Below are 288,358 nucleotides of genomic sequence, written 5' to 3'. Positions count from 1 at the left end.
TTAGCGATGGAGATTTCAAGGTTTTTGGTGGTTTTCCTAAACCACGATTCAGACACGACTAAGACATCCGGGTTGGCAGAGTGTGCTAAAGCAAACTTAGGGAGTAGGCTTCTAATGTTAACATGCATGAAACCAAGGCTTTTACGGTTACAGAAGTCAACAAATGAGAGCACCTGGGGAGTGGAGCTAGGCACTGCAGGACCTGGATTAACCTCTACATCACCAGAGGAACAGAGGATTAGTAGGATAAGGGTACGGCTAAATGCTATACGAACTGGCCGTCTAGCACGTTCGGTAAAAGGAGCAGGTTTCTGGGCACGATAGCATAGATTCAAGGCATAGTGTACAGACAAAGGTAAGGTAGGATGTGAGTACATTGGAGGTAAACCTAGGCATTGAGTAATGATGAGAGAGATATAGTCTCTAGAGACGTTTAAACCAGGTGATGTCATCGCATATGTAGGAGGTGGAACAACATGGTTGGTTAAGGCATATTGGGCAGGGCTAGAGGCTCTACAGTGAAATAAGACAGTAATCACTAACCAGGACAGTAATGGATGAGGCATATTGATATTAGAGAGAGGCATGCGTAGCCAAGTGAACATATGGGTCCAGTGAGTGGTTGGGCTGACTGGGAACACGGCGATTCAGACAGTTAGCAGGCCGATGCTAACACGCTAACAGTTAGTAGGCCGAGGCTAAACAAGCTAACAGTTAGCAGACCGGGGCTGGCAAGCTAGCAGTTAGCAGACCACATTAGCAAGCAAGCAGTTAGCAGTGGCTAGCAGTTAGCAGACCGGGGCAGGCAAGCTAGCAATTAGTAGACCGGGGCTAGCAAGTTAGCCTTTGGGGGATGTCGCGATGGGGGTAAGTTTGTTTTTTCCTCTTCGTGCGGTGACGTCGATAGAACAGTCGTGGAGTTAGTAGGGTTCCAAGTAGCTCTAGGTAGCTAGCAGGCCTAGCAGGTTAGCAGAATGGGCCTTCAGCGGGCGTTGCACCTGAGGGGCCTGTTGGAATCCTCAGGCAGATTATGTCGGTATTCCAGTCGTAGAGGATCGGCGGGGTTCCGTGCCCCATACCGGCAGTAGAAGGGGTCCGGATATTGTAGCCCAGGAGTGGGCTTCGGTGGTAGCACAGGAGCCCTGGCACAGGAGCACAGGAGCACTTAGCTTCAGGCTAATTGGTGCTTGCTCCAGGATGGAAACGCTAGCCAGGAGTGGTCACCCGGGATTGCGGTTAGCTAGTTGCGAAGATCCAGATGAAAATGTTCAGAGTTTGCGGTAGGAATCCGGGGATATGGAGAGAAATAGGTCCGTTATGCTCTGGTTTGAGTCACGTTGTTCGAACTGGTAAGAGCTTTCCGAGCTAAATGTTAGCTGATGACCGCTAGCAATGGTTTGCTAACTGATAGCCGGTAGGTAGTTAGCTGGCTAGCTTCAGTTGAGGGATTCCAGATACGAAGTAAATAGAAATACTTTAGAAAAAAGCAGATCCACGCCACATTGGGTGAGGCGGGTTGCAGGAGAGTATTTAGAAGTTGATGTTTAGGAAAATATTTTAAATAGATATGCGAAGAAAAAGATGTAAAAAGATATATACAAGGGACACGACAGGACAAAAGACAAAGACGTCTGACTGCTACGCCATCTTGGATGAATGAAACAAAAGGGTAATGATTAATTAGTGATGCTAAATCATGCAAATATAATTTGTCTGTGTATAGCAGTATATAACACAACTGCTAGGACTGCCCAGGCAGAGCTCCTGATTGACATGTGTACTATGGTGCATTGAGTTGGTTGGAACCTCTCCAGCACGCTAACAAATAAACAATGATTCATTTAAGATTGACTTCGAGTTTCCCTGTGTAAGACTTCCACAACAAGACCAAAGGACAGATTTCCACCGGTCTAATGTCCATTGCTCGTATTTCTTTGCCCAGGCAAGTCTCTTCTTATTGGTGTCCTTTAGTAGTGGTTTATTTTGCAGGAATTGACCATGAAGGCCTAATTCACACAGTCTCCTCTGAACAGTTGATGTTGAGATATGTCTGTTACTTGAACTCTGTGAAGCCTTTATTTGGGCTACAATTTCTGAGAATGGTAACTCTAATGAACTTATCCTCTGCATCAGAAGTAACTCTGGGTCTTCCTTTCCTGTGGCGGGCCTCATGGGAGCCAGTTTCATCATAGCGCTTGATGGTTTTTGCGACTGCACTTGAAGAAACTTTCAAAGTTCTTGAAATGTTCCGCATTGACTGACCTTCATGTCTTAAAGTAATGATGGACTGTCGTTTCTCTTTGCTTATTTGAGCTGTTCTTACCATAATATATACTTGGTCTTTTACCAAATAGGGCTATCTTCTGTATATATACAGTGGGGAGAACAAGTATTTGATACACTGCCGATTTTGCAGGTTTTCCTACTTACAAAGCATGTAGAGGTCTGTCATTTTTATCATAGGTACACTTCAACTGTGAGAGACGGAATCTAAAACAAAAATCCAGAAAATCACATTGTATGATTTTGAAGTAATTCATTTGCATTTTATTGCATGACATAAGTATTTGATACATCAGAAAAGCAGAACTTAATATTTGGTACAGAAACCTTAGTTTGCAATTACAGAGATCATACGTTTCCTGTAGTTCTTGACCAGGTTTGCACACACTGCAGCAGGGATTTTGGCCCACTCCTCCATACAGACCTTCTCCAGATCCTTCAGGTTTCGGGGCTGTCGCTGGGCAATACGGACTTTCGGCTCCCTCCAAAGATTTTCTATTGGGTTCAGGTCTGGAGACTGGCTAGGCCACTCCAGGACCTTGAGATGCTTCTTACGGAGCCACTCCTTAGTTGCCCTGACTGTGTGTTTTTCGCGTCGTTGTCATGCTGGAAGACCCAGCCACGACCCATCTTCAATGCTCTTACTGAGGGAAGGAGGTTGTTGGCCAAGATCTCGCGATACATGGCCCCATCCATCCTTCCCTCAATACGGTGCAGTCGTCCTGTCCCCTTTGCAGAAAAGCATCCCCAAAGAATGATGTTTCCACCTCCATGCTTCACGGTTGGGATGGTGTTCTTGGGGTTGTACTCATCCTTCTTCTTCCTCCAAACATGGCGAGTGGAGTTTAGACCAAAAAGCTCTATTTTTGTCTCATCAGACCACATGACCTTCTCCCATTCCTCCTCTGGATCATCCAGATGGTCATTGGCAAACTTCAGACGGGCCTGGACATGCGCTGGCTTGAGCAGGGGGACCTTGCGTGCGCTGCAGGATTTTAATCCATGACGGCGTAGTGTGTTACTAATGGTTTTCTTTGAGACTGTGGTCCCAGCTCTCTTCAGGTCATTGACCAGGTCCTGCCGTGTAGTTTTGGGCTAATCCCTCATCTTCCTCATGATCATTGATGCCCCACGAGGTGAGATCTTGCATGGAGCCCCAGACCGAGGGTGATTGACCGTCATCTTGAACTTCTTCCATTTTCTAATAATGCGCCAACAGTTGTTGCCTTCTCACCAAGCTGCTTGCCTATTGTCCTGTAGCCCATCCCAGACTTGTGCAGGGCTAGAATTCTATCCCTGATGTCCTTACACAGCTCTCTGGTCTTGGCCATTGTGGAGAGGTTGGAGTCTGTTTGATTGAGTGTGTGGACAGGTGTCTTTTATACAGGTAACGAGTTCAAACAGGTGCAGTTAATACAGGTAGTGAGTGGAGAACAGGAGGGCTTCTTAAAGAAAAACTAACAGGTCTGTGAGAGCCGGAATTCTTACTGGTTGGTAGGTGATCAAATACTTATGTCATGCAATAAAATGCAAATGAATTACTTAAAAATCATACAATGTGATTTTCTGGATTTTTGTTTTAGATTCCGTCTCTCACAGTTGAAGTGTACCTATGATAAAAATTACAGACCTCTACATGCTTTGTAAGTAGGAGAACCTGCAAAATCGGCAGTGTATCAAATACTTGTTCTCCCCACTGTATATGTTTTCTTTTAACTGGTACCGGTTACCCTCAGACGAGTTTTGTGACATTTGTGGAGGTCATAGAACACCATTGTGTTCGTGAGAATCTCCCCTATCCATAGAGTGGTCAGTAGAATGGCGCCAGTGGAATGGCGTCGGAAAGGATGGCTGACGTTTTACGTTCTCCTAACCAACTGTGTTATTTTGTTTGTTTTGTTTTGCATTGTTTCTAACTTTTCTTTTTAACTTATTTTGTACATAATGTTGCTGCTACCATCTCTTATGACCGAAAATAACTTTTGGACATCAGAACAGCGATTACTCACCACGAACTGGTAGAAGCTTTTTCCTTTAACGAGTCTGATGAGTCCGACGTGAAGGAAATACTGTATTTCCCGGGAACAGGCCCAAATCCCAGTCATTTGCGTGAAGAGAAGACAGAGAAAAAGGGGTCGGAGGCCGGGCAGCCTTCTGAGAATTCATAGGCAAGCGAGTAAACCCCCACTGGCATCCGTTCTATTGGCAAACATGCAATCATTGGAAAATAAAATCGATGACCTACGAGCAAGTTTAAACTACCAACAGGACATTAAAAACTGTAATATCTTATTTTTCACTGAGTCGTGGCTGAACGACGACATGAACAACATACAGCTGGCAGGTTTTACACTGTATCGGCAGGATAGAACAGCAGCCTCTGGTAAGAGAAGGGGTGAAGGTCTGTATATTTGTCAACAACAGCTGGTGCACGATATCTAAGGAAGTCTTGAGGTTTTGCTCACCTGAGGTAGAGTATCTTATGATAAGCTAGACCACACTATCTACAAAGAGAGTTGTCATCTGTATATTTCGTAGCTGTCGACATACCACCACAGACTGATGCTAGTACTAAGACCGCACTCAATGAGCTGTATACCGCCATAGGCAAACAGGAAAACACTCATCCAGATGCAATGCTCCTAGTGGCCGGGAACTTTAATACAGGGAAACTTAAATCCGTTTTACCAAATTTCCACCAGCATGATAAATGTGCAACCAGAGAGAAAAAAACTCGAGACCACCTTTACTCCACACACAGAGAGGTGTACAAAGCTCTCCCTCGACCTCCATTTGGCAAATCTTACCCTAATTCTATCCTCCTGATTCCTGCTTACAAGCAAATATTATAGCAGAAGGCACCAGTGACTCAGTCAATACAAAAGAGGTCAGATGAAGCAGATGCTAAGCTACAGGACTGTTTTGCAAGCACAGACTGGAATATGTTCCGGGATTCTTCCAATGACATTGAGGAGTACACCAAATCAGTTACTGGCCTCATCAAAAAGTGCATTGATGATGTCGTCCCCACAGTGACTGTACGTACATACCCCAACCAGAAAACATGGATTACAGGCAACATCCGCACTGAGCTAAAGGGTAAAAATGCTGCTTTCAAGGATGGGACTCTAACCCGGAAGCTTATGAGAAATCCCACTACGCCCTCAGACGAACCATCAAACAGGCAAAGCATCAATACAGGACTAAGATCGAATCGTACTACACCGGTTCCGGACGCTCATCGGACGTAGCAGCGCTTGCAAACTATTCCAGACTACAAAGGGAAGCACAGCCAAAAGCTGCCCACTGACACGAGCCTACCAGACAAGCTAAATTACTTCTATGCTCGCTTTAAGGCAAGTAACACTGAAACATGCATGAGAGCATCAGCAGTTCTGGAAGACTGTGTGATCACGCTCTCAGCAGCTGATGTGAGTAAGACCTTTTAACAGGTCAACATTCACAAGGCCGCAGGGCCAGATGGATTACCAAGACGTGTACTCCGAGCAAGCGCTGACCAACTGGCAGGTGTCTTCACTGACATTTTCAACCTCTCCCTGTCTGTAATAATACCAACATGTTTCAAGCAGACGATCATAGTCCCTGTGCCCAAGAACACTAACTTGCCTAACTGTAAACCCGTAGCACTCACGTCTGTAGCCATGAAGTGCTTTGAAAGGCTGGTCATGGCTCACATCAACACCATTATCCCAGAAACCCTAGCCCCATCTAATTTGTATACCTGCCTAACAGATCCACAGATGATGCAATCTCTTTTGCACTCCACACTGCCCTTTCCCACCTGAACAAAAGGAACACCTATGTGAGAATGCTATTCGTTGACTACAGCTCAGCGTTCAACACCATAGTGCTCTCAAAGCTCATCACTAAGCTAATGTAACAGGGTTGGTTATGTTTCCACTTGCCTCTAAAGAAATGTGTATTTAATGTTCAAGCATTCTTATTGGTTAGTTCAATTCTGATGACAATAAGGTGTGTTGTGATTGGCCCCGCTTGCAGATAGGGGGAGATTGCGAACGTCAGGTCTTCCCAGTAGGAAAATGTGATGCAAGGGGTAGGTCACGTTCTGAATACTGTTTTCTATTTTCTATTTTACAATGTGTACAAGTTTGCTGTACGTTACTGATTTATACATGTGTGGGTATATGGTACCTGTTAGGGATTGAGGGGCTTTCTGGGATGTGCTTTGGCATATGATTGCTGTAAATAAGTGTGTTAGCTAGCATACACCGATGTCATGGTCACATAAGCCACTGCTAACACAGTTGTCTTCATGCTACAGATTTTACCATCGACAGCCATCAACATCGTTAAGCCCTGCACAACTAACGTGCTGTTTCCTATTTAACAACAGAAATAAATGATGCTCAACTGGGACCACTGGCCGAAGTGATTTATTTTGAGAAAACACAACGCATGGAGAGTACATATACATCTGTTACACTAAGGACCCTGGGACTAAACACCTCCCTCTACAACTGGATCCTGGACTTCCTGACGGGCCACCCCCAGGTGGTAGGGTAGGGAACAACACATCCGCCACACTAATCCTCAACACGGGGCCCCTCATGCGTGCATGCTCAGTCCCCTGCTGTACTCCCTGTTCACTCATGACTGCACGGCCAGGCATGACTCCAACACCATCATTAAGTTTGATGATGACACAGCAGTGGTAGGCCTGATCACCGACAACGACGAGACAGCCTGTAGAGAGGAGGTCAGAGACCTGACTGTGTGGTTCAAGGACAACAACCTCTCCCTCACCGTGATCAAGACAAAGGAGATGATTGTGGACTACAGAAAAAGGAGGACTGAGCACACCCCATTCTCATCGACGGGGCTGTAGTGGAACAGGTTGAGAGCTTCAAGTTCCTTGGCGTCCACATCAACAACAAACTAACATAGTCCAAGCACACCAAGACAGTCGTGAAGAGGGCACGACAAAACCTATTCCCCCTCAGGAGACTGAAAAGATTTGGCATGGGTCCTCAGAACCTCAAAAGGTTCTACAGCTGCACCATCGAGAGCATTCTGACTGGTTGCATCACTGCCTGGAATGGCAACAGCCCAGCCTCCAACCGCAAGGCACTACTGAGGGTAGTGTGTAATGCCCAGTACATCACTAGGGCCAAGCTTCCTGCCATCCAGGACCTCTATACCGGGCGATGTCAGAGGAAGGCCCTAAAAATTGTGGGGGCAAGCGGTTCCGGAGTGCCAAGTCTAGGTCCAAGAGGATTCTAAACAGCTTATACCCCCAAGCCATAAGACTCCTGAACATCTAATCAAATGTATACCCAGACTGTTTGCATTGCCCCCCACACACACACACACTCTTTTACACGGCAATGGAACCCTGACCTGTTCACCAGACGTGCTACCTTGTCCCGAACCTGCTGTTTTCGATTCTCTCTCCCTACCGCACCTGCTGTCTCTAACTCTGAATGATCGGCTATGAAAAGCCAACTGACATTTACACCTGAGGTTGCACCCTCTACAACCACTCTGATTATTATTATTTGACCCTGCTGGTCATCTATGAACGTTTGAACATCTTGGCCATATACTGTTATAATCTCCACCCGGCACAGCCAGAAGAGGACTGGCCACCCCTCAGAGCCTGGTTCCTCTCTAGGTTTCTTCCCAGGTTCCTGCCTTTCTAGGGAGTTTTTCCTAGCCACCGTGCTTCTACATCTGCATTGCTTGCTGTTTGGGGTTTAACGCTGGGTTTCTGTACAGCACTTTGTGACATCATATGTTATTTAACCAGGTAGGCCAGTTGAGAACAAGTTCTCATTCACAACTGCGACCTGGCCAAGATAAAGCAAAGCAGTGCGACACAAACAACACAGAGTTACACATGGAATAAACAAACGTACAGTCAATAACACAATAGAAAAAAATAGTCTATATACAGTGTGTGCAAATGGCGTGAGGAGGTAAAGCAATAAATAGGCCATAGTAGCGAAGTAATTTCAATTTAGCAAAATAACACTGGATTGATAGATGTGCAGATGATGATGTAAAATGGGATTTATAAATACATTTGATTGATTGATTCACCATGTTCAAAGGGATATTCAATGTGTGTGTGTTTTTTTTACTAATCTATCAATAGGTGCTCTTCTTTGCGAGGAATTGGAAAACCTCCCTGGTCTTTTTGGTTGAATTTGTGTTTGAAATTCAATGCTCGACTGAGGGACCATACAGATAATTGTAAGTGTGGGGTACAGAGATGAGGTAGTCATTAAAATCATGTAAACACTATTATTGCACATAGAGTGAGTCCATGCAACTAATTATGTGATTTCTAGGTCACCAGGCTGCTTGTTATGGCGCACTCCTGTCACCAGCATTACGCATACCTGCGTTAGGCATACCTCAGACTCACCTGGACTCCATCACTTCACTGATTACCTTCCCTAAATATGTCACTCCCTTTGGTTCCTTCCCCAGGCGTCATTGTTTCAGTTTCTGTGTCATGTCTGTGTGTTGTTCGTGTTTCTTATTTTGTATTATGTTGTGTTTATTTATTAAAACACTCACTCCCTGAACTTGCTTCCTGACTCTCAGCGCCCATCATTACAGAATGATGCCTCTCCTAAGGGATGCATCAGGGAGTTTGTTTGTTTTTTCGGTGGGAATGATGTCGGGTCCGGGAGCCGCTACAGGCTCTCAAGCCTTAGACAGATCGCCATGCTCCCCTGCCTCCGCCGGTTCATCAGGCTCTCATGACTCAGCCGGATCGCCAGGCTCCCCTGCTTCAGCCAGCTCGTCGGGCTCTCATGCCTCAGCCGGATCGCCAGGCTCCCCTGCCTCAGCCAGTCTGTCAGGTTCCCGCGCCCCAGCCAGTGACAGGTTCCTGCGCATCAGCAGGGGTGACCGGTCCGCTCCTGATCCCCGGGATCGTCCCTTTGGTTGGCGTCCTGCGGCTGGAGTCGAACGCGCCGGGGAGGGGTACCGTCACGTACCTTCCCTATATATGTCACTCCCTTTGGTTCCTTCCCCAGGTGTCATTGTTTCAGTTTCTGTGTCATGTCTGTGTGTTGTTCGTGTTTCTTATTTTGTATTATGTTGTGATTTTTTATTAAAACACTCACTCCCTGAACTTGCTTCCCGACTCTCAGCGCACATCATTACAATTAAGCAAATGTTTACTCCTGAACTTATTTAGGCCTGCCTCAGGACATTCCAGCTATTCATTTTTTAAATTAATTTGCAGGCCAGCGACAAATAAAATGCAATTTAATCCATTTTAAATTCAGGCTGAAACACTTTTAGTATGAAAACCTTATGCTAGACCATTAACACAATAAAAGGCATCCTTTTTGTTCAGTCAAAAGACATCCTGCCACCACATCCCACATCCCGGTTCTCTTTAGTCAGCTCCTGGTGGTCAGGTTTCACCTCTAATGTAGTTGACTACAGATTGTCCGGTTCTGCCGAGAGCCGTTTGGGACGTTTCTCATCCTCCTAGCAGCACAGGAGCCAGTTTTGATTTAATCCTGGTTTGATTTCCCTGTTATTCAATTTGAAATAGATTCAGTTTGGAAAGTGCAGTCAGGTTTGCATCTTCATCAGCGGAATTTCAGGGGAGCGAGAGAGAATGAGAGAGAAAGAGGGAGAAAGAGCAACCAGCAGCGGAAAAAATAAAAGATTAATGAAGAGAGAGGGAGATGGTTGTGGGAGGAGAGAAGAAAAAGGGGAGAGAAGGAAGGGTGTAAGTAGAGAGAATAGACTGAGCCTCAAGAGACGTCAAAATTACTTCGAACAAGTGGAGAAAAGAGGAGTAGAGGACAGGAAATTAGGAAGAAAGTAGAGGAAGGGGGAGGAAAGGGGGATGAGGGGAAAGACAGTGCTGAGACAGAGGTGGACACCACCCAAACACAGCAAGAGGCAAATATCCCCATTTGTCACTATTAAACATGAGGACACAAACATTCTCTCTCTCTCTCTCTCTCTCTCTCTCTCTCTCTCTCTCTCTCTCTCTCTCTCTCTCTCTCTCTCTCTCTCTCTCTCTCTCTCTCTCTCTCTCTCTCTCTCTCTCTCTCTCTCTCTCTCTCTCTCTCTCTCTCTCTCGTGCTCTCTCATCTCATCTCTCTCATCTCATCTCTCTCTCTCTTTCACTCGCACACACACACACACACACACACACACACACACACACACACACACACACACACACACACACACACACAAGCTATTACTGCAGCGAAATGGTCAGAATGTTCTGAGGAAAGGTTTCATGGTCGGTTTTTGATTAACTGTGAGAATGAGAACAGCTAAACTTGTAATCCCAGCTGTAAAACAGATACAGCATAAACTCCCCACCCCTTCCCATACACCATTGTACCCTCATTACAACTGCATATAAGGCACTTAAAGAGTCCTTTAGCAATAGGAGGAGGCAGTTATTAAAGGGAGAAGATACAGAGACCTCAAAGCCAAAGGTTCATGCACCTTCATTTCAGGTTCCATGTACTGTTTATTCAAACATATAGCCTACTGTACCAAGTCATACATATATATCATTATTAAACAGGATGTATTAGATCATACTTTTGAATGGTGTCTAAATCAATAGATCTCAATCATCACCACCCCGGCCCTCTCCATCTCTTCAGACTGCACTAGACCATCAATCAGAGAGAAGAGAAGGGGTGGCCGTGGCAGCAGGGCAGAGCAAAGCAGAGCAGGGTAGAGTAGAGCAGAGCAGAGCAGAGTATAGTGTAGTAGAGCAGAGCAGTGTAGAGTAGACTGAGCAGAACAGAGCAGAACATAGAAGGGCAGAGCAGGGCAGAGAAGAACAGGACAGAGCAGGGTAGAGAAGAACAGAGCAGAACAGGGCAAAGCAGAACAGGATAGGGCGAAGCAGAGCAAAGCAGGACATGACAGAGCAGAGTGGGGCAGGGCGGAGCGGGGAAGTGTGTATTGATCTCAGGCTGATTTACTGCAGGTTAGCTCTGATTATAGGGTCATTAATCAGGACTGGATTACCCTATTAATAAACCTGCCTGCTTCGTTTTGTTTGGAAAGTGCTTGTCAGGGTGTGTGTAGGGGGATAGGGATGGGGACAGGGGGTTGAAACCCACACACACACACACACACACACACACACACACACACACACACACACACACACACACACACACACACACACACACACACACACACACACACACACACACACACACACACACACACACACACACACACACACACACACACACACACTGCCAACTCTCTGTCCCCCTGAGTTGTTTAATTACACAGAGCAAACCACTCAGTATATTTCTTACACCAGGGATGGCCAACCCTATGTGCAGGCTTTTTTTTTGCTCTAGCCCCACACTTACACACCTGACACGGGAGGGCTGGAACAAAATCCTGCTCCCCCAGGAGGAGGGTTGGCTACGTCTAAACAACTGAGTCCAGTCCAACAGTGCTTCTGAGTTACACATAAGACCATGCAATGTCCTAAGTCCTCCATCCACATCAACACAAATCTGCCTCACTTTCAATACCAGAAGTGCCAACTGCAGTCATGTTTTTCTGTGCTAGTCCTGGCATGCCTCTTACATGGCATGCCTCTCTGTGTTTTCTCCATTAGGCACTTTGGCCCAGTCCCCAGCTATCCATCTAACTCACAACTTTAATTTCCATCCTTAAATTAGCAGCTGGATAAAAAGTAACTGTCCCTGTCGTCGTGCCAACAACTTTACAATATGCCATAAAGCAGGATGTTGGTGGGGTTGTCGTGGTGTTGCACCCACAACCACTACCTGAAACACAACTTTTATGGCAGCTAGCAAATTGTGAAGAGTGATTTTCCTATAAAAGCCCTGAAAAACAGGGAAATGGTGTGTGTATGTGTGTGTCTGTGTGCATGTCTACATGGGTGCGTACATGTGTGTGCACATGCTATAAAGGCCCTGAGAGTGTAGCCCTTTCCTTCAGTCAATGACCAAAAGCGCCTTCTTGGGCGTTATGGGTGGAATGTTGTTAATATTTTTTATAGTTTCATAATTAATAACAAAATATACAGTACAAGTCAAAAGTTTGAACACACCTACTCATTCAAGTTTTTTTTTAATTTTACTATTTTCTACATTGTAGAATAATAGTGAAGACATCAAAACTATGAAATAACACATATGGAATCAAGTAGCAACCCTTTGCATTGGTGACAGATTTGCACACTCTTGGCATTCTCTCAACCAGCTTCAGGAGCTATTCACCTGGAAGCCATTTAAATTAACAGCTGTGCCTTGTGAAAAGTTAACTTGTGGAATTTCTTTCCCTCTTAATGCGTTTGAGCCAATCAGTGTTGTGACAAGGTAGGGGTGGTATCCAGGAGATAGCCCTGTTTGGTAAAATACCAAGTACATATTATGGTAAGAACAGCTCAAATAAGCAATGAGAAATAACAGTCCATCATTACTTTAAGACATGAAGGTCAGTCAATACGGAACATTTCAAGAACTTTGGAAGTTTCTTCAAGTGCAGTCGCAAAAACCATCAAGCGCTATGATGAAACTGGCTCTCATGAGGACCGCCACAAGAAGACCCAGAGTTACCTCTGCTGCAAAGGATAAGTTCATTAGAGTTACCAGTGGGACAGAGTGGGACTTAATGGGACTGTAATTTGTTTTTTTTACAGGAAAATGACCCAACACACCTCCATGGTGGGCCGCGATGGTGGCACTGTATTATCCTCAAAGTGGGCAAAGAAGGTGTTTTGTTTTTCTGGAAGCGTGACGTCGGTGTCCGTGACGTGTCTGGATTTCTTTTTGTAGTCTGTGATTTCCTGTAGACCCTGCTACATACGTCTCGTGTCTGAGCCATTGAATTGCGATTCCACCTTGTCCCTGTACTGGCATTTCGATTGGTTGATTGTCTTGCAGAGGGAATAGCTACACTGTTCATATTCAGACATAATCCCAGACCTCTTTCCATGGTTAAATGCGGTGGATTGCGCTTTCAGTTTTGTGCGAATGCCGCCATCCATCCACGGTTTCTGGTTACGGTAGGTTTTAATTGTCACAGTGGGTACAACATCTCCAATGCACTTCTTTATAAACGCACTCATCGAGTGAGAGTATAGGTCAATGTCGTTCTCTGAGGCTGACCGGAACATATTCCAGTCTGCGTGATCGAAACAATATTAAAGCGTGGCTTCAGATTGGTCGGACCAGCGTTGAATGGTTCTCGTCACTGGTACATCCTGTTTGAATTTTAGCCTATAAGACGGAAGGGGCAAGATGGCATCGTGGTCGGATTTGCCGAGGGAGGACGGGGGAGGACTTTGTATGCATCGTGGAATTTAGAGTAGCAGTGATCGTAGACTTCTCAAATTTGCTTTGTTAATATCCCCAGCTACAATAAATGCAGCCTCGGGATATATGGTTTCCAGTTTGCATATAGTCCAGTGAAGTTCCTTGATGGCCGTTTTGGTGTCTGCTTGAGGGGGAATGTACACAGCTGTGACTATAACTGACGAGAATTCTCTTGGTAGGTAAAATGGCCGGCACTTGATTGTAAGGAATTCTAGATCGGGTGAGCAGAAGGACTTGAGTTCCTGTATGTTGTTATGATTATTCCATGAGTCGTTAATCATAAAGCATATACCCCCACCCTTTCTTTTCCCAGAGAGGTGTTTATCTCTGTCGGCGCAATGCATGGAGAAGCCCGGTGGCTGAACCGATTCCGACAACATATTCCGAGAGTGCCATGTTTCCAGGAAACAGAGAATGTTACAATCTCTGATGTCTCTCTGGAAGGCACCCTTGCTCGAATTTCGTCTACCTTGTTGTCAAGAGACTGGACATTGGCTAGTAGTATACTCAGTAGCGGTGTGCGATGTGCCCATCTACGGAGCCTGGCCAGGTGGCCACTTCGTCTGCCCCTTCTGCATCGCTGTTGTTTTGGATCGCCTACTGGAATTAGCTCCATTGTCCTGAGTGGTGGTCCGAACAGACGATCTGCTTCAGGAAAGTCGTATTCCTGGTCATAATGTTGGTAAGTTGACGTTGCTCTCATATCCAATAGTTCTTCCCAGCTGTATGTAATAAGACTTAAGATTTCCTGGGATAACAATGTAAAAGTAATACATTATAAAAACAAAATACTGCATATTTCCTAAGAATTCGAAGCTAGGCGACCATCTCTGTCGGCGCCATACTCTACACAGAGTATGGCGTATATACAGTACAGTATATGACATGGTACAGGTGTCTTCTTTTTTTAAGCTCATAACCTTGTGTGTGAGGTGTATTCTTTGTTTCAAGGTAGATTTGTTTAGGACTACCAAGAATCACTCTGTGTGACCCTGATTTAGCCCAATGCAGTAAAAGGTTAATTAGTGGGGTTTGATGGCTGGGGCTCTTTAACAGGAGTGGGGAGTTCTGCCAGCAGCTCTTCTCTTTTTATTTGTGAGAGTGTTCCAGTAACTGATTAAACACTGCAGATAGAGGCTTCGACCCAATACCCCCCACCCACCCCTCATGTTTCAGGGCAATGGCGATAAAACACGACTTGACAGAGGTGTCGTAAAGCTAACATCATGCCGTCATAAACGTGTTACAGGGGCATCATGCAAAAATCGGAGGGGGCACAAAGTACGTGAGGATGGCTGGGGGGTGGTCTGGAGGGGGTCTGTAAGTTTAAGAATTTAGCATTTTTTAAACACCTGAATAAGCTTTTTCCTGCAATCTAGAGCCACAATCATTATGCTTAATTCTAGGTGAAAAATATAAAACATTTCAGCATATGACCTTTTGAGCTGTCTATCTTCCTGAATGGTGGTTCTTTAAAAAAAAATAAACAACATTTGTTTCTCTGCATCTCTGCTAAAATCTGGGTAAAATATTGAAAAGAATGTGAGTCTTATTCAGTATATTTAGCTATTGCTTGCTTTTATAAAGTCTACCAACCTTGCCAGCTAAGATAGTTAGACAAACTAGCTACTCTAACTTGATTGATAGCCTGAAATGGTTTCTTGGTAGCTAGTTATGGTTGGGAGTTTGGGAACCTATCTGGGCTAGTGTCACGTCGTTCGTAATAATGATGGTCGGACCAAGGCGCAGCGTACTTCGAGTTCCACATATTTTAATGAAAGGGAAACTTAAGCTAATACAAAACAAAATAAAGAATAAATGAACCGTGATGACAATGTAGTGCGAACAAGCGACTAAACATTAACAATATCCCATAACCCACAGGTGGAAAAAATGCAACTTAAGTATGATCCCCAATTAGAGACAACGATTACCAGCTGCCTCTAATTGGGAATCATACACAAACACCAACATAGAAAAATAAACCTAGAACCCCACATAGACTAAACACCCTTAGTTATGCCCTCACCTACTCTACCATAGAAAATACAGGCTTTCTATGGTCAGGACGTGACAGTACCCCCCCCAAAGGTGCGGACTCCGACCGCAAAACCTGAAACAAAAAGGGAGGGTTAGGGGGGGTGTCTAGTGTCGGTAGCGGCTCTGGTGTGGGGCGAATTACCCGCTCATCCGCCAGCATCGGGGGCGGCTCTGATGCGGGACGAAGTACCCGCTCATCCTGCGGATCCAGCCATGGACCCAGGCTGAACCCTTTGTCTGGACTGGGCATCGGCGCAGGGGAAGGCTCCCGCCATGGAGCAGGACTGGACGCTGTGCCTGGACTGGGCACCAACGCAGAAGAAGATACTGGCCTTGGAGCTGGACTGGACGCCGTGCTTAGACTGGGCATCGGCGCAGGGGAAGGCTTCGGCCATGGAGCTGGAGGTTTCGAACCGTTGACCGTCGCAGGAGGTTCCGGACCGTTGACCGTCTCAGGAGGTTCCGGACCGTGGACCGTCTCAGGAGGTTCCGGACCGTGGACCGTCTCAGGAGGTTCCGGACCGTGGACCGTCTCAGGAGGTTCCGGACTGTGGACCGTCGTTGGAGTTTCTGGACTGTGGACCGCCGTTGAAGGTTCCGGACCGTCGCCGGAAGCTCTGGACTAGGCACTGTCGCCGGAAGCTCTGGTCAGCCTGGTGCGTGGGGCCGGCACTGGTGGTACCGGGCTGGTGACACGCACCTCAGGGCGAGCGCAAGGAGGAGCAGGTACAGGACGTACTGGACTGGGGAGGCGCACTAGAGGCCTGATGCGTGGGGCCGGTACAGGTGGCACCAGACTAGTGACACGCACTTCAGGGCGAGTGCGGGGAGGAGCAGGTACAGGACGTACTGGACTGGGGAGATGCACCTCAGGGTGAGTGCGAGGAGCAGGTACAGGACGTACTGGACTGGGGACACGCACTCCAAGGAGAGTGCGAGGAGCAGGAACAGGCCGCACCTGACTGGGAAAGCGCACTTGAGGGAGAGTGCGAGGAGCAGGCACAGGACGTACCGGGCTGTGGAGACGTACTGGAGACCTGGTGCGTATAGCCGAAATCAATGGTACCGGAGCTTTAACACACTTCGCACGTCAAGTGCGAGGAGCTGGCACAGGACGTACTGGGCTGTGAAGGTGCACTGGAGACCTGGTGCGTATAGCCGGCATCAATTGTTCCAGAACTTTAACACACTTCGCACGTCAAGTGCGAGGAGCTGGCACAGGACGTACTGGGCTGTGAAGGTGCACTGGAGACCTGGTGTGTATAGCCGGCATCAATTGTTCCCGGAACTTTAACACACTTCTCAGGACGAGTACGGGGAGCTGACTCAGGTGGCACCAAACTGACAACACGTTCCTTTAGTCCAAATCTGTGCATCCTCCACCAACTCAACAACGCTCCCATTTCTCTCTCCTCCAAATTTTCCTTCTTCTCCCAGACTGGCTCTGGTTCACTCCTCGGCTCCTTCGACTGCTCCATGTGCCCCCCCCCAAAAAAAGTTATTGGGGTTTCTGTGGCCTTCCTCCCCGACTTCGTCGCTGTTCCTCCTTCGCTGCTTCCGCCTGCTTCCATGACAGGCTCTTCTCTCCTGCCATTATGTCGTCCCAAGTCCAGGATGTTCTCTCCCTAATCTCCTCCAAAGACCAGGATGCCATTACCTCCCGGGCACGCTGCTTGGTCCTTTGTAGATGGGATATTCTGTCACGTCGTTCGTAATAATGATGGTCGGACCAAGGCGCAGCGTACTTCGAGTTCCACATATTTTAATGAAAGTGAAACTTAAGCTAATACAAAACAAAATAAAGAATAAACTAACCGTGATGACAATGTAGTGCAAACAGGCAACTAAAACAATATCCCATAACCCACAGGTGGATAAAATGCAACTTAAGTATGATCCCCAATTAGAGACAACGATTACCAGCTGCCTCTAATTGGGAATCACACACAAACACCAACATAGAAAAATAAACCTAGAACCCCACATAGAAATAATAAACTAGACTAAACACCCTTAGTCACGCCGTGACCTACTCTACCATAGAAAATACAGGCTTTCTATTGTCAGGACGTGACAACTAGCAAAAGCCAAATTGCTAGATGGCTAGTAGTATTACAGAGAAACATTTTTTTTGTGTTATTAATATTATTAATATTATTATTTAAAAAAAATAACAGGACATATCTGAGGGGGCACGTGCCCCTGTTCCCCCTATGGGCATGACGCCTCTGACTGTTTATGAATCCTGATGATGAATGAGGCTGTTCTGTTCTAGTAGGACAGGACACAGACAGGCAGAGTTGGGATACAAAGAGGCAGGTAGGTTGTTGAACACAGTTTGCATGATGAGTAACCTTGCCTGAGACCTGAAAACTTGTGTTAACTCCCAGAGCTTTAGCTCAGTGAGCCAACACAGTATTGTGGTGTGCAGACAACCTGGGTTCAAACACAGTTGGTTGCACACAAACGGACCAAGGGGTTTGTTTTCTCTAGTGCCTCACATTCTTCATGTTGAGAGAGATTGCATTTAAAAAATATCACAGACAAGACGGACAGGATAATCAATCACTAGGGGAGTACAACACACTCACTCACTCACTCAATCACACAGTCACTGTAGTGACTGCTGGCTGTGTCTGTTTGAGGGAATTGGACTCATAAATCAGCACTTGCCTGTCAGAGGAACTAACATGAGTGTGTGTGCTTCTGTAATCCTCTCATAAAGAATTCAGTGAACTAAGAAAATAGTAAAAATAAAGAAAATACAGGTGTGCCAAGCTTGTAGCATCATACCCAAGAAGCCTCGAGGCTGCAATCGATGCCAAAGGTGCTTCAACAAAGTACTGAGTAAAGAGTCTGAATACTTATGTAAATGTGCTATTTCAGTTTTTTATTTTTAAGAATTTAGCAAACATTTCTAAAAAACTGTTTTTCTTTGTCATTATGGAGTATTGTGTGTAGATTGATGAGGGGTAAAACGGTTTAATCTGTTTTAGAATAAAATGTTTAAAAGGTTAAGTGGTCTGAATACTTTCCGAATGCGTGTATATATATATACACTGCTCAAAAAAATAAAGGGAACACTTATACAACACAATGTAACTCCAAGTCAATCACACTTCTGTGAAATCAAACTGTCCACTTAGGAAGCAACACTGATTGACAATAAATTTCACATGCTGTTGTGCAAATGGTATAGACAAAAGGTGGAAATTATAGGCAATTAGCAAGACACCCCCAATAAAGGAGTGGTTCTGCAGGTGGTGACCACAGACCACTTCTCAGTTCCTATGCTTCCTGGTCACTTTTGAATGCTGGCGGTGCTTTCACTCTAGTGGTAGCATGAGACGGAGTCTACAACCCACACAAGTGGCTCAGGTAGTGCAGCTCATCCAGGATGGCACATCAATGCGAGCTGTGGCAAGAAGGTTTGCTGTGTCTGTCAGCGTAGTGTCCAGAGCATGGAGGCGCTACCAGGAGACAGGCCAGTACATCAGGAGACGTGGAGGAGGCCGTAGGAGGGCAACAGCCCAGCAGCAGGACTTCTACCTCCGCCTTTGTGCAAGGAGGAGCACTGCCAGAGCCCTGCAAAATGTTCCTACGACTGTTCAGCAATCTTTCTCAAACAATTACATACAGAGTTGCTGGGCCTCATGTGATACTACAAATAGAAAGATCAGTGAAAACAGTCAGTCACACTCATACAGGTCAGTAGAGAGATTTACCTGGACAGGTAAAGATGAACTGATTAACTACTGTGTTCATGTCTGTTTTCATGATGACTGTATCAAGGTGATTTCCTATGTGATGGTGAAACTGTAAGCAACATTGGCTAGTATTATAATGCTATCTCAACAACTCTAGAGTGGAAACTATTGAGAGCAATAGCCTGTTCCCAGATCTATTTAAATGCCATCATGCCACATGTATTAGCTGGTACTGGGATACCACTGACCTGTGCCAGTGTCCAATGTGTAAGGAGAAATTCTACAGAAGACTTGATCTTCACGTAAATACTTTTATTTCTGAGATGGCTGCTCAGTTCAGTAAGTCGGTTAAAGACACCAGCAGTCCAGACCAATGTCCTGCCAAACATGCAGAAGTGGCCTGTGATGTCTACACTGGGAAAAAGCTCAAGGCCCTGAAGTCCTGCCTGGAGTGTCTGATTTCATTCTGTGTCTCACCTGCAGTCTCATCAGAGCGTCAGACACAAGCTGAATGACCCTGTGGAGAACCTTGAAGACAGGATGTGTAAGGAGCATGACAAACTCTCTGGAACTGTTCTGGCGGACTGACCAGACGTGTGTTTGTGTCTTGTCCATGAAAACAAATCACTAGAGTATGGAAAGAAAAATGTTAAACTGGGGAAGACAGAGGCAGAAGTACAGCAGATGATCCTGAAGAAGGTTCAGGATATCAAACACTAAGTAGAGCTCAGCAAGAGAGACGCAGATAGAGAGATCAAATCAAATCAAAGTTTATTTGTCACGTGCGTCAAATACAACAGGTGTAGACCTTACAGTGAAATGCTTACATATAGGCGCTAACCAATAGTGCAAAAAAGGTATTAGGTGAACAATAGGTAAGTAAAGAAATTAAACAGTAAAAATACAGGCTATATACAGTAGTGAGGCTATAAAAGTAGCAAGGCTACATACAGACACCGGTTAGTCAGGCTGATTGAGGTAGTATGTACATGTAGATATGGTTAAAGTGACTATACATATATGATGAACAGAGAGTAGCGTAAAAGAGGGGTTGGCGGGTGGTGGGTGGCGGGACACAATGCAGATAGCCGGGTTAGCCAATGTGCGGGAGCACAGGTTGGTCGGCCCAATTGAGGTAGTATGTACCGCTTGCCATGCGGTAGTAGAGAGAACAGTCTATGACTGGGGTGGCTGGGGTCTTTGACAATTTTTAGGGCCTTCGTCTGACACCGCCTGGTGTAGAGGTCCTGGATGGCAGGCAGCTTAGCCCCAGTGATGTACTGTGCCGTACGCACTACCCTCTGTAGTGCCTTGCGGTCAGAGGTCGAGCAGTTGCCATACCAGGATGTGATACAACCAGTCAGGATGCTCTCGATGTTGCAGCTATAGAACCTTTTGAGGATCTCAGGACCCATGCCAAATCTTTTTAGTTACCTGAGGGGGAATAGGCATTGTCATGCCCTCTTCACGACTGTCTTGGTGTGTTTGGACAATTCTAGTTTGTTGTTTATGTGGACACCAAGGAACTTGAAGCTCTCAACCTGCTCCACTACAGCCCCGTCGATGAAAATGGGGGCGTCCTCGGGCCTCCTTTTCCTGTAGTCCACAATCATCTCCTTAGTCTTGATCACGTTGAGGGAGAGGTTGTTATTCTGGCACCACCCGGCCAGGTCTCTGACCTCCTCCCTATAGGCTGTCTCGTCGTTGTCGGTGATCAGGCCTACCACTGCTGTGTCGTCTGCAAACTTAATGATGGTGTTGAAGTCGTGCTTGGCCATGCAGTCGTGGGTGAAAAGGGAGTACAGGAGGGGACTGAGCACGCACCCCTGGGGAGCTCCAGTGTTGAGGATCAGCGTGGCAGATGTGTTGCTAACTACTCTCACCACCTGGGGGCGGCCCATCAGGAAGTCCAGGATCCAGCTGCAGAGGGAGGTGTTTAGTCCCAGGATCCTTAGCTTAGTGATGAGCTTTGAGGGTACTGTGGTGTTGAACATTGAGCTGTAGTCAATGAATGGCATTTTCACATACGTGTTCCTTTTGTCCAGGTGGGAAAGGGCAGTGTGGAGTGCAATAGACATTGCATCATCTGTGGATCTGTTTGGGCGGTATACAAATTGGAGTGGGTCTAGGGTTTCTGGGATAATGGTGTTGATGTGAGTCATTACCAACCTTTCAAAGCACTTCATGGCTACGGACGTAAGTGCTACGGGTCTGTAGTCATTTAGGCAGGTTGCCTTTGTGTTCTTGGGCACAGGGACTATGGTAGTCTGCTTGAAACATGTTGGTATTACAGACTCAATCAGGGACATGTTGAAAATGTCAGTGAAGACACCTGCCAGTTGGTCAGCACATGCCCGGAGCACACGTCCTGGTAATCCGTCTGGCCCCGCAGCCTTGTGTATGTTGACCTGTTTAAAGGTCTTACTCACGTCGGCTACGGAGAGCGTGATCACACAGTCATACAGAACAGCTGATGCTCTCATGCATGTTTTAGTGTTGCTTGCCTCGAAGCGTGCATAGAAGTGATTTAGCTCGTCTGGACGGCTCGTGTCACTGGGCAGCTCGCAGCTGTGCTTCCCTTTGTAGTCTGTAATAGTTTGCAAGCCCTGCCACATAAGACAAGCGTCGGAGCCAGTGTAGTATGATTCAATCTTAGCCCTGTATTGACGCTTTGCCTGTTTGATGGTTCGTCGCAGTGAATAGCAGGAATTCTTGTAAGCTTCCGGGTTAGAGTCCCGCACCTTGAAAGCGGCTGCTCTACCCTTTAGCTCAGTGCGAATGTTTCCTGTAATCCATGGCTTCTGGTTGGGGTATGTAAAAAAATGTAAAAATGTAAAAATGTAAATGTAAATGGGTATGTACATACAGTCACTGTGGGGACGACGTCCTCGATGCACTTATTGATAAAGCCAGTGACTGATGTGGTGTACTCCTCAATGCCATCGGAAGAATCCCGGAACATGTTCCAGTCTGTGATAGCAAAACAGTCCTGTAGTTTAGCATCTGCTTCTTCTGATCACTTTTTTATAGACAGAGTCACTGGTGCTTCCTGCTTTAATTTTTGCTTCTAAGCAGGAATCAGGAGGATAGAGTTGTGGTCAGATTTACCAAATGGAGGGCGAGGGAGAGCTTTGTACGCGTCTCTGTGTGTGGAGTACAGGTGATCTAGAATGTTTTTCCCTCTGGTTGCACATTTAACATGTTGATAGACATTTGGTAGAACTGATTTTAGTTACCCTGCAATAAATTATTCGGCCACTAGGAGCGCTGCCTCTGGGTGAGGGGTTTCCTGTTTTTTAATTTCCTTATACAGCTGACTGAGTGCGGTCTTAGTGCCAGCATCTGTCTGTGGTGGTAAATAAACAGCCACGAAAAGTATAGCTGAAAACTCTCTAGGCAAGTAGTGTGGCCTGCAATTTATCACAATATACTCTACTTTAGGCAAGTAAAATCTAGAGACTTCCTTAGATTTCGTGCACCAGCTGTTGTTTACAAATATGCACAGACCGCCCCCCTTCATCTTACCGGAGTATGCTATTCTATCTTGCCGGTGCAGCGTATATCCCGCTAGCTAAATATCCATGTCGTCATTCAGCCACGATTCCGTGAAACACAGGATATTACAGTTTTTGATGTCCCGTTGGTAGGATATTCGTGATTGTACCTCGTCTAATTTATTGTCCAATGATTGCACGTTGGTGAGTAGTATTGACGGTAACGGCAGCTTTCCCACTCGCCTTCTCCGGGTCCTGACAAGGCCTTTGTCCTCTGTACCTGCATCGCTTCCTCTTGCAAATAACGGGGATGTCGGCCCCTCCTTGTTGTAGAAAAAATCTTTGTCTAATCCGAGTTGAGTGATCTCTGTCCTGATATCCAGAAGCTCTTTTTTGCAGTAAGATACGGTTGCAGAAAGATTATGTACAAAATAAGTTACAAATAATGCGAAAAAAAACACATAATAGCACAAGTGGTTGGGCGCCCATAAAACTGTTGCCATTTCTTCCGGACACATTTTGGGTATGGCGCCGGAAGAATTAGACAGTGTGCAGGTCTTCACTGCTCTATTGCGCTCCATTGTGACAAGCCAGGCTGAGGTCTTTGAGGTAGTTGAAGAGAAGCAGAAATCAGCAGAGAAGTAGCCTGAAGGGCTCATCAAAGAGCTGGAGCAGGAAATCACTGAGCTACAGAGGAGAAGCACTGAGCTGGAACAGCTCTCAAACACTGAGGACCACCTCCACCTCCTCCAGAGCTCTCCATCCCTCTGCAGCCTTCCTCCCAAAAGGACCGGTCTGAGATAAGTGTTTACCGCAGGCTGGGTGTAGGGAACCTGAGCATTGCTGTGTTTTAGATGGAGGAGACACTCTGGAGTGAAGTGAAGAAGTTGATGTATGATCCTGAAATGAAAAGGATTCAGCGGTATGCAGTGGATGTGACTCTGGACCCTAACACAGCACATCCTAATGTTCATCCTGTCTGAGGACAGGGAGCAAGTGAGAACTGGAGCAATGGAGGCTCCTCAGAAGAGGAAGGGGAAGACCACCCTCAATGAAATGTCATAAAAATAGTGAAACATTAAAGTTGTTCTTTTTAGATAAAACTATACTAAATATACTCATATGTCACCAAATAATTTATTAAAATACACTGTTTTGCAATGGCCTATAGTAACTTCAACAGCGCTGTCTGTGGTAGCACCATGGTTTAGCCGGAGGACAGCAAGATTCCATCCTCCTCTGGCTACATTGACTTCAATACAAAACCTGGAAGTTCGTAGGCCTCACCAACTTCCATAGACATACGGTACATGGTAATTATGACCACTTCCAGGGGACGTCCTCCAACCAATCAAAGCTTTTGCAGTATAAACTGACATGTTGTTGATCCAATCATAGAATTAGGATCAGAGAATGAACCTAGTGTGTTGTATTGGGATTGTGCCACAGAGCATTATGGGGGTTATATATGTTGAGAAGCTTGGTGACATTGTTGGATAGAGATGAAGAGTGACAGTTGAGCATTTTTTGGATATTAATTCAATTCAAATTAGTTTTTTCAAATTACAGGAGATGGAATAGGGTTATTATAAATAGTTTTCTTGGTTTTAGAACTTAATTTTTGTGTGAAATCAGTGTAAATTATTTATATTTGCTTTGCTAACTTCAGTAGTTAGCTAGCTACCCGCGCGAGTGTGCAGTTTTTTCTGCCAGAATTGTAGAATGGCCAACGCTGCTGAAAATGCTGTGGACTTATTGTTGAAGAACCCCTTTCATTCTCTCGGGTACATGGAAAAGGGTGCGAATTTAAAGCGAGGGTCGACCTCTGCCTGAGATCAGTTTCATGAAGAAGGATGAAAAGGTGAGGGTGTTTAATACCAACTGGTATTAAAAGTATAGCTGGTTAACAGGGAGCCTTTCATCAAGCTGCCTGTATTGCTGGCCTTGCATGTTTTTTGGAAAGTCTGAGCCATTGGTCGAAAGGTGGGTACAGTGACCTGAAGAACATTGATTGTTCAGCTAAATGCCCACATCAGATTCACGCTTCTGGGAAAAAAAGCTGTATCGATTATGAAGGTCTGCGTATTTAAATTGCGCAACACAGCGAGAAAGTAAGAAGAAACAGGGATGTTCTCAAGCGGCTTATCATCACTGCTGCATTTTTGGGCATGCAAGAACTTGCATTTAGAGGACACGACAAGAGGGAAAGTTCCGCCAACAAGGGAAACTACAAGGACGTTGCATACATGAAGGGCCCTTTTCGGCATTTGTTGTATGATTGATGAGAATCTCCATATTGCAAATGTACGTGAATGTTTTTAAAATTTGCGGACAGCGGCGGGCCGTGCACCAGAGCCAGATCCTCCGGGAAGTCATCGAACAAAGTCTCTCGGACATTCGGTTTCCGTTTTATAACATTTTCAAATTTTTGTCATTTTTCCGCTGTCCCGGTAAATTCCACCAGATGTCGAATGGATTCTTATTGCAAATGTACAAAACATCACCAATCATGACATGGCCATTTCTCCTAAACGGAAAAGACTTCGAAGACAAAACTTGGTGAGCATAGGTTTGGCATAATGGGCTGTTAGCCCAGAAACAAGATGGCGTCGAGGCCTCAACACCTTTTGAGTTAAGGCCATTTTTCTGGGATTAAAGGTCAAAAACGAAAATAGAGCGCTAATTTGACCGCTTCACGTCAAAGTACATGAGCCTACGGTGTCAGGAAAAAAAGAACCAGTCATTTATCTATCGTAATTTATGAGAAATTGTACAATGTACAATAGGTGATGTTCAAAGAAATGTGTGTTTTTTTCCAAACAAGTTACAGATCCAGTTGCGGCATGTTCAGATGAATCCGTTAAGGTGGAATTCGGAGCTCTACGTAATTTCTGTGATTTTCTGAAATAACACACACTCATTCAACCCTCTGTAAATAAGTCAGTTCTTAAACGTAAAGACTTAAAACTCAAAATTCTGTAAGAGCATATCCCAAGGAGGATATGTGTTCACTTTCAGCTTCCTGTGTCATCTGGTAGTGCCTTAAATTGGGGTCATAGGGGCTGTTTCGAAGGGTTAAAAAGGTCAAATCTTTCCAAAACTTCATATGTGTGATTAGGCAACCTTCATGAACTGTAAATCGGTCATTTCTCCCAACAGATGTCAAAGAAAAAACTCTCACATACACACACACACAGCAAGGATGGAGTGACACAGTGCGAGGCTTAACGTAAAGACTTTAAACTCAGGATTCTGTAAAAGCCTACCCCAATGAGGATATGTGTTTACTTTTAGCTTCCTGTGCCAACCGGAATGGCCTTAACTCCATACTGTTCAACATGACATACACTTGGAAATTACTTATAAATTTGACAAACAATAATAATAATAATAAAACATGAACAATAAATAAAACATAATTAACATTCACAGTTAGGCTTATGGCCTCTGTTCTATATGTACACTCTTATTACCATCTCTCATCACACAACAGAATGCCATTCCAGCTGAAGCTGTTGGCTTCCTCCACCAAAGTTTGATAACATGACAATTCTCACTCTCTCTTAGCCTGACCATGACTTCAGGATACTTTTCTGCTGAGGTTGGCAAAAATGAAAACCCTAAAAAGCCTCCTCATGCTTTCGCCCAGTCTTCCACATCAGACTACAGGATCCAAGAGGTGTTCCCAAGCCATGTCATTCTCACTTTGCTCCCCATCATCTTCCTCCATAGCCACCCGATATATATACGTGCGGTAGCCTTAATCAGTTTGACCTCATCTTGAGGTAACTCAACACTGTGTAGTTGAGCCCTCAGCACATGATATCCAATATCACCAAAGTAACCCCTGCTATTACTAACACTGCCCTGACACTGGAATTTTTGCATGCTTTAAATGCCAGGATGCCAGACTCATTTCGGCTTTTCATCTTGTAGAATTCACTGCACACTATTGAGGAAGAGAACCGTCTTTCCAGACCAACATTTGTCAACAGTTAATAATCAGATAAGGAGACAAACTATACCAAAATGAACAAATGGCAGGTTGCAATGCAATTGCGGATTAGACGTATGAGCCTATTATGTTTAGATTTGTTTCTTACAGAATACATTTTTAATAAACAGTAGTTTCTTAACTTTTACTGCCTCAGAAACCCGGATCCGGGAGCACCCCCCACCCCCCACACACTGATTAGCATAGATAGCATAGCTTCAGAAGTAGATAGTAGCATCTAAATATCATTAAATCACAAGTCCAAGACACCAGATGAAAGATACAGATCTTGTGAATAAAGCCACCATTTCAGATTTTTAAAATGTTTTACAGGGAAGACAAAATATGTAAATCTATTAGCTAAACACGTTAGCAAAATACACCACTATTCTAACTCCATCAGTTTCTTACTCCTTCAGGTGCTATCACCAATTCGGCTCAACTAAGATATTGATAGCCAATAACCTATAAAAAAAACCATCAGATGACAGTCTGATAACATATTCATGGTATAGGATAGTTTTTGTTAGAAAAAAGTGCATATTTCAGGTAGAAATCACAGTTTACAATTGCACCGACCATCACAAATCCACTAGAATTACTAGATAGAGCAACGTGTATGACCAATTTACTCATCATAAAACATTTCATAAAAATAGACAAAGCATAGCAATGGAAAGACCCAGTTCTTGTGATTTCAGACCATATTTCAGATTTTATAAGCGTTTTTCAGCGAAAACACAATAAATCGATAAGTTAGCATACTACATGTTCCAACGTTACCAGAGCATCGATTCCAGCCAAAGAGCGCTATAACGTAACCACCGCCAAAAGATATTAATTTTTTCACTAACCTTCTCAGAATTCTTCCGATGACACTCCTGTAACATCATTTTACAACATACATATACAGTTTGTTCGAAAAGGTGCATATTTAGCCATACAAAACCGTGGTTACACAATGAAAATACTAGGAAATCAAGCCTCAATATGTCTGACGTCATCTATCAGAGTGATCTAGTTTAATTAAAAGCTAATCATATACTTGACTAAAAAATACAGGGTTGACAGGAATCGAAAGACAAATTAGTTCTTAATGCAACCGCTGATTTACATTTTTAAAATTATCCTTACTTTTCAATACAGGGTTGGCCAAGTGAAGCTATACCAAACAAAATGGCGATGTATGCGTTTAAAATATTTCGACAGAAACACGGTTTATCATATTAAATATTGCTTACTTTGAGCTGATCTTCCATCATATTCTTGGGCAATGTATCCTTTCTATGTTATAAACGTCTTTTGGTCGATAGATGTCCTCTGTCCTTCGAAATGTCCACTAACAACGACCGAGACCGCGAAACGTTCCCAAAGCTAGAAAGTGCACGACAAATAAATTCCTCAGAATCGCACTAAACGGATATAAATTGCTATAAAACGGTTAAAATTCACTACCTTATGATGTTTTTAACAACTATAACGACTGAAAACATGACCGGAGAAATACTGCTGGTTAGAAAACGATTTGGAACGAGGCAGGTCCGATGGCCTTCACGCTTGAGGCGCACGTTGAGAAAGAGGGGTCTCTGTACATTTTTGTCATTTATAATGGCTGTGAACGTCCCATAGAGTTCATTGAAAACGTGATGACGTACAGACACCCAGAGGAAGACGTAGGTAGTGTCGGTTTCTTCATAGCATTCACTGTGGCCTTATAAACAGACCCCAGATCAGAGGTAAAAATTTCTGAAATCTGAACCCTGTCATGAAAAGTGCTGTAGAAATTGTTCTGTACCACTCAGAGACAAAATTTCAACTCCTATAGAAACTATAGACTGTTTTCTATCCAATAATAACAATAATATGCATATTGTACGATCAAGAATTGAGTACGAGGCAGTTTAATTTGGAAATGTAAAAAAAAAAATAATGCTAACAGCTCCCCCTATTGACAAAAGGTTAATAGTATGTAGTAGCCTATGATTAGGACACAGTATGTTTTTTTAGTAAGTAGTAGGCAAGACAGTGTTGTATCGTGAACCCATGAGTGGACAGAGCGTGACATTTCAGGCCAAGCTTCACAGATTCTGTAATTCACAGCGCCTCCTTTCAACCCATCACAGAACAAACAAGCTGCTTTTCCCAAAATCCTGTTATGACTCTGAATGCCAGGCTGGGTTGTCAGGAGACAGTCAGCAGACCCCTTTTACAACTTACATGTATTAAGGGAGGAAGGGAGGTCATCCGAGAGACACCACAGCTATGTTCCAACAAAAGAACGCTTTTTTCCTCATTCTTTTTAATGAACAAGGAGAAAATGGCAAGAGCAAAAAAGGTCACATTTGCCCTCCTCAGACTGTACCTCATCCTAGAGATAGTTCTCACATTCAAAAACACCTTTTTGTATTTTGTAAAACACTTATGAGTAAGTTTCATGTCTATCGCCTATGAAAATGGATATGCCAAATCTTTACAATCAACGGGGCGTCCCCTTGTTGCATAACTGGGCCGTTAGACCCTGCCTTCTGTGATTCTGATTTTAAATAAGAGGACTTACTAACCAGAAATCAGATCAGATCTTTGTGAGGTGTAGGCCATGCCTTGAAGGTTCAATGATCCATCTCCTTGGAAACCAAAACATCGCTGCGAGAAACCTACGCAACTTTGATTTGCACCATCCTACTCAAACAGAAGATTCGCCTGAGGAACCGTTGAGTCTTCATCGCTCCCAAAGGCAATCCGAACCAACATTATATTGCACCCTAGTATCTTAACAAACTTTATCTCGTTGAACTGAATGAACTGAGAACTGAACTGAGAGAGCCTATGTTTGAACTTCTATGAGGGCCTTCTTTGACTGAAAGCTCCAAACGCCAGGACCACAGACCTTTTCCCTGTGTACCACTCCATCATAACAGAAACTCGACTGAACAAGACGACACTCAAATTCACGTAAATACCTTGTTGCGTTGCATTTTCCTTTTTTGTGACGCTGTCTGTGTAAAAGTGGTGGCAGTAACAGATTATTGTAAGACTGTTAGATATCATAATTAATACTGTTAAGGCATTGTCCACATTCGAATGCGAACTGATAGCCTAGCCACTGGCAACTCTTGGTGGATTAACCTATAATTCCACAGTGGTGACGACTATCAGTTGATAAGACCATGTCATCCTCAAAAGTCTGGTGAATGTATGTACTGTTGTATTTGCTCAGTTCAAGTACAGAAGTTAATTTATGTTGACCTGTGGAGATTCTCACTTCAATATCTGTGTTGTATTCTGTTAGCCTGGACCCTGCCTTACTCTGTTCTGCCATACTCTGTTAACTACCTAATTTTCCAACTTATTTAGTCTAATAAATAAAACCTTAAAAATGAATTTGTGGCCTTGAGTTAATTTGCAAGTGATTGGATCCTTGAAGTTTCTGAGCTCGACGACTTTCACAATGAGAATATAGTAACTGACTGTTGATTAAGACTATTGTTAATATAGGATTGGTATAACGGTTAATGATAACTACGGATGGAGTTCATTGAAGGGATCTCTATATTTAAAAAAAACTTGATGGTGCATAACCTTTGATTAATTTGGATAGGATAACCAAGTTAACCTCTAACGAGCCTCTACCCCGGGTCCGGGATCACCCCCCACCCCCCCACACACTGATTAGCATAGCTAGCATAGCTTCACAAGTAGATAGTAGCATCTAAATATCATTAAATCACAAGTCCAAGACACCAGATGAAAGATACAGATCTTGTGAATAAAGCCACCATTTCAGATTTTTAAAATGTTTTACAGGGAAGACAAAATATGTAAATCTATTAGCTAAACACGTTAGCAAAATACACCACTTTTCTAACTCCATCAGTTTCTTACTACTTCAGGTGCTATCACCAATTCGGCTAAACTAAGATATTGATAGCCACTAACCAAGAAAAAAACCTCTTCAGATGACAGTCTGATAACATATTTATGGTATAGGATAGGTTTTGTTAGAAAAAAGTGCATATTTCAGGTAGAAATCACAGTTTACAATTGCACCGACCATCACAAGACGACTAGAATTACTATAGAGAGCAACGTGTATGACCAATTTACTCTTAATAAAACATTTCATAAGAATAGACAAAGCATAGCAATGGAAAGACCCAGATCTTGTGATTCCAGACAATATTTCAGATTTTCTAAGCGTTTTACAGCGAAAACACAATAAATCGATAAGTTAGCATACCACATGTGAAAACGTTACCAGAGCATCGATTCCAGCCAAAGAGCGCTATAACGTAATCACCGCCAAAATATATTAATTTTTTCACTAACCTTCTCAGAATTCTTCCGATGACACTCCTGTAACATCATTTTACAACATAAATATACAGTTTGTTCGAAAAGGTGCATATTTAGCCATACAAAACCGTGGTTACACAATAAAAATACTAGGAAATCAAGCCTCAAAATGTCTGACGTCATCTTTCAGAGTGATCTAGTTTAATTGAAAGCTAATCATATACTTGACTAAAAAATACAGGGTTGACAGGAATCGAAAGACAAATTAGTTCTTAATGCAATCGCTGATTTACATTTTTTTAATTATCCTTACTTTTCAATACAGGTTGCGCCAAGCGAAGCTATAGCAAACAAGATGGCGACATAAACGTTTAACATTTATCGACAGAAACACGATTTATCATCATAAATTGTTCTTACTGTGAGCTGTTCTTCCATCAGAATCTTGGGCAAAGAATCCTTTCTTGGGTCGAATCTTCTTTTGGTCGATAGATGTCCTCTGTCCTTCGAAATATCCACTAACGATCGAACGGGACCCCGAAACGTGTCCAAAGTTTCAGAGTGCACGACAAAGAAATTCCTCAAAATCGCACTAAACGGATATAAATTGCTATAAAACGGTTCAAATTAACTACATTATGATGTTTTTAACAACTATAACGACTAAAAACATGACCGGAGAAATATCACTCTCTAAACAACGATTTGGAAGGAGGCAGGTCTGATGTCCATTTTGCGCATGACGCATGCAGGAAGAGAGCGGTACTTCTACGTTTTCGTGTTTTATAGTGGCTCTGATTGCGCAATCGAATCCATTCAAAACGTGATGACGTACTGACACCCAGAGGAAGACGTAGGCAGTGTCGGTTTCTCTATAGCATCTACTGGCACCTTAAAACCGATCCCAGATCAGGGGTAAAAATTTCTGAAATCTGACTCCCTGTCAGGAAAAGTGATGTAGAAGTAGTTCTGTACCACTCAGAGACAAAATTCCAACGGCTATAGAAACTAGAAAGTGTTTTCTATCCAATAATAACAATAATATGCATATTGTACGATCAAGAATTGAGCACGAGGCAGTTTAATTTGGAGACCAAAAAATGCTAATGCGGAACAGCACCCCCTATAGTTGCAAGAATTAATTACAATAAATTACATAAATTAATTATTCCAGTAAATAATCAGTAAATTATCTTTAATAGCCATAGCCAAAGTCACAACAGCAGATTTCCGACACGGCCTCTTCTCTATCACTCTCTGTGTCAGCTTGGACCTGGCATTTCCTTCCATGCACCTGATCTCCTGTGTGTGAGTGTGTGTGTCACGGAGGCTGTCACTCGTCACTCGTCCTCTGATAGCTGACGGACAGCAAGGGGGAGACAGGATGACAGGATGACAGAGGGGACATCTCTCTCTCTCTGTCTCCTTCTACGTTGATCGGATTCAGTTAGTGGGCAGAATCATTGAACAATATATGCATTCATTTCATGATGCACATTATGAACTTTCATTCATCTGATGAAGTTTTACACATTACTGAGACTCAACTGAATTACAGTACATCTGTTTTCTTCCACGAGAAAAAAGTTAATTGAGTTTGTTATTTAAAGCAACTTTCTTACCATCTCTGTCTCTTCCCCTTTTCCCTTGCTGTCTGTCAGCTGCTCAAATACTAGTCTGTCTATTCATTCATCTGGAGGCAAAGGGGGGCTCTGAGGGGAAATATTGACTCAGGTCCACTGATGCAGCAGAATATGAATGGTCCTCATTTCAGCTTGTCAAGTTAGCCTGTGCTCTGCCCCTCCCCGTCCCAAACACACATGCACACGCCTGCTGCATGGTGAGGCTGGAAAATTGAGCTGATGGCAGCCCTGTCTGTCTGGCGGCATGTTGGGATGTGTTGTAATGCACCACACTCTTCTACAGGGGTCATGTCACATTGTGTACCCCCGCGATCAGCTGTGACCCAGCTGTCAGGCTGCCCATGCTGGAGGTGATGTAGTAATGTGTATGTCTGAGTCTGTGTTGTCTGAGCGTGTGCTAAGATTCCCCTTGCGTAATTGAATCTGGTGTGTTCATACAGGGCTGGAACAAAAGCCTGCACAGTGTATAGTCATTCAGGCCACCTACACTAGTAAGTGAGTAGGGTGTAATTTATGGTTTGTTTGCTCAACACATCCAATCTAATTCCATTCACAGCCCAGAGCCTGTAAGAAAGGTTTAATGGTGGCGCGGAGAGAAATAATTAGAGATTACTAACGAGGTTAGAAAAGCTTTAGAGTCTGGGAGGCATGGCTGGCTGCCTAACGACTCCCTGGCTGTTTAAACAAATCAGTTTTTCCCACTGGAGCTGGTGCTCAGCACAATTATACCCACAGTTAACCTCTCTTTTTTACCAGGGCTGCCTCTGTCAACTGGCCTCTAACTGGAGAGGCTAAGACCAAGTAGATCTTTGGAAATGACTAATAACGCTACTATATCAATGGCCCAATGGGTTCGTTATTAAGCTGGCTAATGTAGTGATAGAGGGGAAACAGCCAATGTGGTGTGTGAACCAGCAACCCTGAGGTTATGGGTCAAGTGCTCTACCATAAAAGCCTGGGCCTCTTGGCAGAAGCAGTAAGTGAGTTTCCTTTCAAAAACACATGGTAGAAAGAGATGACCTGTTAATTTAATTATAAGGGATATCAAGTTATTGATTGACTAATTGGTTGATTTAGGGATAATTGTAAATATGCATATACAGCCACATCACTACATCAGGTGTAGAAGACAGGCGAATGAGGTGAGAGAAGGCAAGACAGAGATGGAGGAGGAGGGGACAAGCTGGTATTGATTTTGTGCCAGGTGTGATGGATAAAACCATAAGTGGTAGGAGCCAGTGGACTAGAGGAGAGAGTGATTCTGCTTTTCACAGGTCAAGAGAGGCAGAGGGAGGCCAGTGTCCAGACCTTTGCCACATGATAGACTGATCTGTCGGGATGAAAGACAAACATAGAGGGAGGAAAGAAAGGGAGAAGAGGGACTTGAGTCTGACTCCAGTCACAAATTTGATGACCTGAGACTCGACTTGATATAAAATATAATGACTTGACTTGGACCTGGAGCCTCAAGACTCGGGACTCGACATTGACTTGAGACTGATTACTTGAGACTGATGACTTGAAATGATCTAGCCAGGTTTTGTAATGTTTTCTAACTCATTTTGTGGCACAGAGTCTCCGTTGATTACTCTCCACGCAGCCAGAGACAGTAGCCGCAGGCAGCATCGCAGATTGGCTAGTGAAACGCACACTCAGCCTTCTGATTGGACCAACAAACTGTCAATCAACACATGTCCAGTGAGCCACTGCAGTGGATCTCAAAGTGGAGAAGATTCTGGGGTGTCATCAATCAATTTCAATCAATCAATTTTATTTTATATAGCCCTTCGTACATCAGCTAATATCTCGAAGTGCTGTACAGACACCCAGCCTAAAACCCCAAACAGCTAGTAATGCAGGTGTAGAAGCACGGTGGCTAGGAAAAACTCCCTAGAAAGGCCAAAACCTAGGAAGAAACCTAGAGAGGAACCAGGCTATGAGGGGTGGCCAGTCCTCTTCTGGCTGTGCCGGGTGGAGATTATAACAGAACTATGCCAAGATGTTCAAAAATGTTCATAAGTGACAAGCATGGTCAAATAATAATCATGAATAATTTTCAGTTGGCTTTTCATAGCCGATCATCAAGAGTTGAAAAACAACAGGTCTGGGACAGGTGGCGGTTCCATAACCGCAGGCAGAACAGCTGAAACTGGAATAGCAGCAAGGCCAGGCGGACTGGGGACAGCAAGGAGTCACCACGGGCGGCAGTCCCGACGCATGGTCCTAGGGCCCAGGTCCTCCGAGAGAAAGAAAGAGAGAAGGAGAAAATTAGAGAGAGCCAAGATTTTCAAAATGTTCATAAATGACAAGCATGGTCAAATAATAATCAGGAATAAATCTCAGTTGGCTTTTCATAGCCGATCATTAAGAGTTGAAAACAGCAGGTCTGGGACAGGTAGGGGTTCCATAACCGCAGGCAGAACAGTTGAAACTGGAATAGCAGCAAGGCCAGGCGGACTGGGGACAGCAAGGAGTCACCACGGCCGGTAGTCCCGACGTATGGTCCTAGGGCTCAGGTCCTCCGAGAGAAAGAAAGAGAGAAGGAGAAAATTAGAGAGCGCCAAGATTTTCAAAATGTTCATAAATGACAAGCATGGTCAAATAATAATCAGGAATAAATCTCAGTTGGCTTTTCATAGCCGATCATTAAGAGTTGAAAACAGCAGGTCTGGGACAGGTAGGGGTTCCGTAACCGCAGGCAGAACAGTTGAAACTGGAATAGCAGCAAGGCCAGGCGGACTGGGGACAGCAAGGTGTCATCATGCCCGGTAGTCCTGACGTATGGTCCTAGGGCTCAGGTTCTCAGAGAGAAAGAGAGAACGAGAGAATTAGAGAGAGCATACTTAAATTCACACAGGACACTGGATAAGACAGGAGAAGTACTCCAGGTAACCAACTGACCCTAGCCCCCCGACACATAAACTACTGCAGCATAAATACTGGAGGCTGAGACAGGAGCGGTCAGGAGACACTGTGGCCCCATCCGAAGAAACCCCCGGACAGGGCCAAACAGGAGGGATATAACCCCACCCACTTTGCCAAAGCACAGCCCCCGCACCACTAGAGGGAAATCCTCAACCACCAACTTACAATCCTGAGACAAGGCCGAGTATAACCCAGAAAGGTCTCCACCACAGCACAAACCAAGGGGGGGCGCCAACCCAGACAGGAAGATCACGTCAGTAACTCAACCCACTCAAGTGACGCACCCCTCCTAGGGACGGCATGAAAGAGCACCAGCAAGCCAGTGACTCAGCCCCTGTAAAAGGGTTAGAGGCAGAGAATCCCAGTGGAGAGAGGGGAACCGGCCTGGCAGAGACAGCAAGGGCGGTTCGTTGCTCCAGAGCCTTTCCGTTCACCTTCACACTCCTGGGCCAGACTACACTCAATCATATGACCTACTGAAGAGATAAGTCTTCAGTAAAGACTTAAAGGTTGAGACCGAGTCTGCGTCTCTCACATGGGTAGGCAGACTGTTCCATAAAAATGGAGATCTATAGGAGAAAGCCCTGCCTCCCGCTGTTTGCTTAGAAATTCTAGGGACAATTAGGAGGCCTGCGTCTTGTGACCGTAGCGTACGTATTGGTATGTACGGCAGGACCAACTCGGAAAGATAGGTAGGAGCAAGCCCATGTAACGCTTTATAGGTTAACAGTAAAACCTTGAAATCAGCCCTTGCCTTAACAGGAAGCCAGTGTAGGGAAGCTAGCACTGGAGTAATATGATCAAATTTCTTGGTTCTAGTCAGGATTCTAGCAGCCGTATTTAGCACTAACTGAAGTTTATTTAGTGCTTTATCCGGGTAGCCGGAAAGTAGAGCATTGCAGTAGTCTAACCTAGAAGTAACAAATGCATGGATTAATTTTTCTGCATCATTTTTGGACAGAAAATTTCTGATTTTTGCAATGTTACGTAGATGGAAAAAAGCTGTCCTTGAAACAGTCTTGATATGTTCGTCAAAAGAGAGATCAGGGTCAAGAGTAACGCCGAGGTCCTTCACAGTTTTATTTGAGACGACTTTACAACCATCAAGATGAATTGTCAGATTTAACAGAAGATCTCTTTGTTTCTTGGGACCTAGAACAAGCATCTCTGTTTTGTCCGAGTTTAAAAGTAGAAAGTTTTCAGCCATCCACTTCCTTATGTCTGAAACACAGGCTTCTAGCGAGGGCAATTTTGGGGCTTCACCATGTTTCATTGAAATGTACAGCTGTGTGTCATCCGCATAGCAGTGAAAGTTAACATTATGTTTTCGAATAACATCCCCAAGAGGTAAAATATATAGTGAAAACAATAGTGGTCCTAAAACGGAACCTTGAGGAACACCGAAATGTACAGTTGATTTGTCAGAGGACAGACCATTCACAGAGACAAACTGATATCTTTCCGACAGGTAAGATCTAAACCAGGCCAGAACTTGTCCGTGTAGACCAATTTGGGTTTCCAGTCTCTCCAAAAGAATATGGTGATCGATGGTGTCAAAGGCAGCACTAAGGTCTAGTAGCACGAGGACAGATGCAGAGCCTCGGTCTGACGCCATTAAAAGGTCATTTACCACCTTCACAAGTGCAGTCTCAGTGCTATGATGGGGTCTAAAACCAGACTGAAGCATTTCGTATACATTGTTTGTCTTCAGAAAGGCAGTGAGTTGCTGCGCAACAGCTTTTTCTAAAATTTTTGAGAGGAATGGAAGATTCGATATAGGCCGATAGTTTTTTATATTTTCCGGGTCAAGGTTTGGCTTTTTCAAGAGAGGCTTTATCACTGCCACTTTTAGTGAGTTTGGTACACATCCGGTGGATAGAGAGCTGTTTATTATGTTCAACATAGGAGGGCCAAGCACAGGAAGCACTTCCTTCAGCAGTTTAGTAGGAATAGGATCCAGTATGCAGCTTGAAGGTTTAGAGGCCATGATTATTTTCATCATTGTGTCAAGAGATATAGTACTAAAACACTTAAGTGTCTCTCCCGATCCCAGGCCCTCGCATGAGTATGAAACTGAATGGGGGAAAAAACTAATCTGGTACCAAGAAGCAAACAAGTAGCCTAATATCTAGGTTATTACGGTGTAATTACCATTTTACCTTGTGATTCAAGTACACTGAACAAAAAATATAAACGCAACATATAAAGTGTTGGTCCCATGTTTCATGAGCTAAAATAAAAAATGTAAAAGTATACATATTTTAATTGGCTACATATACAGTGCATACCATTTCTATTTTATATTTAATGACCATTCATCAGCATTAGAGCGCAAAGCCGGGCGTGCATATCCAGATTAGTCTCAAAAAAGCACTTGTTTCATTTTCTCCAGTGGCCATATGTCTGAAGATAGCTGTAACATTGCACAGCCTTCTTCCAGTTTTGCCTGGCACAAACTACTCTGTTTGTGCCAGGCAAAACTGGAGAAAATGAAACAAGTGAAACAAAAATGAAACAAAATGAAACAAGGCCAACGGTTATATTATCCATATAGCAATCTACTATGTACGCATCTTTCCTAGAACAATAACAATAAGCTACCTGGCTATCTTTTTCAATTAATATTTTCAGATTTCAGATAGTCGTAGTTTGGGTGGCTACTGGCCATATGTCTGAAGATAGCTGTAACATTGCACAGCCTTCTATTGTGGGAAAATATGTAATATATTCTGGTGAATTTATTGCAATATTTGTGAAGAAGAAATGGGCTACACAGTTGGCAACGAGCACTCCTACAGGCAAGTGGCCTTCCAAAGTGATGCAGACAGACCATGCTTTCTATCAGTCTCATGAAACCTCCGCTGCATACAGGTAGGGTAGGCATATTATCCTCTTGCTCTGGAATCCAGAGGAGTGACAAGATATCGCTAGTTGATATTGGCCACTAACATGAATGACTTTCACCTCAAAATTCAGGTGTAAAACGCAGTTTATTTATGTGTCTTGCATTTTGAAAATGCATCACCGTTTATGTCTGTAATGCAGTGGAGGCTCCTCAGAGGAGGAAGGGGAGGACTGTCCTCCTCAGTGAATTTTATAAAAATAAGGTATCCTTTTTAGATAAAACTATAGTAAATATATTCACATCACCAAATAATTGATTTAAACACACTGTTTTGCAATGGTCTACAGTATCCTCAACAGCACTCTGTAGGGTACCACAGAGGACAGCTAGTTTCTGTCCTCCTCTGGGTACATTGACTTCAATACAAAACCTAGGAGGCTCATGGTTCTCACCCCCTTCCATAGACTTATGACAACTTCCGGAGGACGTCCTCCAACCTATCAGAGCTCTTGCAGCAGGAACTGACACACAATCAAAGGATCAGAGAATGAATATAGTACTGAAAGCGTAAATTACAGCTAGCTAGCACTGCAGTGCATAAAATGTGGTGAGTAGGTGACTAAGAGAGAAAGATAATAGTTGAACAGTTTTTAACAAATTAATTCCTTCCAAAATAAGGGAGATGCAAGAGAGAGAACAAGAGAGACAGCTAGCTATATTTCATTGTATATTATTTTTGCTTTCACTTATCTAGCAAATGCAGCTAGCTAGTTTAGCCTGCTCAAACACCCAGCTAAACAGAGAGTGATGCAATGTTAGTTAGCAGGCTATGGCTAACCAACACTGGAACTCACCCAGGTCATGGTAAGTTTTAGATTTAATTAATTTATTGCCACGAGGCCCGCCAGTGTAACTGCTAAACTGCTCGCTGACTGTACACTGTACTGCATGATTGTAGCGGGTTTACTAACGCTTTAGTTTTAGTAGCTATGTTGACTATGACATTAGCTAATATGGTGACAACAATGTAGGCTGTGTGTAGAGCTTAGTGGTTATGATATTGTTGTGTCTTGACTATCAATAATGTGTTTGACTGTTATTTTATCAAATAATTACATACCACGTTAAATTATTATGTGATTGAATTAATCATATAACAATGAATTCATTATTAATCTGGGGCACCACAGGAAAATATTTAATGAGTTACTATCTCCCGACTAAACTCTAATGATATAAATATCTCTTACATAAGTAACACTCAATTCATTCATTCTTATTTACCTTCAGTCTCATTCTGAATGTTGCAAAATCCTTGGATATCTGCACGAACCCTAGCATAAATGATGAATCAGCGATATACAAATTGGCTTAATTATTTATTTAAATAATCTAAATAATCACACAGAATTACATAAACACACAAACAGGATAGCTTACACATTGATTACTACACAATGCAATGAAAAGTCCCTAGTGGACTAAACCGGGATGACGGCTTGTTACACTAAATGGTGGATTCAAAAGAGAGGGAAAGGGAGAGGGAAAGGAATTCCACTATCGTGATCCAGCCTTTTGATGTTGTAGTTTTGGCAGGAGGAATCTCCTTCTAATGAAAGGTTTCTTTCCCCTCAATCCTGCAGAAAAAAGGCAGAGTTTCTACAAGGTAGTTACGACCGTCATAAAACAGCCAACTTCACCCCTTTCCTTCTCTGCGGGAGAGAGAGGGCGCTGTAGAGCAGACTCACTGTAACCTGATTCTTCGTATCCTCACAGGAGAGTCATAACAATATGAAGGTTTGGCCTGGAAAGGTTTTTTCTTCTGGTCACATACAGCTGATGTGTTGTGCACTGAAGTCCACAAGCGAAGGGAAAAGGTGAGAGGAGGAGAGCGCGTAGATGTGAGAAGGAATTATACAATGAACAAATTATCATGCAGTTTGTGGGTGGCTGCTATGAAGGTGAACTGTGATGTTTGCGTGTGTTCCAGGGTGTATTCATTCCGCCAATGCTGTTGAAAAACATTTCTTAAACAGAAGCAAAAGGAATGAAATGGGGATAAACATACCTGAATTTGTCCAATAGAAACTCTTGTTTGCAACTGTTGGACTAATGATTTCATCCTAGATTAGCTAGATGCAGGCAAGAGTATGCAAGGTGGTATTGAATGTGTCACTGTCTGTCACCTTGATTACAAAAAAATGTATCTCAATCTATGTTGTAAACTTTCATTCATAGGCTAGGTTGTAGCAACTTCATGGTGGGTATAGGGAGAATTTGAGCATCATGTAGTAGCCTAAACCTATCGATGTTACATTGAGCTGGGTGAATGAAATTTGAATGACAGTCATCCAATATGCTGTAATAGAAATAAGGCCATGCTCATAAAAAAATGTATAATCCTCCCTCATCTTAAACGTCACCGACCGCCACTGCTGTAATGACAGGCTACATTTGCGCAGGAATTGTGTGCGCGTGTATGTGCGTCCTTGGTGCTTGGGGTCGCCACCTTTGAACCACTCCTTTTAGAGGTTTGCGGGTCAAAAAGTTTGAGAACCACTGAGCTAGCAAATAGATTGCAGATTTACTGCAGCTATACAGGATTGGGCGCAGCGCAAAGAGGATTGCCATAAATAAATATGCAGCTCCCCAAAAAATGGTGATAAAGAATATGCAAGCTCACCAGCAATAGGGAATCAAGCAACAATTACTAGCATTGGCCTAATTGTCCTTTGGTCTGAAATTGCTTGAAATGTATAATTTACTTATGAAACTTGCATTTGGAATTTTATGTTAAAATTAATTTTCCATAGGCCTAATCAAAATATGTTGTAGACAAAATAATTAAAAGGGCTGAAAAAATAGACAACGATTTGTAGTTGAACAAGTCTTTATACGTATAGATTTTATTTTACTTGACTTGAGACTTGACATGAAATACCTGTAGCTTGTGACTCGACTTGACTTGCTCTTAGAATGCACAACTTGGACTTGACTCGAGACTCAACCCGTTCCATTTGGGACTCGACTTGAGACGGAGACAGAAACGAAGGGAGGAGAAGAGAAGAACAGAGATGGAGGGGGGGGCTGGAAAGAAGAGAAGATATATGAAGGGATGTGATAGAGGGGTGAAAAGAGTTGAAGAGAGCATTGATGAACTGGAGAGAGAGAATGAGAAAGGGAGTGTAAAGAAAGAGAGAGAGAGAGAGACAGACAGAGAGAGAGAGAGACAGAGAGAGATTAAGGCAGGGGTTGATATTGCCGTCAGTTCAACATTATTAATGGCAAAAGAGAGGAGAGGGAGTTATGACAGAATGAGTGGGAAGGGGGGATAAAGTCTCCACGGATAAATTATTTGACTGTATTAGTGTTTTAAATACTTGGATGCCTCACAACTTCCTCCAGCTAAATCAAGACAAGACCAATGTTCTTATTGTTGGAGCCATATCACAGAGAGAGTATCTAGCCGCGCATTTGCATTCACAGGCAATAAAGATAAAACACCAGATAAAAAACCTAGGTGTTATTTTAGATTCTGAACTAAATTTCGAATCACACATTAGGACCAAAAGAGTGTTTTACCACCTGAGGAACATTGCCAAAGTGTGGCCATTTCTCTCTCAGGCTGATACAGAGAGACTCATCCATGATTTTATTACAAGCAGTCTTGACTACTGTTATGCTCTCCTGTCTGGTCTGCCCAAGAAAGCCATTGGTCAACTGCAAAACATACAGAATGCTGCAGCACAGGTACTGATCAAGACCAAACAGAAAGCACACATTACATCGGTTTTAAGGTCTCTGCACTGGCTACCTGTGAGTTTTATAATTAATTTTAAGATTCTTCTATTGGTTTTAAAATCAATCCACGATTGTGCACCCCAATACATGTCAGACATGCTTTTAAGTTATGTACCCAGTAAGGTCCTCTGGCACTTCCATTTTAACTATCCCAGAACCTGAGGGGGGACGAAACTGTGGACATATTTTAAAAATAAATATTTTTAGCTTTGCTTTTCTTTAGGTCTGTTTAGTTGTTCAGTTTGCGTCGTTCTTTAGTTTTTTATCTTATGTTTGTTGTGTAGTATATATTTCAGATTTTATTTTCATTGTTTATTCTTTTTTCCTGTAAAGCACATTGTGTTGCATTCCATGAAATGTGCTGTATAAATACAGCTTGATTTGATTTGAAGGAGGGAGGAGGGGAGAAGAGGAGAGGAGAAGTGATGTATGCCCCCTCTGGCATCTCTAAAATCCAATAATAACACTGAAGGATGGCCCAGCAGATGGAAGGAGGGAGAGAGGGATGGAAAGAGGAAGAGAGGAAGAGAGGGAGGGAAGGGTAGGACAGATAGAGACCAGGCTGGGTGTAGAGGACTGTGGCCAGAAGGGGGCATCATTACAAAACATTGTCATAGTGAAGGGTATCTTTTCAATCTTTTCATTATCTTTATTCACAGTTTAAACAGGCTATTCCAGAAGGGGGGGATAATGTGTATGATATTAGGCAGTTATAAGATATATTTACTGTAATAATGCAGACATCTAAAAAATATAATTTCAGAGAACCTTTATTTTTGCTGTTTGGAGAACAATTTGGAAGAGTGAGTGTAGTCGCACATGCACACACGCCCCCGCGCTTGCATGCACACAATGGGGTTGATGAGTAGTTATGATTGTGATCCCAGCCAGAACCATGCATCAGGTAACATCTAGCAGCCCAGTCAGGAGACACACAAAGATAATAGATATATACCTTAACCAAGTCACTTCCAGGCCCCACATACTAATCTCTCTCTCTCTCTCTCTCTCTCTCTCTCTCTCTCTCTCTCTCTCTCTCTCTCTCTCTCTCTCTCTCTCTCTCTCTCTCTCTCTCTCTCTCTCTCTCTCTCTCTCTCTCTCTCTCTCTCTCTCTCTCTCTCTCTCTCTCTCTCTCTCTCTCTCTCTCTCTCTCTCTCTCTCTCTCTCTCTCTCTCTCTCTCTCTCTCTCTCTCTCTCACATTGCCAAACAAAGTGGAATAGGTAATAAACAAAAGTTAAAGAAAAAGAATGAACAATAAACATTACACTCACAAAAGTTTCAAAATAATCTGTGGCGAGAGGTCACAAATCTTGCTACTGTGATGGCTTCACTGTGGTACTTTACCCAATAGATTTCTCTCTCTCGCTCTCTCATAACATTATATGAAACCAGAGTCAGACACAGACATCAATCTCCTCTGTCTAGCTCTTCTATTTCACCAACAACAAAAAGAGAGTGATAGAGGTTGCCAGACATGAGGTGGCCAGACATGAGAGGTGGCAAGACATATATAGAAAGAAAAGAGGAAGAGAGGAGGGGCAGACCCTAGACAATCTCATTAAATTAAGTAAAGAAGGAATGACTCAAAAGGGAGAGAAGGAGAGAGGGAGAGTGAAAGTGGCAGAGAGCCCAGCCCAGCTTAGTTTGGTCTGATAAAGACAGATATAGGTGGCCAAACGAAGGAAGGATGAGTAGAGCGAGGGAAAAGAATGGATGAGGAGGAGGAGAGAGGAGGGGTTGGGCCCAGACAAGCTCATTAAGGAGAGGGCCGTAGTGTGACACAAGATGCATGAGTCTGGCAGCATCCATCCACTCTTTCCACAGGAGCCTGTCTGGAGGGAGATGTATGGCCGCGTGTGTCAGTGTGTGTGTAGAGTCGTGTGAGTGTTCGTGGAGAAAAATAAACAATTAAATATAAGGGTCAACTCAGATAGTCCGTTAAATATATTCTGGCAAAAATTACAGACAGTAGCTTATTAGCAAAATATAACTTTATTGAGAGTGTGTGGGGAGAGGCCAGGACCCGGTTTCCTAATAGCGATGGAACTTCGGCTTATGAGTGTATTAATGATGCAGCGTCCCTACAACGGCCGAAGATGTAACAAGAGTTTCCCAAAACACCACGCAGAGAGAACGTTTGCTAAATGCGTAGTTAGACCATGTGTCGATACCATCGCTTCTCTTTGTCACGTCCTGACCTTAGTTCCGTTTTGTGTCTCTATTTTAGTTTGGTCAGGGCGTGAGTTAGGGTGGGCAGTCTATGTTCTTTTTTCTAGGTTGTTGTTTTTCTATGTGTTTGGCCTGGTGTGGTTCCCAATGAGAGGCAGCTGTTTATCGTTGTCTCTGATTGGGAGCCATATTTAGGTAGCCTGTTTTCCATTGTGTGTTGTGGGTGATTGTTTCCTGTGTTAGTGTTTGTTTCACATTTCAGGACTGTTTCGGTTTTCGTTATCATTCACTTTGTTATTTTTGTATTTTGTCGTGTTCAGTTTTATTAAACTATCATGGACACTTACCACGCTGCGTATTGGTCCGATCCTTCATACTCCTCGTCTGAAGAGGAGGAAAATCGTTACACTCTTGGATCAGCTTTCTCCATTCAAATCTTACCTTCAGAAAGTATTCACACCCCTTGACTTCTTCCACATTTTGATGTGTTACAGCCTGAATTTAAAATGGATTAAATTGAGATTTTTTTGTCTCTGACATACATTCGATACCCCATAATGTCAAAGTGGAATTTTGTTTTTCTAAATTTTAACAAATTAATTAAAACAACCCCTTTGTTATGGCAATCAGGGTCTACAGTCCATTACGGATTACGAAGGAAGACCGAACCGTGATCTGCCCAACGATGTCTCTCTACCAGACAAACTCAATGCATTTTATGCATGCTTTGACAATAGCAACATTAAGCCGGATGTGAAGGCCGTCACCGACCAAGTGGACTTGGTGACTCACTCTCCGAGGCCGACGTGAGAAGGGTCTTTAAATAGGTCAACACCTTCAAGGCCACGGGCCCCGATGGTATTCCAGGGCGTGTTCTCAGAGCGTTCTCAGAGGTAATGTTCAACCTCTCCTGGTCCCAGTCTGTAATCCACGTGTTAAGATGACCACAATCATTCCTGTTCCTAAGAACTCTAAGACTTCATGCCACAATGATTACCGCCCTGTAGCACTCACTTCTGTAATCATGAAGTGCTGTGAAAGGCTGGTTATGGCACACATCAACTCCATCATCCCAGCCACCCTAGACCCACTCCAATTTGCATACCGTCCCAACAGATCCATAGATGATGCAATCTCAATTGCTCTCCACACTGCCCTCACCAACCTAGATCACAGGAATACCGATGTGAGAATGCTGTTCATTGACTAAAGCTCAGCATTCAACACCATAGTGCCCTCCATGTTCATCACCAAGCTTAGGACTTGGGACTGAACACCTCCCTCTGCAACTGGATCCTGGACTTCCTAACAAGCCGACCCCAGGTGGTGAGGGTAGCCAACATCACCTCCACCTTGCTGACCCTTAACACAGGGGCCGCACAGGGGTGTGTGCATAGTACCCTCCTGTACTCCCTGTTCACCCAACACCATTATCAAGTTCGCTGACAACAAGGCGGTGGTAGGCCTGATCACCGGCGATGATGAGTCAGCCTACAGGGAGGTGGTCAGTGACCTGGCAGTGAGGTGCTTCCTCAACGTCAGCACGAAGAAGGAGCTGATTGTAGACTACAGGAAACAAGGACGGGGGGGGGTGCACACCCCCTTCCACATTGACGGGGCGGCAGTGGAGTAGGTAGACAGCTTCAATTTCCTCGGTGTACAAATCATTAAAGACTTCAAATCGTCCAAACACACATGTACAGTCGTGAAGAAGGCGTGACAGTACCTCTTCCCCCTCAGGAGGATTGAAAAGGTTTGGCATGGGCCCTCAAATCCTTAAAAGGTTCTACAGCTGTACAATTGAGAGCATATTGACTGGCTGCATCACTGCTTGGTATGGCATTAGCGCCGCCCAATCGCATGGTGCTACAGAGTGTTGTGCGACAGCCCAGTACATCACTGGGGCCAAGCTCCCTGCCATCCAGGACCTCTATATCAGGCGGTGTGAAAAGAAGGCCTGGAAAATCGTCAAACACCCCCAAACCATAGACTATTTTCTCTGCTGCCGCACGGCAAGAGGTACTGGGGCGTCAAGTCTGACACCAACAGGCTATTAAACAACTTCTATTCCCTAGCATTACAACTGATAAATAGCTAAGAAAATAGCTACACAGACCGAGTTTCCCTTGCATCTTTATTTACCTTTTATTTCAATATTTGCACTGTCTCTATGCACACTCACAGGGCCCTGCACACTCACAAACACTGTCACTACCAACACACACACAAACACTCATGACATAATTTGCTCGCTCACACATAATATGATAATACATTTATACTGACTCTACACACCCGCACACTCAAATACATGCAAGCTGCTGCTACTCTGTCTATCTTATATCCTGTTTCCTTGTCCCCTTACCCCTATACATACAGCACCAGTCAAAAGTTTGAACACACCTACTCATTCCAGGGTTTCTTTATATTTACTCTTTTCTACACTGTAGAATAATAGTGAAGACATCAAAACTATGAAATAACACATATGGAATCATGTAGTAAACAAAAAAGTGTTAAACAAATCAAAATATATTTTATATTAGCCACCCTTTGCCTTGAGGACAGCTTTGCACACTCTTGGCATTTTGTTGGGTTACTACATGATTCCATATGTGTTATTTCATAGTTTTGATGTCTTCATTATTATTCTACAATGTAGAAAATAGTCAAAATAAAGAAAAAATCTTGAATGAGTAGGTGTGTCCAAACTTTTGACTGGTACTGTATCTACCTCCATCACTCCAGTATCCCTGCATATGTAAATATGGTATTGGAACTGACTTTTTAAATATTTCCTGTATATATAGTATGCTTACTTACTTACTGTAAGTAAAAAGCCTAAGTAAGTCCTCATAAGTTGCATGTTTTTTTTTCTTCTTTTTTTTCTGTACCCCACTCATACAATTATCTGTGAGGTCCTTCAGTCGAGAAGTAAATTTCAAACACAGATTCAACCACAAAGACAAGGGAGGTTTTCCAATACCTTGCAAAGAAGGGCACCTATTGGTAGATGTGTAAACAAATATATATTGAATATCCCATGGTGAAGTTATTAATTACACTTTGGATGGTGTATCAATACACCCAGTCACTACAGATACAGGTGTCCTTCCTAACTCAGTTACCGGAGAGGAAAGAAATCGCTCAGGGATTTCACCATGAGGCCAATGGTGACTTTAAAACAGTTACAGAGTTTAATGGCTTTGAAAGAAGAAAACTGAGGATGGATCTACAACATTGTAGTTACTCCACAATATTATCCAAATTGACAGAGTGAAAAGAAGGAAGCTTGTACAAAATAAAAATATTCCAAATCATGTATCCTGTTTAAAACAAGACATTAAAGTAATACTGCAAAAAAATGTGACAAAGAAATGTACTTTTTGTCCTGAATACAAAGTGTTATGTTTGGGGCAAATCCAATACAACACATTACTGAGTACCACTCTCCATATTTTCAAGCATGTTGTTGGCTGCATCATCTTATGGGTATGCTTGTCATTGTTAAGGACTGGGGAATTTTTCAGGATAAAAAAATTAACGGAATGGAGCTAAGCACAGGCAAAATCCTAGAGAAAAACCTGGTTCTGTTTGCTTTCCACCCGACACTGGGCGATGAATTCACCTTTCAGCAGGACAATAACCTAAAACATAAGGCAAAATATACACTTGAGTTGCTAACCAAGAAGACAGTGAATGTTCCTGAGTGGCCGAGTTACAGTTTGACTTAAATCTACTTAAAAATCAATGGAAAGATCTGAAAATGGTTGTCTAGCTTAACCTTTCTAGCCCCGGCGTTCCGCTAGCGGAACTCCTCCCACATTCCACTGAAAAGGCAGAGCGAGAAATTATTATTTTTTTTTTTTGAAATATTTAACTTTCACACATTAACAAGTCCAATACAGCAAATGAAAGATACACATCTTGTGAATCCAGTCAACATGTCCGATTTTTTAAATGTTTTACAGCGAAAACACCACATATATTTATGTTAGCTCACCACCAAATACAAAAAAGGACAGACATTTTTCACAGCACAGGTAGCATGCACGAAACCAACCAAACTAACCAAGAACCAACCAAACTAACCAAGAAACAACTTCATCAGATGACAGTCCTATAACATGTTACACAATAAATCTATGTTTTGTTCGAAAAATTTGCATATTTGAGGTATAAATCAGTTTTACATTGCTGCTACCATCACAGCTACCGTCAGAAATAGCACCGAAGCAGCCAGAGTAATTATAGAGACCAACGTGAAATACCTTAATACTCATCATAAAACATTTCTGAAAAATACATGGTGTACAGCAAATTAAAGACAAACATCTTGTGAATCCAGCCAATATTTCCGATTTTTTAAGTGTTTTACAGCGAAAACACAATATAGCATTATATTAGCTTACTACAATAGCCTACCACACAACCGCATTCATTCATCAAGGCACGTTAGCGATAGCAATAGGCACGTTAGCGTTAGCGAATAAACCAGCAAAATATATTAATTTTCACTAACCTTCATAAACCTTCCTCAGATGACAGTCCTATAACATCAGGTTATACATACACTTATGTTTTGTTCGAAAATGTGCATATTTAGAGCTGAAATCAGTGGTTATCCATTATGCTAACGTAGCATCTTTTTCCCAGAATGTGCGGATATTTCTATTAGACTCTCACCTATTCTGACCAAATAGCTATTCATAAACATTACAAAAAAATACATGTTGTATAGGAAATGATAGATACACTAGTTCTTAATGCAATCGCAGTGTTAGAATTCTAAAAATATCTTCATTACGACATAAGGCTTACGTTATAGCGAGAGAGTGGCCAAAACCTGGGCGCAAAACTACTAGTACACAGTTCGACAGATATATGAAATAGCATCACAAAATGGGTCCTACTTTTGGTGATCTTCCATCAGAATGTTGTACAAGGGGTCCTTTGTCCAGAACAGTCGTTGTTTGGATTTAGAACATCGTTTTTCCCTCTTGAATTAGCAAGCACACTGGCCAAGTGGCGCGAAGCTCTCCTTCCTGAACAAAGTCACACAACGCAACACGCCTAACGTCCCGAATAAATTTCAATAATCTAATAAAACTATATTGAAAAAACATACTTTACGATGATATTGTGACATGTATCAAATAAAATCAAAGCCGGAGATAGTAGTCGCCTATAACGACAGCTTTTCAGAAGGCAATTCCAGGTCCATCTTCGCGCTTTCCAGAAAACAGGAAATGGATGACTCGTCGTGCCAAGAGGATTTATTCCACCTCAGACCAAGATAAACACTTCATTTCTTCTCTCACTTCCTCTTGACATCTAGGGGAAGGTGTATGACGTGCATGTATACTCATACGTATCATGCCCATTTATAGGCAGGCCCTTGAACAGAGCATCATTTTCAGACTTTCCACTTCCTGGTCAGAAAGTGTGCTGCCAAATGAGTTCTGTGATGAACTGAGAGTAGCAGCAGTGTATATGATAATAGTATGGGTGTGTAGATTCAGTATAAATGGCAGCAACAAGCTCTCACAGTCTCATGTCAGAATTAGACATTCATCCATGTTTCTCAAATATCAAATTTAAGGTTAAGTTTAGGCATTAACCCCCTGAAATATTAAGGTTAGGCATTAACTCCAAATGGTTACGGTAAGGGTTAAGGTTTTGAACATACAACCTTTGGCACTAGAGGCCATCCCCACCATTCCTGTCCACAACCCCATAGAAAAACCCAAACCTACTTGAAGATAACAGCGCTCACTGTTGCCCCTAGTGGCCGGGTTCCACGTCATCTCCCAACGTCCTCAGACATGGATGGACATTGAATTCTGACTTGTATCACGGTTAACCTGGCGGAAATATGTGTGTGCATGTTATGTGTGTGAGCAAAGTATTTGTGAGCAACTTAAGTGTGCGTGCGTGTGTTGGAGCGTCAGTGTGCGTGAGTGTGTAGAGTCCTGTGATTCTGCATAGAGTGCAAAAATAAAAATTTAAATACAAGGGTCAACTCTGTCCGTTAAATATATTGAAGCAAAAATTACAGTCAAAGGCCTATCAGCAAAATATAACTAAATTTATTGAACATGAAGTTAGTTAACCTCGGTTTTCATTTGAAGTATCTTTTCATCCTTCATTTGTTTGTAACAATTATAAAGACTTTAGCAACTTTATGTACTTGTATTCAACTTCGTTCTGAAGTTAGGCGGTCACAGTCAGACAGATAAACATCTTGATTCCATGTTTAGCGGAGATCTTCTGTGAATAAAGTGAAACGGAAGGGCAAAAATGCATCACTTAGCCGTTCTAAATAACAAGCAACTTTAGTAATTGTGTTTTTTGGAAACAGCTCGGAATGGCTGCGGGAAGATGTTAAGATCATACAAGAGTAATAAAGGCCCAGTGCACAAATTTTGAGGTATTTTTTTCCTGATTTATCATGGGGTGCTGCAGCACCCTCAACACCCCAACTTCCCGTGGCAATGCTGCACTGAGAATTAGCAATGTTCCTACTAAGGTTCTAACGATGAACTTAACCTTAAGATGCATTTGGGAAACTGGGCCCAGGGCTGCCAGTTCACTGATGGATGGGAGGAGAGAGGGAAGAGAGGTGATTAGATAGCTGTGCTTATGCTTGACCTCCTCTACCCCAACACTTGTCCCTTCATCCAGACTGACAGAGATGGAGGGAGAGAGAGAGAGAGAGAGAGAGAGAGAGAGAGAGAGAGAGAGAAAGAAAGAAAGAAAGAAAGAAAGAAAGAAAGAAAGAAAGAAAGAAAGAAAGAAAGAAAGAAAGAAAGAAAGAAAGAAAGAAGAAAGCTTCAATTAAAATGAGAAGCACAAAGAGAAGAAGAATGAGGATGAGCAGAAGAAAATAATAAAACAGGGAGGGAGGGAGGGAGGGAGGGAGGGAGGGAGGGAGGGAGGGAGGGAGGGAAAGAGTTGAGATTCTGGCAGCGACACTGGGACTATCATTTCAATACATCAGGACAATGAATGAGGCTTTCAGCGAGCTGTAATAAGAATTTGATAAATCATGAGACCAGAATTAACCAGACGTCACAACAATGAGACTCCTCTGATGGATGGAAGCAGGGCCACGGCACAGATTACTCATAGAGGAAGAGAGGAGAGTGGGAAGGAGAAGGGGAGGAGAGGAGGATGCATTGGGTCCAGCAAGGTCAAAACAGGGTCTGAGAGAGAGGAAAGGAGATGTGCCAGGCAAAGAGAGGGGAGAAGAAAGGGAGATAGGGATGGGAAAAGAGAGAGAAAAGAGGTAACAGACTGCAACTGAGAAGATATAGGAGGACAGAGATAAGAAAGGTGGGGCAGTGAGAAATAAAGAGAGGAAGAGAGAGGGGGTTGAGGGAGTGGACACTATTGGAGGCAGACATTATATCTGTCATATCTCTGGTAATGATCTTAGTAGTACTACAGTTATCACAGAACAGTTTATCTCTCCCTCCCCTCTCCCTCCCTAACTCCCTCACACTCTGCCTCCCTCTACCTCCCTCCCTCTTTCCTTCCTTCCTTCCCTCCCTCTCTCCAGCCCTCCTCTCTCTCAGTCTGGATTATATTTATTTATTTAACCTTTATTTAACTAGGCAAGCCAGTTAAGAACAAATTCTTATTTACAATGACGGCCTACCTGGCTGAAGGATGTTTATTTAATGAGCTCAGTCTGGAGGGGGTAATGGAATCTGCCCTAACACCATTAACCATGAGGCTTATCAGCTCTGCTCTGCATGAGGACACACGTCAGCACACTGCACCCCTTTGTTCTCTACACCAGTGTTCTCTACACCACTCCAGTCCTCCAGTACCCCCAACAAAACACATTTTATTGTAGCCCTGGAGAAGCACACCTGATTCAACTTGTCAACTAATCATCAAGCTCTCGATCAGTTAAAGCAGGAGATTTTGTTCGGGGCTACAGCAAAAATGTGGCCCCTAACACAGGTCTGGGATCAGATTACCCATGTAACTGCAGCCTAACCCTGAGTGTGAGGTTTTACAAAAAGTGGTAAAAAGCTAAAAGTGACTAGAGAACAGTACTAAAGGGGTAACTCTTTATATGTTGTTGTTGCTAAGTTGACATGGAGTTATGGTTAGTATTAGTTCAAGTACAAGTTATAGTTTACTTGCCATATTCCAGTTCAAGTTTATTGGCCATATCCAAGTTACATTTTGCCATATGTAATAACTATATTGGAAATAGAGGTCTCCCATTAAAACAGCCTTAAATTAGAGAGGTCTGATGATGGCTACACAGCCATGTAAATGAGCAGAGAGTTCTCATCAGTCATCCTGCCAGTCTCTCAGTCCCATTAGAATTATGACCATAATTGGCCCATGTATCCTCAGGCTACTGACTCCTCTCCTCTCTGATGGATCTACTTACAGCCCTACTCAGCCCAGCCACTCAACACTACGTACGTACGTAGTGCGTGCGTGCGTGCGTGCGTGCGTGCGTGCGTGCGTGCGTGCGTGCGTGCGCGTATGTGTGTGTGTGTGCACACGTGTGCGTGTATGTGTGTGTGAGAGCTGGGTTGGACTGGTGTGTGTGATGTCATATGATCTGATTTGTTGTGATCACCACAAGACTGTGTACTGCGGATCAGAAGGATCCCACTCCCTTTGTAATCAAGTGGATCCCAGACATCCCACACTTTAATACTATTAGTAAATTAGCCAAGCTGAACAGAACGAGACAAAGCATGGCTTCATGACCTTCTATAGTAATACTGTACCCTGGACACAACGTCTGAGTGGGAGAAACAAGCAAATAGAGAAGAGAAGAAATGTCTCTCATATGAAGCTCACTGGGATACTAATGGTCCTTATGAGAGTACAACATCACAACAATATAAATGGTTTTAATATTATAAATTTGAACATACATGTTTTGCCATTCTTCTTAGTACATGTACTCACCCTCTCCGTATCTCCTCCTCTCACCTCACCCCTTCACCTCAGTATATCTCTTCCAGTCTCTGTAGGGGCCTAGTTGTAACAGATAAAGGGTTGAGTTAACCTATTGAGAGCCACAGTCACATTTTGGACTTCTAACTCCTTTTAAACAGTGTTTTTGATCGGTTGTACCGTTGGATTAGTCTATTTCTTCTGCATCTGCTGATACTAACCAATAGTCTGTGATTAATGAGGGCTGAGTTAGAGTGGTGTTTGTGAGACAAGGGCAGGTCCCGAAGGGGTCCGGGGACGGTTCTTCTCACAAAAATGTCTGAAGAGTCCAAATGGTTAGAGCTAAAAACTACTATGACCCGTCTATGAAAACCTGAGACTCTCACGAACACACACATGTACTTGTTCTATGACTCTCAGAAGCCATACAAGAGTAGTTAGAAGGTAAGGGGTTCCTCTACATAGAAGATCATAGGAAATCCCAGGACGTGGTGTCTATAATACTGTAATAAGCTCACATACTTGATGTCGCAAACTCCAAACTCCACACAATTTCACTGACGAGTAAGATATTAATTTCTCATGGAGCAAACAATTTCTGTACTCTTATAAATACATTTTTATCAGGTTTTTGCTTAGAAGACCTTATTGGTTTGACATTAGTCAATAAAACTCATTAATGCAACTGTTTGTCAAATAGTTTTGTGTTCTACTTGTAACCCTGGTTGTCCTGAAAAATAAAATGGTCAAATACTTCAATGTGATGCACAATATGAGGGCAGAACAAGCAGATTAATAAAATGAGTGAATTTCAACTTGTTTTGCTGTGGGAAGCCTGGTTACAATGGAGGAAAACAGGTCGGATAAATGGTGCTGTGATGGGACAGAGAGAGAGAGGAACACAGGGTCAGAGAGGATCATACAAACTAGGGACGAGTGGGGTCACCACTGAACCCAGCACCCCCTCAGTAACCACCAACATTCCAGAGAGAGAGAGAGACTGGGAGAAAGAAAAAGAGAGGGGGGAGAAGGGTGGAGAGAGACAGAGAAAGAAAGACAGCAGTGAGGGACGGAGAGAGAGAGTAGGAGGTATTGGCAGGTGAGTGATGTGTGATTGGGTTGGTTGGTTTAATGATTGACAGCCAGGCCTTAGAGGTCAGTAGTTAAGTGATCCATTGAGTCTCAGAGGTACTGATTGACATCTGCTAATCACTTCATTGTCTCAGTGTTCTTTAATTAGACTGTGGGTGAATCTCAAGTCTCAATACTCCTCTCTCTGAAGTCTGCACTTGCTTGCTCCCCATCTTGGATTGGATTAAGCTGAAGGACCTAGTGGGAGTGTCCAAAGGAAGTGTAAAAAATGTTGCACGTAGTACCTGAACATGTATTAAATAATATAAATATGTACAGTATCTCCATCTCGAACACCTGCAGGTTTTCCCTGTATGGTTTGAGTGTGAGCTCCCTTTGGATTCTATTTTGTTTTTTACCCTTAGCCGCGTACTATATAGCTTTGGCGCAGACTGACACTCATTTTCTCTGTAACTCAGAAGAACAAGGCTAAGAGATAGCTGTCGTCTCAGTGTGTCTGTAGGCTGGCGTTGACAGACACAGAGACACACACGCGCACACACACAGTCACAGAGTGCTGGCTCCTCACAATTCCATCATTAAGGGACACATACACACTAGTGTGCACACAAACACACACTGCACACCAGCTAAAATAATTTTGTGACCCTGAGATTTGAATCATATTCTACTTGACATGTGGCCTTCGCTCCAATTCTTCTACCAATGTAATTCTCTCCCTCCCTCCCTCCCTCTCTTTCCAGCCCGCTCTTTCATCCTCATCCAACTTTCAAGCTCGCTTTCCTGCTGTCAAACAGGATGTTTCTCTTCTCTCGCTTAGTGTCACACACTCTTGTGGAGGTTGTCTCCTGGGGGTCTGAGAGGGAGGACGAATAGGGCCGGGGGCCATCGATGTTCTGACACCCACACACACCTCTGATACACTAATGTCCTCCTCCTACTCCGTACATCACTAATTTGGCATGTGGTTCACTAAGGAGCATTAACTGAATCAATTAGTTCATGTAAAAGTGGATCTTATTCTGAGACTGTGTGGTTATGATAATATCCTGAGAAGGAGTGTGTAATTGAAGTGAGCTGTCTGTTCATCGGGGGATGGAGCCATGGCCATACATTGGACAGTTACGTTTCTATAAAGCAAAACATAATTTCTCTTCCGTTGGCACTAGTCTAGTTTGTGGAACACTGGTGTGAAATTGTTAGCCAATGTCGCCACCTGTTGGACAAAGACTAAGCTCAACACTTTGGCTGAAAAACAAGCAACATCTAGGACACAAGTGTGCACGCTCTTTTTATCAGTAAAATAAGTAATGTAAAGGATGGGAGGGAGCGATGCTAAGAAATAGAAAAAGTTGATTTTCAGAGAAGAAAGACTGTCTATTCTCAAGGTCAATGAATTTATTAATCAACACTACAAACAAACAAAAAGACAACAAACCATTAGGTTATTCTGTAACTACGGGCACAAACGTAAATATTCTACTCGACAGTGAATTAGATCGCTACACACCAGAAAGTTCTTATTCATTATACACCACTTATAAATGCACACACACACGCAAAGGGTAATCAACCAGATGTCATTCATTTACAACCCTTCAGATACACACATAAGCCTCGCACACGTTTGTCATTTGATTAACTCAATGACTTGATATTACATTCAGATGCTACTTCTCTGTAGAGTAGCTAATGTTATCAAGCAACTGCGATTTGATACATAGAAGTCATGTAATAGCATGAATTAACACAAATCCATGTTAGCTGCAATGGAAGGGACATAGGGTAACTTTGGGAGAAGAGTGTACAAACAGTGATGTAAAAAATACAATTCTTGGCCATCAGCAGCACTCTTTCACATCTCTTCTTTCCTTCTCTCAAAATGTTTCCCCCCCTCATTTCTCTCTCTAAAAAATAGCCCCCCTCATCTCCCTCTTTCTAAAAACAATGCTCTAGACTTTCATAATTCACAGAACTATTAACTAACAGATCCTCCAGTTTTTTTATTTGACCTTAATTTAACTAGGCAAGTCAGTTAAGAACAAATTCTTATTTTCAATGACGGCCTAGGAACAGTGGGTTAACTGCCTTGTTCAGGGGCAGAATTTCAGATTTGTACCTTGGCAGCTCGGGGATTTGAACTTACAACCTTGCGGTTACTAGCCCAACGCTCTAACTACTAGGCTACCCTGCCTCATGGGACAGATGCCTGTGGAACTTTTTATTTGGAAAGGGAGGTCTCTGATGATGACTTGCAACCCCCCCTCTCTGTCCCTCCTCCCGCTCCGGTGCGTCTCGGCGTTCCATCGCAGTATTCCGTCTGTCCTCCGTGCTGGTGACCATACTGGAAGCGGATGCGGAGCTCTCCGACGCGACAGCGAGGCAGGATGTCTGGGATCCACTCGATCACAAAGGGTGTGGGATCCTTCTGATCCGCTGTACACAGTCCTGTGGTGATCACAACAAATCAGATCATATGACATCACACATAGCAGTCCAGCCCAGCTCTCACACACACACACACACACACACTGACCGACTTGGAGAAAGGTGCGTAGCTCCAGGGGTCGTATGGCCTGGGATCTGTCCGTCCGGCTGTAGCCCTCAGTGGGGTCAGGATGAAGAGGCTCGGGACAGCGGAACGGAGAGAAGGAACCATCACTGTTCTTCACAAAACTCTGGGTCAACTCCAGGGGCAGCTAGACAGACAGAGGAAGACAGAGAAAGGGAGAAGGATGCATGATGAGATAGAGAGAAAGTCACAGAGTGACTAAGACCAAAACATAACAACACCCTGTGGTAAATACATGGCACGAGCAGTCTGAAGACCGTGTGAGTGGATGAGATGAAGGAGGGAGATGGGGAGGAGTGAAGAAGAGAGAGCTGACCTCTGAGGTGTCGAAGATGCGTTTCACCTGCATCAGGTTGGTGATGTGCCAGGTGTACTTGGGGAAGGAGCCATGGTGCAGATCATCATTCCTCACAAACGCTGACCAAAGAAAACAAAAAGATAAGATAACAAAACATGTTTCCCTTGTAACTTAACCTTAAAGTACCCACCAGTTTTAGGCTGTGTTTGGTGTTGAGTTAAGGTTTGTTGAGTTAAGGTGTAGTTGCGTTAGGGTTAGTCTCTTTCCAAATCTCATCTTGATGACTCAAATATTGGAAGTCTGGAGAACTTCAGTATTGGATTTTGCATTTGAATGGGAGTGCTGGCTGTTAACGCTCACATTTGATTGTCTCAGAGTGTTTTTTCCTAGTTTTGATTGTGCCTCTTTTCCTACCGGTTAGACAACATTTTAGTAGTCTATGCTGCCTTCTTTTTTGTATCGTATGCTAGTTAGCTTGTTGCAAGTCAGAAAATGTTTTAGAAACATAACCTCTGTTTGGAGCTCCACCCAATCAACATGTTTGATTGATTTGATAGGTGGCAATGTGTCACTGGCATTCATCTAGACTCCACCGTATTTTTGGCATCTTTCGGCAGACAAGTTCCCCAGGAGTTTGGAACAATGTAAACAAAGCCTGTGTGTCCGAGGCTGTTAGGGTTAGAGTAGGCTCATTTGTAGCGTTATACAGTGAGCTCCAAAAGTATTGGGACAGTGACAATTTTTTGTTGTTGTTTTGGTTCTGTACTCCAACATTTTAAATGATACAATGACTATGAGGTTAAGTGCAGACTGTCAGCTTTAATTTGAAGGTATTTTCATCCATATGGTGGGAAACAGTTTAGAAATTACGGCACTTTTGGTACATACTGCCCCATTTCAGGGGACCAACAGTATTGGTACCCTCAAATTAAAGCTGACAGTCTAGACTTTAACCTCATAGTCATTGTGTCATTTAAAATCCAAAGTGCTGGACTACAGAACCAAAACAACAACAAACAAGGGTCACTGTCCCAGTACTTTTGGAGGTCACTGTAGTTGAATTAGGGATGGCGTTGGGTTGTGGTTAGGGTTAAGGGTTACCTGAGGTAGCATTGGGCAGCCGTCTCTTCTTGGAGCCCAGGGACAGACGATACTGCAGGGCGTTGAAGAACACATGGGGGATGTGGAACACCAGAGGCTCCGGCTTACCTGGAGACAACAACATCTTTATCATCATCATCAATTAGACAAACACAGAGGGACGGAGGGCTGTGTGTGTGTGTGTGTGTGTTACCATCAAACTGGTAGTGCATGGTCAGGTGGATCCTCTCTGTAACGCTGGCTAGCCACTGCTGGAAGCCCAGGGTCACCAGGCTCTCATCCACAGGCTGGCTGCTCCCTGACACACACACACACATCATAATTAATTAAAAGAGATAGAATAATATAATATTACCTTTTAATGCTCAAGAATCTGTGGTTTATTGGATACCGTTAAGGGGCAGTGAGAAACAGAAAGGGAGGACAGATGGACAGGACAGAGGCAGTGGGTAAGACACAGAGCGACAGAGAGAAAGGAGGCAGGCAGGCTGCACCTGTGTTCTTGAGCCCAATAGAAACAGGAGCACAATAACCAGGAGGTTTCCTCTGACAAGGCCTCCTCTACCCATCCTACCCCCACCCACCCTACAGGACATACAGCTGAATGGAGGGAGGAGAGAGAAGGGAGGAGGGACTTACAGGGGGAAATGAAAAAGAAAGGAGTGACAGAGGAAAAAGAGGATAGATGATCACAGAGGACAGATCGAGAAAAAAAAATTGTACTCAGGCAGATTTCAAAGAACATAAAGAAGGTCCTATTTTCATGATGAGGCACTCGCACTTCTATTGGATGAACAGTGTGATTGACAGGGCAGCTCACCAATGAGGTGCTCTTCCAAACGGAGTCTCTTGGTTTTGTGAGCAGTGATTGGTTCAGGCAGCTGAGGTGGGCTGGAGCCACAGAGGACTGTGCAGTCAGCATTCTGTTGTATACCTGCAGTACAGATGACAACAGAGTCTCCTACAGGTACTGCAGTGCACACATACATACACCTTGAAATATTACACAAAGATCACACACATCAATCCTAGGGACCTACCATTGGAGCTGTAGTTGAGGAAACCTGTGAACTCTGAGGCCAGTTTCTCATCGCTGGTGAAGGCGCAAACACAGGCATAGAAGTGGAGGCAGAGGTATGGAGCTGCAGGGCCAGCATCAGCACCAGGCCGAGAGGTGGAGTCAGGTAAGACACCAGAGGAGACAACACCTGAGGACCCTCTCACCTCCCCATCCCCATTCTGGGAGGTTTCCACGGCCACTCTTCCCTCTGCCGTACCTCCTCTGACACCCCCCTGACAGGAACACTGAAACACAGCCCCCTCTCTGACCTTCCCCTTCCCCTTCCCCCCAGCAGCAGACCCCCCCGTGCCTACAGTTAGGTGCAGCAGCCCCAGAGGATGACTTGGTCCACTGTGACATTTCACCACCAGAGTATCTTTGTTCACCCGCTGAACCAGGGGTCCCGGGGACTCAGTAGCCAACCTCCAGAGCTCTTCCCTGGCCTCGGCTGAGGCCTGAAGCCCCTCCAGGATAGAGCTCTTCAGGGGGAGAGGGGTGGCCTGCGCCTGGCACTCCATCGCCTGCTTCACGTGGACACAGGGAGTGACGGAGTTAGACAAGCCAGGCTTGGAGGGGGGGTTGGTCAGAACAGCTGCCTGCTGTGACTGGCTCTGGCCTGACCTTTGACCGTTGGCATGGCGGCAGGTGGGCAGGAAGCAGCGGCCCATGTTGACCCGGGTCAGCAGAGTCGCCCCTTCACTCGTGGCAATGGCCGTATCAGTGGGGACAAGCTCTATGAACCCCCGCTGTGTTGCTGCCGCTCCCACCCCTCTCACTCGCTGACAGACAGAGAACACCTGCGCACCTCCACCTGAGGATTCACCACCTCTTCCTTCATCTCTCTCTTCATCTTCCCCTCCTCCGTCAATCACCACCCGCACCACCTCCATCGCCCCTCTCTTGGCCCCTCTGCCTCCCCCCACAGCCCCCCCATCTCTGAAGACAATTCCACAAGCCTTGTTCTTGCAGCTGAGCCCACGGGTGCCGTTGAAAACGCCACACTGGGGACACTTCCTGATCCCTCGTAGAGTGGGCTTGCCGAGATTGGACAGAAAGGAGGGGGTGGTGCTGGTAGCAGTCTTCTTGCTACTCTCTCTCTGCTTTGAGCAAAGGTTGGGGGGTGTAGGGGCAACCACCGATGCAGGAGGTGAGGTCACTGCCACGCCAGACTCCATTTGGGCAGCCGGACTCCACTGGCAGTTGGCCTGAAGTCTGGAAGACAGAGTAGGTCTGAAAAGAGAACAGATACAGCCTGATCTAATTTCAGCAAGTAGATATTACTGTAATTAATGTGATCAAAAAATAACTTAGGCCATAATGCAATCTTTTGTTCCAGTCAAGCCTTTGTAGGCCTTTATCGCGTTTCCTTATGTAATCAGAAATACGTGTTGTTTTTTTACAAAATATGACAAATAATTTATCATTAAAAAACTGTTACTTTTCAACACATGTAACTTTGATAAGGAATAGAAAAGCCAATTTATGTAGGATGACATTGTTCCTGAAGTGAACAATAACGGTTCGTAAAATGGGTCCAGACGCATCGCAATCTACTGCTCCACGCCTGTGTTTGGACCATGATTGGTTACAGCTGAATGCATACCTGTGTTTTTTTCACTACCTATAATCCTGGTGCTGTATGGTCGTTCCAGTTTTCATACACAAACCTCCTCTTCCCCTCGACCGTCGCCATTCCTCCTTACATCCGTGTCTCCGCATTGCGCCTGTAACGAGCTTCCTGATTGGATAGGGTGTTGGACAATGACTTATACATAAAGTAGATGTTTAATCCACCGCACGTCCATCTTGGTACTCCCCCACGGTTGTAAAATAGTAACGGCGTATTTTTGTAAGCACTAACTCCACAGATAGCAAAGACCTATTACTAGCTCATTGTTCTAAATCCGCAAAGGTTCATTGGACAAAGCCTATGCGGAAATGAATGGTGTTTTTGGATAAATGCTTAAAATAAATGTGGTAAACACAGGCTTAAACCATATTCTCATGGGACTAGTATTACTATATAACGTCGGTTATGTAATAATAACCCTAGCATGTCCGTTTTTCCAGTGGACGATTTGGAGAGGATTAGTTTTACCAAACTGCCCTGTAATTTTGGGGTGTTTTCTTATTCTCAATTGACCATTATGACGGACACTCAGAGGCTCTTCTAGGCGTGAAGATATTTCAAATGTCTAGGGATAACCTAATATTGGCCTACAGTTCGGAGAAAGTACAACTAATAATTCATATCAATAATAACCATAAACGGTAACCTATGCAGACCTGACGTATTTAGCAATGTATCAATTTATTGGCACAATATCGTTCACTTCATATTTTAAAAGAGAAGTATGGCACTAGAAAAGTTTATATGTGACAAAACAGATTATCCATCTGTAGGCTAGTGCATAGCGCTTTGTTTTAAGCATAAATGTGTTCCCCATGTTCATACCCAAACTGGGTGCAGCACCAGTTAAACTGTAATATCCCTAAAAACACAGGGATGACGATTCGCCCGGGATAAGTATTATCAGAAGACCTTGGAGTCTGCCGAAAAACAGTAGGTTTTTACGGCTGGGGTAATAACCTTCCTGACACATAAAAATGACTGACATGGCAGTTCGGACAAAACTAAATTAGGGATGTGGTGATTAGTGCTCGTGGACATAATTACATTACCTGAGCTCCCCAGTAAAATGTATTCTGTCCGAATATGGCTTTATAAGATCTTATACATTTTGTTCTAGGATAATCATCAGATGTCACTTTTTTGTTAATTTTGAAACATTTATGTCATTTAAAAAAGCACATAAAGCCTTCATAACAGAAAAAGGTCAGATTAACTGACATCTCATAGAACAAAACGTATATCATCTCTTAAACTTGTGTTAACCTCAGACCTTATTTTTGGCATTTATCCCAAAACCCCTATTCTTTCCCCATTCATTTTCACCATAGGAATGGCTGAATGAACCAGAGGTAACTCATTTCCGGGTTTTAGGACTACAAGCTGGCGAGCTCTATAGAAATGCATTTAATGACTACATTGTTTTTTCTATTATTAGACACCTTCATACAAATACTTTAAAATTGTGAGCTATACATAAAAATATAAAAGTCCTTAAAGTATATTTGTTTTAGGTCAATGTTACAGTTATTTGTCATTCTGCCCCTGAACAAGGCAGTTAACACACTGTTCCTAGGCCGTCATTGTAAATAAGAATTTGTTCTTAACTGACTTGCCTAGTTAAATAAAGGTAAAATTAAAAAAGGCATTCCTATGGAGGACTGCTCCTACTGGGGAGTGCAAATATGGCTGACCAGTGGCTTCAAAGCCACTCAAATGGTCACTACATAGAATCAGCAATAAAATGTTTGTTGCCACGTTCACATGCTAGTCAGATCTAGATAGCAAGTCGTAAATGTCCAAGTTATCTGGTTGGCGTGTTCAACCAGTTAGGAAATCTGATATTTCCGACTAGCAAGTGAAGGCAGCACATATACATTACTGGTGTTGGTCACAGGGCCGAGATGAAAGCCCTTTTCAGAGAAGAGAATCAAGCGACATGTAGTTTCTATCTTGTTCATACCTGTAGATCAGAAATTCAAACACAGCTTGGGTCAAGTGTATGTAGGCCTGCCCTGCTCTTGTAATTCCAGTTTCTGTTAATTACAAAACGTGTTATCTGATGACAAAAATCAATGGATCTGAATACTACAAGTAGGAAAGCTCATTGTAAACAAAAAAGCATTTCTTTGCAAGACTGGACCACCTCTCACAATACTCTCAACTCAAGCCTGTAAAAACAGAGAGATAGAAATATGATCCGTTTCCGCAAGCAATGTTTATAAGCATCAGCATTTTAATGGGACAAAGCAAGAACACGTTATAGCATCAGCAACATAACCCCACCCCCAAAACATAAGGTCTATCCTTAGGCACTGCCTACTCTATGATAAATTGGTTGGTTAAAATTAAATTAACTCAAAATAAGGCAACACAATGGGTCTCATCCAACTGTATTATTTAAACAACTCCATGGGGGGGGGGGGGGGGGGGCACAGTGCAAAATTATGATCCATTCAAGTTTTTTTTATTTTATGTTTGATAACTATTTACTACTTTGTCATAAAAAAAACACCAAAAAGTTCAATATTTAGGTTTTATACACAGAATAACTTTAATTCTACATTACTTTTCAGTATAGATCATTTTTGCACTGCCGTTCGCTCTCCTCAGGCCCCTGGAAGAATCAAATGTTGCACTGTCCCTACATTGTAATGGACTAGCATTTAGCAGTGATGCTAATATGCCCCAGTCTAGTTTAAATCCCCAGCCCTGGCCGTCAAAAAGCAAGCAAGCTTCCATAATTAACATGAGGTTTTTCCCTCTTTATACAGCGTCAGAACAGTTGAACAGACTTTCTTGGGTTATTTACATACAAAACAGTATACGTACATACGCCCTCCTAAAACAAGTTTCAAAAGGAAAAAAGTGGAATGCAAAACAATTCAAAATACCTAGAATTTGTGTAACATCAAATTTTGTGAAAAGGTAACTAAGTAATAGTATTGTGCAATATTTGTCTGCCTTTAAAAGAAAGAAGAACAGTGGCAGTAATCCCTGCAATTGTTTCTTAGTTGAGATATTGAAATTTTTAAAAAAATACAACAGTTGACATCCATTTCATTCGTTTTTTATAAACATAAAAAACAAAAAAAGGTTCTTACATTTCACATGATTCCATGGAGTCATTGCTTTAAACATTTCTTTAAAATGAGTCCCAAAACAAACAAAAAACAAAAAGGCAAAGCTCGTTTCTTAACGATATCAGCAGTGGAAATCGTTCTAAACAAACCAACGAGAAAAAGCAAATCCAAAATAAGTCTATCATTTAATAGTACTTTAATTAAAAATGGCATAGTCCTTTTTGATTCATGAGTCAGTTGTAGGGTGTGTGTACGCATGTATACAGTACCAGTCAAAAGTTCAGACACCTACTCATTCCAGTTGTTTTTTTTGTTTGACTATTTTCTGCATTGTAGAATAGTGAAGACATCAAAATTATGAAATAACACATATGGAATCATGTAGTAAGCAAAAAAAGTGTTAAAGTAATCAACATATATTTTATATTCTTCAAATTAGCCACCCTTTGCTTTGATGACAGCTATGCACCCTCTTGGCATTCTCTCAACCAGCTTCATGAGGTAGTCACCTGGAATGCATTTCAATTAAGAGGTGTGCCTTGTTAAAAGTTAATTTGTGGAATTTTCCTTTGATTAATTTGTGGAACTTTCCTTCTGAATGCCTTTCAGCCAATCAGTTGTGTTGTGACTAGGTAGGAGTTGGTATACAGAAGATAGCCCTATTTGGTAAAAGACGAAGTCCATATTATGTCAAGAAAAACTCAAATGAGCAAAGAGAAATGACAGTCCATCATTACTTTAAGACATGAAGGTCAGTCAAAGCGGGACATTTCAAGAACTTTGAAAGTTTCTTCAAGTGCAGTCGCAAAAACCATCAAGCGCTATGATGAAACTGACTCTCATGAGGACCGTCACAGGAATGGTTGACCCAGAATTACCTCTGCTACTGAGGATAAGTTCATTAGTTACCAGCCTCAGAAATTGCATCCCAAATAAATGCTACACAGAGTTCAAGTAACAGACATCAACTGTTCAGAGGAAACTGTGTGAATCAGGCCTTCATGGTCCAATTGCGGAAAGAAACCACTACTAAAGGACAGCAATAAGAAGAGACTTGCTCGGGCCAAGAAACACGACAAATGGACATGAGACCGGTAGAAATCTTTCCTTTGGTCTGATGAGTCCAAATTAGATTTTGGTTCCAACAGCCGTGTCTTTGTGAAACGCATGGTAGTTTAACGGATGATCTCTGCATGTGTGGTTCCCCGTGAAGTATGGAGGACGAGGTGTGATGGTGCTTTTCCGGTGACACTGTCTGATTTATTTATAGAATTCAAGGCACACTTAACCAGCATGGCTACCACAGCATTCTGCAGCGATACGCCATCCCTTCTGGTTTGCGCTTAGTGGGACTATAAGTTGTTTTCAACAGGACAATGACCCAAAACACCTCCAGGCTGTGTAAGGGCATATTTGACCAGGAAGGAGAGTGATGAGAGCTATATTAGATGACCTGGATTCTACAATCACCCGACCTCAACCCAATTGAGATGGTTTGGGATGAGTTGGATCACAGAGTGAAGGAAAAGCAGTGCTCAGCATGTGGGAACTCCTTCAAGAAAGTTGGAAAAGCATTCCTCATGAAGCTGGTTGAGAGAATGCCAAGAATGTGCAAAGCTGTCAAGGTAAATGGTGTCTAATTTGAAAAATCTCAAATATAACATTTATTTTGATTTGTTTAACTCTTTTTTTGGTTACTACATGATTCCATGTGTTATTTCATAGTTTTGATGTCTTTACTATTATTCTACAATTTAGAAAATAGTACAAATAAATAATAACCCTGGAATAAGTAGGTGTGTCCAAACTTTTTACTGGTACTGTATACACACACGTGTGTATCTTATATACCAGGACTGGGCAACTGGGCAACTCTTCCTCCTCTTCTCCACCTTAAAACTTACATGTAAAAACAGGTTGGGTGGGGGGGGGGGGGACTGACAGGGGAACCCCCCCCTCCCCGTCATAGAGTTCTTAATCATGTTGTAAAAGACAGGGCACATGTTGGCCCCCCCACCCCCTGTATAGGATCCCTGTTGTGGAGGGTAGGAGGCCGACTCTGGGCCGCCAGGCCAACGCTGATCAGTGGGTGTGGTAGCCAGCGGTGCCCATGCCGGACTGGTTGGCCAGCACAGTCCCATTGACTCCCTGTCCAGGCTCCACCACACCGCCATTACTGACGGCTCCCACGCCCGTCCACCCTGCACCCGCCTGTAAATGGCTACACAGAGACAACATGGAGGTTAGAGGATAGATGAAGGATGGGGAGAGAAAGGTGTAAACACAAAATCGGTGATGGTTAAAGGACAGGAGGGTAAAGGTAATGAGGGATGAAGAGAGAGCGCAACGACATGAACAAAAAGTTAAGATTGATCTTCAAGGGCCACTGATGTTAAACAAGTCTCCTCCCAACATCTGGGCTGAAATGTTATACACGTCTCCTGACATCTGGGGTGCATTTCCTTCAAACAACTTGTTCCCTTCCCTCTAGGAGTCCATGAGTACTCACTTGAATCCCTGCTGGTTCCAGGCCTGTCCGTAGACTCCGTAGGTGGGCACCTGCCACCCGTTTGGGACGTATTGGCCAATCTGCTGGGCGTTACCGTACCACTGGGCATACTGGCCGTAGGGCTGCGCTGCAAAACCTATTTTGTTCTGCTGTGGAGACAACACTTAGGTTTCAAATTATGTAATTGATGAACTATTGGATCAAAATGGGTCTACTATGTTTTCTGTTTCCTTAGATACCCATAAGCACAGCAAAGTGGGCTAACTGCTACATCAAGCCCCTAAAACTGAGCATGTAGATATGTTATTACACATGTATATTATATCCATGTTATTACACATGTATAATATATCCATGTTATTACACATGTATATTATATCCATGTTATTACACATGTATATTATATCCATGTTATTACACATGTATATTATATCCATGTTATTACACATGTATAATATATCCATGTTATTACACATGTATAATATATCCATGTTATTACACATGTATAATATATCCATGTTATTACACATGTATAATATATCCATGTTATTACACATGTATATTATATCCATGTTATTACACATGTATAATATCTAAGAGAGTAAAGGATGTTGTATGAGAAAGGAAGTGCTGTTACCTGCGGTCTTACCTGAGGCATCTGTACCTGCTGCATGGGGCTGACCATGTCTGTGGTTTCTTTCCCCCAGTAACACTTCACCACGTGACCATCTATGGACGTCCCGTTCACTGACACTATGGCGTGGGCCGCTCCCTCGTGGGAGTTGAACCTATACCAGGAAGAGACGCAGGTGAGAGGAAAATCTCCCAAACAACTTCCAAGGTCACCATCAGGGCTCTTCCCATCGAACTAGAGATGCAGACACCTGGTCAGCAGTCAAACGTGCCACGTTTTCACCTGGAGATGACCAGCTTTTGCTGTGATTCTGGGTTACTCTGTTGGAATAAGGGCTTCTGTAACAGTGTATTCTGTAGACAATCTGCATGGACTTACCTCACAAATGAGTAGCCTTTGTCTGGGAAAACTCTGATCTCCATGATCTGACCGAAGGGGGTGAAGGTCTGCCTCATCAGTTGCTCTGGAAACAACAAGGTACATCAGTAAGGATGGGGTCACCAATGACATCACATATTCCATCTAAATAACCTGCAAGCTATGTTGTGACTTCCATAGTACAGATTGTCTTGAGGTTCTGACCTGTGAGGCCTGTTGTGACACCTCCACAGTAGACGGTACAGTTGCTGGGACTGGACTGGTTCACAACCTCTTCAAACGACAGGTGTTTGGTGTTTGCTGCTCCACAGGGGAGAAGGTTGATTTAAAACATGAATGGAAAAAATAGATGCCAATTTTTTTCATTTCTTTTTTTCCAAATCGGATGCCAGCAGGTGTAGCGCGAGTCATTCTTTAGAGTGGTGTGTCTAACTCACTCTCGTAGGTGGCTTTGGGCGCAGGGGGCTTCCTGGTGGCCCAGTTAGTCCTGATCTGCCGTCCTCCCAACCACTGACCTCCCATCTGTTGGATGGCATTCTCTGCATCCTACACACAAAGGCATACCATTTATTATGCATAGTGATAGTAATAATGGTGTAACATAGAATCTAATTCACGTCTTCACCCATGTAAACTCCGTAGCTCAAAGTAGCTACTGAATTACAGGGTGGTATTTGCTTGGCTAAACATTGCTGGGTGACGTCTGAGGGGGGGACACAAAAAAGGAATGGAGTCTCACACTGCTCCGATGCTAATGATTTCTTGCAAACAACCAACCCAGATGCAGCACAGTAAGCCAAGGATGGGAGGGGGCGGGCACTCACCCATTTGTTGAAGAAGGACACAAAGCCATAGCCTTTAGATTTGCCAGTAGCCATGTCTTTCACCACCCGAGCATCACTGTGGACAGAGACTACTGTTAGCAAGACAATAGGAAGTTATGGCCTCTGCCAACTGATCCATCTGTGTTTCTAGGAAGCTTTTCCTTGCCACCGACTAACTGGGTTGCTGTCTAGGGAGGTTTTGGCCCCACGTTGCTGTAAAGCACTGGATGATAAGTATGATACTAAGAAGTGCTGTGATTAGTATTTCATTAGCTGCTTGTTGAGAGACATACTCCAAAAAGACCTGTAGAGAACATATTTTACAGATGAATGCTGCGAATACAGCTTGTTCTCGTGTTCAATCAATACATTCACGATTGAAGGAACATATCTTTGTAGTGTTTTTGAATAAGCATAAGCGAGATAACTGGGGTAGGGAGAAACAGATAACACTCACGATATCCTCCCAAAGGGGGCGAAAGCAGCTTTGATGTCATCCGTGGTGATTTCAGGACTGAGGTCTCCAACGAAAACATGGAAGTGATCTGAACACAAACAGAATCATGTGTATAAAACATTTTTGAAGATGACAAAAAGTCAAATCATTTTAGGCAGCAATGCTAACGATTCTTGGAATAATATTGGATAACACAAGTGTGCTCTAAATGCCCCATACAAAGTCTAGCCACATTTGAATAATTATTAAGTTTCCATGCTTTATATAGGCACTACTCCTTTAACAGTTAGGTACAGTGCATGTCAAAGTATTAATAGAGATAGTACTCACTGCTTGTGTCTTTCTTCTGGCTGCTAGGGGTTGTGGCCCAGTTCACCTTGACCTCCTAAAGAAGAGAAAGAGATGGAAAGAGAAAAAGATAGAGGGGGATGGAAAGAGGGGTGAAAAGCAAGCCTTACTTGTACAGCACGCGTCTGTCAGCCTATTAGAGGGCTTGTTGTAGTCACACCAGTGATAGAGGGAAAGCCTGGTCACACTCAGACTACGTCACAATTCAGTCTCACCGTCCAATCAATCAAATTTGGAACAAAACGTCTAGGAAGTAAAAAAAAAAAAAAAAAAAAAAGGTCCAAATAACAAGGGACTTACAAACAAGTGAATTTTACGAACTTGTATTACTCCTCAAATGGTCCTTCAATACCTGTTGAGGATAAAATATTTTCAACTGAATGTGTCTTTAAAGATATAAATAGTATTATTTGGATTCTTTATGCAAAGGATTTTTGCAAAAGAACACAGTGTACAGAAAAATAAGGGTAGAAGTATAGGAGTGTAATTTGAAACCGGTCAATGGGGGACACTACTTAGAAAGATTACACAACCCAACCAGGTTTAAAGTCATTGGACATGCTGCCAATATTAATTGCCTATGCCAAGTTCTCTTCTGAGCATGAAACTGTACATGGGTGATGTCCAGAAGCTGTTTCTACCAGTAGGATTAAATAGTATGTAGAGTAGTAAGCCTATTAGCTACAACCAATCTGGGATGGCCAGGGTCAGGTGGCCAGGGTCCCAAATCAGTAGCTAGCAAAAAATAAATACATAACACCTTATCAACAGGAGTATCATAGTGTTTGAATTCAAGTGCAATCCGTCATCCACGCTCCTTCATTCAGCATCTCCCCCAGGTCAAATGAACCAGACGTTTCATTTACATTGCGAGATCTGCTGGCTTCAAACCCAAATGAATGGGAAAGATTGTAATATGACTGAATTAGATGGTGCCAATGTCAAACTTCCCCATTAATTAGAGATTGAGGCCTGCAGATTGATCCTAATTTATATAGAATGGCATCTACACAACATTTGTGTGGAATATGTAGTCTTATCTGGGCTATCTTTACACATGTGAGGAATGGAGACAGATTTCAGGGTGAAGAACAAAGTAGCCTACCGTTGTAAGGAATGCTGCAAGACCATTCAAATGTAGCCTACTTATATTAAAAAAATAATAATAATACATTCTGGTGTTGCGGTATTATTGCTCAATGAGGAAACATTCCATGCATGTCATACTCCCTAATGTTTAATGTCAACTGTTGAGATTGAACTGATAACGTGATTCCATGTGATACCCAGTCCCAAATCAACCCCACCCCTAACCATTCCTCATAGGGCCGCCATATTGCTTGCACCCATCTGACCTTTCCAGACCTACATCAAGTAGGCCAACCCTCTCCTCCTTCCCCTCCCCAAGCCGACCCAACCAGACTCACCCTGTAGATACGATAGCTTACCTTACCCATTATTTTACGACCATTCATGGCTGCGAGTGACGAGGCAGCGTGCCTGTGTTCGTAGAACTCCACAAAGCAGTATGGGTCATTACCTGCCGTCTGGAGGGGAACAGGGGACAGGAACTTTACCTTTGACACCAGACCTGCCCACCGTTTCATCCTACCCTTGTAAAATGTAGGCCTAGTTGAGTCTCCCTCCTTAAATAAGAATTTGTTCCTAACTGACTTGCCTAGTTAAATAAAAACAATTAAAATGTAAAGCATTTTATACTCCAGTTAGCCTATACAAATAAAATCCATTATCATTCATCATCATTTACAAATTGGCCAAACAATCTTCCCTCTATTTAGCTTGACAGACTAAATGTAAATCAAACCCAGAAAAAAAACTCGCAACAGTACAATGTGTTCTTAAACTGGCAGCTGACTATTACTGGTCAAAGCTATTCTGTCCTATTTGGCTAGTCAGTCCTGGGTCACTTTCAGTGGGTGCCAGATAAAGCAATAGTGTGTAGGACAGATATCCCTCTGTCATGTAGAACAGGGAATTGTGTGGTCATATTTGTTTTTGTTTAGGCTTTATACATTAAATTCCCATCTGCAATGTGTTGCAGACCACTGAATAGGCCCCTAGTCATGGTCGGCGCTCAGTAGGGACAAAACTAGAGAAAATGTTTTTGAAGCAGTGGTACCCCTCTCAACGAGTCCAAATACAGATGGGACGTTAAACCGAAAATGATCGAAACCGACCATACCAATCACTTATCGCAGGCATTTTGCTGATATTGTTCTTTAAAAGAAGTAGCCTATACTAGAGAAATGTGAAGTTTGAAATTAATTATCTAATATGGGTGATTGTTAATGGGACAATTGGTGCCTAGAACCATCAAACTAGTAGTAGTTTCAATGATAATTTACAAAAACTCCAGTGCACAATAAAATTATAAACTTATCCTATTCATTGTCATCATCATAATGCAGGCAATTTATCGCAATATGGATTTTTGTCCATAACGCCCAGCTCCAAGTCTAATCATAATGCCCTTTTTGTTTTTCCATTTCAAAACATTCTCTCCCATTTGTTCTGACTGAACATGGTGCAGTGGTAAGTAATTCTGAGTCGAATCTGATTGGAGAAGGTTCATTCCTAGCCAATAGGAAGGACTCACATCTACTATCATTTTACAGCTCTTGCAGGGGCCGATCTGTCCAAACAGCTGCATGATGAGGGCTTCAGTCACATCCCGGGACAGGTTCCCCACATACCTGCAGCACAGTGACAACACATCAGCATGTACACCCTGGGTTCAACTCAGCAAATACAAGACAACGAATGCTCCACTTAGCTGATAGACAAGGAAGTGTGGTTGTGAAGATCTGGATTTAAAATGGATAGTTCGCCACCATCGACAAAGTACAGCGGTATGAAACCGTCTGGAATTGTTTCTTATTTTGGGGCGAACTATCCCTTTAACTCAGTGTATTCTACCTCACAGCTAACAATTAAGAAGATATTGGGACTTCAAATCTTAAAATGGATACCAGCCCATGCAAGGCACCATATAGCAACAGTGGCCACATGAAGACAACTGAGGTGAAACTGAAACCATAACATAAGGCAGTGCCATACACAACCAGTCAAGTAACGTTAGCCGGCTTTGTTTGGAGAGTAGACACCTGGCTTTTACAGCTACTGAACATAACATTTGCAACATTTTCAAGACAGATTATGTTAGTGTCACAGTTTGTGTCTACTGCGAGAAAAACTAACACAAATGTATAGAGTAAGTAACATTCAGTTAGAATATCCTAAATTAGGCGCCGAGGCCCTAGAATCTGGGCTTCCGAGAGGACTAGGCCGCGCTTTTACATTGCATTCAACAATTTCTATATGTGCATTATCATGCATGGCCAGTGTCGTAGTTGCAACCAACACATTCATGTTAGTTAGCTGACATACCCAATCTGAATCTCATTTGTTGAGGTATGGTAGGTAGTTAGCCAACAGCAACAGATAACACATTGATGTCCGACTATTATTGGTCATTGATGTATGCCGAGCAGTGTAGGTATAGCTAGCTAGCCAACGTTAGCAGTTAGGTTGTGCTTTCTTGAATACTGTATTGACACCGGTGTAGAAATGTAACGTTATCGGACTGACGACAACAGCATTGCTCAGCATGATACAGAAGCTAATTTAGAGGCCCGGCATGCTGTCGACAAGAGTTAGTAAACAAGATAGCTAGTTATCCTGCTAATCATGCGAACGTTAGTCTTCCTCAAATATGATATTACCAAAATACACAAAATGCAAATGTAACTCCCATAGGCGAATAAGAACATCACAATATCTCTAAATGTTGAGATCTAAAAAGGTGGCTTTAGAGACAATTTTGCAAGTCGCAACATGTTCTCTTCTACAGCATAGGTGGCTACAGTGCCTTTGTCTTAGAAATGGACACGTCTGACATGTTAGTTAACTAGCCTATTAGCCAGTGCATTTCCATCATAAACCCAGTTGGCTGGCTCACAACTAGCTAGCTAATAAACAGGGGGGTAGAGAAATGGCTGACATGATTATTATGAACCACATCATATAAAAATGCAATTGACACATAAGACCAATACACTGCTACTTGAAATAAATGGTCATTCGGCTAGCTAATAGCGTGCCGCTATTCATACATACAGGGTCTTGGGTGTTTCGTCGTCCATCATATTTTCCGACCGAGGTTGAGATCGAACCCTGAGAGAAAAATCCACGTGTGTCGTATTCTATGATGACCTTGGATTCTTGCTCCTTTACCCTATTTTGCTGATGTCCACTGAGCAATATCCAAAAATGTTTTAATGCGCAGTAAATCGCTCCGCCGCCCCTGCTAACTTCAATTATGAACAATAGAAAAGCGACATAAAATGGCGGAGAAAGAGAGCGGATATACGGCATCGCTAAGGTATAGCATCGCATGCGCACTGTGGCTTTGGTGAATGTACTGGCAGGATGGCGCGATGACCAAAATAAGACTTGTAATGCAACGATTGATTAACAGTAACATATGATTTGCGCTATGGATGGCATGTTGGATATTTGTTTTTATGTGTATGTAAAATGTAGGAGAAAATTGTGATAGAATGTAACAAAATAAGTGCGCCGCCCGGGAATCGAACCCGGGTCGCAAGAATGGGAATCTTGCATGATACCACTACACCAGCGGCGCATTAGAATTGCTCGGATAATTTGGGTATTTAACCCTTACTGTAATACTGTATAACTTCCCTTTAATTGCAATTTTACATTTATTAAGATGCGTTCCTCTTGTCAATGATTTTGAATGAGGCTGGGTTAGGACAAATACGGTTCAGGTGTCCTCACTGAAGTTATATGCACCATCAGTGGTGTAAAGTACTTCAGTAACGTGACTTGCCTAGTTAAATAAAGGTTAAATAAATACGTTACTTGTAGTTTTTTGGGGGTATCTGTACTTTACTATTCATATTTGACAACTTTTACCCCTCTACATTCCTAAATAAAATAATGTACTTTTTACTCCATACATTTTCCCTGACACCCAAAAGTACTTGTTACACGTAGAATGCTTAGCAGGACAGGAACATTCACATATGTATGAAGAGAATATCCCTGGTCATCTCTTCAACCACTGATCTGATGGACTCACTAAACACAAAAGTAAATGTCTGAGTGTTGGAGTGTGCCCTGACTATAGGTGAATAAAATAAAAACATAAGGAATGTAAAACATATTTAAACTTTTGACGCTGAAGTATATTTTTGCAATTACATTTAAAACGAAATAATTTCAGAATTTTACTCTAGTATTCACATTAGTCGTTTTCTATTAAGGTATCTTTACTTTACTCAAGTATAACAACTGGGTACTTTTTCCCACCACTATGCACCATGCCATCAAGTCCTGCATAATCAAATTAGACAGCAGACACTTTACTTATTTATTTCAACACATGTATAAAAACAAATAAGACAATTTCAAATAACCACACATTGGTTTGGAAATATAGGGGGTAGCCACACTGACCCAGGGGTCTGAATTTCAGTGCTCTGTACACATCTGGGTGAGGTGGAAGAAACGTTGATTAATCCAAATTGCACTCAGGTCAAAAGTAGTGTACTATATGAGGATAGGCCAGAGTGTTCTTTTATTTCATAAACAACCTAGTAGTCCCTCATCTAGGGCAGATGTGCTGGTTAGTAATAAGATTCTCCATTCTCTTGATCTTGCGTTTGTTCGTGGGCATCTGTTTGTCGTAAATGCCGTGTCGTATCAGGTGTTCCTTGCTGTGGTGGACCAGGGCCCCATGCTGCAGCTGGAAAGAGCACAAAGCCTGCAGAGGCTTCAACAGAACCTGGAAGGGACAGGAAGAGGAAATGTACAGTCACGTACAGGCAGATTGCTACAAAGGGCCATCCGCCATCATGGTGTGGGTCTGTAGCGGCCTTATGCTCAGGAGCAGTGTTTGGGTCTTTACTCACAAAAAGTCATATTATTCATTACGCGTTACTTCTTTCAACAATAACTAATTACTTCACTTATTACTCCTTGGGAAAAGTAATTTGGTACACTACTTATTTTTTTACTTTTTGCGTTACACACGTCCTCACTAAATGTAAACAACGTTACGTTAAGTAGGCCTATACACCAAAACAAGTACCTTAATAATGACAGATTCTACCATGGATAAGGGCAGCATTTCATCTACTACATACCCAGCTAAAAGCTTGTTCAGCTCTCCCTAATTTTACACCCTGTCCTGCTGAATGATTACAATCAAGCCTTGGTTGTTTGAATGAGGTAGGCCTACAGACATCTTCAGCAGCAGTTAGGTATCAGGGGGTCTTTCGATACGAGTTTTGTGTTGCCTTTGCAGAGTACTTCCACTTTAAGAAAGTCAATGTTTTAGACGCTTCTGTCATTTTTCATCTCTCTCATTAAAGCAGTTAGTAATAGTGCGTGCATGAACAGGAACTTAGTGAGACTGAGGACTAAAACAAATTTGAATCTGGGATGGGTTTAAAAATATATATATATTGCACCATTAGAGAAAGAATAATAAATCACAAATATTTACTTGGATCAATAACTAATAGGAAGGGAATGATGACAAAAGTAACAATCTATTTATTTGATCAGAAACTATATTATTATTACTCAAATTGGAGCAGTAACTCCATTACATTACTGGTTACTATAATATTTTTATTATTACTGTAACACGTTGCTTTATAATACATTACCCCCAACACTACTCAAGAGGGTAAGGTAAGGAGGGTAGAAGTCGTGAGACGTTATAGAAAGTACAGATAGAAATGGATGTTGTCTATTATGCAAACTGGAAACCATATATCTTGAGGCGGCATTTATTGTAGCTGGGGATTTTAACAAAGCACATTTGAGAACAAGGCTACCTAAATTCTATCAGCATATTGACTGTAGCACTCACGCTGGTAAAACACTGGATCACTGCTACTCTAACTTCAGCGATGCATAAAAGGCCCTCCCCCGCCCTCCCTTTGGCAAATCCAACCATGACTCAATTTTGCGCCTCCCTTCCTATAGGAAGAAACTCAAACAGGATGTACCCATGCTAAGGACTATTCAATGCTGGTCTGACCAATCAGAATCCATGCTTCAAGATTGTTTTGATCACGCGGACTGGAACATGTTCCCGGGTAGCCTCAGAGAATAATATTGACGTATACGCCGATTCAATAAGTGAGTTTATAAGGAAGTGTATAGGAGATGTTGTACCTACAGTGACTTAAAACCTACCCTAAGCAGAAACCGTGGATAGATGGTGGCATTCCTGCAAAACTGAAAGCGCGAACCTCCGCATTTAACCATGGAAAGGTGACTGGGAATATGGCCGAATACAAACAGTGTAGTTATTCCCTCCACAAGGCAATTAAACAAGCGAAATGTCAGTATAGAGACAAAGTGGAGTCGCAATTCAACGGCTCAGACACGAGACGCACAGTTGAAGTCGGAAGTTTACATACACTTAGGTTGGAATCATTAAAACTCATTTTTTAACCACACCACAATTTTTTTCAACAATTGCTTACAGACAGATTATTTCACTTTATCACAAATCCAATGGGTCAGAAGTTTACATACACTAAGTTGACTGTGCCTTTAAATAGCTTGGAAAATTCCAGAAAATGATGTCATGGCATTAGAAGCTTCTAATAGGCTAATTGACATCATTTGAGTCAATTGGAGGTGTACCTTTTTGTGTACCTCAATTGGAGGTGTACCTTTTTGCTTGACATCATGGGAAAATCAAAAGAAATCAGCCAAGACCTCAGAAAAACAATTGTAGACCTCCACAAGTCTGGTTCATCCTTGGGAGCAATTTCCAAACGCCTGAAGGTACCACGTTCATCTGTACAAACAATAGTACGCAAGTATAAACACCATGGGACCGCGCAGCCGTCATACCGCTCAGGAAGGAGACGCGTTCTGTCTCCTAGAGATGAACGTACTTTGGTGCGAAAAATGAAAATCAATCCCAGAACAGCAAAAAACCTTGTGAAGATGCTGGAGGAAACAGGTACAAAAGTATCTATATCAGCAGTAAAACAAGTGCTTTTTCAACATAACCGGAAAAGCTGCTCAGCAAGGAAGAAGCCACTGCTCCAAAACCGCCATAAAAAAGCCAGACTAAGGTTTGCAACTGCACATGGGGACAAAGATCGTACTTTTTGGAGAAATGTACTCTGGTCTGATGAAACAAAAATAGAACTGTTGGCCATAATGACCATCGTTATGTTTGGAGGAAAAAGTGGGAAGCTTGCAAGCCAAGAACACCATCCCAACCGTGAAGCACGGGGGTGGCAGCATCATGGTGTGGGGGTGCCTTGCTGCAGGAGGGACAGGTGCACTTCACAAAATAGATGGCATCATGAGAAAGGAAAATTATGTGGATATATTGAAGCAACATCTCAAGACATCAGTCAGGAAGTTAAAGCTTGGTCGCAAATGGGTCTTCCAAATGGACAATGACCCCAAGCACACTTCCAAAGTTGTGGAAAAATGGCTTAAGGACAACAAAGTCAAGGTATTGGAGTGGCCATCACAAAGCCCTGACCTCAATCCCATAGACAATTTGTTGTCAGAACTGAAAAAGCGCGTACGAGCAAGGAGGCCTACCAACCTGACTCAGTTACACCAGCTCTGTCAGGAGGAATGGGCCAAAATTCACCAAACTTATTGTGGGAAGCTTGTGGAAGGCTACCTGAAACGTTTGACCCAAGTTAAACAATTTAAAGGCAATGCTACCAAATACTAATTGAGTGTATGTAAAATTCTGACCCACTGGGAATGTGATGAAATAAATAAAATCTGAAATAAATCATTCTATCTACTATTATTCTGACATTTCACATTCTTCAAATAAAGTGGTGATCCTAACTGACCTAAGACAGGGAATTTTTACTAGGATTAAATGTCAGGGATTGTGAAAAACTTAATGTGTGTATTAGGTAGTTGTTGTGGAATTGTTAGATTACATGTTAGATATTGCTGTCGGAACTAGAAGCAAAAGCATTTCGCTACACTCGCAATAACATCTGCTAACCATGCATATGTGACCAATAAAATTAGATTTGTAGAACAAGTATGATTGTCTGTACATATATAAATATATATATATGATTGTCATGTCACGTACAGTATAGGTCTATATGCTACCCACCTCCTGTATTGCTTCGTTCCTCTCTAGGATGGACAGGGTGACAGCAGCACACTCCAGGGTGGACAGGCAGATGTTAGATGGCTGAGAACGGATCACATACTGGCTAGTCTGCTCACTCCTGCTCAGCTGTACCTGAAATACACAACGCAGCAGACTCCATTTCAGCAATAAAAATAACCAGACCATATACCCGAAAGCCCTTGATTTGGCTTGTAGTTTGCACTTTTGGGACTATTGCATTGGCTCTATTGTACTTAATCAATACACCCCTGGTGTAAAGAAACCTGGTTCCATTATACTCAATCTACAGTGACTTACGAAAGTATTCACACCCTTTATTATAGCTGCGAGTATCTTGGGGTGTGTCTATAAGCTTGGCACATCTAGTCACTGGGATTTTTGCCCATTCTTCAAGACAAAACTGCTCCAGCTCCTTCAAGCTGGATGGGTTCCCCTGGTGTACAGCAATCCAAGACATTTAAAGGGTTCCCCTTAAACCACTTGCGTGTTGCTTTAGCAGTATGCTTAGGGTCATTGTCCTGCTGGAAGGTGAACCTCCGTCCCAGTCTCAAATCTCTGGGAGACTGAAACAGGTTTCCCTCAAGAATTTCCCTGTATTTAGCGCCATCATTCCGACCAGTTTCCCAGTCCCTGCCGATGAAAAACATCCCCACAGCATGATGCTGCCAACACCATGCTTCACTGTGGGGATTTTGTTCTCGGGGTGATGAGAGGTGTTGGGTTTGCGCCAGACATAGCATTTTCCTTGATGGCCAAAGATCTCAATTTTAGACTCATCTGACCAGAATACCTTCTTCCATATGTTTGGGGAGTCTCCCACATGCCCTTTGGCATACACCAAACGTGTTTGCTTATTTTCTTCTATAAGCAACTGCTTTTTTCTGGCCACTTCCGTAAAGCCCAGCTCTGTGGAGTGTACGGCTTAAAGTGGTCCTATGGACAGATACTCCAATCTCCGCTGTTGAGCTTTGCAGCTCCTTCAGTGTTATCTTTGGTCTCTTTGTTGCCTCTCTGATTAATGCCCTTCTTGCCCCTCTGATTAATGCCCTCTTTGCCTGGTCCGTGAGTTTTGGTGTGCAGCCCTCTCTTGGCAGTTTTGTTGTGGTGCCATATTCTTTCAATTTTTTAATAATGGATTTAATGGTGCTCCGTGGGATGTTCAAATTTTTAAATATTTTTTTTATAACCCAACCCTGATCTGTACTTCTCCACAACTCTATCCCTGGCCTGTTTGGACAGCTCCTTGGTCTTCATGGTGCCGCTTGCTTGGTGGTGCCTCTTGCTTGGTGGTGCCTCTTGCTTGGTGGTGCCTCTTGCTTGGTGGTGCCTCTTGCTTGGTGGTGTTGCATACTCTGGGGCCTTTCAGAACAGGTGTATATATACACTGAGATCATGTGACAGATATGCAACACTTAGATTGCACACAGGTATACATTTAACTAATTATGTGACTGCTGTAGGTAATTGATTGCACCAGATCTTATTTGGGGGCTTCATAGCAAAGGGGAAGAATACATATGCACGCACCACTAATCTGTTTTTACATTTTTTTTCATTTCACTTCACCAATTTGGACTATTTTGTGTATGTCCATTACATGAAATCCAAATAAAAATCCATTTAAATTACAGGTTGTAATGCAACAAAATAGAAAAAGAGCTCCAAGGTGGATGAATACTTTTGCAAGGCACTGTATTGTGCCCTGTTGGAGTATAGCTGTTCCACCTGTTTGGGCTGGTGGAGCAGGGTGTTTCTGAGGAACATATCTTTTGCCTGGCTCCAGGTGCCATCGATGATGATGACATTGGGTCCCACTGCCCTCACAAATTGCTCTCCCATCCTGTCCTGGTCCCGGTCTTGTTTCTGGACTAGCTCCTCCAGGTTCTGAGCATCTGGTCCCGGGTACAGTATCAGGGTTCTGCTGTCTCGACACACTGCAGCCAGCTCTGGGTTCCTGTAAGGCAGAGAGAGAGGCAACATGTTTAGAGAGAATGATGTACATGTAATGTTCAGTATCGAACCAACATAAGGATAAATGTTTACCTCTCTTCATTGAATCTCCTTCCCACCAAGACCTTGCATTTTCCTGGGGGCAAACACGCAGCAAGGAGAGGAACGGTACGAAGCGCTCGACTCTCCTGAAAACACAGAGAAAATAATTTCCATTGTTATTTTTACTGACACAGTACCCAACCACACACACTGGATCGGAGGAGCATAGGGTCAGCTGCAGAGCAGTAACCCTGAAGCAGTTTGGGGCCTTACTCAAGGGCTAAACTCAGGGTTGTGAGTGAGTCGTTCCATAGGATTTTAATCACTTTATTAATGGACCCCTTGTGATTTGAACGAAAACTTCCATACATGTTTGCCCATGGTAGAAGTGGTCAAAGTGACTTTTTGGACCTGAATGCCAAAACATTGAGGGGCTCAACGTTGACCCATTTTGTCTACTCCACCTACCATGAGACAGCCATGTCTTCATCACCGTTTAGAAAAATGGTTGAGTTTGATATATACTGAACAAAAATATAAACGCAACATATAAAGTGTTGGTCCTATGTTTCATGAGATAAAGGATCTCAGAAATGTTCCATACTCACAAAAAGCTTATTTCTCTCAAATTGTGTGCACAAATTTGTTTACATCCCTGTTAGTGAGCATTTCTCCTTTGCTAAAACAATCCATCGACCTGACAGGTGTGACATATCAAGAAGCTGATTAAACAGTATGATCATTACACAGGTGCACCTTGTGCTGGGGACATCAAATGGCCACTCTTAAATTGTGCAGTTTTGTCACAACCCAATGCCACAAATGTCTCAAGTTGAAGGAGCATGCAATTGGCATGCTGACTGCAAGAATGTCCACAAGAGATGTTGCCAGATAATTAAATACTTATTTATCTACCATAAGCCGCCTCTAACATCATTTTAGAGAATTTGGCAGTACGTCGAACCGGTCCCACAACCGCCGACCACATGTAAGTCAGTGAAGAGCCGACTCTGGGATGCTGGCCTTCTAGGCAGGGTTCCTCTGTCCAGTGTCTGTGTTCTTTTGCCCATCTTAATCTTTTCAGTTCATTGGCCAGTCTGAGATATGGCTTTTTCTTTGCTACTCTGCCTAGAAGGCCAGCATCCCAGAGTCTCCTCTTCATGGTTAACGTTGAGACTGGTGTTTTGCGGATACTATTTAATGAAGCTGCCAGCTGAGGACTTGTGAGGCGTCTGTTTCTCAAACTAGACACCCTAATGTACTTGTCCCCTTGCTCAGTTGTGCACCGGGGCCTCCCACTCCTCTTTCTATTCTGGTTAGAGCCAGTTTGCGCTGTTCTGTGAAAGGAGTAGTACACAGCGTTGAAAGCGATCTTCAGTTTCTTGGCAATTTCTCACATGGAATAGCCTTCATTTCTCAGAACAAGAATAGACTGATGAGTTTCAGAAGAAAGTTCTTTGTTTCTGGCCATTTTGAGCCTGTAATCGAACCCACAAATGCTGATGCTCCAGATACTCAACTAGTCTAAAGAAGGCCAGTTTTATTGCTTCTTTAATCAAAACAACAGTTTTCAGCTGTGCTAACATAATTGCAAAAGATTTTCTAAATATCAATTAGCCTTTTAAAATGATAAACTTGGATTAGCTAACACAATATGCCATTGGAACACAGGAATGATGGTTGCTGATAATGTGCCTCTGTACGCCTATGTAGATATTCCGTTTTTTTCTTCTTTTTTAAATCAGCCGTTTCCAGCTACAATAGTAATTTACAACATTAACAATATCTACACTGTATTTCGGATCAGTTTTATGTTATTTTAATGGGCAATTTTTGGGGCTTTTCTTTCAAAAACAAGGACATTTCTAAGTGACCCCAAACTTTTGAACGGTTGTGTATGTTGTAGCTCAGACCCTATTTTACATCATCTGAGGTGTTTATGTTGTGTTTGTGTTGTGCCTGCCATCAGTTGAGACACAGCATACTCTTGAATACAGGGTGGTTTCGTCCAAATCAAAAGCGGCGCAGTCAGAAAGTGATTGAAATCATATGGAACGACCCCCCCACACACACACACACACCCACCCCACCTCTGCAGGATGCTGTACGATGTACAGACACGTGGAGACCTCCAGGGGGTGGACTGGCAGGAACGGGCAGAGACACACCTTCTGGGGACGGCTGTTTGGAGAGAAGAGGAGAGAGTGAAGATGTGTCCCAAACAGTCTTAAATAACTACCTTTCTCATCGCATACCTTTATATGTGACTGCCAGGGAGAGGTGAAAGGTATAATTATGGTGGATGACTGCTGAGAATTTGCTTTCACCTGTCCACAAATCAGTGTGCAGATAAAGGACTCAGTACTGGGGTGGTATTCATTATGCTGATTCTGTTCCAAAATGTTTAGTCCAAACGGAAAACATTTTGCAACAAAAACTAGAGTTTTGTATTGGACAAGTTCAGGCAGGTCCCTCCCCGTTTGCTTCCTGTTGAGTCTGGTAAATGGTATCCTTTGCAATACATAAATCAGGGTTGGGGAGTAACGGATTACATGTAATCTGTTACATGTAAGGGATTACAAAAAATGGTAACTGTAATCCGTTACCAGAAAAAATACTGTAATCAGATTACCAATACTTTTGAAAAACTAGATGATTACTTTGAGGATTAGTTTTAAATTCAGAAGGGATGTTTGCGCAAAAAAAATCTGTTTTCTAAATGACATTAAAATCAGCATTGAAAAAAGGCGTTGTTCCACCTGAGCGAGTCTGACCACAAGTCAGACCACTATGATGACACACCATATGTGTTTGATGGATCGCGGGAAAAGGGCATTAACAGGCTTTTGTAGGCCCCAGTCCAAGCTATGTCTTATAATGGTGCGACTGCTGTCGGCATCCAAAGATAATCCAACTTGAATAAACGCTTGGAGGTAAGGATGACAGTAGTGGTGTAGTCTTTGGCGATACGGATATCACTTATTATTGACATCTACATTGCGCATTGATGTGAATCACTCTGCTGCTCTTTCATTTAGCTATTTGCGCCTTACGGATTGTGGTTGTTGTAGGTGGCTGTTCACAAACCTAAATGTGTATTTGAACCCAATAATGGTTGAATTCAATAAGTTTAAACTGTCTATCAATCATTGTTTTTGAAACCAGTGGACAGCAAATGAAAAATGCGCTCTTGCAACAGCTGCATAATGCGGATCCAAGCCTACGGAATAAAAGTGGGGCTTTTATTGATCAATCTAATTTATGCTGATAAAATAAATCCATAGGCCTAATGGACACATGCTCAAACTTGCACACTTTTGATAGACTTAAAGGGACAAGCTGTAGTTGCTACATCCATTTTGGGATTCATAAATATTAAATATACAGTACCAGTCCAAAGTTTGGACACACCTACTCGTTGAAAAAAATTAAGAAAAACCCTTCAATGAGCCCAATCATTCCTCCATGCCAACAAAATCATAAACAACAGAGTAGGGCTGGCTAATATGTCCTTAGTTTTGGAGTCATACTCAGGTAAAATTATTTGGCTAATCTATACTTCCATATTTCCAAGTCTTATTCTTGAAGATCAAGGGGTATAACATTTATTGGAATGACTGGAATTCTGATAGACTTTGGTTTTTAATGTAAAGATATAATTTAATCGTATTATTATATGTAGGAGAAAGCAATGGGTTAGAAGAAGCCTACATAACCAACCCATAAAGTAACATTTTACATCCATATATGGCCAGCTATGTAAACTTAGACATAGATTTATCCTGCAATAGATGTCATTCAAATGATAACATACATTTGTGTCTTCTTCTAATGCCTCTTAAGGGGAAAGTAATCTAAAAGTAAATTAATCTAAATCAGATTGTTACTGCGTTTGGGGTAATCTAAAAATTACGTTACTGATTACAACTTTGGACAGGTAACTTGTAACTGTAACGGATTACATTTAGAAAGTAGCCTACACAACCCTGGGCATAATGAATGAAGCCCTGTACTATTTGAGAATTAGTCTACCCCTAGCCTCGCGAGGGAATCCTTCCACATATCGTCTCGTTAGAAGCACCAGAATAGTTCATGGAGAGAATGAATATCCTCCTGTAGCTAGCTTGTCTCTTAGGCGGGTTGCCTCCAAGGCTCCCACAGGGTACCACGGGTCTAATCATTAATCCAAACTGTTGCGTTTGGCATGAATTCGTGTAATCAATACACCCCAGTTGTAGCTACAAAATTGTAACTGGATATGTGATGGTCCATTACAGTAACTAGCTAATCCTAAATATTTGACTGATAAAGCTTTCATTCACATACTATGAATCAATGGTGGTGGCGAAGATACTGGTAACTTCTATATTTTGTGGCGGTGCTCCCAGTGAACTTACCAACATCGTAAACATGTGGGTCGTCTCTCGCAGACATCTACAGGCAGAGATCGCAGATCCCCAAAGCCGTCCACGTCTTCGTCATCTTGCGAAGAAGAGCTGCCACAATTGGCAGATTCAACTGGAGCAAGAGGGTGGCTTAGGGAAAGATCTGAGAGACCTTGGCATGTTGTGTCCATTACAATTGTATGGAACATGAAAAAATGAAGGGAAACTCGTATCAGCTTCTCGTCAGTAACACCAGAAGAACTTCCGGGTTACGGAATTTCGGACATTTTCTAAATAAAAGTCCACCACGTAATAGTAGGAAGATGTCATTAACCTGTATTTATTCATATGTATGAAAAATAATTCTCTAAACATTAACAATGATTCATATTTGTTCATAAATTCATATTCGTTCACATTTGCATTAAATGTGGGTTTTAAAACAGGGTTAATTAAATGCCCCCAATGCAAATCACTGTATATCAGTGGAGGCTGGTGGGAGGATATAGGAAGACGGGCTCATTGTAATGACTGTAATGGAACCAATGGAATGAAGTCAATGTGTTGTTTCGATCTGTTTGATTTGTTTGGTACCATTCCATTGATTCCGTTCCAGCCATTACAATGACCCGGTCCTCCTATAGCTCTTCCCACCAGCCTCCTCTGTTTTATATGCATTACATATTGGCTTATACAGGAAAAAAACTATTATTTTGCCCGATGTAAAAGTGGGGTGGGGAGTACTCAGTAGGGTCTGTAGCATCTATATATAGTGTAATTACATAGGGCTCTGAATAATACGGCGTGTTGCTGGACTTTTACTGTGGTCAAACAGCTTAAAATGGCGTGCTTGGACACTAGTGCTGAGTGATTAGTGCTTTTTGGGGAGTGCCAAGATGGATGAACAGTGGCTTCAACACAGCGCTCCCGCTCAGTCGTCTAGTGTATATATTAATCATTGGATTTATCTGTAGAAAAAAACTAACGAAATGGAATTCAAAAATTTGAACCAACCAAACAATTTTGGTTAATCGCTCAGCACTACTGGACACTATATGGTACAAACATAGTCTGTACAGGAAAAACTATTATTTGTGCCAATGTAAAAGTGGGGAGGGGAGTACTCAGTAGTGTCTGAAGAATCTATATGGTGGCATTTCATGTGGCTCTGAACAATACGGAGTGTTGCTGGACTTTTACCATGGTTAAACAGCTTAAAATGGGGTGCTTGGACACTGTTTGGTACAAATACAGCATTGTACATGAAAAACAAATCTTTGTGCTGATGTAAAAGTGGGGTGGGGAGCACTCAGTAGGGTCTGTAGAAATCTATATATGCTGTTATTTCATGGGGGACTGAGGTCTATATGCCAGCAACACTTTCTACTTCACCCCCTCCATTGGTCCCAATGCAATACATTATATGCCTATAAATGACATACTGGCTTATAGAGAGAAAATTATTCTAGGTGCAGAAATAAAAGTGGGGTTGAGATTACTCACTAGGATCTGTAGAATCTATATATTTTTTTTTTTAACCTTTATTTAACCAGGTAGGCTAGTTGAGAACAAGTTCTAATTTACAACTGCGACCTGGCCAAGATAAAGCAAAGCAGTGCGACACAAACAGCAACAAAGTTACACATGGAATAAACAAACATACAGTCAATAACACAATAGGGAAAAAAGTCTACATACAGTGTGTGCAAATGAGGCAAGATAAGGGAGGTAAGGTGATAAATAGGCCATAGTGGCGAAATAATTACAATTTAGCAATTAAACACTGGAGTGATAGATGTGCAGAAGATGAATGTGCAAGTAGAGATACTGGGGTGCAAAGGAGCAACAACAACAAAAATAACAATATGGGGATGAGGTAGTTGGATGGGCTATTTACAGATGGGCTATGTACAGGTGTGGTGATCTGTGAGCTGCTCTGACAGCTGGTGCTTAAAGTTAGTGAGGGAGATATGAGTCTTCAGCTTCAGTGATTTTTGCAATTCTTTCCAGTCATTGGTAGCAGAGAACTGGAAGGAAAGGCGGCCAAACGAGGAATTGGCTTTGGGGGTGACCAGTGAAATATACCTGCTGGAGCACGTGCTACGGGTGGGTGCTGCTATGGTGACCAGTAAGCTGAGATAAGGCGGGGCTTTACCTAGCAAAGACTTATAGATGAACTGGAGCCAGTGGGTTTGGCAACGAATATGAAGCGAGGGCCAGCCAATGAGAGCATACAGGTCGCAGTGGTGGGTAGTATATGGGGCTTTGGTGACAAAACGGATGGCACTGTGATAGACTGCATCCAATTTGCTGAGTAGAGTGTTGGAGGCTATTTTGGAAATTACATCGCCGAAGTCAAGGATCGGTAGGATAGTCAGTTTTACGAGGGTATGTTTGGCAGCATGAGTGAAGGATGCTTTGTTGCGAAATAGGAAGCCGATTCTAAATTTCATTTTGGATTGGAGATGCTTAATGTGAGTCTGGAAGGAGAGTTTACAGTATAACCAGACACCTAGGTATTTGTAGATGTCCACATATTCTAAGTTAGAACCGTCCAGAGTAGTGATGCTGGATGGGTGGGCAGGTGCGGGCCGCGATCAGTTGAAGAGCATGCATTTAGTTTTACTTGCATTTAAGAGCAGTTGGAGGCCACAGAAGGAGAGTTGTATGATATTGAAGCGCGTCTGGAGGTTAGTTAACACGGTGTCCAAAGACTTCCGGACCTCTGGCCAGAAGTATACAGAATGGTATCGTCTGCGTAGAGGTGGATCAGAGAATCACCAGCAGCAAGAGCGACATCATTGATATATACAGAGAAAAGAGTCGGCCCGAGAATTGAACCCTGTGGCACCCCCATAGAGACTGCCAGAGGTCCGGACAACAGGCCCTCCGATTTGACACACTGAACTCTGTCTGAGAAGCATTGGTGAACCAGGCGAGGCACAGTCATTTGAGAAACCAAGGCTGTTGAGTCTGCTGATAAGAATGTGGTGATTGACAGAGTCGAAAGCCTTGGCCAGGTCTATGAATACAGCTGCACAGTATTGTCTCTTATCGATGGAGGTTATGATGTCGTTTAGGACCTTGAGCGTGGCTGAGGTGCACCCATGACCAGCTCGGAAACCAGATTGCATAGCTGAGAAGGTACGGTGGGATTCGAAATGGTCGGTGATCTGTTTGTTAACTTGCCTTTCGAAGACCTTAGGAAGGCAGGGTAGGATAGATATAGGTCTGTAGCAGTTTGGGTCTAGAGTGTCTCCCCCTTTAAAGAGGGGGATGACCGCGGCAGCTTTCCAATCTTTGGGGATCTCAGACGATATATGGTGCAGTGGAGGCAGCTGAGGGGAGAACGGCATCAAATAATAATAATGGCCGCAACGAAGCAAATGGAATGGCATCAAACACCCGGAGACCATGTGTTTTATGTATTTGATACCATTCCACTGACTAGGCTCCAGTCATTACCACGAGCCCATTCTTCCCAATTAAGGTGCCACCAACCTCCTGTGATATGGTGTTATTTCATGGGGGACTGAGATCTACAGTATATACCCAGCAACACTTTCTACTCCACCCACTCCATTCACTGCAATGCAATACACTGTAGGCCTATAGGGGATTAGTTACTTCTAAGACAAAATGTAAACAATGATGGACTGGCATACCTCTTAATGACCTAGATTATTAACCAAGTGATGATGAGCCAGTTTCGCCTTTTACAAATTTAAATCAGCTCGAGTCCAGCCTTGACCTATGCCAAAAGAATGCCTCTTGGCCAAACAAATAATGTCAAATGACATAAAATATAAAATGGACACTATAATGTTAAAACACTACATTTTGTGTTCATAAACCAGGGTCCACTCCACTCACTAGAGCCCCGTAAATACAAAACAGACAATCCCCTCTTCAAGCCTCTTCCTTCGAGTAAACAGATGAGGTCCACAAAGGCCACAACAGCAAGGCTCTGCAACCTGGTCTCAGAACATGCCATATTATTCTTTACGTAGATTCGAGATATATGTTATCAGATATGGTATGTATTCATCTGGGGATGTCCATCACCCAGTTCGTATGGTATGTGATGCGCTCTATCATAATCTGTCGGGAAGTTGCAATGGCAAATTTGCATGCAAATTGTGTTGTTGTCAACGTTCAGATTTTGCTTTTAAGGGGGTTCATCTGGTTTTTAAAAAACAATGTCTTTGCTTTCATAATCTGTTATATCTATTATTGCCAAATTCAGAGTATAAATATAGTTTTTAATTTTATAAATGTAGGATGAAATATAGCAACAATGCACTTTCACATTTGTTCGGTGGATGCTAGCTAGCTTGTAACACATCAGGTCAGGCTTTCGTGTAACTATTTTACAGTAGCTGCACTATTATAACCCTCCCCTATTTCGAAATCCCGAATTAATTACAAACTAGCTAGTAAGCTATATATTTTGACTCAAGCAACAATAGGCTATTCAATCGGATCATTTTCCTGTTCACCCAATCAAAGTTACTGTGGTCCTGTGTGGCTTGCAACACCAGGGTTGTGGGTTTGATTCCCACGGGGGACCGTTACAAATTAAAATGTGTCCACTCACTACTGTAAATCGAGGTGTAGCGTATCATCCATGGAAAAACTAAAAGTACCTCAAGCTACACTCTCGCATCTCAAAACCCATCATACATAGTCTCACTACGCCTTGCTAGTAGCTAGCTTAGCTTTCTACTGCATCGATGGATTCCCAGGAGAGAGTAATTGCTCGATTTTTAATTAGTAAGAATGTTGTACTGGGAGAAGGTTCAGACGATCAGTGGCGTCAACTTATTGGCAACTACTTTTGACCTGAGCCGGAGAGTGGCCATCAGCGACTCCGCAAATGGAACAGACACCTACTCAGACGAGCTCACCGAAGTCGAGGCCGAGCCCCTTGAGGACGAAACTGAGGAAAACCACCCGTTAAAGGTTGGATCCGTCAATTACGGTGCTTCAGTCGGTCGAGGGGAAATATGTAAGTGATGCTGGGCAAGAAATTGAAAAGGCTTGCTTGTTCGGGTGCTCTTGCAAGTCCAACCCCTGAGGGTCCTATTTGTTCTAAAGACAGGTTACATAAATGCATGAAATGGCCATCAATAAAGTTATCATATAACTTGACCATCTATAAAGATATGTCAAACATGACCCATTTACTGTCCTAGTAAAAGTATGTGTTTTTTGTGTGTGTGTGTGTGTGTACTGTTTGTGGTTTGTGTGTGTGGATTTCATGCATACATTTCAATAAGCGCAGGGAATGTGTGTTTGTGTGTTTTATTGAAAGTTTGTTGATATAACCTGAAAATGTATTGGCTAGAATATATTATTATGGTGACAATGTTAAAGAATTATGCACTATTATTTGTCTTATTTTTCAGATGGAAAACATATAGTGCTCATTGGCAAGATTGCTGGTTCCATTAACCTTTCCAAGAAAACTGTCAGCTCGAAAAGGAGCAAACAAACAGAAAAGAAACATCAGAGGAAATCGTATTTAAGAAATAATGAGTAGTAAGCTGTATTATGAATATAAATAAAAGAGCTGAGAATACATTGTGCCTTTCAGCACATAAAGGCATGTTTTAAATCATGTATTTTCTGATTTCAGAATTTCTACAAAAAGCTGACTGCAGTGATAAAAGTTCTGCAAGGAACATGGTGTGATTCCAACGAAGAATTGGTGTGGAGGTCGTCTCGCCAGCAAACGGGTGCTGTCCTACGCGAACATTCAGCGAATCATCCACGCAATGCCGCTCCCAGGACAGATCTGCTACGGTGCTACTGTTGATAAAACAAATTTACTGGAGAACTGAGACGAAGTAGAGACTCTGGACAGGGTGGATGAGGTTTAATTAAATGCAATTTATTCAGAGGTAAAGATATCTGAAATAGCGTGCACGGACCCTTTTCATCAAGCTCAAATGGAACTATCCGAAAGAAGCCCAGATAACAGAGTGCATATACATTTTATACAGTACAGAAAGTAGGTTGAGTCTGGAAGTTCTGGTCCTCTGGTTGGTTCTGATGAGTTGGGCGAGGTCTCCTTCAGGCCAGTATCACTGTCCCATTGGCTCTGAGTAGAGTTCTTTGTCTTCAGAAATGTTCAGCTAAAACAGGAGATTAGGTGTGTGCGTAGATGTTCCTATTTTGACATTTCTGTGTGTCTCTGTAAAATGTTCAGACTGAAGAGGAGTTTTTGTGTGTGCGAAGATGTTCCTGTCTTATCTGTGTTTATGAAAGGTTTACGTCAGCCCTCTGTCCTTGGGTATGTGTGTGTCTCAGTTTCTCGTGATATGCAGTACCAGGCACCACTTTTCTTATCAGTCTTTATGAAAAGGCCTGTGTCAGCCATCTGTCTCTGGGTGTGTGTGGGTCTCCGTATCTGCTATGAGTTTGTGAGAAACCCTGTTTGGAAAGAAGTTAGTTATAACAATGTATTAGCAAATATGCTTGTGTTATAATAAATGATATTTATTACAAATCCCCCTCTTCACGTCTCATAAGAGACGTGACAAACGCTAGGACAAAAGCTACAAGTGGCAAAAAATAGAGTAAACTTTATCAGAAGATAAAGTTTTGATTCCCCCTCTTCACGTCTCCAAAGAGACGTGACATAAACTTAGGTAAAAGTAAGAAAAGCAAAAGTAAACAACCAGGGAAACTTTCTCAGAGAGAAAGTTTTATTCCCCCTCTTCACGTCTCACAAGAGACGTGACATAACCTTAAGCGAATCCAGGCACAAGAAGGGACACTTTTTCCAGAAGAAAAAGTTTCATATTCCCTCTCTTCACGTCTCCTAAGAGACGTGACATAAACTTAGGTAAAAGTAAGAAAAGCAAAAGTAAACAACCAGGGAAACTTTCTCAGAGAGAAAGTTTTATTCCCCCTCTTCACGTCTCACAAGAGACGTGACATAACCTTAAGCGAATCCAGGCACAAGAAGGGAAACTTTTTCCAGAAGAAAAAGTTTCATATTCCCTCTCTTCACGTCTCCTAAGAGACGTGACATAAACTAGGTAAAAGTAAGAAAAGCAAAAGTAAACAACCAGGGAATATTTCTCAGAGAGAAAGTTTTAATTCCCCCTCTTCACGTCTCACAAGAGACGTGACAAACGCTAGGACAAAAGCTACAAGTGGCAAAAAATAGAGTAAACTTTATCAGAAGATAAAGTTTTGATTCCCCCTCTTCACGTCTCCAAAGAGACGTGACATAAACTTAGGTAAAAGTAAGAAAAGCAAAAGTAAACAACCAGGGAAACTTTCTCAGAGAGAAAGTTTTAATTCCCCCTCTTCACGTCTCACAAGAGACGTGACATAAACTAGGTAAAAGTAAGAAAAGCAAAAGTAAACAACCAGGGAAACTTTCTCAGAGAGAAAGTTTTAATTCCCCCTCTTCACGTCTCACAAGAGACGTGACAAACGCTAGGACAAAAGCTACAAGTGGCAAAAAATAGAGTAAACTTTATCAGAAGATAAAGTTTTGATTCCCCCTCTTCACGTCTCCAAAGAGACGTGACATAAACTTAGGTAAAAGTAAGAAAAGCAAAAGTAAACAACCAGGGAAACTTTCTCAGAGAGAAAGTTTTAATTCCCCCTCTTCACGTCTCACAAGAGACGTGACATAAACTAGGTAAAAGTAGGAAAAGCAAAAGTAAACAACCAGGGAAACTTTCTCAGAGAGAAAGTTTTAATTCCCCCTCTTCACGTCTCACCAGAGACGTGACAAAAGCTATGAATGGCGTTTAATTAGTCATCAGTCCAATAGCCTGGCTCAGCATCCTCCAGGGCAAGCATAGGAAACATCTGTCCCTTCTCTGCCTGGTTGGGATCAATAGCAGTAGTTATGATCCTAGTGGTCAGCGTTCGAATACATGGAATGCAGCAGCATCCACAAAGCACCAGTATCGCAGTGAAGACAGATATAGATACCAGTATGGAGGAAACAAGCATCTTATATTTCCCAAACGCATCCATCCAAGAGTCCCACATAGAGGTGTCAACCCCGGAGTGGTGCTTCATCTTCTCATTAAGTGTACGAAGACCCTCTAAGGCAACAGTAAGACTACCATCAGTTGCTGTGTTATTGGGAATGAAAGTACAACATTGCTCCCCGAACATGGCACAAACACCTCCGCGTTCAGCCAACAACATATCCACCGCGATTCTATTTTGGAATGCCATCAGGGATGTAGCTGCCAATTGTCCATGGACCGCCTCGAAACCTTGTTGAGTCCAATTACCTAATTTTTTAACCAAAAAACAAGAAAATGTTAAACCCTCAGGTCCATCCCTCTATACAACCTGTACCAGGTGGGCTCGTCGCCACCCGGGAACTTCAAACCTTCACAACAGGGAGGACAAACATCACTTTTTATTCATTCGACAACCTCTACTACAGCAAACCAAGGGTCCTCCTCTGTCAGGCCCACTCTCCTGCGAAAGCTTGATTCCGTATCAGCCTCTCCAACTGGAGCATCAAGCAACGGCATCATACCAGAGGTCCTTGCCCCATCTGTAACAGACTTCTTCAAACAAGGTATGATACAGGTAGCACAGCACATGAGCATAAGAAAAACAACAACTAGAGTCAGAAATCCAGTAACCATCATTGTAGTGCCAGTAACCATCATTGTAGTGCACTTACCAAACCAACCACCCAGCCAGGGGAACAGTCCACTCTCCTCCACACCTGCAAGACCCTCCATCTCCACCGATAACCTTGCCAACCCACTCAGAGCTTTTTGAAATGCTCCCATCCGGACTAGTATTGTTAGGGACAAACGTGCAACACTGTTCTCCAATCATTTTACATACACCTCCCTGGTTGGCCAGTATCATGTCTAGTGCTAGCCTATTCTGTCTAGCAGTTCGAGAGGTGGCATCCAATTGTTCAGCCATCCCCCTAAGTGCAGTGTGGGTGTAGTTGACAAATCATTGTTGATTATATTAAAGATAATTGATCCAGGCATTTTGTTTAGTATCACCAATAGCTGGGCCAATGGTGGGCATCAGATGCCACAGACCATCATTTCTGTTTAATGCCTGGAATTCGTGGGGGGACCCCTATTGGGACCCCCAACAGGTTGGTGTGGATGTTATCTGTACCCTCGGACCAAGGAGCGTCACGGCTCTGCCATCTCCTGGGTTGGTTCCGAGCCTCTGTGTCATGTGCAGCTCTCAGAAGTTGGTCAGCTGTAACCTCAATAATAGGCAATGGTGTTATCAGACTGGCCAAAGCACATGTGCCCTGACAATCTCCTTTCAAAATGGGGTCAATCGCCTGGCAGGTCCACACATCCACCATACATCAGCAACACCTCCAGTTAATAGTGGCATTGGTGATGCAGGTAGCAGTAGGGAGCCTCCCATAGTCTATACCCCTACCTGTACCAGTGTTACAGCTGTAATATCCCCCATATGCCTTAACCCCCCATGGTGTCTTCTGGGGAGGGACTTCTGGGAACACAAGACTCAGAGTTTTACACAGGGTTGAATTTGGCTTAAACTTTCCAATATGCACATCCAACCTTCCCCATTACTTAGGGCAAATGGGTGAGCAGCCAGAATAGGTCTGGCATGTCCACATACGACACAGTCCTTTCTATTTATTGTTTTGCAGGCCAACCACATATTCTCCCTTTCCTCATAACCAGTTTCAGTCCCCAATTGTTCACTATCTGAGATGTCTTTTACATTTATTACCTGTCCCAGATTGGAGAGCTTAGGTGGTGGTGTGGGACTTGGTCTTGAAGTGGTGGAGGAGGCCGGCTGAATCCCTGGTACGTTGGAACTGGTGGTGGTTCTGGCAGCACTGTGATGGTAACATCCCCATCGTATCCTAAACAGACAGCTCAGGACCAGAAGCAGTCCTGTAAAGCCCCATCCTCTCCCAGAGAACACATCATCAGCTAGAGATCAAGCAACACTTTCACTTCTATGAACGTACACAGTGAGGAAAGGTCGGGGTCAGGGAATTCTTCATTAAGGAGTTGACCCCTGAGCTTTATTAGCAACAGTTCTTCTCCTTAACTCTGTGATCATTCGGCAGTGTCAGTGTGTCTCACCCTCCAAGTGCGATATGCCCCCAGGTCGAGTGAATCACCTTCTCCTTTAATTCATCTGTAACGCATAAAATCCTGGACATACAGGTTTGGTTAACCACCAGTTTCTCATTTGTTTTATCTGATTATATATTTAACTTCTATACCTATTTGTTAGCTATAATTATTATTATTATTTTTTTATTTATTTTTATAATTAGTTTATTATCCAATAGGCCCCATCCTATCCTAGACCACAATGTACCCATCCCCCTCTTGATACCTGGCTCTAGCCAGGTAACAACCTTACCTATTCTAAATAATGACTTAGATAAGAATAGTAAAATATTCTTATGTTCTACATTATCATGTAGGAGCGCCCCTTTCATGTCTCCATTCAGTAACTGTTATCTACCCATTCTGTTATCCATGTCCTGGCGCCCCTTCCGAAACTCCCCTCTCTGCTCTCAAACCTTCAAGGTCTCAGCAGTGTAGGGAGGGCCTGTCTGTCTGCCAAATTTTTTTAAATTTTAATTTTCCAAATTTTAACTAAATGTCTCACTGTTTGGCTTCATCTAAACTCATGGATTTTTAGAAAAACATGTCTATGGTGGCAATTTCTAGAGTCCTTACATATTAATTTACCTCAAAACCAGTATACCAAATGACCACAAATGCATTATCTACATGACCATCCCCCGAAGCTGATCAGACTTCAAGAGACAGCCATGATGCAGGTCAAAGGTTACAACACCCCCTTACATTCGTGTTCCATACCATGTCTAGACCTATTAAAGAACCCCTTATCTTTAAAAATTAAACATTTCCTTGTCTAATTAAAACTCAGAAAATAAAACTCTGAATATTCCATATATGAGTGTGCCCCTTTAAGATACCTTGTCTCTGGGAACATGTAAATCCCCTTAACCCAAACGTTTACTACAAACAAAACATAATTACATAGTTATACCTGTCACAAGAATTTAAAACATGGCCAAGAGGATTAAGTCCTCACCACATTAAAGCTCAGGCTTGGACTTAGGTACCGAGCGGCGACCAGTTAAAAAATAGTTATTAACCTGACCCGGATTTGCCAATTCAGCACGAGCTCCCGAATGATCAAGCTCAGTTTAATTCCGATGCTACCTAGAAGGGTGTCCGAGGCGTGTACGAGGTTGCCAACAACTTACATCTTCAACTTACACTAACTTCTAGTCCCGGACACTGATACAAACTTGAACAGACACTTCAATCTTATGGATACTCCTAGTTCTAGCAACTAGCCCCATTTCTAAGATGTGTCATTACTTCTCACTTATCTTACGGATACTCCTAGTTGCAACTAGCCCCGTTTCTAAGATATATCAGAATAAATGGCAGATATCTTTACACAAGTGCCTTCACATGTAAATACTTTATACCCTGCCATTGGACCTTGTGAATCTGTTTGGAGAGAGCTGCAGAAAGTTCCGTCAGTTTTCTCACATAGTCAGACATTGCAATTTGTTGTACATCAAGAGCGGGCATATGACCTCCCTCTCTTGGTGTACCACACATCTATCTTAGCCTTCAAAGTCTGATTGGCCCTCCCACGAGGTCTTGAGATTGGGGCCTGTACATTTATATTGTTCCTTTCCCCCTGCCCTGTCCTGTATTTTTTGTTCTAGGTATTCATTGAACTCTAGTTTTGGGCCATTAGCGGCTGCCATGGTAAATTTCAGGATCAGGTTTGACTATCTTAGTGCACTTAGCCCGTCACTGGCCGAGGCCAGCAATGTATTCTCGGTGCTGACACCGACTTATCTCTGGTGCCCCACACTCGTACACAAATAATTATTTACAGCAGTTATTACTGTTAAAAAGATTTTGTTAATCGAGTTGTTATATATTTTCCCAGAAGGTATCAGAATCGCCCTTCTGGAACAATATATCTACGAACTCAAGCGCTGCTAAAATAATTATCAATTCAATTATAGGAATTATTTTGCAAAAGTTATCAGCGTTTTTCAGTTTTTCGAGTTGTTATATATTTTCCCAGAAGGTATCAGAATCGCCCTTCGGGAACAATATATCAACGAACTCAAGCGCTGCTAAAATAATTATCAATTCAATTATATGAATTATTTTGCAAAAGTTATCAGCGTTTTTCAGTTTTTCGAGTTGCCATATATTTTCCCAGAAGGTATCAGAATCGCCCTTCGGGAACAATATATCTACGAACTCAAGCGCTGCTAAAATAATTATCAATTCAATTGTAGGAATTATTTTGCAAAAGTTATCAGCGTTTTTCAGTTTTTCGAGTTGTTATATATTTTCCCAGAAGGTATCAGAATCGCCCTTCGGGAACAATATATCTACGAACTCAAGCGCTGCTAAAATAATTATCAATTCAATTGTAGGAATTATTTTGCAAAAGTTATCAGCGTTTTTCAGTTTTTCGAGTTGTTATATATTTTCCCAGAAGGTATCAGAATCGCCCTTCGGGAACAATATATCTACGAACTCAAGCGCTGCTAAAATAATTATCAATTCAATTTTAGGAATTATGGAAATACCAACATCACAATAGAGGAAAAATACAAGTCAGTTTTCAGCTCGGCGGCTGCACCACGGGCCAAAAGAAAACTCAGCTGTCCTCCCAAAAGTTATCAACTAGTGAGTCTCGTGAAAAGGCCAATCTTACACAACATTTCAAATTAACATTTCCACATTTAGTTTTATTACATAACAACACTAACACATTGATCGCAGGTTAAGTTCTTCACAGTGCATTTAGTTAAGTGCCACGTCAACCATTTGCCCGACTATCTGAACTTGTATTTTTGTTTTATTTTGTTGATTCCCCCTAGGTAACTTCCAAGTGTTTTAACCAATCAAATGTTGTTAAGTCTGGGGAACCTTTTCTAGACTTGGATTCTCACGGAATTCTCACTCAACCCGACTGTCTGAATCTTTTTATCAAGTCAGTTACAATTATCTTCTACCCGACTATGTGGATTTATCACAACACCCATTTACTTAGATTCTCACGGCTTCTACCCGACTATATGAATCTGAGTCTCACGGCTTCTACCCGACTATGTGACTCTCTATATCTCAGATATCTTTACATGTTTACTTTTACATTTACAATAGACATTTATCATAAATTTGACAGTAACCCATACTCAACCTCAGTACTTCTGATCTTTAATTTGGATTTTCCTAATATACAATATGCAGATTTTTGATTTAACAGGTTTCTGCTTACCTTTGTTTTGTAGGCCTTATAGATCAGTTTCCTGAGGTGAGCTAGATTCCCGGCTGCTCCTTCGACAGGTCACCCTTCCTTTCTGATCCGTCTCTCACTTGTCTCTTTTCTCTATCAACTTTTTATGGACCGAATTCAGAGAAGAAAACCATCCTCTGCTACCATTTGTTGATAAAACAAATTTACTGGAGAACTGAGACGAAGTAGAGACTCTGGACAGGGTGGATGAGGTTTAATTAAATGCAATTTATTGAGAGGTAAAGATATCTGAAATAGCGTGCACGGACCCTTTTCATCAAGCTCAAATGGAACTATCCGAAAGAAGCCCAGATAACAGAGTGCATATACATTTTATACAGTACAGAAAGTAGGTTGAGTCTGGAAGTTCTGGTCCTCTGGTTGGTTCTGATGAGTTGGGCGAGGTCTCCTTCAGGCCAGTATCACTGTCCCATTGGCTCTGAGTAGAGTTATTTGTCTTCAGAAATGTTCAGCTAAAACAGGAGATTAGGTGTGTGCGTAGATGTTCCTATTTTGACATTTCTGTGTGTCTCTGTAAAATGTTCAGACTGAAGAGGAGTTTTTGTGTGTGCGAAGATGTTCCTGTCTTATCTGTGTTTATGAAAGGTTTACGTCAGCCCTCTGTCCTTGGGTATGTGTGTGTCTCAGTTTCTCGTGATATGCAGTACCAGGCACCACTTTTCTTATCAGTCTTTATGAAAAGGCCTGTGTCAGCCATCTGTCTCTGGGTGTGTGTGGGTCTCCGTATCTGCTATGAGTTTGTGAGAAACCCTGTTTGGAAAGAAGTTAGTTATAACAATGTATTAGCAAATATGCTTGTGTTATAATAAATGATATTTATTACACTACCGACATTTGAGACAAAGTCCTCTGAAGCGTAAGTACAAAAAAAAGTTGGGGCGTGATCATGGTGAGTGTTTTCCTGAATCTTGAAACTTATATTTGTATCAAACGTTTGTCAGCTCAAGCCAGTGGACTAACTCCCCACACGAATCGGATCCATATAGACTGTCAGTCCTTAGTCTCTGGTGACGTGTGTGTGGTCAGATTTGCTTTAACGTTTCTCATTTTAGATGCTGGTTAGATACCAGAGCTTACTCTGACCATTTTTTTTTAGCTCTCACCCCCTCTATCCCCTTGCCTGTTGTAGCACTTTTCAGATGTCGTTTACTCTGTATGACTGTCATAAAAATGCAGTTGCTGGGTTTGTGAGAGGGTTGCTTGGGCACATCTATATACATTCTCTATTATGTATTTTTAAGAGATGTTATTTATTCATTAATTATCCTCCTAAGCCTTATCTCCAAATCTAACATGGAAAAACTATGAGCCACAATCATGATATATTTGAGGACTACATGGGATGCACACGCGTTTGTGTGCACGTGTATGTGCAAGTACACGTGCGCACAAACACGTGCACACCACATGTTGTCCTCGCACATATCATGGAGTGAAAATGTGCACCGTGAGAGTACAGTACCAGTCAAAAGTTTGGACACACCTACTCATTCAAGGGTTTTCATTATTTTACTATTTTCTACATTGTAGAATAATAGTGAAGACATCAAAACTATGAAATAACACATATGGAATCATGTAGTAACCCCAAAATATTTTATATTCTTCAAAGTAGCCACCCTTTGCCTTGATGACAGCTTTGCACACTCTTGGCATTCTCTCAACCAGCCTCATGAGGTATTTACCTGGAATGCTTTTCCTACATTCTTGAAGGAGTTCCCACATATGCTGAGCACTTTTGGGCTGTTTTTCCTTCACTCTGCGGTCCAACTCACCCCAAACTATCGCAATTGGGTTGAGGTCGGGTGACTGTGGAGGCCAGGTCATCTGATGCAGCACTCCATCACTCTCCTTCTTGGTCAAATGGCCCTTACACAGTCTGGAGATCTGTTTTGGGTAATTGTCCTGTTGAAAAAGAAATGATAGTCCCACTAAGCGCAAACCAGATGGGATGGTGCATTGCTGTAGAATGCTGTGGTAGCCATTCTGGTTAAGTGTGCCTTGAATTCTAAATACAGTTTTTTTCAATTGCTAGGACCCATTTCTCAATACTTTTTCAAAACTCTTCACACAGTTCTCCTAACCAACTTTCAGCTTGGCACAGCAGTTAATTTCACATCCAAAATGCACTAAAACTACCAAAATACTTCATACATGTCTCAAATCAACTAATTCTTCCACACTAGCAAAGGTTGTCATCCAACAAGCACACTTTGTCACTCATAAAACCATGACCTAAAAAACTCTAACACTAAAAACAATGTTTTTTTTGGTAAAATGTCTTTGCTGTTTAGAATTCATTGCAGTATATGTTACGTGAATGAATCAGACATGATGCAATATGCTTCAATATGTTTTGTCATTTTTTGTCTTTTTTTTATGTCAGAGTGTTGGTAACAATGATTTGGTAACAATGATTCGGAAGACAGGCGCAGGAATGCGTAATAGTTTAAAAATAATTATACCCCAAATTACGGTGTGCCGTGTAAAGGCACGAAGACCAAACAAACACTACACAAAACACAGGGTTGAAACCCAAACAAAAGAGTGAGGAGTACCTCAAATAAATACACATGCGCACAATGATTAACACACGGGACGAGACCCGTAGTCATCTGCGCAATCCACAAGGGCACGAAAGCCCAAAACACACAGCACAGGTACTCACACGCACCAACGGACATTGTAACAATAACCGACAGCACCATGGTGAACAAAGGGCACATATATATACAAATACAATCAGTGGGAATAGGGGCCAAGTGTGCGCAATGAATGTTCCAGAGGGATCCGTGACAGATCTGTATATTATAGTCATCTTACCTGGACATATTGTTTCCTGAGTTGCTTGACTCGTGGGTTTGGAGGCTTTGCTCAATTTACTTCTGTAATGTGCAGTTCAGTCAGATGCCCTTGCAGAATGTACATCTTACCTGTTGTTTTGCCGGACATTTCTCACAATAGATGCCACTGTTGAGCGTTGCAGATTTGGCTGCACTCTCAGACCAGCCTCTCTCATTGATAGAACATGATTTATTACATGATCATTTATAGTATCCCTAATCTCATCTGAGACTACAGCTCTTGATCTTCCTCTCAGTCTTCTTCCACCACGCATACATACTCCTCTCCCTCTCGCTTTAAACAACCTGGTGCCCCAAATTCCTAATGAGTTAATTGTTACATTATTAATTTAATCAGGTAACAATTAAACATAGTCATTTGATTCGATAAAGAACAGTCATCAGATTAATGAAAGTAAAGCCATAACACTGCCAAAACATGCATCAGGTCAAGTGTAAGATAGTAAGATCATGCTGCTAGTTAGTATCACCCCGATTATGCCTGTAGTCTACCAACGGTTATCACGGAGGTTAACAGCACTTTTCTTCAACCAACCCTGGCCGCAATTCATCAAAAGGTTTGTATCTTGGACTTGGGTTTTTGGATTGAAAGTAGCAGGGATGTGGGTTCTGGTTTTTGTGATTGTGTGACATATTATTGCCTCATAAAGTAGCTATGTGCTCACCAGGAAAAGGTAGACTCTAGTGAGTTGGCAGGACCCTGGTTTTATGGACACACAATCGATCGTTTTGCCTGTACAGTGCAATATTTGTTTCTTATAGTGTCCAGGCGTCCCCTTTTAAGCTGTTTGACCACAGTAAATGTCCAGCAACACTTTCTATGATAACACTTTCTATGATCTAGCTTTTTCTTCAAACTCACCTGATTTGTATTCTAGGGACTCTCGTAAGTAGACTGGACCCGGGTTCTATGGACACACTATCGATAATTTTGCCTGTACAGTGCTATATTTGTACCGTATAGTGTCCAGGCATTCCATTTTAAGATGTTTGAACACAGTAAAAGTCCTGTAACACGTGCTATGTCCTTGCTTTTTGTTCAAACTAGACTCTGGTTTTATGGACACACAATCAATCCTTTTCCCTCTACAGTTCAGTTTGTTGTGCTATAGAACAAAAATACAGTAACACTTTTTTTTTTAACATTACATTTCAAAATATAATCCTTGAACAATAGCACCAATAAATTAACAAGAATCATACAACCAAAATAATTATATATTTTTTTTAATTGTTATTGTATATACTTTTTACCAGTAGGCCATTATTGTTATTTACTATACAAAAGCTCCAACCATTTTTCAATGTGCTTCACCTTATATAATTATTTATCTTATATATAGTAATTATCTTAAGTTTAGATTTTCTCCCATGTAATTATATATTTTGTACGTAATTTTTACATTACGCACTATGCAAAGCTGCAATTTTGGGGGGGATTTTGTATCATCCACACAGCGTTTTACCATGGACTTTTATTTTGAAGGCAAAATACGAAAACCGGAAGTCTTAATGCTGCTGCCAGGACTATAATGTTGCTTTAAAAATATATATATATATTATTATAACATTTCAAATTACAATACAACAAAAAAACATAAGACATCACTGCACGTATATTTTCTTTGAAAAACATAAAATAATATTAAAAGTTGAAAAATGTAATAACAAGAACTGAGAATTCATAAAGTCCAGGGGTTACAGTTGTACAAACCTATGATAGAGTTGTAAGAATATATGTATATATATATAAAAAAATAAAAATAATTATTGACTAATTCTAGATATTTTATTAAATATTGGATTTCAAGTAAAAATATATTTTAAATATGTGTTTTTGTGTATATAAAATTTACCAGAGAGAATTAAGAAATTAACGACTAATTCGATAGTTTTGTTTTCATTTGATTTGAAAATGTTGCTGTCGTGACGTTTGGAATTTCCTGGTGTTAAACTGCAGTTTAGTCTTCACTAGTTACTACAGTCATAAGCCTCTCCTATTTCTACAATGTATTTTCTTAAAATGTATTTTTAAACCTAACCTTAAACTTAACCACACTGCTAACCTTATGCCTAACACTAACCTAAATTAAGATCACAAATCTATTTTTTTCTCATAAAATTTTACAATATAGATAATATTTACTTTGTGTTTGTGGTAACTAGCGTAAACCGCACAGTTGGTGCATTACCGTGTCCTGCCGTTCTGGTGCGGGAAAGACCGTACGATTTTCCATTTGGCCAGAAGATGGCACTAAAGCCTTTCAACAAAATGTTAACAAAATGTTACAATCTCACCTGAAACTAAAAATGAAATAAAACACGCTGATAGTGATGTGAATGTGTTATCAAAATCTCTTTTATAGCCCCATATAACACAATACAATGCAAAACCCTTTGAAAACCAGTGAAAAGCACATCAACTCTTCACAGGGGAACATAAACATGATGAATAGGAGAATGAAGAGGAATACTGTGTGAATACAAGAAAGGGAACAGGTATGCAGATCTACTTCAGTTCCTCAGATTGAGTTGGCAGCTGCTTCAGTCTTCAGTTAGATCATCCACAACAACAAGCTGACACACAGGGAACACTTGGATAAACGTGTAAACTTATATTTAATTTCCATCCATGCTTCACGTGGAATAAGAAACCTGAACATACAGTACATATCACACTATGTGTTTAGGCTGCAAGGTTCTTTGCAGTGGGAGCCAATCCAAGAAGATGGTTACAGAGGCTCACTAGACCAATCTGAGAAGAGAACAGGGTTACAGAGACTTGGTGTCAAGATGGGGGTTGTCAGGCTCAGGCCAAGGATGGTTATTTATAACCCTTTACAGTGAGTGGAGGCAAGGGGTGCACTTAAGACCCCCCCCCCCCCTCACAACACACACACACTCCCTTCCTATAAGGTCATCAATGTGTACAAGAGGCTACTCATTTGACAAACCCAACCTCTCCAATTCCCCCCTCCCCCTCCGTGATTCATACCTCCTATTTCTAACACATACACACACACACACACACACGAATACAGACACACACACACACAGGTTTTTTTCAGCTGGCCACCATCCATCAACCCAGAGGAGATTGGATGATCTGGAGCAGCGGCTCTTAGATACAAAAGGAGAGGAAAATGGGTAGAACTTTATTTTACAATTCAGAAATGATCAGATATTTATTTAGAAATTACAAGGTTAAATGGTAATAACCTAACAATTACCTATGAGTCTGACTGACTGCTTAATAGAGAATCTCCGTTGAAAGTGTTTAGGCTGGGTCCGGGAAACCAGTGCTACTGTGCTACTGTTTAAAAATGGTAAAATTAACAAGTATGCATAAAAATAAATATCCAGAAAAAACAGCCTGGTCTGATAGACGTTACATAGTAAATGTAAATCCAGGACACTAAAATTAGTATAATACTGTATGTTAGTATGGTTACATAAGACAGATGGTTACTTAAGGCAAAAATTAAAGTAGGATGGTTAGTTGGGATGGTGGGTGGGCATACAGCGTGAACGTCTAGCAACCCAATAGTTGCAATTTCACATCACAGACAACTTTAGCATTGAATTAATTAGCAACTTTTCAATTACTTGGTACTTTTAGCTACTTTGCAACTACTTAGCATGTTAGCTAACCCTTCCTCAACCTTAACCCTTTTAGCTAATCCTTCCGCTAACCCTAACATTAACTCTTTAACTGAACTTCTAAACTTAACCCTAACCCCTAGCCTACATACTGTTAGACAGCTAGCTAACGTTAGCCACTAGCCACCTAGCTAGAATTCATTACATATCATACAGTTTGAAAATTTGTAACATACTGTACATTCTGCAAATGTATAAAATATAATACAAATTGTAATTTGTAACATATCATCCACAAATTAATACATACCATACGAACCATAACATATCATACTAAATGGAGTGTTTCGGATTTACGTACAGAATAATACGAAATGCTCTGAGACCAGGTTGAGAAAAAAATATGAAGTTCTGTCATTTTTACTTCATCATTTGACCTCTCAATTTCAAATTGCTGCAGTATAAAGCCAATAAGACTAAAAATGACATAGTATTTTCTCCCTAATAAGGCTAAAGGATGATGCATCCGCCGCCAACTTTGGCTGGGTCATTCACTGGGGCAGGAACGGAAGGAGTGGTCTGGCTAGGTCCTGTTGTAGGTTCAACTTCTAGCTTGGCTGACTCAGCTGGTTCAGCCTCTCCTTTAGCTGGTTCTGTTTTACTGTCCTGTCCTGTCAATAACGGGTCAGCCTCTGGCTTGGGGCTGTCACTCTCCTCAGCCTGAGGTGGTTCTGTGGTTCTGTGTCCTTCAGCCAATTCAGTCTTTTTATCCTCTGCTTTTACTTGTTCAGTAGCTATACTTGAGAGCAGCGTAATCTGGGATTGGTAAAATGAGGATGAGCCGTCAACTGGTGTTGTCATATCTTTCTCCTCCTCCCTCTGTCCTGTCTCTCCATCCCCCTCTCCTTCATCAGCAGTCTCGGCTGGTGAAGCCTTCTCTTTCTCCTCCTCCCTCTCTTCCTTCCCTCTATCCCCTCCTCCCTCTAGGATCTCAACTGGGGTCTGGGCTCGAGCCAGTGGCGCTAGTTTCAGAGAGCTCTTGTGAGGTGCAGCTGGCTTCCTTCTAGGGGGGGCTACTGGCTTTGGAGCTTCCTGATTTGTTCCACTGTCACTCAGAGGTGGGAGTGTTTGTAGTTCCACTGTGGGAGCATCATGTTTGTATGAGAGATCTATGTCTGTGGGGGGCTCAGTGACACTCCCCCCACCAGCCCTCTCAGAGAAAGACTCTGGGTCAGAAAGTGGTGGATCATTTAAATCTGTGACAACGCCCTGAGTCTTGTTCTCCTCCTCTGTGGTTTTCACTTCTTTAACCACTTGAAGCTGAGGTGCGTCCTGCACTGTCTTTAAAACATTGTCTGCCTTAACATGTTTGTCCTCCTTCACAGGTTCTGCATGGTTCTTTTCTTTATCCAGTGATGGGATGTACCGATCATCAGATGGAGAGGAACTGGCGTTCGTACGGAAAAAATCTGTCATGTCATGCTCAAACTCCTGGATCTCCCCTTCTGTCTCTCCATCATCAGGGTGTGAGAGAAAGCTGTCCAGCGTGTACAATTCCTGTGCCCAAGTTCTGAAGCCTTCCTCTACTGCCGGTTCCCCTTCCAGCTCCACCAAGGGAGTCTCGTCCTTCAGGACAAACTTCTCCAGGTACCCCCTGGCCTCCCGGTCTGAGTGTCTGCTGTGGAAGGACCTTTCGGAGGTCATACTCTCAGTGTCTTCCTCCTTCACTCCTTCCCTGCTGCCCACCGCCTCTTCATACAGGTCTGTGTAAAGGAAGGCCATGGCCGTAGGCTCTTCTAGCAGAGTGGGGTTGATGATTTTGGGGGGTCCCGAGGGGAGGAAGATGGGGGTGAGGACGGTTTCCTCGCTGCCGAAGAGGGCCGATCCACTCTCCTTCAGGGGGGACTTGGGTGACTTGTCTACTGCGCTCTCCTCTACTTCCAGATAGTTCTTAGAAGGCATATTGTCCATACCGCCGTAGAACACCTCATCTAGATGGTCACTGGAGATTTCTTCTCCGCTAACGCCTGTGTTGGAACCTCCCAAGTCTTCGGTCACAGGTGCGGCATCTTGGAGCTGTTCCGGCTCCTCACTCACTTGTTGGTTTTCCTCTCCACAGTCTGCTTCCTCCTCCTCCTGTCCTTCTTCAATCATGGTGGGGCCTCCTGGAGCAGGCTCATCCATCTGAGTAAATGTCTCAAAGTAGTCCATGTCGCTGGTGGCTCCTCGTCTGGGCTGCTTTGCCACCGGAGCCCCAGGAGGGTCAGTCTGATCAGGCCTGGTGAGATGGGAGGAGTCAGTGTGTTCCACCGTTTGATCTCCACCTCCCACTGATGGTGCGTTGTCCTCCTCAAACACCTGAATGAATGGATCAGTGAATGAATAAACAAACAAGTGAATGAGCAAATAAATTAATGAATGACTGAATGGATGGATGGATACACAGAGTAAGGTCTACAGATCTAATTCAATTGTGTTTGTCACCTCTTCTATGATTTCGTTACTGGGTTTGGTGAAGGTGGATTCCTCCAGGTAAGACAGGTTATCCACCATGACTTGGCTCTCCTCCTCGTCTATGCTCACCAGCCTGGGAGGAACCACGATGTTCAGGATCTCTGAGCCTTCTGACACCAGGCGGAACAAACTCTGCTTCTTCTCCTCTTTGGGATCTGTCGTTTCCTCCTCCTCCCCATCTCCCTCTGCCCTCACATTGGGCAGGGAGACCTCCACTAGCTCTGGCTTCTCAACCAACTCACCTGAGGAAGGAAAAATATGCAAAAATGTTTCTCAATAGTTTACAGTTTGAGCATATCAGATTTTGAGACATTACCTAATTTCTTTCAGTGACCTCACCTAAGTCATCACCTGTGGGCAGAGGAGTCCGTCCCCGTCTGTCAGCCCGGCTCCTGCTTCCTCCTCCACAACTTGTTTTCATCCTTGGCCTCCTCACCATCATTGCCTCATCCATGACAAAGGTTATTTTACCTGCCATTCCAGATCCTAATCCAGGTGAAACAGACCTTTCATTAATGGGAAAGCAGAATTCCGAGGCGACGGTAGGGGTGGGTTCAGCTTCGGAACCCCAAGGGGTGGAGCAGCGGCTGGAGCTGGTCTCCCATTGGATGCCGCTGTCCTCGCCCTGCACGGTAACCATGGAGAAGGAGGGGTCCATCATTAAGCACTGCATCTTGGGACGCACCGCCTCATCCTGAACCGCCAACCGCAAACTGGAAGAGACGCGATAATACAGATAACATGGTGAGGTACTGGGGCAAATGTAAATTTTCCCATTTCGAGGCACATCAAGAAATTATAATAAAAAATGACTTGAAATAAAAGCCTTATATATGTGACGATCCCTCTACCCCTGCCCCTCTGTCTGTCTGTCTGTCTGTCTGTCTGTCTGTCTGTCTGTCTGTCTGTCTGTCTGTCTGTCTGTCTGTCTGTCTCACTAGGAATGTGACCTTTTGTATGGAGTAAACCTTACTGAAATCATAACAAGACATGATTACTATGGATTGAACTCTGATTTATCTCGACAAAGTGGGATGCTCAGAGACAGAAATCATTTTCAATCCTTTATCAAATAATTTAATTATCTCCTTAACTATTCATCCACACTAATGTGATCTCGACGAAGGAGGGGATAAGGTTTTTTGCGAATGTACACTGCCGGTCAAAAGTTTTAGAACACCTATTCATTCAAGAGTGTGCAAAGCTGTCATCAAGGCAAAGGGTGACTATTTGAAGAATCTAAAATATATTTAGATTTGTTTAACACTTTTTTGGTTACTACATGATTCCATATGTGTTATTTCATAGTTTTGATGTCTTCACTATTATTCTACAATGTAGAAAATAGTAAAAATAAAGAAAAACCCTTGAATGAGTAGGTGTTCTAAAACTGACCGGTAGTGTACTTTGGAAAAAGACTCACTTCTAGTAGGCTGTACAGAATGTCAGAAATGATGTAGGATATAGGCTGCTACCTGTTGCGGAGATCCTCAACCTCATCATTGATTTGGGAGACTCCCTCAGTGATGTCCACATCATCCTCTAGCATTGTCAGAGTATCTGGATCTATCCTGATACATTCCACCGTTTCCATTGTATTCATTGTAGCAGGTTCTTCTCATCTATTTTCAATGGCTTCTTATCGGCACTCCGCAGAGCAACGTTGATGACATTCCAAGTTGGAGAACTTGCTCAGAGATTTTGTGCTCAGCGTAATCTTGAAATAGAAAGAACGGCATCCAGGGTTTCAAAATGTGTCATCCCTTGACAGTTGACACTAATGTTGAAGTATAGGACCAATAACTATAGCTGTAAAACTATTTTTCGTGGGGGAAAAGTGTATCCTGACCCAGGGTGTGTAGGCTACCTATAGACGTCATATAAAGTTGCAGCAGTATCAGCAGAAAAGACGCCCACTTCTTTTTTACATTTTGTTTTTGCCAGGTCTAAAAATAATACTTGTCACCAGCCTATGTCCAATGGCACGGTGCTGTCTGCCAGTCTGACACAACAAGGGTAGATAAAGAAGGATTGAAATTGACACATGTAGAATGTCATTTAGCGGTGCATAATTAACAAGGGAGTATCATGTTTATTATAATCGATTTTCTCAAAGTCCAGCACCATGGACAGCACCAGTGGTCAGAGCCTCTTTCTCTCTCTCTTTCTCTTCTCAGTGTGCAAGAGTAGAGCGAGCATGTAGTCATGCAAGCCAATCAAATTCAATACATGTATTTCACATTAAATTAGGATCATCTTTCTGCCTACAGGGTCTCTCTCAGGTCTTGGTGAGTCTTGAATGTCAAAGTGTCATCTGCTAATGTCCTTCCATTCGCAATGTGAAACAGATACTGGACAGGGAATATGAGACTCAAGGAGAGGGGTGGGGGTTGCTGTTGGAGCACATGACAGGGGTTCTTTCTCAGGTATAGTCTCCTACTACAACCCTTAACAATGTACAAACAGATCTAGGAAAAGATTACTGTCCTAAAATCCAAACGGTGAAGGCAGGTAGCCTAGTGGCTAGAGTGTTGGGTCAGTAACTAAAAGGTTGCTGGATCAAATCTCAGAGCTGACAAGGTACAAATCTGTGGTTCTGCCCCTGTGCAAGGCAGTTAACCCACTGTTCTCTGGGCGCCGTGGATGTTGATTAAAGGCATCCCCTTGCACCTCTCTGATTCAGAGGGGTTGGGTTGAAAGCGTAAGACACATTTCAGTTGAATGCATTCAGTTGTAAAAATGACTAGGTATCTCCCTTTCCCAACGCAGATGTTTTTATATCAAATCATTTGGGTAACAATTAAGTACCTTATTGTAATATTTTTAATATTAGCTTTAAAAAAATAATTTAAAAAAATCTTAAGCAAGAATTTTACTAGGACTGTCTGGGAGTGGTCTGAGTTGGGAGGAGAAAACTTAAAACTAGATGTTATTGGCAGAGTTTTGGAACTCTCTTTGTTATTGGCCTATTAACCAATTTACCGCCTGGTGATATCACCAGGGAAGCCGAAACTCCCGCTCATGCAAACAGGCTGATTAGAAGTTCCTTAATTTTGACTGCACTGGGCCTTTAACAATTAGAGGAGGAAACACAAAACTGAACTTAGATCAGTGTCTACCGGTAACTTCATCCTACCCTTTTAAGACCCCTGTGGATTATGGTTGTAATATTATCAGTCGCCTAGGAGCCTCCAGTTTAGGGAATGTGGGGAATGGGAGTGTGAAGTATTCTGTGAGGGTTTCACCAACTGGGGTGAGGGTTACGGAACACATCAGGCAGGCGTGGTGGTGTTGGAGAATAAAAACAGACAGGCACTTCTGGCCTGTCCTACAGCACTCTCTGGACATGTGACAGTTGATCAGTTTTGACTCTTCTGAGAGGAAACACGAGAGGAGAAGAGGTATCTATATAGTCAGAAGAACCCTATAATGCTATGTCAACATGTTTTGGAACAGTGGAATAATCAAGGGGAGAGGATGGGAGGAAGGATAGGAAAGGAGGGGAGGAGAGGAGTGGGAGAAGATAAGGAGAGAAGGGTGGGGATTCTGTGACTCCACTGTGCTGACGGTAGTGATGTCCCTGCCATCCAAACCTTGGCTGTGTGCTAATTCTACACTTAATGAGTGTACAAAACACTACGAACAGCTGCCCTTTCCAGGACATAGACTGATTAGATGAAAGCTATGATCGCTTATTGATGTAACTTGTAAAATCCTGTGGATCGCTTTCAACACCTTATAGAGTCCATGTCCTGGTGGAGTGGGCAGGGCAACTCAATATTAGGAAGATCAGTGTATATCAATGTTCCCTGCTCCCTCTCTTGTCGGGTGGTAAATCAGATGTGAGGGACAGGGCATGAGGATCTTATGTTTCAGTGAAATACCACCCCCAATATCTGATTTATGTGAAGCCATGAACAGCCCAGGAAAATGTAATAACAGTGTTTGATAATTAGCATTAACACTGAAAGATTCAACCATTTAAGATTTCAGCTACTGACCTGAGTTGTGTTTTTGACACTATGTTAGTCACGCCATGGCCATGCTATCCTCAAAGCTCACGTCAACACTCCACCTGTCACGTTCTGACCTTTATTTCCTTTGTTTTGTCTTTATTTAGTATGGTCAGGGCGTGAGTTGGGGTGGGCAGTCTATGTTTGTATTTCTATGTTTTGCTATTTCTGTGTTTGGCCTGATATGGTTCTCAATCAGAGGCAGCTGTCAATCGTTGTCCCTGATTGGGAACCATATTTAGGTAGCCTGTTTTGTGTTGGGTTTTGTGGGTGGTTGTCTTCAGTCTTCGTGTGTCTGCACCAGACAGAACTGTTTCGGTTTTTCACATTTGTTGTTTTTTTGTATTTTGAGTGTTCACTTTTATTAAATCAAGATGAACAACTACCACGCTGCACATTGGTCCTCCGATCCTTCTAACTTCTCCTCCTCAGACAAGGAGGAAGACGAAAGCCGTTACACCACCTGTATTATATTGGATGTATTATATAATGTATTATATAAGATCTACAGTACATTCGGAAAGTATTCAGACCCCTTCCCTTTTTCCACATTTTGTTATGTTACAGCCCTATTCTAAAATTGATTAAAATCATTTTTTCCCTCATCAATCTACACACAAATACCCCATAATGACAAAGCAAAAAGAGGTTTTTAGAAATGTTTGCTAATTTATAAAAAATAAAAATCAGAAATACCTTATTTACATAAGTTTTCAGACCCTTTGCTATGAGACTCTAAATTTAGCTCAGGTGCATCCTGTTTCGATTGATCATCCTTGAGATGTTTCTACAACTTGATTGGAGTCCACCTGTGGTAAATGCAATTGATTGGACATGATTTGGAATGGCACACACCTGTCTATATAAAGTCCCACAGTTGACAGTGCATGTCAGAGCATAAACCAAGCCATGAGGTCGAAGGAATTTCCGTAGAGCTCCGAGACAGGATTGTGTCGAGGCACAGATCTAGGGAAGGGTATCAAAACATTTCTGCACCATTGAAGGTCCCCAAGAACACAGTGGCCTCCATCATTCTTAAATGGAAGAAGTTTGGAACCACCAAGACTCTTCCTAGAGCTGGCCGTCTGGCCAAACTGAGCAATCGTGGGAGAAGAGCCTTGGTCAGGGAGGTGACCAAGAACCCGATGGTCACTCTGACAGAGCTCCAGAGTTCCTCTGTGGAGATGGGAGAACCTTCCAGAAGGACAACCATCTCTGCAGCACTCCAAAAATCGGGCCTTTATGGTAGAGTGGCCAGACAGAAGCCACTCCTCAGTAAAGGGTACATGACAGCCCGCTTGGAGTTTGCCAAAAGTTACCTAAAGGACTCTCAGATCATGGCAGCATCATGCTGTGGGGATGTTTTTCAGCGGCAGGAACTGAGAGACTAGTCAGGATCGAGGGAAAGATGAACGGAGCAAAGTACAGAGAGATCCTTCCAACAGGACAACGACTCTAAGCGCACAGCCAAGACAGAGCAGGACTGGCTTCAGGACAAGTCTCTGAATGTCCTTGAGTAGCCCAGTCAGAGCCCAGACTTGAACCCGATCGAACATCTCTGGAGAGATCTGAAAATATCTGTGCAGCGACGCTCCCCATCCATCCTGACAGAGCTTGAGAGCATTTGCAGAGAAGAATGGGAAAAACTCAGTTCCCTCCTGTACTCCCTATTCACCCACGACTGCGTGGCCAGGCCCGACTCCAACACCATCATTAAGTTTGCAGACAACACAACAGTGGTAGGCCTGATCACCGACAACGACGAGACAACCTATAGGGAGGAGGTCAGAGACCTGGCCGGGTGGTGCCAGAATAACAACCTATCCCTCAACGTAATCAAAACAAAGGAGATGATTGTGGACTACAGGAAAAGGAGGACCGAGCACACCCCCATTCTCATCGACGGGGCTGTAGTGCAGCAGGTTGAGAGCTTCAAGTTCCTTGGTGTCCACATCACCAACAAACTAGAATGGTCCAAACACACCAAGACAGTCGTGAAGAGGGCACGACAAAGCCTATTCCCCATCAGGAAACTAAAAAGGTTTGGCCTGGGTCCTCAGATCCTCAAAAGGTTCTACAGCTGCAACATCGAGAGCATCCTGACTGGTTGCATCACTGCCTGGTATGGCAACTGCTCGGCCTCCGACCGCAAGGCACTACAGAGGGTAGTGCGTGCGGGCCAGTACATCACTGGGGCTAAGCTACCTGCCATCCAGGACCTCTACACCAGGCGGTGTGAGAAGAAGGCCCTAAAAATTGTCAAAGACCCCAACCACCCCAGTCATAGACTGTTCTCTCTGCTACCGCATGGCAAGCGGTACCGTAGCGCCAAGTCTAGGACCAAAAGGCTTCTCAACAGCTGTTACCCCCAAGCCATAAGACTCCTGAACAGGTAATCAAATGGCTACCCGTACTATTTGTATTGTGTCCCGCCCCAACCCCTCTTTTACGCTGCTGCTACTCTCTGTTTATCATCTATGCATAGTCACTTTAACTATACCTGCATGTACTGTACATATTACCTCAATTAGCCCGAATAACCAGTGCCCCTGCACATTGGCTACCCGGACTATCTGCATTGTGTCCCGCCACCCCCCACCTGCCAACCCCTCTTTTATGCTGCTGCTACTCTCTGTTTATCATATATGCATAGTCACTTTAACTATACCTACATGTACATAATGTGTCACGACTTCTGCCGAAGTCGGTTCCTCTCCTTGTTCGGGCGGTGTTCGGCGGTCGACGTCACCGGTCTTCTAGCCATCGCCGATCCATTTATCATGTTCCATTTGTTTTGTCTTGTTTTCCCACACACCTGGTTTTCATTCCCTCATTAAGTGTTGTGTATTTAACCCTCTGTTCCACCCATGTCTGTAACGATTCTCGTTGGTGGAAGGAGAGGAGGACCAAAATGCAGCGTGGTAAGTGTTCGTCATATTTTAATGAAAAAACTGAACACTACACAAAATAACAATGAAGAGAAAACGAAACAGTTCTGCCAGGTGAACAGACACTAAACAGAAATTAAACACCCACAACCAAAATGGGGAAAACAGGCTACCTAAGTATTATTCTCAATCAGAGACAACGAACGACACCTGCCTCTGATTGAGAACCATACTAGGCCAAACACATAGAAATATACCAACATAGAAAAAAGAACATAGACTACCCACCCCAACTCACGCCCTGACCAACCTAACACAAAGACATAAAAAAGGAACTAAGGTCAGAACGTGACAATGTCTTTGTGTGGTATTGTTTGTTTGTAAGTGCTTGTGCACATGTTGACTGGTGCACGTCAGGTTTTGTACCCAAGTTGTTATTTTCTTGATGCCGTTGGTTTTGGAATTAAACTGCTCCGGCTATTACCTAGTTCTGCTCTCCTGCGTCTGACTTCCCTGCCACCAGTTACGCACCCCTTACATATTGCCTCAATTAGCCCGACTAACCGGTGCCTGTATATAGCCTCCCTACTGTTATAGCATTGCTACTGTATATAGCCTCGCTAATGTTATTTTCACTCTCTTTTTACTGTTGTTCAGGCTGTAACGTAACAAAATGTGGAAAAAGTCAAGGAGTCTGAATACTTTCCGAATGCACTGTAGAGCCTTCAAACTCAACTCTGGACGTGGAAGCCAGTTCCACTGCATTTTTTAAATTGTTCCCCTCCAATCAGGGACTGATTCGGGCTCTTGAGTGGCGCAGCAAGGCACTGCACTGTAAGGCACTGCATCTCAGTGCTAGTATCTCATTGGGAGTCCCATAGGGCGGCGCACAATTGGCCCAGCGCTGTGTCCGGGTTAGGGTTTGGCCGGGGTAGGCCGTCATTGTAAATAAGAATTTGTTCTTAACTGACTTGCCTAGTTAAATAAAGGTTAAATAAAAATGTAACACCAGGTGGGTGCAATTACTGTAATTATCAGGTAGAACAAAAAAACAGCAGGCTCCGGACTTCGTAGGATAGGAGTTGAATACCTTTGAAGTAGATAGTATCTGAAAACACTGATAACATATCTGATACTGCAGTGTGCATGTAAAAAGGATCTGCTTTGATGCCAAAGAGAGAATGGCAATCGCCTCCTTGCTAAATAGTATACATTGTATCCCCCTCATCATTGAGTTTATAACATGTCTATCTCAAGCATAGAACAATCCATTAACATATGGGCCCTGATCAAAACTAAAGGCCAATATGTCTCTGTTGTCTTGTTTAAAAGAAAACTAGTTGGCGGGCCGGAAAATGATTTTGATAACAGTAGACACCATTAACGGCCACATTTGGCACCGTCATCCAATGTCCACAAGGTGGCCACCATCAGTTGCACAATAATGCAACTTGAACAAATCAATGTGTACACTACATCCATTATCATTCTGTGTATGCTTTTAATTTCTAGAAGGTAAATAAATGTTTCCCATTAGAAAAAAGCACAGTAGTAGAGTAGTAATAGTGTAGTAATATAGCAGCTATCCATAAAGTGGACCTCTGGGTGAATCATAAATATAAAGTTCTAATTCTATGAAATACTATACTGAACAAAAATATAAATGCAACATGCAACGATTTCAAGTATTTTACTGAGTTACAGTCAATAGAAATAAATGCATTAGGCCCTGATCTATGGATTTCACATGACTGAGCAGGGGCACAGCCATGGGTGGCCTGGGAGTAAAAAAAAAAAAAGACATGCAAGTCAGTTAAGAACAAATTCTTATTTACAATGAATGCCTACCCCACGCTGGGCCAATTGTGCGCCGCCCTATGGGACTCCCAATCACATCCGGATGTGATGCAGCCTGGATTCAAACCAGGAACTACAGTGACGCCTTGTGCACTGAGATGCAGTGCCTTAGACTGCTGCGCCACACAGCATTCGCTCACCCACTGGGGAGCCAGGCCCAACCAATCAGAATGAGTTTTTCCTCACTAAAGGGCTTCATTATAGACAGAAATACTCCTCAGTTTCACCAGATGTCCAGGTGGCTGGTCTCAGACGATCCTGCAGGTGAAGAAGCCGGATGTGGATGTCCTGGGCTGGCGTGGTTACACGTGGTCTGCGCTTGTGAGGCTGGTTGGACGTACTGCCAAATTCTCAAAAACAACGTTGGAGGCAGCTTATAGTAGAGAAATGAACATTTAATTCTCTGGCAACAGCTCTGGTGGACATCTCTGCATTCAGCATGCCAATTGCACGCTCCCTCAAAACGGGACACATCTGTAGCATTGTGTAGTGTGACAAACTGCACATTTTAGAGTAACCTTTAATTGTCTCCAGCACAAGGTGCACCTGTCTAATGATTATGCTGTTTAATCAGCTTCTTGATATGCCACACCTGTCAGGTGGATGGGTTATCTTGGCAAAGGAGAAATGCTCATTAACAGGCATGTGCATATAGGATCTCTATATTTCAGCTGGTAGAGCATGTCTCTTGCAGTTCAAGGATAATGGGTTCAATTCCCGGGACCACACAGATTTAAGTCGCTTTGGATAAAATAGTCTGCTAAATAGCATATAGCCATCTTTTATTTCAGCTCATGAAACATAGGACCAAGACTTTACATGTTGCGTTTATATTTTTGTTCAGTATAATTCTAAGGAATTAAAGATCTGTGCAGTGGGCTGAATTAGTGGACTCTTTTGAAAATCTCATGTCAGCATTTTCATTCGATTCACTCTATCTTCACAAAACATACCACAGTAAAAGACTTGAATGGAATACTGCATTTCATGTTTATTACAGGTTTATTATGGGTTACATAATAAACTGCAGGTTGGTAGGTGTTGCTACACTATTTGACAGTTGCTAACCGGAAGTGACGGACATATTTATCGCGCATTACGTCAGATTTCGAAGGATACGGTGACTTCGGTGCGAGGACGGCGTGATGACGTGGGCCAATTTAATGCTTGAGGATGGGTAGAGATGGTGCTTTCAGGACAACTTGGAACTCGGAAAAAACGGGTCAAAACATTACGTCAGTGGTCTTCAAGTCGAAAAGTCACAGCTCTAGAAAGATAACCGAGTTACCGACTTAAAATTCTAAGTTGGATGACCATTGAAAACGATTTTTTCCAGTTGGAGCTCGATTTTTTTCGACTTCCCAGATGTCTTGAACGCACTGAAGTCTGAGATTTCCGAGTTCCCAGATGTTTTGAAAGCGACAAGAGATGTGATGAATGGGATGAGAGGAGAAATCAGAGACTACACAAACAGACGGCTGAAGAAGGGAGGCGTTGGATGGAGCGAAAAGAGGACGTGATTTGACATTTGAGATCTCTGATAAATAATATCAACGAACTGGCAATCGTTCATATTTAAACATAATTTACCATAGCATTTCATATTCGCTCGGCATCGAAGATGCTAGCTGCTTGTCTGATCTGGTACTAGAGGAGATGGTGGAGCCATGAGAATGCACCAAGTTTTTCCGCGAAAACAGATGGGAGATGAAGCCTACTCGACAAAAAAACATATATTCCCCTGTAGCTAAAAATGAGTATTATTGTTGCAGATGTATTTATGATGTTAGTGCCATGCAATGATGCGTTTGATAAGCTGTAGTAGAATAGCTGCTGGAGGGATTTTGATGGCACTTACGACGCCAGGGAAAGAGGCAACGAGTAAATTGTGCAATTTTGAACAGTCGGGCCTTACAAAGTGACATGCAGGAATGAATGTTCAGCATTTTTCTCGCCGGAGGATAACTGTATGCGGTGCAGGCAGCTGGTCACATTGAAAGCGGCGGTGTCTTTGGAGAGTAGCGAAATACAAGGCAGCGGAGAGGAGCGCCGTGCTGTAATACCTAAGTCCGTCTAGAACCAAGTGGATATTTTAAGCCTATTTTAGCAGCCAAGAGAAGATTGTGTTCTGCCAATATTAATGCAAGCGGTCCCTATTTACCTGCCATATAAGTGTAAAATGAGGTTCGCGCTACATAGGAATTAAAAACAGTCTCTGTCAATCATGTATGTGGTCCTTGGTAGCCAACATTAGCTTAGCTGCTATCGTCGTTGAGCATGATTGAAAAGTGCATATCATTTATCTAACGTCAAGACCGATGTTTTCGATCCTCATGCATGCACCGACACGTTTGTTTGGGTGAGCTTTCAACCAACACCCACAGTGTATAACAGACGAACAAGCTATGTCGGCGTGAAGGGAACCGCACTGACTATCTCGAGTCCCCCGTCAAGCCATAGCCGTCAACAGCGTTGTGAAGAACCGCTTATTGGAGAGGAAAACACAGCTTGTTCATTCCCGCGTTGGAGCCCTCGGCGACCACGGCCTGAATCCATTCCCTTCGATTAACAGACCAAGCAAAATGGGGTACGTATCGCGCAATGTAGTGCCATTTTTCTCCTGTAATAATCTTCCCTGACAAGAATGGTGTTCATGGGAGGTGTTATGATTCCTAGTAAGCCTGGTTTGTTTCAAGATAGATACGTGTGGGTAGAAGGTTGAGAGCAATATGCTGGCAGGCTACATGGGTTTACCTGAAGTTGGCTTGCATTACTATGCCAGGCTCACCATTAGTCCATGGCCTGAGCTATAGCTTCCAAATGCCTACGGGACAATTTATCAAACACTGATGAATAGGCTATTCCTCCGTTATTCTAAGATAGGCCACGTAAAGCATGTTATCGGTTTTATTTCAATACATTAGAGTTCGTCAGATGGGTTTAGTATGTGGTGTCATTGGAAAACTATAATCTCATGCAGTACTGGAGGGATGGCCTTGTGATGGGGTTGCACTGTCTACATGAACATGTATCAATTATTTCACACGTTTGTTTAAGATTTCTTCCAGTGCCTAAACAAAAGCTATAATATCTACCAGAGACGTAGATCATACAGAGGCATAATATGCCTGTCATACTTTCTGAAGAAATACTGACACCAGAAAGGAACCCAGAAGTCATTAAGTTTATTTACAGTTCAGACTAAACACCTTAATATGGAACCCCCATCCCAGAGGATCCTGTTATCTTTTCAAGCCTTTGCCTGGCAATCCGACTGTGATACCGCTGGTTACAGTCTGAGATTAGTGCCATACATTTGTTTGGAAAGCCAGAAAATTGAATATAATATGTCTTAAACTTCCTCTACCTGTAGTCTCTGCAGTTTGTTGTTTTGTGGTTTGGAATTTGAGAAAACATATCTACAGGAAAGTATTATTAAACCGATTTCCCCAAATGCTGGTACTGCAGTCACCTGGCACATACGCAAAACAATGTAAACACCTGCAAGACTTCGGTTAGTATGCTTGCATTGCATGCATGTACTTCTGTCTTGTGCACGTTCTTCATGTGATGAGTAAGCAAATGGTGATGGCCACACACAGAGACCCGCGTTTTGAAGTCGGTTTAATTATACTTCCCTGTGGATGTTTTGTCTAAAATTTCTGGCCACAAAAGGACTAAATCAGAGGACAACCAGTAGAGTAAGTTCAAATTGAATTTTATTCAACATTTGCGACAGACGGGGGACATATTGGTTTTTGTCAATACAAATGAACGTGACTATGTTGTCTAAAGGACAGCATAGGAACGTCGGGACTAATCAAGCCCTAACCCCAGCCGATGGGTCTCACCTGATGCATAGGCATACACCTATACCTACACAACAAACTCACTGTATTGTTGAATATGGACTAAACCTAATTTAGACCATCTTAGATTAAATTAGAAAAAAGTTTATTTCAGGGGTGAACTGTGGCTTTAAGCCATACAGCACCTCACTAACCTTAAATTCCTAGTCTATGATCCAGTTAGGACTCGATTTCTCTGACAAATAAATGAGAGGAATGCATCTTTCTTCAAAGTGTGCCCTTATCTTAAATGAAGCCTCTCAGAGTGTTGGCTGTTAAAGTGTTTTAGTGCAGGGATTCTGTTCTGCATAATGTATTAATGCAAACCAGGCTGAAACTTGGCACCTCAGCAGCCTACAGTACTCTCAGGACGTGTCATAAACAGTCTGATATATTGGGCTAATAATCATTAGTGTAGATGGATTGAAATAGGGACGTTTCAAGAGTGTTAGATTTTTTTTATTTGGCATAATTTTAAAACTATTCTCAGGGTTAAATGTTGCACAAATGATTTCTCAAATTATGATTAATCTCCCATCAACTGAACCAACTCATTGTCTGCCCTGCCCTTATCTGGTTCAACAACTTTAACCAAAACCTTGACTAGCCTATGTGGTGCGTTTGCGCTGAAACACGTCAGTTTTTAAAGCGGCAATCAGCAGTTAAAACAATAAAGCGTCAGCCCCGCCCGTTTCAGTAAAAAGCTGAGGGATGGGGCTGGAGAAATGTAACCACTCTCAAATTCATGAACAGCACTATGGATGAAAAGACTGATCATCTAGGATATAAAAATGATAGTTTTAACCACGTTTTGAGGCTATATAGTGTTTGGTTACGGTACATTTACTTTGTTTTCAAATATTGGGAGTAAAACAGGCTAATATTTTGGGTTCTGATGGAGTACGACAGCTGAACTAAGCTCATGAGATATTTATAAGTTATATTCTTCAAGAACCAATGGGTACATATCATTAATTCACAAGTCCAAAAATGGATGTAGCTACTGCAGATTGCTCCTTTAAGGACTGCCTGTCCTGCGCCAACCTTTAAAACTTCCCTCCCTGTCCTCAGACTGAGTAGGTATGATCTTCACAATCATACGAGGTGCCAGTGTTGGACAAGGCAGTTATTGTGAGACTAAGTGGATGGTCAAAGTCAGGAGCACTTTGTTTTGGAAGCATCACTGCTGTGTCCTTACTCAAAACCCAGACATCACAACCAGACTCTGACTTACCAGAGCCACAGTAGCCCTGCCCTGTTTCAGTCTTACTCATGGCTTATGCCAGTCAGAAGCTGAGAATGCAGAATGGGAGCATATGCACTGGGCATTTCCATCATAAAAGGTCCCATGAGCAGTGAGCACCAACATGTGAAGTTCCAAAATGTAGGGATACATAAAAGGCTTTGATTTCTGTATGATTTTCTGTGGAATTGCCCCACTTTTAAAACAAAGTACAGTTTCATTGAGGAAACACAAAAAGATTGCAGTGTGAATGTATTAAGAAGAACCTCCTAGCAGATCCCTCCTGACTTCTACCCATGGCAGTGTCCCCAGAGGTAGAGGGAGGTTAGATATCCTACTCTCTAGTCTGAGTGGATGGACCCAGTAGAACCCCCAACCTGAGAGAGATGGAGCCAGAGAGTTAGCAAGACTGAGGGCGTGGGGAGAGATAGAGAGTGAGGGAAAGATAAATAAAGAAGGGCATATGGAGAGGTAGAGAGAGTGGGCGATAGCCAGCCCAGTGAGATCCAGAGAGCCAGGAAGAGAGAGGAAGAAGTGGGGTAGTGTGTGTTAGAGGGTGGGCTGCAGTTAGTAGGGGAAAGCCAGACATCTTCACTGGGCTCCAGCTGTCAATACTTCCCTGGACCCTGAGTTAACAACAGGAGCAATGGAGAAAGAGATGAGGAGAGAGAGAAGGCTATGGGAAGAGAGCGAGAGATTTCTCCTTTCTCTAATCACATTACTACTATTCCATTTTTTATGGTGGTTGGTGTCATTATCTCACTTTAGCAACAGTGGCCTTGTCATTAATGCTAAGAGAGAGAGAGAGAGAGCACCCTCCATATGTGTGTCACCAGAACACAAACCATGCCCTAGCATATGGGTATTTTAAGCCAGAGTTTGCACCAATACTCCCAGCCTGTATGTATCCACAGACCAGGCCTTAGCCTAGCATATGGGTATTTTAAACCTCAAGGCAGCGCCAAGCAAAGACCACACACTCCCTCTGTGAGTAGGTTTAACCCGTATGGGACATGCTGCCTTGTGATTGGCTTAGAGAGCCTGTGGGAGGGAGAGAGGGGGTTAGAGGATGCTCACAGATCCTGACCGGCCCTGAGTCACATGGGTGTTGCCTTGGCAACCAGGCAGCAGCTAAGTTTGTAATGCAGGCAAGCAGTTTTTTTTATTTTGTGAGTGGTGGCGTTCCAACCTGTCTTTTACACAGTCACACTGCCTAGTGCAGATTATCAGATCTCACAATGCCTGGCGAAGTGTTTTAACAACATCTGAGGAACCACAATGATATTATATAGTAATCGTTGAAACATTATAGTAAAACCTTTTTGAAAACAACTTGGTTCTTAGCCTTCATCTCTATGAAGACTGACTGTGAAAGGGATCCCAGACAGACTGACAGACAGGTCAGATGAGGATGAAAAGGACCTAAGCACAGGTTTGCTCCTCTTGAAGGCTTCTCAATATGCTCTCTAGTCTGGGAATCAGAGGAGGTGCACTGTCCTGGACAGAGAGGTTACTTGAACATGAGTGTTTACTGACCACACGCCGATAAAGGGCCGTAATTGGAGACTGCACCAGGGTGCTTTCCCCTTTGGCCACAGACAGTACTTGCCTTTGACAACCTCTATGCAAACAGCAATCTCTGTGTGTATGTGTGGTGGTAAGTGGAGAACTGCTGATTTGATAACATCTGCGATCGGATTCCTCTGGCATAGCACTTGTCATTGAGTCCTGCATGCCACACAACTGTCCATTGTGGGAGGGATTAGAGGCTAACAAACAAACACACACACACCTGGCCACTGATGTACTGATAACAGAGAAACTTTGCTTTAATTAAGCAAATGTTGCTTCAGGAGGAAGTGGGTGTAATGGCATTTGATGCCAGTAATATTAGTCTGAATGAAAATCAGATTGATAGATTGCAGAACTGTCATGTTATTGCAGATGTCATGTTACAGGGAGAGACTCCCTAAACAAACAAACCCTCATTTCAACACAACAAGCAGTGGACTTGGAGAGTGTTCAGTGAGGTGAAATTAGGAATAGCGAGATACATGGTAATGGAAAACTACAAGGAAGGACATGGGTTTGTAAACTCAGCAAAAAAAAGAAACATCCCTTTTTCAGGACCCTGTCTTTCAAAGATTATTAGTAAAAATCCAAATAACTTCAGATATTCATTGCAAAGGATTTAAACACTGTTTCTCATGCTTGTTCAATGAACCACAAACAATTAATGAACATGACCGTTCCACAGGTGCATTAAGACACTAACAGCTTACAGACGGTAGGCAATTAAGGTCACAGTAATGAAAACGCAGGACACTAAAGAGGCCTTTCTACTGACTCTGATAAACACCAAAAGAAAGATGCCCAGGGTCCCTATTCATCTGCGTGAACGTGCCTTAGGCATGCTGCAAGGAGGCATGAGGACTGCAGATGTGGCCAGGGCAATAAATTGCAATGTCCGTACTGTGAGACGCCTAAGACAGAGCTACAGGGAGACAGGACGGACAGCTGATCGTCCTCGCAGTGGCAGACCACGTGTAACAACACCTGCACAGGATCGGTACATCCGAACATCACACCTGGGGGACAAGTACAGGATGGCAACAACTGCCTGAGTTACACCAGGAACGCACAATCCCTCCATCAGTGCTCAGACTGTCCGCAATAGGCTGAGAGAGGCTGGACTGAGGGCTTGTAGACCTGTTGTAAGGCAGGTCCTCACCAGACATCACCGGCAACAACGTCACCTATAGGCCCAAATACACCGTCACTGGACCAGTCAGGACTGGTAAAAAGTGCTCTTCACTGATGAGTCACGGTTTTGTCTCACCAGGGGTGATGGTCGGATTCCCGTTTATCGTCGAAGGAATGAGCGTTACACCGAGGTCTGTACTCTGGAGAGGGATCGATTTGGAGGTGGAGGGTCCGTCATGGTCTGGGGCGTTGTCTCAGCATCATCAGACTGAGCTTGTTGTCATTGCAGGCAATATCAATGCTGTGCGTTACAGGGAAGACATCCTCCTCCCTCATGTGGTACCCTTCCTGCAGGCTCATCCTGACATGACCCTCCAACAGGACAATGCCACCAGCCATACTGCTCGTTCTGTGCATGATTTCCTGCAACACAGGAATGTCAGTGTTCTGCCATGGCCAGCGACGAGCCCGTATCTCAATCCCATTGAGCACATCTGGGACCTGTTGAATCAGAGGGCTAGGGCCATTCCCCCCCAGAAATGTCTGGGAACTTGCAGGTGCCTTGGTGGAAGAGTGAGGTAACATCTCACAGCAAGAACTGGCAAATCTGGTGCAGTCCATGAGGAGGAGATGCACTACAGTACTTAATGCAGCTGGTGGTCACACCAGATACTGACTGTTACTTTTGATTTTGACCCCCCCCTTTGTTCAGGGACACATTATTCCAGTTCTGTTAGTCACATGTCTGTGGAACTTGTTCAGTTTATATCTCAGTTGCTGAGTCTTGTTATGTTCATACAAATATTTACACATGTTAAGTTTGCTGAAAATAAACGCAGTTGACAGTGAGAGGACATTTCTTTTTTTGCTGAGTTTAGTAGGGATGCACCGATATTGCATTTTTGGCCGATACCGGTATCCAATATTTTCCTTGCCAAAAAACAAGATACCTAAAACTATATTTAAAATTATATCTGCCTTTTTAAGAATTCTAGTACAGTTAAATAGTTAGAAACACACACACTGACCAAAAAGTAATTTTTTTGGCATTTACGTATATCCCCATTACCAGTACAACACAATCAAATCTTATTTCTTTCACTTACTTGCTGTGCTGTTTCTTTGTTCAGTCTCAACCAGGATTTCATCATACATGTCAAGCAGTGAAATTTCAGCTCTGTCTGTCCGTGGCCTCTCTTCCTCGGTGCGCATTGTCACTGTGTCCGTTTCCATCTTGTCCAGCTGTGTATGTAACATTTCACGTAAACCCTGTTTCTTGTCTGCATCAAAGTAGCGGTCCTTGTACCTAGCATTGAGCATGCTGGCGACACCGTAAAGAGGCTCAGAGAGAATGCCGCCGAATCGCTTGTTCACAGCCGTGAGTACTTTTGCAAGTTTTATCCCCACGGTCTGTGTCGGTAGTTTTGTTGAGCAGGCGTTTCAATGCCATGACAAAGGGTATCACGTCTGCTGCAGACACAGTTGATTTGCTTATTTCTCCAGTCATTTTTCGAATGGAGCTAGGATTGTGTTCATGTTTCAAACATGTTCTCAAATGCCATTGAAGTGGCAGCAGCGGTATGAGAACCAGCACATTCTTCAGCATGCAATACGGCTTTCCTCAGTACAACATTTTTGTCCCCCCACAATGCTGTTAGACTCAGCATGCTCATGGGGCTGACATCGCTGGTTCAAATGTCAGTCGTGAAGCTAATAGTAGTGACGCCCATAGAAAGTAGCTCATAGATGTGCTTTTCAACAAACTGTATCTCCGGTAGGGCAACACTGAAAAATAGTGCCTACTTGGTAGTGTGTGCCAGGTGAAAGCCAACATCATCCACGACAGAGGACCTTTGATTGTCAAGGGCAATGAATTCCATTATCTTGGCGTGGATTTCGCCTTTGAGTTGTCTCGCTGAAAATTTCTTACTCAACTTGAACTTGTTTAGTTGTTGGAATGGGGCACTTAGTGTTTTTTCTGCTTTTGTTCTGTGTAGTGCTGTATTTGTCATGGCGTCACTACGTAATCTACCTATGTTATATAGGTATGCACGTCAGCTTTGACATCGGCTTTGCACATCAGTGTTAAACTAGACATCGGGCTGATGCCGATGTTGGCCTTTTTAGCTAGTATCGTCCGATTCCGATATGCTTACCGATATATCGTGCATCCCTAGTTAGTAGTGTACTGTATAGCACATATCTATTTGCATTGACTCTACATTACAACCCCCCCCCCCCCCCCCCTCCCCTCCCACCCTCCCCCAACCTACAATGGTTTATGTAGTCAGTAATGTAAGTGAGTGGTTGCATGTGGTTGCATGCATAGATGTGATAATGAGGGTTGTTGAAAGGTGCCCAAACAAAAAGGCCAATACCAAAATCCAACAGTGTCTGCATGGAGAGAGTCTCTTCAATGAATGGGGAAGATGTGTATTTATCCCGGGACACACCCGGGCCCAGGTGTGTCCCATTTCGCTGACAACCCTCCCAGCTCCACCCACCGACATCCTAATAAGGAAAACGAGCAAAGAGAAAGAATATGGCAGACAGAGTGGGAGGGTCGGCACACCTGGCACGTACTACCAGTACCCTGTTCAAAGGCACTTAAATCTTTTGTCTTGCCCATTCACCCTCTGAATGTCACTCCTACACAATCCATGTCTCAATTGTCTCAAGGCTTAAAAATCCTTCTTTAACCTGTCTCTTCCCCTTCATCTACACTGATTGAAGTGGATTTAATAAGTGACGTCAATAAAGGATCATAGCTTTCACCTGGTCAGTGTGTCATGGAAAGAGCAGGTGTTAATGTTTTTTACCCTCAGTGTATGTGTTAAATAATAGCTAGCAAGGCCCCAGACCCACCACTATGCTAACTTAATTAACTGGTTAAGACCGGGAGGGACTGAAGAAGAATCACAGTAGTAAGAATGAAATTAAACCAGCTCTGAGCCACCGCCGAGCAATTAGCTTTGCTTTCCCTTGCGGATTCCTGTCAGAGCCCGGCAGATAGACATCTAGGGACTGAATCTCCATGAAATGATACCCGTTTAAAGGCACAACGCTTGGCTGCCATACTGGAGGCTGCTGTTGTGGGCTTTTTAATGCTGAGGGCAGAAGAATCAGCTATAATAGTGTTTATCTTTGAGGGACCACTGGCTGGACGGTGAGGCAGATCTGTGGGAGAGTTCTGGAGGGGAGCTCACTCTGGCCAGGCCAGAGCTGCACCCCAGGGGCCCTCTCACTCCTGGTTCAGTCAACCCAGTCCAACCAGGGTTTTTTAATGCCAAGTATGTTTTTAATGGCAGTTTCCATTACAGAGGAGTATAAAGGAAAAGATAATGATGTTGAGATGGAAACCACAGCCCACCTGTCTGAAGTCCATCCTCTTGTGGTTTTCAACCTCTGGTTTGTGAACCTGCACTAGTCCCTCTAATTGTTGTCTGACACTATGTAGTTATGTCTAATGTCAGCGGGTCTCCAAGAAGAAGAATCGTAGCTTTGACGTGAGAGTCAAGGCTAATGTTTTGAGTAGCCTAAGACTGGCAGATTTGGTAAAGGGTTTGAGTTAAGCTGAGGATGTAGGGATGTCAGTTACTCCACCAGGAAGAGGAAGTGTTTCTGCTTTGTGTTTTGGGATCGTCATCAGCGGGCATCCAAGATGGTAACCAAAGCATGCTGGGACATAACATCATGCCATAAGGACACACAGACCCTGCCCTGGCGCTTTCCTGTTATAGTAGGTTGGCAGCCTGTCAGTAACTTAACATAGCAGGTGTAAATTATTATAATTATTTTTTAAACCCTGAGCAGGATGCCCACATTACCTGAAAACCAAATGTGCCCTGCCCAAGAAAGTTATGGGCCCACTTAGTTAATGCTAAACTGTTATGGTTGTTTACAGTTCACATCTGTCTTGTTTTTGGTTTAGTGATTTACTTAGTGTTTACTTGGAAAACTACCCACAAATACAATGTGTCCACATTTTCCAAAAACTCTTAAATATCTGTTCCGAATGAAGATTCAATGATGTCTGCAGAAAGAACGGTGTCAGCTATGACAGGACACGTTGACTTTGAACCTCATTCTCTTCATGGGGATGTGTCCTAAATAGGTACACAAAGCTATACATATGCAATATCCTCCTTTGCATATTTGGGTATTATTCTACACACTGGTCTCATATGAGGGAGCGAAATGTGAAAATATCTTTAAGATATGTTGGTTTTTGGTAATGTAATTACAAGGCAATGTTTCTTAAACTTACAGAAGGCAAGTCATTTCTCCAAAACTAAGTAGTGTTAGTATTAGTTGGCAGCAGAGTTGGGGTCAATTCCATTTCAATTTCAGTCGGTTTAGAACGAGAAAAAAAATTCATAGAAAAGCATTACAAGATCAACTGGGTTGGAATTTCATTGTATTTCCTGAACTGACTGGAATTGAAATGGGGTTGACCCCAACTCTGGAGGGGTCTTTCCTTCAACGTTGTTGTGTTTTGATGTATTTATAAAACCTTTTTTTAAGACTTTCTGGGCAACGTTTTCTAAGACCCCTTTTCCATCTGTTTGACCAGAAATCAAAGCCTTGGCATATTCCAAAGTGTTTAGATGGAACATGGTTGAAAAATGTATATATGCCTTAATAAATAAATTATACATTCTTAGCTTTTTATTTGGCACGCTCCTTTGAACTTTACATGTTGGTGCTTACGTGCCCTTTTACATAGAAATGTGTGTGTAGCTGTGGACAATTGTACAAATCCATGCTTTCTGAATGGGCTCCTGCTCCTCCCTGCCGTCTATCAGGGAGAATATATTCAAATGGCTTGTGATTGAGGGGCAAATTGCTGTCATAATAAAATGTGATTCATAAAAAGCAAAGTAAGCACTCTACATCTCCTAACAGAACCAGTTATGAGAACAATGTGCTCGTTCATGTCCAGAGCTTTTCCCCCCTAGTTTTATACAGGGGTCTCAAAGAGTGTAGGCACATTATCTGAGGCACTGTTGCTCACGGGTAAATTATCACTCCTCTCTCTCTCTGTGTGCTGTGTTCCTCTTTCTTTCTCTTTCCATCACACTCGATATATTAAGCCTACACTTATTTAGGATATATGGATTTTGATTTTGAGGAAGTATGAGACATTTAGCAAATTGCCGACAGGAAGACTTCTACCCACCGCTTGCTGTTGATGATGTGAAGAGGCTTCTAGCCCAGTCAGTCCCAGCCATAGATATGCCGCTGGCTATGCTATTAGCTTGCTGTACTATGTATGTCTTTAATCCAAGACCTTACCTGAGCGCTGCTTTCCTCCATAGTTATATTATGTTTGGAAGCTGGCCAGGGCCACAGGGCCAGGACAGTTGTCTGATCTGTGTATGTGGGCCCAGCCCAGGTACTACCAGGTCACCTTTGGCTCATCTGTTACAGCACAGCACTGCTACTGCAGCCTGACTCTCATGGACATCTGCCCTCTGCTGGACTGTTGGTATAACCACATTCACACATTTTCTTGGGAGAGATGTAACAGAGTTGGTTTGGTAAACCATGCTTGTGTGATTAGTAACCTTGCCTGAGTCCTGAGGACTTGCATTAGCACCCAGGCCTAATGCCTAGGCTTTAGCTCAGCGTGCTAACGCTGTCATAGGAGATTAACCCAGTCGATCACATACAGTACGTTAATGGACTGGATTCTGGATTGTGTACTTTCTGTGTAAAAGCTTAGTTCCACTTCCCTTTTAACTTTAGCAGAATCAGTGTGCAGCTTTCAAATCTTATTGTTCCTATTTCCCCCTGACTCCTGTGTGTGATATAATGGGAGGAGTGATGTGTGTGTGTGTGTGGGGGGGGCTCTCATTGTTCAGCTCTGTGGCAGAAAATGTGCATATATGCCCTTCCTACGGCTGCTTTTAAAACTCACACTCACTCACAGGCAGGGCGGTTGAAGTTAGACCCACTTCTCTCCAGCTAATTCTCTCTCACCCTAACACACATGCTCTTTCTCTCTCCCATCCTCTCCTCCAGACCTTATTCCATCAGTTCCTTTCATTCTTTTATCCCATTTAATTTTTTTCAATCCTATATTGCCTGGCTACCCAGACTCCTTGCTGCGGCCAAACGCTACGCCACACTCACAGACGTTAGTTTCTTCTCCGCACTTTCGGGGCCGTCTGATTGGTCCAGAAACCGATAGGTTGGGCCAGAGCCAGTCACTGATGACTTTGTTTTGTACAACACCACTCGTCACCAGAAACCACTTCAGTAATGGCAGTCTCAGACTAAAGTATGTAGCGAACGACAGAGTAGCCGAAGAATTACAAAAATGTAGTGAGTCGTCAGGCTAATATCACTACTCTCCTCTTATCTCCCAAGTAGCACAGTATAGGTTGGTAGCTTTAATGCTACCAACCTATACATTGTCAAAGAACATTGTTGAAGAACCACTTCCTTTTATTTAACCTTTATTTAACTAGACAAGTCAGTTAAGAACAAATTCTTATTTACAATAACGGCCTACACCTGCCAAACCCGGACGACTCTGGGGCAATTGTGCGCCGACCTATGGGACTCCCAATCACGGCCGGTTGTGATACAGCCTGGATTGGAATCAAGGTGTCTGTAGTGACACTTCTAGTACTGAGATGCAGAGCCTTAGACCACTGCGCCACTCGGGAGCCCATACTTTAAATTTGATTATATTTATCAGGCAGCCGTAACAGTTTTTAAACGTGGCCCTGTGCTGTGGATGCATCATCTTTAATGAACCTCCTCTCTATTGTCTTAGCAAAGGCACGTTAACTGTAATTAATTAATGGTCTAGTGGAAAATCGTTTATCCCTGTGGCTCCTGTTTTAGTACCTTAATGTACCCAGCCAGTCAATTTGATTAACTTCAATGTTACATCCATTCATTTCTAGTAAGTGATTTCTGTCTGTGGCTAAGTAATGTTTGTCTTTCTAGTGCTGGTATTAAAACTCCTTGTTAATGTTAATGGGCTCCATCTGGATTGAAGATACCACACACAAATACTGGAACTGAAGTGTGTGTGTGTGTATGTGTGTGTGTGTGTGTTTTCCCCCTCTCAGTCATGGCCAGTGCAGTGTGCTGCAGGTGACTGTGAAGAATGGATGTGTGTAGCGATCTCTGGGAGGCTGTGTGTGTCACCTACCACACACACTCCACACTCCTACCTCAGCCCTCACACACTCCCAGTACTTTTGTTTCCCATGGCGCAGCTGTACGAACCAACAACTGGGTGGTGAGTTTAATTCCTATGTATATACTGCCCCCCCCCCTGTTTCCCCTACAGAGAGCAGCCTATCTTCAGTACGAGGGCCCATGTCTTCCAGATCGACCCCACCACCAAGAAGAACTGGGTTCCCACCAGTAAACACGCCGTCACAGTCTCCTACTTCTACGACAGCACGCGCAACGTCTACCGCATCATCAGTCTGGACGGCTCTAAGGTGTGTGTGTGTGTGTTTTGGTGTGCGTGTGTGTGCAGCAAAGTTGTGTAAAAGGAGAGGGAAGATATACAGTGTCTTCAGAAAGTATTCACACCCCTTGACTTTTCCCACATTTAAATAATGCTAAAGTGGAAATATGTTTTTCAAAATGTTTACCAATTTAATGAATAGCTGAAATTTAGTGAGTCAATAAGTATTCAACCCCTTTTGTTATGGCAAGCCTAAAGTTCAGGAGTAAAATGTGGCTCAACAAGTCAATAAGCATGGACTCTGAGTGCAATAATAGTGTTTTACATAATTTTTGAATGACTACCTCGTCCTTGTACCACACACATACAATTATCTGTAAGGTCCCTCAGTTGAGAAGTGAATTTCAAACACAGACTCGACCACAAAGACCAGGGAGGTTTTCCAATGCATAGCAAAGAAGGGCACCTATTGGTAGATGGGTAAAAAAAAGCAGACATTGAATATCCCTTTGAGCTTGGGGAAGTTATTAATTACGCTTTGGATGGTGTATCAATATACCTAGTCACTACAAAGATACAGGCGTCCTTCCTAACTCAGTTGCCAGAGAGGAAGGAAACCACTCAAGGATTTCACCAAAACATTATAATAATTTAGCGGACGTTCTTATTCAGAGCGACTTACAGGAGCAATTATGGTTAAGTGCCTTGCTCAAGGGCACATCAACAGATTTTTTTTCTCCTAGTTGGCTCAAGTATTTGTTCCAACAACCTTTCAGTTACTGGCCCAATGCTCTTAACCGCTAGGGTACCTGCTGCCCTAAATCTACACTGGAGTTGCTTACCAAGAAGACAGGTAATGTTCCTGAGTGGCCGAGTTACAGTTTTGAATGAAATCTACTTGAAAATCTGGCAAGGCCTGAAAATGGTTGTCTAGCAATGATCACCAACCAATGTGACAGAGCTTGGAAGAATTTTGAAAATAATAATGGGCAAATGTTGCACAATCCAGGTGTGGAAAGCTCTTAAGAGACTTACCCAGAAAGACTCACAGCTGTAATCGCTGCCAAAGGTGCTTCTACAAAGTATTGACTCAGGGGTGTGAATACTTATGCAAATTAGATTTCTGTATTTCATTTCCAATAAATATTAGCACATTTTTCTAAAAACATGTTTTCACTTTGTTATTATAGGGTATTGTGTGTAGAATTTGAATTCAGGCTGTAACACACCAAAATGTGCAAGAAGTCAAGGGGTATGAATACTTTCTGAAGGCAATGTATACAGTGCATGGTTCCCCCTCAGCAAGGGGATTAGAAGTGGCAACAGGAAGGCTCCCTCAGGCTCAGGGCACGCCGCGCTATAGATCCGTTAGAATCAATCATGGATTGATGTACACAGACTACATACAGCACGTGAAACACACATCCGTACTTGTGTACAGTATTCCCTCTCTTTCCCACAGGCAGACTTTACACATTTGACCGTCCCTACAGACACGGACAGACAGAACCAAAGATTGAAGAAAGTTGTAGTCTCACTCACACACACACTACATTTCCCACGTGTGTGTGTGTGTGTTTCCATGGCCAGTGGTAGCAGCAGAGCCCATGGTTGGTAGTGGCATGGGGGCGTTGTGGCCTGTTCTGTCGTAACAAAAATAATTTTAGTCTTCAGAGGGGTGCAGGGGAGGAGCTATTTTAGTACCGCAACGTTATGTAAAGCTCTCCACACACACACTCTCTACACTGCTTTGCATGTCACCCTTGGTGCTGTAAAGCTAGCGAATAGGTGACCTCAACTGTGGGGTTACTGCTACTGTGCTGAGCTGGAAATAGCAGAGAGACGGTGGGCTGTGCTGAGGTGCTGCCTGCCTGCCACTCTAGCATATACTCGTCATCAACATCCACACAGCACGAAGTAACTAAACTCATCAAAAAAGAGATGTCCCTTTTTCAGGACCCTGTCTTTCAAAGATAATTAGTAAAAATCTAAATAACTTCACAGATCTTCATTGTAAAGGGTTTAAACACTGTTTCTCATGCTTGTTCAATGAACCATAAACAATTAATTAACATGCACCTGTGGAACGGTCATTAAGACACTAACAGCTTCCAGACAGTAGGCAATTAAGGTCACAGTTATGAAAACGCAGGACACTAAAGAGGCCTTTCTACTGACTCTGATAAACACCAAAAGAAAGATGCCCAGGGTCCCTGCTCATCTGCGTGAACGTGCCTTAGGCATGCTGCAAGGAGGCATGAGGACTGCAGATATGGCCAGGGCAATAAATTGCAATGTCCGTACTGTGAGACCCCTAAGACAGCGCTACAGGGAGACAGGACGGACAGCTGATCGTCCTCGCAGTGGCAGACCACGTGTAACAACACCTGCACAGGATCGGTACATCCGAACATCACACCTGCGTGACAGGTACAGGATGGCAACAACAACTGCCCGAGTTACACCAGGAACGCACAATCTCTCCGTCAGTGCTCAGACTGTCCACAATAGGCTGAGAGAGGCTGGACTGAGGGCTTGTAGACCTGTTGTAAGGCAGGTCCTCACCAGACATCACCGGCAACAACGTCACCTATAGGCACAAACCCACCGTCGCTGGACCAGACAGGACTGGCAAAAAGTGCTCTTCACTGACGAGTCGCGGTTTTGTCTCACCAGTGGTGATGGTCGGATTCGCGTTTATCGATTTGGAGGTGGAGGGTCCGTCATGGTCTGGGGCGGTGTGTCACAGCATCATCTGACTGAGCTTGTTGTCATTGCAGGCAATCTCAACGCTGTGCGTTACAGGGAAGACATCCTCCTCCCTCATGTGGTACCCTTCCTGCAGGCTCATCTTGACATGACCCTCCAGCATGACAATGCCACCACGCACAAACCGAGCAGTATGGCTGATTTCCTGCCAGACAGGAATGTCTGGCCAGCGAAGAGCCCGGATATCAATCCCATTGAGCACGTCTGGGACCTGTTGGATTGGAGGGTGAGGGCTAGGGCCATACCCCCCCAGAAATGTCTGGGAACTTGCAGGTGCCTTGGTGGAAGAGTGGGGTAACATCTCACCGCAAATCTGGTGCAGTCCATGAGGAGGCGATGCACTGCAGTACTTAAATTAGCTGATGGCCACACCAGATACTGACTGTTACTTTTGATTTTGACCCCCCCGTTGTTCAGGGACACATTATTCCAGTTCTGTTAGTCACGTCTGTGGAACTTGTTCAGTTTATGTCTCAGTTGTTGAATCTTGTTATGTTCATACAAATATTTACACATGTTAAGTTTGCTGAAAATTAACACAGTTGACAGTGAGAGGACATTTCTTTTTTTGCTGAGTTTACATACACACACACAACTTTTCACACACAGAGCTTTACATAGAACTAACAGGCCAACAGTGTGCCTCGCCCACCTTCCTGTCTCCCTCACCCACTGTGGTCGATGCCAGTAGAGTCAATCAGCCTCACTGGGGCCTCTCCTCTCATTGACGGCTTCCTGTTTAACAATCAATAGGGATGTATCGTGCACACACACACACACACACACTTTTCGTCTGACACACACACTTTTCGTCTGACACAAACACAGATAACACATCTAGTTGTTACTGTTGCTGAAGGAAAACGTCCAGAAAACAACAAGCCCACTCATCTTTTAGGCAAATGGGTCAGCATTGCTTTTGTGATTCATACAACTCCTCTCTCCTTCCCCAGGCAATCATCAACAGCACCATCACCCCCAACATGACCTTCACCAAGACTTCCCAGAAGTTTGGCCAGTGGGCCGACAGCCGAGCCAACACCGTCTATGGCCTGGGCTTCTCCTCAGAGAACCACCTGCTCAAGGTACACACACACATCGCCAAAGTTGAGCTCACAAACACACCACATACACACACACACAGACTAGTTTAGTCAGTGTTGTCTGTGTCATTGTGGTTCTTTCTCAGTTTGCAGAGAAGTTTGCAGAGTTTAAAGAGGCGGCCCGATTAGCCAAGGAGAAATCCCAGGAGAAGATGGAACTCACCAGCACCCCCTCTCAGGTAGTCCCAACAACACACACCCCTACCTCAGATGGGATAGTTCACCAACACCTACTTACTCACCTTAATTAAAAAGAAACCTGTTTCCTCACATTAAATGTAGCTTTTGGACCGGTATAGACTGCAAAGCACCTGGTGGTTTTGTATAACCCACCACTAACATTTTGTTACCAGAAAACAATGGGAGTGAATGGACCCCAAGTGATTTAGGTATCACAGGAAGTGATTGGAAACACTACCTGCAAAGCACTACTCTTGGATGAGATGTTAAACTAATTCCTAATAGGAGTTTCTGAAGCCAGTACTCTCATGGCAAGACTATAGTGTGTAAACTCTAGTGTCCTGGCTAAACTCCCAACCTGGCCTAACCATCCCCAGCTTTCAATTGGCTCATTCAACCCATCTCTTCTCCCCTGCAACTCTTCCCCAGGTCGCTGCACTAAAAACGAATGTGCTCTCAGTACCTCACAAAGTACCTCACAAAGTACCTCACAAAGTACCTCCCAGAGTACCTCTCAGAGTACCTCTCAGAGTACCTGTAAAAAAGAAGGTAAAATGGAATCAAAATCATTGTCATCTGACCCTAGTCTCCGATAACCCTCCTGCTTCGCCCTCTTACCCCAGTCCAGTGTTGAAATCCCCAACTACCCCAGGCTAACACTCCAGCCCTTCAGGTGGTCTCCCCACAATGTTGTCACTGCTGTAGAAAAATGGACCAAACAATGTCCATTATACAGTACAGTGTATATTTACCCTAGAATTGAGGTGTTGAATGGCACTGTTCCACTATTTGGGGAGAACCCTGCCCTCCGTGGATTAACAACTTCTCCCTCTCTCTCCCATCCTAATATCAGATTAACACACAGATGAATTAATCCCTTCTCAGTCTCAGATTAACTCTGATCTCCCAGTGTCAGATATGCTCCCATAAAGCGATGTTTCTTTTTTCAAGTGAGAAAACAACAAGCTCACTTGAAAACACATAGGCCTACTCACTTGAGAGAAACAAAAACTCACTTGAAACATCACTTTCTGTGGAGTGTAACTCATTGTGCAGGTATTCTCTCCACATTACATCAGTATTTTATTTACTCAGCAGCTGAGAACATACAGTTCAACTGTATTTCTGTTCCTTTAACCTTATTGTTTACATCATGCCAGGAGTCGGCCACCGGGGACCTGCAGTCACCTTTGACCCCGGAGAGCATCAACGGCACTGATGACGAGAGGGGCACCACCCCTGAAATGCCGCAGCACCCACCCGAGCCCCGTCGCGAGCCGTCTCAGAACCAACTGCCCTTCTCCCACAGGTAAGAACAAGGCTCTGAAGCCAGGGGCTGGAGTAGGGTGTCAAGCACAAAGATAGTTCACCTCAGTGGGCAAGGCATGGTCGGTCAGTGGGTGAAGGCTGAATAAATGAGCACATTCAGGAAATGGTAAGATAATACCAATTGATACAAAAACTATCTTCCAATTCCTTCCTTTAAAACTTTCATCTTCCCTTGTACAAGCTGAACATCCACAGTGCTCCACTGTGCTCCCAAGTTCAGTCTGGTATTGGAGGGGTTTAGCTGTTCACTGGGACCTCACAGCAGCAGCACTGCGTGTGCGTGGTCCGCCCGCCCCTGAATGTGTCGAGTCATCCATCTCTTATTCATGTGGTCCCAGAACCCTGGACAGCAGTTAAGCATTATATCAAAACACTGTGTAGCGCTGATTTTAATTATGAATGACTAAATAAATGGAAAATGTATTTCACTCCCCCACCTCTCCGTATTCACCATACATGGTTCCCCTCATGTCCACTCTAGCCTCTGAGGTCAGTAATGCTGATGAACATGAAGTTGAACATGTATTTGTACATTGGTGCTGGAATTGTTCATAGTCTTCTAGTCAAATGACAGCATTGTTATTTTTTGCAATAAACTCAGGAAAACAATGATTGAGTTTATATCAAAGATGGAGTCTTGATCTTGCAGTCTTAAGACCAGTCGTGACCACAAAAAAGCAGTCTTGGTCAGTTGGTCTTGTCATGTGTCTCAATACACTGGGTCTGGGTCTTGGCACCAATGTCTGGGTCATGGTCACTGAAACTCTGCTGAAGTGTCTGTCTGTCTCCAGTTCGTCCAGTATTAACAAGCACTGGGAGGCCGAGCTGGCAGCCCTGAAGGGCAACAATGCCAAGCTGACAGCAGCTCTGCTGGAGTCCACAGCCAACGTCAAACAGTGGAAACAACAACTGGCTGCTTACCAGGAGGAGGCTGAGAGACTACATACACGCGTAAGACTGACTTTATAAAGGGATACTAGAGAGAGACTACATACACGCGTAAGACTGACTTTATAAAGGGATACTAGAGAGAGACTACATACACTCGTAAGACTGACTTTATAAAGGGATACTAGAGAGAGACTACACAAACGGGTAAGACTGACTTTATAAAGGGATACTAGAGAGAGACTACACACACGCGTAAGACTGACTTTATAAAGGGATACTAGAGAGAGACTACACAAACGGGTAAGACTGACTTTATAAAGGGATACTAGAGAGAGACTACACAAACGGGTAAGACTGACTTTATAAAGGGATACTAGAGAGAGACTACTCAAACGGGTAAGACTGACTGACTTTATAAAGGGATACTAGAGACTACACAAACGGGTAAGACTGATTGACTTTATAACGGGATACTAGAGAGAGACTACACAAACGGGTAAGACTGACTGACTTTATAAAGGGATACTAGAGAGAGACTACACAAACGGGTAAGACTGACTTTATAAAGGGATACTGGAGAGAGACTACACAAACGGGTAAGACTGACTTTATAAAGGGATACTAGAGAGAGACTACATACACGGGTAAGACTGACTTTATAAAGGGATACTAGAGAGAGACTACACAAACGGGTAAGACTGACTTTATAAAGGGATACTAGAGAGAGACTACACAAACGGGTAAGACTGACTTTATAAAGGGATACTAGAGAGAGACTACACAAACGGGTAAGACTGACTTTATAAAGGGATACTAGAGAGAGACTACACAAACGGGTAAGACTGACTTTATAAAGGGATACTGGAGAGAGACTACACAAACGGGTAAGACTGACTTTATAAAGGGATACTAGAGAGAGACTACACAAACGGGTAAGACTGACTGACTTTATAAAGGGATACTAGAGACTACACAAACGGGTAAGACTGATTGACTTTATAACGGGATACTAGAGAGAGACTACACAAACGGGTAAGACTGACTGACTTTATAAAGGGATACTAGAGAGAGACTACACAAACGGGTAAGACTGACTTTATAAAGGGATACTGGAGAGAGACTACACAAACGGGTAAGACTGACTTTATAAAGGGATACTAGAGAGAGACTACACAAACAGATCAGAATGGTTACACAAAGAACATAAAAATGATATGATTACCAACACTGTGTGTCCTCAGGTGACAGAGCTGGAGTGTGTTAGTGGTCAGACGCCAGTCATCAAATCCCAGAAGACTGAGCTCAACCAGACCATAGAAGAACTGGAGTCAGCATTAAAGGCGAAGGAGGAGGTGTGTGTGTGTGTGTGTGTGTGTAAACTGTATTTGTGAGGGAGAAAACGTACATGTGAGCCCTGTGATTGTATATTTTCCCTCCCTGCAGGAACTAGAGAGGTTGAAAGAGGAAGTGGAGAGTGCCAATGAGTTCCAGATTCAGAAGGAATCGCTAACACAAAAACTACAGGTGAGACTAATGAACAACACTACTGTATTGCACTGCACACCACACTGGGCCTCAGACATCTGTTTTCACTGCAGTGTGTGTTTGTTGGTTTGTGCGTGTTTGTCTTTGTGTTTATAAGTGTGGGTGTGTGTTTTGTCTTTGTGTGTTTGTCTATACAGTGCCTTGCAAAAGTATTCAGACCCTTTGGATTTCTACACATTTTATTGTGTTACAAAGTGGGATTAAAATGATTTTAATTGTCTTTTTTTGTCAGCAATCTACTCAAAATATTATAATGACAATGTCTATGTTTAAGATATATACAAATTTGATTACTTAAATATAGTCATTGCATAAGTATTGAGCCATTTTGATCAGGCAAGTCTAATTTAGTAAAGGAGTAAAAATCTAATAAGTTACATGGACTCACTCTGTGAAATAATAGGGCTTGAGATGATTTTTGAATGACTACCTCTTCCTCTGTCCCCCATACAACATATGTAAGGTCCCTCAGTCAAGTGTTGAATTGAGGGACCTTACAGTATTGAATTGAGGGACCTGTGTTTGAAAGTCAAACCACCTCAATTGGGTTGAGGTCAGGTGATTGTGAAGGCCAGGTCATCTGATGCAGCACTCCATCACTCTACTTCTTGGTCAAATAGCCTTACACAGCCTGGAGGTGTGGTGGGTTATTGTCCTGTTGAAAACAAATGATAGTCCCACTAAGTGCAAACCAGATGGGATGGCGTATCTCTGCAGAATGCTGTGGTAGCCATGCTGGTTAAGTGTGCCTTGAATTCTAAATAAATCACGGACAGTGGCACCAGCAAAAACACCACCACACCATCGCACCACCTCCTAAATGCTTCACGGTGGGAACCACACATGCAGAGATCTTCTGTTTACCTACTCTGCGTCTCACAAAGACACTGTGGATGGGACCAAAAATCTCAAATTTGGACTCATCAGACCAAAAGACAGATTTGCACCGATCTAATGTCCATTGGTCGTGTTTCTTGGCCCAAGCAAGTCTCTTCTTATTGGTGTCCTTTAGTAGTGGTTTCTTTGCAGCAAATCGACCATGAAGGCCTGATTCATGCAGTCTCCTCTGAACAGTTGATGTTGAGATGTGTCTGTTACTTGAACTCTGTGACACATTTATTTGGGCTGCAATCTGAGGTGCAGTTAACTCTAATGAACTTATCCTCTGCAGCAGAGGTAACACTGCCTTTCCTGTGGCGGTCCTCATGAGAGCTAGTTTCATCATAGCGCTTGATGGTTTTTGCGACTGCACTTGAAGAAACATTCAAAGTTCTTGAAATGTCCCACTTTGACTGACCTTCATGTCTTAAAGTAATGATGGACTGTCATTTCTCTTTGCTTATTTGAGCTGTTCTTGCCATAATATGGACTTCGTCTTTTACCAAATAGGGCTATCTAATGTATACCACCCCTACCTAGTCACAACACAACTGATTGGCTCAAATGAATTAAGAAAGAAAGAAATTCCACTATGTTACTTTTAACAAGGCCCACCTGTTAAGTGAAATGCATTCAAGGTGACTACCTCATGAAGCTGGTTGAGAGAATGCCAAGAGTGCAAAGCTGTCATCAAGGCAAAGGGTGGCTGCTTTGAAGAATCTCAATTATATAATATATTTTGATTTATTTAACACTTTTTTTTGGTTACTACATGATTCCATATGTGTTATTTCATAGTTTTGATGTCTTCACTATTTTTATACAATGTAGAAAATAGTCAAAATAAAGAACAATTAGTGAGTAGTACTTGAATGAGTAGGTGTGTTCAAACTTTTGACTGGTACTGGATATCTTTGAATAAAAATGGTGCACTGGGCCTTTAATAGTCCTGTATTAGCGGACTGATATAGCCCTTTGCAGTGCGGGCAAAACATCTGCAGCCCCAAAAATACTTCCGGCAGCTTGATTTAAAAAAATGAAGGATAATAATGTTGTTAGGACAGACACTTTATCCTTGTATCTTAGGATTTCATTTTTTTGGTTTGTACTTTTTGCCATTTATGAATGTTATTCGATGTGTTTCTATGGGCTTTAGAAAATCTATATTTTACCAAGTAATTGATACTTAAAGGGGTCCTACAATTCGAATTGTAGGACCAAATAGCTAAATTATCCATAGTATGACCATTTGAAAACAATTCCATATGTCAGTTTAGGACGGCCCCCTCCCCCAAAGTTTTAGAACGTCTTATCCAGAGCGACATAGTAGTGAGTGGATACATTTGTTATTTGTACTGGTCCCCGTGGGAATCCAACCCACAACCATGACTTTGCAAGCACAGCAAACTTACTCATACAGTGCTTCAAGCACTGTATGAGTAAGTTTGCTGTGTGCACACGTTAACACAACATCCCCCCCCCCTCTACCCCACCCCCAGGAGACTGAGGAGAGGAACCAGACGTTGGAGACCCAGCTGGGGGAGTTAGAGCTGCGTCTGGAGGGCAGTCAGCTAGAGAGCGAGGCCTTCAGGAAGAGTCTGCGGTCCCTGCTGGAGCTGCTGGACGGGAAGATCTTTGAGCTGACAGAGCTCAGAGACAGCCTAGCCAGACTCATCGAGGACAGCAGCAGCTAGAAGAGACAAGAGAAGTGCTACAACAGAGCCCCCAAGTGGAGCACCATCACCACCATAATAACATAGTGACTGGAGAAGGAATTGTAGTCAGTGCACGAGGGCACTGTATGAAAATATTCACACTGTTATTAGTACATACAGTCATTATTCTTCACTCACACTAACATGCACATAATCAAGCATGTGTTGATTATGCCACCTGCTTGAACATAATTGTAAATAGATAGACTTGCTCGCTTGGATTCTCTAGTTTTGGCTAATGTTCACTACATATTGCTGGTACACCTGTATACTATATGAACATACTCACACACTTTATACACACACACTTCAGAGGTCCTGTCGAGGCTTTGTTTGGGCCCTGCCTTCCATCTCTTCTCTCTCCCTGTGGGATGTTCTTTACACATTACAGACTACAAGCTGCTCAAATATCTATTTTCTCTCTGCTTTTTTTTTGTTGCCAAGTCTGGCTAGCATTCCATAGGAGAGGACGTTGAATATGGTGGGTTATTTTGCTTTGGGTTTTTCTTCCATTACAGACACTATTAACAGAAATAGGAAGCCCTCATTTTCTATATTTATTTGGTGCAAAGTTCAGATGAGTTGCTGGTGGATGTTTTTGTTTAATCTTTGCTGTTGTCCGTCATGCATTCAGGTCTGTTTTCTAACTATTCTGCATATACCACTTTATTATTCAGTTATTACTACAGTACTATTATTGCTCTGGTTACTATGGAGATATCATTGTCAGCCAAATGGACAGTCCGATTAGATGAGGTCATGGAGATGTAGACAGTTGTACTCACTGGTCCTTACAGCGTTTCACTGGACTCTATGGTCGTTTGCTCCGAGGCTCCATCTAACACTGGGCTAGGACTAAGGGTCAGAGGTCAGACAGATGACCTCCCAGTGACCTTGTTATTAAATGCTCCTAATGTCCTCCTATCACAACATTTCCATGGAGATTAAAGAAGAATGTGGCATCTTGTCCAAGATTGAGGACCGATCTGGGACAACCTTCTATATACTAAATGAGCAATATGAAGAGAGAGCGTCAAGAGTAAAAATACACATTTCAGTCTCACTTTCAGGTATTTTCCTCCTCTTCTGGGAAATGTAAGGAGAGACAAGGTGGGAACAATGCCAACCCAAGGCCAGAAGCTGGGGTTTGGGTCAGCAGTTACTACAAAAGTCTTTCCTTTCTATAAACTTTTGTATTACAAATACTAATATAACAAATTTATAGTGCACTTGTGAAAATGGAATTGAATGTTTGGGTGAATCCAAAACGATTTTCTTTATTTTCCCTCCCCTTGTTTCTGTTACAACTTGAAGTGCAGTGATTGATTGGTTCCTATGTTTTCCCTTAATTTATTATTCCAGATATATTATAACCACAGATTGAGAACTTTATGACACACATTTTTCTTTGAACTTAATGATTTTCATGTCTGGTATGTGGGTGTCAAGGTAGATTTTTTTTTTTTTTTGGTGTAAAAAAAAAACGGGCAATATTTTTGAACTATTTTAAAAGGAAATGGATTTACAGAGACCCTTGTGCATAGCAGGTGTGGTTTGCAGAGACATTATTTCCTTTTGCCAAATGTTTTCCTGTACAGAATATGAATTTTGCTGACATTGCCTTTGGTACAAAGATGCATCAATGGTAGCTAACTACGGTACTTTTGTCAGGTTTACTATTGCCAAAAATCTGTGATAATGTATAAAAAATAAAACTATGTATACCTGAAGAACACTATTAAGGGCTTGTTGGTTCTGGTATCTTTGAGAGATTTGAATGTGGTTTCTGGGCTGGTTGGCGTTTTCAATTATGATCTGTACTACAATTTGAAAGGGAATAATGTTTGAGTAATAATTTTAAATGATTATACCACATGCTTAAACAATTGTAATTGAGTTTATAGTAAAATGTTTTTAAAAATTTAACAAATGAAGGGTTGTCATTTTTCACTATCTGAATGTTCCTCCTTGTTTTCTCTAATCTGCACTCACTTCAGTTCCTGTCCTGATGCTTCTTGTATAACATCACATCCACTCACTGCCTAAAAGGGGATTGTTTGGCTGTATTTTTATGAAATACTATTTGTGGTTGACCTCATGTGGATGTGCATGATGTACTAGACCCAACAAAAGGCTGTCTGGTTTGGCCAAAGGCTGAGTTGAGTTCTAATGGCTCTGTGATGCCAAGTCAAAGAACAGGACAGGAAGACATTTTGGTACTTGGTTTTATTTTGAAGGGAAAAAATATAATGGGATATATAAAGCAGTTAGGAATGCAATAACAGTAAAACGAGAGTAAAAGGCAAAAAAAAACAACATTAAAGCACATTTACATTTTGTATGGTATTGCTTTATAAATTCTTGTTTTACTCAAATACTTAGGATGTTTTTAAGCATGCCAATGTATTTTCAGGATGTACATCTCATTACATTATATATTACATTTCAGTTTAATATAATAATATTGCACTTATCTAGTGACGGACTCATCTTCAAATCAGACCAGGCCAGCCACATGCATAAGGTCATACAAGTCAAAGGTTATAGGTCAAACTGTAGTGTTAGCTAAAGACAGAAAGAAGAGATGGAAATGAATAATACAAAAGATTTTACAAATCATGTATAAAATACTTAAAGACCCCAAATACAATGAAGAAAACTGACAAAAATGAAAGTGATTTTCCAACAGACAGGTTTGTACTGTATATGTCTAGAGACCATGAGACAGGACTAGGAAGGGGGCATCTCAATATAACTAAAATGGCTGCCTCTACACTCCTAAACTTCTCTACAGCTGCACTAAAAAAAATCTACAGTGAAAAGCTAATTCCTCAGTCATTCTACTGTGTTGCTGTCACCTACCCACCATTTATAGATCAGTGCAGATGAAGGAGAAGAAGCCACTTCAGACTAGAAACCCAGTCAGAGATATGCGGACGCTGCAGAAAGTCACATGATTGGGTTTTGACCACTTGCCATGAAGACACAGCATGAAGCATGAGCCCCATATGCTCAGCCTACTGACTCACTGTGGTTAGTTACCAGTACCATACCACTGGTGGATTCAGTGAGGTAAACACAGATAGAAATATAATGAATAGAGCTGACAAGATCCCTGTTCTACATGACCGACAATCATATCAGTTCTGCACCATACATTTCTATCTGAGCGTTTTTCAAGACCGGAAAAATACAGTACTACCACCTTTGACCTGGCCAAATGTCAACTTGGACAGCAGTTGTACACACAGTCCTTCAGTTCCAAACAGTACATCATTTTCTGTTCAACATGATTCATTACAGTAAACACAGATTGTTCCTATAGAAATAGTTTCAGTTTTGACAACTCTTAGATACAACAGATAGAAGAATCAGGCGTAGATAAGGTGAAGCGACTCCACGGTAATAGTGGACTCATGAAAAATAATATCAGTGAAAATAAAGTGGTGAAAAAAAGAAAAAGAAACTCCTTTCTAAATGAAAACGACCTTAAAAAGAAGGTAAAAGCACACTTTAAAAACCATCAACAGAAACACATGTCATGATGGAATATGAATATAGAGTATGGAATGAATGACACCTGTCTTTGTAGAGCTGGACAGATCAGCTGACTTTAAAGGGCAGTGGTTTTACAGAGAAAAATATCATGACTTCTCGACACCAGGGGTTGCCACGCTCACCCGCAGAGGACTGGACGGTGTGAGTGCAGGCATTTTGTTCCAGCCAAACAATATCACACTTTATTCTATGGGGGGTTGAATTAACATTAAAGGAAACACTCAATCCTGTCAAACGGAAAACAAACTCACCCCAGCAACCTAACCTCTCCAACCTCATAGTTAATTCTATATAAAGGGATCCCAGAACCCTAGCTCTCCAGTCGGTGCACTGACAAGGAGCCTTATTCCCCCGCTTGGTCCAGGAAAAAGAAGGAATCGAGTGAAGGAATTATTTTTACATAGTGACTTTCATTACTAGGTTCTCAAAGTGCTTGACTATATAGAGCGTGAGAAGTCAGCACAACACAGAAAACCAGGAGCAAAGGCTATTGGTCCATTACAAAGACGAGAAGAAATAGTAAGAAATAATTAACATCTCTACTAAGGAAACATCTCTACTCAGCTTTCAGTCTGTCAATGTGGAGCCAGAAATAGTAGATGGTAGTGGCTGAGGTCAAAGGTCAGAGTCCCAGTCGGTGCCGGTGTGTGTATCTTGTATCTAGTTCTCCCAGTCGGTGCAGGGCAGGCCTTCGTCCTCAGACTCAGACTCAGGCGAAGCCTCCTTGATGCGTCTCAGGGCTTCATGGATGGAACGGGTCAGAGCGTCGGCAGAGTGGGGGAACAAGCCCTTGGTGTGCCGCTGCTGTTCCGGCTGCGTCCGCACCTTCTTCAACCGGACACCCTGCCGGATCTGGGCCAGGATGTTGTTGCTCTCGTCATCGTCTGGGTCGGGGGCTAGGACTCTCAGCTCAGCCTTACGCAGGTGGAAGCTGCCTCTCTTCAGGGAGTTCAGGACCTCGTCCATGGGAGAACTCGCTGGAGAGATGGGAGAATGGAACAATGTTAAAAATCTAGTCAAGTTATGATTCTGATATATTCCTTTAAAATCCAGGTAACAGTATGTTGTCATGTCTGACCTCTCCTCCATTGTGAGGAGTCCAGCATGGCTGTCTTCTTCAGTTTCTTTCTGGCTGTCTGCAGCTGACTGCTGTCAAAGAAACGTGGGGAGAAGGGAGCCAGGGGGAGAGGCTCTGAATCCGACCCAGCCTTGGACTGCCGGACTGGGCTAGTGGGGTGAGACCACTCAACTCCCTCACTGGAGAGGTCATCTAAGGAGGGAACGGGTGGGGGAGGAGGAGGGGCAGAGGAGGGGATCGCTGAGAGGGGAGGAAGAGAGGGGGCAGAGAGAGGCTCAGTGGCGCCCCCTAGCGGGGTTAGAGAGACACTCTGGTGACCACAGGCATCAGAGGGAGGAGCAGAGAGCTCAGGGAGGTCAACAGTGTCTGTTTGGACACTGGCAGCCAGGGTCTCAGGCCTCCCCGCGGGGGAGAGGGGAGAGGAGGTTTTCCTCCGAGAGTGGCCGTGGGACATACGCAGTCTGCTGGACTTCAGAGTCACCTGACCAGGGAAACGCTGCAACAGACAAAAAAACAAAAGTTACAACATGCGTCTAAACACAGCGTCAACCTAAGATGTACTCAACATGAGAGGTTTAGACTGTGTTATTCAGAAGTAACTGTGTCCTCTCACCTGTTTGAAGCTGCGTAGTCTGTCCAGAGTTCTCGACCTATCCATACTCATTCTGGCGTTACTCTTCTCCTCCTCTTCCTCTTCCTCCTGCTCCTCCCCTCGCTATGGAGAAACACAGACAGGATGAGGAACTATTCACCATCATTCCCATAACACTGAATCAACTAGAGGCATGGCCGATTAATTAGGGCCGATTTCAAGTTTTCATAACAATCGGTAATCTGCCTTTTTGGACACCAATTATGGACGATTACATTGCAATCCACGAGGAAACTGCGTGGCAGGCTGACCACCTGTTACGCGAGTGCAGCATCAAAATGACCTGTGGCTGCAAGGAGCCAAGGTAAGTTGCTAGTTAGCATTAAACTAGCTAACTATAAAAAACAATCAATCTTCACATAATCACTAGTTAACCACACATGGTTGATGATATTACTAGGTTAACTAGCTTGTCCTGCATTGCATATAATCAATGCGGTGCCTGTTAATTTATCATCGAATCACAGCCTACTTCAACTTCGCCAAACGGGTGATGATTTAACAAAAGCGCATTCGCGAAAAAAGCACAATCGTTGCACAAATGTACCAAACCATAAACATCAATGCCTTTCTAAAAATCAATGAACAGAAGTATATTTTTTTAAACCTGCATATTTAGTTAAAAGAAATTAATGTTATATATTAACTAGGGAAATTGTGTCACTTCTCTTGCGTTCGGTGCAAGCAGAGTCAGGGTATATGCATCAGTTTGGGCTGCCTGGCTCGTTGCGAACAGTGTGAAGACCATTTCTTCCTAACAAAGGCCGTAATTAATTTGCCAGAATTTTACATAATTATGACATAACATTGAAGGTTGCGCAACGTAACAGCAATATTTAGACTTAGGGTTGCCACCCGTTCGATAAAATATGGAACAGTTCCGTATTTCACTGAAAGAATAAACGTTTTGTTTTCTAAATAATAGTTTACGGATTTGACCATATTAAAAATGACCTAAGGATCGTATTTCTGTGTGTTTATTATAATTAAGTCTATGATTTGATATTTGATGGCGCAGTCTGACTGAGCGGTGATAGGCAGCAGCAGGCTCGTAAGCATTTATTCAAACAGCACTTTACTGCGTTTGCCAGCAGCTCTTAGCAATGCATGAAGCACAGCTCTGTTTATGACTTATCAATTTATCAAGCCTATCAACCCCCGAGATTAGGCTGGCAATACTAAAGTGCCTATAAGAACATCCAATAGTCAAAGGTGTATGAAATACAAATGGTATAGAGATAAATAGTCGACGCGTCATAATTCCTTTAATAACTAAAACCTAAAACATCTTAACTGGGAATATTGAAGACTCATGTTAAAAGGAACCACCAGCTTTCATATGTTCTCATGTTCTGACTTAAACATTTGCTTTTTTACATGGCACATATTGCACTTTTACTTTCTTCTCCAACACTGTGTTTTTGCATTATTTAAACCAAATTCAACATGTTTCATTATTTATTTGAGACTAAATAGATTTTATTGATGTATTATATTAAGTTATAATAAAAGTGTTCATTCAGTACGTTGTAATTGTCATTATTACAAATATATATATAAAAATCGTCCGATTAATCGTTATTGGCTTTTTTTGGTCCTCCAATAATCGGTATTGGTATCGGCGTTGAAAAATCATAATCGGTCGACCTCTAGAATCAACACAAACACTAATGAAACATATCAGTGTACCTGTTGCAGTGCTTGATGGGTCTGGTCGTCCTTACTACCTTGGCGTTGCTGTATCTTCTGGTTGTGGTTGATGATACAGATCTCCTGGTTACAGATAAACAAGACATATTACAGCCAACACATTACAGGAGGATTGAAAGTATTGGTTTTACTTTTCTACATATTTTTGATTTCGAGGTAGGCTTTCATGGCTTTGATTTGTTAGTAAGTCCAGAGCTAAGCGTGTGATTGGTTGATTATTACCTTTTTGGTTTTAAGGTAGGCCTTCTTGGCGGTGATGCGTCCCCTGCGTGCCTCTAGCTGTCTGGTCTTCTGCTGCAGCTGGCTGAGCTTGTCTCTGAGGGGGGGAAGAGAGGCCGAGGGGTCCTCTACCCTCCGCATGGCATCAGGACTCTCATACGCATCATAGTACACTACCTCGTCCTGCCGCTCTGGGGAGGGAAGGGCGCAGAGAGGTACACTGTTAGATAACCTCACTAGTAGTGTTTCTACAGAGGCTTTGGAGCTGAGCAGTTAGAACAGGTCTAGTGGTTCATTAACAGTAACAGGTATAGATGTATAGTAGTCTGGGGAGGCTGGTGAGTTGGGCGTTGAGCAGCAGTTCCTAGTCTGAATGTTACTTAGAAGTAACAGGTATACAGTGCATAGTATTACCAGTGATCTGTCTGCGGAGGCTGGTGAGTTGGGCGTTGAGCAGCAGTTCCTCACAGCGCAGCACCTCAGCCTGGATGTCATAGAGCTGCAGCTGGAGCTCATAGTACAGCGCCTCCATCTGGTCCAACCGCTGCATGGCATTCTCTCCCTCCTGCAGGCTCTGCATCTGAGACAGACAGACATAGATGGGCAGAAACACAGACAGAGAATCAGAGTATTGTGTACATCAGGGATGGACAACTTTGATGGGAGTGGGGGCCACAAGAAATCTGAACTCATCATGAAGGGCCGCAGTTGCTGGCGGGTCTGCGTACACACATGTGCATTTCAAAATTGCACCTTGGTTATTCTACTATTCTAACTGCAACAGATATTTGAGACCCGACTGAGTTTTTTTTTGTTTTATTGATCTGAGGGCCTTCAGAAGGGGGGCCGCCGCCAGTTGCCCAACCCTGGTGTACCTGATGTGTGGTGAGATATCTTGTGTAAAATGGCTGCCGTGGCATCACCCAGGTAGGTGATACACATTGGTGGTGGATGAGGCATGATTCCCCAATACAATGTGCTTTGAGCATCTTGAAAAATGCTATATAGATTTATCAGTACTTCCCCTCTCAGGCCGTGTTTCCTCTGCTTCAGGCAGATATCCTTGGCCCTCATCAGTTGACTATTTATTACTATAATAACAGTAGTAGTATAGTAATAGTATTAGTTGTAGTACTGTAATATAGGAGTAATACCTCCTCTTTCAGGCTGTGTTTTCTCTGCTCCAGGCAGATCTCCTTGGCCCTCATCAACTGCAGCGTTTCCTTGGAGACGGCGTACTGCAGACGCTCCATGCGGTCCACAGCTGCAGCCCACGTCGACTTGCCAAACTTCCTCTGGTCCACACGCATCCGCTCATACACCGCTGCAACACACACACACCCACAGAACAATTACTGTAAAACTTCAATAGCTTGGGCGTTTATTTGCTTAAACAGAACACAACAGGCATATGTGTTACGTATGTGTTATCATTTGCACACCATGTCACATTTATTTTGTCTTAGTATGCCTCTATATATATATTGTTTTTACAAGATATGTCCTTGACAGAATACCCCTCTGTGCATTTTAGTCAGTTCTTACTTTCACCACTAGAGGGCTATCTGCTGATTTCTAGGGGTCTGTACTGCCTAAGCTGGAGACAAAAACAAATGATTTACATGTTTGGGAATAGTTATAGACTTTGTAGTCAGTGTGGAGCCAGTGGATAGTTGGGTTATGGTTAGTTTGGGGATTCTGGGAGAGCAGTTTAAAGCCTGGAGATTATGGTCTGACTGAGGGGGTGATCTGCCATCTGGATAATTCATGTCTCTGGAGTTTGTCTGTACAGAGTTTGTGTGTGTTTATGTGTTTCTCTGTGTGTTTCTCTATAGGCGTGTTCACACTGCACCTTAGCCTGGGGCTAAGGGAGATTTTAGCCCAGGGATAAGGGAGTGTTCACACTAGAGGTCGACCGATTATGATTTTTCAACGCCGATACCGATACCAATTATTGGGGGCCCAAAAAAAGACGATCCCGATTAACTTCTTATGGCTGGAGGGGCAGTATTGAGTAGCTTGGATGAAAGGTGCACAGAGGTGCCCAGAGTAAACGGCCTGCTCCTCAGTCATAGTTGCTAATATATGCATATTATTATTAGTATTGGATAGAAAACACTCTGAAGTTTAATTTGAATTATGTCTTTGAGTATAATGTCTTTGAGTATAATAGAACTCATATGGCAGGCAAAAAACACTTCCTGTTTGGATTTTTGAGGCTGGGGCTGGTAGATTTTCAACCAAGCTCCCATTGAAATTACAGCGAGATATGGATGAGTTTTCACTTCCTACGGCTTCCACTAGATGTCAACAGTCAATAGAACTTTGTCTGATGACTCTACTGTGAAGGGGGGCCAAAGGAGACTGGAATGAGTAACCACTGCCATGAGGTGACCATGCATTCACCACGCGCGTTCACGTGAGAGGCAGCTCTGTTCCATTTGAAGTCAATGTAATTCTCCGGTTGGAACGTTATTCAAGATGTATGTTAACAACATCCTAAAGATTTATTCAATACATCGTTTGACATGTTTCTACTGACTGTTACGGAACTTTTGGACATTTCGTCACGTTTTAGTGAACGCGCTTTGTGACTTTGGAATTGTTTACCAAACGCGATAACCAAAGTAGCTAATTGGACATAAATAACGGACATTATCAAACAAATCAAGCATTTATTGTGGACCTGTGATTCCTGGGAGTGCATTCTGATGAAGATCATCAAAGGTAAGGAAACATTTATCATGTATTTCTGGTTTCTGTTGACTCCAACATGGCGGCTAATTTGACTCTTGTTCTGAGCTCCGTCTCAGATTATTGCATGGTTTGCTTTTTTATAACTTGTATTATCATCTACATTTATGATGAGTATTTCTGTTGAAACGATGTGGCTATGCACTATCACTGGATGTTTTTGGAACTAGTGAATGTAACGCGCTAATGTAAACTCAGAATTTTAAATATAAATATGAACTTTATCAAACAAAACATGCATGTATTGTGTAACATGCAGTCCTATGAGTGTCATCTGATGAAGATCATCAAAGGTTAGTGATTAATTTTAGCTATATTTCTGCTTTTTGTGACTGCTATCTTTCACTGGAAAAATGGCTGTGTTTATTGTGGTTTGGTGTGACCTAACATAATCGTTTGTAGTGCTTTCGCTGAAAAGCCTATTTGAAATCGGACACTTTGGTGGGATTAACAACAAGATTACCTTTAAAATGGTATAAGACACATTTATGTCTGAGGAATTTTAATTATGAGATTTCTGTTGTTTTGAATTTGACGCCCTGCACTTTCACTGGCTGTTGTCATATCATCCCGTTACCGGGATTGCAGCCATAAGAAGTTTTAATCGGCTGATTTTTTAAAAATGTATATGTAATAATGACAATTACAATAATACTGAATGAACACTTATTTTAACTTAATATAATACATCAATAAAATCAATTTAGCCTCAAATAAATAATGAAACATGTTCAATTTGGTTTAAATAATGCAAAAACAAAGTGTTGGAGAAGAAAGTAAAAGTGCAATATGTGCCATGTAAAAAAGCTAACGTTTAAGTTCCTTGCTCAGAACATGAGAACATATGAAAGCTGGTGGTTCCTTTTAACATGAGTCTTCAATATTCCCAAGTAAGAAGTTTTAGGTTGTAGTTATTATAGGACTATTTCTCTCTATACCATTTGTATTTCATTAACCTTTGACTATTGGATGTTCTTATAGCCACTTTAGTATTGCCAGTGTAACAGTATAGCTTCCGTCCCTCTCCTCGCTCCTACCGGGGCTCGAACCAGGAACACATCGACAACAGCCACCCTCGAAGCGGCGTTACCCATGCAAAGCAAGGGGAACAACCACTCCAAGTCTCAGAGCGAGTGACGTTTGAAACGCTATTAGCGCATACCCCGCTAACTAGCTAGCCATTTCACATCGGTTACACCAGCCTAATCTCGGGAGTTTATAGGCTTGAAGTCATAAACAGCGCAATGCTTGAAGCACAACGAAGAGCTGCTGGCAAAACGCACGAAAGTGCTGTTTGAATAAATGCTTACGAGCCTGCTGCTGCCTACCACCGCTCAGTCAGACTGCTCTATCAAATCATAGACTTAGTTATAACATAATAACACACAGAAATACGAGCCTTAGGTCATTAATATGGTCGAATCCGGAAACTATCATCTCGAAAACAAGAAGTTTATTCTTTCAGTGAAATACGGAACCGTTCCGTATTTTATCTAACGGGTGGCATCCATAAGTCTAAATATTCCTGTTACAGTGCACAACCTTCAATTTTATGTAATAATTACGTAAAGTTCTGGCAAATTATGCGGCCCAAACTGTTGCATATACACTGACTCTGCGTGCAATGAATGCAAGAGAAGTGACACAATTTCACCTGGTTAATATTGCCTGCTAACCTGGATTTATTTTAGCTAAATATAAAAGGTTTAAAAAACATATACTTCTGTGTATTGATTTTAAGAAAGGCATTGATGTTTATGGTTAGGTACACGTTGGAGCAACGATACGCACCGCATCGATTATATGCAACGCAGGACACGCTAGATAAACTAGTAATATCATCAACCATGTGTAGTTAACTAGTGATTATGATTGATTGAGTGATTGTTTTTTATAAGATAAGTTTAATGCTAGCTAGCAACTTACCTTGGCTTACTGCATTCGCGTAACAGGCAGGCTCCTCGTGGAGTGCAATGTAATCAGGTGGTTAGAGCGTTGGACTAGTTAACTGTAAGGTTGCAAGATTGAATCCCCCGAGCTGACAAGGTAAAAATCTGTCATTCTGCCCCTGAACGAGGCAGTTAACCCACCGTTCCTAGGCCGTCATTGAAAATAAGAATGTGTTCTTAACTGACTTGCCTAGTTAAATAAAGATTAAATAAAGGTGTAAAAAATAAAAATAAAAAAATCTGCCAAATCGGTGTCCAAAAATACCGATTTCCGATTGTTATGAAAACTTGAAATCGGCCCTAATTATTCGATCGACCTCTAGTTCACACTTGCACATTCTAAAGGGGGCTAGCACCAACCTTAGCCCAGAACTAGCTGGTCCTGCTCCGGAGCAGGGTTAGTACCGACTTTTCGGGGTTAGTCCCAGAAACACAGTGCCAAAAAAGCATGTGTGAAACTGTGTCAAGAACAACACCTAGAATGATCACTGTCCAATCACAAAAGCGACACTCAATTTACATATGCTTGTGAGGCCTGTAATGCGTTCTGAAGGTTATTTTGATAAGTAAATTCATACTATTTAATCCTGAGGACAAAAACCAAAATACTTTAAATCAGTGAAAAAACAATGGTTGCTATGCCTAACAAAAATGGTTGCTATGCAGGCTGGCTAAGGTCTTCTCACTTAGCCAACTAAAGCTACAAACTCTACAGCTGGAAGGGCAGCAAACAATCCATTTTCCTCTGTTTTCATAGCTTTTCTATTGACATTTAATTGCATATATACATGATAATAATATTGTTGCATGATTTCGCCTGGATCAGAAAAGTTGACGTCTCGTTCATTCACTGCAATCTCTGTACAGGAGCGAGATAGAATTTCAAAAGTGAAACATTGTGTCCGATGTCAGACAGGCAGACAGCAAAGTTTATACAAAGCATCACTGTTGGAAATCAAATGCTAGAAGCAACAGGAAATATTGTGTTAATAAATTGCTTATAATATTGGTTGTGCGTCAGAGATGTTGGTCGCATGTTGTGTTTGTCAGTTAGCCCAGGGCTTGGGTATACAAGTGTGAATCCTTAGCCAGGGCTAAAGTTTAGCCCAGTGTTAACAAATACTTATGTGAACACAGGCTACGCTAACCCAGGCCAGTCTAGCCTGGAGCTAAGATATCCCGGGGCGAAGAACAACGCCAGTGTGAAAAGGCCTTATATGTGTGTGTGTGTGTGTGTGTGTGTGTGTGTGTGTGTGTGTGTGTGTGTGTGTGTGTGTGTGTGTGTGTACCTTTCTGAGCCCTGGCGGTGGTCTCAAAGAACTTGACGGTAAGGTCCTGTATGGAGAGAACAGCAGCGTGAGCCTTCCTCATCCACTCCTCATTCTCCCTCCTCAGCCCCTCCACACGACGAGGCCCCAGACGCTCCGTCTCCAAGGAGATCTGACCGAGGGGACACAGATCAATAGAGGTCACGCAAAGGTCAAATCAACATAAATCAATTACATTTTTATTAATATATTATCCCAGAGGGAAATATGGTGTGCCGGTCCAGCAGGATAAAATAAAGGGATTGGATTAATAAATGAAAGTCAAACTCTCGCACATTGATACATTGAGAAATTCAGACCTTACAAATAGTGATTAATTGAGGATTTAAAGTACCTCAATTCACCTGGCCTCATGTCAGTCTTTAACAGCAGGTTGTGCTGTGGTGTAGCAGTCAGGGACATGTGTTTACTGTACTACTAAACCCAGTGTCCTCCTTTGTTGTAACTTTTGATAACTGTAGGACGTTCTCTAAGGTTAAGACAATCTCATTTAATCAAACATACTGAGGCAACGACAATCAAGTGCTTAAGTGTTACTGACTTCTCAGGCTTAGTTCATTACTTGGAAGTGACTTGGGTAAGGTCTTTTACACTGTCTTTGTAGCTAGCTAACCAGCCCTGGATACGTCCTGGGAGTTAGTAAAACAGCTGATTATTGTTCTGTTCATTGTGTGTTTTATCTTTAACTTAAAGACCCTTGCTCCCTTCGGTCTCAACGTAGACTTTGATCTGAAGCCATTCTTGTGACTTTGCCATTGTAATTGTTTGTAAGCTTGTGTAGTCTAAAATGAATCTATGATCGTATGCTATCCATTTGTTTTTTGTATGCTGTTCTTTGTATGGCATTTTAATATTTGAGAATTAACCAATGATATTAGGCCACTCTTGGCCATGATTACAGACACCTGTGTGTCTTTTGACACTATATAAACGAGTCATCCCGCAGTGTTTGTGATTATACCCTGATGAAGACAGCTTGGCTGTCGAAACGTTGGATATTACATTTTTGCATCTGAGCTCCTAGAGTGTGCGGCTCTCCTTTATTTTCAAGAGAGCAGCTGGAACATATTGTAGTTAGAGTAGCTGATTTCCTAAGAACAGCCCCCACACAGCCCACTGTTTTGCTCCTGTCTGGACCAGCCTTGATTTCAACGTCCACGGATGTAGATTTTTGGTCCGGTCCAGAACAAATCTGAATCCATCATAGACGTCTATGTTTGGTTCAGATTTGGTCCGGTCTGAACTAGCTTTGATTTGGCTCAAACAAACATATATGCTTGGTTCAGATTTGGTCCGGTCTTGATTTCAACGTCCAGAGTCGTCCGGTCCTACCGGCCTATATTTGGTCCAAACATAGACGTCTATAATTGGTTCAGATTTGGTCCGATCCAGACTGGCCTTGATTTGGCCCAAACATAGACATTTCACAAGTTTGGACAGCACAATACAGTAAAGAAAAGTTGAGTATAGCACAGTACCTTAGAGTATAGTACAGTATAATGTACTGTATTGTACCCTATTTTACTCTAATGTACTCTACTGAACTAAACTGCACTCTACTGAATTAAACTGTCCTGCTGCTCATTGACTACAGCTCAGCGTTCAACACCATAGTGCCCACAAAGCTCATCACTAAGCTAAGGAACCTGGGACTAAACACCACCCTCTGCAACTTGATCCTGGATTCCTGACGGGCCGTCCCCAGGTGGTAAGGGTAGGCAACAACACATCTGCCACGCTGATCCTCAACACCAGTTCCCCTCGGGGTGCGTGCTTAGTCCCTCCTGTACTCCGTTGTTCACCCACGACTGCGTGGCCAAGCACGATTCCAACACCATCATTAAGTTTGCTGACGACACAACAGTGGGAGGCCTGATCACCGACAACGATGAGACAGCCTATAGGGAGGAGGTCAGAGACCTGGCAGTGTGGTGCCAGGACAACAACCTCTCCCTCAATGTGAGCAAGACAAAGGAGCTGATCGTGGACTACAGGAAAAGGCGGGGCCGAACAGCCCCCATTAACATCGACGGGGCTGTAGTGGAGCAGGATGAGAGTTTCAAATTCCTTGGGTTCCAAATCACCAACGAACTAACAATGTCCAAGCACACCAAGACAGTTGTGAAGAGGGAACGACAACACCCTTTTCCCCTTAGGCGACTGAAAAGATTTGGCATGGGTCCTCAGATCCTCTAAAAGTTATACAGCTGCACCATCGAGAGCATCCTGACCGGTTGCATCACCACCTGGTATAGCAACTGCTCGGTATCTGACGGTAAGGCGCTACATAGGGTACCCTTACATCAGAGGCCAAGCTTCCTGACACCCAGGACCTATATACCAGGCGGTGTCAGAGGAAGGCCCAAAAAATTGTCAAAGACTCCAGTCACCCAAGTCATAGACTGTTCTCTCTGCTACCGCATGGCAAGCGGTACCGGAGTGATAAGTCTAGGTCCAAAAGGCTCCTTAACAGCATCTACCCCCAAGCCATAAGACTGCTGAACAATTAATCAAATGGCCACCCGGACTATTTATATTAACCCCCCCCCCCTGCTTTTACACTGCTGCTACTCGCTGATCTTCATCTAAGTCACAACAATAGACAAACAGTGTGTTATTGTATGTTTCTTGTCTATATTGAATACATAATTTAAACATTCACAGTGTAGGTTGGGAAAAGTATGTGAACCCCTAGGCTAATGACTTCTCCAAAAGCTCATTGGAGTCAGGAGTCAGCTAACCTGGAGTCCAATCAATGAGACGAGATTGGAGATGTTGGTTAGAGCTGCCTTGCCCTATAAAAAACACTCACAAAATTTGAGTTTGCTATTCACAAGACGCATTGCCTGATGTGAACCATGCCTCAAACAAAAGAGATCTCAGAAGACCTAAGAATAAGAATTGTTGAATTGCATAAAGCTGGAAAGGGTTACAAAAGTATCTCTAAAAGCCTTGATATCTATCAGTCCACGGTAATACAAATTGTCTATAAATGGAGAAAGTTCAGCACTGTTGCTACTCTCCCTGGGAGTGGCAGTCCTGCAAAGATGACTGCAAGAGCACAGTGCAGAATGCTCAATGAGGTTAAGACGAATTCTAGAGTGTCAGCTAAAGACTTACAGAAATCTCTGGAACATGCTAACATCTCTGTTGACGAGTCTACGATATGTAAAACACTATACAAGAATGGTGTTCATGGGAGGACACCACGGAAGAAGCCACTGCTGTCCAAAAACATATTGCTGGACATCTGAAGTTTGCAAAAGTGCAGCTGGATGTTCCACAGCACTACTGGCAAAATATTCTGTGGACAGATGAAACTACAGTTGAGTTGTTTGGAAGGAAGATACAACCCTATGTGTGGAGAAAAAAAGGCACAGCACACTGTCATGACTGTCCTGATCAGGTCAGGTTACAGGAGACCACAACCCTACAGATTATCTCTCAACCCCAACAGATGAGGAGAGATCTAGGGGTCTGAAGATGTGGGGGTTTTATGACCCCTCACACCCATGGTAATTCTGTGTCCACAGAAAACATTCCCTCTCACTATGGAGAACCAGCCTCAGAACTTTAAACATGCAATAAAGGGACTTTGGAACAATGGTTTCCGTCAACTACAATGGTGGTCATGACGATAGATGGAATATGAAAATGTATGTCATTTTTGTTTTGTTATTAAAGGTTAATAGATTACGTTATTATGAAAACATTGTAACGTTAAGAGTTTTCCTCGTATATGCTTGATGTTTATACATTGTACGTTGTGTGGAAAATGTCCAAATCAAAGAGAATGTTTCGGTAGAGATGAAATGTGAAGTTAGTTGTCTAAAATTGGATTTGAGTAAAATCTATACCTTGCCTCTCAAACTTGGTACGCCCAGAGAATTGCCCTGAAGGCGGTTACGCCCACTTCTGACCCGAGGGTATAAAACCTGTGAGTGCAGAATTAACAGATTAGACTAAGTGACCCGAGCTGCAGCCAAAGGTCTAAAAGGTCAACGAACCCAAAACGCAACAAGTTGAAGACAAAGAAATCTTTTTCTACCCAAGCTACGGATGAGTAGCGTGTCTAAGCGGGTGTATTCAAGCCGAACCACCTAGCCTCCACTCCCCATCGAATCGTGGTATCTACACTCTTTCATCTTTACGCTGTGAGCTCTGAGCTAGAGCTATCTGTCCTCCGAAGACCCCTTCCAGAGCGAGGGACAAAGGAACAGGCCAGTAAAGCCAAAGGACACGGACATCGTGTCGTGAGGACACCTAGAGAGGTGCGCAGGAGAAGTGCGTCATTGAGCAGCTTGAACGGTCCACGTGGGAAAATCCACGGAGAACCTCCACAAGTAAATACATCATTATATTCTGACTCATAACAGCGGCAGTTTGGGGCAAGGCTAGGGTTAGAATGAGCATAGCTGACAATTTCACCCAAATGTATATTCCTCTTGTACTTTCTCTCTTTCTCTCTCTTTTAAATCCCCATTTTGGGTAACACGCGACCTAGTGTGTTGGCCCGTTATACTAAGTTGTAATCAATAGCCTAGAATGTGTTTTTGTGTATGTGTATCTTTTATCATCATTTTAGCTTTTTAGTAAATAAACATTCAACTAAGACTGGTGTGGTGCGAATTCATTAGTGAGACCCGGGTCCGTGCAGAATCCCGGGCTATACGACGTTCAGAACGAAACTGTTAGAGGCAACTGGTTAATTAGCGGCTGTGGTAAAATCGATATTCTGATATTCTTTGAGTTAATTTGGGAAATAGAAACTCAATAAAAACTAGTTTTCCCATGGTGCCCCAGGTTAATGAGTTAATAATTGCTTGATTCAGTTAATCACGTAATTAGAAACTTGTAATCATTCGATGAGCAACAGTCGCCACATTAACTAATACAACGTCACGACAACACCAACATCAAAACCTCATCCCAACAGTAAAGTATGGTGGAGGGAGCATCATTGTTTGGGGCTGCTTTGCTGCCTCAGGGCCTGGACAGCTTGCTATCGTCGACGGAAAAATGAATTCCCAAGTTTATCAAGACATTTTGCAGGGAAATGTTAGGCTATCTGTCTGCCAATTGAAGCTCAACAGAAGTTGGGTGATGCAACAGGACAACGACCCAAAACAAAGAAGTAAATAAACAACAGAATAGATTCAACAGAAGAAAATACGCCTTCTGGAGTGGTCCAGTCAGAGTCCTGACCTCAACCCGATTGAGATGCTGTGGTATGACCTCGAGAGAGAAGTTCACACCGGACATCCCAAGAAATTTGCTGAACTGAAACAGTTTTATAAAGAGGAATGGTCCAAAATTCCTCCTGACTGTTGTGCAAGTCTGATCCGCAACTACAGAAAACGTTTGGTTGAGGTTATTGCTGCCAAAAGAGGGTCAACCAGTTAGAAAATCCAAAGGTCCACATACTTTTCCCACCCTGCATTGTGAATGTTTACACAGTGTGTTCAATACAGACATGAAAACGTATAATTGTTTGTGTGTTATTAGTTTAAGCAGACTGTGTTTGTACAGTTGGAATCAGAAGTTTACATACACACAGTCATTAAAACTCGTTTTTCAACCACTCCACACATTTATTGCTAACAAACTATAGTTTTGGCAAGTCGGTTAGGACATCTACTTTGTGTATGACACAAGTAATTTTTCCAACAATTGTTTACAGATTATTTCACTGATAATTCACTGTATCACAATTCCAGTGGGTCAGAAGTTTACATACACTAAGTTGACTGTGCCTTTAAACAGCTTGGAAAATTCCAGAAAATGATGTCATGGCTTTAGAAGCTTCTGACAGGAGGATGTATTTGTGGATGTATTTCAATGCCTACCTTCAAACTCAGTGCCTCTTTGCTTGACATCATGGGGAAATAGAAAGAAATCAGCCAAGACCTCAGAAGAAACATTGTAGACTTCCACAAGTCTGGTTCATCCTCGGGAGCAATTTCCAAACGCCTGAAGGTACCACGTTCATGTGTACAAACAATAGTACGCAAGTATAAACACCATGGTACCACACAGCCGTCATACCGCTCAGGAAGGAGACGTGTTCTGTCTCCTAGAGATTAACGTATTTTGGTGCGAAAAGTGAAAATCAATCCCAGAACAACAGCAAAGGACCTTGTGAAGATGCTGGAGGAAACAGGTACAAAAGTATCTATATCCACAGTAAAACGAGTCCTATATCGACATAACCTGAAAGGCCACTCCGCAAGGAAGAAGCCACTGCTCCAAAACCGCGATAAAAAAGCCAGACTACGGTTTGCAACTGCACATGGGGACAAATATCGTACTTTTTGGAGAAATGTCCTCTGGTCTGATGAAACAAAAATAGAACTGTTGGCCATAATGACCATCGTTATGTTTGGAGGAAAAAGAGGTAGGCTTGCAAGCAAAAGAACACCATCCCAACCGTGAAACACGGGGGTGGCAGCATAATGTTGTGGGGGTGCTTTGCTGCAGGAGGGACTTGTGCACTTCACAAAATAGATGGCATCATGAGGAAGGACAATTATGTGGATATATTGAAGCAACATCTTAAAGACATCAGTCAGGAAGTTAAACCTTGGTCGCAAATGAGTCTTCCAAATGGACAATGACCTAAAGCATACTTCCAAAGTTGTTGCAAAATGGCTTAAGGACAACAAAGTCAAAGTATTGGAGTGGCCATCACAAAGCCCTGACCTCAATCCCATAGAAAAGTTGTGGGCAGAACTGAAAAAGCGTGTGCGAGCAAGGAGGCCTACAAACCTAACTCAGTTACACTAGCTCTGTCAGAAGGAATGGCCCAAAATTCACTTATTAAGGGAAGCTTGAGGAAGGCTACCCGAAACATTTGACCCAAGTTAAACAATTTAAAGGCAATGCTACCAAATACTAATTGAGTGTATGTAAACTTCTGACCCACTGGAATTGTGATACATTGAATTATAAGTGAAATAATCTGTCTGTAAACAATTGTTGGAAAAATGATGCACAAAGTAGATGTCCTAACCGACATGCCAAAACTTTAGTTTGTTAACAAGACATTTGTGGAGTGGTTGAAAAACGAGTTTTAATGACTCCAACCTAAGTGCATGTAAACTTTCAACTTCAACTGTATATTATTGTGACCTAGATGAAGATCAGATCAAATGTTATGACCCATTTATGTAGAAATCCAGGTATTTCCAAAGGGTTCACATACTTTTTCTTGCCACTGTAATTCTACTGTGTTACTTTTGATTTGATTTGATTTAGTAAATATTTTCTTAACTCTATTTCTTCAACTGCACTGTTGTTTAAGTTCTTGTAAGTAAGCATTTCACAGTAAGGTCTACTACACCTGTTGTATTTGGAGAATGTGACGAATAAAATTGGATTTGATTTGGATGAGGTAGTCACCTGAAATGCATTTCAATTAACAGGTGTGCCTTGTTAAAAGTTAATTTGTGGAATTTCTTTCCTTCTTAATGCGTTTGAAACAATCAGTTGTGTTGTGACAAGGTAGGGTTGGTATACAGATGATAGCCCTATTCGGTAAAAGACCAAGTCCATATTATGGCAAGAACAGCTCAAACAAGCTGTCCATCATTAATTTAAGACATGAAGGTCAATCCGGAAAATGTCAAGAACTTTGAACGTTTCTTCAAGTGCAGTTGCAAAAACCATTAAGCGCTATGAGGAAACTGGCTCTCATGAGGACAGCCACAGGAAAGGAAGGCCCAGAGTTACCTCTGCTAAAGAGGATAAGTTCATTAGAGTTACCAGCCTCAGAAAGTCAAGCCCAAATAAACAGAGTTCAAGTACTAAACACATCTCAACATCAACTGTTCAGAGGAGACTGTGTGAATCAGGCCTTCATGGTCCAATTGCTGCAAAGAAATCACTACTAAAGGACAGCAATAAGAAGAGACTTGCTTGGGCCAAGAAACTACGAGCAATGGACATTAGACCGGTGGAAATCTGTCCTTTGGTCTGATTTTGGTTCCAACCGTCGTGTCTTTGTGAGATCCAGAGTAGGTGAACGGATGATCTCTGCATGTGTGGTTCCCACCGTGAAGCATGGAGGAGGACGTGTGATGGTGTGGGGGTGCTTTGCTGGTGACACTGTGTGATTTATTTAGAATTCAAGGCACACTTAACCAGCATGGCTACCACAGCATTCTGCAGCGATACGCCATCCCATCTGGTTTGCGCTTAGTGGGACTACCATTTGTTTTTCCCCAGGACAATGACCCATAACACAGCTCCAGGCTGTGTAAGGGCTTTTTGACCAAGAAGGAGAGTGATGGAGTACTGCATCAGATGCCCTGGCCTCCACAATGACTCGACCTCAACTTAATTGAGATGGTTTGGGATGAGTTGGATGGCAGAGTGAAGGAAAAGCAGCCAACAAATGCTCAGCATATGTGGGAACTCCTTCAAGACTGTTGGAAAAGCATTCCAGGTGAAGCTGGTTGAGAGAATGCCAGGAGTGTGCAAAGATGTCATCAAGGCAAAGGGTGGCTACTTCGAACAATCTCAAATATAAAATATATTTTGATTTGTTTAACACTTTTTTAGCTACTACATGATTCCATATATTATTTCATAGTTTTGATGTCTTCACTATTATTCTACAATGTAGAAAATGGTAAAAATAAAGAAAAACCCTTGAATGAGTAGGTGTGTCCAAACTTTTGACTGGTACTGTATGTGCAGTTGAAATTTAGCCATGGAATCAATGACCAAAAAATACACATTTTCAATTTCTGTAAATGATGTCTTCTTAACATTCATTCAGAACTGAAAACAAACTTAATTTCATCATCCTGAAAATACATGTTTTCAACATCCAGAAAATATGTATTTTCAACTTTCATTCAGAACTGAAACTGGAAAGACGTATTTGACATAATTTTGCTTACTGGAAGACTACATACACTCACTCATATGTTAATATCTCAATGTAAAACAGATGTGTCTGTATGGGCGCTCTCTCTCTCTCACACACACACACGCCACATGCATGCATGTACGCAGGCAAGCACACACAGTAATCAACAGCACGCCACACATGACCTGAGTGGTTTACATCAGCCAACAAACTGTATGCTGAGTGTGAGTGACAGAGGGAGAGAAAGACTTAGATAGAGGGGGGAGAGAGTAGATAGAGAGAGAGAGAGTGTGTGTTAGAGAGAGAAAAGGCAAGATAAAGGGAGAGTACTCAGTCAGTCCCACAAAATTAGACATGACCTTAGTGCTGAGGTATCCATTCTCCAATAGAGAGGGAATATTAGCCCTCTACAAAAACTAGAACATTTAGACTTTGACTAACATCTGGGCCACACATCCTGCTGTGGAACTATGGAAACACCCTAACAATGGGGATGTCCATCTTAAAAGAAATAGGTCTACTGTAAACACTGGCTAGTCACTTCACTGCAGACTTTCTTTCCAAGGGCTATTGACCCCATGTAAAATACACAATTTCTACTCTGCCATTGTTCTCCGTTTCCCTGATTTTGTTGTTGACTGTTGTCCTTGTGTATGCCTAGGTGGGTTAGGCATGGTTCTGGTTAAATAAGGTGTTCTTGGAGTGAAAGAGCTAAAGACATGAATAGATGAAGTTATCGGGAAATCTAGAATAGAAGTATGAGAATGGAATAATGAGATGCGAATAGAATAGTGGACATGATGTCAGAGAGCCTTTATGTTGTTTTCTGTCCAGTCTGCCACCTGGTCCAGTAAGCCCCTCCCCCTCTCAGCCGTCACTTCCTCGTTGCTGTGTCACTGTGGTGTGGACCATGTGGTGTGGGTCTCATCTCAGACACGACACCCTATTTATCCATGACCTAATCCCACACCACTAAATTATACACACACACTGACACTGCCTCCAGTAATAGAACTACACTACAATATACCTCCATTCTTTTGCCCATCTTTCCACACGTCCACTACAGCCCACTATGTAATCTGCAGCTTCAGACAGCTGGTGTCGAAGTGAATGAGGCAGAAATAGCAGCCAGGTCTGTTTCCAGGGCCATAGGGCCACAGGCTGAGATTTTTTTTATTTTTTTATTTTTTTTTATTTAACCTTTATTTAACCAGGTAGGCAAATTGAGAACACGTTCTCATTTACAATTGCGACCTGGCCAAGATAAAGCAAAGCAGTTCGACACATACAACAACACATAGTTACACATGGAGTAAAACAAACATATAGTCAATGATACAGTGAAAAAAAAATAAGTCTATATACAATGTGAGCAAGTGAGGTGAGATAAGGGAGGTGAAGGCAAACAAATATATGTATAAATAAATAAAAAATATAAAAAGGCCATGGTGGCGAAGTAAATACAACACAGCAAGTAAAATAAAACTAAAAACACTGGAATGGTTGGTTTGCAGTGGAAGAAAGCGCAAAGTAGAGACAGAAATAATGGGGTGCAAAGGAGCAAAATAAATAAATAAATACAGTAGGTAAAGAGGTAGTTGTTTGGGCTAAATTATAGATGGGCTATGTACAGGTGCAGTAATCTATGAGCTGCTCTGACAGCTGGTGCTTAAAGCTAGTGAGGGAGATAAGTGTTTCCAGTTTCAGAGATTTTTGTAGTTCGTTCCAGTCATTGGCAGCAGAGAACTGGAAGGAGAGGCGGCCAAAGGAAGAATTGGTTTTGGGGGTGACCAGAGAGATAAACCTGCTGGAGCGCGTGCTACAGGTAGGTGTTGCTATGGTGACCAGCGAGCTGAGATAAGGGGGGACTTTACCTAGCAGGGTCTTGTAGATGACCTGGAACCAGTGGGTTTGGCGACGAGTATGAAGCGAGGGCCAGCCAACGAGAGTGTACAGGTCGCAGTGGTGGGTAGTATATGGGGCTTTGGTGACAAAACGGATGGCACTGTGATAGACTGCATCCAATTTATTGAGTAGGGTTTTGGAGGCTATTTTGTAAATGACATCACCGAAGTCGAGGATTGGTAGGATGGTCAGTTTTACAAGGGTATGTTTGGCAGCATGAGTGAAGGATGCTTTGTTGCGGAATAGGAAGCCAATTCTAGATTTAACTTTGGATTGGAGATGTTTGATGTGAGTCTGGAAGGAGAGTTTACAGTCTAACCAGACACCTAGGTATTTGTAGTTGTCCACATATTCTAGGTCAGAGCCGTCCAGAGTAGTGATGTTGGACAGGCGGGCAGGTGCAGGCAGCGATCGGTTGAAGAGCATGCATTTAGTTTTACTTGTATTTAAGAGCAATTGGAGGCCACGGAAGGAGAGTTGTATGGCATTGAAGCTCGCCTGGATAACTACAGACAGACCACAAAGATAACAACAGATAAACCAGTGTCACGGTGTCATGGTCCTTATCACAGATGCTTAAAACTGCCTTCTATCACTTTGGGAGTGGGGAACGTTAGCACAGACACAGAGTTTTATCATCCAGAATGTTAATGTTCTTCCTCCTACCTATGCTACATAGCCACCGGTCTGTAGGTTACAGAAGCTACATGACTTATTAATGCATGCCTTCTGACCCTGGCTGTAACAGAATACCCACGCTGCATCACTCCAACACGCGATATTGCCTTCCCACAATGCACCATTCATCCTATACCTGCTCTCCTTTGTCCTCGACACTCATTCACTTCATCCCTTCATTCATCAGATCCCTCATTCACTTGTTCCACTTGGCATGTTGACAGGGGCTAGGGTTCAGGGATGGGCAATTCTAGTGCTGATAGACTACAGCGTGTGCAGGCTTTTGTTCCAACCCAGCTCTAACACAGTGATCAAAATTGGCGATTTGAAAACCACGATTAGTTGATTACTTGAATTGTAGTTATTGCTGGGCTTGAATAAAAGCCTGCCTAACGATACCCATTATCAGTTCAGACCCGAGCCTAAAATGAACTTTTTGGTCCACCAGCCACTGTGGCAGGTAGATAAAAATAAAAATAAATCTACCAGACACTCAGATTTTCTACCGGCCCAAATATTTTTTGGAGCTACAATTACACCAACACAACAAAACAAAAACATGGATGAGTATGCTTTGTAATGTTTCTAAAACAATAAATGTATGACAAGTAAGAAGTAATAACCGGGGTTCATTATATTTGGCTTAGCACCTAAAACCCTCACAAACTTTTACAGATGCACAATTGAGAGCATCCTGTCGGGCTGTATCACTGCCTGGTACGGCAACTACACCGCCCGCAACCGCAGGGCTCTCCAGAGGGTGGTGCAGTCTGCCCAACGCATCACCAGGGGCAAACTACCTGCCCCCCAGGACACCTACAGGAACCGACCTTGTGGACTTCTCGTGACAACGAGAAGTCCAAAAAGATCATAAAGGACAACAACCATCCAAGCCACTGCCTTTACACCACGCTATCATCCAGGAGGCAAGGTCAGTACAGGTGCATGAAAGCTGGGACCGAGAGACTGAAAAAAGGCTTCTATCTCAAGGCCATCAGACTGTTAAAAAGCCATCACTAGCTGTGCCTATATACATAGACTTGAAATCACTGGCCACTTTAAAATGGAACATTAGTCACTTTAATGTTTACATATTTTGCATAACTCATCTCATATGTACAGTTGAAGTCAGAAGTTTACATACACCTTAGCCAAATACATTTCAACTCTGTTTTTCACAATTTCTGACATTTAATCCTAGTAAAAAATCCCTGTCTTAGGTCAGTTAAGATCACCACTTTATTTTAAGAACATGAAATGTCAGAATAATAGTAGAGAGAATGATTTATTTCAGATTTTATTTCTTTCATCACATTCCCAGTGGGTCAGAAGATTACATACACTCAATTAGTATTTGGTAGCACTGCCTTTAAAATTGTTTAACTTGGGTCAAACGTTTCGGGTAGCCTTCCTCAAGCTTCCCACAATAAGTTGGGTGAATTTTGGCCCATTCCTCCTGACAGAGCTTGAGTAACTGAGTCAGGTTTGTCGGCCTCCTTGCTCGCACACGTCTTTTCAGTTCTGCCCACAAATGTTCTATAGGATTGAGGTCAGGGCTTTGTGATGGCCACTCCAATACCTTGACTTTGTTGTCCTTAAGCCATTTTGTCACAACTTTGGAAGTATGCTTGGGGTCAATGTCCATTTGGAAGACCCATTTGCGACCAAGCTTTAACTTCCTGACTGATGTCTTGAGATGTTGCTTCAATATATCCACATAATTGTCCTTCCTCATGATGCCATTTATTTTGTGAAGTGCACAAGCCCCTCCTGCAGCAAAGCACGCCCACAACATTATGCTGCCACCCTGTGCTTCACAGTTGGGATGGTGTTCTTCGGGTTGCAAGCCTCCCCCTTTTTCCTCCAAACATAACGGCGGTCATTATGGCCAAACAGTTCTATTTTTATTTCATCAGAGCAGAGCACATTTCTCCAAAAAGTACGATCTTTGTCCCCATGTGCAGTTGCAAACCGTAGTCTGGCTTTTTTTAATGGCGGTTTTGGAGCATGGCTTCTTCCTTGCTGAGCGGACTTTCAGGTTATATCGATATAGGACTCATTTTACTGTGGATATAGATACTTTTGTACCAGTTTCCTCCGGCATCTTCACAACATCCTTTGCTGTTGTTCTGGGATTGATTTTCACTTTTCGCACCAAAGTACGTTCATCTCTAGGAGACAGAACACGTCTCCTTCCTGAGCGGTAGGACGGCTGTGTGGTCACATGGTGTTTATACTTGTGCACTATTGTTTGTACAGATGAACGAGGTACCTTCAGGCATTTGGAAATTGCTCCCAAGGATGAACCAGACTTGTGGTGGTCTACAATTGTTTTTCTGAGGTCTTGGTTGATTTCTTTTGATTTTCCCATGATGTCAAGCAAAGAGGCACTGAGTTTAAATGTAGGCCTTGAAATACATCCACAGGTACACCTCCAATTGACTCAAATTATGTCAATTAGCCTATCAGAAGCTTCTAAAGCCATGACATCATTTAATTGTTTCCCCCAAGCTGTTTAAAAGAACAGTCAACTTAGTGTATGTAAACGTCTGACCCACTGGAATTGTGATACAGTGAATAATAAGTTAAATAATCTGTCTGTAAACAATTTTTGGAAAAACGACTTGTGTCATGCACAAAGTAGGTGTCCTAACCCGAATTGCCAAAACTGTAGTTTGTTTACAAGAAATTTGTGGAGTGGTTGATAAACACGTTTTAATGACTCCAACATAAGTGTATGTAAACTTCCGACTTCAACTGTATGTACTGTATTTTATCCTATTCTACTGTGTTTTAGTCTATGCCACTCTGACATTTCTCTCCAAATATGTATATAGTCTTAATTCCATTCCTTTACTTTAGACTTGTGTGTATTGTTGTGAAATTGTTAGATATTACTTGTTAGATATTACTGCACTGTTGGAGCTAGAAACACAAGCATTTTGCTACAGATGCAATAAAATCAGCTAAACACGTGTATGTGACAACTAAAATTAGATTTGTTTAATTACATTTTTTGTGACCTGAGTTTTTTAACCAAATTATCACAGATGAGACAAATGTTCATCTGCCTCTTTAAGGGCTGGAGATTACCGTGGTAATGTGACTTGGGTCATGTTTGTGCTGTGAGATTGAGAGTGACTAGTAGCTGTGCTGTCTTCTCTTCCCTAGCAGTTGAAACTCAAACATAGAAAAACAACATAGCTTGTGAACAATGTAAATAGCCAAGAAACACAAGAACAAAGTCTCACTTCAGTCGACTTTTGTTTCAAGTAAATTAGACCAACTTTTATGCATGTGCGCAGGGCTTCTAAAAATGAATCTTCCACAACTTTTCACGCCAGGCAGTGTCGCAGCGCGATGTGGGATAGGCTATATAGGGTTCATAGGTCTTTGACTGTGTGATTAAGTTAGCCGCTATGAAACAACACATCAGAAATAATTTGAAAGCTGCTACTAGGGCATTTATTTTACTATAAATGTGATCATACTTGACTATTTTTCTCACAAATGCGAGTGAAATGTTCGCACTGTGGAGCCCTGACCACCCACCAATATGGCTGGGGAAATAGACATCTTAACCGCCAATGCCAAAATCTACCCTCATTTGGAGGGTGGCGGCTACTCTTTTTAGGCCTTTGTTCAGACCATTGCAACTCCTCATCATAAGATAATGTGTCTGCTCGATTGTATTAATTCCCATCTGCAAAGCTTCAAACAGCTAAATATAACTCTTGGCCTTGTCATCCTCTTCCTTTCTAGAGGTGACAGGCTTTATTTACACCTTCGACTAGGACAATAGGCGTCAGCACAGACACTGTGTGTGTGTGTGTTCACACTCCCAGAGAAGGTAAGAGGAGGCTGTGACTTTAGCAGGTAGGCTATATCTCTCCCTTGGGACATTGATAGTAGTCTATTGAGACTGAGAGACTACCTAACCTACCCTCATCTCTACACATTACATTTCCCACCTCACATTACTTGCAACATTTACCAATTTGAACATCAAGCACAATGCAAAACACATGCAAATACCCTATCCTCCCCTCTTTGTCCTCTCCCACCCATCTTTCCTCTCCCTCCCCCTGTTCTCGCTCTCTTCGTTCCTCTGAGTGATACACAGACTCCTCCTTTAATGAAACAGCCAGCTGTATACAGCAGGGCCGTTCTACTGACTCATCAGTCTGGGAGAAAACACAACATCCAACATCCTCCCAACCAAGAACTGACTGGCCCGTCTGGTATCGGGGTTCATTTGCATACAGCTTTGTTTCCAGCCGTTGGCTCGTTGGTTTCTCCTGAGGGCAACAGGTGGTTGGACTAAGGCTAAATCAGCATTAAAACATCAAATAGTCCTTCTGATTAACTATCCCAGACGGATCTACTTAGCTCATGATATAGCAGAGTTTAGGGATTTACTAATATTTTGTAATTGTCATCAGAAATAATGACTAGTGTGTGGAAACCTTAGACATTAACTAAGATGAACCAACAGTTCTGGGTTTCTATGGTGGATAGAATATACAGTACTGCAGCTCCTCATATAAATCTAACGTTTTTAAAAATAACACAACATAAGCATATTGTAGGGGGGGTTTAACAATGGACTACCAGCAAGCCCACTAAGCACTTTCTCCTTTATTAGAGCCCAGTAGGCAGCAGGGTTTCCGGTAGGAAAATGTGACGCTGGACATTTGACCAGCTACATTTTAAATTTACCGGACATTTTAGAAATGTGATTAGGGCGTACACCCACAGCGCTCAGAATGACAGAAATCTATGGTAATATGGTAATTTAACTTAACAGAACAGGCATGTCGAGGATGCAACGATGTGCGGTCATTCTTACCCAATTCTGATGTGCACTTTGAACATGTTAAAATAACTGTCCACATTTACTTTTCCTCGGCCAACAAGACGAGTAAGGAACAGCAAAATCACTAGCCTATGTCAATCTACTATATTAGAAAAGTGTAGGCTACCTAGTCTATTGGTCAGCTCTTTGAGAAAGACATGTCATATTCCAAACAGTTGTGGGACAATAGATCCCAAATTCAAACAAGCAGTAGGCCTAGGATACATTTAAAAATATGTTAAAAAGCAACAGATCAGAACGTTTAGCTTAAAATGTTGATCAACTATAATTTCTTCACATTATAAGTGTAGCAATGCGCACAAGGCAGTAGGCTATGCGGGAATGTGATTTCCATAATACAATTAGCAGGAAAACACAGTTGTCAAAAAGGCACTATACATGCCAGCAGTTTCATGTGACAGAGATGAAAATATCCATTTAGAAAGTGAGAAAATCCTCTAGGCTACATTGAAGCAAGGAAAGACATGCCTCATAATATGTATTAAAATGTTCAGATTTCAAACAATTAAGTGTATGTTTTCAAAATGCATAGTACTGCCTCCAGCTTATTGCAAAGTGGTGTGTGATGCTGATGAAGCCTGCCTTCCATTGCCGTTTGATGCCGCCTTCAAAACAACTGGGAAACAAACTTCAGTGCGTTCAAGATTGGGAACTGGGGGAAAAAACGAGCTCTGACTACAAACATTTATTTGAACAGTCACCCAACTCGGAATTCCAACTCGGGAACTCTCTTTCTAGAGCTCTGACTTTCCAACCTGAAGATCTCTGACGTCATGATTTCACATCGTATTTTTCAGAGTTCCCAGATGTCTTGAAAGCACCACAAGATGCTGTAGCAGCAGCTCTAGCAGCGTCTGACAGATTTTCCACTTAAAGGCTCTGTATCTGTATGCTGTACGAGTGTGATAAAAAAGATACATAACAAATATACTGTACACGCGCCAATTTAATTCCACTAAATTATGCAAATTAACCAATAGATCGATAAGCATGACCAGTCAAATGTATTTCCATCGACTGGTATTTCCATCAATGAATTGGTTGAGATTCACAATGAGATTTTTGCCAATTTTATTTATCAGCTGTTTCATTTTTTTACCGGACAAAGGCCGGCTACTACCGGCTAACGGAAACCCTGGTAGGCAGGCAGGATTACTGAGACATATCATTGCTCCAGGTTCTGGACATCTGGCAGGTGTACTAGAGGAAAGCAGATCAGTGGAGCAGCTTTGACCACACTGGTAGGATTATCAAACGAGCACAGAGCCCAGATCCTTCCTGCATATCTCACAGGGTTACCCTACCCTAGACGCTGATTCAAGGTCAGTTCAGCGTTTCTCCTTCTAATGGTTGGTGTTAGGATTTGGGGAGGGTAATCCTTCCCAAATGATCCTAGATCTGTACCTACCGGGAAGCAGGTTCTACCCGGATCTCATAATGCTGCATTGTATTCTGAAGGAACTCCCCTTACACATGGCCATGTATGTATGTATGTATGTATGTATGTATGTATGTTTCCTTACACATGGCCATGTATGTATGTATGTATGTATGTATGTATGTATGTATGTATGTATGTATGTATGTATGTATGTATGTATGTGTGTATGTATGTGTGTATGTATGTGTGTGACCAGTGCAGCGCCACAGACAGCCATGCTGGGTGAAGAATGTGATGTGGCCAAAGACAAACATGGGGAAATCACCCCAACCTCCATGACTATAGGCTGAACCCTCACAAGAGATGACTAAAATAACACACAATCCTCACTAACACAACACCCTCAGAGAGAGAGGGGAGAGGGCAAGGAAAGGAAGGAGAGAGACAGAAAGACAGAAAGAGGGGGAGAGAGGCAGAGAGTAAGGCGAGAGGGGGGTGGGAGAAAGAGACTGAACAGAATGATAAGCAGCTGAAGAGAAGAGAGGAGAGGTGAGGTGTATGTGTGTGCTGAGCAGTATTCCAGCCTGGTTTGGTTTAGAGCCTGAGTACTGACCACAGCACTAATACTTCTACTGTGGGTTAAGCTGCTCTGGGCAGGGAGGCAGGCGGGCTGAGGGGGTGAAGCCTCTCTAGCTGATCTGATCCCCCATCACACACACACACACACCATCATATTGCGGGTAGAGGTTAGTGTTAACCACATACCTAGGAACAGCTTAGCCTTAACCATTACAGTGGAGTAGGACATCAAAAAACTAGGAACAATTTCATCCCACCATCTCGTCAATCCAGTTAGCCACAGAAGCTAACCCTAATGTCAGTAGATAGGACTTAAGAAATAATATGTATTAGAGTGTATGCTGCTGTCTGTCAAAGAGCTTTTGGCCCACCCTTTAATGGTTCAAACAGCCAACAAATCATCCTGTTACAAGTGTTTAGCAAACTTTTTGAAAAAATTATGTGTTTAATCAAATACAAAGTTATTTTACAGAAAACAAATGAACATTTAGCATGCTTATAGGGAAAGGCACTCAACGTGTTCGTCACTGACACAAATGACTGATGATTGGCTGAAATAAATTGATAGTAAGAAGATTGTGGGAGCTGTTTTGTTAGACTTCAGTGTAGTTTTGTCATTGATCATAACCTATTGCTGAAAAAACGTAGGTGTTTTGGATTTGCATCTTCTGCCTTATTGTGGATTGAGAGTTACCTATCTAATAGAACACAGAGGGTTTTCGTTCATGGAAGCCTCTCTCATGCAAATTCAATTGAGTGTGGTGTACCGCAGGGCAGCCGGCTAGAGCCATTATTGTTTTGTTTTTACAAATGTCCTTTCACTGACTTTGAATAAAGTCTGTATGTCTATGTACGCTGACAACTCAACAATATACACATCGGCTGCAACAGTAAAATGAATAATGGAGACAGTTAACATAGAGCTCCAGTTTTAGAATGGATAACTATCAATAGACTGGTGCTAAATATAATATCAAATAAAAGCATCATTTTTGGACAAATCACTTGCTCAACGCTAAACCTTGTTTAGCTCTAGTATTGAATAATGTGGCTATTGAACAAGTTGAGGAGACTAAACTGCTGGGTGTAACCATAGATAGCAAGCTGTCATGGTCAAAACATATAGACTCAATGGTTGCTAAAATGGGAAAAGGTCTGTCCATTATAGGGCGTTGCTCTGCCTTCTTGACATCTCAGTCGACAAGACAGGTCCTACAGGCCCTAGTTGTGTTGCACCTGGACTACTACCCAACTGTGTGGTCATGTGCGGCAAAGAAGGAAATAGGTCAATTCCAGTTGGTCCAGAACAAAGCAGCACGTATCGCACTTAGATGTACAAGGAGGGAAAGTGTCAGTAACACGCATGTCAGTCTCTCCTGGCTCAGAGTTGACTGCGTCACTATTGGTCTTTGATGTGTTGAAGATACCAAACTCTCTGTTCAAGCAGTTGGCACACAGTTCGGACACTCATCGGTACAACATGAGACATGTAACCAGAGGTATCTTCACAGTCCCCAGAACAGAGGCTAGGAAACGCACAGTATTAAATCGAGCCATGACTACATGGAACTCTCTGCCACCCCAGGTAACTCAAACTAGCAATAAAAACAGTACAAAAAAACTGACAAAAGAACACTTTACTCCACAAAGGGGACTGTGAAGAGACACAGCCATTGTATATATATTGTATTGTAATTTGCACTGTACTACAGTACCAGTCAAAAGTGTGGACACCTACTTTTCTTTATTTTTACTCATTTCTACATTGTAGAATAATAGTGAAGACATCAAAACTATGACATAACACATATAGAATCATGTAGTAACCAAACAAGTGTTAAACAAATCAAAATATATTTTAGATTTTAGATTCTTCAAAGTAGCCACCCTTTGCCTTGAATCTAAAATCCAAACTTTTGACTGTTACTGTATATATATATATATATTCAGTATCTAAATAATCTTTGTTGCACAATTAAAAAGTCAATACACTGCATTTGAAACATTCAGGGGGGGGGGGGGGGGGTCTAATGAATTCAGGGCATGTACATTTATACCCAGGCTAAATATAAGCCTTCAACTATAAGACCCACTAATAATTGTATTATTTTATCTAAATAGTTTAACCTACTTTTTTGCAATAATCACTGCCCTTTTTGTTACATTTTTTACCAGAACCGTGCTCAATGCACATCCAGTAATAATGACTAACTTCTGGTAACAGGCATAATAACATGAACACAGGTCTTATAAACAATCTCTCAAGCACAAGCCCACCTGCTAGTGAGTAGCCAGCTAATCTTTATATTTAAAGTCTAGACAACTTGGATCTATTTGCTTGCTAACAAGGTAGAACACTTGAACTGTTATGAATACATTCTCTTGTCTGTATCAAACTGTTTGAAACACATAGTCTGTTCGCTATGTTAAATGTTGAAATAAAGGATAATAATATGCTTATTTCTGAGAATGAGAATGAGTTGCCAATTCCTTATATAACTGCGTCTTTTTATGCTCATTGCACATTTCTAAAACACAGACTAGACAGCTAGTATAACAGTTTGTGGCTAAAATGCTGCTAGAGGTACATGGTGCCGCTCACAACAGAAACTGACCATTAATTATCCCCAATCATGTTCATTGATACTTCTGTTTTAGTAGAGTCTTCTCTGTTTTACATTTCTGCAGATGAGACAAAAAGGTTATCATTAGGTTATCCTCTATTACAATAAAATATTGTCTCAATGTGTTTCGGTGTCCATATGACCGATTACATTGGCCCAAACCTCAAATGCAAATAGCAAGTTGAAACTGCTTGTTATCAGAGAGGAAGATGAGTGGCAGAGGGAGGGGCTTGGTGTCTGAAGGTGCACAGTGCACACAGCACAGAAGGAGCGAAAGAGACAAGACCAAAAAGACAAACTCATAAAATCAGGAAAAAAATAAAAACCTTGATTCTTGTAATAGTCATTTGGAACATCGTGCTAAAACATAAAATATTTTATTTATTTTTTGCCTTTTTCAATCTTGTCTCATTACTGCTACTCCCCAACATGCTCGGGAGAGGAGAAGGTGGAGTCATGCGTCCTCCGAAACATGACCCGCCTAACCGCGCTCCTTAACATCTGCCAGCTTAACCCGGAAGCCAGCCGCACCAATGCGTCGGCGAAAACACCATTCAACTGGCGCCCGCAGGCACCCGGGCCCGCCACAAGGAGTCACTAGAGTGCAATGAGCCAAGTAAAGCCCCACCGGCCAAACCCTCCCCTAACCTTGACCCAATTGTGCGCAGTCCTATGGGACTCCCGACCACAGCCAGTTGTGGCACAACCCGGGAATGAACCCAGGTCTGTAGTAATGCCTCTAGCACTGCGACGCAGTGCCTTAGACCGCTGCGCCACTCGGGAGGCCCCATAAATTCAGCCCTAGTTTGTTACCTTGATCTGCTGTCTGCGCAGCATGGCCAGCTCTCTCATGTCTCTGAAGGGCTGTAGCAGGTAGTGGTAGAGTTGTGTTGTAGCCTCCAGTAACTCTCCATAGGCCTCGTCCTCCTCTGGATACACCTGCAGCAGCTCCACCATACTCTCCATGGCCCGGTGCCTCTCCAGCAGCTACACACACACACACACACACACAGAGAAGATCATTTAGCAATTCAGCAAATCATCAAAAATAAAAAGGAACCAAATAAAACAATTTAGCAGCAAGACTGGTTTAGGAGGATTAGAAGAAGAAACGGGAAAATATGGGGGAAAAGTTTGAAGAAGTTTATTCTGTGCCTCTGAATAAGGTGTTATAGGAAAGGCGCTAACAATGGTCAGGAATAGCTCATATTTCAGACTGTGTCGAAACTAGTTCCAATGCTGATTCACAGGAGTGACTGGCACAGTGTGTGGTGGTCTCAGCCCTAGCACCAGCACAGACCATTTCATAATGGCTGTCTAAACAAAGAGCTCTTTCACCAGCTGCACAGAAGAAAAAAAAGTATTTACCAAAAGTTACAGTACTGGTAAAATGAGAAGGATTGAGCGTGTGTGCAGTGCACAAGCATACACATGTGTGTGAGCATGTGTAAAAGTTTGTGTCTGTGGCCATTAAGGTTGAGAAATACTTGGGGAGACCTCTACTACAATATGGTACTTCAAATATTGTGATATCCGATATAAATCGGTTTGCTCCGTTAATGACTAGATCATTCCAGACTGTGAATTTTTTTCCCTTTATTTATGATATTATAGTAACATTCTCATTAAATAATCTTAGTATGGCAGAAGAAATAAGGCTTAGTTAATTCATTTAGACTTCATTTTGAACAAACTGATACAGCCTAACTAATAAAACTGCACAGTTGTGATTTGTAAAGTTCAAATAGAGTATAGTCTTGCATTTCACTATATATCGTCAATGTCATTTCACAATAGTCAATTTAATCATATATCGGAACAACTAGGGTTGAATATTTTCCCGGTATTTGACAAAATGTTCCATCCCGAGAGTAAATCACTTTTCTCCCAGGTAACCCGGTATTTCCTGCCAAAACCGGAAGTGTCATTCAAAAGCATAATAAAGCATTGATTAAAGCTTTGACCGAAAATTCAAGACTGATGCTACTTCAGCCTGATGAGCCATACATTACATACATTAATTTCCTTCCAGTTCTCTGCTGCCAATGACTGGAACTAACTGCAAAAATCACTGAAGCTAGAGACTCATATCTCCCTCACTAGCTTTTCTCCCTCACTAGCACCAGCTGTCAGAGCAGCTCACATATCACTGCACCTGTACATAGCCCATCTGTAAATAGCCCATCCAACTACCTCATCCCCATACTGTATTTATTTATTTATCTTGCTCCTTTGCATCCCAGTATCTCTACTTGCACATTCATCTTCTGCACATCTACCATTCCAGTGTGCTATATTGTAATTACTTCACCACCATGGCCTATTTATTGCCTTACCTCATTTGCACACACTGTATATAGACTTTTTCTACTGTATTATTGACTGTAAGTTTGTTTATTCCATGTGTAACTCTGTGTTGTTGTACGTGTCGAACTGCTTTGCTTTATCTTGGCCAGGTCGCCATGAGAACTGGAAATGAGAACTTGTTCTCAACTAGCCTACCTGGTTAAATAAAGGTGAAATAAATAAATACAATTTAAAAAATGTATGAGCCCCACATTAAAGGCATTTAATGAGGCCAAGCCCCAAAAAGCCCAAATGATTGTGCCGTTATCCAATACACACAGTACAAGTCAAAAGTTTGGACACACCTACTCATTCCATTCATTTACTATGTTCTACACTGTAAAAAAAGACTGAAGACATAACAACTATGAAAGAACACATTTGGAATCATGTAGTAACCAAAAACTGTAAACAAATCAAAATATATTTATATTTTAGATTCTTGAAAGTAGCCTTACTTTGCCTTGATGACAGCTTTGCACACTCTTGGCATTCTCTCAACCAGCTTCACCTGGAATGCTTTTCCGACGGTCTTGAAGGAGTTCCCATATATGCTGAGCACTTGTTGGCTGCTTTTCCTTCACTCTGCGGTCCAACTCATCCCAAACCATCTCAATTGGGTTGAGGTCGGGTCATTGTGGAGGCCAGGTCATCTGACGCAGCACTCCATCACTCTCCTTCTTGGTCAAATAGCCCTCAACACAGCCTGTAGGTGTTGAAAAACAAATTATAGTCCCAATAAGCGCAAACCAGATGGGATGGTGTATCGCTGCAGAATGCTGTGGTAGCCATGCTGGTTAAGTGTGCCTTGAATTCTGAATAAATCACAGTGTGAGCAGCAAAGCACCCCCACACCTCCTCCTCCATGCTTCACGGTGGGAATCACACATGTGGAGATCATCCATTCACCTAATCTGCGTCTCACAAAGACACGGCAGTTGGAACAAAAAAATCTCAAATTTGGACTCATCAGACCAAAGGACAGATTTCTACCGGTCTAATGTCCATTGCTCGTGTTTCTTGGCCCAAGCAAGTCTCTTCTTCTAATTGGTGTCCTTTAGTAGTAGTTTCTTTGCAGCAATTCGACCATGAAGGCCTGATTCACGCAGTCTCCTCTGAACAGTTGATGTAGTGATGTGTCTGTTACTTGAACTCTGTGAAGCATTTATTTGGGCTGCACTTTCTGAGGCTGGTAACTCTAAATGACACTAATAGGAAGAAGATACTTGCTTGGGTCAAAAAACACGAGCAATGGACATTAGACCGGTGAGTCCAAATGTGAGATTTTTGGTTCCAACCGCCATATCTTTGTGAGACGCCGAGTAGGTGAACGGATGATCTCCGCATGTGTGGTTCCCCATGTAAAGCATGGAGGAGGTGTGATGGTGCTTTGCTGGTGACACTGTAGGTGATTTACTTAGAATTCAAGGCACACTTAACCAGCATGGCTACCACAGCATGCTGAAGCGATATGCCATCCCATCTGGTTTGCGCTTAGGACTATCATTTGTTTTTCAACAGGACAATGACCCAACACACCTTGAGGCTGTGTAAGGGCTATTTGACAAAGGAGAGTGATGAAGTGCTGCGTCAGATGACCTGGCCTCCACAATCACCCGACCTCAACCCAATTGGGATATTTTGGGATGAGTTGGACCGCAGAGTGAAGGAAAATTTAGCCTACCTGTCACTAGGGTGGGCATTCTAGTTTCTTTACTTCTATGATTTCTATTTCTTTGTTTTTGGCCAAGTGTGGTTCCCAATCAGAGGCAGCTGTCTATCGTTGTCTCTGATTGGGAATCAAACTTAGGCAGTCCTTTTTCCCTCTTTCATTTGTGGGTTCTTAATTTTGCACTGGTTGTTATTTTGCCCTGCAGAACGTCACGTTTGTATTTTGTTTTGTTGTTGTCGGTGTTCAGTTAATAAATAAATAGAATGAACACGTACCACGCTGCGCTTTGGTCCACTTCTTCCCATGACGATCGTGACAGAAGAACCCACCACAAAAGGACCAAGCAGCGTGGCCAGGAGGAGAAGGGATCCTGGGCACGGGAGAGAAGGGAGTTTAGGACATCGTGGACATGGGAGGAGATCATGGCAGGCGACAAAAGCCTGCCATGGAAACAGGCGGAGGCAGATAGAGAGGAGCGGAGAGATCAGGAGTTACGGCAGAGACGGGAGCACAAGAGGCAACCCCCAAAAACAATTTTGGGGGGGAACACGGGTTGGCGAGCGGGGTGAGAGGAGTTGGTCACGGTTCCAGTGCCATGTTTTCCGGTTTTACACACCGTGCCTTCAGTGCAAAGTCACAGCCCGGTGCGTGCAGTACATGCTCTCCGTACCTGCCGCGTAAAGAGGGGTATCCAGCCAGGAAGGGTGGTGCCGGCTCAGCGCTCCTGGTCTCCAGTGCGCCTCCTCGGACCGGGATATCCTGCGCCGGCTCTGTGCAAGGTGTCTCCAGTGCGCCTGCACAGCCCAGTGCGTCCTGTGTCAGCACCTCGAACGTCCCGGGCTAAAGTGGTGATTCAGCCAGGAGGGGTTGTGCTAACTCTAAGCTCCAGACCTCCAGTGTGCTTTCACAGGCCAGTGCGTCATGTGCTGGTGCCCCGCACTTGCTGGATTGAAGTGGGTATCCAGCCAGGATGGGTTGTACCTGCTCCACGAACCAGGCCTCCAGTGTGTCTCTCCAGCCCAGTGATTCCTGTGCCTGCTCCACGAACCAGGCCTCCAGTGTGTCTCTCCAGCCCAGTGAGTCCTGTGCCTGCTCCACGAACCAGGCTTCCAGTGTGTCTCTCCAGCCCGGTGAGTCCTGTGCCTGCTCCACGAACCAGGCCTCCAGTGTATCTCTCCAGCCCGGTGAGTCCTGTGCCTGCTCCACGGACCAGGCCTCCTGTGTGTCTCCCCAGCCTGGTGAGTCCTGTGCCTGCTCCACGCATCAGTCCTGCAGTGTGTCTCCCCAGTCCGGAGCCTCCAGTGACGGTCCCCAGTCCGGAGCCTCCAGCGACGATCCCCAGTCCGGGGCCTGCAGCGACGGTCCCCAGTCCGGAGCCTCCGGCGATGATCGGTGGTCTGGTTCCTCCGATGATGATCTGCGGCCCGGTTCCTCCAGTGAAGGTCCATGCACCAGGGCCGCCACCAAAGCGGCGGGATCTGCAGGCGGAGGGTGGTCTACGTCCCTTACGGAGCCGCCTCCGTAAGGGATGCCCACCCGGACCCTCCCCTTTAGAGTCAGGTTTTGCGGCCGGAGTCCGCACCTTTGGTGGGGGGGGGTACTGTCACGCCCTGGCCATAGAGAGGTTTTTATTCTCTATTTTGGTTAGGCCAGGGTGTGACTAGGGTGGGCATTCTAGTTTCTTTACTTCTATGTTTTCTATTTCTTTGTTTTTGTCCAAGTGTGGTTCCCAATCAGAGGCAGCTGTCTATCGTTGTCTATGATTGGGAATCATACTTAGGCAGTCCTTTTTCCCTCTTTCATTTGTGGGTTCTTAATTTTGCACTGGTTGTTATTTTGCCCTGCAGAACATCACGTTCATATTTAGTTTTTTTGTTGTCGGTGTTCAGTTAATAAAAAAATAGAATGAACACGTACGACGCTGCGCTTTGGTCCACTTCTTCCCATGACGATCGTGACACTACCTTTCAGGAGGCTGATTTGCAGGCAAAGACAAATAAATGGGTAATCAATACTTATTGAAAATGAAAAGACGCAATGCTCGCTCACCATAGTAGCCTAACGTAAGGCTTTGTGCCTTTTCCATGATGATTACATTTTTTGATTGCACCTCGACTCACATTGGTTGAGCACCCTCCACTTCTTTCCATTATCAATATTTATTTACAGACACTGTTGTAAACTACAGTCTAATCAAATTCAAGTTAATTTCAGAATTTAAGTTAACTGCCACGTGATTCTCCACCCAGGTAGGCAGCCTACTCTATTTCAATGAGACCACACATACTAGGCACACTTGAACTCAGACGCCCAACTAGGAGAGGTAGGCTACTGAAGTTGAAGCAGCAAATTCTGTGTTTGAATAATGCGAAAAATGTACTTTTAATACAATAGGTAGGCTAATGCATACAAAGCAGAAAGATGATTGTTTCCAAATAATCTGCGGGACAACAAAAATATTTTCATCCCAAAGTTGTCTGTCTGACCGACCCGCAGCATGAAAAATGCTGACCACACCGCAATGATCTCTTTCAAGAACCTCAGGAATGCAGCCCTCTACTAGGAACCACTCGTTTCAATTCATACAGTACAACCCTCCCTCAGTTCTCCCAGGGGTAATATTGAATGTATATTGAAAGGCTGCTGCTACATCACCAATCTAAGCAGTGAATAGCCTAACAGTACCCTTCTGCTCTGTCTGTCTGGTGTGGCTTGAAAACAGAGGAGGAGCTGTGGATAGGATGAATAGGGGCTCTTAAGTTGTTAACCCTAGCCAGGCTTTCCATAGCCAGCCACACACACAGGTCCACTCTAGGGATCAGGGGCTAGAGACAGACACTGGTCGATTCAGCTCCAACACTGCTCCTACTGTTTACCTTGGCCAGGCATCTCCAAGGTAACCACAGACAGGCCAGCCCTGCACTTAGCTAAGAGAGGGGTGGCTGAGAGGGAGAGAGCTACTGTAGCACTAGAACTGTTGTATTAGGAAAGGGAAAGGGGGATACCTAGTCACTTGTACAACTGAATGCATTCAACTGAAATGTGTCTTCCGCATTTAACCCAACCCCTCTGAATCAGAGAAGGTACAAGCTGCCCATAGGCATAAATGTAAAAAATCCAGTTGGGGGATCAATGCAACCTTCGAGGCAAGAACGGAATATGTTGTCTGGTGAGTGACATTTCCTGTGACCTCTGACCCAACTGTGGTTAAGGCAGGAGGTGGCTGTGATTACAGCCCTGGGAGCACAGATTGAAGAATGACTGAGTGTGTGTGTGTGTGTGTGTGTGTGTGTGTGTGTGTGTGTGTGTGTGTGTGTGTGTGTGTGTGTGTGTGTGTGTGTGTGAGTTAGTCATGGGGAGTTAGCATGTCAGACACTGGGCGCTAGACTCCAACTGCAGCATTGAGGATTAGTTCAAATTAGCCCACACACATCTCCCCCACCATTCAGGGCAGGGACCCAGGCTTTGGGTCAAAGGTAATTGAAGGTAGTATGTGTGAGGGCCTGCAGAACTGCATATTTTCCGACCTGTAGCTAAGTTAAGCGGCTTTGATGTTGCTTCCTCCTAGACACTGATCTAAGGTGAGTTTTGCGTTCCTCACTCCACCTTAATGGTTACATAAGGGTTGGGGGGTGAAACTGATCCTAGGTCTGTGTCTATGGCCAACTTGTACCCAAAGCAAAGTAAGCAAACTCACTTGGTAGGCTTGCTATTATAATAGCAGGAACAGTACCTGCCTGGTTTCAGTTGATGTGTGGATGATTGTATGCAAAGTTCCATGCGCTGAAATGTGCACACATTTACAAATCAAATCAAATTTTATTGGTCACATACACATGGTTAGCAGATGTTAATGCGAGTGTAGCGAAATGCTTGTGCTTCTAGTTCCGACAGTGCAGTAAATCTAACAATTACTCTAACAAATTCACAACGACTACCTTATACACACACAAATGTAAAGGGATGAATAAGAATATGTACATATAAATATGTGTGTGTGTGTGTGTGTGTGTGTGTGTGTATTTAGCTCAAACAACATACATTGTATTCCATCGGGACAAGAGGCATACCTATGTAAGAATGCTGTTCATTGACTACAGCTTAGCATTTAACACCCTCCAAACTCGTCAATAAGCTCGAGACCCTGGGTCTCGACCCCGACCTGTGCAACTGGGTCCTGGACTTTGACGGGCTGCCCCCAGGTGGTGAGGGTAGGAAACAACATCTCCACCCCGCTGATCCTCAACACTGGGGCCCCATAAGGGTGCGTTCTCAGCTCCCTACTGTACTCCCTGTTCACCCATGACTGCGTGGCCATGCACGCTTCCAACTCAATCATCAAGTTTGCAGACGACACAACAGTGGTAGGCTTGATTACCAACAACAATGATACGGCCTACAGGGAGGAGGTGAGGGCCCTCGGAGCGTGGTGTCAGGAAAACAACCTCTCAATCAACGTCAACAAAACAAAGGAGATGATCATGGACTTCAGGAAACAGCAGTGGGAGCATCCCCCATCCACATCGACGGGACAGTAGTGGAGAAGGTGGAACGTTTTAAGTTCCTCGGCGTACACATCACGGACAAACTGACATGGTCCACCCACACAGATAGTGTGGTGAAGGCAGCGCAACAGCGCCTCTTCAACTTCAGGAGGCTGAAGAAATTTGGCTTGTCACCTAAAACACTCAAAAACTTTTACAGATGCACAATCGAGAGCATCCTGTCGGGCTGTATCACCGCCTGGTACGGAAACTGCTCCGCACACAACCGCAAGGCTCTCCAGAGGGTAGTGTGGTTTGCACAACGCATCAACGGGGGCAAACTCCCTCCAGGAAACCTACAGCACCCGATGTCACAGGAAGGCCAAAAAGATCATCAAGGACAACAACCACCCGAGCCACTGCCTGTTCACCCCGCTATCATCCAGAAGGCGAGGTCAGTACAGGTGCATCAAAGCTGGGACCGAGAGACTGAAAAACAGCTTCTATCTCAAGGCCATCAGACTGTTAAACAGCCATCGTTAACACCGAGAGGCTGCTGCCAACATACAGATTCAAATCTCTGGCCACTTTAAAAAATGGATGTAATAAAGGTATCACTAGAGTCACTTTAAATAATGCCACTTTAATAATGTTGACAAATCATACATTACTCATCTCATACAGTGGGGCAAAAAAGTATTTAGTCAGCCACCAATTGTGCAAGTTCTCCCACTTAAAAAGATGAGAGAGGCCTGTAATTTTCATCATAGGTACACTTCAACTATGACAGACAAAATTAGGGGGAAAAATCCAGAAAATCACATTGTAGGATTTTTAATGAATTTATTAGCAAATTATGGTGGAAATTTAGTATTTGGTCAATAACAAAAGTTTCTCAATACTTTGTTATATACCTTTTGTTGGCAATGACAGAGGTCAAACATTTTCTGTAAGTCTTCACAAGGTTTTCACACACTGTTGCTGGTATTTTGGCCCATTCCTCCATGCAGATCTCCTCTAGAGCAGTGATGTTTTGGGGCTGTTGCTGGGCAACACGGACTTTCAACTCCCTCCAAAGATTTTCTATGGGGTTGAGATCTGGAGACTGGCTAGGCCACTCCAGGACCTTGAAATGCTTCTTACGAAGCCACTCCTTCGTTGCCCGGGCGGTGTGTTTGGGATCATTGTCATGCTGAAAGACCCAGCCACGTTTCATCTTCAATGCCCTTGCTGATGGAAGGAGGTTTTCACTCAAAATCTCACGATACATGGCCCCATTCATTCTTTCCTTTACACGGATCAGTCGTCCTGGTCCCTTTGCAGAAAAACAGCCCCAAAGCATGATGTTTCCACCCCCATGCTTCACAGTAGGTATGGTGTTCTTTGGATGCAACTCAGCATTCTTTGTCCTCCAAACACGACGAGTTGAGTTTTTACCAAAAAGTTATATTTTGGTTTCATCTGACCATATGACATTCTCCTAATCTTCTTCTGGATCATCCAAATGCTCTCTAGCAAACTTCAGACGGGCCTGGACATGTACTGGCTTAAGCAGGGGGACACGTCTGGCACTGCAGGATTTGAGTCCCTGGCGGCGTAGTGTGTTACTGATGGTAGGCTTTGTTACTTTGGTCCCAGCTCTCTGCAGGTCATTCACTAGGTCCACCCGTGTGGTTCTGGGATTTTTGCTCACAGTTCTTGTGATCATTTTGACCCCACGGGGTGAGATCTTGCGTGGAGCCCCAGATCGAGGGAGATTATCAGTGGTCTTGTATGTCTTCCATTTCCTAATAATTGCTCCCACAGTTGATTTCTTCAAACCATGCTGCTTACCTATTGCTGATTCAGTCTTCCCAGCCTGGTGCAAGTATACAATTGTGTTTCTGGTGTCCTTTGACAGCTCTTTGGTCTTGGCCATAGTGGAGTTTGGAGTGTGACTGTTTGAGGTTGTGGACAGGTGTCTTTTATACTGATAACAAGTTCAAACAGGTGCCATTAATACAGGTAACGAGTGGAGGACAGAGGAGCCTCTTAAAGAAGAAGTTACAGGTCTGTGAGAGCCAGAAATCTTGCTTGTTTGTAGGTGACCAAATACTTATTTTCCACCATAATTTGCAAATAAATTCATTAAAAATCCTACAATGTGATTTTCTGGATTTTTTTTTCTGATTACAGGCCTCTCTCATCTTTTTAAGTGGGAGAACATGCACAATTGGTGGCTGACTAAATACTTTTTTGCCCCACTGTATGTACAGTTGAAGTCAGAAGTTTACATACACCTTAGCCAAATACATTTAAAATCAGTTTTTCACAATTCCTGACATTTGATCCTAGTAAAAATTCCCTGTCGTAGGTCAGTTAGGTTCACCACTTGAACCCGTGAAATGTCAGAATAACAGTAGAGAGAATGATTTATTTCAGCTTTTATTTCTTTCATCACATTCCCAGTGGGTCAGAAGTTTATATACACTCAATTAGTATTCGGTAGCATTGACTTTAAATTGTTTAACTTGGGTCAAACGTTTCGGGTAGCCTTCCACAAGCTTCCCACAATAAGTTGGGTGAATTTTGTCCCATTCCTCCTGACAGAGCTGGTGTAAGGTCAGGTTTGTCGGCCTCCTTGCTCGCGCACGCTTTTTCAGTTCTGACAACAATTTTTCTATGGGATTGAGGTCAGGGCTTTGTGATGGCCACTCCAATACTCCAATTGACTTTGTTGTCCTTAAGCCATTTTACCACAACTTTGGAAGTATGCTTTAGGTCATTGTCCATTTGGAAGACCCATTTGCGACCAAGCTTTAACTTCCTGACTGATGTCTTGACATGTTGCTTCAATATATCCACAGAATTGTCCTTCCTCATGATGCCATCTATTTTGTGAAGTGCACCAGACCCTCCTGCAGCAATGCACCCCCACAACATGATGCTGTTCTTCGGCTTGCAAGCCTCCCCCTTTTTCCTCCAAACACAACAGTGGTCATTATGGCCAAACAGTTCTATTTTTGTTTCATCAGACCAGAGGACATTTCTACAAAAAGTACCATCTTTGTCCCCATGTGCAGTTGAAAACCGTAGTCTGGCTTTTAATGGCGGTTTTGGAGTAGTGGCTTCTTCCTTGCTGAGCGGCCTTTCAGGTAATGTCGATATCGGACTCATTTTACTGTGGATATAGATACTTTTGTACCAGTTTCCTCCGGCATCTTCACAAGGTCCTTTGCTGTTGTTCTGGGATTGATTTGCACTTTTCGCACCAAAGTACGTCTCCTTCCTGAGCGGTATGACGGCTGGGTGGTCCCATGGTGTTTATACTTGCGTACTATTGTTTGTACAGATGAACGTGGTACCTTCAGGCGTTTGGAAATTGCTCCCAAGGATGAACCAGACTTGTGGAGGTCTACAATCTTTTTTCTGAGGTCTTGGCTGATTTCATTTGATTTTCCCATGATGTCAAGCAAAGAGGCACTGAGTTTAAATGTAGGCCTTGAAATACATCCACAGGTACACCTCCAATTGACTCAAATGATGTCAATTAGCCTATCAGAAGCTTCTAAAGCCATGATATAATTTTCTGGAATTTTCCAAGCTGTTTAAAGGCACAGTCAACTTAGTTTATGTAAACTTCTGACCCACTGGAATTGTGATACAGTGAATCATAAGTGAAATAATCTGTCTGTAAACAATTGTTGTAAAAATTACTTGTGTCATGCACAAAGTAGGTGTCCTAACCGACTTGCCAAAACAATAGTTTGTTAACAAGAAATTTGTGGAGTGGTTGAAAAACTAGTTTTAATGGATCCAACCTAAGTGTAGGTAAACTTCCGACTTCAACTGTATATACTGTATTCTATACCCTCTACTGCATCTTGCCTATTCCGCACGGCCATCTCTCATCCATATATTTATATGTACATATTCTTATTCATCCCTTTACATTTGTGTGTATAAGGTAGTCGTTGTGAATTTGTTAGAGTAATTGTTAGATTTACTGCACTGTCGGAACTAGAAGCACAAGCATTTCGCTACACTCGCATTAACATCTGCTAACCATGTGTATGTGACCAATAAAATTTGATTTGATTTGTAAATGTGTGCACATTTCAGCGCATGGAACTTTGCATACAATCATCCACACATCAACTGAAACCAGGCAGGTACTGTTCCTGCTATTATAATAGCAAGCCTACCAAGTGAGTTTGCTTACTTTGCTTTGGGTACAAGTTGGCCATAGACACAGACCTAGGATCAGTTTCACCCCCCAACCCTTATGTAACCATTAAGGTGGAGTGAGGAACGCAAAACTCACCTTAGATCAGTGTCTAGGAGGAAGCAACATCAAAGCCGCTTAACTTAGCTACAGGTCGGAAAATATGCAGTTCTGCAGGCCCTCACACATACTACCTTCAATTACCTTTGACCCAAAGCCTGGGTCCCTGCCCTGAATGGTGGGGGAGATGTGTGTGGGCTAATTTGAACTAATCCTCAATGCTGCAGTTGGAGTCTAGCGCCCAGTGTCTGACATGCTAACTCCCCATGACTAACACACACACACACACACACACACACACACACACACACACACACACACACACACACACACACACACACACACACACACACACACACACACACACACACACACACACACACACACAGAGAGGAATTATTAAATCCCTTCAGAAATATAGGGCATACTTGCTCTGACCGGGGGGCTAAAACCCAAGGCAACCAACCAGAGCTGTCCCTTTACAGTCATGCCACTCATCTCAGAAACACTCAACAGATAAGCTCTCATATAGCCTACTATTTTACATACAGAGAATGAAATCCTGTGCAGGGAAGAAAAGATGAAAAGCTATAGATAGCTATTGAAGCTGTATCTTGGGCTGTACAGATGTAAAGACTTCTCATGCGCAATGGAGGTCTGAGGGAAGGGAGGTCTGAGGAAAACTCTGACTTAATTACAGGAGCATAGTAGACTTTTACAGAATGGGAGTTTCCATCTTACTGTTAAAGGCCATGTTGCAAGTTAAATTTGCCAATATAAATAGAATATACACCCAGTCTCATGGCCCAAAAAAATATTAATATACGTACAATTTTTTTTCCGGGATGCTAAAGAAAAAGATGTGTGAAGCACGTGCGCTAGTAAGTAACGTCCCCTCAAGTGCATGACACAGCCTGTGATTTCGCCTGTGACGGTCGTTCAGGTGAAGACTCTGGAGCTGACTGTGGACAATATCTGGTGAAGACACCGGTTCTACAAACAAGTAGCTATTACTCCTCGGCCTGAAGTCCTAAAATAAAAAGAAAATGATCTGCTTGAAGGTAATTGTCTCTTATATGTGTATATGATTTTTGTTGGTAAAATGCATGAACTTGGCAATGCTATCTGGCTTCTGACTTATTTTACCTTAGGTCAATTCCAGCGTTATGGGGGAAAAAATCCAACCAGGAAGTGGGAAATCTGAGTTTTGTAGTTTTTCAACTCTTTGCTTATCCAAGATACAGTGGAAATGGGGTCATGTTGCACTTCCTAAGGCTTCCACTAGATGTCAACAATCTTTAGAACCTTGTTTGAGGCTTCTACTGTGAAGTGGGGGCGAATGAGAGGGGATTGAGTAAGGTCTCTCACAGAGTGCCACGAGCTGACCATGCGCGTTCATGTGAGAGAGTTAGCTTGCGTTCCATTGCATTTCTGAAGACAACGGAATTCTCCGGTTGGTACAGTATGGAAGATTTATGTTAAAAACATCCTAAATATTGATTCTATACATCGTTTGACATGTTTCCACGGACTGTAACGGAACTTTTTGACTTTTCGTCTGCAGCTAGTGATCGCGCGTCATGAATTTTGATTACTGGGCTAAACGCGATATAAAAAAAGGCATTATTTGGACATAAATGATGGACTTCACCGAACAAAACAAACATTTATTGTGGAACTGGGATTCCTGGGAGTGCATTCTGATGAAGATCATCAAAGGTAAGTGAATATTTATAATGCTATTCTGACATCTGTTGACTACACAACATGGCGGATATCTCTTTGGGTTGTGTTGGTCTCTGAGCGCTGTACTCAGATTATTGCATGGTGTGCTTTTTCCGTAAAGTTTTTTTCAAATCTGACACAGCGGTTGCATTAAGGAGAAGTGGATCTAAAATTCCATGCATAACAGTTGTATCCTTTAGCAATGTTTATGATGAGTATTTCTGTAAATTGATGTGGCTCTGCAAAATCACCGGATGTTTTGGAACTACTGTACATAACGCGCCAATGTAAACTCTGATTTTTGGATATAAATATGAACTTTACCGAACAAAACATACATGTATTGTGTAACATGAAGTCCTATGAGTGTCATCTGATGAAGATCATCAAAGGTTAGTGATTAATTTTATCTCTATTTCTGCTTTTTATGACTCCTCTCTTTGGCTGGAAAAATGGCTGTGTTTTTCTGTGACTTGGCTCTGACCTAACATAATCGTTTGGTGTGCTTTCGAAGTAAAGCCTTTTTGAAATCGGACACTGTGGCTGGATTTACAAGTCTATCTTTAAAATGGTGTAAAATACTTGTATGTTTGAGGAATTTTAATTATGGGATTTCTGTTGTTTTGAATTTGGCGCCCTGCAGTTTCACTGGCTGTTGACGAGGTGAGACGCTACCGTCCCACATACCCTAGAGAGGTTAAACTTTAAAGATTGTTTTCATGCAATTTTACAATTTGGCCAATTTTTACTTTGTGGTAACTAATATGCACGCCATTCTGTGACAATGGTTACGACAAATGTGAATTTATAGCTAACCTATTATTTATATTATGGCACCACGTATCATTTCACACAAAAATCATGACATCACAGACAACATGCTCCTTATTTGACTATAGTTTGTGATTGAGGCCAGGCTAATTTTGCAGCCAAACTGCTTCAAATAGGGTGATTAGCCTAAGTAGCTAGCTAGCTAAATGACAACCCTATTAATTCTAGAAGTATTGACTCTATTGCTTAATTCAAAAAGTAGACTTCAACTCCAAGTTACATCTGTAGGCACTAACGTGAGCTAGATAGCCAACATGCATTGTTTCTGACTTGCCACAATCCTGGTTACTTCACATCTGACAGATATTTAGCTACTGTAGCTAGCTAGATAATAATGGTTTATGATAATTGCAGTTATTTAATTATCTAGCTAGCTAACTAGATAAGTGTAAAACACAGATACCTAGTTGGTTAGCTAGCTAGCTAGTTATCAAAGACACTCACTCGTTAACTTACTATACTTTTCTGACCAACTAGACATTACTTTAGCCAACCTCAGCCGACTGCTTCTTGCCTACTCCCTTCTCTAGGTCTTCTTCTAGGTTCAAAACAATGACTGTAGTCCGGTGCTTAATTTTCAAAAGAAACCCACTCTCACACTGCCATCTGGTGCAGCCAGGCTATCAATGGCTCAGCGTTCCAAAAGTACACCTGAATCTGAAAAAGTACACCTGAAGCATGAACAATGTTCTATTTCATATTTTTATGATCCGTGTGCAGCCCAGAAATATACAGTGCCTTCGGAAATTATTCTGACGCCTTCACTTTTTCCACATTTTATTATGTTACACCCTTATTCTAAAATGTATTAAATACAAAAAAAATCCTAAGCATTCTACACACAATACCCTATAATAACTAAGTGAAAACAGGTTTTTATAATTTTTTTGCAAATGTATAAAAAAAAAACATGTAAATATGTTATTTCTGTTAAGTATTCAGATCCGTTGCTATGAGACTCGAAATTGAGCTCAGGTGGATCCTGTTTCCATTGATCATCCTTGAGATGTTTCTACAACTTGATTGGAGTCCACCTGTGGTAAATTCAATTGATTGGACATGATTTGGAAAGGAACACACCTGTCTATATAAAAAGGTCCCACAGTTGACAGTGCATGTCAGAGAAAAAACAAAGAAGTTTGGAAGCACCAAGACTCTTCCTAGAGCTGGCCACCTGGCCAAACTGAGCAATCGGGGGAGAAGGACCTTGGTCAGGGAGGTGCCAAGGTACCCGACTGTCACTCTGAGAAAGCTCTAAGGTTCCTCTGTGGAGATGGGAGAACCTTCCAGAAGGACAATCATCTCTGCAGCACTCTACCAATCAACCCATTATGCTAGAGTGGACAGACGGAAGCCACTCCTCCGTAAAAGGCACATGACAGCCCGCTTGGAGTTTGCCAAAAGGCACCTAAAGGACCCTCAAGATTCTCTGGTCTGATGAAACCAACATTGAACTCTTTGGTCTGAATGCCAAGGTCACGTCTGGAGGAAACCTGGCACCATCTCTACAGTAAAGCATGGTGGTGGCAGCATCATGCTGTGGGGGACTAGTCAGGATCGAGGCAAAGATGAACAGCGCAAAGTACAGAGAGATCCTTGATGAAAACCTGCTCCAGAGCTCTCAGGACCTTCCAACAGGACAACTTTTTATTTAACTAGGCCAAACCCGGACGACGCTGGGACAATTGTGCGCCGCCCTATGGGACTCCCAATCCCGGCCGGTTGTGATACAGCTTGGATTCGAACCGGGGTGTCTGTAGTGACGCCTCAAGCACTGAGATGCAGTGTCTTAGATCGCTGTGCCACTTGGGCGCCGCCCCGACAACGACCCTAAGCACACAGCCAAGATAGCGTAGGAGCAACTTCGGGACAAGTCTCTGAATATCCTTGAGTGGCTCAGCCAGAGCCTGGACTTGAACATCTCTGGAGAGACCTGAAAATAGCTGTGAAGCAACGCTCCCCATCCAACCTGACAGAGCATGAGAGGGTCTGCAGAGAAGAATGGGAGAAACTCCCCAAATACAGGTGTGCCAAGCTTGTAGTGTCATACCCAAGAAGACTCGAGGCTGTAATTGCTGCCAAAAGTGCTTCAACAAAGTACTGAGTAAAGGGTCTGAACACTTATGTAAATGTGATGTTTTTTTAAATCTTAAATAAATTGGCAAAAAAGCATTTTTTTTAAAAACTGTTTTTGCTTTGTCATTATGGGGTATTGTATGTAGATTAACGAGAAAAAATACAAATGTAATCAATTTTAGAATAAGGCTGTAACCTAACAAAATGTGAAAAAGTGAAGGGGTCTGAATACTTTCCGAAGCCACCGTATAATTGATTCTCTCCAAATTACAATGTCGGATATTTTTTTTTTTTTTTAAAGTGACATCAGATTCAAACATATGTATGTACGTACATTTGAAGTCAGAAGTTTACATACACCTTAGCAAAATACATTTAAACTCAGTTTTTCACAATTCCTGATATTTAATCCTAGTAAAAATTCCCTGTCTTAGGTCAGTTAGGATCACCACTTTATTTAAAAAATGTGAAATGTCAGAATAAAAGTAGATAAATCATTCTATTTCAGCATTTATTTATTTCATCACATTCCCAGTGAGTCAGAAGTTTAAATACAAACAATTTAAAGGCAATGCTACCAAATACTAATTGTTTAACTTGGGTCAAACAAGCTTCCCACAATAAGTTGGGTGAATTTTGGCCCATTCCTCCTGACAGAGCTGGTGTAACTGAGTCAGGTTTGTCGGCCTCCTTGCTCGCACACGCCTTTTCAGTTCTGCCCACAAATTTTCTATAGCATTGAGGTCAGGTTTTTTTTGATGGCAACTCCAATACCTTGATTATGTTGTCCTTAAGCCATTTCGCCACAACTTTGCAAGTATGCTTGGGTCATTGTCCATTTGGAAGACCCATTTGCGACCAAGCTTTAACTTCCTGACTGATGTCTTGAGATATTGCTTCAATATATCCACAGAATTGTCCTTCCTCATGATGCCATCTATTTTGTGAAGTGCACCAGTCCCTCCTGCAGCAAATCACCCCCACAACATGATGCTGCCACCTAGTGCTTCACGGTTGGGATGGTGTTCTTCGGCTTGCAAGCCTCCCCCTTTTTCCTCCAAACATAACGATGGACATCATGGCCAACAGTTCTATTTTTGTTTCATCAGACCAGAGGACATTTCTCCAAAAAGTACCATCTTTGTCCCCATGTGCAGTTGCAAACCGTGGTCTGGAATTTTTAATCGCGGTTCTGGAGCAGTGGCATACTTCCATGCTGAGCGGCCTTTCAGGTTATGTCAATATATGACTCATTTTACTGTGGAGATAGATACTTTTGTACGCGTTTTCTTTGTACCAAGGTCCTTTGCTGTTGTTCTGGGATTGATTTGCACTTTTCGCACCAAAGTACGTTCATCTCTAAGAGACAGAACGCGTCTCTTTCCTGAGCGGTATGACGGCTGCGTGGTCCCATGGTGTTTATACTTGCGTACAATTGTTTGTACAGATGAACGTGGTACCTTCAGGCGTTTGGAATTTGCACCCAAGGATGAACCAGACTTGTGGAGGTCTACACATTTGTTTCTGAGGTCTTGGCTGATTTATTTTGATTTTCCCATGATGTCAAGCAAAGAGGCACTGAGTTTGAAGGTAGGCATTGAATTACATCCACAGGTACACCTCCAATTGACTCAAATGATGTCAATTAGCCTATCAGAAGCTTCTAAAGCCATGATATCATTTTCTGGAATTTTCCAAGCTGTTTAAAGGCACAGTCAACTTAGTTTATGTAAACTTCTGATCCACTGGAATTGTGATACAGTGAATCATAAGTGAAATAATCTGTCTGTAAACAATTGTTGGAAAAATTACTTGTGTCATGCACAAAGTAGATGTCCTAACCGACATGCCAAAACTATAGTTTGTTAACCTCTCTAGGGTATGTGGGACGGTAGCGTCCCACCTCGTCAACAGCCAGTGAAACTGCAGGGCGCCAAATTCAAAACAACAGAAATCCCATAATTTAAATTCCTCAAACATACAAGTATTTTACACCATTTTAAAGCTACACTTGTTGTAAATCCAGCCAAAGTGTCCGATTTCAAAAAGGTTTCACGACGAAAGCACACCAAACGATTATGTTAGGTATGAGCCAAGTCACAGAAAAAGACAGCCATTTTTCCAACTTAATGTTGCACAATACATGTATTTTTTGTTCGGTAAGGTTCATATTTATATCCAAAAATCGGAGTTCAGGCAAGACGTTACTGTATCACTTGGCAAAAAGCCTGAGAAAATGCAGAGCGCCAAATTAATATGAATTACTATGAAAATTACTATAAAATCAAACTTTCATTAAATCACACATGAAAGATACCAAATTAAAGCTACACTGGTTGTGAATCCAGCCAACATGTCAGAATTCAAATAGGCTTTTCGGCGAAAGCATACGATGCTATTATCTGAGTATAGCACAATAGTAAACAAAGAGAGAGAAGCATATTTCAAGCCTGCAGGCGCGACACAAAACGCAGAAATAAAAATATAATTCATGCCTTACCTTTGACGAGCTTCTGTTGTTGGGACTCCAATATGTCCCATAAACATCACAAATGGTCCTTTTGTTCGATTAATTCCGACGATATATATCCAAAATGTCCATTTATTTGGCGCGTTTGATCCAGAAAAACACAGGTTCCAACTTGCTCAAACGTGACGACAAAATATCTCAAAGGTTACCTGTAAACTTTGCCAAAACATTTCAAATTACTTTTGTAATACAAATTTAGGTATTTTTTTACGTAAATAATCGATAAAATTGAAGATGGGATGATCTGTGTTCAATACAGGATTAAAACGAAATGTAGCATGCCTTTTGGACATGCACTTCAATCAAACACGACACCTGGAGTGACTCGACTTCAAGATAACCGTATTTCTTCATTACACAAAGGAATAACCTCAACCTATTTCTCAAGACTGTTGACATCCAGTGGAAGCGGTAGGAACTGCAAGCAATTCGCTGAGAAATCTGGTTTCCCAATGAAATCTCATTGAAAAGACAGTGACCTAAAAAAAAAACATCTGAATAGTTTGTCCTCGGGGTTTCGCCTGCTAAATAAGTTCTGTTATACACACAGACATGATTCAAACAGTTTTAGAAACGTCAGAGTGTTTTCTATCCAAATCTACTAATAATATGCATATCTTATCTCCTGGGGATGAGTAGCTGGCAGTTGAATTTGGGTATGCTTTTCATCCAAACGTGAAAATGCTGCCCCCTACCCTAGAGAAGTTAACAAGAAAGAAATTTGTGGAGTGGTTGAAAAACTAGTTTTAATGACTCCAACCTGGGGATCCCAGAGAAAGTAGCCTATTTTTTTTCTTCTAGCTACAGATGACCTCCAGTAATAACCTTCATGGTAATAAACTAATACACTATAAATGCCTTGTGTTATTGACTCTGTCTTTTCCATGTTGTAGCCTACTTTGGATGTTCTTATTGACAAGTGATATTGATGTTGTGATGGTTCTGTTTAGGCTATTTAGACAAGACTATTGCTCTATTCCAATCAATTCTACAAATGTTTAGGACAGTGCTGCTATCTCTTGGACAGTGCTGCTATCTCTTCTCAAACAGTGCAGCCCTCAACTGAATAATTTTGAATATTTGACATTGTTATCAGAGTGCAGGGAGGCAGACACAGACAGACAGGCAGGGCAGATGTTGGGATAAGGACAGAGTGCGTTAACCCAGTAATTCTCTGACTAGTGTCCCTGCTGTTCCCATGATCATCTCACTATCAGCATGGAGGCCTGCAAAACATGTCCCTCAGTCTCCCCCCATTGACATGATCACCTACAGAATGACTGACAGAGGTCTGCTTCTGAATGTGAACATTCCACTCAATCCGCTGTGACATTCTCATCATCGCCCACGGCCTCAGGCTTCTGTACTGAACAGTCAGAGGGAGCCATTGTGTGTCCATTGAGTTGCTGCTCTCCCTCTCTGTCCCTGGCCTTCACCAACCCACACTACATAATGGCCTCCTCTTCTCCCTCCAAGTCTCCTCCTCCTTCTCTTTCACTGCACTGTATTCAGAGAGGAGTTCTCTCTGTCCTACTCTGTGAGATGTCTGGCTTGCCTGTTGTGAATTAGTATTAGGTAGGGGTGTAACGGTTCACGTGGGTTTGGTACGTATTGTGGTTTTTGGGTCACTGTTCAGTTTTGGTACAGCAGGAAAATGAAATGCCAACAATTACTGTAGCTCATTTTAGTTTATTTTGCAAAAGACACAGAACTAAAAAGCACCCCATTTGTGGCCCAAGTCCAGCTTCTGTGACAAAATTCACAATGTTCCTGGCATTGTCTGTTTTGACATAAAGTAGGAGCTCTTCACGTGTCCAAAAAGTAGGACCCGTTCCAAAATGGACCTGGGGCTTTCCCACCAGTACCAATATGCATAAATATTTTTTTTATATAGAGACCTGTTCCGAACGGACCCGAGGACAACTAGAACAGTTCCGTATAGACCTTGTCGGATCCAGACCCGGTTCGATCCAGATTAAAAGTCCATTTGTAAGTGACTTTATTAACCAGAACTGATAAAGCACGAGGGAGAGCAAGGTGTCAGAGGAGAGGCCTTGTGGTGTGTGTACTGCAGGGGTTCCTAAACCTTTTGGCCCGCAACCCCATTTTGATACCAACATTTTGTTTGTGGCCCGACCATATAAAACAATAAAGTTATGTAATCAAAGGCTAAGGTTTAATTTTTTAATTGGGGCTATGACATTCTATTTCAAATTAGCCTGACAGTATTGGAATCTGAAGGACGTATGGTTGGAAGTAACTGAAATGCATCAGAAAGGTATTGGGATGTTCAGAAGATCATCAGGCAATAATTTTGTATGATATTCTGTGTAGAAAATAACATCACTATTGATTGTTCTTTTTCCCCCAGTCTGATTTACTGCCAGGTCGTCTACTATTTTCTATTGAGTCCTGTGCAGCTTGTGAGCATTGTAGTGGGAAACAGAAGACACATCCCACTGGGCACAGACGTCAGTTCAACGTCTAGTTGGGTTAAATTACTATAGCGGCAGCGAACGGCCTTTCATTAAATTACTATAGCGGCAGCGAACGGCCTTTCATTAAATTACTATAGCGGCCGCGAACGGCATTTCATTGAATTACTATAGCGGCAGCGAACGGCCTTTCATTAAATTACTATAGCGGCAGCGAACGGCCTATCATTAAATTACTATAGCGGCAGCGAACGGCCTTTCATTAAATTACTATAGCGGCAGTGAACGGCCTTTCATTAAATTACTATAGCGGCAGCGAACGGCCTTTCATTGAATTACTATAGCGGCAGCGAACGGCCTTTCATTGAATTACTATAGCGGCAGCGAACGGCCTTTCATTAAATTACTATAGCGGCAGCGAACGGCCTTTCATTGAATTACTATAGCGGCCGCGAACGGCCTTTCATTAAATTACTATAGCGGCCGCGAACGGCATTTCATTGAATTACTATAGCGGCAGCGAACGGCCTTTCATTAAATTACTATAGCGGCAGCGAACGGCCTATCATTAAATTACTATAGCGGCAGCGAACGGCCTTTCATTAAATTACTATAGCGGCAGCGAACGGCCTTTCATTAAATTACTATAGCGGCAGTGAACGGCCTTTCATTAAATTACTATAGCGGCAGCGAACGGCCTTTCATTGAATTACTATAGCGGCAGCGAACGGCCTTTCATTAAATTACTATAGCGGCAGCGAACGGCCTTTCATTGAATTACTATAGCGGCCACGAACGGCCTTTCATTGAATTACTATAGCGGCAGCGAACGGCCTTTCATTGAATTACTATAGCGGCAGCGAACGGCCTTTCATTAAATTACTATAGCGGCAGCGAACGGCCTTTCATTGAATTACTATAGCGGCAGCGAACGGCCTTTCATTAAATTACTATAGCGGCAGCGAACGGCCTTTCATTAAATTACTATAGCGGCAGCGAACGGCCTTTCATTAAATTACTATAGCGGCAGCGAACGGCCTTTCATTAAATTACTATAGCGGCAGCGAACGGCCTTTCATTGAATTACTATAGCGGCAGCGAACGGCCTTTCATTAAATTACTATAGCGGCAGCGAACGGCCTTTCATTGAATTACTATAGCGGCCACGAACGGCCTTTCATTGAATTACTATAGCGGCCACGAACGGCCTTTCATTGAATTACTATAGCAGCCGCGAACGGCCTTTCATTAAGTTACTATAGCGGCCACGAACGGCCTTTCATTGAATTACTATAGCGGCCGCGAACAGCCTTTCATTGAATTACTATAGCGGCCGCGAACGGCCTTTCATTGAATTACTATAGCGGCCGCGAACGGCCTTTCATTGAATTACTATAGCGGCCGCGAACGGCCTTTTATTAAATTACTATAGCGGCCGCGAACGGCCTTTCATTGAATTACTATAGCGGCCGCGAACAGCCTTTCATTGAATTACTATAGCGGCCGCGAACGGCATTTCATTGAATTACTATAGCGGCCGCGAACAGCCTTTCATTGAATTACTATAGCGGCCGCGAACGGCATTTCATTGAATTACTATAGCGGCCACGAACGGCCTTTCATTGAATTACTATAGCGGCCGCGAACGGCCTTTCATTGAATTACTATAGCGGCCGTGAACGGCCTTTCATTAAATTACTATAGCGGCCACGAACGGCCTTTCATTGAATTACTATAGCGGCCGCGAACGGCCTTTCATTGAATTACTATAGCGGCCGCGAACGGCCTTTTATTAAATTACTATAGCGGCCACAAACGGCCTTTCATTGAATTACTATAGCGGCCGCGAACAGCCTTTCATTGAATTACTATAGCGGCCGCGAACGGCATTTCATTGAATTACTATAGTGGTCGCGAACTGCCTTGTTTTTCTAACAATAATATCAGTGTTAATAATCACAGAATTGACTTGCAAACAACAGGTTGTCATATTCGTGTGGCTGTTGTTGTCAACCAGAAAAAGATCATGCTGTCATTTGTCTTTTTTTCCACTTCATTACTCAAAATGACGGCGCCGAAGCAGGCACGACTTTTCACTGTGAAAGAGGCTGCATTTATGTTGGTTGGTGATAAGGATTCGAACACATACTTGCACAATGAAAAGCGGTGATGTCAAGGTGAGTGAAATATGTAAACAGCAGATATATGCCTGGTGTTGTCGATGTTTGATGCTGTGAAAATTTGGGAACAGCTCTCAGATTAGCACGTCCTGTCATGATCACTTAGTTGGTACAGGCAAGCACATCAGCGGTGGAGCTCAAATGATTGCTCTCGGTCTCATGGAAATAGTTGCAGTGTTTAGCTGTATTTTGTCTTGTTTCTACTGATGTAATTAAAAGATGGAAACGGCCCAAGCTGCTTGCTAGCCCGTCAGGCAAGGAAAGTTGTGTGTAGTGGTAAATTTTAATCGTCAACCTCAGCTGTCACTTTCACTAGCTATCCATACAGACATCCAGCGAACTAGCCACCAAAATGAGTAGAGTAATTTGTGTTTGTCTGCTTAGGTTATGGTTTGTCAGGTTTGCTAGGTGCAGATATTCATAGGCTATACATTGCCTTGTTTTCCTATTATTTGACAGCTTAGCTGTTGTGTTAAGGTAGATGCCCATGCAGTGGAGCTCATATTGTCACGCCCTGACCGTAGAGATCCTTTTTATGTCTCTATTTTGGTTGGTCAGGGCGTGAGTTTGGGTGGGCATTCTATGTCTGGTGTTCTATGTTGTCCTTGTTTTGTATTTCTGTGTGTTTGGCCTGGTATGGTTCTCAATCAGAGGCAGCTGTCTATCGTTGTCTCTGACTGAGAATCATACTTAGGTAGCCTGTTCCCACCTGTGTTTGTGGGTGTTTGTTTCCTGTTTAGTGTTTGTTTCACCTTTCAGTTTGTCATGTTTGTTGTTTTGTCAAGTGTTGCCTATTTTATTAAATAGTATGAACACTTACCACACTGCACATATGATATTGAGTTGGATATTTAATTACATAGCCAGCTAACAAGGTGCTTGTTTTGTCCTGTTTCTACAGATGCAATTAAATTTGGAAACTGTCCCATCTTCGTAACTAATCAGCTAACATTGAAGAAATCTCTAGTTGAGAGTTGATTGGGGCGAAAGAGAGAGCGGGAGAGGGCGGGAGAGTGTGGAATGGGAGGCGTGTAACTGTAAAACACAATTTATTATGGGAATCCCTAAGAGGTGATTAATAGGAAAAGGTTGAGAGAAAGAAAGAGAGAGACAGTGTGAGAGGGAGAGAGAGATTATGTTCCTGACTACAATGGTATCCTATTTGTTGCTCCTCTCCTCTCCCTCTGTTCCTCTAGGTCAGTGAAAGTGAGGGAAGTGATGTGGAGAATCAGGGCTTAGCAGCAAAAGGCAGGGAGGAAGAGGAGTTAGAGATGACTGGAGTGAGAGATGTGGAGCGAGGCAGGAGGAATGGAGCAAGAGGAGTAGAGGGAGAGAGGAAGAGGAGAGTGAAAAGGATCAAGAAGGGGAACAGGGAGAGGAGGAGGGAGTGGAGGAAGCAGAAGCTAGGATATGCATATGCATGGTAGAAAACACTCTAAAATTTCCAAAACTGTTCAAATAATCTCTGTGAGTATAACAGAACTGATATGGCAGGTGAAAACGTGAGGAAAATCCATCCAGTAAGTGGGATATTTTTGATGTGGGAACTTTTCAATTGAATGCCTACACAGTATGTATTGGGATAGGACCCAGATTGCAGTTCCTATGGCTTCCACTAGATGTCAACAGTCTTTAGACATTGTTTCAGGCTTGTATTCTGAAAAATGAGGAAGATGAGACCATTTTCTAAGTGGACTGTAGAATGAACCAGAGCTGTTTTGCGCACATGACCGATTGCGCGCCTTTCGTTGTTTTTCCTTTCTATTGAAGACGCTATTGTCCGGTTAAAATATGATAAATTATTTAGACAATAGACAACCTGAGGATTAATTATAAACATCGTTTGACATGTTTCGACGAACTTTACAGGTACTATTAGGATGTTTTCGTCTGCATGTCGTGACCGCCTTTGAGCCAGTGGATTACTGAACAAAACGCGCCAACAAAACTGAGTTTTTGGGACATAAAGAGGGGACTTTATCGAACAAAACGAACATTTATTGTTTAGCTGGGACTCTTGTGACTGCAACCATATGAAGATCATCAAAGGTAAGTGATTAATTTTATCGCTATTTCTGACTTTTGTAATTCCGTTACTTGGTTGTAAAATGTTTGCATGCTTTTGTAAGCGGGGCGCTGTCCTCAGATAATCGCATGGTATGCTTTCGCCGTAAAGCCTTTTTGAAATCTGACACAGCGGCTGGATTAACAAGAAGTTAATCTTTAAACCGATGTATAACAGTTGTATTTTTATGAATGTTTAATTTGACTATTTCTGTATTTTGAATTTGGCGCTCTGCAATTTCACCGGATGTTGGCCAGCTAGCGTCCCACCTGCCCATAAGAAGTTAACTTCTTGCAACTATAGGGGGTGCTGTTCCGCATTAGCATTTTTTGGTCTCCAAATTAAACTGCCTCGTGCTCAATTCTTGATCGTACAATATGCATATTATTGTTATTATTGGATAGAAAACACTTTCTAGTTTCTATAGCCGTTGGAATTTTGTCTCTGAGTGGTACAGAACTACTTCTACAGCACTTTTCCTGACAGGGAGTCAGATTTCAGAAATTTTCACCCCTGATCTGGGATCGGTTTTAAGGTGCCAGTAGATGCTATGGAGAAACCGACACTGCCTACGTCTTCCTCTGGGTGTCAGTACGTCATCACGCTTTGAATGGAGTCGATTGCACAATCAGAGCCACTATAAAACAAGAAGACGTGGAAGTACAGTCCTTTCCCTTCGCGCGTTTTACGCAAGATGAACATCGGACTTGCCTCTTTCCAAATGGTTGTTTAGACAGTGATATTTCTCCGGTCATGTTTTTAGTCGTTATAGTTGTTAAAAACATCATAATGTAGTTAATTTGAACCGTTTTATAGCAATTTATATCCGTTTAGTGCGATTTTGAGGAATTTCTTTGTCGTGCACTCTGAAACTTTGGGCACGTTTCGGGGTCCCGTTCGATCGTTAGTGGATATTTCGAAGGACAGAGGACATCTATCGACCAAAAGAAGATTAGACCCAAGAAAGGATACATTGCCCAAGAATCTGATGGAAAATCACCTCATAGTAAGGAATATTTAATATGATAAATCGTTGTTCTGTCGAAATATTTTAAACGCATATTACGCCATTTTGTTTGTTATAGCTTCTCTTGGCGAACGCTGTATAAGAAAGTAAGGATAATTTTAGAAATGTAAATCAGCGATTGCATTAAGAACTAATTTGTCTTTCGATTCCTGTCAACCCTGTATTTTTTAGTCAAGTATATGATTAGCTTTCGATTAAACTAGATCACTCTGAAAGATGACGTCCGACATTTTGAGGCTTGATTTCCTAGTATTTTCATTGTGTAACCACGGTTTTGTATGGCTAAATATGCACATTTTCGAACAAACTGTATATGTATGTTGTAAAATGATGTTACAGGAGTGTCATCGGAAGAATTCTGAGAAGGTTAGTGAAAAAATTAATATATTTTGGCGATGATTACGTTATAGCTCTCTTTGGCTTGAATCGATGCTCTGGTAACGTTTTCACATGTGGTATGCTAACTTATCGATTTATTGTGTTTTCGCTGTAAAACGCTTAGAAGATCTGAAATATTGTCTGGAATCACAAGATCTGGGTCTTTCCATTGCTATGCTTTGTCTATTCTTATGAAATGTTTTATTAAGAGTAAATTGGTCATACACGTTGCTCTCTATAGTAATTCTAGTCGTGTTGTGATGGTCGGTGCAATTGTAAACTGTGATTTCTACCTGAAATATGCACTTTTTTCTAACAAAACCTATCCTATACCATAAATATGTTATCAGACTGTCATCTGATGAGGTTTTTTATAGGTTATTGGCTATCAATATCTTAGTTTAGCCGAATTGGTGATAGCTACTGGTGGAGAGAAAAAATGGTGGACAAAGAAATTGTGTATTTTGCTAACGTGTTTAGCTAATAGATTTACATATTTTGTCTTCCCTGTAAAACATTTTAAAAATCTGAAATGGTGGCTTTATTCACAAGATCTGTATCTTTCATCTGGTGTCTTGGACTTGTGATTTAATGATATTTAGATGCTACTATCTACTTGTGAAGCTATGCTAGCTATGCTAATCAGTGTGTGGGGGGGGGTGGGGGGTGATCCCGGACCCGGGGTAGAGGCTCGTGAAAGGTTAACTTCTCTAGGATAGGGGGCAGCATTTTCACATTTGGATGAAAAGCATACCCAAATTCAACTGCCAGCTACTCATCCCCAGAAGATAAGATATGCATATTATTAGTAGATTTGGATAGAAAACACTCTGGAGTTTCTAAAACTGTTTGAATCATGTCTGTGAGTATAACATAACATATTTAGCAGGCGAAACACCGAGGACAAACCGTTCAGATTCTTTTATTTTGTGGTCACTCTCTTTTCAATGGATTTTTCATTGGGAATCCAGATTTCTAATTGACCTTCTTGCAGTTCCTACCGCTTCCACTGGATGTCAACAGTCTTGATAAATTGGTTGAGGGTTTTTCCTTTGTGTAATGAAGAAGTAGCCCTGTTCAGAACAAGAGTCGAGTGAAGTGAACTTTTTGTTTGAGGCGCGTAACCTGAAAGCATGCTACAGTTTGTTTTAATCATGCTACAGTTTGATATATATCGTCGGAATTAATCGAACAAAAGGACCATTTCTGATGTTTATGGGACATATTGGAGTGCCAACAACAGAAGCTCGTCAAAGGTAAGGCATGAATTATATTTTTATTTCTGCGTTTTGTGTCGCGCCTGTAGGGTTGAAATATGTCTCTCTCTTTGTTTACAATGTTGCTATCCTCAGAAAATAGCATCGTTTGCTTTCGCCGAAAAGCCTATTTGAATTCTGACATGTTGGCTGGATTCACAACCAGTTTAGCTTTAATTTGGTATCTTTCATGTGTGATTTAATGAAAGTTCGATTTTTATAGTATTTTATTTGAATTTGGCGCTCTGCATGTTCTCTGGCGTTTGGCCAAGTGAGACAGTAGCGTCCCGCCTAAACTCAGATTTTTGGATATAAATATGAACTTTACCGAACAAAACAAACATGTATTGTGTAACATGAAGTCCTATGAGTGTCATCTGATGAAGATAATCAAAGGTTAGTGATTAATTTTAACTCTATTTCTGCTTTTTGTTACTCCTCTCTTTGGCTGGAAAAATGGCTGTGTTTTCCTGTGGCTATGTACTGACCTAACATAATCGCAAGGTATGCTTTCGCCGTAAATCCTTTTTGAAATCAGACACTTTGGCTGGATCAACGAGAAGTTTATCTTTAAAATGGTGTATAATACTTGTATGTTTGAGGAATTTTAATTATGAGATTTCTGTTGTTTTGAATTTGGCGCCCTGCAATTTCACTGGCTGTTGGTTAGGTGGGACGCTACCGTCCCACATATCCCAGAGAAGTTAACATTTAAAATGGTCAAAAGAAGAGGAATCTCGGTCGACCAAGATCATTTTTTTGTCGGGGCCAGTCCTTCATTGATTAAATAATCTCCTAACTTTCTTTGCCACACAGAGGTTCTATGACTGTAGGGCCCCTTTGATGACTTGTGATTGGCCGATAACAACAAGCTAAGCGCCACTCTCATGAAAAGCATACTGTACTGTCTTTGTCAGCAGCATACCATTTCTTCTCTATTAGAATCAGCTGTGAAGGGCTGCTTGAATACAGAGGGGAGACGAAGTTGTGCTGTTGTTTCTTTGCATTTCTGCCTTGCTCCGGTGCTAGGAATACTGTCGGCGTAAATGTGTCAACATGTTTGAGGTGTTGGGAGCTGCATAGGCCATTATTGTTGAGCAGTGGCAACATACTGTCAACATTTTATCCACAATTCTCTGTCCATCGCCATTGTGATCTCCTCTGAAGCCAAAATGTTCCCAAAATGGAGATTTAAACGATGGAGGATCCTCCAATTCTAGCTTAAAAGCGACCCCACCACTCGCCATCGTACCCCACTGGGCACAGACGTCAATTTAACGTTTATTCCACTTTGGAAATGACGTCGAAACAACGTTGATTCAACCAATGTGTGCCCAGTGGGACACAGTGCCCGGCTGCGACTCAAAAGGATAGTTTGAAATGCGGCAGTTAAGATCCACATTTTTATTACAACGTGCACATAGGCTCTAGTTGTTTTAACTTCTTTCAGCTAGGGGGCAGAATTTTTATGTTTGGAAAAATTGCTGTTTCTCAGGTCCAGATGCTAGAATATGCATATAATTGACAGATTAGGATAGAAAACACTCTAAAGTTTCCAAAACTGTCAAAATATTGTCTGTGAGTATAACAGAACTGATTTTGCAGGCGAAAACCTGAGGAAATCCAAACCGGAAGTGCCTTTTATTTGGAAAAATCCCTGTTCCGTTGCCTGCCCCTCCTCCATTTAACAGAATAGCCTAATATCTCAGATTTACTCAAGAGTCAATGGCATACAACGCAGCATACCATAGCCATAGCCTATAGGCCTAGCGTTTTTTATATGTATTCATTTGGGTTCACAGTGCAGACCGAAAGCAGGTCCCTGTAACGAACGGTTCGGTACCAATATGTGTAATGTTACAGAACTTCAAAAAAATATGCATTTTAAACAATTTCACCTGCGTTATACACTGCTCAAAAAAATAAAGGGAACACTTAAACAACATAATGTAACTCCAAGTCAATCACACTTCTGTGAAATCAAACTGTCCACTTAGGAAGCAACACTGATTGACAATACATTTCACATGCTGTTGTGCAAATGGAATAGACAAAAGGTGGAAATTATAGGCAAATAGCAAGACACCCCCAATAAAGGAGTGGTTCTGCAGGTGGTGACCACAGACCACTTCTCAGTTCCTATGCTTCCTGGCTGATGTTTTGGTCGCTTTTCAATGCTGGCGGTGCTTTCACTCTAGTGGTAGAATGAGACGGAGTCTACAACCCACACAAGTGGCTCAGGTAGTGCAGCTCATCCAGGATGGCACATCAATGCGAGCTGTGGCAAGAAGGTTTGCTGTGTCTGTCAGCGTAGTGTCCAGAGCATGGAGGCGCTACCAGGAGACAGGCCAGTACATCAGGAGACGTGGAGGAGGCCGTAGGAGGGCAACAACCCAGCAGCAGGACCGCTACCTCCGCCTTTGTGCAAGGAGGAGCAGGAGGAGCACTGCCAGAGCCCTGCAAAATGACCTCCAGCAGGCCACAAATGTGCATGTGTCTGCTCAAACGGTCAGAAACAGACTCCATGAGGGTGGTATGAGGGCCCGATGTCCACAGGTGGGGGTTGTGCTTACAGCCCAACACCGTACAGGACGTTTGGCATTTGCCAGAGAACACCAAGATTGGCAAATTCGCCACTGGCGCCCTGTGCTCTTCACAGATGAAAGCAGGTTCACACTGAGCACATGAGCACGTGACAGACATGACAGAGTCTGGAGACGCCGTGGAGAACGTTCTGCTGCCTGCAACATCCTGCAGCATGACCGGTTTGGGGGTGGGTCAGTCATGGTGTGGGGTGGCATTTCTTTGGGGGGCCGCACAGCCCTCCATGTGCTCACCAGAGGTAGCCTGACTGCCATTAGGTACCGAGATGAGATCCTCAGACCCCTTGTGAGACCATATGCTGGTGCAGTTGGCCCTGGGTTCTTTCTAATGCAAGACAATGCTAGACCTCATGTGGCTGGAGTGTGTCAGCAGTTCCTGCAAGAGGAAGGCATTGATGCTATGGACTGGCCCGCCCGTTCCCCAGACCTGAATCCAATTGAGCACATCTGGGACAACATGGCTCGCTCCATCCACCAACGCCACGTTGCACCAGACTGTCCAGGAGTTGGCGGATGCTTTTGTCCAGGTCTGGGAGGAGATCCCTCAGGAGACCATCCGCCACCTCATCAGGAGCATGCCCAGGCGTTGTAGGGAGGTCATACAGGCACGTGGAGGCCACACACACTACTGAGCCTCATTTTGGCTTGTTTTAAGGACATTACATCAAAGTTGGATCAGCCTGTAGTGTGGTTTTCCACTTTAATTTTGAGTGTGACTCCAAATCCAGACCTCCATGGGTTGATAAATTTGATTTCCATTGATAATTTTTGTGTGATTTTGTAGTCAGCACATTCAACTATGTAAAGAAAAAAGTATTTAATAAGAATGTTTCATTCATTCAGATCTAGGATGTGTTATTTTAGTGTTCCCTTTATTTTTTTGAGCAGTGTATATATACTTATAATCATGAAATCACAAGTGAAATATACCAAAACACAGCTTAGCTTGTTGTTAATCCACCTATCGTGTCAGATTTTGAAAATATTCTTTACAGCGAAAGCAATCCAAGCGTTTGTGAGTTTATCAATCACTAGACAAAACAGTACGAACAGCTAGCCTCAAATTAGCTTGGTCACGAATGTCAGAAAAGCAATAAATTGAATTGCTTACCTTTGATAATCTTTGGATGTTTGCACTCACGAGACTCGAATTACACAATAAATGTTCTTTTTGTTTGATAAAGATTAGTTTTATAACCAAAAACCGCCATTTGGTTTGCGCGTTATGTTCAGAAAACCACAGGCTCGTTCCGGTCCTGAAAGGCAGACGAAAATTCCAAAAAGTATCCGTAATGTTCGTAGAAACATGTCAAACGTTTTTTATAATCAATCTTCAGGTTGTTTTTAACATACATAAATCGATAATATTTCAACCGGACGGTAACCTATTCAATACTACAGAGAAAGAAAATGTTGAGCTACATCTCTCGCGTGCAGGAACCAATCAAAGACACCTGACGCGTTTTGAAAAATCTTGCTCATTTTTCAAAATAAAAGCTTGAAACTATGTCTAAAGCCTGGTCACAGCCTGAGGAAGCCATTGGAAAAGGAATCTGGTTGATACCCCATTAAATGGAGGAGGAGCAGGCAACGGAACAGGGATTTTTCCAACTAAAAGGCACTTCCGGGTTGGATTTCCTCAGGTTTTCGCCTGCAAAATCAGTTTTGTTATACTCACAGACAATATTTGATAGTTTTGGAAACTTTGGAGTGTTTTCTATCCTAATCTGTCAATTATATGCATATTCTAGCATCTGGACCTGAGAAATAGTCCGTTTACCTTGTGAAAGTTATTTTTCCAAACATAAAAATTCTGCCCCCTAGACGAAAGAAGTTAATAAGGGCCGATTTCAAGTTTTCATAACAATCGGTAATCGGCATTTTTGGACGTTGATTATGGCCGATTACATTGCATTCCATGAGGAAGCTGCGTGACAGGCTGAGCACCTGTTACGCGAGTGCAGCAAGGAGCCAAGGTAAGTTGCTAGCTAGCATTAAACTTATCTTATAAAAAACAATCAATCTTCACATAATTACTAGTTAACTACAGATGGTTTATGATATTACTAGGTTAACTAGCTTGTCCTGCGTCGCATATAATCAATGCGGTGCCTGTACATTTATCGAATCACAGCCTACTTCGCAAAACGGGGGAGGATTTAACAAAAGCGCAGTCGCGAAAAAAGCACAATTGTTGCACGAATGTACCTAACCATAAACATCAATGCCTTTCTTAAAATCAATACACAGAAGTATATATTTTTTAAACCTTTTATATTTAGCTAAAAGAAATCCAGGTTAGCAGGCAATATTAACTAGGGAAATTGTGTCACTTCTCTTGCGTTCATTGCACGCAGAGCCAGGGTATATGCAACAGTTTGGGTCACCTGGCTCTTTGAGACCTAATTTGCCAGAATTTTACATAATTATGACATAACAATGAAGGTTGTGCAATGTAACAGTAATATTTAGACTTAGGGTTGCCGCCCGTTCGATAAAATACGGAACAGTTCCGTATTTCACTGAAAGAATAAACATTTTGTTTTCGAAATGATCGTTTCTGGATTTGACCATATTAATGGCTCAAATTTCTGTGTTTATTATATTATAATTAAGTCTACGATTTGATAGAGGAGTCTGACTGAGCGGTGGTAGGCGGCAGCAAGCTCGTAAGCATTCATTCAAACTTTACTGTGTTTTCCAGCAGCTCTTAGCAATGCTTGCTCACAGCGCTGTTTATGACTTCAAGCCTATCAACTCCTGAGATTAGGCTGGCAATACTAAAGTGCCTATTAGAACATCCAATAGACAAAGGTATATGAAATACAAATGGTATAGAGAGAAATAGTCGACGCGTCATAATTCCTATAATAACTACAACCTAAAACTTAACTGGGAATATTGAAGAATTGGGAATATTGAACCACCAGCTTTCATATGTTCTCATGTTCTGAGCAAGGAACTCAAACTTTAGCATTTTTACATGGCACATATTGCACTTTTACTTTCTTCTCCAACACTGTGTTTTTGCATTATTTAAACCAAATTGAGCATGTTTCATTATTTATTTGAGACTAAATAGATTTTATTTATGTATTATATTAAGTTAAAATAAAAGTGTTCATTGTTCATTCAGTATTGTTGTAATTGTCATTATTACAAATATATACATAAAAATCGGTCGATTAATCGGTATCAGCTTTTTTTGGTACTCCAATAATCGGTATCGTAATTGAAAAATCCTAATCGGTCGACCTCTAATGTGAAGTCACTTGCAGGCACCTCCACACACACTAGATGAGGCATTACCCTAGTTATTTTATGAGCCTCATTTACCTACAATATGAAAACACAGTGTTCTGTCTCTCTCTCAGTCCAGACATGAGGAAGAAACACCTTACGGAGTCAAACCAGGTCATCATTGCAATAGGGAATACACAAGATCTTTCCAGTAATAACCTAATAACCTCCATTGCCATCAACATCCTGCCATCATTCTTACCCAAGTTTTTCCATAAAAACAAAGGACAGTATACTCTTCACACAGTACAAATCAGTCCACATTCAGCCAAATGTTTATACATTTGTCATAACATAATTAGCATTAGCCTACCCAATAACAATATAGTCCTCATAATGAGTGAAACACCCTTCTGTAACACCAAAGCAATAGCCTGATTGTGAGTAACTGTGAGTCTTATTTGCACCGGTTAGTCCTGCCCTGTCCTAGCCTGCTCAGATGTTCTGTGGTCTCTGACTCAAACACACACACTATGACAGAGAGATTGAGAAGACAGACATAGGGGGGTGGAGAGATAAAGAGAGAGAGATAGAGTGGGAGATAAAGAGAGAAGCAGGAGCGGATAGTTTTTATATAAAGCGTGCCCTAGCACTTACAATAACGATGATGATAGTAGTGATAGTAGGAGCTGCCCTAAAGGAGGAGCTTTACCATCCACCCCCATAGGCACTGGTCTTTGTTACTAGAATGTTGATTGTCCTTTCTTGTCATCATGGTAGCCATTCAAATGATAACATTTAAACTAAGTTTGCTGAACTGCATGACTCAAGTGTGGTGGACCCATACCCCATTATCCAACTATAACCATGGACTCCCCTCCACCTAGCAAGAACTGGATTGTCAGGGCAGGGGCCAGGCCTGATCATATTACAGGCCTGGGACTGTGGAGTTTAGAGCAACAGATGTTTATTTCACTTTTGATCATTATCCATTTCACTTGCTTTGGCAATGTATGTTCCCCATGCCAATAAAACCCTTTGAATAGAATTGAGAGAGAGGGGGACAGACGACATGTGGTTGGGTGACCCTGACATGCATGTTTGATCTCACCAGCCCATGGACACAGTGTGTGTGTGTGTATACAGTAATGTACAGTAATACCAGCTGAAACAAAAATTGTAAACACAGTAAAGAGTGTCAGGAGTTTCTCCAGGCATTCTCCTTCATGTGAAACACTAAATACTCTTCATTGTGAGACCAGAATGATGATAATATGATGGCATGAAATCAATTCTCTTGTGTTATTCAAAATTTATGGCAGCTATGTTGTAATGTTAGTGATGCAGAACAGTTGAGGATTAATGTAGCTACACTTGTTATTTTTGTCTGGAGACTGGTTGTTCACAACGTTTAGCTATTCCCCAATAAAACATGGGTGCTGAGAGACCGGAGTGAAGTTTAATTTACCTCTTGGAGACGTTTCTTGGCCCTCTGGAGAGCATCCTCATACCCCTTCTGTCTCAGCTCACTCAAACTCTCATAGTACTCTTCTGAGTCATCACTCTCCGTAAAAAGCACCTGGGCAAGGATCTTCCAGCCGCAGGTGTCTAGAGCATGGCCCAGGTACACCTGTAGTTGGTAACACAGGGCATCCGTTTCCCGTTGGGACACCTCCGGGGCCCCGAATAGCACGGTCCACATGCCCACCGGCTCCTCAGGGAAGGGGGGCAGACAGGGCTCCAGGTCCGAGTTGACCGCGCAGAGTTGAACGTGGGCTGCCCGGACGTCCTGGAAGGAGAATAGCCCGGCCCAGCTGTAGCCCTCTCGGCTGCTGTCCGACTCCTCTCCGTCGCCTTCATCCGGGGAGCGAGGCAAACTAGGGACATCCGCTGGTTCCAGGACCTCAATGTCGGTCACCTTGCAGGACACGATGTCCCAAGACCCCAGTGTTTTGATAACACTCTCGGCTGGCCTTGACGAGGCACCCACCGCAGCCGTTCTCTCTCGAATGGGGCTCTTTGTCGTTTTTTCTTCTTTCGGGCTGACGTTAGATCTAACTTTAACCAATGTGGAGATGTCATCTTTCCTTTTGGTAGGACTTTTTAGTGGAGTTTTGTGTTTGTCTGCCTCGGGGGCTAGTTTGACGGTGACGGGGGATACGAGGTCGCATTCGACAGTTTCCAATAGCGAATCTCGAAATGCTGTCCGTTTCTGTACTGTTCTATTGTGGCAGGTTATGGCGAACTTTCCCTCGATCTCGTTCCAAGCAACGATGAAAATGAATTTGTGTCTTTCCTTTTCGTCGAAAACATTTGGTCGAACGGCCACCCAGTCCGACTCTACAGAATCCTCCATCATGAATGACATCTCATCCAGCCAGTAAAAACGGAGCTAGTGAGCTCACACACAAATACCCCTTTTTACAGTTCTCCGTTGAAGCTAAAAAGGCTAGCTAGCTAGCTACGTTAACCAAAAAGATTACAGAAAACCAGCCGTGGCTAGCTTTGTGTATAAGCTTGGAGTTGATTACCCTCTGAACGTAAAAAGCTCGCCTACATCCATAAGAACAAAACAGACACGAAAAGCGTAAGAGTCTAATTATTATCGTAAATTGGCATGCTTGTCATCTCTCCACCTGCCTCGCTCACCAGCCTGCTACATGCGCTGGATGGCTCCCTTTGTGCGACTACAGACAATGCAGAGCCGCGGTTCCCATCGTCACGTGTGAGGATCTGTTTACAAGCAGTGAAACGGTTGAGAGCTGCTGTGCTGTCAAACCCGGGGGGGATTTTCTGAACAAACCACTTTTCTGAAATGTTCGGAAATACTGTCTTTACTGTTTCTAGATTGTTAATAGTCCAAAGACAACCGGTGGATATTGTCCATGAGCTGTCCCTCTGTTCCATCCGATAAATTGTTGTTTTGATGTCGCATCTTTACCTCTTTCAAACGTTTTTCTTCCAACTGCGAAGTGCTGTGACGTAGTTCTGCACGAGGACCTAAACATCTGCACGTGGGACACGCAGTGGACGTGGTGACGCAGAAATGAACAACAACAAAAAGTCAAATGTAGCCTACAAATCCCTATTTATTTTAATCAAATCACTTTTAATATAAACCTTTATTAATGTGTTATAAATCATGCATAACACAACTAGTACTTGCCCTGGCAAGTAATCATTTGTGCTCATACAACTTTCACTCTGTCAATGTAGCATATAGACCTGCATTGAACTAATACATAAAATAATAACAAAAGCACCATGACATAAAAGGGTCATAGCAACAAGCATGGTGGTGACAATTTGTTAAATAATCAAATGATACATTTTTCATTAACTTCAGACCATTTGTTGCCAGTGACAGAATCAACTGAATGGTTAGGTTACTCTCATTTGATGTTTTGAGGACTCACCGTTGAACATCTGTTTTGTTTATTTGGGAGGTGTTTAAATGACAGACGTTTCCACTTTTCTTTATTTTATTCTTTATTTAACTAGGAAAGTCAGTTAGGAGCACATTCTTATTTACAATGACGGCCTGTCAAAAGGCCTTCTGCGCGGACGGGGGCTGGGATTAAAAATAAAAATATAGGACAAAACACACATCACGACAAGAGCGACACGACATAAAGAGAGACCTAAGACAACATAGCATGGAAGCAACACATAACACAGCATGGTAGCAACACCACATGACAACAAATGTTAGCAATACAACATGGTAGCAAAACAAAACAAGGTACAAACAAACTTTTAGCCATTAAGCTACAATATATTTTGTAAATCATGAATTAATTCGTTTTTACTTGCTGCTTTTGCCTTTGAAACAGTCATTGTTTGTTATGATGATACTGAAGCCTACTCGGGATGATAGTGGGCCACATGGCCCAACACTGCCACCTACAGATGATAGTTTATTTCACAGTAGTATACTACAAGGTTATTTCCATTTTGTCCACTTGATGGCATACTTTGTCTCTAAAATGTATGCAGCCAAACTGCTTTAGTATACTCAAAACCAAGCAGTCACACTATATAGCACAGTTACATAGAGATAGCCTACCATGTAAAAATTGCATCATTCTGAAAACTAAAAGATACATTTCCTGGAGGAATGTTTGTTTTTGTGAACGGGTGGCAGGTAGCCTAGTGGTTAGGAGCTTTGGGGCCAGTAACTGAAAGGTTGCTGATTCGAATCGCTGACGCTACTAGGTAAAGAAATCTGACGATGAGCCCTTCAGCAAGGCACTTATCCAGAGCGACTTACAGGCGCAATTAGGGTTAAGAGCGTCTGCTAAATCATGTTTTCCTATACTCAGTCCTGGATTTTTGATATTCCTGCAGGATATGGTAATTACTGCAGGAATGAGAATTACCTTAATTCGTCAAGTATATTTACACACTCAGAATTTTACTTGGTAATATGGTGCTGCTAGTGACAGACAACATTTAGAGACAAGAACTCTAAGGCAGCGTTTCCCAATCTCGGTCCACGTTTTGGTTTTTACCCTAGCACTACACCTCTGATTCAACTAATCATCAAGCTTTTATCATTTGAATCAGCTGTGTAGTGTTAGGGCCAAAAAACAAAACGCGCACTCCTTGGGGTCCCGAGGACCGAGTTTGGGAAACGCTGCTCTAAGGACTCTAAGTCTTCATACCACAATGACTACCGCCCCATAGCACTCACACCTGTAATCATCAAGTGCTTTGAGAGGCTTGTTATGGCACACATCAACTCCATCATCCCAGACCCACTCCAATTTGCATACCACCCCAACAGATCCATAAACGAGGCAGTCTCAATTGCACTCCATTACCGGCCTCACCCCCCTAAATAAGAGGAATACTGTTCAACACCAGTGTCCCCTCCAAGCTCGACACAAAGCTTAGGACCCTGGGACTGAACCCCTTCCTCTGCAACTGGATCCTGGACTTTCTGATGGTCTGACCCCAGGTGCTGGTAGGCAACATCACCTCTGCCACGCTGACCCTCAACACGTGGGCCCCACAGGGGTGCGTACTTAGTGCCCTCCTGTACTCCCTGTTCACTGCTTAAGTATAGCAATAGTACCGCCCTCGATCTCATGGTGCTGCAGAGGGTGGTGTGGACAACCCAGTACATCACTGGGGCCAAGATCCCTGCCATCCAGGACCTCTCAAGCGGTGTGAAAGGAAGGCCCGGAAAATGGCTAGACTCCAACCACCTAAGCCATAGACTGTTCTCTCTGCTTCCACACAGCAAGCGGTATCCGTGCGTCAAGTCTCTATGCACACTCACAGGGCCCTACACACTACGTACACTGATACTCCAACACACATTCACTCCATCCATCATTTGCTCACACACACACATGCATTTCTACATACAATCACAAACACTGCTGCTACTCTGTTTATCATATATCCTGATGCCTTGTCACCTTACCCCTATACATACTGTATCTATCAATCCCTGCACATTGTAAATATGGTACGGGAACTGACCCTGTATATAGTGTACTTTGATATTTCTAGATCGTGTGTTGGTTCTACCTTGTTATTTATAGTGTTACATAGTTATTGATTACTGCATTGTTGGGGTTAGCACTAGCAAGAAAGGCACTGTACCTGACATTAAAACTAAAATACAGACAGGAATTTACATACATTAAATACAAAATAGGTAGGAACTGAGCCGTAAGGGAATGAGCAATGGATATACTAATATTTACAAAGGATGTACAAATTTACAGTGTCACAATGCACAGATGAACGGAGTGCAAATGCAGTTGTTTTATGTGCAGTTCAGAGAATGCTTAATGTGCATATTACATTCCCTATGAACGAGATGGCCGGTTGGTGAGGGCCCCAGCCGGTGAAAGAAACTGTTCAGATGATTGAATATTTCTGCAGGACATTTTTTGTAAGGGTAGAATGACTGCTTTTTAGTACTCATTTGTATTGAATCATTTCTATTTTGATGTCACAATTTACTGTAATTGTTCATTAACACTTGGTTCTTTTTTATTTCAGAAAACATTTGCATGTCTAATGTTATGATAAGAAATACAATAAAAAGTCAAACATTAAGGTCACGTGGAAGTTTATTAAATAAAACAGTATTGAAGTCAATACTTCCATTTGGTAAGACAATATTTGGCACTAGATTTTGTGTTCAGAACTAGGCTACATTCTTCACCAGAGCTAACATTGTGTTCACAGTAGTTTTGTTAACACTTTATAAGCTTAGGTTTCGATTGCACCAGGGATGTATTCATTATCTCTTGCAACGGAAACTGTTAAAAAAAAAAAAATGATGAAGCAAGCAGAACAAAACCTAACTGAATTTGTCCAATAGAAACTTGTTTTGTTGCCAAATGTTGTTTGGAGTAAACAGTTGTTGCTAAATGTTTTGCAACAGGCTCCGCGTAATGACTACACCCCAGATCAACAGCACACTCTGGAGACGTGTGGACACGACAGCAGCTTTTTAGTTTGTTTCACTAACACCACACATCACTGGCTTGATGACTCCTGTAACATTCTGTCCAAGTAAAGCACATATCAAGTTTGAAATGAGAAATCTATAACATGTTACTTCAATTATTACAGAAGAGTATACGATGGTGCTACACTATGTACAGGTGGTGCAAATCTAAATGACAATAAAAATAACTTTTGGTTGACAAAAAGATGGTCCTAGAAATCAGGAGAATAAGACTTTATCTGATAATTTTTGGTATGTAAACTCGGAATATGTGTGAGCTCTTCCCTCTGCCTTTCTCACACAATACACCTACCACGAGTAGAGAACAGCGTCCTCCTGGCTGGTTTTCCTCCAGGGGCTCCACCTCCCTCCTTACCCAGGAGGAATGATCAGTGGCTGGCCTTTGCCTTCTCAAACAGGGGCTTGAGCTCGTCCAGGCTGGTGGCCTCCTTGTGCTGCATCAGGTCGGCATGGCCTTTGGTGACACCCCAGCTGTCAGGGGTGGACATGGAGGGACACTTGGGACGCCCGGATGCTGGCTTCAGCTTCTCCCAGTAGTCTTGGCGGGCCCTGCGGGAAGAGAAGGATGGTCATATGTATACGCCAAACGTAGTTATAAGCTGGTACTAAAATGTTACAGTACTATGTAACCTCATGTGTTTTATAGTACCGATTAGAGTTAAATAATTTAACTCTTGTAATTTTGGACTGGAGTCATATACTGGCATTCCTTCATGGTTCCTGGTATCTTATTAATTTGTACCCTTGTGGTGTATACGGTCTCGTTACCTGGCACGGACCCAGGGCTTGGTGTGCATCTCCAAGCCAGCACCCCAGTTGCCGTGCTTGACGGAGGCAGCGGGCAGGTAGCCTCTCTCTGTGGCCAGCTCCTCAGCCACAGCCCTGATGTGGTAGGGCTCGAAGCCACAGCAGCCACCGATGAAACGGATGCCAACGTTGAAGGCCTCTCTGGCGTACTTGTGCATGTCCCACCTGGTCAGAATCCTGGGCTCCAGACCTGGGGGAGAGAAATGTAGTCAGAAAGAGGGAGTTGAGGGGGGGAAAGAGGGAGGCAAGAAAGGAAGAAAAAGAACACAACTAGGGGGCAGGAGAGAGATTGTGATGGAGATGTTATCGTGTGTGTACCGAAGGGGAATTCTGGTAGGTCGATGAATCCCTGGCAGTTGCAGTCAGGCGTGTGGTAGCCCAGAGGCTGCACCATGTAATGGGCCTTCAGCCCTGCCCTCTCCACTCCCTCTTTCATCATCTTCACAGTCTTCACACAGGTCATGGGGTCAAAGTGGCAGTTGATGCCAACAATATTGGCTCCTATAAGCAGATAAAGTGAGTTGACAGTTAGACAATATCACTATTGACACCGTTTTTGGTTTTACTATCCTTGTGGGGGATCAGAAGTCCTCACAAGGATAGTAAAACAAGGAGGGACCCCACAAGGAAAAGGCTATTTTAGGCTTACAATTAGGGTTAAGGAAAAAGAGTCCAACCTCGAATTTCTTGGTCCCCACAAGGATAGTAAAACAAACATGTGTGCACATCTAATGGTTAAATTAAGTCCCATACCAGCTTTGACCAGCTTGACAGCACAATCCTCAGGGCTGACACCGTTGAGGTCTCCATCAGGGCCGATGCACAGGGAGGCACATACTGGCTTCCCGGACGTTTTCAGCACCTGCACGGCCCACTCTGCCTCCTCCACATGCTCAAAGTACTGCACAAACACACAGATGGGGTGAATAAGTGAAGACCAAAAACACAGCATTGTCCAAGTGAGGATCCATTGAACATAGAAACGGTCAGGTCAAAATGAGACGTACAGTACCAGTATGTTGTGTATAAGAAAATGTGCTATACGCATGTACAACATCACATTCCTACCTCTGCAATCATGAAATCCACATTCTTCTTGACAAAGACATTGAGCTGCTTCTTGAAGATACCCTTGACCTCGGCCTCGCTCTTGCAGCTCAGGTAAGAGGGGGTCTGGGAGACCCCACCTGCCACCATCGCGTCACCCTCATTGGCCACCTCTCTGGCCAGGTCACAGGCAGCCTCGTTGATTTGCGCACCCTGGTGTCAAAGCAGCCATTGATTAGTGTACAACCTTATTGATGTAGTTTGAGGTCCAGTACAATGTATTTTATATCACAATTGTGAAACCTGCAAAGTAGGCTAAACACCACATTGGGAAATAAAGTGGAGCTGAACAGAACAGGCGTTGAGAAACATATAGTAAACTGATTTACAGGTAGATTAATTTATATAAGCTCTTTCAGTCATTGGTCAATCTTGCTTAGAAATGCTTGGCTAAAAGGTAATTACAGTAGCATGGGTCTGGCATGCTTATTCATTCCCCCCTGAGCTTTCCCAACAGAGCAGACAGATACTCACTGTGAAGCGCTGAGCATTACCCCTGTTCTCCAGCTTATCGTCGCTGGCGTAGAAGGTAAAGGTCTGCATGACATTTGACCCCGCCCGCAGGAACTCACGGTGCAGCTGTCGCACTGGAAGTAAGAGCAATCGGCTTTTGGCTAAGTATTTACAACTTCAACTTAATGCCCTCAGCCTCGTCTGGTTAAAACGTGCACTGTAAAAAGTAACTAGTAGTGTCTACTCCAACAGTCAGTAGAACTCTAAGCATAAAAGTGGTACCAACTCATGTCAATAAGATTTATCACTTAATGTTTGAGTACCGTTAACAAATTAGGTTATAGAGTAAATAACCATTTACTTGTGTTCTGCTAATCTAAAGTAGAGTTCACAAGTTATGATTATTCAATATTTTACAGTCAGTCCAACGTTCATAAAATAAGTTGTTATTACTTGATTGTATTATGTTTGTCTTTACTTAAAATAAAGTAGTCAGAGATTGATATTTGAGTAAAACAATGACATGTATGTGTTGTGCTGTAATAGTTACACTTTTTTGCAAGTTAAGAATATTTAGTGCCACATGGCTCTGTTTTGGGGGGATTTGGGGTAATTCAACATTTCAATACGTATACATTGTTTAAGAGTGTTAATAAGGAAACGCATTTCTAAAATAGTATTAAGCAGTTTGTTGTGCTATGATGTGTAATTGATAATGAACAATATCAAAACCGTTGTGAAAACTGACATTCAATAATGAGACAACCCATTCCCACAATCAGCAAGGTAATGTGCCCCACTCGTCATAACAGAAGCTAATGCAGCATATTGTAATGCTTACAGCTCTACCACCAGTTACTGTTCGAGAAATGAGCACGGTGCCCAAGAATGCCTGGCAAGGGGGGTTCAAGTGGCAAGTCTTCAAACGCATAAAACAATGTTAGGCTAAACATTAAGACACCGCTGAAAATGAGTAATCAGAACTACTTACACTAGAAAAACATCTACTTAAAGTACTAACCTTTTTTAGGGACACTATGTTCACTGCAACAAATATTAATGTTCAAGTAACTTCAATCGTTATAGCTCAGAATACATAAAGTTCATAAGACAAAAAACGATTTACAACTTAAAAATATAACAGTATTTCCACAAAAATGTTGTTAGCGGAACTAACTACTTTACAGTGTGCGTCTGGTGGACAAGTTGTAGGCGAGAGGCTACGCGAACTGCTATGCATTATGGCTGATGCATGGTCCAGGCCAGGTAGCCAAGCAATTAGATAAGCGCGCTCATTTTACCAGCCTCAGGATGCTCTGCGGCGGCCTCAGGAGTCCAGGGACCCGCCTTCACGTATCCCCTCTTCTCCAGGGCGAAGACGAAGCCCCCATCCCCGATGACAATTTCGCCTGCATCCAGGCGCTCCAGAATGTTCTGCACAAACATTGCGTAATTAGTTGGTCATTCTCCAAGTATGAAATATGCACGCTTAATTAATATACGCATAACAGCTCCCTGGATGAAATAAGCAAGCCGTAAACTAGGGTCAGTGCTATCAGGAGTCCTTGGGACGTGCCTTCCGTAAACCCCAACCCTTATCCATTTTAACATTTCAACTTCAGTGGGTTAGGGACCCTTAAACTTAGCCGTGTTACCCAAATTAGTACTACACAGTTGATTCAGACTATCAACTCATACACCAAAACTCCTAGGGCCGTGTTTGGGAAACGCTTCTCTAAAACAAAGTTACAGAATATAGTTAAAGTAGAAGTCACAATTGTTCCATCAAACACGGTTTTTTGGTGAATTTTTTATAGTTATAAAAACTTACGCATTATACCAAAGAACTTCTCAATAGTTGAAGCAATACATAGCACATCTGCAAAGGTTCTGCAAAAGACTGCATGCATTTGGATACAGCCAATGACGTTCATTCATATTAATTCGCCACTTACCCTCTTAGCTCCAGCGGGTGCCATGATCATTGGTGATTGCAGTTGTATTTTAGATCCACCTTCTCAACCAAACGCTTCGGCTAGATTTGGTGTTTGATGCAGTGAAACGTCTGCCTTTATAAGCCAAAAGAGAGGTGTGGTGCGCAGTGATGTCACACACAGATCCGCCTGCTCCTGCTTCTTACACATGGCGCTTTCATGACAACTGGGAATTCGGGGAAAAACGGTGTCAAATCATGACGTCAATGATCCCCAGGTTGGAAACTCAGAGCTCTAGAAAGAGGCCCCAGTTCATTAATTGGAATTCCGAGTTGGATGACAGTCCAAAACTATTTTTCATGTCGCTCGTTTTTTTCCGAGTTCCCAATTGTTTTGAACGTACTGAAGTCAGAAGTCGGAGACATCAGCAGATGTCACAACTTACTATACATAAACCAAGCCTACAACCCAAATAGCAAGCAATGCAGATGTATAAGTTCCCAGTTGTTTTGAACACAGCATAGATCTCTTTTTTCTCTGCATCTATAAATGCAAATGTAGCACAAAGAACACTTGTTATTTTACCTAGTGCATGTTTACTTAAAAGAAAGATGCATACAGGGCAATGTGCAATAGCTTATCATGGTTGTTTGTAACTTCAGTGAAGGCCCACAGCACAGATATTTAGCATGGGTCAATCAATATGTGCAATAGCTCTTTCCATTATGACTTGGAATTACAGTTTTCTAAGTAATGTGTGACCACCAAAAAATAGGATCACATTTTATACATTTTATTCCAGAGCCTTCAGATATAAAGTGGGACCTCTTTTGCCAAGACTAACATGTGTTCAGTGTTTGTGCAGAAATATGTTTCTTTGTCTGTTTTTGTTAGATTGATTAATATTATTCTTAAACTCATCCAATCTGTTAAGAAAAAAATACACAAATAACTGCAAAATCAGATGGGGGGGGGGGGGTGGTACTGACGTATGGGCAGTCTGGTACGTGGAGCTGCCACAGGGCTCACCAGGCTGGGGAGACATACAGGAGGCCTGGTTCTGGCAGCAGGCACAGGACTCACCAGGCTGGGGAGACATACAGGAGTTTTAGTTCTGGGCGCAGGCACAGGACTCACCAGGCTGGAGAGACATACAGGATGCTTTGTCCTTGGCAGAGGCACCGGATACACTGGGCCGTGGAGGCGCACTGGAGGTCTCGAGCTTGGAGCCTGCACAACCCATCCTGGCTGGATGGTTATCTTCACACTGCACATGCGGGGCGCTGGCACAGGACGCACTGGGCTGTGCAGACGCACCGGAGACACTGTGCGTAGAGCCGGCGCAGGATATACTGGGCCGAGGAGGCGCACTGGAGGTCTGGAGAGCAGGGCTGGCACAACCCGTCCTGGCTGGATGCTCACCCTAGCCCGGCAGATGCGGGGAGCTGGGATGTAGCGCACCGGGCTGTGAACGCGCACTGGAGACACCCTGCGCTCCAACGCATAACACGGTGCCTGACCAGTATGACGCTCGCAAGCACGAGGAGTTGGCTCAGGTCTCCAACCTAACTCAGCCAATCTCCTCGTGTGCCCCCCAATTTTTTTTTGGGGGGGGCTGCCTCTCGGGCTTCCTTGCTAGCCGTGTTCCCTCGTAACGCCGGGCCCCTTTACTCGCTGCCTCCGCCTTCCTCAATGCTTCCACCTGCTCCCACAGCAGGCGATCCCTTCCGGCCAGGATCTCCTCCCATGTCCAGGATCCCTTGCCGTCCAGGATGTCCTCCCATGTCCAGTCCTCCTGAAAACGCTGCTCCCCCTTACCACGCTGCTTGGTCCTTTGGTGGTGGGAAGTTCTGTCACGGCCGTCAAAGGAAGTAGACCAAGGTGCAGCATGGTGAGCGTACATTTTCTTTTTATTTGTTAAAATGTCGCCAACAAAACAATAAATAACAAAAACGACCGTGAAGCTTACAGGGCATAAGTGCCACTAACAAAGTCAACTTCCCACAACAATAGACAGCTGTCCCTGATTGAGAACGATACCCGGCCAAAACATAGAAATACAAAAACATAGAATGCCCACCCCAAATCACACCCTGACCAAACAAAATAGAGACATAAAAAGGTTCTCTAAGGTCAGGGCGTGACAATGTGTGGATACACACATACACACACACATACACGCACACTTTTAGAAACATATGGTTAAGTTATGGTTAAACTCCCTGTTTTGTAACAATAGTACCAATAGCATTCATCAACAGATACAACCTGAATGCAGGTCAGTTGTTCCAGGGGGTTTCTAGGGGTTGTACTTATATAATAGTAGATGATACTGTAAGTCTGTGTGTGTCTCAAATGGCTCCCTATTGAGCTCTCGTCAAATTTGGGATGCAACTCTATGTCCCTCCATGGCCTGTTCAGACTGGATCCAATACATCAGACCAGCAGGGACTGATAAAAACAGCACATAACCTCCTGTGTCAATCCAGGAGCCCTTGTGAAATGTGCTACACCAATTGAGTGGGAGTATTAACATGGGGGCTCCCGAGTGGCGCAGGGGTCTAAGGCACTGTATCTCAGTGCTAGAGGCGTCACTACAGACCCTGGTTCGATTCCAGGCTGTATTGGGAGTCCCATAAGGCGGTGCACAATTGTGTCGTTAGGGTTTGGCCGGGATAGGCCGTCATTGTAACTAAGAAGTTACTGACTTGTTAAATAAAGGTTAAATATATAGAGATTTTGTTTAAATGTCCATAGCCTACTGTTAATGTCACCCACAAAGGAATTCAATATTCTAGTCTTGTCCTAATAGTTTTCTTATCCAGTGTGTCGCTCAGAGTAACTTGAGTTCTTTACCCATATTGTGTCATTACACATCACTGGCCCTGGTTAATGTGTATTGTGTAGAATAGGTGAGATTGTGCCTGGCCAATGCTCTATGGGCAGTTGATGTCGACTCAAGTTATGTAAGCATTGTCTGTCTACACTGCCATTAGATGACAATGACATAGATAGATCTTGTCACAAAAATTAGATTTTGTAAAGGGTCTATTGGACTAAATATCATCAATATCAACCGTGCTTATCCATTTTGTGTGTATTATTAATTTATTTGTATATTACCTTTTGTGTTATACGCTGGGGCCCTTCTATTCCCTAGACCAGTGACCTATATTTGAGCCACAGCCTGACCGATGGTATCTAAAGAGTTAACCTTTCAGGGATTTTTAGACTGGGAGGGTCTGGACACAGTTGGTGCGTTCAAAACAACTCGGAACTCGAAAGAAACGAACTCCGACTAGAAAAAATCTTTTAAACGTGCATCCAAATCGGAATTACAAGTTGGAAACGCGAGCATCATGCTATCAATCAATCAATGTATTTTATAAAGCCATTTTTACCCAACCTAAAACCCCAAAGATCAAGCGATGCAGATGTAGAAGCAGTGGCTAGGAAAAACTCCCTAGAAAGGCGGGAACCTGGGAAGAGGCAGGAACCTGGGAAGAGGCAGGAACCTGGGAAGAGGCAGGAACCAGGGAAGAGGCAGGAACCAGGCTCTGAGGAGTGGCCAGTCCCGTGGAGTGCCGGGTGGAGATTATACGAGTACATGGCGATTAAGGCCAGATCGATCTTCAACCAAGATAGTCATCAAGGCCAGATCCTAGAGCTCCAACTTCTCCGACCTGAAGATCACTGATGTCACGATTTTTCCCAGTCTGAACTCGTTTTTACCTGAATTCCCAGTTGTTTTGAACGCACCAAGTTTCACTGTGCCTAAATTGACTGGCGCTCTGCGCCGACGAGGGCGTGTTCAGCTAACAAAATTGTGCTTTGGTATAGGATTAGGCAGAGGTGGTTCTGGTATGCTTTGAGGTGTTTCAATAGATATTTTAATTAGTTAAACCATGTCTAGGTTTTTTAACGTAATTAATACTCACCTCCGGAGAGATTTTACCGCATATCGCGCTATTGTGTGTCTTCCACTGCGTACAATAAACTACACTTCGCAGAAACATGTGGGAAATGGGTAAGCCCCCTCGTGCATTTTTTGCCTTGTCGTTAACAACTCATGTTACCCTTTCAGCTTTCTTGTATCCGACAGTAAGGTTACAGATTTCACATTTGGGACAGTTGGAGGAGACCACAGAGGTGTCCGGTAGGCTATAAGGGGCTCTTTGATAGCGTAATGTTATTATGGGTCTGTCCACAACCCAACCGTTTTAATTCAGTTTGCATAATGCACATGACTTCCCTGCTGAACAGACCATGAGATTCTTCTGACTCGCTAATGTTCTCTGTGTTTATAATGTGACAAACAATATAGCCTATATCTCCAATTGACAATAATGTGCCAGGCTGTCTGGGTGATCTCATGGCAACATGTGTTGCATTTCCTTCCAGGGGTATATGTCAGGTCAGAACTGGTCAGGGTTGATTTTCTAAACAATAATCTCTTCTGCTTCATAGAAGTCACATAACTACTCTACACATCTTTACCTGTATTGAAATAGATTCAAATGCATTCAAATCAATGAATACATTTTTTTCAAATTTCAATCTCACTGTCTCCTTTCATCTCACCCCTCTTTACCCCCTCTCCCCCCTCTTAGGGACAGCACTATGGTCCTGGGGAAGAGGTGGAAGGACGCGGCTGAGACGGTGATCATCGGAGGGGGCTGTGTTGGAGCCAGTCTGGCCTATCACCTGGCCAAGGCTGGACAGAAGGATGTGGTCCTGCTGGAGAAGTCTGAACTGACCGCTGGATCCACCTGGCACGCTGTAGGTCAACAACAACAAAAACTAAAACAGATCTAGGATCAGCTTACCTGTCCCAAAACCTTATCTTAACCATATGAGGGAAGACAGAACTGTCTGGGAGCAACAGATGGCTTCAGGGGTTCATGGATAGAGTCTTGTTTTGTTTGTCAGTCAGGGGGGCACACAAACGTATTGGGAGAGTTCGTTTTGCAAGGCCCTGTGCCCCTTAAGTGAAATCTCCACCCACCCAGGGCATGCAAATGAACTCGCCCATTTATTGATGGTCTGACACCTGTTTCGACCTGACGTTCTTCTACTAATACATAAGTTAGCAAATGCATGGAAGTTTTCATGTTCCCCAACATTTGAATAAGTTAAGGAGTTATTACACACACCCACTATTAGAAGGAACTGTCAGAGAAAAAGATAAAGGAGGTCAGAGATATTCAACATGGGAAAAAATACATTGAGACCACACTGAAGATATTTACATTTTGTAATTTAGTCATCTTATCCAGAGCGACTTACAGTTAACAGGAAAAACCCGACCGAAGATACCACGGCGAGATATCAGATAGTCCGCTCGGCAGAGGGAGATTCTCAAGAAGCAGATGGAGGCATGTAAGAAGATCTAAGTTATGATAGCTGTCAAAGACAGCTGCTGTCAAAGAACCAGGCCTATGTGGTTCTGCCAAGGATCTGATGACCTAATTCTGCCTCTCTATAACCCCCTTCCAACCAACCCTATCCCATATAGGTTACTCTACATAAATATGCTGCCCTTAATGTCAAGGGGACAACTTTCCTAGTAGACTTATCAAACTTCTCATTCTATGTATCTATGTTAGGAACATGTGAACTGCATGCCCTGGTTGTGTAGTGTAGTTAAAGTCAATGGAGATAACATGATGTTGTTGAAATGTCTATTACTATTATTTTATAAGATGCACTTTCAAATCATTGCTTTGCTAACTTGCAGGGTCAATACAGTAGATCAAGTGTTGTCAGTGTTTCCATTTACATGACCATGCCTCCTCTAAGTGTCCATGTTTATTGTCTGTTCCAGGCTGGTTTGACCACGTACTACCACCCTGGTATCAACCTGAAGAAGGTCCATTACCACAGCATCAAGCTGTATGAGAGTCTGGAGGCCGAGACAGGACAGGTATACTACACGTCAACCACAGCACAACGGATTATATAATGTCTGTATGAGTGTATCTATGTACAGTGGGTATCAAAGTATTCACCCCCCTTGGATTTTTTCATTTTGTTGTTACAAAGTGGGATTGAAATGAATAAGTTTTTTTTTTTTGTCATTGATCACAAAGAATAGTCTGTATTGTGAAATTGGAAGAATATAAACATTAATATGCCTTGATTAGACATGTATTCACTCCCCTGAGTCAATACATGTTAACTCCTTTTGTAGCAATTACAGCTGTGATTCTTCTTGGGTAAGTCTTTAAGAGCTTTGCACACCTGGATTGTGCAATATTTGCCCATTTAGTCTTTTAAAAATTATTCTAGATGTTGGCTAGACAGCAATTTTCAAGTCTTGGCATAGATTTTGTAGCAGATTTAAGTTATCTGTAACTTGGCCACGCAGGAACATTCACTGTCTTGTTGGTAAGCAACTCCAGTGTAAATTTGACCTTGTGTTGTAGGTTATTGTCCTGCTGAAAGGTGAATTCCTCTCCCAGTGTCTGGTGTAAAGCAGACTGAAGCAGATTTTCCTCTAGGATCTTGTCTGTGCTTAGCTCTGTCCCATTTCTTTTTATTGTGAAAAATTCTGTTTGCCAATGTCAAGCATACCCATACCATGATGCAGCCGCCACCATCCTTGAAAATAAGGAGGCAGTAACTCAGTGTTGTTTGACTTGCCACAAACATAAGGCGTTGCATACAGGATACATGTTTTGCAATATTTATATTCTGTATATTTTTTTATTCTACTTTTTAGGTCATTATTGTGGAGTAAATACAGTAAACTCCGTTTTTTTCCCTTCACAGCCATTGAGCTGTTTTAAAATTAGCAATGGCCTCATGGTGACATCCCTGAGCAGTTTCATTCCCGTCCTGCAGCTCAGTTCAGAAGGACGACTGCATCTTTCATGTGTCTGGGGGGGGTTTAATACATCATCCACAGCATAATTATTAACTTGGAACATGCTTAAAAGAGATATTAAATGTCTATTTTGTTATTGTTACCAATCTACCAATCACTGCCCTTTTACTATGAGTCTTTCGAAAATCTCACTGGTCTTTGTAGTTGAATCTGTACTTGAAATTCAATACTTGCCTGAGGGACCTTACATATGTTGTATATAGGGGGGACAGAGGAATTATGCCAACCCCAGTTATTAGCGTGACATAACGGATTGACATGCTACTTATTATGAGAATTGTTTAGCCAAATTTGACTCCAGAACTATTTTAGGCTTGTCTAAATAAATGGGGTGAATACTTTTGCAATAACTATTTTAGTTATTACATTTGTATTCATTTAATGAAGTTCTTTGTGTAGCTCAATGACAACAAATCACAATTAAATTAATTTGTATATCACTTTGTCACACAACAAAATGTGGGGAAAAAGGGGGGTGAATACTTATGATACACTCTGTATGTATGTTTCACACATTTTATCCATGTGTCTATAGGCAGTGGGTTTCCACCAGCCAGGCAGTATCCGTATTGCCTCCACCCCAGTCAGAGTGGATGAGCTGAAGTACCAGATGGCCAGAACCCACTGGCACCCCACGCCCCAGTGGCTCATCACCCCTGAGAAGATCAAGGAGCTCTTCCCCCTGCTCAACATGGACAAGGTCCGGACCTGAACCAAAAAGATCTATATCTGTCAGAGGAGGCTAGTGAGGGGAGGACAGCTGGTAATAATGGATGGAATAGAGTTAATGGAATGGTACCAAACACATGGAAAACCAGGTGTTTGAACCATTCCATTTATTCTGTTCCAGCCATTACTATGAACCTGTCCTCTCCATTTTTAAAGTGCCACCAGCCACCACTGATCTATAACCATGGCTCTATATCTATTGTTCTGGTCTGGACCGGAGGAACGCATTCTCATGCGCCATAGACATGTAGCCTGGTTCCCAGATATGTTTGCACTGTCTTGCCAACTCCATTGGTATGACAATGCCCATAGGAGTTGGCAAGACAGCACAAACAGATCTGGGACCAGGCTAATAGACATCATTGTGATCTCAGTTTCATGTCATGACTTAAGAGCCTAGTGGATATACTCTAATGATTTAAAGAGGCTTTACACAACTTTTCTCTCTGCGGGGGCTCTTGAGGGAAACAAAACTTTCATAATGTATCTTTAAAGTTGTCATTGACCAAGAACGTTTGTTTGAACCAGTAGACAACGACATGACAGTAACACTTTATATCCACCTCCCCAGGTGCTAGCGGGTCTATATAACCCAGGAGATGGCCATATTGACCCCTACTCCCTAACCATGGCCCTGGCTGCTGGGGCCCGTATGTATGGAGCCCAGATCTACAACCCAGCCCTGGTCTCTGGCCTCACACCCACCAGTGATGGGAAGTGGGATGTCCAGACCCCACACGGGACCATCAGAGCGAACCGCATAGTCAACGCCACAGGTCAGTGGTCGAATACTTGTCAGTGGCAAAATATCTGTCTCTATGTAAACCTCAATGGAGGCTAGAGGAGGGCAGAATCTGTCGACAGGCTCATTGTAATGGCTGGACTGGGTCATCACTGGTATATACAATTGCGTGCAGGAATACATGCACAACATGTACTTCTTGCTGCATACATGGAGAATAGAAACAAGAACCTTTGGCAAACTGGGAGGCTTAGCTTCCTGCTAGAACTTTTTCTGCCAGAGAGCCAGATGAGCGTTGATGTAGTTGGGTCCAGGCTCTATGTTATTGTACAGAGTGTGTTTGTGCTGCAAATCATGATTGATTGCTCCTCGCACAAGTTTGTATGTCCAAACTAACATTAGTGACCATACTACAGAACATGCATTGACTGTTGACTTCTAGATCAATTGTATCAATACATTGCATCATGCACTGTTGTATCTTGCACTGTTGTATCTTGTATATCAGATGAGTTTCTAATGTTTAAAACTGGCTCAAGCAGTTTGTCCATTCAGCAACACAGTCCTGTTATTCACAGCTCTTGGGTCAGATTGAAATCTCACTGGCAAACATTGAGAAACTATGATTAGAGCTGGCCAAAAGGCTTGAACAACAACTTCAGTTGAAGATTTTTCTCAACGAGTTGGGGTGAGTCAGATTGTCTGTATAACACAGACCAGTCTGGGTGGGTGAGCTGGGGAAGTTAATGTAACGGATGTGAAATGGCTAGCTAGTTAGCGGTACGCGCTAGTAGCGTTTCAATCAGTTACGTCACTTGCTCTGAAACCTATAAGTAGTGTTGCCCCTTGCTCTGCAAGGGCCGTGGCCTTTGTGGAGCGATGGGTAACGATGCTTCGTGGGCGACCGTTGTTGATGTGTGCAGAGGGTCCCTGGTTCGCGCCCGTGTCGGGGCGAGGGGACGGTTTAAAGTTATACTGTTACATTGATGCTGTTGACCCGGATCACTGGTTGCTGCGGAAAAGGAGGAGGTTGAAAGGGGGGTGAGTGTAACGGATGTGAAATGGCTAGCTAGTTAGCGGGTACGCGCTAGTAGCGTTTCAATCAGTTACGTCACTTGCTCTGAAACCTATAAGTAGTGTTGCCCCTTGCTCTGCAAGGGCCGCGGCTTTTGTGGAGCGATGGGTAACGACGCTTCGTGGGTGTCAGTTGTTGATGTGTGCAGAGGGTCCCTGGTTCGCGCCCGTGTCGGGGCGAGGGGACGGTTTAAAGTTATACTGTTACATTAACACCTCTAGCTCCTCTCCAGGTTGTCAGAAACTAAACCCACAGACCTGGTTTACCAGTTTGGGTTGGTTAAAATGCAGAACCCCATGTCTCTCAAGTCGATCAAACCAGTCTCTCCTCATTAACTCATTTTCAGTTCAGCCACTGGCTGTGTATTTTTTTTTTTACTGCTTGTAGACAGACGAAAGAGATTACCGTAGTAAAAGTAGAATTGGGTATAGACTACAGTAAAGAGCACACTCGGCACAGACAAATTAGATCTTAGGACCCCAGTCCTGAGGACAAAGAAGTTGATGAACCTAAATACTTTAGGGGTGAGTTCAGTTGTAGTTCTTGTTTGATTTGGCCCAGTGCTGAGCCTCTGTCTTTCTGACTCTTGTCTGAACTGCTCTTATTCCAAGGCTGCTATCTTAGGGACATTTGACCATATACACAGCATTCTGAGTTCAGGGGAAGCAGGGTCACATGGTTTGAACTGGGTCATACCAGTTCTGGGAGGATTTAGTTGGCAAGGTTGTCACCACTATCATACCTCCTTGCATAACTGATTCAATTTGCAGCTGCCTGAAGTTTGCTCTCCTTTATGGGTCCCTGGAGGAGGAGGACGGGGGCACGTTGTAGGTTTACTTTGCTTTGTTCTAGCTTTGCTAAACCCATTAATATTATGACTCCTGGCCCTCCATTCCCTCATCAGTTTATCCAAACAGGCCAACAGGTTTTAGCCAATCACAGAGCAGCAGCTGAAGGACGCCTCTTCAGCAGACGTTTAACACTTTGCTGACAGATTTTTTAAATCTTGAAGAACAAACATTTTCTGATTCCTTAGTGAATCTTGGGTTTCCATGTGCCTTTTCTCTGCAAACTTTGATGTTTTCTTTAAGTTCATGAATTTGCAGTTTGGGTCCACTCATTTGACAACCTAGTGTTAACATCATCTATGTACAACAGTCAAACCGTAGCTGACTGGGCCTCCCGAGTGGCGCAGCGGTCTAAGGCACTGCCGTGCTTGAGGCGTCACGACAGATCCGGGTTCGATCCCGGGCTGTGTCGCGGGTGGCTTCCGGGTTAAGTGAGCAGTGTGTCAAGAAGCAATGTGGCTTGGCAGGGTCGTGTTTCGGAGGATGCATGGCTCTCGACCTTCGCCTCTCCCGAGTCCGTACGGGAGTTGCAGCGATGAGACAAGACTGTAACTACCAATTGGGGAGAAAAAGGGGTAGAAATGGTTTTATTACAATAAAAAAAACATAGGCAAGTCATCTTTGAATAACAGTCAGCTATCTTAGAATTTGACTCATTATGTTTTGTCAACTCAACTTGATTTCCTCAGTTGGTGTAATGTTAACAAGCTGTAACTACATTTAAGTCATTTAGAAGACACTCTTATCCAGAGCTATTAGGGTAAAGTGCCTCACCTAGTCTGCTTGGGGCTTTAACCAAGCAACGTTTCAGTTACTGGCCCAACTCTCTTAACCCCTAGGCGACCTGCTGCCTGTAACTACCTAAATGTTGTCTAGTGCTTGATACGTAGTTGATTCACAGCAGCTACAACATTGTCCAGTCAGGCAAAAAAATTGATATGTTTTGTTTTGGTAGACAGGATGAATTAGGCTATAATATTAATATAATGTATAATATATGTCATTTAGCAGACGCTTTTAACCAAATGCAATTTACAGTCATGCGTGCATACATTTTACGTATGGGTAGTCCCAGGAATCGAACATACTATCCTGGCGCTGCAAACACCATGCTCTACCAACTGAGCTACAGAGGATAACGAGTGCTTGGTAGATATAACACTTCCTATAAGGGATCTGCAGATATACTGCCCATAGACGTGTGTTATTGCATAAGTCACGGCTGGTGAGAGCCTTACAGCCTTGTCCTATACATTACACTTTGAGTACAATCAACATTGAGAGAGAAATGTATAGCTGCACATAAATCTGCTGGGGCCAAATGAAAGCCACTTTGTCAGGGGTACAATGGAAACGTCCCATAGCGCAGCTGAGGGATTTAATCTAAAACCTTGTCGTTGAAGCTGCTGTTGTTTGAAACGACACTGTGGATTTATAGTGTTTGACCAATGCAGTAATGACTATTGTCTCCATATGGTCCAGTAAAATAGTACAGCATATACAGGCCGGGTAGTGGGAGTTTGTGTGGTGATTGTGTCAGTTGCTGTGTTTGCACTTTGCAGACACGAACACAAACTGCAGTCAGAGTCTTATCTGTGTGTCCAGTTTTGGTTTTGTGTGCTTCTTTTTTATCAGAACATCCTTGGTTGTACTCATAAACAGTAGCTACTACACCCATTAAACTCACTCCTTTACTTAGGAGTTAAATCTCTCAACTTCATTATACTACTTTGGAATAGGCCCACTGATTTGTGGTTGAGTTTTGGACATTTTGTGAGCTTTGTTCGTATTTGTGGGAATAACCCTGGGAGGAAGAGGAGGAGGATCTTTTGTGAAGAAAAAACATATTCCAAAAAAGAGCACTTCCGGAAGCCTCCCTCTCTATACATATAATTGGGAAGTTTATATCTTTCATTACAATACAACTCTCTAACCCTCAGGTCAAACTACTCTCTCTCCTTTAGTGGGTGGGTGAGTCCACCTTTCCACATGCATGGTAGGATATGTGATTTATGCTTGCTGGAGCTATGGTCTGCAGAAATAACTCCATGTGAAAGCAGATCCTGAAGTACTGCTGTAGCATTCCTCACAAACACCAGAGTCTCAAATGCTCCCTCCCTCTACTCCCACACTCCCACCTTAAATTATATATATATATTTACATCTAATCAGTTTATTGGTTGTGTATACATATTTGCAGGCGTTTATAGTAGGTGCAGTGAAATGTTTATGTTTCTGCAGTAGCTCCAACAGTGCAGTAGAATGTCTCACAAATACAATACACAAGTAACACACAAATTATAGTCCCACACTCACCCTATTCCATCTCTCTCCTTCCACTGTCTCAAACTCGCCCCTTTCCTCCCCCATTGTTTCACTCCCACATTCACCCCATTCCATCTCTACCTCCCCTTCTCCAACCCTACCTTCATAATGCTACACCCCATCACTGTTTGGCACTTTGACCAATGAGAACCCCCAGAGTAAGGTAAAGGGTTGTGGTTCTTGGAATGCGTCTCCCCCTGAAGGATCGGTTTCAAAAGTTGGCCCTGTGACCTACTAAAGGTGCACAGGACACTGAGACCCCCAGTGAAAGGACAGTGTCTCAACGAGAGAGAGAAACCTTGTTTATCAGAGTCTCTGGCCTTCAGAAACTATTTAGGTTATCACTGGTGCTCATAAATATAAGCGAGGGAGGGAAATTAACTAGTTAGTTAGAGGTGTGGAGGTGGTTGTACTCTGGAAATAGCTGAGCCTGTGTCAGACAAAGCCCCACTTCCAATTAGTCTATTCATTAGAGGTTATTCCTGGGAGGGTCTGTGAATGGCCCTGTGTGTGTCCTGCTACAAGGAGCTTGTAAACATGTGTGCTGTCTACTCTGCCTCCCCAGAAGCTCTGCCCTGGCCCAACTGGCTGTATTCTACAGAATTGGGGCAGGGCAACCTTTAAAAGTAGAGAGTACGTATGTCCCTCTGAGCTGGAAAATGTAAACAACGCTGATGTTGTTCAAATCAGCCAAACTGCCCAGTTTGAGAGTGTGAAAGCGGAATCTAAAATGAGCGATTTATATCAGACCCTACACGTAGTTTAAGTATTTATGTACAGTGCATTCCAAAAGTAATCAGACCCCTTGACTTTTTCCACATTTTGTTACAGCCTTATTCTAAATGGGTAAAAAAAAAGATATAATCCTCATCAACCTACACACAATAACCCATAATGAAAAAGCAAAAACAGGTTTTTAGAAATGTTTGCAAATGTATAAAATAAAAAAAATATTATTTGCATAATTATTCAGACTCTCAAAATCGAGCTCCGGTGCATCCTGTTTGATCACCCTTGAGATGTTTCTACAACTTGATTGGAGTCCACCTGTGGTAAATTCAATTGATTGGACATGATTTGGAAAGGCACACACCTGTCTACATACCCACAGTTGACAGTGCATGTCAGAGCAAAAACCAAGCCATGAGGTCGAAGGAATTGTCTGTAGAGCACTGAGACAGGATTGTGTCGAGGCACAGATCTGGGGAAGGGTACCAAAAAATGTATGCAGCATTGAAGGGTCCCCAAGAACACAGTGGCCGCCATCATTCTTAAATGGAAGAAGTTTGGAACCACCAAGACTCTTTCTAGAGCTGGCCGCCACCAGGCCAAACTGAGCAATCATGGGAGAAGAGCCTTGGACAAGGAGGTGACCAAGAACCCAATGGTCACTCTGACCGAGCTCCAGAGATCCTCGGTGGAGATGGGAGAACCTTCCAGAAGGACAACCATCTCTGCAGCACTCCACCAATCAGGCCTTTATGGTAGAGTAGCCGGATGGAAGCCACTCCTCAGTAAAAGGCACATGACCGCCGGCTTGGAGTTTGCCAAACGGCACCTAAAGACGCTCAGACCATGAGAAACAAGATTCTCTGGTCTGATGAAACCAACATTGAACTCTTTGGCCTGACTGCCAAGCGTCACGTCTAGAGGAAACCAGGCACCGCTTATCACCTGGCCAATACCATCCCTACGGTGAAGCATGGTGGTGGCAGCATTATGCTGTGGGGATGTTTTTAAGCGGCAGGGATTGGGTGACTAGTCAGGATCAAGGGAAAGATGGACGGAGAGAGGTCCTTAATTTCTAAAAATCTGCTCCAGATCTCTCAAGACCTCAGATTGGGTTGAATGTTCACCTTCCATTAGGACAACGACCCTAAGGACACAGCCAAGACAACGCAGGAGTGGCTTCGGGACAAGTTTCTAAATGTCCATGAGTGGCCCAGCCAGAATCCGGACTTGAACCCGATCTAACATCTCTGGAGAGACCTGAAAATAGCTGTGCAGTGACACTCCCCATCCAACCTGATAGCGCTTGAGAGGATCTGCAGAGAAGAATGGGAGAAACTCCCCAAATACAGGTGTGCCAGGCTTGTAATGTCATACCCAAGAAGACTCAAGGCTCAAGATTGATGAGGGGGGGAAATTTGAATCCATTTTAGAATAAGGCTGTAACATAACAAAATCTGGTAAAAGTCAAAGGGTCTGAATTCTTTCTGAATGCACTGTTTTTGAGCCAGGGTCTGGTGTAGAACAGTTGCAACTCAGCAGATAACCCCAGTTGTTGACTTCTGCTGTAATCTGACATTTGTTCCCCGTCACAACTAGTTCCTGCAGGCCATTACCAGTCTGATCTGTGGGGACAAACAGCTGTGGTGGCTGCAGGGGCCATGGTGTGTGTCTGTGTGTATAGAGAGAGAGAGCGCAGTTGACACGCGTCGGACTTTCGCCCCACAAATCATTGTTTGTCTGGCTAGGGACCAGTAGCAACAGTCTTCCATTTCATAGGTTGCACCTCCGTCACTCAGTCGCAGTATGACATTATTATGAAATTTCTCTAGCCGCTCTCTATCGGCAGCGCCATAGTGGTGCCCTTGGTAAAGTGGTGATAAGCACAGTCATTCTGGACAAATGCTAACTACTGTTTAGTCTAAATTAAACTATAGTGCCTGGAAATACAATGACTTAGCTGAAGTAGTAAAATATTTAGTAGGGAACAACTTTGCCAGCATTATCATGTCATCAAATTGACTTCAGACAGATTGCAATGTTATTAGCTTGCAAGGTTTGTCAAAAATAGCTAGCAATGTTAGCTAGCTAAAATCTGGTGACCTCCCCTCTCAGTCCTAGCTAGCTAAAGTCAATTTGGTGACATCAAAATGACATGCTTTTCCTTTCTTCCTTTTTTTGATTTGTCATTGTAGTTCCAAGCCACTGTAATGCACTTTTGATAAAATCTTTATCAACACTCATTGACAATGCATTTGAGTAGAATGCTGTTGGGAATCAGTCCAAAACTAACGTTCAAAACAACATTGTGACGAAACATGCAACCCATGAATACTGGTTAGTAGTCAGTTTGCTGTACACAGAGGTTATGCCATAAATTATTATTTTATGTGTACAGTTTTATAGGTGTCTCTTATTAAAGCTGTGTAGTGTATGGATATATATATATAAGTTGTGCAATATTATGAATTGACTTTTGCGCTTGTCGTGGTCAAGCAATAGTTCTGTGACATACACAGGTACTGTAGTGAGTGAGTGTTTTTATTTAAGGGGTGTATCCATTACTTTGTGAATCTAGTGGCTATGGCTGGTCAGTTTTCTTTCACCTTCAGAATGTTATGGGGTAGGAACATTCATGTTTGTGCCAGTATTTCTGTGGGGAAGCTAATTAGCAGGGCGGCAGTAAAATGCTCCCAAGAAAGGCTTTGGGGACCCCGGTAATGCTTCTAAAAAGCTGGTTTACACACCGTCATTAAACCCCAGAAGAAGGCGACTGCTTTGGGAAAGAGCTGTCTTGTTATACAACCACAGTCATAAAATAAGACCAAATCAGATCACATTATCACCAACAGCCAGATGTTGCAATCTCAGCTGACCTCTTCAAAAGAAACTGGAATGATTCTTAAGCTGAAATAGCTCCTAGAAAATGAAGCCTTTTGATGAAGTTTAAAACAGAAATTAGCTTCTATGGAGAGAGTCGGAGTGTAACTTGACATTCCCTCTAAAGTGAATCAGCTGGTAGAACAGGGAGTCTCCGATCTCAGTGGTTCCCAAACTGTGGGGTGGGGGTGCGAGGGGTTTGCAGGGGGGGCTTTAAACTTACTCTTGAAAGTTGTTATAGTAGAATGCACAAGGTGCAATTTTGAAATTGGGTAGTGCATCATCAGTTCCTCTTGTCATGTCAGTCACTGCATACCTTAGAGAGCTATTTATAACTTGTCAGAAATGTCCAGATCACCTAGCCCATGTCAGCTAATGTTTTTCTATTTAGGTTAAAAAGTTTGGGAACCCCTGTCCTAAGATGTGGAGCCCTTAAAATTCGGAATTAGAATAAAGATAAAACATTTGAGTAATTTAATAGGATCTCTATGGTGGAGCCATATTCAGACAGTTAACTCTGTTAGTGTAATATAGCAGGTCTCATTCTGAAATGGCATCCTATTCTCTATATAGTGCATTACTTTTGGCCAGAGACCCATGGTTCTTGCCTAAAGTAGTGAACTATATAGGGAATAGGGTACAATTTCAAACACAGCCCATATCTGAGTGGCATAGAGTACCGGTACACCATAGTATTGTAGTAAGTCATGCTCTCACTCTTCTTAGCTGCCAGCTTATACACTCTGTATATGGGATTCTAATATTCTACAATTTTATACTCAAGACATGCCTCCATTTATGTCATTATCTTTTTACAATCCTCTGTGGGACCCAGTTGGCTTTACAGTGTTTTGGTCTCAAGAAGTGAAGGCTGGTTGGTAGAGGGCAGAGAGTGTAAGTGTGTGTGTGAGGCTCTATTCTTAACCTTGTTTTGCTTTCCTTATGGTGGAGACTGGAGCGGTTCAGGGATTGCTGTTTACACGCTGGTGATGTCTTTCTCCCAACTGTCTGTGTTAACTGCTTCCTGGTCTCATCAAAACTCATCAATTTCCTGTGCAGACCATGAACTCATTACTCATTTTTAATTGGTCAACAGGTTTCTGGGCCCGGGAAGTTGGCCAGCAGATTGGCTTTGAGCACCCCACTATCCCTGTCCATCACCAGTATGTTGTCACGGCAACGGTGCCTGAGGTACTAATTTAATTACATCTTAATGTCTTACTGTATTAACTATCCTTCATTGTGCATATTTTACAGTAAATGTGTTGTGATGTTTAACAGCGTTTGATTTGATGTTTAATAAAGTTTGTTTTGTTGTGTCTAGGTAAAGGCCCTAAAGGTAGAGCTGCCAGTGATCAGGGACCTGGAGGGCTCCTACTACCTCAGACAGGAGAGAGATGGACTGCTGTTTGGACCCTACGAGAAAGAGGAGAAGATGGTGCTGCAGGACTCCTGGGTTAGAGATGGAGTACCACCAGGTCTGTCTGCTGATCTCTCTATCGCTCTCACCCTCTCTCTCGCCCTCGCTCTCTATGCCTTAACCTCAGTTGTACTCTCTCTGTGTGTGTTGAACAGGTTTTGGTAAGGAGTTGTTTGAGTCAGACCTGGACCGTATCATGCACCACGTAGAGATGGCCATGGAGATGGTGCCTGTGCTGAAGAATGCTGACATCATCAACATTGTATCTGGACCAATCACCTACACCCCTGACCTCCTTCCTATGGTCGGACCGCACCAGGGAGCACGTAACTACTGGACCGCTATCGGCTTCGGGTAAACGGGAGTGTTTGTGTGTGTGATGGGGTCGGGTGGATGCTGAAATCAATATGACTGGATGGTGTAGTGTGAAATTTCTAAGCATCTTCCCTATTGTGGAACTATAAAAGCCTTGTTATGTTTGATTGACAGGGAGTAGGAGGTTGTAGCTTAAAGGCATACCTCAGGGTCTGTTTGTGTCCCAGGTATGGAGTGATCCACGCCGGTGGCATTGGGAAGTTCCTCAGTGATTGGATCGTAACAGGGGAACCCCCCTATGACCTCATTGAGTGTGACCCCAACCGGTATGGAAAATGGACCACTGTACCCTACATGTGTGCCAAAGCCAGAGAGTCCTATGGATTCAACAACATGGGTGAGTAGTCACTAAATGTTTTTCATCACTGAGCAAATTTTCAGATCTGCACAACCTTGACGGTTGTGAAAATCCTGTGCAAATTCCAGCGTGTTTATTGTGAACACTGAGGCTGTACCCGCTTTAAGTTTGTTTTAACAGTGGTCAAGTAGGCTACTGTGGCTAATTGATCATAATGTAGGCCGGCGAGAGTGGTCTACCATCAAAAGCAATGGAGAAAATGCATCCCATAACATTTTAACATGGACATAGCTGTTCTATCGTTCAGTCTACAGTAGCAGACAAGGTGACAAGGTGACCTTCAGACAAGGTGACTGAACATGTTATAGTGGTGTTTGATGCTAGAAACCACTTTACAAAATAAAATGCATCATTATTCCCATACCACTATTAGAGAATCAGACAAATTATGCTACACTCTGCCTACTTAGCTTATGCAAGCCTGTCTCAAAATACAACACAGCCCCTTTAAGACAAAAAAAAGCTCTTTACCTGACGCACTTTTCAAAGATTTTGAGCTCTTGAGCTCACTTGCCCATTGCTGACTGCAAATGATCCATAACTGGGCTAGTAACTAGTAAAGGATATGAACAGATGTACACACGTCACTACCTGTAGCTCTCGCTTTGATTACAAAACAAGCGCATCTACTCACAACCGCTCATGCTGTCAACTCTTCTTTCTATCCCCCCCCTTCTGCTCTCCTTCCCCCTTCCCTCAGTGGGCTACCCTAAAGAGGAGCGTTTTGCTGGCCGTCCGACCAACAGGACCAGTGGTGTGTATGAGCTGCTAAAGGGAAAAGCTTCCATGGGGTTCCACGCCGGCTGGGAACAGCCTCACTGGTTCTATAAGCCTGGAGACAATGCCAGTTACAAGTAAGATACCAAACCAGTCAATCAATCAGTACAAATATGACAATACACTGAGTGTTAACCCAATGAGTCCCACCATAACGCCGGCATGATTTAGGACTTCAAACCCCTTTTATACATTGTGACTTTGAGCTACAGTCATACCATTGGATTTGTCTATTTTGTCTCCATCCGCAGATACCAACCATTAGTCTGTGTGATTAACTGGGGCTGAGTTGTTTGTGAGACAAGGGTGGATGCCGAAGGGGCCAGGGCCCGGGTCTTATTACAAAAACATCTGTGGAGTCGGAATAGTTTGAGATACAAACTATTAAACGTTATCTATGAGACTCACGAACACACACGTGTAACATGTTTTGCTCTGACGCTCACAAGCTACACAAGAGTCGTTAGAAGGTAAGGGGTTCCTCCACATAGAAGATCATAGTATTATAGACACCATGTCCTGGGATTTCCAATCTCACATAGTTGCTGTCACAAACTCAACTCCACGCAATTGTCACTGACTTGTAGGACATTCATTTCCCACAGAGCAAACCATTTCTGTACTTATATCATTCATATAAATTCATTTTGTATATGCTTTGATGGACTTAAAGTAGAAGAAAAAAAATTGGGCACATGACAGCAGTGTGGTTTCGTCCTGGTGCAGCTGAGAGTGTGTTAGAATGTTCAAGGACTTGTTCTTTTTTGGGGGGGATGGAAGGGGGGAGGTTATGATAGGCTGGACAGCTCCCAGTGGAGGAGTGGAGACCACCCCCTGTAAATATATATATGGGTCTTAGAGGTGAGCTCACTGACTGTTACATGGCATTATGTAACAGTTACTCTAGCCAGCACAATAGAACCATTTAGAGAGAACATCAAAATACATTTATTTACATGTAATGCCTTGGGAAATACATCCTGTGTAGCTACTGTTCAATACCCTTATAGACTGATAATATTAGTCTTCATCCTCATCTTCATCCTCATCAGGTGTTGGTCTGAAACCACTTTTGTTTTAAGAGCTGGAGGTGTTTTGGAGATCAAACTTAGGGTTAGGTTCCATTTGGCCCGTTTAAACTCAGGTTTAAGATTGTTGGCCAACTCAAACCCAGGGTTAGCTTCCACTTGGCCACCCACCAGTGGCTGACTAGGCTATTTATTGACTCAAAGAATTTAGCACCACCTGTGGGATTTCTTTATGAAATTATGCCCATGGTATATGAAAATAGTTTTCCATATGTAAAACTATAAAACCTACTGTATAAGGACTCAGTGATGCAACATTATGTAAGTACTGGCAGTGAATAGTCTCCTTCCTAACACCATGTCTTTGTATAACTTATTTTATAACAGTTAAGTCTGGCAACCAACTCTACCCAATAAATACACTATAAATTAGAGGTTGACCAATTAATCGGAATGGCCGATTTAATTAGGGCCGATTTCAGTGTTTTCATAACAATCGGTAATCGTTATTTTTGGACACTGATTTGGCGATAAAAAAATAAAAAATAAAGTACACTTTTTAACTAGGCAAGTCAGTTAAGAACACATTCTTATTTTCAATGACGGCCTAGGAACGGTGGGTTAACTGCCTTGTTCAGGGGCAGAACGACAGATTTTTACCTTGTCAGCTCGGGGATTTGTTTTTGCAACCTTCCGGTTACTAGTCCAACGCTCTAACCACCTGCCTTACATTGCACTCCATGAGGAGCCTGCATGGCAGGCTGACTACCTGTTACGCGAGGGCAGCAAGAAGCCAAGGTAAGTTGCTAGCATTAAACTTATCTTATAAAAAACAATCAATCTTAACATAATCACTAGTTAACTACACATGGTTGATGATATTACTAGTTTATCTAGCGTGTCCTCCGTTGCATATAATCGATGCGCTGCCTGTTAATTTCTCATTGAATCACAGCCTACTTTGACAAACGGGTGATGATTTAACAAGCGCATTTGCGAAAAAAGCACTGTCCTTGCATCAATGAACCTAACCATAAACATCAATGCCTTTCTTTAAAATCAATACACAAGTATATATTTTTAAACCTGCATATTTAGTTAATATTGCCTGCTAACATGAATTTCTTATAATTAGGGAAATTGTGTCACTTCTCTTGCGTTCCGTGCAAGCAGTCAGGGTATATGCAGCAGTTTGGGCCGCCTGGCTCGTTGCGAACTGTGTGAAGTCCATTTATTCCTAACAAAGACCGTAATTAATTTGCCAGAATTGTGCATAATTATGACATAATATTGAAGGTTGTACAATGTAACAGCAATATTTAGACTTAGGGATGCCACCCGTTAGATAAAATACAGAACGGTTCCGTATTTCACTGAAAGAATAAACGTTTTGTTTTCGAAATAATAGTTTACTGATTCAACCATATCAATTACCAAAGGCTCGTATTTCTGTGTGTTATAATTAAGTCTATGATTTGATAGAGCAGTCTGACTGAGCGATGGTAGGCAGCAGCAGGCTCGTAAGCATTCATTCAAACAGCACTTTCATGCGTCCATGAACATTCTAACACACTCTCAGCTGCACCAGGACGAAACCACACTGCTGTCATGTGCCCAATTTCTTTTTCTTCGAGGGTGGCTGTTGTCGATGTGTTCCTGGTTCGAGCCCAGGTAGGGGCGAGGAGAGGGACGGAAGCTATACTGTTACACCGGTAATACTAAAGTGCCTATAAGAACATCCAATAGTCAAAGGTATATGAAACACAAATGGTATAATAGAGAGAAATAGTCCTATAATTCCTATAATAACTACAACCTAAAACTTCTTACCTGGGAATATAGAAGACTCGTGTTAAAAGGAACCACCAGCTTTCATATGTTCTCATGTTCTGAGCAAGGAACTTAAACGTTAGCTTTTTTACATGGCACATATTGCACTTTTACTTTCTTCTCCAACACTTTGTTTTTGCATTAGTTAAACCAAATTGAACATGTTTCATTATTTATTTAAGGCTAAATTGATTTTATTGATGTATTATATTAAAGGTAAAAGAAAAGTGTTCATTCAGTATTGTTGTAATTGTCATTATTACAAATTATTTTTTATATATTTTTTATTTAAAATCGGCCGATTAATCGGTATCGGCTTTTTATGGTCCTCCAATAATCGGTATCTGTATCGGCGTTGAAAAATCATAATCGGTCGACCTCTACTGTATATACAAACTTATGGGGACACCTCTTCAACTTAGTGGATTCGGCTATTTCAGCCACACCTGTTGCTGACAGGTGTATAAAATCAAGCACACAGCCATGCAGTCTCCATAGTCAAATAGCCTTACTGAAAAGCTCAGTGACTTTCAATTTGGCACCGTCATAGGATGCCACCTTTGCAACAAATCAGTTTGTAAAATTTCTGCCCTTCTAGATCTGCCCCGGTCAACTGTAAGTGCTTTTGTTGTGAACTGGAAACGTCTAGGAGTAACAAAGTTGTAGGCCACACAAGCTCACAGAACGGGACCTCTGCGTGCAGAAGCGCGTAGCGTGGTAAAATTGTCTGTCCTCATTTGCAACATTCACAGGTTGCTTAAGATCACCATGCGCAATGCCAAGTGTTGGCTGGGGTGGTGTAAAGCTCGCCACCATTGGACTCTGGAGCAGCGGAAACACGCTCTCTGGAGTGATGAATCGCGCTTCACCATCTGGCAGTCCGATGAACGATTCTGGGTTTGGTGGATGCCAGGAGAACGCTACCTACCTGAATGCATATTGCCAACTGTAAAGTTTGGTGGAGGATGAATAATGGTCTGGGGCTGTTTTTCAAGGTTCGGGCAAGGCCCCCTAGTTCTAGTGTAGGGAAATCTTAACGATACAGCATACAATGACATTCTACACGATTCTGTGCTTCCAACTTTGTGGCAACAGTTTGGGGACGGCCCTTTCCTGTTTCAGCATGACAATGCTGAGGTCAAAGCAAGGTCCATACAGGAATGGTTTGACTAGATCGGTGTGGAAGAACTTGATTGGCCTGCATAGAGCCCTGACCTCAACCCCATCGAACACCTTTGGAATTAGATGTTCGACGAGAGGGGTCCACATACTTTTCTTTGTGTGTGTACAGTACCAGTCAAACGTTTAGACACCCACTCATACCAGGGTTTTTCTTCTTTAAAAAAAAATATTTTCTACATTGTAGAATAATAATGAAGACATCCAAACTATGAAATAACACATGGAATCATGTAGTAACCCTTTTGCCTTGATGACGGAGTGGCAGGTAGCTTAGTGGTTAGAGCGTTGGGCCAGTAACCGAAAGGTTGCTAGATCGAATCCCCAAGCTGACATGGTAAAAATCTGTCGTTCTGCCCCTAAGCCGCCATTGTAAATAGGAATTTGTTCTTAACTGACTTGCCTAGTTAAATAAAGGTTAATTTTTTAAAAAAAATGACGGCTTGGGTGGCTGGAGACTTTGTCAATTTTTGGGCCTTCCTCTGAGACTGCCTGATATAGAGGTCCCGAATGGCAGGGAGCTCGGCCCCAGTGATGTACTGGGTTGTCCGCACCATCCTCTGTAGCGCTTTGCAGTCGATGGCGGTGCATTTGCCGTACTATGCGGTGATGCAGCCAGTCAAGATGCTCTCGGGGTGCAGCTGTATAACTTTTTGAGGATCCAAATCTTTTCAATCTCCTTAGTGGAAAGAGGCACTGCCATGCCCTCTTCACAACTGTGCAGCTTTGTCTCAGCCAATACTTTGCCATTACATTTTAAATTAACCAAGTAACTAACCCACATGTGTCTGTCTTTACTCCCCAGGCCCAGTTTCAGGCGTACCAACTGGTTCGGTCCGGTGGGGAGGGAGTGTAAGCTGGTGATGGAGAAGGTTGGGGTCGTTGACCTGACACCCTTCGGCAAGTTCATGGTTAAAGGGAAAGATTCTCATAAACTGCTGGACAGACTGTTCGCCAACACTATGCCCAAGGTAAGGATAACACCACACACCTACTCACTGTATTACAACTCACTGTATTACAACTATTCTATACACAACTCACTGTGCTTTTATATTACATCTTACTGTATCTCACCAACGCTAGGCCCAAAACGAGAGGGACTAAATGTATCATTGCATCGCACCAGGCAAAACTCACTCACTCTCATAGACAGCTCATTGCACCACTGTATAAGTCCCTATATAACTCACTATTGCCAACAGGTGGCAGTGTTCTGTTTGCTGCTCAGGCAGAGGTTTATGTTATATTTAGGTTTCACTCTCTCCCCTGTCAGGTGGGCCTGACTAACATCAGCCACATGTTGACCCCCACTGGGAGAGTCTACGCTGAGGTCACCATTACCCAGCTCACACCTGGAGAGTTCCTCCTCATCACAGGATCTGGATCAGAGCTGCATGACCTCAGGTAACACAGGCAGACAGACTCTAAGCAGCCCAGGCCAGCTAACGAGGTGTAGAGTCAAGCCGTCCCATATAAAAGGATTCAGTAATCCATTATATAACATTATTCTAATCCACTTAGAAACACTGGTAGTTACAGCAGCTGCTACTTTAACGGCCCCTCTGCTCCAATAAGCAAACAGCACATTAAAAACAAATGAATCTCTATTCTACCTATTCATTCAGCTCTCGGTCTCTTATACACCCTGAGACAGTCTGCTGGTGTTGTATATCACCCCCTAGTGGTGACCTATCTTTTCCACCAAGGGCCATGTGGGGGCAGGGTTTGCTCCAGCCCTGCACTAATATACATGATTCAACTAATCAAAGTTCATATTGAAGACTAATTAGTTGAATCAACATTGTGCCAGAGTTTCGTTTCCTTTTGAGTTCCTTCAAGTTGTAAATATAACCCTATGGATCCCTTCCTAACCCCAGGTGGATGGAGAAGGAGGTAGCAGAGGGGGCGTATGATGTAGATATTTCCAATGTGACAGAGGACATTGGGGTGTTGGGTGTGGCTGGACCAAAGGCTAGAGATGTTCTACAGAAACTCACTCAGGAGGACATGAGCGATGCAAGCTTTAAGTTCCTCCACTGCAAACCCATTCAACTGGGTGGCATCAACCTCAGAGCTATTAGGATCTCCTACACAGGTGTGCGTGTGTTTGTGGGCTTAAACATTTTTAAGAGTATGTGTGGCATGTGAGTGCATGTACAGCTCAACTAACGGATTGTGTTTCAGGTGAGTTGGGCTGGGAGCTGTACATTCCTCACAAGGACATGGCAGCTGTGTACCAGGCTATCATGGCTGCAGGAGAGGACGAGGGCATCGACAACTTTGGTACCTACGCCATGTCATCACTACGACTGGAGAAAGGCTTCAGAGGCTGGGGTGCAGAGGTACGTACACACACACCTTTTTAAGTTGTTTGTGGATGTTGAACTGATGTTTTTGTCTCATCAGATGAACTGTGACACCAACCCTCTGGAAGCTGGTCTGGACTACTTCATCAAACTCAACAAGGTAGACATTGTTACTAGCTACTGCTGTTTCACCAGTCAACCACTGTGTGTTCAAATCGAGGTGTCATATTCAAATGTGTAGCTTATTTTTTTAGATGTTATGAAATTGTGGCCTACTAAGTCTACTTAGTTAACATTTTCTCCTACACACCTGTATTATTTTTGGGGTTATTTATGCTAATTATAAATAAAGCACACATACCAACACTAACATCTCTCCCTGTCTGTCTCCAGCATGCTGACTTCATCGGTAAGGCAGCGCTGCAGGAGATCAAAGCTAAAGGTCTGAAGAGGAAGCTGTCATACATCACCATGGAAACGGATGATGTTGACCCAGAGGGCAACGAGACTATCTGGCTCAATGGCAAGGTGAGCTGTGTGTGTACATTGTTTTCCTACCTTATCAGGACCACAGTGTCCTGACAAGTCACCAGAATGTTCTGACAAGGTAAGAAACAATTTCACTGTTAGTCTACACCTGTTGTTTACAAAGCATTTGACAAATACAATTGATTTGATTTTGTAGTAGTAACAGAGTTCTGTGTTTTTGTTAAATGAATTTGTTAAAATGCTATTTTAGGCTTACGGGTTAGGTTTGGGATTAAGGTTAGGGTTTGGGGTTAAGGTGTGTGTGTGTGTGTGTGTGTGTGTGTGTGTGTGTGTGTGTGTGTGTGTGTGTGTGTGTGTGTGTGTGTGGTATAGAGGCAACACAACATTAGAGGCTTACACTTCCACCCACTGTTTGCCTTCCTGCAACCTTCTCTATCTCTCCTAGGTGGTTGGTAACACTACATCTGGGGCCTACAGCTACACCACCCAGCAGAGCCTGGCGTTTGCCTACCTGCCAGTGGAGCTGTGTTCTGTAGGGCAGAAGGTGGAAGTGGAGATGTTGGGGAGGAAGTACCCTGCCATGGTGGTCCAGGAGCCACTGGTCCTCACAGAACCAACCAGGACCCGGCTGCAGAAGAAGAGCAAGGCATAGACACTGGGTACGGGCAGAGAACCAGCTTAGAACTAGAGTACCAGACCTGGGTCGAAAATAGGATGTTTTCTTTCAAATATTTACAGTATGCTCCTGGTGCTAATTTCAACCCAGGTTCGACCAAGGTCCGCAAACGGTAGAGCCGACACCAACCAAGCAACTACACTGTGAAGTGAACTATGCTGGCTGACAAAGTGACTTATGAAAAATACTTAAATGTGATTAATGGTACTCAAATGACACCCTATTTCCTATTTTGTGCACTGTTTGTAGTGTACTATATAGGGTATCATTTGAGACAGACTGACTGTGAAGTAAAAAAAAAAAAAAAAAAAAAAAAACTTTCCTGTTTGGTCATCTGGTGAGGAAGAATAAGCTAGAGCAACCTAGAATGTGCATATAAGAGCTTAACTCTAGGTTCCAATGTGGACCTATGGGAACGTAGACTTATACTTGTATTCGTCTCAGTATTCATAGTATTACAGGTCAAATGCAGCCATTTTATCTCGATATCAAATCATTTCTTGGTAACAATTAAGTACCAAACTGTGATTGTTGAAAAAATATATATAAAAAAATTCACCCCTAAGAAAAGAAAAAGGTGCAATTTCTCAAGCAAGCATTTTGTTTGGGAGTGGTCTTACACTAGCTGTTATTGGCAGAGAGGTTTGGAACTCTTTCTTATTGGCCAAAACTCCATCCCACCAAAAGAGGCTGAAATTTCAGGTGGTCTTTTCAAACAGCTCTTACACTAAAATGGCATTATCATTTTCACAGTTGTGTTCTAACCTCGTAGTGTGGAAATGTATATAAAACACTGAGCCTTTAAAGTCATGATACCTTTGGCTTAAGTCTTGAATCCATCCAACGCTTAGAATGTGGTCATTAACTACCTATACCATAACTGCTTAGCAACAGAGCCAATCATTACTCTTAGGTGGCATTTTAATGTCTCAGTATTGCAATGTTATCTGTTTGAATGGCTTTTTAAATTCCATGTATTAAGGGTTATTATGGGGTTGTAGCTACACTATCACAAGAAGAATGGGCCAAATAGATGCTGCTTTACGTCCTACTGTAGTCTCTACCTTATGTGGAAGGGACAATTAACTATGATAATGCTTTGCACAAACCTCAGTCTTGAAAGCAGGGCGGGCATATTGCAGATAATAAATCAACTATGCACAAGGCAGGACAAGCTAAGGAAACTGTATTTTTAGAGCACAATGTCTTTATCCTTTCAATTATTTTGTCAAATTGTCTGTACATTTAAACATTGGTTAATTAAATCCAATGCCAAGCTTGGTGTTGTGTGTTTTTGTAATGATTCTAGATATTTCAAACACTAGAATTAATCCCTCCCGCTGTATGGAGCAACATCAATCATATTGATTATTTGAACTTTGAGTATTACAAGTGTCACTCCACTGTACCACTACACAACAACACAATATCCAGGAGCAACCAACAATAGAAGATTCAAAAGAATGGAATGAATGTATTGCATCATACAATTATTTTTATAAAAAGCAAAAATAAGGTCATTTGTTATGAAAAGTTTTTCTTGATCAGAACCTGGGTATGGAACACTTGTTAGCCAGTGACTGGTGTGGTAAACTCCTCAATGTTATTGGATGAATCCCGGGACACATTCCAGTCTGTGCTAGCGAAACAATCCTGTAGCTTAGCATCCGCTTCATCAGACCCCTTCCGTATTGATCGAGTCACTGGTACTTCCTGTTTAAGTTTTGCTTTTAAGCAGGAAGCAGGAGAATATAGTTATGGTCTGATTTGCTAACACCGAACTCTTACTACTACAAAATCAATTTTATTTGTTAAATGCTTTGTAAACAGGTGTAGACTAAAAGTGAAATGCTTACTTTTCCAACAATTCAGTTAAAGATTAAAAAAAAATGGAAATAGTGACTAGGAATAAATTCACAGTGAATAAAAAGTAAAAATAACATGGCTACAGGGAGTACCAGTACTGAGTTCATGTGCAGGGGTATGAGGTGGCTACACGACTGTTGTGGTGTGCTTGGACCATGTTAGTTTGTTGGTGATGTGGACACCAAGGTCTCAACGTGCGCCACTACAGCCCCGTCGATGAGAATGGGGGCGTGCTCAGTCCTCCTTTTTCCTGTAGTCCACAATCATCTCATTTGTCTTGCCACCAAACGGCCAGGTCTCTGAACTCTCCCCTATAGGCTGTCTCGTCGTTGTTGGTGATCGGCCTACCACTATTGTGTCATTGACAAACTTGATGATGGTGTTGGAGTCGTGCTTGGCCGTGCAGTCATGAGTGAACAAAGAGTACAGGAGGGGACTGAGCACGCACCCCTGAGGGGCCCCTGTGTTACCTACCCATACCACCTTGGGGCGGCCAGTCATGAAGTCTAGGATCTAGTTGCAGAGGGAGGTGTTTAGTGCCAGGGTACTTAGCTTATTGATGAGCTTTGGGGGCACTATGGTGTTGAATGCTTATCTGGTAGGCTTGTGTCACTGGGCAGCTCTCGGCTGTGCTTCCCTTTTGTAGTCTGTAATGGTTTGTAAGCCCTGCCACATCCAGCAAGCGTCAGAGCCGGTGTAGTACGATTCAATCTTAGTCTTGTATTGGCGCTTTGCCTGTTTGATGTTTCGTCGGAGGGCATAGCGGGATTTCTTATAAGCTTCCGGGTTAGAGTCCCGCTCCTTGAAAGCGGCAGCTCTAGCCATTAGCTCAGTGCAGATGTTGCCTGTAATCTATGGCTTCTGGTTGGGGTATGTACGTACGGTCACTGTGGGGACGATGTCATCGATGCACTTGTTAGCCGGTGACTGGTGTGGTAAACTCCTCAATGTTATTGGATGAATCCCGGGACACATTCCAGTCTGTGCTAGCGAAACAATCCTGTAGCTTAGCATCCGCTTCATCAGACCACTTCCGTATTGATCGAGTCACTGGTACTACCTGTTTAAGTTTTTGCTTTTAAGCAGGAAGCAGGAGAATATAGTTATGGTCTGATTTGCCAAAGGGAGGGTGAGGGATGGCCTTGTATGCATTTGTGTGTGTGGAGTAAATGTGATCTAGAGTTTTGTTTCCTCTAGTTGCACAGGTGACATGCTGGTAAAAAAGAGGTACAATGGATTTCAGTTTACCTGCATTAAAATCACCAGCCAGGAGAACGTTATTACAGTCACTAATACATTTAGCTTTAGTAACTACAACTGCAGCATTCTAGTTTCTAAGATCAGTGACAACTGATCAACTTTGCTCTTTCCCTGCACACAAACTTTGCAATAATTTTATGGCAATAAACTGTACTGAATGTTGCTGTATTGCTCACAGTTGTACATGAATCACAATAGGATCATATGATGATATAAGTAAAGGATTTTTACTGATGACACCCTTCATGTGATCTTCACTTCTCTACTTGAGAGAGAGGGGGGAGGACAGAGAAGTACCTGAGTAAATTAAATTTATTGTGCATAATAAGTAAACCATTCCACTGATCACACCCTTCATGGTATTTTCATTTCTATACTTGACATACAGAGATAAAGAGAAGGGAGTGGTAATCGAAGAGAGATAGAGTTTAGCTGTACAAATCTGTACAAACAGTACGCAAGTATAAACACCATGGGACCACGCAGCCGCCATACCGCTCAGGAAGGAGACGCATTCTATCTCCTAGAAATGAACGTACTTTGGTGCGAGAAGTGCAAATCAATCCCAGAACAACAGCAAAGGACTTTGTGAAGATGCTGGAGGAAACGGGTACAAAAGTATCTATATCCACAGTACAACGAGTCCTATATCGACATAACCTGAAAGGCCGCTCAGCAAGGAAGAAGCCACTGCTCCAAAACCGCCATAAAAAAGCCAGACTACGGTTTGCAACTGCACATGGGGACAAAGATGGTACTTTTTGGAGAAATCCTCTGTTCTGATTAAACAAAAATAGAACTGTTTGGCCATAATGACCATCGTTATGCTTGGAGGAAAAAGGGGGAGGCTTGCAAGCCAAAGAACACCATCCCAACCGTGAAGCAGGGGGGTGGCAGCATCATGTTGGGGGGTGCTTTGCTGCAGGAGAGACTGGTGCACTTTCCCAAAATAAATGGCATCATGAGGAAGGACAATTATGTGGATATATTGAAGCAACATCTCAAGACATCAGTCAGGAAGTTAAAGCTTGGTCGCAAATTGGTCTTCCAAATGGACATTGACCCCAAGCATACTTCCAAAGTTGTGGCAAAATGGCTTAAGGACAACAAAGTCAAGGTATTGGAGTGGCCATCACAAAGCCCTGACCTCAATCCCATAGAAAATTTGTGGGCAGAACTGAAAAAGCTTTTGCGAGCAAGGATGCCTACAAACCTGGCTCAGTTACACCAGCTCTGTCAGGAGGAATGGGCCAAAATTCACCCAACTTATTGTGGGAAGCTTGTGGAAGGCTACCCGAAACGTTTGACCCAAGTTAAACAAGTTAAAGGCAATGTTACCAAATACTAATTGAGTGTATGTAAACTTCTGACCCACTGGGAATGTGATGAAAGAAATAAAATCTGAAATAAATCATTCTCTCTCCTATTATTCTGATATTTCACGTACTTAAAATAAAGTGGTGATCCTAACTGACCTAAGACAAACCATTTCAATTTCTCGTCATCACTCAGCCACATAATGCCAGGGTATATCTGGTGTGCTTTCTGGAATAAGAGCAAGCATATATCGTGGTAGAAATGGCAATAGAGGATAAAATGAGTTTAATTCTCTTTCTTCGAGGTCACAGTAGTTACATAGTATTTCCTCTTCCATTTCACCACAATACTGATCTGTTTCAATACGCTGAGGCAATATCCCTGATATTACCTGTGCAGGGGACATTTTTCCCTGTCGGCTAAAAAAGCACGGCACCCCCAAACTACTTTCCGCGGCTATGGACAGGTGGCGAGTTGAAGATTATAATAATAATTATTACATTTTGTTTTACATGATCATTGTTCACGACTTTCCTTCTTGGATAATGGATGATCAGGAGAATGGTGTATGGGTGAGTAATTCTTTATTTGGCTGTTTTTCTTATTGATATCCACCTGGGTTTACATAGCCCTGCCTCCTCCAATATTATATATCTGCCATCGAACCCAATATTGGCCACACAAAAAAAAAAGACAATTGACTTTATTACCAGAAATGGACCAATAAAACATGCTTTTAATAGAGCTAATCAGATCCCGTTGGTGTCTACGGTCTCCACATGAGAGAGAGGATTGAGGGTCTTGAGAAATCTGATTGGTCTAGTTTGTCCTGTATTCATGTGATGTAATCTACCACACAGAACTCACTTATCTGTTTTTCACCATAGGGACAGGTCCTGTTTATTTACAACATGAGACCCAGAAGATGAAGCTGAGGAGGGAAGAATCAGCTGGTGAGCTTGGTAAGTACAAGAGAGTCTGGAGGAAAGTGGATTGATTCAGGGAACAGGATCTCATTCAGTTTTTTTAGACTGATTAATTTGTTAATGTATAGAATAATCAATAAATCAGATAATGACTGGTTAATCCAATATTTGTTTTTTCTAATGAATGAATGATGTTCAGCAAATTACCAGTTCAGTCAGTCAACAATAAATGAATCAAAGATGCTCATTCTCCCTAAGAGTTGAAGTTGGAAAAATAAGCATTCAGACATCCAGCAGTAAAAAAGCTAGAAGAAAAAGACAGAAGTAGAGGAGATGAAAGGCATTGAGGGAATCTGAAGAGAAACTAAAAGAGAAGGACTCCACACTGGAGGAGATGAATAAAGGACTGAAGGACACAGAGAGCAGATCGGAGAAAACAACAAAGCAACTGAACAAGAACATCAAACACCTTCAGGAGAAAGACACAACTGGATGATATGACCCGGCAAGTGAGAGAGAAAGAGAGACTACTGGAGAACACTGCCGAGGTGGAGAAGAGACAACTGGAGTCACTGGGGAAGGAACTGCAGGACAAGAAAAGCCAAGTAGAGAACTTTAGAGTCCTACTGAAGGAAAAAGACCTTCAACTAGAGGACAGGAACCACAGACTGGGAGAGAAGGACAAACTACTGGAAGAGAGAGAGATGTAATTAAAGGAAAGAGACAAACAAGTGGAGGATGTCAACAATGAAAATACTAAACTGGGTAAGATTATTACCATTCCATCATATTTACTGTACTTTCTACTAAGCTAACATGTGGAATTGTTTTTAGATGGTCATACCATGGATCAGTTAGCTATTTTATTTGGAATTTTAGGACCGCTTTAGGTCCATAGAGTGGTCATATTGTAGGCCAAATTGTTTGGACGCTATGTTTTCAATGGAAAACCGATTTGAGATATCTCATGGTCTGACAAACACCGCTGTAGCTCGGCCACCTTCCACCTCAGATGTGGGAGGCCGACATACTTTAGGCAGAGATGGTGGACTGAGATGCAGCTCTGCAAAAAAAAACATATCTCCCTGCTTAAACTGATGGATTTTGATGGGGATTTTTTATGGTGTTACTTAGATTGATGCACAGGTGTCAATAGACTATTTAAAATGTTTTATTTACCCCCTTTTTCTCCACAATTTCGTGATATCCAATTACGATCTCGTCTCATCACTGCAACTCCCAAATGGGCTCGGGAGAGGGTAAGGTCGAGTCATGCGTTCTCCGAAACATGACCAACCTGGCCTCTGTAGGAGTACAATTACACACATGGATAACATATAGAGGTATAAGATAGGTGAACAGTATAATTACATTTGCATTTGGGTCATTTAGCAGACGCTCTTGTCCAGAGTGACTTACAACTTGGTGTATTCACCTTATGATATCCAGTGGAACAACCATTTTACAATGGTGCATCTAACTTTTTTAAGGGGGGGGGGGTTAGAAGGATTACTTTGTCCTATCCTGGGTATTCCTTGGAGAGGTGGGGTTTCAGGTGTCTTCGGAAGGTGGTGATTGACTCCGCTGACCTGGCGTCGTGAGGGAGTTTGTTCCACCATTGGGGTACCAGAGCAGACATAGACATAATAACATACATGTCAGACAGAGTGGCGCCTAAAAGCAATTGGACACTAGACATATGGTCTGACCATTCTATTACAAACATACATGTCAGACAGAGTGACGCCTAGAGGTAATTGGACACACTGGGATAGAGGGTCCAGCCACTATTATAAACAAATTGAAAGCAGATGGTGGTGAATGACTTCATAGGGGATGGACAATACTATGACTTCATAGGGGATGGACAATACTATGTGTGTATAAATAGAGTAGCTGGAGTTCTGAGAAAGGGGGTGTTCCGCGGACATTCCAGATTGTGATACAATTTGTATTAAAAATCATATTTGAGTTCACAAAGTTCTTGTAAGAGTTATATTTGAAGTGATTTTCTACGACATAATTGGCGAGCTGGTCCAGGAGTGACAGGGACGGAGACGTTCTTGGCTGACGGGTTCTTTGGACAATCTAAACAAACAGAGGTGGCCACCCAACTATATACGGTAAGCAAGTTCTTACAATAGTTGAAATGTTTGTGTAGATTGCTTCAGAGTCCTGTCTCAGCGGGAGGAATGTCATGTAGGTCTCTCTCTCAGATTTCCTAAAAACGATAAAAACGAAAGAACTTTTGAATTCAAATAAATGTGCATGCATGTGTGAGTTTGGGTTTTGTATGAATGCGCATGTCTAGAGATTGAGTGAACTGGAACTGTGAACTTTGATTGTGTCGGGTGTTTGGCTGGGGGGAGCGGGCATTTGTTCTGGTTGGACTGCTCGAGACAGGTTCATGTGTCTGGTTTGATTGGGGGAGTTGTTCCGTCTGATTCTGCTTGGCCGGGTTCGACCGTATCAGGATCTGTTTTGGGATGTGCGTAAACACACCTCAGTCAACCTGAGCGGGCGACTCGTGTCGGGTGTGTGTGATTCGGACTGCCCCTCTCGTCGGACCATTCATTTTGAGCAGCCTTGTGTGGGCTGATCGGCGCAACTGTTTGTACTCTCTAGTTGAGCGGCTGGGCTCAGGCGCAGGGCTACAACAAGTAGCTTATACAGTCAAAGCATAAAACAGTAGGTTGTAGGAAAACGTTAGCCCGATTGTGCGGCGTTCAACTGCAAAAGTAGCTTATACAGTCAAAGCATAAAACAGTAGGTTGTAGGAAAACGTTAGCCCGATTGTGCGGCGTTCAACTGCAAAAGTAGCTTATACAGTCAAAGCATAAAACAGTAGGTTGTAGGAAAACGTTAGCCCGATTGTGCGGCGTTCAACTGCAAAAGTAGCTTATACAGTCAAAGCATAAAACAGTAGGTTGTAGGAAAACGTTGGCCCGATTGTGCGGCGTTCAACTGCAAAAGTAACTTATACGGTCAAAACATAAATCAGTAGTTAAATAAATATTCATAGTTTCCGCTCTGAAAGGAGGATTGTATGGGTGAAGTAGTAGGTGCAGGAAAAACGTTGGCCCGATTGTGCGGCGTTCAAATGCAAAAGAAATCCTGCGAATAAAAAACCGCTCTGTCTAGCTACCAGGGTTTGGTAATTCAGTAGGTCACGCCACAATACTACTCTAAAAATAGAAGAAAAGATAAGTATTGGGGGTTGAATAGGATATGAAGACAAGCTGATCCGATTAGACAGTAGTCTCGTCATATTGTAGAAGTCTAGGCTTATGTAGGAGGAAGTGAATTAAGTCAATAAAGAAAGACTGAGTTGTTTTGAGGTAAAAACATAAAAGGATGAATGATAATGTTGTAAGAAATGAGTAGATCTGTGTAAAAATAGAAGATTAGGAAGGAAAGACAAGTTGTGTGTGTGTGTAGGCAGAACGTCCAGGAGAGGGAGCGCGCAGCTCTCCTGTGACAGAGTAGAGTTGATGAAGGGTGTCGTTAAATGCTATTAGGCAGAGGGAAAGAAGTTAAGAAACATCGAAGTAAAATAAGTTATAAGCAAGGATAAAAACACTGATGTGATAAAGTAGTAAGCGACCATAGTAAAATTACTAAAAAGGTATCAAAATAAATAATGAATAAAAATAATTAAAGAGGAGTTAACCGAATAGTATAATATGAATAGAACAGTGTGGTAACAAAACAGAAAGTAGAATCGTTGATAAAATGAAATTGCACTATAAAGTTAAAAACGAATCTAGGTTAGTTAAGATAAATAGTGAAATTCAGGACAGATTAAGGATTCACGAACGGTGTAACAAAGGAAGAGGAAAAAACAGGCCGTCGATCACTCTGTGTCTACAGAAGCTACGGTCTAAAAATAGCCTGATGAGTAGACAGTGGTGCAAAATCGAGTGACCAGGATAAAAAGGAGACAAGGGGAGGCTTGATACACTAATCAATTGAATTTAGGATCAAGCAATAAGGAACATGAAGTAGAGGTAAGAAAGTATAAACAATATAAATAAATAAAGATAAAGATAAGGTATTAAAAAGAAATCATAAAATTGATTAGAACTATAATAAAATGAATAGAACACCAGTAGAGATCTTAGGGGCAAGGCATCCCTTGAGTAAAAAAGAAATAATAAAAACTTCAATAAAATGGGAGAAACGCACAAGAAAACTAAATACCAAATGGCCAGCGGTGGGAACGTTGGATGTCTCGGTGTGTGAGGAAATGGAGACACTAATAAAGAACCACAAACCAAATGACAAGAAACAAAAAAGAAGAAATAAACGAGAAAGAGAAAATGAAATACTAAAAATGTTCAAAGAAGAAGGATCTGGTTTGTTAAAAAGCATGAAAAAGGCAAGAGAAATGCTGAAGAAAGATGATAAAACAATGAAAATGAAAAATGAATGGATGCCTAACCCCCCACCTTATTTCAATGGACAATTTCCAATGATAAAGGGTCATTTGGATATACAAGGCGAAATAGACTTAACAGAAGGGGAAGAAAGGGCTGAGCCTGAAGCAGCATGTGCATCATCTTATTCAGCAGACAAGGACCAGAGAAAGACTACAAGAGATTCTAGGATTGAGGGAGATGGCTTCAATTGTTATGGGGGTTTAAGAAAGGCTCTGGCAGCATTAGAAACAGCAAGAGTAGATAAGGAGTTATCAGAAGAAGAAGAGGAAGATAGTGATAGACAATATAGGGACAGACTAGAAGAAGAGGGTCAATTACTTGGACAAAAAATAGATAAGGAATTGGGACTATTAAAGTCAAACCTAGAAGAAAGCAAGAGAAGACTAGATAAACAAGAAAAAGCTCGGGCCCGCAGCACCAATAAGGATTTAACTGATGAGTTGGTGGAAAACTACCCCAGGGCTCGTAGAGAAGGGTCAAGAAAAGAATCTGGCTTTTATGGAAAACAATGTCCGATTCTGATAAAAGGCGATCAGGGACATTATACGCCATGGGCTACGCAGGATTTGGAGGGTTTGGTTGTCCGTCTACCTGATTTACATGAGGGGGCAGGTAAATGGATCAGAACATTTGAAGAACATACAGTGGGGAAATTGCTGGCGGTGGGGGACATAAGGGCACTACTGGCCAGGGTGACGAGCATGCATACTATGGGAGAGATCATGCAGGACGGTGGCATCGATGGTACAGATGGGGGAGTGATAAATGATGGATTACTGTTCGACAGATACAGACCAGTCATCTGGCGTGCTTTAAGAGAAACATATCCAACAAAAGTGGATCCCAAAGCACTAAGAGGTGGAATTATCGGGGACACAGAAAACCCAGCTACCTACCTACATGGACAGTTGAAAAGGTGGAGGATGGAAACAGAGCAAGACCCTGAGGGCAATGAACTAATGACAACTATGTTCCGAAATTCAATAATAGAAGCCATGCCCCAGCCAGTAAGGAGAAGGCTGGAGGATGTGGTGGGACTTACATCAAAACCTTACAGGGAATTCTGTGACTACGTGGTCCATGCAGTAGAGAAATACAGAAAAGATGAACAGAGACAGATAGATCAAGGCAAAGACATTCAGAGAAGACTGACCCTGCTGCAGTTGGATGAACTAACCAACAAAGGGAAAAAGAAAGTCCAGGCTGTCGTCACTACCCCTGGGCCAGAGATGGGAACAATGGCTGCTGTCTCCCCAGGAGAGCCACAGCTGTTCGGCCCTGGTCGGGCTCAAGTGTTACCTGCACCGCCAGTAGTAAATGTGTACACACAGCCCCCGATTTGGAATGGGGGGAAAAAACAACAGAAAACTGTACAATTTGATAAAGGCAAGGGATCTGTAGACTCTCGAGGGCCACCAGGCACCTGTTGGGGATGTAGGCAACCAGGACACAACAGGCGAGAGTGCCCTACACGCCCATGGCAGAATCGAACTGAGGGAAATAGAAATAGTAGATCGCCACCGACGTATAATACCCCAAACTTCCAACAAAATCAGAATGGTTGGAATCAACATAACGATTGGCAGGGCAACCCTAACCAACCTTCAGGTCCTGTGAACACATGGTCAGGGCCTAATCAACAAAACTAGGGATGCCCAGGGAATCTCAAAGGGGAGGGTCAGTTTCCAATAATAACAACAAGGGCTGATCAAGAACCTATACTGCAGGTTCAATTAGAAAACAGAGGTACACCCATGATGATAGATACTGGAGCTACTTATACATGTGTGAGTCCAAATTATGCCTCTCATCTCCCCATGTCTGGTAAATATGCCAAAACAATAGGATTCTCGGGAAATACGCAGTTAATTCCAATGACCGCTCCAGTTCGGCTAACGACTGATGGTAAATCAGTCACAATTCCAATTTTAGTGTCAGATCAAACACCAGTTAATCTATTAGGAAGAGACGCACTATGCAAGTTGGGCTTACAAATTAAATGTTCTCCTGATGGAGTAATAATTGAAAAAACAGGATTACAATTACCAGTGATGGGTACAGAAGGAACAGCTAATGTATATTGGCTAGGAGGCATTGAAGCAGATGTGGATAGAACTGTCAGGAAATGGGGTAAATTCATCCAGGCCCAAATACCTAAAGCAGTTAGAGCTAAATCTGAATATCATTGCACAATGCAATTTGACCCACATCTGGACCCATTGCTTGAACAACTTTGGGTTATGGGGGCATATGGAAGGAAAGCACCAATAATGTCTCAAATTATAGTTATTGGAAAGCAGGGAGCCGCAATGGATGTGATGGATGGAGACGGGTCTGAATTTGTGAAGACATGGTTCAATGTCTCTGACTCTGTTCCTCACATTACTTTACTGGTAAATCAGGGTTATACATCTAAAGATCTAGGATCGATGATGAAGGAAGTTGGGAAACAGAAGTGGGATAAAACTGACAATCCACTAATCTTTCATTCAAAGGATAAATCATTCATCAAAATAGTTACCACTACTATGTTGATTGGTGATCCAAGGGAGGTAGAGGTTAGTGCAGGCCAGCAGGTAGTGTTAGGTGAAGGAATAGGATTAATCAGTGAACTTAGAGCAGAAATGGAGAAAACCATACCAACTGAGGTATGGTCGCAACACGATACAGACGTAGGACTAGTTAAATCTGCTAGTCCCGTTTCTGTCAAAATAAAACCTAATGCCAAACTTCCATGGAAAACCCAGTATCCTATGAAGCCTGAGGCTGAAGAAGGAATAAGATTGACAATAGAAGGACTGCTCAGGGCAGGTGTATTGATAGAGATGCCCAGTGATTGCAATACACCCTTGCTACCTGTTCTTAAAGCCGATGGTAAAAAATGGAGACTGGTCCATGATCTAAGAGCTGTTAACGATATAGTGCAGGATTGTCCTGCTGAAGTCCCAAACCCTCACACTCTGCTGACCAATGTTCCCCCGGAGGCCAAATACTTCACGGTTATTGACCTATGTGGAGCGTTTTTTAGTATACCCCTGGCGGAGGAGTGCAGACATTTGTTTGCATTTAGATATAGGGGCAAAACTTTGTCTTATACTAGGACCCCACAGGGTTTTAAGGATAGTCCACATTTTTTCAATCAGATATTGAGAGCAGACCTGGAAGAATTAGTGTTAGATGGCACACTGATCCAATATGTGGATGACCTGTTGATCTGTGCCTCAACTTTGGAACAATGTCATTCTGACTCACTAAAAGTACTGCAACGCTTAGCAGAAGGAGGACACAAAGTCTCTAAAACAAAACTACAGTACTGTCAACCTCAGGTTGAGTACTTAGGCAGAACAATAGCTCATGGAACTAAAGCAATAGCTCCTGGACAGCTAGAGGGTATTAGCAAAGCACCGTTACCACAAACGGTAGCTCAAATGATGACCTTTTTGGGAATGACAGGATTTAGTTCTGATTGGATAGAAGAGTATGTAGTTAAAACAGCTCCTCTGAGAGAAATAATGAAAGAAGCTGGACAGCTTAATCTAAGAGCAAGACTAGATTGGAACACTGATGCGTTGGTTGCCTTTGAAACACTTAAAAGAGAAATGCAAACAGCACCAGCTCTAGCCACCCCAGATTACACTAAACCATTCTTGTTATACGTCGCAAACAGGTGCAACAATTATGCAGCAGCTGTTCTTATGCAAGAAACTTGTAGTGGTAGGAAGAAACAACCTATTGCTTATTATAGCTCTAAATTGGATCCGGTAGCTCAGGGATACCCACCGTGTTATCAGGGATTAGCGGCATTGCATTATGCATATGACAAAGCATCAACTATAACCATGGGGTATCCGGTGATTATCAGCACTCATCATAAAATAGTGGAGTTGATAGAACAGGGTAAATTTGTGTTAACTAATGCAAGGACGATGGATTATATGAGCTTACTCACGTACCCTGACGTTCTCATTAAAAGATGTAGCACTGTGAATCCGGCAGAAAGGATTCCATTTGATTTTGAAGGAGAAGCACATGATTGTGTAGCCGAGGCTTTAACATTTACCAAACTACGTCCAGACTTAGAATCAATTCCATTAATAGGTCAAGAGGGATATGACCTGGAAAGTTACTTTGTAGATGGTTCTTGTTTTAAAGATTATACAGGTACTCATGCAGGGTTTGCGGTAGTTAAGCAAAAGGGGAAAGCTTTCACTGAGGAAATATTGGAGCATTGTCCTCAGCCTTGCTCTGCCCAGCTAGCTGAATTGCAGGCTCTGACTGCAGCATGTGGGCTAGGAAGAGGTAAAACCGTTAATATCTATACTGATTCCGCTTACGCACACGGCGTATGTCATTTGTTTGGTGCAGTCTGGAAACAGAGAGGTTTTCGAAAGAGTGATGGAACTCCCATCCAACATCATGCTCAAATTGTTAAATTAATGACAGCATTAATGTATCCTCGGAAGTTAGCTATAATCAAGTGTCAAGCGCACAAAAAAGGTAATGATTTTGTTATTAGGGGCAATAATGCAGCGGATGAAGCTGCCAAAAAAGCATCTAAATGTATTGTTCCTATTCTCATTGCACCATTAATGGACATGGTTGCTATTGCACCTCTTACATCTCCGGCTGAGCTAATTCAAATTCAGGCTCGTGCTGGTGTTACTGAACAGAATACCTGGCTACAGAGGGGGGCCTCGGTAGATAGACATGGGATATGGAGAACACATGATGGTGCCATATTGGCCACCACCACTCTACTGACGCTACTTATTAATGATGCACATGATATTGATCATTGTGCAAGGGGGGAGGTGATAAGAAAAATCAAAAAACAAGGTTTTTGGTCACCTTATCTACAGGCAACAGTAGATGAGATTTTGTCAAAATGTGAAATATGTGCAAAAAACAACATACGTAAAGGTATAGCTACGCCTATAGGTCACATACCGGTTCCAGAAGGCCCATTTAGACATATTGTGATGGACTATGTAGACATGATAAAACCTATAAGGGGTAAAAGGTACATGTTAGTTATCATAGACAGGTTCAGCAGATGGGTGGAAGCAGTACCATCAGTGGATCAGGGGTCAGGAACAGTGATAAAATTCTTATCAACAGAAGTAATTCCCAGATTCGGGATTCCGTCCGAAATTAGCTCAGACAATGGTTCAGCGTTTATACAAAAAGTTGTAAAAACAATAATACAGCAGCTAAGGATGAAACAAAGGCTGGGATGTGTCTATCATCCCCAATCGCAGGGGATGGTTGAGAGAGTTAACGGTTTTCTGAAAAACAAGATAACAAAGATTTGTAGATCTACAGGGCTTAATTGGGTGGATGCTTTACCGCTTGCACTAATGAGTTGCCGCATGGAAACTAACAGAAACACGCATCTATCGCCGCATGAAATGCTTACGGGTCGACCCATGCCTATACCAATGTTAGGAGGATTGTATAAAGGTCCCTCCTTGGATATATTGCAAAGTGAATTAAAATCGTATGTGATGTATCTAACCAAAATACACAAAGTTATATATTCACAGGAAAAAAAGACGGTGCCGGAGCCTGGACCTGAAGGACCTCTCCCAGTGATACCAGGAGATCTGGTCTACGTTCGAGTGTTCCGAAGGAAGTGGGATCAGCCGAGGAGAGAAGGACCCTACGAGGTGGCTGCAGCCACAAAAACAGCAGTCCAGGTGAAAGGAAGCAAGACGTGGTATCATCTAAACCACTGCACACGAGTCCCAACAGAGAAAAGGATACAACCACATAGAGATGAGAACACAGAGGATGCTGATACACCAGTCGGGAGCTCGGAGGGAGCAGGAGCAGAGGAAACGATCAAAACACCAGGGAGGAGTCAAGAAAATGGCAGACCAGATACAAGCCAAGATACGACGAGTGCATCAATTAAAGCTCTCAGAAGAAGTACCAGGGGAAAACAGTCTAAACAGGAAAGGGACAAACAACCAAAGCTTCCTCAGGTATGGTCAGAGAGCCCAGAAAGGGGGGGGAGTAACATGCCTGCTACTCCTGATGACATACCTGCTGTGGCAGACCTCTTTGATAGAAGCCCTCCACAATGGGATCCCGAAGTACCACCTGCAGAATGGGAACATCTCTTCCCTGAAATTGATACCCTTCCAGATGAAAGCCCAGTCCGGCCTGAGGAGGGAGCCTCGGGGGAAGAAAGAGGAAGAGAAGCCTCACAAGAGAGGGAAGGGGATTTCCCCACAATTGACTTTTCAACTCTTGAAGGGTCCCCCTAACAAACAATTTAAGTTAGAATGGCGGAAGAAAGACATTGACATAGCAAAAGTAATAATGAACACTAATACAGAAACAACAGACTCACACACGATCAAGAAGTATGGTGGAGGCAGGAAGAGAAGAGAGGAATCAGCCGAACAATTAAAAAAAACTGACAAGGTTAGAATTTCTGTTCCACCTCAACTCATAACTGAAACAGGAGAACAGAAGACAATCTCAATCAAAAGGATCAGGCCTCTACCTGAGATTGCATTCTGTGGATGGACACATCACCAAACAAAGGGAGAAGTCATTTGGGACCCAAAAGGATGTGACCTGACATTAACCAAAGAAGTAGATGAGTGGGTGCTCACCATGAATCAGATTGAACCAGTTGAAGGTGAAGACTTAATAGTTGAAATAACGAGAACCAGATTGACCAAAGGGAGTAGCACCACAGTCATTAGAATTGGTCCTACGCCAATACCTAAACAGGAAGAGCTGGTGATAACTAAAACGACAACAACAGTGGAAACTGCTGCAAGGATTACAGCGGTTACTACCAAGGTATCATCCATTGCTATTAACAAACAGTCTAATGTACCCACAAAGAAACCTGAGGCATCAGAACCAAAAGGGTTTTTTACTGACATTTGGAACTTTCTGAAAAACACTAACAATCTGCCTCGAGAAAAGGACAATGTGACTCCAACTGATGCTTTAACCCCAGAACTATACAAGGACAAATCATTGAAGAAATTAGTAGGAAATGAATGGTATGAATGGGCTCAATATACAGCAATGAAATTAAAATTGACAAATTGCTTACTATGTGCACCCTCTCCGCTGACAGAATTAGTGGTGGTACCAAGTCCTTATGATTACAAGGACTGTGCTGATTTTAATAAGAACTTTTGTCATTTGAGTAGACCAGAAAGGCCTTATTGCCCAGCTGAATGTTTGTCATATTTGGGTAATCCATATTATCATCAGTATTACAATCAAACTGGTTGGGGAAAGTGGTGTAAAGAATTGGATATAAGGATGGAAGTACAGAAGCTAGAGGTCCCACATAAATATCGGATAGATTATCAACAAACATATGAATGTTTTAACAGCACAAAAGGACAGAATGAGATGGGGAAGTTTAAAGGTCAATGCGAGATCACATGGCACTTAACTACGGATACCACATGGAATGCAGACACTCCAAGAAGGGCTACTTATCAAGCAGCTGGAAGTTGGGTGGGAAAAGTGGTCATTCATGATAGTTGTCAAAATCAAACTCTAGCACTACCCTTAATTGCACCATATGAAGAACAGACCAAGGTAGTTGCAGATTTCTTCTGGATATGTGGGGGAAAGAGATTAAGGGCAACATTGCCAAAGGGATGGACAGGTCTCTGTGCAAGAGTTAGGTTGATTCAACAGATAACTATAATTGAATGGGATCCTAGTGATGCTAGGCAACAAAATACTAAAAATAGAGTAAAAAGAGAATATGAGTCTGACCCCAAGGTCTATTTGGATGCAATAGGCCAACCTAGAGGTGTTCCTAACGAGTACAAAGCAAGAGATGAGATTAAATCAGGATTTGAATCAATCTTTTTGTGGATAACACCTAATAAGAATTTAGAGTGGATTAATTATATTTACTATAACCAACAGAGATTTATTAACTATACCGACTCGGCTCTAACAGCGTTGGGGGAACAGGTACAGGCTACAAGTAAAATGACTTGGCAAAACAGACAGGCTCTCAATTGGCTATTAGCGGAGAAGGGTGGAGTTTGTGTTATGTTTGGAGATGATTGTTGCACCTTTATTCCCAATAACACTGCGCCTAATGGATCCTTCGCAATCGCTATGGCTAAACTTAAAGGTTTACGAGCAGAGGTTAAGGCAAATGCTGGGTTTGACTCTCATGTTTGGGATTGGTTGGATCTAGCATTAGGAAAGTGGGGAGCTGTGTTTGCTAGGATGGCTATTGTGTTGGGAGGGGGGTTATTGGCTCTGGGTCTTGTATTTTGTTGTGTTTTACCCTTGATAAAATCACTTGTGGTCCAGACAACAGTTAAACAGATGTCTGTAAGGAGTGCTGACCCTCCAGTGATAATTAATCCTGTACCTGGGAGCCCAGGCCATTATACCAATAAATATGGAAAACTTTGCAATGCAGTTGGTGGACCTCTGGACTGCCCCTTTGGCAATCCAAACTGTCTCTATGGAGTGATGCCGGGAGGTGGTTCTGCTTGCCATGATTTCAGTAAGGATGGTCTGCCTGTATATGCTGTATTCCCAAATGCAGACGAATGTCTACTGGTACATGTCCACAAAGAGTGTCATTTGCGCCGTAAGTGCAAGTGGTGCACAAAATTTAATGTGGAAGGCCATGACCATCACGGAGACCCCGTGTTTTGCGCAAAATGTCAAAGAGGTGATTGTAGAATCTGTCAGGATGAGGACTGTGCTCCTATGTAAGGATTTTAGTATATCTATTTTTGTTTAAGGCCTTGTGTTTTTGTATGTTTGGTTGAATTTTTAGATATGTATATCAATGAATATATATATGTTTTTCTTTAATTGAAGCTAGTTATGCCTTCTAAAAACTAGGTTAATTTTAAAAACATGTTAGGTAACAGAGGGTTTTCCGGTTACAAGTGTCTATGGACCATGTCCTTAATCTTCTAAACAAAGGTTGATATCATTGATATCACTTTATTAGAGAGGTGTCTGCGAGGGAGGATCATGTTGAAATGCTTAAATTTAGAATGATGTTGTGTCAATTTTCTTTTGTAACTGCATGTTGGTCTTTGATTTTTTCCTTATTCATTTATTATGATACTCCTTGTATTATTTTGATTTTCCACATAACTGAGATAACCTCAGGCAAGGCTAAGTACTTACACGCACATGCTTCATCAAATCTGTAATATTTTATCTTTCTTAATTTTTACACCTAATTAGATCTTTTACTCTTATGTAAACTGGAGATGTTTGGTCTAGTTAGGTTTTTATTAATGTTTCTAATTAGATCTTTTACTCTTATGTCAACTGGAGATGTTTGGTCTAGTTCGGTTTTTATTAATGTTTCTAATTGGATCTTGTACTCCTATTTTAGTTTTAATCATTTGAGAATGTTTGGTCTAGTTGGTTTATGTGCTTTCTTCTGTTTTTGTATTTTCTTGTATATCGTAGGTATTTTCATTTACTATCCCAAAGTCATGTTTCTATTATTTATGTGGCTAATTAGCCCCAGAGGTGGGATTGTAGGAGTACAATTACACACATGGATAACATATAGAGGTATAAGATAGGTGAACAGTATAATTACATTTGCATTTGGGTCATTTAGCAGACGCTCTTGTCCAGAGTGACTTACAACTTGGTGTATTCACCTTATGATATCCAGTGGAACAACCACTTTACAATAGTGCATCTAACTCTTTTAAGGGGGGGGGGGGTTAGAAGGATTACTTTGTCCTATCCTGGGTATTCCTTGGAGAGGTGGGGTTTCAGGTGTCTTCGGAAGGTGGTGATTGACTCCGCTGACCTGGCGTCGTGAGGGAGTTTGTTCCACCATTGGGGTACCAGAGCAGACATAGACATAATAACATACATGTCAGACAGAGTGGCGCCTAAAAGCAATTGGACACTAGACATATGGTCTGACCATTCTATTACAAACATACATGTCAGACAGAGTGACGCCTAGAGGTAATTGGACACACTGGGATAGAGGGTCCAGCCACTATTATAAACAAATTGAAAGCAGATGGTGGTGAATGACTTCATAGGGGATGGACAATACTATGACTTCATAGGGGATGGACAATACTATGTGTGTATAAATAGAGTAGCTGGAGTTCTGAGAAAGGGGGTGTTCCGCGGACATTCCAGATTGTGATACAATTTGTATTAAAAATCATATTTGAGTTCACAAAGTTCTTGTAAGAGTTATATTTGAAGTGATTTTCTACGACACCTCCTACTTCTTAACACACTTCCGCTTAACCCGGAAGCCAGCCCCACCAATGTGTCGGAGAAAACACAGTTCACCTGATGACTGAAGTCAGCCTGCAGGCGCCTGGCCCGCCAAACCCTCCCCTAATCCAGATGATGCTGGGAAAATTGTGCACCGCCCTATGGGACTCCTGTTCACAGACGGTTGTGACACAGCCTGGGATCGAACCCAGGTCTGTAGTGACACCTCAAGCACTGTGATGCAGTGCCCTAGACCGCTGCGCCACTTGGAAGGCGCCAATAGACGCTTTTAAAGCCAATGATCTCAGAATCAAATGTAAAACCTTAGTCCCAAGCTCTCTAAATGTTCCCATTCTAAATGGATGTTATTTGTTGTTTTAGAACATGGAGAGACCTCAGATACAGGTTCCATACCCCCAGTCAGAAGGAGACAGCATGGATTATCCTCCAGACAGTGAGTTATCAATATTGTCCTGTTTTCTCCTGCTTTTTCTAGTCTATGAATGTTGCCTCAAACTGTTATCAATCTTGATATTTACTATTTTCTCCAACAATCCATTTTTCACCATTGTCGTGTCTTTGGCATCATTAAACTGAAGATTAATCTTTATCAAATGACTCTCTGTAATTATTATTACGCAATTAAATTGATTAATCATGTAACTGTAATTAACTAGGAAGTCGGGGCACCAAGGAAAATATTCAGATTACAACGATATAATTTTCCTAATATAACTTTTCAGATATTTTCATATCTGATCAATAGTCTTCTGATTAATGAATTCTTCTTTACCTCACGTTAGTCTCATTCCAAACGTCGTAAATTGTTGGTTATTTGCACGAACCAGTCTTCACTATGAGTCATCCATACATCAATTGTCTTAAATCATTTATTTACTAACTAAGTAATTCACAGAAATGCATAAACAAACAGTAGATAGTTACAAGGAAATGATAACGGAGTTTCCCTAGTGGGATAAACCGGCATCGCGGCTTGGTGTACAAAAGGGAAGTGGGGGTCGACTGAGATATGACAACACACAGTTGATAATTATAACAATTGAAATGCTAATCCTTTGCACATGAACGCTCACTCATTCGGGAACAATTGCAATCAATATATATATATTTACGCTCAGTGTGTTGTCGGGGTCTCTGTTGAAAAGTTTGTTTCTGTTGGATAGTTTGTCCGCCCTCTCTGTCGTGGTTAGAATGTATAGTTCAGAGTGACATTCATTCATGTCGTTATGGATAGATGTTTCGGCGGTTGTCGGTCTTCGCGTTCAATGATACCGAATTCTTAGCTGCAGACTAGTAATTAATATCAAAGACTTGTTCTTATTCTGTTGGTATCGATAGTGTAAGAGTTTAACCACGTGGGATGGTTAAAAGTCTGGTCTCAACCTTGGCCCTCTCGTTATCGAGGTAAGCTGGTCTGCAACCTTTGTCCTCTCGTAATTGAGAGAAACATGGTCTGTTGAAAAATTCTCAAAGTTGGGGTTTTATTTGGGAGAGCAGAAAAAGGCTGTCTCATGAAGCCAGGTCCAAACTGGGCTCATGGGCGGTCCTCTGATTTAGTTAAACTCAAAAGGGAATTGGAGTTTCCTTCATTAAACAGTCCAAAATCACATTACACAATTTTACAAACAGTATCATCTTCACTCATTCATCTTATACAACAATTAGATGTAAACCTCATATCTGAGGCTATTATAAAAACAGCGTTATGGTAATGTGGCTGTATTGTCTCCCATGAGTTTCACCAAATTGTACCAAACGGACCAGTTCGTAGCTAGATTCTTCACCGATCTTTTATACCTTCTCCAGAACATAAATGTTGTTCGGACCTCAAGTTCTGTGAGGTGGAAGAAATTCCTTTGTTCTCAATGAAAATTCACTCTGTCTCTATACTGTGGCCATGAGGAGATAATCTCTTCCAGGAATTTACGACCTCTCTCTGACCACAGCAGCCTGGGTGTAGGAGACAGGGGGGGTAGGGGGATTGTGCATAGAAAAGGCCGGTGCAGAGGGAGGGGTGCTCGCTGTACCCAAAGAGGGCAACGTCATGACACCATGATGCGTATTGTATTTGGAATTTAGCAAAGGTCATATACTATGTTTTAAATGTGTCTCTGATAAGTCAGTATGTTGACCAGTTCTATGTTGTGTTTCGGTGGGATGAGATACCTCAGGTACAGACACTTCTACTGAGGAGGAGAAACAGAATGAATGAAACCCCAAATATAACGTTTTCACTGTTGTTTTAAAATGTTTCTAAATTATCCAACCTCCAGAAAGTGTGTTGAACAGTGCTGTGTGTTGTGTTGCAGTGGGAATAAAAAGCAGCAGTCAAGACTCCCCTGTGTCTCCTAGTGTGTCTGAGCTGAGATTGGTGTTGCTGGGGAGGACAGGGGCTGGGAGGAGGCCAGCCCCTCTGCAGTGACCCAGAGGTGTAAGAGGAGAGAGGGGGACGTGTATGGGAGACGGCTGGTGCTGGTGGATACTTCAGACTGGTTCTGCCCTGGACTCTGTCTGGAGGAAATTAGACAGGATGTGGGGCTCTGTGTCTGTCTGTCTGCCCGGGACCCCATGCCTTCCTCCTGGTCATACAAGTGGAGCCCTCTAAGGGGGAAGAGAGAGGGGTGCTGGAGAGAATAGAGATGTTTGGGGATGGTTGTTGGGAACACTGTGATTCTATTCACCCATGATGATGGCCTGAAAGAGCAGAACATTGAGGAGTTTCTCCAAGCAGTCAGGACCTCCAGCAGCTTTTGGGTAGAAATGAGTGAGCAGGTACCACATCCTCAACATTAAGGAAAGGGCCCATGGCACTCAGGTTCCAGAGCTGCTGGAGCAGGTAGAGGAGATGGTGGCAAGAAACAGAGAGAGATTCTACAGCAGTCAGACCTACCAGGAGGCAGAGGACCAGGTTAGGGAGATGGAGGGAAAGATCCAAAGGGAGAAAGAGGAAACAAAGGGAGAAGAGAGAGGTTTGAGAAGGAGCTGCAGTAATCCAGAAGCTCAAGAGAGATATCAGAATACTCAGAGAACGAATAACTGAACTGGAGAGACAGTTGAAAGGGATGAGGAGAAGAAGAGAGCTGGAGAGGGAGATAAGCAAAGAGTCTGATAGGAGGAAGGGGATGAGCGAGAGCTAAAGAGAGGAGAAAGAGAATGAGAGAAAGGAGATGGAGGAGATACAGACAGGAGATTGAGGAGATGAGGGGAAACTATGAAGGACAGGCCAGAGTTGAAGCAGAGAAACCTGATGAAGATAGTCCTACCTGAATTACAGAGGAACATCATGATCTCTAAGACAAAGATGCAGAGGGAGTTCAGCAGACAGATGGAGGAGAAGAATAGAGAGATGGAGAAGAATAGAGAGATGAAGAAGGTTAGAGAGATGGAGAAGGATAGAGTGAGTGTGGAAAGGAATGGAGAGATAGAGGGACTGATAGAAAGACTGGGAGATGTGCAAATTAGTTATTGTAATTAGCTTGAAGAGCAGATCACAGAAACAGGGACAAGGAAAAGTAGGAGGAGGAAGGGGAACTGAAGAGATCTGACAAATGTTGGGGCAGATAAAAGTCCTTAATGAGGGGTTAGAAAGGAGAAAAGTTAGAGGGAATCGCACTGTATTTATTTCACAAAGTGGTAGTCTTACTGTTTTGACCAAAGAGTCATTCTGTTGTATTGTTAGAATATTTTCATCAATCAACGTGCAGACTTGAAACTTTAACTTGTTGAAACTTTAAACATTCCTGGATCGTTCCACCAATTAGGTGCCTTTTGAGTAGTGTAACTTGGTTTTATTTCACCTAATTTTAATATTCTGTCATAAAGAGCACGTTCAATTTAATGAAAAACACCTTTTCCCAACAAAATTACCATAGTATACGCCTAATAAGTGCCAAATAAAGTAACAGGGTTGACTGTCACAGTTTGACAACTTCATCTTAACCCTCCTGTGTTCCGGTCGAATTGGACCAATTTACAAGTTCTCGCTCTGAAAAATGTAGTTCATTTAATCTGATTGTCATAAGGTTCCATGACTTTGTCCACACAGGGCATCTGAACACACAAAATATATTTTGATGATTTTCCTTACATTTTGGGTGTTTTAACTTTGTACACCTGTGGTGTTCCCGGTCAAAAATGACCGGTCATTAGAAATTAATGGATGAGACTACAATTAGTGTATAAAATTGAGCCCCACAGGAACCTTTCCCCAATAGAATCTTTCCCCCACGGGAACCACACCGGTTGGCTTTCTCACAAACATACTCAACATTGATTCAATAATGCATGGAACTTTTCTCGCAGCTCTGTTATATAAAGCTTTGAGGCCTTGCTCACAATTCATTCTGTGGCAGCACAATGACCAAATGATATACTGAATGTGAGGCTCTTAATCATATCTTTGATCATGACACTGGTGAGGAGAGAGGCCAGGAAACTGACAGCGAAGATGCCTTACAGGAAGTGTCAGAAGTTGAAGACAACACAGAATATGATCCAGACCAAGAGACAACCGATGTGGAACAATCTAGTGATGAGGAAGAGGGCCCTGCTGAGGTTGTTGTTACATTCTGGTCAAAGAATTTAATTTGTCCTGGTCTTCATCCCCACCTGAGAGGAGAGGTCGGCTGAAAATGTTATCAGGATGATCCCGGGACCAACAAAATACACCATATCCCAGGTTGATGACAAAATCCTGCCACAATTAAAAAAATATTTAATATAACAGCCTTTTAAAATTCAATATTTGTGCGCAATTTCTACTTAAAATATCAAAGGGATTCCAAAGACACTAATTCCGTGAAATGACCCTCCTACAGAAAGGATTGAAGAGTAGTGTATTTGTTTATTGTACACCTGTTTGTAATAAGTGATGTGAATGAATCTGTTGTCTTGTCATACAAATGATTAGGTCCATAGCCATTCCCAGCCAACAAGATGTGCAAGTGACGTCGTCCTCCGTCATACTTCCGGGTCCTGTCCCATAATCTTTTGACTGGGCTTGATAATGTGAAAATGCAGACATTTAAGATATGTAAAATTATGTTTGTGGATTAATTTACTTCTGCCAGATGCCTTTTATAAAGTGTTTTTGCTGAAAACTATTGCGCTACGTTTTTGCCCATTGAATACCATAAAAAAAAACTACAAAAATGACAAGGCTACTTCCTGGATATCAAAGATTTACCTTGAGGATATTTATCAAGACGGCCAGAAGATGGCAGTGTTTACTCATTTGAATAAACTCAATGTTTAGGGTTACAAGCTAAAATATAAAAGGTGGCTAAACACTAGCTGGTTGAGATAACAGAGAGAGTAACATAAACACTACAGGTAACAATGCTAATTTGGTGTAACAGCCAGGTGTGTTAACACTTCATTGAATAAACCAGTGGTGTAGTCCTTGTTTAGGTGTGCTTCCGCTCCACTACATCCCTGCTGCAGCCATTTTAATCTGGATCAAAGGTGAATGTATCATTCTGGTGAGCTTGTTGTTGTCCGGTTGTTATGTGGGCAGGTGTCCACATAGAAATATAACTCAATTTATATGGGTGTCACTCCCTTGTAATGAATTTCTACAAAAACATTTGTCACAAAGTGCTTAACAGTAACCAGGTCTAGACCCTGAAAGAACAAGCATGTTATTGATTGGCCAGACAGGGTCTGAATCCCTCCCTGATTAAAGGGGAAAGATAAAAACCAGACAAATCAAATTTTATTTGTCACAAACAGGTGTAGACTAACTGTAAACGCTTACTTACGGGCCCGTCCCAACAAAGCAGAGAGAAAGAGAAATAATAGAAAAATAACATGAGGAATAAATGCACAATGAGTACCAAGTCGATGTGTAGGGATACAGAGTAATTGAGGTAGATATGTACATATTGTAACGGTTTTGACTTGAGGTTATTATTTATAGAGGTGCCAGGTAGGTTGTGCCTACCAGAGAAAACATTGGTTTCTCCTTTTGGCTTGGGAGGGAATGAGTACCATCTGGTCCGTCAAGTCTACACCAATACAAAGGACTTATGTAAAAGTCAGGATGGGGGAAATACACTTTTCATAAACCCTTAAAACATTGGAAAGAACTTAAAAAACGGTATTATTTTGCGTGGGTTGTATTACCAACATAAATGATCACACACACATAATAATATAACAAAATGAGTTCTGGTTCCTCCAGAAATGTCCTGTACCTCGGGCCTAAAAATAGTCCAGGCCGGTAAAGAAGTTCAGGGAACTCAAGTGATCTTAGTCACGCAATGCTTGTCCGTTCATACAAGTGTAGCGTAAACCCAATATCAAATCATACAATAAAAATAACAATTATTTTACCACACAAACATCAAGCGTATCAACTCTTAATAAGTCCTCAACTACAACTAACTACATAAATCATCACGGTATACATCACACCAAAACAAATGAAATACCGTATACAAAAAGGTTGTGGTCAGACAATCCAATCCGCCAACAGATCTCCAGCGGAGAAAGGCCACGAAGAACAACGGAGAGGTGCAGTCCACGGACGCAGAGTGGATCCGCTCCTGGGTAAACTTGCTATTAGGTTACAAAACAAACGGAATAGCGCCGCTTCGGAACTGATGGTTGACCACATCCTCATTAACGTCTCCATCACAACCCCACTTTTGCGCAGCTGACGCTAGCTATTTAATTGGGAATTAAAGGGGACGCGCCCTATTGGAAGGAGAGGCACTATTTAATTAGGAATTAAAGGGGAAGCGCCCTATTGGAAGGAGAAGCACTGAGACGGCTCAGAAAAATTCAGGGCGTCACAATATACAGTACCAGTCAAAAGTTTGGACACACCTACCCATTCATCGTTTTTTCTTTATTTTCACTATTTTCTACATTGTAGAATAATAAAGACATGACAATTATGAAATAACACATATGGAATCATGTAGTTACAGAAAATGTGTTAAACAAATCAAAACATTTTATATTCTTCAAAGTAGCCACCCTTTGCCTTGATGACAGCTTTGCACACGCTTGGCATTCTCTCAACCTGCTTCACCTGGAATGCTTTTCCAACAGTTTTGAAGGAGTTCCCACATATGCTGAGCCCTTGTTGGCTGCTTTTCCTTCACTCTGGGGTCCAACTCATCCCAATCCATCACCATTTGGTTGAGGTCAGGTGATTGTGGAGGCCAGGTCATCTGATGCAGCACTCCATCACTCTCCTTCTTGGTCAAATAGCCCTTACACAGCCTGGAGGTGTGTTGGGTCATTGTCCTGTTAAAAACAAATGATAGTCCCACTAAGCGCAAACCACATGGGATGGCGTATCGCTGCAGAATGCTGTGGCAGCCATGCTGGTTAAGTGTGCCTTGAATTCTAAATGAATCACTGACAGTGTCACCAGCAAAGCACCATCACACCTCCTCCTCCATACTTCATGGTGGAAACCACACATGCGGAGATCATCTGTTCACCTACTCTGTGTCTCACAAAGACACGGAGGTTGGAACCAGAAATCTCAAATTTGGACTCATCAGACCAAAGGAAAGATTTCCACACTTCTCATGTTCATTGCTCGTGTTTCTTGGCGCAATCAAGTCTCTTATTCTTATTGGTGTCCTTTAGTAGTAGTTTCTTTGCAGCAAATCGACCATGAAGGCCTGATTCACGTAGACTCCTCTGAACAGTTGATGTTGAGATGTGTCTGTTACTTGAAGTCTGTGAAGCATTTATATGGGCTGCACTTTCTGAGGCTTATAACTCTAATTAACTTATCCTCTGCAGCAGAGGTAATTCTAGGTCTTCCTTTCCTTTGGCTGTCCTCATGAGAGCCAGTTTAATCATAGCGCTTGATGGTTTTTGAAACTGCCTTTCAAGAAATTTTCAAAGTTCTTGAAATGTTCTGCATTGACTGACCTTCATGTCTTAAAGTAAGGATGGACTGTCATTTCTCTTTGCTTATTTGAGCTGTTCTTGCCAAAGTATGGACTTGGTCTTTTACCAAATGGGGCTATCTGCTATATACCACCCCAACCTTGTCACAACACAACTGATTGGCTCAAACACATTAAGAAGGAAAGATATTCCACCAATTAACTTTTAACAAGGCACACCTGTTTATTGAAATGCATTCCAGGTGACTACCTCATGAAGCTGGTTGAAATAATGACAAGAATGGACATTCAGAGACTTGTTCTGAAGCCACTCCTGCATTGTCTTGGCTGTGTGCTTGGGGTTGTTGTCCTGTTAGGAGGTGACCCTTCTGTCATGGAAATTCATGTATACTGAGAGAGACTTGGACAATTATTCAAACAATCATCTAATTTAATATCGATTAATTATTGCAATAATGAAGCTGTCGACCGCACACTCTGAAGTGTGTGTTGCAGAGAGCTTTACTGATAATGAAAAAACAGAGATCTTATAAAGGAGACCTAAAAATGCTTAGTCAGGGCTGGTTCCACCCCTCCCATGCTATTCGGGGGGCATCATAAGCCACCTTGGGTTCATCTCCTGGTTATCTGCACAGATGTTGTTTCACCCCAACCTGTCTTAGTTTCCCAGTTGCCAGGATGAAGATGAGACAATGAGGGATTGTTCTAAACTCTTCCAGGCTATCATTATCTCAGGTCACACACACCACATTTTGTCTATTGAATGCCGGCTGTAGGTTTTCATCCCCAAGTCATTGTCAGCTCAAGCTATCTCTAGCAAAACCTATTGCCTTGACCATAAGCCAGACTAACTGCAGGAAGTTAGAGTGGAAACCATCCCTTTACAAAAACACAGCATTAATAGAACAGAAATGTCTTTCTATTTGTTAAGTATTAATTGTTAACGAAACTCAGCAAAAAAAGAAACAGCCCTTTTTCAGGACCCTGTCTTTCAAAGATAATTCGTAAAAATCCAAATAACTTCACAGATCATCATTGTAAAGGGTTTAAATACTGTTTCCCATGCTTGTACAATGAACCATAAACAATTAATGAACATGCACCTGTGGAACGGTCATTAAGACAGTAACAGCTTCCAGACAGTAGGCAATTAATGTCACAGTTATGAAAACGTACGACACTAAAAAAAGCCTTTCTACTGACTCTGAAAAACACCAAAAGAAAGATGCCCAGGGTCCCTGCTCATTTGCGTGAACGTGACTCAGGCATGCTGCAAGGAGGCATGAGGACTGCAGATGCGCCTAAGACAGCTGATCGTCCTCACAGTGGCAGACCACGTGCACAGGATCGGTACATCCGAACATCACACCTGCGGGACAGGTACAGGATCGCAACAATTGCCCGAGTTACACCAGGAACGCACAATCCCTCCATCAGTGCTCAGACTGTCCACAATAGGCTGAGAGAGGCTGGACTGAGGTTCTTGTAGGCCTGTTGTAAGGCAGGTCCTCACCAGACATCACCGGCAACAACGTCACCTATGGGCACAAACCCACCATTGCTGGACCAGACAGGACCGGCAAAAAGTGCTCTTCACTGACGAATCGCGGTTTTGTCTCACCAAGGGTGATGGTCGAATGCGCGTTTATTGTTGAAGGAATGAGCGTTACACCGAGGTCTGTACTCTGGAACGGGATCGATTTGGAGGTGGAGGGTCCGTCATGGTCTGGGGCGATGTGTCACAGCATCATTGGACTGAGCTTGTTGTCATTGCAGGCAATCTCAACGCTGTGCGTTACAGGGAAGACATCCTCCTCCCTCATGTGGTACCCTTCCTGCAGGCTCATCTTGATATGACTCTCCAGCATGACAACGCCACCAGCCATACTGCTCGTTCTGTGCATGATTTCCTACAAGACAGGAATGTCAGTGTTCTGCCATGGCCAGCGAAGACCCCGGATCTCAATCCCATTGAGCACATCTGGGACCTGTTGGATCAGAGGGTGAGGGCTAGGGCCATTCCCCCCAGAAATGTCTGTGAACTTGCAGGTGCCTTGGTGGAAGAGTGGGGTAACATCTCACAACAAGAACTGGCAAATCTGGTGCAGTCCATGAGGAGGAGATAAACTGCAGTACCTAATGCAGCTGGTGGCCACACCAGATACTGACTGTTACTTTTGATTTTGACCCCTCCTTTGTTCAGGGACACATTATTCCATTTCTGTTAGTCACATGTCTGTGGGACTTGTTCAGTTTATGTCTCAGTTGTTGAATCGTGTTATGTTCATACAAATATTTACACATGTTAAGTTTGCTGAAAATAAACGCAGTTGACAGTGAGAAGACGTTCCTTTTTTTTGCTGAGTTTATTAATATCAAACAAATCAGGTAAATACCTACATGTTCTCTCACACTTCACACCAGTATGAGGATCTGAGTGCTCTGGAGAAGGTTTTCATCAAGGATATCTCTGTACTTTGTTCCGATCATCTCTCCCTTGACCCTGACTAGTCTCCCAGTCCCTGCAACTGAAAAACATCCCCACAGCATTTTGCTGCCACTACCATGCTTCACATTAGGGATGGTATTGGCCAGGTGATGAGCGGTGTCTGATTTCCTCCGTACGTGACACTTGGCATTCAGGCCAGATAATTCAATCTTGGTTTCATCAGACCAGAGAATCTTGTTTCTCATGGTCTGAGAGTCCATTAGGTGTCTTTTGGCAAACTCCCAGCAGGCTGTCATGTGCCTTTTACTGGGGAATGGCCTCTGTCTGGTCACTCTACCATAAAGGGCTGCAGAGATGGTTGTCCTTCTGGAATGTTCTCCCATCTCCACAGAGGAAATCTGGAGCTCATCAGGTTCTTGGTCACCTCCCTGACCAAGGCCTTTCTCCTCGATTGTTCAGTTTGGCTGGGCGGCCAGCACTAGGAAGAGTCTTTGTGGTTCCAAACTTCTTCCATTTAAGAATGATGGAGGCCACTGTGTTCTTCGGGACCTTCAATGCTTCAGACAATCTTTGGTACCCTTCCCCAGATCTGTGCCTCGACACAATCCTGTCTCGGAGCTCTACGGACAATTCCTTTGAACTCATGGCTTGGTTTTTGCTCTGACATGCACTGTCAACTGTGGGACCTTATATAGACAGGTGTGTGCCTTTCCAAAATTATGTCCAATCAATTGAATTTACCACAGGTGGACTCTAATCAAGTTGTAGAAATATCTCAAGGATGATCAATGGAAACATGATGCACCTGAGCTCAATTTCAAGTCTCATATCAAAGAGTCTAAATATTTAAGTAAATAAGGTATTTCTGTTTTTTATTTTTAATACATTCAAAAAGCTGGTTTCGCTTTGTCATTATGGGGAATTGTGTGTAGATTGATGAGGAAAAGGTTTTATTTAACTCGTTTTAGAATCAAATCAAATTTTATTTGTCACATACACATGGTTAGCAGATGTTAATGCGAGTGTAGCGAAATGCTTGTGCTTCTAGTTCCGACAATGCAGTAATAACCAACAAGTAATCTAACCTAACAATTCCACAACTACTACCTTATACACACAAGTGTAAAGGGATAAAGAATATGTACATAAAGATATATGAATGAGTGATGGTACAGAACGGCATAGGCAAGATGCAGTAGATGGTATAGAGTACAGTATATACATATGAGATGAGTAATGTAGGGTATGTAAACATAAAGTGGCATAGTTTAAAGTGGCTAGTGATACATGTATTACATAAAGATGGCAAGATGCAGTAGATGCTATAGAGTACAGTATATACATATGAGATGAGTAATGTAGGGTATGTAAACATTATATTAAGTGGCATTGTTTAAAGTGGCTAGTGGTACATTTTTACATAATTTCCATCAATTCCCATTATTAAAGTGGCTGGAGTTGAGTCAGTATGTTGGCAGCGGCCGCTAAATGTTAGTGGTGGCTGTTTAACAGTCTGATGGCCTTGAGATAGAAGCTGTTTTTCAGTCTCTCGGTCCCTGCTTTGATGCACCTGTACTGACCTCGCCTTCTGGATGATAGCGGGGTGAACAGGCAGTGGCTCGGGTGGTTGTTGTCCTTGATGATCTTTATGGCCTTCCTGTGACATCGGGTGGTGTAGGTGTCCTGGAGGGCAGGTAGTTTGCCCCCGGTGATGCGTTGTGCAGACCTCACTACCCTCTGGAGAGCCTTACGGTTGTGGGCGGAGCAGTTGCCGTACCAGGCGGTGATACAGCCCAACAGGATGCTCTCGATTGTGCATCTGTAGAAGTTTGTGAGTGCTTTTGGTGACAAGCCGAATTTCTTCAGCCTCCTGACGTTGAAGAGGCGCTGCTGCGCCTTCTTCACAACGCTGTCTGTGTGGGTGGACCAATTCAGTTTGTCCGTGATGTGTACACCGAGGAACTTAAAACTTTCCACCTTCTCCACTACTGTCCCGTCGATGTGGATAGGGGGGTGCTCCCTCTGCTGTTTCCTGAAGTCCACAATCATCTCCTTTGTTTTGTTGACGTTGAGTGTGAGGTTATTTTCCTGACACCACACTCCGAGGGCCCTCACCTCCTCCCTGTAGGCCGTCTCGCCGTTGTTGGTAATCAAGCCTACCACTGTAGTGTCATCCGCAAACTTGATGATTGAGTTGGAGGCGTGCATGGCCACGCAGTCGTGGGTGAACAGGGAGTACAGGAGAGGGCTCAGAACGCACCCTTGTGGGGCCCCAGTGTTGAGGATCAGCGGGGTGGAGATGTTGTTACCTACCCTCACCACCTGGGGGCGGCCCGTCAGGAAGTCCAGGACCCAGTTGCACAGGGCGGGGTCGAGACCCAGGGTCTCGAGCTTGATGACGAGTTTGGAGGGTACTATGGTGTTAAATGCTGAGCTGTAGTCGATGAACAGCATTCTCACATAGGTATTCCTCTTGTCCAGATGGGTTAGGGCAGTGTGCAGTGTGGTTGCGATTGCGTCGTCTGTGGACCTGTTGGGTCGGTAAGCAAATTGGAGTGGGTCTAGGGTGTCCGGTAGGGTGGATGTGATATGGTCCTTGACTAGTCTCTCAAAGCACTTCATGATGACGGAAGTGAGTGCTACGGGGCGGTAGTCGTTTAGCTCAGTTACCTTAGCTTTCTTGGGAACAGGAACAATGGTGGCCCTCTTGAAGCATGTGGGAACAGCAGACTGGGATAAGGATTGATTGAATATGTCCTTAAACACACCAGCCAGCTGGTCTGCGCATGCTCTGAGGACGCGGCTGGGAATGCCGTCTGGGCCTGCAGCCTTGCGAGGGTTAACACGTTTAAATGTTTTACTCACCTCGGCTGCAGTGAAGGAGAGCCCGCAGGTTTTGGTAGCGGGCCGTGTCAGTGGCACTGTATTGTCCTCAAAGCGAGCAAAAAAGTTATTTAGCCTGTCTGGGAGCAAGACATCCTGGTCCGCGACGGGGCTGGTTTTCTTTTTGTAATCCGTGATTGACTGTAGACCCTGCCACATACCTCTTGTGTCTGAGCTGTTGAATTGCGACTCTACTTTGTCTCTATACTGGGACTTAGCTTGTTTGATTGCCTTGCGGAGAGAATAGCTACACTGTTTGTATTCGATCATGTTTCCGGTCACCTTGCCCTGGTTAAAAGCAGTGGTTCGCGCTTTCAGTTTCACGCGAATGCTGCCGTCAATCCACGGTTTCTGGTTTGGGAATGTTTTAATCGTTGCTGTGGGTACGACATCGTCAATGCACTTTCTAATGAACTCGCTCACCGAATCAGCATATTCGTCAATGTTGTTGTTGGACGCAATGCGGAACATATTCCAATCCGCGTGATCGAAGCAGTCTTGAAGCGTGGAATCAGATTGGTCGGACCAGCGTTGAACAGACCTGAGCGAGGGAGCTTGTTGTTTTAGTTTCTGTTTGTAGGCTGGAAGCAACAAAATGGAGTCGTGGTCAGCTTTTCCGAAAGGAGGGCGGGGGAGGGCCTTATATGCGTCGTGGAAGTTAGTATAACAATGATCCAAGGTTTTACCAGCCCTGGTAGCACAATCGATATGCTGATAGAATGTAGGGAGTTTTGTTTTCAGATTAGCCTTGTTAAAATCCCCAGCTACGATGAATGCAGCCTCAGGGTGTGTGGTTTCCAGTTTACAAAGAGTCAGATAAAGTTCGTTCAGGGCCATCGATGCGTCTGCTTGGGGGGGAATATATACGGCTGTGATTATAATCGAAGAGAATTCCCTTGGTAGATAATGCGGTCGACATTTGATTGTGAGGAATTCTAGATCAGGTGAACAGAATGACTTGAGTTCCTGTATGTTGTTATGATCACACCACGTCTCGTTAATCATAAGGCATACACCCCCGCCCCTCTTCTTACCAGAAAGATGTTTGTTTCTGTCGGCGCGATGCGTGAAGAAACCAGCTGGCTGCACCGACTCCGTTAGCGTCTCTTGAGTTAGCCATGTTTCCGTGAAGCAGAGAACGTTACAATCCCTGATGTCTCTCTGGAATGTTACCCGTGCTCGGATTTCATCAACCTTATTGTCAAGAGACTGGACATTGGCGAGTAGTATGCTAGGGAGTGGAGCGCGATGTGCCCGTCTCCGAAGCCTGACCAGGAGACCGCTACGTTTGCCCCTTTTACGGCGTCGCATAGGGTCGCCGGCTGGGATCAGATCCATTGTATTGGGTGGAAGGCAAAACACTGGATCCGCTTCGGGAAAGTCATATTCCTGGTTATAACGATGGTGAGTTGACGTTGCTCTTATATTCAGTAGTTCCTCCCGACTGTATGTAATGAAACCTAAGATTACCTGGGGTACCAATGTAAGGAATAACACATAAAAAAAAAAAAATACTGCATATTTTCCAAGGAACGCGAAGCGAGGCAGCCATCTCGGTTGGCACCGGAAGTAGATTAAAAAGAATAAGGCTGTAACGTAACAAAATATGGAAAAAGTGAAAGGGTCTGAATAGTTTCCGAATGCACTGGTTTCCTCTTCTCCAGGTGGGAGAGGGCAGTGTGGAGTGCAATAGAGATTGCGTCATCTGTGGATCTGTTGGGGCGGTATGTGAATTGGAGTGGGTCCAGGGTGTCTGGGATGATGGTGTTGATGTGAGGCATGACCAGCCTTTCAAGCATTTCATGGATACAGATGAAAGAGTGCTACAGGGCAATAGTCATTTAGATAGGTTACCTCAGCGTTCTTGGGCACAGAGACTATGCTGGTCTGCTTGAAACATGTTGGTATTACAGACTGGGTCAGGACAAGGTTGAAAACGTCAGTAAAGACATTTGCTCGCCGGTCAGTGCTTTCTCTGAGTATGTGTCCTGGTAATCCGTCTGGCCTCGCGGCCTTGTGAATGTTAACCTGTTTAAAGGTCTTACTCACATCGACCACGGAGAGCGAGATCACACAGTCGTCCAGAACAGCTTATGCTCTCATGCATGGTTCAGTGTTGCTTGCCTTGAAGCAGTGTTGTATTTAGTAGACATTGAGGTCCAGGTTTGATTAGCCTAGCTATAGACAATACATTGAGGTGTGTGTTCAACCAATTTGCCAAATATCAGTTCTTGATCTGATTTAGGCATATCCATTTCAAATGATACTTTTATAAAACATGTACCCATGTAGGCTGCCACTCAAAAGAAAAACTGTAAGAAATACATAAAGTTTCAGTGATAATAAATTCAATATAAAAGGAAAAGGAAACAAAAAAAAAAGTGGGCCTCCACCCCCAACCTCCCATCCCATTCCCCCTACCCCACCCAGTCTACATGTCTCCATCCATCATTGGATGGTTTGGTAGTTGGGTTTCCCAAGGGCCTCCAAAGGCTAGCATAGCTGACCTAAATTGTAAATATAGAAAAAAGGATTTGCCTGGTAATGTGGGGGTCATGGTAGGCTTACCGTTAAAGCAGTCCTTCTCAAATAGTGGGGCGCGCCCCCCTGGGGGGGCTCGGAGCGATGCCAGGGGGGCGCGTGTGACCCCGGGGAACATGCTTTTTTTTGCCGCAGGGAGTAGTTTTTTTTTTGCAGCGAACAAGAGCACACAGCAGGAGATATGAAGTGCAGATAACAAACCCTTAAGAGACACCATGGAAAAATATTTAACAGGGATGAAAAGAAAGGCGGCGAGAGACGGAGATAATGAGACAAATGTAAATCTCACGAAAGCTAAGACGAGGAAATATGACGACGCTATGTAGCGCTTGGCTTCACTGTGACTACGGTGGGAGAGGAGAAAAGACCGGTATGTTTACTGTGTCTAAAAATGTTGGCAGCGGACAGCATGAAGCCAAATAAATGAAGTCGTCACTTAAAGACATTACACCCCAATTACACCCCAATCACGCTGATAAGCCGCTTGAGTTTTTTCAGCGAAAACGTGCCGAATATTGCCAACAATCGTCCCGCTTTGCAAAACGTTCTCATTGTAGCCATTAATCCTGACTTCCTCATTTTGATAAAAAATAAATAAATAAATCAGCACAAATTGTTTTATTCATTTTTGTTTTATAAGTTAGTGTTTCATATATTGTGCTCCTGAGTTAATGTTGCTGATCAATTTGAATTTATTATTTATTGATTATATTTTATTTTATTTTTCAGTATCTAATGGTCAACAAAATGTTTAGTTTAAATAAGGCTTGAATTTTATTTATTTTTTCAGGCAAAGTGATGCACTTTAAGTCTTTTCTGTTAGACTAAAAAAACAATGTTAATAAAGTTATTCTTTGTTGTAAGTTGATCTATATTTCTTTCTTTTTTTGTTTTCTTTAATGTTAATAAGGATACAATGTTATGCAGAGGTGTACCTATAACAATTTTATAGACAAATTATACTATTTACAGTAGCGGCGGAGAGTTGGGGGGGCGCGAAATGTTTACTTCTTCCAAGAAGTAAACAGGAACACAAGGCGTAACAGAAAATAATTGAGAAGCACTGCGTTAAAGGAACACAAGGCGCTATTGTTAAATATACACTGCTCAAAAAAATAAAAGGGAACACTTAACACAACGTAACTCCAAGTCAATCACACTTCTGTGAAATCAAACTGTCCACTTAGGAAGCAACACTGATTGACAATACATTTCACATGCTGTTGTGCAAATGGAATAGACAACAGGTGACAATTATAGGCAATTAGCAAGACACCCCCAATAAAGGAGTGGTTCTGCAGGTGGTGACCACAGACCACTTCTCAGTTCCTATGCTTCCTGGCTGATGTTTTGGTCACTTTTGAATGCTGGCGGTGCTTTCACTCTAGTGGTAGCATGAGACGGAGTCTACAACCCACACAAGTGGCTCAGGTAGTGCAGCTCATCCAGGATGGTACATCAATGCGAGCTGTGGCAAGAAGGTTTGCTGTGTCTGTCAGCGTAGTGTCCAGAGCATGGAGGCGCTACCAGGAGACAGGCCAGTACATCAGGAGACGTGGAGGAGGCCGTAGGAGGGCAACAACCCAGCAGCAGGACCGCTACCTCCGCCTTTGTGCAAGGAGGAGCACTGCCAGAGTCCTGCAAAATGACCTCCAGCAGGCCACAAATGTGCATGTGTCTGCTCAAACGGTCAGAAACAGACTCCATGAGGGTGGTATGAGGGCCCGACGTCCACAGGTGGGGGTTGTGCTTACAACCCAACACCGTGCAGGACGTTTGGCATTTGCCAGAGAACACCAAGATTGGCAAATTCACCACTGGCGCCCTGTGCTCTTCACAGATGAAAGCAGGTTCACACTGAGTACATGTGACAGACGTGACAGAGTCTGGAGACACCGTGGAGAACGTTCTGCTGCCTGCAACATCCTCCAGCATGACCGGTTTGGCGGTGGGTCAGTCATGGTGTGGGGTGGCATTTCTTTGGGGGGCCGCACAGCCCTCCATGTGCTCGCCAGAGGTAGCCTGACTGCCATTAGGTACCGAGATGAGATCCTCAGACCCCTTGTGAGACCATATGCTGGTGCGGTTGGCCCTGGGTTCCTCCTAATGCAAGACAATGCTAGACCTCATGTGGCTGGAGTGTGTCAGCAGTTCCTGCAAGAGGAAGGCATTGATGCTATGGACTGGCCCGCCCGTTCCCCAGACCTGAATCCAATTGAGCACATCTGGGACATCATGTCTCGCTCCATCCACCAACGCCACGTTGCACCACAGACTGTCCAGGAGTTGGCAGATGCTTTAGTCCAGGTCTGGGAGGAGATCCCTCAGGAGACCATCCGCCACCTCATCAGGAGCATGCCCAGGTGTTGTAGGGAGAACATACAGGCACGTGGAGGCCACACACACTACTGAGCCTCATTTTGACTTGTTTTAAGGACATTACATCAAAGTTGGATCAGCCTGTAGTGTGGTTTTCCACTTTAATTTTGAGTGTGACTCCAAATCCAGACCTCCATGGGTTGATACATTTGATTTCCATTGATAATATTTGTGTGATTTTGTTGTCAGCACATTCAACTATGTAAACAAAAAAGTATTTCATTCATTCAGATCTAGGATGTGTTATTTTAGTGTTCCCTTTATTTTTTTGAGCAGTGTATATAGCTTCACGTTCGTTTTATTGTTTTGTAAGTTTATTCAGTGTTCATGTATTCATATCACGCTGCGCATTGGTCCTCCGATCCTTCTTACTACTCCTCCTCAGATGAGGAGGACGACGAACGTGACAACATGACACACATCATGATTAATACTGCTGGTTAAATAAAAAATAAACAAATCAGATTAACAAATACAATTAGAATTACAACCGTTGATAACTCCATATGGAAATAATTGTATCCCATAAGGTAATTCAAGGAACAGTAAAATAGACTAGAGACCGGTTTCCCTTATTCAGGGGCAGCGCTCTCTCTCTCTCTCCTTCTCGTTGCCCGAATCACACATAGGACTATCATCAATGTTTACATATTACATTTTTTTTGTACAATGTCTGTAGCCTTTCTAGTGAGGGTGATCAGGCCTCACTAGAAAGTCAGAACAGAGGTCAGAGATCAGTCAACCCCTTTAAGTGGGTGTTTATTTCCATTTTCTTTCCCTGTACTTTAGACTCATTATATAAATATATTTAAAACATTTAAAACATTTAAAACGTTTTGTGTTGACCAGGTTTACATTGGGTTTTTCGGTACAATTCTTATCAAGAGAATTTACATGTGTGCAACCAAAACTCGGACAATGTCATTTGTTTGCCCTTTAACCTTTATAGAGTCACAAACCCGGATCCGGGATCCCCCCCATCAAAAAAGCTGACTAGCATAGCCTAGCCTAAAGCGACAGGGATATCATATAATCAAATGTTCATGAAATCACAAGTCCAAGACACCAAATGAAAGATACAGATCTTGTGAATCCAGCCATCATTTCCGATTTTTTAAATGTTTTACAGGGAAGACAAAATATGTATTTCTATTAGCTAACCACCATAGCAAAAGACACAACTTTTTTTTGTCCACCATTTTTTTCCTGCATCAGTAGCTATCACTAATTCGACTAAATAAAGATATATATAGCCACTAACCAAGAAACAACTTCATAAGATGACAGTCTGATAACATATTTATGGTATAGGATATGTTTTTTTAGAAAAATGTGCATTTTTCAGGTATAAATCACAGTTGTACATTGCAGCTGCAATCTGAAATAGCGTTGGAAGCAGCCGGAATAATTACAGAGACCGACGTCAATTACCAAAATACTCATCCTAAAACATTTCTGAAAAATACACAGCCTACAGCAATCGAAAGACACAGATCTTGTGAATCCAGACAATATTTCAGATTTTCTAAGTGTTTTACAGGGAAGACACAATATGTAAATCTATTAGCTAACCACGATAGCAAAAGACACAACTTTTTTTCTCCACCATTTTTTTCCTGCATCAGTAGCTATCACTAATTCGACTAAATAAAGATATATATAG

General features: G+C 42.7%; 8 protein-coding genes and 1 non-coding gene across 17 annotated transcripts; 2 read left to right on the top strand and 7 right to left on the bottom strand.

Moving 5' to 3' along the window:
- Window positions 1-55,953: 55,953 nt before the first annotated feature.
- On the bottom strand, window positions 55,954-61,340 carry c18h2orf42 (chromosome 18 C2orf42 homolog). 3 transcript variants are annotated; one of them, XM_071350895.1, is made up of 8 exons: window positions 61,210-61,340; window positions 59,587-60,836; window positions 59,367-59,480; window positions 58,740-58,844; window positions 58,547-58,654; window positions 57,464-57,564; window positions 57,112-57,274; window positions 55,954-57,023 (listed from the first exon to the last, which is right to left on the bottom strand). In XM_071350895.1, exons 2-8 carry the CDS (start codon window positions 60,779-60,781, stop codon window positions 56,797-56,799), a joined length of 2,013 nt encoding a protein of 670 aa, XP_071206996.1. In that variant the 5' UTR covers window positions 60,782-60,836; window positions 61,210-61,340; the 3' UTR covers window positions 55,954-56,796. The 3 variants fall into 3 exon arrangements, with proteins under 3 accessions (XP_071206996.1, XP_071206999.1, XP_071206997.1); XM_071350898.1 differs by having other exon boundaries at window positions 57,491-57,564; XM_071350896.1 differs by having other exon boundaries at window positions 59,587-60,818; window positions 61,210-61,316.
- A 2,109-nt stretch (window positions 61,341-63,449) lies between these two features.
- On the bottom strand, window positions 63,450-73,848 carry LOC139544118 (cytotoxic granule associated RNA binding protein TIA1-like). 3 transcript variants are annotated; one of them, XM_071350893.1, is made up of 12 exons: window positions 73,607-73,848; window positions 72,087-72,183; window positions 70,918-71,016; window positions 69,452-69,506; window positions 69,122-69,209; window positions 68,665-68,740; window positions 68,278-68,386; window positions 68,045-68,140; window positions 67,841-67,925; window positions 67,478-67,616; window positions 66,829-66,977; window positions 63,450-66,540 (listed from the first exon to the last, which is right to left on the bottom strand). In XM_071350893.1, the coding sequence occupies exons 1-12, from the start codon at window positions 73,633-73,635 to the stop codon at window positions 66,402-66,404; spliced, it is 1,161 nt and encodes a 386-aa protein (XP_071206994.1). In that variant the 5' UTR covers window positions 73,636-73,848; the 3' UTR covers window positions 63,450-66,401. The 3 variants fall into 3 exon arrangements, with proteins under 3 accessions (XP_071206994.1, XP_071206993.1, XP_071206995.1); XM_071350892.1 differs by having other exon boundaries at window positions 66,011-66,540; window positions 67,466-67,616; window positions 73,607-73,846; XM_071350894.1 differs by having other exon boundaries at window positions 66,011-66,540; window positions 66,829-66,974; window positions 73,607-73,846.
- A 216-nt stretch (window positions 73,849-74,064) lies between these two features.
- Window positions 74,065-74,135, bottom strand: trnag-ccc (transfer RNA glycine (anticodon CCC)). Its single transcript has one exon. It is a non-coding gene; the product is annotated as a tRNA-Gly (tRNA).
- A 736-nt stretch (window positions 74,136-74,871) lies between these two features.
- dtwd2 (DTW domain containing 2) lies at window positions 74,872-85,357 on the bottom strand. Its single transcript, XM_071350891.1, has 6 exons — window positions 85,058-85,357; window positions 82,751-82,841; window positions 80,712-80,806; window positions 80,394-80,622; window positions 78,648-78,779; window positions 74,872-75,299 (listed from the first exon to the last, which is right to left on the bottom strand). Exons 1-6 carry the CDS (start codon window positions 85,252-85,254, stop codon window positions 75,120-75,122), a joined length of 924 nt encoding a protein of 307 aa, XP_071206992.1. The 5' UTR covers window positions 85,255-85,357; the 3' UTR covers window positions 74,872-75,119.
- An 18,248-nt stretch (window positions 85,358-103,605) lies between these two features.
- Window positions 103,606-109,265, bottom strand: LOC139544116 (cardiomyopathy-associated protein 5). Of its 3 annotated transcripts, XR_011668807.1 has the most exons (5): window positions 108,858-109,265; window positions 107,722-108,095; window positions 107,353-107,624; window positions 104,499-107,226; window positions 103,606-104,388 (listed from the first exon to the last, which is right to left on the bottom strand). XR_011668807.1 is itself a non-coding variant. In XM_071350889.1 (4 exons), exons 1-4 carry the CDS (start codon window positions 108,983-108,985, stop codon window positions 105,379-105,381), a joined length of 2,622 nt encoding a protein of 873 aa, XP_071206990.1. In that variant the 5' UTR covers window positions 108,986-109,265; the 3' UTR covers window positions 103,606-105,378. The 3 variants fall into 3 exon arrangements, 2 of the variants coding, with proteins under 2 accessions (XP_071206990.1, XP_071206991.1); XM_071350889.1 differs by having other exon boundaries at window positions 103,606-107,226; XM_071350890.1 differs by having other exon boundaries at window positions 103,606-107,226; window positions 107,734-108,095.
- An 8,114-nt stretch (window positions 109,266-117,379) lies between these two features.
- Window positions 117,380-143,710, top strand: LOC139544146 (homer protein homolog 1-like). Its single transcript, XM_071350941.1, has 9 exons — window positions 117,380-118,727; window positions 131,244-131,400; window positions 135,092-135,223; window positions 135,328-135,420; window positions 136,582-136,730; window positions 137,542-137,701; window positions 138,883-138,993; window positions 139,085-139,165; window positions 141,565-143,710. Exons 1-9 carry the CDS (start codon window positions 118,723-118,725, stop codon window positions 141,757-141,759), a joined length of 1,083 nt encoding a protein of 360 aa, XP_071207042.1. The 5' UTR covers window positions 117,380-118,722; the 3' UTR covers window positions 141,760-143,710.
- A 277-nt stretch (window positions 143,711-143,987) lies between these two features.
- On the bottom strand, window positions 143,988-217,013 carry LOC139544143 (junction-mediating and -regulatory protein-like). Of its 2 annotated transcripts, none has more exons than XM_071350936.1 (10): window positions 212,527-217,013; window positions 176,760-176,933; window positions 154,990-155,140; window positions 150,152-150,321; window positions 149,412-149,577; window positions 149,001-149,188; window positions 148,758-148,841; window positions 147,030-147,131; window positions 146,417-146,912; window positions 143,988-146,315 (listed from the first exon to the last, which is right to left on the bottom strand). In XM_071350936.1, exons 1-10 carry the CDS (start codon window positions 213,424-213,426, stop codon window positions 145,999-146,001), a joined length of 2,748 nt encoding a protein of 915 aa, XP_071207037.1. In that variant the 5' UTR covers window positions 213,427-217,013; the 3' UTR covers window positions 143,988-145,998. The 2 variants fall into 2 exon arrangements, with proteins under 2 accessions (XP_071207037.1, XP_071207038.1); XM_071350937.1 differs by lacking the exon at window positions 212,527-217,013 and adding an exon at window positions 180,240-180,334.
- Window positions 217,014-217,129: 116 nt separating this feature from the next.
- LOC139544145 (betaine--homocysteine S-methyltransferase 1-like) lies at window positions 217,130-222,005 on the bottom strand. Of its 2 annotated transcripts, XR_011668809.1 has the most exons (9): window positions 221,874-222,005; window positions 221,220-221,352; window positions 219,940-220,052; window positions 219,427-219,618; window positions 219,112-219,259; window positions 218,677-218,859; window positions 218,320-218,548; window positions 217,844-218,100; window positions 217,130-217,587 (listed from the first exon to the last, which is right to left on the bottom strand). XR_011668809.1 is itself a non-coding variant. In XM_071350940.1 (8 exons), exons 1-8 carry the CDS (start codon window positions 221,901-221,903, stop codon window positions 217,920-217,922), a joined length of 1,209 nt encoding a protein of 402 aa, XP_071207041.1. In that variant the 5' UTR covers window positions 221,904-222,005; the 3' UTR covers window positions 217,130-217,919. The 2 variants fall into 2 exon arrangements, 1 of the variants encoding a protein (XP_071207041.1); XM_071350940.1 differs by having other exon boundaries at window positions 217,130-218,100.
- Window positions 222,006-225,220: 3,215 nt separating this feature from the next.
- Window positions 225,221-249,787, top strand: dmgdh (dimethylglycine dehydrogenase). Its single transcript, XM_071350938.1, has 17 exons — window positions 225,221-225,879; window positions 226,463-226,631; window positions 227,677-227,775; window positions 229,274-229,438; window positions 230,039-230,243; window positions 239,163-239,257; window positions 239,391-239,544; window positions 239,642-239,840; window positions 240,029-240,198; window positions 240,920-241,073; window positions 245,839-246,004; window positions 246,310-246,440; window positions 246,914-247,131; window positions 247,221-247,378; window positions 247,443-247,502; window positions 247,736-247,870; window positions 248,277-249,787. The coding sequence occupies exons 1-17, from the start codon at window positions 225,758-225,760 to the stop codon at window positions 248,481-248,483; spliced, it is 2,607 nt and encodes an 868-aa protein (XP_071207039.1). The 5' UTR covers window positions 225,221-225,757; the 3' UTR covers window positions 248,484-249,787.
- Window positions 249,788-288,358: the final 38,571 nt, after the last annotated feature.

This window comes from Salvelinus alpinus, chromosome 18 (genome assembly GCF_045679555.1).
Source record: "Salvelinus alpinus chromosome 18, SLU_Salpinus.1, whole genome shotgun sequence".
NCBI classification, from domain to species: Eukaryota; Metazoa; Chordata; class Actinopteri; order Salmoniformes; family Salmonidae; genus Salvelinus; species Salvelinus alpinus.
This window is presented reverse-complemented; position numbering and strand designations above follow the sequence as displayed.

Coding starts and splice junctions, on each gene's coding strand:
- c18h2orf42 (XM_071350895.1), bottom strand. CDS start 60,781: ATGGAGTCTGGCGTGGCAGTGACCTCACCTCCTGCATCGGTGGTTGCC. Junction 58,845..59,366: donor TTTGGAAGAGCACCTCATTG/GTGAGCTGCCCT, acceptor TGTGTGTGTCAG/GGAGCAGCCAGCCTGTGGAT. Junction 57,024..57,111: donor ACGCACCTTTCTCCAAGTCG/GTCAGTGTGTGT, acceptor TGATCACCACAG/GACTGTGTACAGCGGATCAG.
- LOC139544118 (XM_071350892.1), bottom strand. CDS start 73,635: ATGATGGACGACGAAACACCCAAGACCCT. Junction 72,184..73,606: donor GACGAAACACCCAAGACCCT/GTATGTATGAAT, acceptor ACTGTGCTGCAG/GTATGTGGGGAACCTGTCCC. Junction 71,017..72,086: donor GCTGTAAAATGATAGTAGAT/GTGAGTCCTTCC, acceptor GTTCCCCTCCAG/ACGGCAGGTAATGACCCATA.
- dtwd2 (XM_071350891.1), bottom strand. CDS start 85,254: ATGTTCCATACAATTGTAATGGACACAACATGCCAAGGTCTCTCAGAT. Junction 82,842..85,057: donor CCCACATGTTTACGATGTTG/GTAAGTTCACTG, acceptor CTCTCCAAACAG/CCGTCCCCAGAAGGTGTGTC. Junction 75,300..78,647: donor GGAACGAAGCAATACAGGAG/GTGGGTAGCATA, acceptor TGTCCCTTCCAG/GTTCTGTTGAAGCCTCTGCA.
- LOC139544116 (XM_071350889.1), bottom strand. CDS start 108,985: ATGAATACAATGGAAACGGTGGAATGTATCAGGATAGATCCAGATACT. Junction 108,096..108,857: donor GTTGAGGATCTCCGCAACAG/GTAGCAGCCTAT, acceptor CGTCTCTTCCAG/TTTGCGGTTGGCGGTTCAGG. Junction 107,625..107,721: donor GCCCACAGGTGATGACTTAG/GTGAGGTCACTG, acceptor TTCCTTCCTCAG/GTGAGTTGGTTGAGAAGCCA.
- LOC139544146 (XM_071350941.1), top strand. Junction 136,731..137,541: donor CAACTGCCCTTCTCCCACAG/GTAAGAACAAGG, acceptor GTCTGTCTCCAG/TTCGTCCAGTATTAACAAGC. Junction 139,166..141,564: donor CGCTAACACAAAAACTACAG/GTGAGACTAATG, acceptor CCCCACCCCCAG/GAGACTGAGGAGAGGAACCA.
- LOC139544143 (XM_071350936.1), bottom strand. CDS start 213,426: ATGTCATTCATGATGGAGGATTCTGTAGAGTCGGACTGGGTGGCCGTT. Junction 149,189..149,411: donor CCTCCGCAGACAGATCACTG/GTAATACTATGC, acceptor TTCCCTCCCCAG/AGCGGCAGGACGAGGTAGTG. Junction 146,316..146,416: donor CTCCTCACAATGGAGGAGAG/GTCAGACATGAC, acceptor CCATCTCTCCAG/CGAGTTCTCCCATGGACGAG.
- LOC139544145 (XM_071350940.1), bottom strand. CDS start 221,903: ATGATCATGGCACCCGCTGGAGCTAAGAGG. Junction 221,353..221,873: donor CACCCGCTGGAGCTAAGAGG/GTAAGTGGCGAA, acceptor ATGTTTGTGCAG/AACATTCTGGAGCGCCTGGA. Junction 218,549..218,676: donor CCTACCAGAATTCCCCTTCG/GTACACACACGA, acceptor TCTCTCCCCCAG/GTCTGGAGCCCAGGATTCTG.
- dmgdh (XM_071350938.1), top strand. CDS start 225,758: ATGTCTAGGTTTTTTAACGTAATTAATACTCACCTCCGGAGAGATTTT. Junction 241,074..245,838: donor GGAGACAATGCCAGTTACAA/GTAAGATACCAA, acceptor TTTACTCCCCAG/GCCCAGTTTCAGGCGTACCA. Junction 247,871..248,276: donor CTATCTGGCTCAATGGCAAG/GTGAGCTGTGTG, acceptor TATCTCTCCTAG/GTGGTTGGTAACACTACATC.